The following is a 243,793-nucleotide window of genomic DNA, read 5'->3' on the forward strand; positions in this document are numbered from 1 at the left end:
TCAGGGTTTTCTGTGGGAAATGTGTTTGGCTCAGGTCGCTAAGTTACCTGTTGATTGCCATTGTGCTGACAACTTATCACAGGAACACTTGCTGTCCCTGTGGACGCCATCCCATAAGCACTCTGTGAATATGGGACACCTTTTGTGTATGTAGTCATGTCGCAGTCAGGGTCTACGTGTGTGAGAGCTTCCTGTCAGCCTGTATCAGCTTCTGCTATTTACATTGCATAATTACACTCTACATACAAGTAAGCAAATGTTGGCATTTTTGCAACTAACAGTAATTGATTTATTCGCTTCCAGCTAAATAACTCTGCATCTGTGCCTGGATTAAATCACCTACTACGTTAGGGTAGTGCAGTGCGATGGCGGTTGCATGTAAGCTTTGCTATTAAAGGGATAGTTCAGATTTTCTGAAGTGGGGTTTATGAGGTACTTACACATCATCAGTGTGTTACCTACTGCAGATGGCGGTCGATATGCCCTAGGTTTGGACAGGCAGGAGTACTGGTGTAGGAAGCTAAGCAATGTACTGCTGTGAACAGGATCAGCAGCAAAACATATTTTACCCACCTTAAAAGAGACCTGGCTAAAAAAAAAACAGTATCAGTTCAAAAGTGTACGCTACATGTGGAATATATTTACACCGCTTTACCTTGCCACCAGACAGTGCTTTCACTGTCTCCAAAGCCACCATACTCCTTTGACAAAAAGAGTAATTTTGCCTCATAGAACACGGGAGTTGTGGATCTACCACTGTACATCATATACATATACGTCAGCATCATCCCCAAACTGGTCCCATCTGGCCTGTGAGTAAATACATGTAAATGAAGGAGTTGCATTTTTTCTGGATAAAAAGTGTTATATTGCTTATATTTCTCAACTGAATTTAAACTGACTGATGTTATATTGAGGGATTTGTTACATATATGATGGCTTTCCAGACTGCATATTCTTAGTCCAGGGCTATCCTTAGACTTAGATTTAACCCTGGGATAACTTAGCCTCCTTTTACGCACATATTGTTAGCCCCAAGTTAGGCTAGGTCCAGTGCTATAATTCAGCTATAACTATAACTATAAAAAATGTAGTTCTAAAGTCATTCTCATTCAAGTTGCTAGAGGAGTCCACATCACAACTATAAAGCTGTGGTCCTTTGAGAAAAGTGAACATTTTGGTATATTTTCTCCAGAAAAAAAAAAAACGCAGCTCCCCCATTTACAGGTATTTGTTTACAGGCCAGTCTTGATAGGACCAATATAGCGGCAATGTTGATGCATGATCCAAAGGCAAATATGGCAATCTACATATATATATCTATGATGCTGAAAGCCATAGGTAGGGTAACGCTGACGATGGTTAAGTACCTCATAAAACACCAATTCAAGAAATCTAAACTATCCCTTTAAGGGTTTACTGATGGTTTTTAAGGCGCAATGAGACATGGTCCTCCATGACAACCTGAGGGTCTCGGTCAGAGCCCTGCTGGTAGTTCCAAGAGAGTTGAGGAATAATTACAGTGTCTAATAACTGTGTCTTCAGTGTCTAATCAATGTACCTAAGAGTATGTCAGTATTGTTCAAATGCAGCCTTTCTGAAAAAAAACAAAAACAAACAGCTGGTAACGATTTTTATTAAAATACAATCATTATTATCTTGATATAAGGCATTTTATCACTGGTTCTCCTTTCCTTTTCCACTCCTTTTCTATGCATTACCATGGAATTCATATGATTAATTTGTTTGGAGCACTTCAGAAAAATGATCATTCCAACTAGTTTGTCATACTATCTTTACAGAAGCCAGGCCGTTAATTACACCCTGCTGCTTTATATTATGGCAAAGCCTGTGTAACTGACTGAACATCTCTGAATGTTAGTTGTGTCAGAGAAAACGACGGGACGGGAAGAGAAGAGAATGGGGAGACCTTTGAACCTAGTCAGGCAATTTGCCATTAAAAAGCATAATTGGAGGGGTCCGGTGAAGGGCTCAACATGCTCTCAACCCACTCCCAACTAAATGGCCAACGGTTTATTTAAGGGGACAAATAGGTCAAACAGTCTCTAATTATCCCTCAATCGAAGGCAAAGATTTTCTTCCTCTGCTTTTTTTTTTTCTTCTCTTCTTTTCTTTCCTGTGTGTGTGAGAGAGCAGCATCGTTCCAACTCACCAACCAGCGGTCTCTGTTGACCTAGTTCTGCTCTGGACACAGGGTGCTTTAGAAGGGACAGGCCTCACCCACTGTCTCCTCTCCGGGGCCCGTAGACACACACAGTCAGTCCAGGACATAAACATTATTCACTCAGAGAAAAGAAAAGCTTCGCACACTCTATAATCCATAACCTCTGTGACAGTTGATCCATCAGGTTAATTGAGTGAACATCATTGATCTTGGATGCGTCCCGAGCTGACAAGGATACCATTGACAGAGTGACAGTGATTATGTTTGCATGCTGGCGCTGCATTTTCAGTCTTTAACATGAGTGAAAAGCACAGCTGTCACATGAAGTACATTGTGCAATTGTCCAGTTACTTAAGATCTGAACATCTGATTTAATTTATAAGAAAATCACAGTCACTCTGAAGCCATCAGATGCAGAGCAGGTTTACAGTAACTTAACTGATAAGCTAATGTTAATATTGACATGCTTATAAGTTTGGACTGCAATTAAAATTTTAGCACTCCTCTAAACAGATTATTTAGGAAAAAAAACATTGGTACCACTTAACAATAAGACAAATAATTATTTTATTAAATGTACATACAGTATATCCATGGTTTCTCCATCCACCAGTGGTGGAGGATGTACTCAGATCATCTGCTTAAGTGAAAGTAGTAATGTCATAAATATAGTGTAACAGTGTAAAAGTATTCCAATACAAGTAAAAGTCCTGCATTCAAAAGTTTACTTAAGTAAAAGTACAAAAGTATCATTAAAATAATTAAAGTAAAGTACTTAAAGTACCAAAAGTTAAAGATACTCATCATTATGCACAATGACCCATTTCATAATCATATCTATTATATTACTGGATTATAATTAGTGATGCATTTATGTGTTGGTCTCTTTCATGTTGCAGCTGGTAAAGGTAGAGTTCATTTCAACTACTTTATATACTGCTGGGTACACTATAGATGAATCTATAATAATACAAAGTGTTTTGTTAGTTGATATATATTTTGTAATAATTATATGGATCCCCAAAGTAACTGGTAACTACTATTATTGGCACCACTTTACAGTAAGACTTACCATTTAAATGATTTTTCAGTGGTTTACCTGGGTTCTTAATTAGGTTATGAATGCTGTGCAAATCATTAATAAACAGGTTATAACACAGTTTTCATACATAGATGTGGGCCCACTATTTGGCAAGCTCCACTAATTATTCATTAATCTTGCTTATGAATTACTACCATTTTAACTGGCAAAAAGCCTTATTCTAAAGTGTGAAACACCTCATTATTCTAAAGTGTGAAACACCTCATTATTCTAAAGTGTGAAACACCTCACCATTTATTGATGACTAAGACTGAGAGAACAGTAAACCAAGAAAAGCAAGATTGCCATCTGTGCCACACCTGAAGAGGAGACCAACTGTTTAATATGAAAATTTGATTCCAAATGAAACAAAGATATGCAGACGGTGGTTAAATGCCAGCAAATTATTAACAAATATCTAATGAAGCTCACAGGTATAAATGGAGCTGATGGAGAAGTAAACAAAGTAAGGACCGAGACTTGAGGCTTGACTAAATTGGGCTCATTATTTGCAAGAACAAAAGAGAGTCGTATTGTAAAGTGTGAAACACATCATCATTTATTGATTACTAAGATTGGATGATCAGTACACCAAGTAAAATGAGACCAACTGTGGCTCACCTGAAGAAGATACCAACCATCTAATTTGATATGTAAATTTCATGCCAAATGAAACTTCAGTGTATTTAGGTATGATGAAGGTGGTTAAATGCTGTAACTTATTAACAAATATCTGATGAAGCTGTCAGGTAAAAATTCTATTGATGAAGAGGACTAAGTTCAGTAAGCAATGACACCTGAGGCTCAACAGTGCAGATAAATATGGGCTCACTATTTCACATATACATTTTTAATGTAATTTGTTGTCACAACTTTTTAATGATTTATAAAGCCTTTACAACTTTATCAATAACCCTAATTATAGATAATTTATAATCTAATTATAAAGTTATACCAAAACATTTTAATCTATTCTGTCTCTTTCAAATTTCTGCCTAACAACTTAAAAAACTCGTTTAAAGTCTGAATCTGCTGAAATGCCAAGAAACTGCATGACATTTGTATCAGTGTGTCATGTGCACGATTACACACATACACACACACACCACACAAACAAACACAAACAGAGACCAAAGACACAGGCTACTGAATTTTTCGTTTTGACTCATATAGATTCCTCCCACACAATATGACCTTTCAGTCGCTGCTCATATTCTAAATATCTAAACCAAGTCAAACAAAAGGTGCGATGTGTTCACTGTCCTCCTGCTGTTGCGCAACTGAGCGCGCTCACTCTGTGCTCTCTTGTCCATATCTGCATGTTGTAAGTGATAGATTCAGATCGATAGTGGATTGCAAAGTAGAACATTTTGTAATGTTTGGATCCAATCGCTATACACACACACATATAAATATATATATATATATATATATATATATATATATATAGACAGACATGTAGGTGAGATATTTCTCTTAATCCATCTCTCAGCTCATATTTTGATGCACTTAATTACTTAATTTACATAAAAGTGTATTAACTCCTAATCTCCAATGCAAGTATGTGACAGACTTTGAAAAAGAGAGGTCTGCCCTGCTACATGTTCAACCCGGACTTAAACAAAAAGTTTGAAAGATGTCTTCTATGCGCATCTGTCTTGTATTTTCAAAAAGTCAGCAGTCAGCTGAGAAAGAGAGAAACCGAGACAGCGCCCGAGCCTACACAAACATGGGTGACGGACAGTTTTTAAATTATAAAATGTCTCCACAACTATTTTGGCGCTCTTGTTCTTCTTCATCGATGACCTTTAAGGGGAACCGCAGCCCATCAGATTATTGCGCCTGTTTACTGTTTCTTCTTTGCATTATGACTGTGCATCAGCCCACACATCGGGCAAATATTCAAATAGTGCTGCAGAACTGTGAGCGTGACACTCCCAAAAATCTCTCTCTCACTCTCTCACACACACACACACACACACACACACACACACACACACACACACACACACACACGCACACACACGCACACGCGCACACACGCAAAGAGAGAGCAAGCGTCCTAGCAGTTATCTGTCTTCATTTCTAATCACATCAATTTTTCGCACAGGACACAGAAACCTTAATACACAGAGTAATTAATGGCATATGAAATGAGCAGAAAATGCTATTGCGAGTGAGTTATGACTCTTGTTTTCTTGTCCAGCCCTCAAAGCTTTAGGTTTTAACTGAATTTCGTTTTTTCCGGGTGCGCAAGTTCCGTCAAACACAGCAAACAGGGTGTGTTGAAAATCTGTTTATGACAAATAAATATTTGCATTTTACCGCAAGTTAAGATCATTTAACTGGCCAATCAGGTATGGATGTGCTAAAAAATTTACACTAAACGGAGCTACAGTGTGCGGAGCTTTTTTATGTCCTCTTTACTGTTATTTGTTGGTGCAGCAAATGGTATTTGGATGTGCGCGACTACTGATCACTAATCAAGTTCAGTATAAGATTCTGTTTTCTTAGAGAAAAAGTCAGTTTTCCCATGCATATTTCTTTTATTAGCTGTCGACAAACAATTTGAATACTTCCTCCAACAATCTACTTATAATATTTTAGTGTCCCTGCGCACAATTATTGTAATTATCGCATGTCATAAAAGACTTCAAGCGAGTTGTGTAAATGTTAATTAAGTTATTTTAAAAAAACAACTGAGTTAGTTCTCGGGAAATTGTTAAATCTGGCTTACATACTTTTCTTTTTCGTTGTATGTTTTCTGTTATTTTTTGCCTTTATTTTTACTTTGCAGCACAGACAGTACAGATATGATGACCTGTGGCGCATAGAGGGGCGTGCGATGGTTGTGCACCTGTTGTTATAGAGGTCAAGTAGCTTTTTCTGAACATGCATGGGGGTTGTTTTAAACCTCAAAATACACAAACCTTATCACTGAATATGTGATGGCGCAGTGTTTGTAGGACAATAAAGACTTTGTCAGTAAATTTCTTCCTCCATAGGCCACTGATAAAAGAATAAGTTTTAGAATGTACGGTCCTGATAACGCGCAGCACTTTTTGTACTCTCTTGCTGTCGACTATACAGGTTCATACGGGGTAGATGGCTACATTTGAAAACACTTTTGGGACAAAAACACTGCAAAAGTAATATTTTTATGCCACAGATAGGATCTCCATTGCTGTGTTCTTGTATGGATATACAAAATGATTCTCATCAGACTTGTTCACTGTGATAAATCAGAACTTTCCAGGCGTGTGCAGCGCCTTTTACGCACGCAGACCATCAGTTTGGTTGGGGGGGTTTTGCGTGGTTCCGAGCCTCAGCCTGTAAGGTTATAAGTTTGTTGTGGAGTTTTGAAGAATTTCCCAAAACTATCCTCCACATGCCACATTCAGTTTTACAAAGCTCCAGGGGAGTTTGTAAAGCCAGGGTGTACAGTACGCAGGCCTAAAATCTGCAGGCCTGTCAGTGTAGGCCCATGTGCACCAGGAATATATCTGATGAGCTATTTTTTATAAATGCTCTCGGTTGGAGCACATTTCTCCCTACCCTTGTCTTATTAAAATCATCTGCAACCTTTGAAATCTAAAATCTGCTGTCTTTTATTTCTATCGCACCAAACATTTTGTTTCAGCCCCTGCTCCGCTGTGAGGTCAAAATGTCTTCAAGGGTATTAAGGAGCTGAGGGCACCTTATGGCTGTTTTTTTTTTTTTTTTTTTTTTTTTTTTTTTTTTTTTTGACACAGAAAGGATCTAAGAAGCGCCCACTGCTAAAGAATAAGTTGCTCTAGTCGTCACTCGGGCTGCTGGATGGAGAGAAGAAGGGCGTCTTGATGGTGACTTCACTGACACCCAACAACTTCCTGACGCAACGCTACTGTAACAGCGGTGAGGAAACAGGGAGCTCACCTTTTTATCCGATGAACCAACATGATCCTATTTCTGCATAGTAAGCCGCCTCAGCTCTCCCTCCCCATCGGTTCCAAGAACAAGTGACGGACTCGTTGCATCAAAGGGTACTCATGTACATGCCTCAATTTTCAACAACAAGCCCCACTCGGTACTTGTTGCGTTGCTTTACGGTGCTGTCTCTGCCGCCAGAAAGCAGGAAATCCAATTACCGGCCCTGTTAGTGATGTCCAAACAGTCTCTCGCTCTTTTTTGTTTGATTGAATCTGTTTCCACCGAGAGAGAGTAAACTTTTGGCTGCATAATATCTGTGTCTGAGAGTAAAAGTAACCTGCCATGGAGAGGAATGGATAAATGGGATATTTACGCAACTTCAGTCCGGCGTTTAAGCTGAAGGAAAGGTGACTTCATGTGATGAAAGAGAGTTTTGAGTGTTTACTCCTTATTGGTGGTAACTCGTTACTGCGCATCTCGTTACCGCCCTGCGCTGTCCGGGAACTAGCAGAGTTTGAAGTCGTGCAGGCTGAAAGAAAGCCTCTGAGCGCCATTGAAAGCAGCGAGTGGAGCGTGTGAGCGGTTCTGAATGTGTAGTTCTATAAAGAAATCCAAGTTACCGGGCCGGGCTATGCAAATGTATCCGCTCCTCTCGGCGCGCACTGGACGCACGGACCTGTAGTAGCCTGATCTTGGACAGCCTATCGGACCCGGGCACCGTGGACTACTCTGCAGCTTGCTTTTTTCACTTTGAAGGGATGCTGCTCGTCCCAGACACGTGAGCTGAGCTGATGAGACGAGTTGATCGCGGATTTGGATGAGGGGTTTTTCTGTGCGTTAATGGTGTGAACTGCGCTCAGATGTTTTTCTTTTTTCTTTCTTTCTTTCTTTCTTTCTCGGTCGCTCTCTGTATCCACCGCTCCGCCTCCCCTCCTCTTTTCGCAACATTGACGCAACCAAAAAATACTGGAACAAAAGAAACAACTTCCTTGAAGCTTTGCTGAAACTGCACTTAGTCGGAGAAAGGAAGCTTGTTGTCAACTCGGCTGCTGGATGGAAACGTCGAGGTGAGGGTGGCACCACTCACTCAGCAGTGGCCTGGCTGGCTGGATGACTGGCTGGATGGCAGCGAGAGAAGAGAAGAGAAAGATGCGGTCGATCACTCCCGAAAGACACCCAAGCTGATCGAGTAAGTGCCATTAAAACACTCAGTGGAGTCATTTCAACTTTTACTTCTCTGTGTGACCTCTCGACTAGTTGAGTTGGGTGCGGAGTGCGGTGTCAGTCACCGCAAAAATAAAGTCGCTTTGGTCGATTGTCTGCGACGCGGGGCACAAAGTAAAGTCCTTGTGAGGTAATGTTGTCGATTTGCAGAGTTAGAATAGAAGTTATAGGCCTGTGTGTTCATCGTGGGGGGTGCACGCCGCGTCCAAAATGACAAGTGTGTGCTCTTTTTCAACAATTTGACATTTAGGGGCCGCTGACAACGGGGCTGTCAATCTAACAGACTGTGTGTAGGTTTTGTCCTTTTGATATGGACAGTTTAAATGAGGTGACCGTGCTGTTGTGCATTGACAAGTCTCCAGTTTATTATTGTTATTCATGCAGCAGCCTTGAGCAGTCGCCGGTTGCATGAAGATGATCAACAAACATGCCCACAACGGAGCGGCAGTGGACGATCTTTTTTATTTAACAGATTCACGGTGGTTATTATTATTATTAGTTGGCGTGTATAACTTTGCTTTTGGCGGTGTTTGATCCGCAGTTTGTTTGGGGCGGACGGTCGCTGTGAGCTTTTGTCGCGTCGGTGTTTTCGCTGCATGAACAAAGGACTGGATGGAGTAGTCGGCTCGGCACAGAGCGTCGGTGGAGAGCAAGGCGGGCTGTTTACAATAATAACACGACCGCGATGACGTCACTTGAGCGACGCGGGCCTCGGCCAATGGCGCGGCCGCTCCGCCATCAGCAACACGCTATATTTGGAAAGTGGTTACATCATCGAGCTACAACAGCGGCCTGCGGAGGGAGGGACTTCCGCAGGGATTTTCAATTTGTAGTCCAGAAACAGGACAATGAGTAGAGTGTGGATGTTTTTTAAAAGCTTATCAACATTTCCAAGATCTCGTAATAGTCAATATCCCGCTAGGCGCGCCTCAAACGCTGTTTATGACTGTGACATTACAATGCAGGCATGGTCAGGTAACCTATAATTTAATATAACTTCTCAAGTGTCAATGGAAAATATGAGCTATCTGTCAATAGCGTGCTTCCAGTTTCAATGCTAAAAATACTCAGCTGTGGAACACTTAGAGGCTGCTGTTTAATTTTCATACATACATCAAATTTCTCAGCAACAGCAACACATAAATGTTTACTGCTCCCTCAGCCATGTCCAGGAACTAGTGATGGCAGGTTCTAACAGAGGTGGGAAGTAACAAAGTACATTATAGAGATGAAACAATAATCGGTCGCACGATAAACCGCAATAAAATTCTAGGCAATTAGTATAACCGTTTCAAATATGAGTGTCAAAATTTCAATATTAAATCAAAAGTCAGTGGAAATGAGCTTTCAGTTTCAATGACTGAATCAGAAAGGCAGAATAATTATTCTCTCAGTAGTATCCCCTCCTACTTGCGGCATCTGGTGCATGTCAAATGAAAAAAACAACACTTAAAAGACGACTGGCTGTTATATCACACCTGATACTATATAGAGTATCTTTTTAGAAGCATAGTTTGAAAATATGAATGACAGTTGTCAGGGCATAAAGCCAATGATCTGCTGATTTTAACGAATCAAGACTCAATAGTCTATCAATGGTATAACCGTCAGTGCTAAAAAAAAAAAAAAAAAGTTTAAATCGAAAAATAAAATCAAATTGTGACCAGATTGATCAAACTGCGATCAGATTGAATCATGACACACTCTAGTATCAAATTTTAATTATTGTAATAACCATGTTTGATCACCATATTTAAAGTGGTGAGTAAGTAGTAGTAAATACTGTCTAATATCATCCAAAGTTAGAAACAGTCTCCCAGATGCAGGCACAGCAGCAACACAAGTGTGTTTTACGTCAGTGAACACACTGACATTGCAAAGGACATGATGTCATTTTAAATCATTGAGAGGTTTTCTGTGTAGAACCTGGTGAAATTATTTCAGTGTGTTAATCTTACTTTTTTAAAAATATTTTCAGCACATTTTTACAACACTGACAACTGTGATTATTTTGGTTACTATAATCAGGATATGAAATGTTCATACAGTTTCATTTCTACTTACAGTTACAGTTCTATTTACTGTACTCAGGGGCATAAATATAGACAGTGCAGGCAGTGTGGTTGCTCTGGGACTCATGAGGTTGGGTGTCCATAGAGAGAAAAAGGCAAATCCACCTCTGTCACGGTTTCATTTTTCTTTTCTCTTTTGGGGGTTAAAATAGCCTGTAGCCATCTATAACAAAGTTATATGCTTATTCTACATAAACTATAAATAAACTCTGAAAACAACTCAATTAAATTATATTTTTGATATTTTTCTTGCCATATATATGTATATAGGTCATGTCTAATGTCAAGTCTCGATGTGATCATGTGATGAGACAAGATGATATATGGGAGCTGGTTTAGGTACAAAATATGTCAGGAGACAAGCTGACTAACTCATTTGACTCTAAAATCAAACATAATGTTGATAAAAATATGCTGTATATATGTTTAATGCTGTGTGTGTGTGTGTGTGTGTGTGTGTGTGTGTGTGTGTGTGTGTGTGTGTGTGCGCGCGCTTCATAACTAGTAACGAGCTTTCACTAGGGTCCCTCATAAAAGACTGCACTGGGTTCATCTTAGTAACTACCTTACACCACTGACTGCACTCAAGTAGAGTATTCAAGTTTCTGCACTTTACCTGAGTATTTCTTTTTCTGACTTCTGAATTTTTACTTTTACTGCCTACATTTTAACACTAATATCTGTACTTCCCACACCTTATATTTTCAGAACAGCCTTGTTATTTTAGTTTTAATGCATTTTAGGGGAATTAATGATTATCATTACTTTACATCATTGCACGGCGCCCTTCCAACATCAAGCCTGATTTTATCCTAAATAGATGGGACAATAATACATAAAAAAGATGAGTCCTCAGTGTATCCATCAGTGCATATCATGCTCAACAGATGCAACAAGACAAAATAGACAGGAGGGAGACTAGACTGCAAAAAAAAAGGTGAGCTTCAGTTAGCTTTGCACACAATCGGAATATTTCCCTCAGAGGCCTACTTTTAACTTTTGTACTTTGAGCACATTTCAGAGCCTTTCAGCTTGAGTAAAGAAGTTGAATCAGTACTTGTACCTTTACCAGTCTTTTTTATACAAGTATCTGTACTTCAACTTGAGTACAGAATGTGCTGTGTTTGTCACATATTGATACTGAGACACCTGCATCTATTTTGACAAGTGTTGACTTTAGTGGGAGTCTTGATAATATGGTAGTTTTAATTTTAATCCTACTGATAAACCTCAGAGGTATAATTTTTGTCAAATCTCACAGGTGCTAATTTATTCTATCATTACAATTTTTCATGACTTTTTCAGTTTGTGATTTCATATCCCTGTTTTCTGTTTCTGTTTTAATAGTGCTTTTTAAATACCGGTCATTCCAGTCCCAGTCAAAAGCACACAATTCCACCTATATGCAGTTTTAATAGATGGAACTATTTTGTGAGTGAATTACTGTTTGCCACAGGCCCTAATTTAAAGTGTCACACACCATCAGGGGCATAGTCACTCTGAAGGAGACAGACAGATTTCCTGTGCGCTGTCTTTTTTCATTTTACACAAAGTGCAAATTAATCACAACTTTCTTACCATAATAATAATCAGTTTTTTCTTCAAATGACATTAATTACATAACTAAACATGTTATAAGAAATAAATGCGTTAACATTTTGCTAAGATGGTTGTTTTTATGTTTTGTTTGGTTATTTTTGCAACCATACAGGAGCATTGTAGCCCCAGACCTCCTGCGCCTCAGCTTCTATGATGACAAAACAGCAAATTCAGTCAGTTTACAGGTAGACACCAGGCTTCAGCACTACAAATGGGCTCAAACGCAACAGAGTTCATCATTACAAAGAGCCTACAAAGCTGCAATGAAAGTGTCCAAAATTATTTTCACAGAATTTCACAGAGAATCTTTGTTAAAAACAATTGCAATCAAATTAGAGTTGTTCCAATATCATTTTTTTTCCTTCCTGATTTTGATTCAGAAACCTGAACTATTAATAGCTGTATGGATGTGATGTGATTTATATCACTGTTGTACAGCCTGGCTCAGGTTAACCCACTGTAAAACATCAACAGCTTCACACACAATGAATGTTATACAACATGACTTCACCATCATGGAGGAAAAAAGGGCATATGGGACACTGCTGGGAAGTAGCAGGGTCCCATTTCAGGGTTGATAAAGTACATGGTGTTGTGTCAGTGTATAGACTCACATAACCATCAGTACTAATACCAGCATTTTCAGCAATACACTTCTGTTTCATTTGCACATTAAAAAAGAAGACAGAGAAACAATAAGTCAAAGTTACACGTGCAGGTGAGGTAGAAATTCACTTGTCTTAAAAAAGCCTCACCTACAAGAGAGAAAACGAGGCATTTTTCAATGCAGGTATCAGTATCGGGCAGCCCTAAATCAAATGCCGGCTGCCTTGTGACAAGCTGCATTACAGCTTCATTATTAGTATCAGCAATATAGAATAATATGGTAATACATGTGAGACTGTAGACACCAGTTTGAGTGTGTGCAGTGAGTGAATGACACTGGCCAACAAAGTCTAGGTATTTCTAACACTTAAGTTTGGATGAAAATCCTCTCTGCGACATAAAAACTGCATTCAAAGCTTTCATCAATGCAAAGTATCAGTATTAGTATCAGTGATGTCCGCTCTTAAATTGAAGGTATTGGCCATCTCTGCTACGCTATAGGAACGGAGTCACTCTTCACTCTGAACACGATTTCTCATGAGAGCATAAGATCATTAAATACAGGCAGTCTAGCTGTGGTTGTCTATACCCTTGATGTAAATACTGGCCTAAAGTTTAATGAATATTGGGCTTTAATTAGCTTGATGCACCTGAGAAAAGTACAAAGTCATCTCACTGGAAAACAATAGAAAACATTACAGTACTTATAGTCAGTATTTTCAGTTGTAGCTGAAGTAATGAAATGTTTTGAATGAGGCCCATTCAGCTTTCTGCTGTAGTGATGTCAGTCTATTTCTGTGCATTGTAACAACTTAAAATTATATCCCTCCTGTCATTATTTTGCTAAAAGTGCATCAGTTAGGTTTCTTGTATGTCCGATGTCATGAGATCCACGTTTTATCAAGATTTTTCCCCCTGCAGAGGAAGAAGAGAGAAGATCGAGACTCATACATAATTACATTTATAGATAGATAGAAAATATGATATGATATGATGTAAAGTGTGATATTACGGCTGACAAGCTATGCTGTGTTTGTCTTTAAGTGTTGTGTTTTCCTTCAGACACGCGTCGGACGCCGCGAGTAGGCGGCGACGGAGAGAACTAATACTGGCAGAGACACCATGATTCTGCCTTCTTAATTCAAATATTGAAATTGAAATATCATTTTGATCAATTCTGAAACTGTGACACCCCTAGAAATAACACACTAAGGTTACTATAAAAAAAAACTTTTCCTGAAACCATACTATTGGATGCTTAAGGAACAGTCTTTTACTACTTTTGGGTAAAGCAATTAATAGAGCTGGAAATGTGGAAACTTGACTTGTTGACTTTCCTTAAATTAAAGTTGCATTTATGCAAACAATTAGTACATCTGACTTAAATCAATTGTTCACACAGAATCTTTGTTTTCATCTAACTTGTTAATTTTATTTGAAAAAGTCATTTTTATTTTAACAAGTGAGGTAAAAAAAAATTTTGTTTGTTCTGGCAATTCTCTTTTTACAGTGTTCAAACCAATGTGAAGTTCCTAAAAGTAGTGATGGCTGTGTATGGCTGTTGTGTTTGATTGTGATAAGAGACCAATAAAAATCTAACACATGTTATCACAACAACAAAAACTGACAATAGAGTGTCAGATCAGCTGCTGCAATGAGTTCCCACGTCCTGAGCGTATACACTTATGAATAGAAAATATATACAATTTCATACTGCGTGTGCTTTTCTAATCCTTCTCAAATCTTTGCATCCACATTCAAATATGAATTAAGAATACAGTCCAGAGATTTAAATCTATGAGTGCAAAACATATACACTTACGGTGGAAACTGCCATGTAATATTTGCTTCTAAACTGTTTCTGGACACAAAACTGAATACAAATAGTGATATTTATACAGTACGAGCACAGGCATGCTGTGCAATTGCCATAAATGCCATTAAAGAAATATGCTGAAGGCTTAAATGTTTTTTAAACTTTCTCTGGACTAGAAAATGTTATTGCATGCTGTGGCCTAAATGCAGCGTAGATTGCGCTAAATGTAAGCAATGGAATAAGAACTTGAAGAAAATGTCTTGTTTCTTGTAGGACAGTCTAGTCTAGTGGAAGGCTTTTGTTATTTGAGTGTCCTTTAGCCTTTTGAATGTCAGAGGAGCTATAATTTTAGCTTGATACTGTGGTAAATAGTGCAGCTATTGAACAGCCTTCTAAAACTTTTTGAATGGTTATTGTTCAGAGACACACCTGACTCTGATTATATCCTGATATTTTTGATTGATTAAATACCACACTAATGATTTATTTAAATTATTTCCATCCAGGCCTCTCAGTGGAGAGACTTAATCCTGTGGTGAAGCTGGCATTCATACCGTACTAAGCTTTGGCACAATCATCATCAAATTAGAGGTAAAGATTGTAGGCATAAAATATCTTCAATCATCAGCTTCTGGTGAAAAAAAAAACAGCGCTGCTCTAGTAACATCAGCCCTCCTAAACTTCGTCTTCAAGGCCTTCCTGTAACCCTGCAAGCCTAGGATTAGATCTTGCTTGTGTTTAGCCCTCTCTGTAATCCCTCTCAGCAGTCCGCCTCAATGAATTAAGAAAAAAAAAAACAAAAAAAAACTGAAGGGTGTGGACAATTGTCAAGTAAAAATAAAATGACTACTATAGGAAGCGACATGAACAATGTTTTGTCGGGTGATTTAAACCTTTTTCCAGAAATAACATTTCTTTTGAATGGAACATCAGGTTCTCTCATCAGGTTTAAACACCCCAGCCGGACACTGGATGTTGACTCCCAGTGCAGTAATGCATGGCTCTGAAGTGACTGGACAAATTGTATTTTTTTTTTCCTGTGCAAGATTAGTTGTCCGACCAATTTTTTCAATAACCGGTGCAAATATTTAGATAGCAGGGCAGCCAGTGGCCAATAAATAGCACTAATATCAAAAGAAAGATAAGTCATATATAATTACATTGTTCCATGCACATTACAATCTAATATATATGGTTATCTTAGTCAGTAGTTTTTATTTATAAATTTTAATAATGAATGAAATAGAAAAATACATTTGGGTTATGCTGAGGATTGTGACTATTATTTAAAGGAGAATGGGATACAGTATGCCATTCTACTGCATTATTCTATACATTATGGGAGAACGTGTTAACATTTAGAAAAGATGATGGTAACTGAGGACATTTAGGCAAACATTTATAGTAGGATGACAGAGAGTTATTGTACTACTAAGGTAATATTCAAAACTAACTCTTTCACCACCTAAAACTCACAAGAGGGAGGGCTAATGTCATTCCACTGCAGCCACACTGGTGAGCCTGTCTGCAGACGTGTCTGCAATCATTTTTGTTTATCGGCCTCATGAGTGCAGGCATCAGCCGATGCTGATTATCTCAAAATACCAGATTAACTGATCCAATTAATTGTCATAATCACCACACGAGATCCTACGTGTTTTTTTTTTTTTGTTTGTTTTTTTGTTTGTTTTTTTGGCACAATGACACATTTAGTTAGTATTAATACAGATGAAAATAGAAAGCCTCATAGATGGTGTACACTCTTAGAAATGAAAATGTTAACTAGAACCATAATGGGCTCCTCAGCTTGTCCCCTTATTGGTTACAGGTAGAACCTTTTCAAAGGTTTCATCCTTTCATAAAGTTCTACCCAGGCCCCACCATGAAGGGCTATACCTTGAACCATCTGTGAAAGGTCCTGCCCAGAACCCCTGATGAGAGGTTCTAAACAGAACCCATCTATGAATTAATGGTTCCTCACAGAACGTCTGGAGGTTCTCTCCAGAATCTTTCTGCCTTCTAAGGGTGCCAAGAAAGTCCACCCAAGAGGTTCTACCAAGAACCTTTTTATTCCAAGGGTTTTATCTACAAAAACAACAAAAAAAGTGTTTTTCAAGGATTTCAACAATCCTTGACGAACTCTTTCTTCTAAAAAAGGTTCTTCGGATGTAAAGGATTCAATGAAGAACCCTTTTCTTATAAACAAGGGTTCTTCAGGAGCAAAAGGTTTTGGGTAGAACCTCAGGCAAAAGGTTTTGGGTAGAACCTCAGGGCCTCCGAAAGAACCCTTTTGGAACCCAATTTCTAAGAGTGTATAACGGAGTTGAAAAACATGCTTCAAGCTGCTCTTGAGAATCTTGTTGGTGACAGTTCTGTGTTGGCAGACACAGCTTTTACAGTTTTTACAGTGAGGTTTTTGCCGATTCTTTCGCTGTAAATTTCATAGGAAATCTCAAACCAAAGAATTTCTTAGTGTAACTTCCTCAGCTTGGGTTCCTTCTCTACTACTAAACACTGCTTCACTCTGTCTTTGTTTCCAGTGGAGCTAGCCGAGTTTTTCCCCTTAATTGTCCCCTGTTTTTAATGTAATTTTAGACGACTCTATGAATTAGACTCACTTAATTTAATTGCTATGTGTGAGAATGTCTGTAAGATTATACAGAGACTAAATAAAAAGGGCTTCTTGTGCTGTAATATCTGAACTTATTGGCCAAGCATGTGATAGCATTTAGCAGACGACTAGCTATAACACACTGTTATATGCTTTTATTTTAAGCTAAATGTTTTATTTGTCATAGGATTAGATTGGCGTAAAGCGGAATAAGAAGCACAGTTTATTATGATTTCTGATGGCAAATTTTGATATAAAAAACATTAAGTGCATGTGCGAGTGGGTGCACTTTTTATAACGTGGCCCAGAGGCTAATGTGACCACCTCGCAGCTTTTGAAAAAAAAAGAGGTCAGAGGTCTCTGTTGTGTTTTCAGGGTGACCTGCTAGTGACTATTAGCCATTGATAAATGTGATGTCCCACAAGTGTGCGGGCCAGACCCCTCCAAAGGGGGAGGTGTCATAACACGCCCCACAGTAACCTCCCAGCCAACCCCACCTCAACTAATGCATACACACACGCAAACACACACACTCTGCCCTGCTGACAGGAGCACAAGGGGGCAGCTGCTACAGATGTCTCATAGAGAGAGGGGGAGGGGTACCGAGGAGACATCAATGGAGAGTCTCTCTCTAGTATGGAGTTCTCAGTGGGGCTCATTGTGTTTTCTAAAGACCAAGACGAGGGAATAGGCCACGTTAATATAGTAAGCCTATAGTCTCTCAGACTTTGTTTCACGGTGTTGCTCATTTTGACTGCTGGGCTGTTTTATGCATGAATTCCTTTCTTCTGGTATACACTTCCAAATATTCCCAAATATTAGCTCCATGTTACACATTCATATTTGCTGCAAAGAATTGGAGAATGAGATATTTTAGGAAAAACAGGGTTGGGGGAAAAATAGTATGGTTTGGGTTAAAAGAAATACTTAAAGATCTAGTTTGGATTATTTGAAATGGGGTTGTATGAGGTACTTATCCAGAGTCAGTGTATAACCTACAGTAGATGGCCGTCGACACAAATTTTCACCACTTTACCTTGTCATCAGACAGCCTTTTCTGACAGAAAAGTGCTTTCATATAATCAGATGTTGTTCTCATCAAAGCAACCAAACTCCTTTGACAAAATCAGTCATTTTAGATCACGTAACACAGGATTTGCTGGTCTACCTCTTGTCTTCATCTGTTAGTTTATTTGTGTTATTGTTTTTGGTGTTTAAAAGGGTTAGTGATAAATTCGCACCCCAATTACGCAAACAAACTAACCAATCGGGGTAGTGACAAACCAACTCCTTTCCTGCAAGGTAAAAGTACCGATTTCAGTGGTGGAGTCTGGTTGGTTTGGAGAGAGTGATATGTGACTTATAAAACAGAGGCTTTCCATCAGAAAAGGTGCCTGATGGCAAGTTAAAGAAGTGAAAATATTCTAATTACAGCATACACTTAAACTAATATTAATTTTTTTAGGTGCTTAAAATATGTTTTGCTTCTGGCTCGGTCCATAACAGTATATTGCTTAGCTTCCTACACCGGTACTCTTGCTGCTCCTCCAAATTTGGGGTTGTGCCGACTGCTATCTATTGTAGGTAAAACACTGACTATTCATAATTACCTGATACAACCACACTTAAAAAAAAATCATAACTATCCCTTTAATGATTAAACTATATTTAAAGCTTTTACAAGGAACTTTAATGTTTTGTTGATATGGAGGCCCCTGTAGATAAAAGCAGTAACGTCACAAATAAAATTATGTAAACAAATATCTCTTCCTGTTTCTTTTTGGGCTGAAGTATGACTCATTGTACTTCTGCCTGGGAAAAAAATATACACATTGACATGTTTCGTCTGATTTCACTGAAAATCCGACCGGGTGGCAGGCATTAAGAATAACTGATGAGACTGTTTCATAACCAGTTAGAAGCTCCTTGTAGTACCTTTAAAATCATGACGATCTTAAAGTCACCTCTACAATGAGAAAAGCAGGGATGATTTAGTTATGATTTTCACACTTTGCGCATTTGAAATGCCTAATTTAATTCAGGGATTGGTGGCAATGCACCACGGAGAGCTGGCTCTTTTCAGCCAATACTGTGCCCATTACAAACTGTGATCTCAATGTATAGACCACTTTCAACAAGACATGATGGAGAGAAATCACCTGCTGGTGCCTTAAGCTCACATTAAAGCTGCAAACTGTCTGTTCATGGTACACGGGTGCTTATCCCTGCTTTAATTTCACCTCTGACCTTAATCAACCTTTTGGACTGTTTTCAACGTGTCTTTCAGTCTATTTTCTTCATTTTGGTAAAACAGGATTCGCTTTTGAACTCTTGAAGCATGTTGTGAGCACAGACTTTTTGGTACTGTCTTATTTCCCTATCATTTGATGTGATGCAGTCCCATGTCTGGCGGTGGTGTGAAAGGCCATCTTTAGAGTCACATGAGGCAAGAAGAGAGAGAGAGAGAAAACAAATCTGTAAAACTCCTCCTTGAATGAGAAGCAGCTGAGTCTAACAGCCAACCATGCACGCAAGTCATCTAACATGAAATCAAATTACATCGAACTAAAACTGCCCCGGCATGGCAACTTTGCAGCCGGGTTGTAGCCAGCTCCGCCGTGGCTGAACACCACGACAACATGACACTGTGGCTCTTGTTCAGCTCGTCTAACCAGAAGACAAGGGAGAGCTCCACTCTGTCTCAACCTCTCCTAATGAAGAGATGCATTATGATGTGATTTCATTTGGGGTCCTGCAGAAAAGCTGCTGTGGATAACAGAGCCGTCTGAGTAGCATGGTTCATTTGTGTAGTGACATGTGACTTGTGTTTTCGTGAGTCATAAGGATCTCCTGCCTAATGGAAGGCAGTGTGTGCTCATGTGACGGTGACACAATGCAGGATGAACTGTATAGTATTCACCAGGACTCAGCTTGGCTACTGTTTGGCACTGCTAATAGGGACCCACAAGCGTCTTTTTATCTTGTTAATTTTTTGTCATAGTGAATCAAAACAAACCACACTTTCTGTTCATGTCATTGAGGCATTTTTGGCTGTAGCGGCTACTGTGTAATCTTTTTTAAAACTATCTTTAAAACCCAACAGTGTATTAATCTGTAAGTGTTGCATCTGTGCATTTGTAGATATGAGTGCATGCGTGCGTGTTTGTGTGCGCAATGTCTTTGAGCACTGCATCATGATCTTCCCTATGGTCACGGTGGTGTTTTTGCTGGCTCATCCCTGCCTCTCCACATGCCTGTTTAACAACACAGAGCTCCTCCTTACTGGCTTCCTGTCCAAACCAGTTTATCTGTAAACAAGTGTGTTTTTTTCCTCTCCGCCCCATTGTCCACACTACATCAGAATGCATACACAATGGGCGCCCTCTCTCTCCCAGTTTGCTTTTGTACTCCAAAGTAAAAAACATTATGTTTTTACTATGCCACACACAGCAATGCAAAGAAATGGTATGCTTCTTGGTGAGAAATAAAGAAATCTAACATTTTAAAACGCCATAATGAAAAAATAAATAAATGACATGTTTAATAGTGTAAACCAGGCCTGTGACTATGATTGAACATGCTGAAGTCATATCCACCGTATTTTTTTAAATAGGCCTTTATGTATTTTTAAAACTTTAAATTAAAGTGCCAGTTCACCGTAAAATCCAAAATACATATTTTTCCCCTGACCTATAGTGCTGTTTATCTGTCAAGAATTTTTTGGTGGAAGTTGCAGAGTTTGAGATATATCGACAGTAGAGATATCGGCCTTCTCTCAAATATAACTATTTGCCTTCTGTAGTAGAACCTACCAGAACTACTTTAGAATCTGCCAAAACTTTTTTTTTCTACTAGAAAGAAAGTAGTTCCAATGTGAAACTGCTTTGAGTAACCATGTCATGGTTTTTGAAAAGACACACTAGTTGTTTTTTTGTTTTTTTTTCCTTCAGCGCCACAAGCTGAGTGCCATTTTGTCCCATTACATTGGAGAGAAAGCAGACATCTCTATGGCCGATATCTCCTCACACCAAAAAAATCTAGATGATACTATCACTGCAGGCCAGCAACGAAATATTTATTTTTTATTTTGGGGGTGAACTGTCCAGTTTAAATGAGGAATTGCTGAAAACTACTTGGTTGTACCGTGGTGTGTTGTGAACAAAGGTTGGCATCGTCCCCCCAGCAGAGCTGAACAGGAACAGATAGATGGTCGTGTGTCCAGTGATTATGACCAAAATGTTTCAGTGATTCTTCATTTGTGTGTAATTCACTGATCAATAATGAAAGATGCCTATTATTTTCATTTTATCATAAATAACAATTACATTTCCAGTGTTTTATTTGTTATCTGAAATGTATATATTTAAAGTATAAAAAAATATATTGAATTTAAAGGGACAGTTCACCACAATATCAAAAACTCATATTTTCCCTCTGGTCTGTAGTGGCCTTTCTATCCAGCTATCTTTTTTTGGTGAGAGTTGCAGAGTTTTTGAGTCATCAGCTGTAAAGATATCAGGCTTCTCTGGAATATAATGGGACTATATGGTACTTGTCTTGTAGTGCTCAGGGCACATGCCAAAAAAAAACACAATTGAAAAACTCAAGACCAGTGTCTCTCTCCAGAAATCATGACCTGGCTACTCAAGGTAATCCACAGATCTTGTTGTGTGGAGTTTCATTTAGGAACTAATTTCTTTTTTAGTACAAATAAGGTGGTTCTAGTACATTTCTACCATAGAAAGAAACTTATGAACCTGCTCACAACAAGGCCTGTGGATTATCTTGAGTAATTTGGTCATGATTTCTGTAAAAGACATTATTGTTGAGTTTTTCAAATGCATTTTTTTGGCCCTTTGAGCACCGCAAGCGGAGTGTCATTTACCCCCATGATATCAGAGAGAGGAATAACATCTCTACAGCCAATACCTCCAAAACTTGGCCACCAAAAAAAAATATAGATGAATAAATAGCGTTATGCGCTGGAGGAAAAATATGTATGTATGATTTGGGGTGAACTGTACCTTAAAGGCAGATTAAGCCTTTTCAATAATTTTATACAACATAAGTTTATACGCAAGTTGGAGTAAGTTTTAACTTCCTTCACCCACAGTCGGTTGCTGCTGTTGGCATTATACTTTTCTAATGTGGTTTATTGCTCAGATGAACTTCAGTAATGAGTGTCAGAACACTTGTCAGATAATTTAAGGAAAGACCTGAAAGATGTGGGAGTTGTGCTACCCTGATCATTTTTTTTTTCTTTTTTAACAGTGAAAGTGATTTCACCAAGAAACTGGGCACAAAAGAGTGATTTTAGTCATAGTGTTGGCAATGACATGATTTCCTAAGTGATTATTGGTGTTAGAATCCCCTGAACCCACTAGCAGGGTTAAGACTCATCACCGTGGCTTCTGCCCTGATATAAACACTTATAAAAAAAAAGACAAGTAAGACATATAGACATATATATAACTCAGTTTAAGTTGTTGTCACTTAAGCATACCCTTAAACTAATTGCAGGTTGTGCAGCTAATTCTTTTTCCAGTGCATGGTGGAGCCAGCTACTGACAAAGCAGGTGAATGTTATGTATTGTTATTATGTGTGCATTGGGATGAAATGGCTGTCTCTGTTTATCTTGCCCGAGGTACACTATGTTACAGTAGATACGATAACAGCGGGGTTATTGTGGCAGAGCCCAACCCGTTCCTGCTTTAGCCATTGCATGTTCACTACAGACTGTGCTCGTGTGGTTTTGCCAAGCTGATCTTACATTGACGAGAAGTGGTTATGGCATATGATTTATTTATGTAATTTGTTTCTTTTAAGCTAGATATCCCAGTCCCTTTGAAAGGTGTGGAAAACAAATCAGTCAAGAGGTTCAAAAATGGGGAAACTGGGAAGGAAACTTCATTAAAATTAGAGAGGGCAATGTGATGTCACAGCAATTTAAGATAAGAAAGCAATGTCCTCACTCGAACTGTGGAAAAAGAAAAACAAAAAAAAAAGACAGTATCTTTAACACAACCCCACATTATGATCGAGAGCATAACTGCTGACTGAGTCTGCGTAGCTTCGCAGCCTCTTTACTCACTGACTCAAAGTTAAGGGTTTTTATTGCTTTTTGTTCCCTGACAACCTTCATGATTTAGTTTGCATCTCCTCGGCCATCGATTCCTTCACTTCTTGACCTAATAATAAGCATATACCACATGTTACACATCTGCCATCTATGGCAGCAAAAGTAATGTGTTTTATTTGGCTGTCTTTTGATTGTTTTTGATAGGCCTGTCACTCCAAGACAGGCACTATTGTGCTAACTGCAGATAAGTGCCCATTGTATGAATAAGGAACACATTTTGAATAGACATTCATGGCGCTCATATGAAAGATGGTAAGAAAAGTAGTGCAATGTATTCAGCATTCTTATACACACATAAGACAATGCCTTTATGGAACCTAATGTGAAAAACTCTCTTTAAATGCAGTCTATGAAAAGGCTATAAATGTTTCTAGGTTAAATGTAAACCTGAAATTGTGTGTTTTCTGACAGTTTATGGTGTTTTGATGCTCTCAGACAAAAAGCATGTAAAAGGTTCTCAGTCACATTTTTACATCAGATGCAGTCATGGAAGAAATAGTCAGATTCTTTGAGTGAAGGTACCAATACAACAACAGAAAAATCACCCTTACAAGATACAAGTCCTATTCAAAATCCTTTTCAACTAAAAATACTTAAACTATCAAAAGTTAAAGTGCTGACTCTGCAGAAAACTGGCCCCTGTGAATGTTATAATATTATCTTAGATTGTTAATACTGATGCATCAGTGTGTAAGCAGAAATTTTACTGTTGTCGCTGGTCAAGCAAAATTGCATCTACTTCATGTACTGTTCTGTAGTTTTGTCCAGAGGTTCCCAACCTGGGGGCCAGGGGCCTCCAAGATAAATCTGAATTGCACTGATGTTAGGGATATATAAATGGTTAGATGTTTCTGGAGGAAATGTGTCTTTAGTGGGACTGCTAGTGATTCATAGAGACCTAAAACATGACAAGGAGCCCCAAATACACACTGCTTTTTTACAAGAGGTCACACTGGTTTAATTTTTAACAATGTATCCTATGATATTTTATAAGGTTATGATATGCCCTTTTGATGGAAAGTCTTTATCTGAAAGGTAATGTTAGCTGTCACGTAAATATTGTGCAGTTAAAAGAATAAAGTTTGAAGTGTAGTGGAGTATACAGTAGCAAAAAATGTTGTACCTCATACAACACCTGAGTAGATGTATTTAGTTACATTACACCATTAATATGATGTCCCATTAGGAATAATAAGTGAGTTAAAATACAATTGCAGACAGCTAATATTGAATGAATTTATTCACTTCAGTTTGGACACTGATTATGCTTACAGGTACAGGCCATGGATCTTTCAGTAAAAGTTTTAGTTTTTTTTACACTTTTACAGAGTCATGTGAAAGAACAACACAAGAAAAATGTACAGAAAGATATTAGACATGCATTAAAATATTTGCACCATGTCAACACAAAATATCAATAACATGCATACACAAGGCAGTGTGTTTGACTCTTAGCGCTTACATAAAATCAAATTCAGGTTATGATTATTTTAAAGCTACAACTGATTCTGAACCTGTCCCAATTTATAATTGACCTATATAAGTTAACAGGGTTGGATTCCCTTTAAAATCATATGAAATGAACCTGTGTTAAATTTTTCCCAGCCAAAATTACAGTGACTAGTATGTTAGCAAGGCTAAAAAAAGAAGCAGGAGATTTTTATTGAGATGCATTTATTTTTGACTTTATATTTTGTGGTTTTGGCAGTGGGATCACTACCGCTTTTGTCTACTGGAGCTTCCAAAATCCAAAAAATAGAAAATCTCCTTGTAGTAGCTTTAATGTAGCCTCTTTTTTTCACTTCTTTTACAACACTTCTGCTTACTTATGTGAAAGACCAACACAAGAGAAATGTATTAGAAAGATATAAGACGTGTATTGAACATTTTTGCACCACGTAAAAACCAATAACATATATAACACATGCACCAAGAGATTGTGTTTCACTCTCAGTGCGTCTGATTATCTTAAATAATAAACAATAAAAACATGATAAATAGAACATGTAAAAGAGGTCTAATAAAAAGCATAAAAAAAGAAAGACAGCCCAGACTGTGACTTGAATATGATTGTTCTATAAATTGTGGAAAGGAAGTAGTTTATCAATGTAAGTAAGTAATGGTTGCTACTTTTTTAATATCATGATATTTTAAATTAATAAATCAAAAAACTTTTCACTGACCTCCTGGCAGAGTGCCATGGACCCCTTAGGGGTCCCCAGACCACTGTTTGAGAACCGCTGGTCTACATACCTAATAATACCATTGACTGTATTGCACTATTCCCTATTGCGGTGGATTTCTCTCGGTCTCCTGTCGTGTCATCAGAGTAGCGGCTCATTTAGTGACTTGTAAAAGCTGCACGGTGTTATTGTCAGTGCACAGTCGTTACTATGGGTCGTGGCATTCATGTCAGATCAAAAATTCTGCTCTCTAAAGTTTGAACGCAAAGGTTCAGCTGCTGTAAAAAGTCGTTGAGGGACGTAAAGGGTTAACCTGTCCCTCTCTGTTGAACGCTGCGTGGGCTGCGAGATCATTTGAGAGTGCATTTTCAGCAGCCAATCAGCGGCGCGGAGTCCACTCCGCATCCAGCCAATAGGGAGAATGGGAGGCTCTATCGAATTTGAATGAAGAGTGTATCTTTCGGCGCCATTTTCGAGTGAGCAGCGATTGCCTCAGCAGCTGCGGAGAGAGGATGCTGCGAATGTAGAAAGCTGTCGCTGAGACGGGGGAGAAACCGAGCGCTCAAAATTAAACTGCGCTTTTAGAGAGGGGCACCACGTAATTCCAACGGAGCACAGGTAATTGAAGCCGCAAAGTATTTGAATCGATTTTAATCGGACGTTATAAACGGACTTGAGGAGAGGAATACGTGGAAGAGAGGAGAGACCGACCGTGGCGGGGAGACGTTAGCCATTTGGCCAGCTTTGCCAGCTTCTACTACTCCTAGCAGCTAGCCTGCTAGCTTAGCTTGCTCGCACATACAGAGGGATTTCTGACTTTGCTGCGCTGTAACGGTGAAAAAAATATGCGCTCACACAGCGGTCCGTTTTATCCAGGAGATGAGAGGGATATCTTTTTTTTCCCCCTTTTTTTTTCTTTTTTTTTTTTTTTTTTTTGAAAAGGGGGAATAGATGGAAAATTATTTTGTATGAAGGAGACACTTAACTTAGCGGTCAAAAATCAAAGTTGAAGTATAATGGACTATTTTTTTGGCATTGGAGCCCAGTTTTGAGCGGGAGGTGCAAAAGCAGCCAGGCAAGCTCGAGCAGAGGAGAAGCACAGTCGGTAGTGTCAACAAATGCACACGGCACCTACACTGGCTTCGGAGGGAAAAATCAATACGACAGACCGGGACAGACACAGTGCATTTTGTGGTAACTTCATTTTTACCAAGCTTGATTGAACTAAGGCAGACTTTTTTTTCCTGAGCTTTATGTGTTGTTGCAAGCGTTTTTTGGATTGTTAGACAGAAAACACCTGGTAAGTTTGTCATTATATCGCAGTTTGACCTTATACTCAGTGATGCCCTTAATAATAATGACGGAGTTTGTTTTATTTTCCTATCTGTGTCGTGAAGTGGCTGTGAACGTGTGTTTGAGCAGCTCTTGTATTGCCATAACTCCCATGATCAGCACCACGTAATTAACTCATATTTGTTTCTTTTTTAATAGATTTGAAAATTTTAGATTAACATTAGATAATCGGTTTATTTCTCAGCCAAGTGACAATAATCATAGGAGTTGTAACTTCTGATGGTTCAACTTTAATAGCTCTGTAAAGCATTAGACGAATGGCTGTCATAACCACTAATGCTGCAATAAAGTTAGTTATTAAAAATAAGCATTGCATTGTTAGTGGCGGTGCTGCTTGTGGCTCGCTGTAATGTTTTTTTTCGGTTATCGTAGTTTGATGAAGGGTTTTCATTTCAGTCATTGCTTTCTGTCTCCTTTTGCCTTTTTTTGCCTCGCTCCACTTTCTGTGTTCCCTGGACCCTGATTAAATACAAGTACATTGAAGGGAAAAAAACTGCGTGCTCTAATCGGTTTAGTAAAGAGTGACAAAACGGACCTGGTCGTTAATTACTGGAGAGGTTGTATGTGTGATATATTATGCAGCCTTATGCTTCTCATAATGAACATGACTGCTCGACTAATAAAGCACAAGAGAGGAAAAGAGAGGGTGCATATAATTGTGCGTCTAAACCCGCCCCTTCTACTTCCTTCTAAGTAGAGATCGGTTTAATGTGTTACATAATGCGAGGCCTTCCTATCTTTTACAGTGTTGCATCTGTTTAAACAAATAGGTGTCCACATTGTCAAGTATCATGTTTAACTATCTTTTTAAAAATATAATTACAGTTAACAGCATTGAGAAACTGAGACAGACCTGTACCCATTTTCCCCGCAATGCAATCCCCCCTCCCCGTCCACCACAAATGTCAGTGTGCATTTTTCCAGGTTTTTTTATTTTGTCACACATATTCTGCAGCAGTAAGGTTAAGAGTTATGTGCTACCACTTCAGTCAGACATCCATGACCTGAGTGGAAATGTAACTACAGTAAATACCATTGTCTTTGACATAGTTTTTGTCACTGAAATTGCAGATTGTGCCCTTTAGTGTAATAATTGTGGGAGAAGTGGGACAGCATTTTCATGATGAAACCACCCACTTCATAGTAAGATTTTGTTTATTTATTTTGAGGGCATTTAGTTGGTGGGAAATTAGCTAACATGATATGAGGGAAAGACCTTTCACAGCCACATAGCAGAGCAAAGAGGAGGAGGGGGAGGTAGAAAATTACTGTACTATAAGATCTGACGTGTCTGACTGACAAGAAAACTTTAATTTGTGGGTGTATGAAACACAATGAACAGTATGATAACTTAAAATATGACAGGCATGTAATTATCTGCTTTAGGAAGAAATACATTTGTTGATATTTATTGTACACCACATGGTGTATTTTAAATAGATGGGAAACTCACATTAACCTAAGTTTCTCTCTTTGTCTAGCTGTGTTATTTGTCATGCCCCAGTAAGACTAGGGTTGACTGATACTGATTTTTGGGTCTGGGGTTGATGCTCATATTAGAGATATACATACCTGTCTATATGTGTGTGTACACACACACATACACACCATCATGACACTGAAATTGCAGATTTAACAAATATAAGTGACTATAAATGGGGAAAAAAAACATAAAAAGAGTGAGAGAGAAAAAGTAGAGTCAAATATACATAAAATGCTGCCTGTAAGACTAACATAAAAACAATCTGCATAATGTTCTGTTAAAAGAAAAAGTTTCATATCAGACAACATATATGCTGATACAAATCTAGACCAATATAGCTGTGATAGGCTAGTATCGGTCTAAGTCAAGTGATAGATGGGTTCTAAATGACACACGCACACAAAGTAAAAAAAAAAACTTAATTGATAATTTAACTTTAAAAAAAACACCTCTTGAGAAATTGATCCACAGCATGAGAGAAAAAAAATTAGGTCTCTGTGCCCAGTTGGGATGTGTTTTGAAATATTTTTATGCCATGAGAGAGAATGGGTTTATGCAAAATTGTAATTAATCATTGTTAAAATCTAATGGTCTTTATAGAATACATTAAGACATTTTAGATATAACTACTCTGACATATGCTTTTATGTATACTGGAAAATGTTGACGAACTAAACCTGCTTGCTTATTTTGTGGTAAAAGTTGAGGTCGTCTGTTGTCTCTCTACCACAATGTCCTCGTGATAAAGATAGGAAGTCAAATTGCTCTAATACCGTAAATGGATAAAATATTACTGAATGTTTGGCTTTTGAAGTGTTGATGTAAAAAAAAAAAAAATCACACTAAAAATGTTGGGATTCACAGTGTTGTTTTATTTGTTAAAAAGGAAACCGGCTGAAATACACGTCAAAGACAGTACATAATATTTCAGTTGAGGCAGCATTAGTGATTATTAAAATCCAATTTCATCCAATTTAGTTGATGGAAGCAATCTTTTGTAATCAGTTAAACAATGTCAGCTGCAACATGTGTGCTTATTGCTGATATTTTTGTTTCATAAAACTACAGATTTGAATGTGTTAGATCTAATCTCTAGAATGGAGGAGGTAGCACTTTGTCAAAGAGAAATTTTATGATCAAGAATGTTAGTAATATATAAACTTTTGCAGTGCTTACCTAGTTTTATATTGTGTATCTAATGTGCTCACCATGGTGAAATATTTTGCTCATATTCTCCTGATGAGAGATTACAGTACTGTTGAAACTGTCCATGTATGCAATTGTCAGAGCAGTACTGGTGGATTTTAACAGTTTTTATTCCTGTTGTGCTTCCAGTTAATCTCCTTAAAATGCTACAGGTCTATGTCTCCCCTCCGTTCTCTGGTATTTGCCTTTTCACTCTCTTTGTAGAGCACCGTTGTGCTGTTTCAGACTGTTAGCATGACATTCTGTGACTCATCATTCTGTCTTCTCAGACCCCTCCGGCAAAATGGGCTCCCACCCCCATTTCCTGGTGAAACTGTGCTTCTCTTCTTGTACTTGCTCACATGTGTTGTAGCCAGGCTGCAGAGAACCCCCACCCTTCTCTTCCTTGTTTCTGCACCACTCAGCACAAACTTTATAGTATTCAAATTTGCAGTGATGAGAACAGGTTTTCATGGGTCTTGTTGGTTATTTTCCAGATGCTGGCCTTTGTTTGAGTTCTGTGACTTAGCAGCATTAAATAGAAGCTGTCAAATTATTTTATGTGCATCAGTCATTTCTCCTGTAAACATATTTTAGGTTCTTGAATCATTCATATAGTGGTCAGTCTAGGTGTATATACGTTTGGTTGTGATCTTTAGTGAAAATGGGTGTCTATATATTTTGCATGATGTATTAAATCCATCAAGTTAAGGCTGATAAAATTGGCAGCATATAAGGGTGCCAGGGCCTTGCATGTTTCTTACAAGCATATGTTTTGCATTGGCTTTGATAATTTTTGCATACAGTAGGTGCTGCATCACTGTAGTGCAAAGGGCTTTGCACCTGTTTCATTTAAATTGTGAGAATCTTTTAAAAACAGTTTATAGATATGGCATTATATTTCTAAATAATTGCCAATTGCTGCTGTTATGGTTTGTCACCACACTTTTAGTGACACTGGTAAGTTGAAGAAGTTGGTGGATTTTTGTGGCATGCTAAAGTGAAATCATCTGCTGTGAACATTGATGTATTTATGAGGACAATTAGCAACTTTAAAAATATTGGTAAAATTTCAAAAGGTTGATCTTCTCATAAAAATCAATCTTTTGATCTTCTGCTTGCAGCTGCTCTCAAAAAAGTTGCAGATTCGCTTTTGTTGCTGTTTGGTGTAGTGAGTGACAGAAGCACTTATGGGATGGGATAGCATGTTTAGAAAGAATACGTCAGCTGTTACAGTGCTGGTGAATTCTCTGCTTGATAATTAAATTTTATGTAGTAATATGATAACCTGCAACAGCACCGGCCGTAAGATCTGACATAGCAAGAGTACGCCTCCTCTGAATACACACACATGGTGTTTTCATTTCTGCTGCACCAGCCTTTTTTTTCACCTGAGGGTGCTAGATTAGCCCACAGTATTAACTTGTAAGCAGTTAGATTGGAAAGATTTATATGATCCTGAAATATTGGTGGCTGGTTTATTTATTTCTGTTGTTAGTTGCCCTAACTTGGTAAGCAGGTAACAGGTCACCCTCAGTCCCCAGTCAGGCAGTGTACTTGAGTGCAGAGAGACCAGATATTTTTGCACACGGTGTTACCAGCAATGTCTTGTTTGGTCAGTTTTAAAAGTTTGCCTTCAAACAACAAATTTGGTGTATTTTCAGCAGTAATATCAGCAGGCATAATTTTTTATATATTGCTATAAGTAATGTTGATCTGCTGGTGTGTACTTGTAACTGCTGCCTTAACAGCTGTAAGTGATAGGTATGTCAGACCTGGCAAAGAATGTGTGAAATCATCAGTGAGATTATTAATATTTTTATTTATTTACATGTAATTAATTTAGGTTTACGCCCTCACATACACAAACACTATTATACCTTTGAATTTATTTATTTATTTGTAATTTTGTGGCAGCATTTAAAACTCTGTAAACAGTCTAACAACAAAGTCATTGGAAAGCCTCACTACTTTTAGCAAGAAAAAATTTGGTTGTGTTCAACACACAGTTTTTACACTGTGTATAAGATTAATGTAAATATCTGAATTCAACTTAGACATTTGAGTTAGATTTTATACAAAAAAACCCAAAAAAACAAGTATAGTCTGTGTGCTTGTGTAACTGGTGCATGAGTGAATGGGTGTGCCATTCAACTCACACTTTGCTTCCTCTTTTGGCCATCTTGCTTATGAGTGTATGTACATACAATTTACACACACTTAATGGGATCCTAATTTCAGTCTTACTGTTGGTTCTGTACATTAGTGATTAATTGTATTTTTATTTTTATTATTTTTTTATTTTTTTTGGTAGTCATGTTAAGGATTGTAAAACAAAACTTAATTTGTTTAGGTAGTTGTTGCCTTGCCTTTCTTAAAATAGTTTCATGCTATTGGTCAAGTTAAAATCAAGTCCTCAGGTCGTACTTTTGAAATTGCATCACAGTGTACTGCTTTGTCTGCATCCTGTTTATTGCTGCTCTGGCTGTCGTGGCAGGAGGAGGAAGCTAGAGATAGTTCAAATGGAGTAGTAAATAACTGGAGAGAACACAAAGTTGTTGAGGAATGTGTAATAGTGAGTTGAAATGAATGATTTCTAATGTAGTGGCATGTACAACAAAATTGTGTGTTCAGATAAAATATTTCACCAGACACATTGCGGGCACACTGGTGTGTTTTGATGACAGACACTGCTGTTGACTATGAGGGAATTGTATATACCTGAGTTGAAAGTAATTAAAATGTCTAACTATTATTTTATACCTTTTAAGACATGCACTGTCCTGCTCTTATTAATTCAAAACAGTACAATGAATTGTGTTACACGTTACTTTACAATAATTTTATACATTGGTTACGACAACATACTTTTCATTTATTTATTCAGATCAAAACTTAATTTTCAGTCCATTGATTTAAATTATTTTATTCATTAATATAGATGGTGTACCTGAAGGGTAAAGGGTCTGTCTGTTATACTCACACCTGACAGTAAATGGAGGGGGGTGGTGTTTACCTGTGGGGTGCAACAATGACTCAGAGGTCACTCTCACATATCTTCTAGTGTTGTTGTCCTGTGAAGTAGGGTTTAATCTCTTGTCAATCCTAGGTATGCGTTTCCACATGTTTTGTGACGTTTTCTATAATTCTTTTGACAAGACATGGCTGTAGCTTCCAGGGAATCCCAGTCACTCTGCCCCGTGCTATGCTGGACATGTTTTGCTGGGTGAGCAAATCTAACAGGTTTTTCTAGGATTAACACATACCATTACAGTACTGGTGTTTGCATAGAACAGTGCAGGTCTTTATAGGTAGCATCCCTCGTCCGCAAGGAACAATAAAACGATTCACCACCAACTCCTGGGTTGTTTTTAGACATGTACACTTTCTCAAAGTATTTTTTTGGTAAAGGGTGATATTTATTTTTTTATTTTTTTTCTGTTATTGATATGTCATCACAATTGGTTACTTTGTTATCATGGATGAATTTGTTTTGTATTTGTTTCTAGTACTATGGAGAGGTGTACATGCTATCCCTGTAGCTGATGAAACAATTTACTACACCTTATGAAGTTGTGGCACAGTGAACATAATGTATTTGTACTGTCTGTGTTGTCTTACCCAACACAAAACAATGATGGTTTGGCTAGCCTATTATCTGCTGTTTATTTGGCTTTAAAAATTTAAGTGATGGATTTGTAATTGTATAGAGACATACAGTATGCTGCTTGTGTGCCAAAAAAAGAAACCGTGTGCCTACTCCTACAACCATTGTATTCTGGGTTGGTGGCTAAATATATTCTGAAACGTGTATTAGTCAGTACTGTTTTTAAAGTGTTGGTGCTTCAAACTAGGCAGTTGATTCTGCAGATATTTAACTTGGAGGAGTTTCCTTCCTTGTCCCAATGGCCAGAGATAGAGCTTTATAAACACAATGAGAAACTCAAATTTGCATAGATCTTTTCATGTGGATAAATGTGATTCCCACTCTGTTTTTTTTTTTGTTTTTGTTTTTTTGTTTTTTTTGTTTGTTTGTTTTTTTTAAATCCACAGCGTACAATGTCATTGCAGATCTCCCTTTAGTTTGTGCTTATACAGGCAGAAGATGGTGTAACACAGACCCAGAAGAGGCCAGTCCAGACCACTTTTGAGGAGTTGATGAGTTGTCATGTCCACGTCCCTGTACCCGATGGGGTGTAGGAGGTTACTTGACCTTCAACCTTGGGGTCAGGTGTCTCTTTGAGGCCATTGTATTGGGAGCAGATGTCATAGGAACGGGTTAAAAAGGCTGAGCAGTGAAGGTGACATGTCTGGGCATGCTTCCTTAAAGGAAAGGGAGAGAAATGGGAGAGGTTAGAGTCATTGATGTGAACAATTCCACCTGGACATGTAAAGAAATTATCAGCTTAAAAGGAAAATACACAGCTTACCCGATTAGTTCCTTTGTGCGTTTTTGTTACATAATTTATAAGGATAGATGGGGTAAAACTTACTTATGCCTCAGTTTAATTCATACAATACTGTCTCTGCCTCTACATAAACGAGTAAGAAAAAATGTCACGTACATATGACAGAAGATAAGGAAATGATTGGGCAAATTTTCCATATGTGAATCCAAGTTAGTGTACATTGTGTGTTTCCCATGTTTCCCCACTTTGCATCATGTAGATGAACAGTATGCTGTGTATGTAAAGTGTCGGAAGGTAGGGGGTATCAGCTGTTTTCAACAAAAAAATGCCTTAGCTGTTGTCAGTAATTTTAGCTTACACTAAGGGCTGCAACAAATAATTATTTTTATTATTGATTAATCAATAGAAGTTTTTTTTTTTAAATTATTAATTCTTCAAATGTTTGAGATAATGACAAACACCCCTTTCCACCTGCAACTTTCTAGAGCACATTCATTTCTTCAGATTTCTTATTTTGTGTGACAACTAAAGTCGGCGATTCCATTTACAAATGTATGTAAAGCTACAAATCCTGGATAAACAGAACCAGCAAATGTGTCACTTATGTAAGAAACTATTAATTGATTTTTAAAAGTTATTTTTTGTTGCTCATATAATTTTATTAGGTACTGCTTCCAGTAGTTGATATTACATCATCCTTTTTGGCAGGGGATGTGGACCCGATGGGCCAAGAATTTGGGGTGTCACGATATACTGGTGTTGAAGGTAACAGTGGTATTTTAAAAAGATTTATTGATATCATGTTTATTATCACGTGTATTATTATGCGTAAATAGCCCAATAGTTTTTAAATGTACTGTATGCTCATAAATCATTTCCGTTTCCTTCTGTTCTTGCTTTGTCTCCCTCCACGTGTCCCACACACACACACCTTTTCAATATCCATTAAGCTTGATTGCACTTTTTCTACAGTTTTGGTACAGACTCTCCACCACCCTACACTGGTTATACTTTGCCAAAAAGAGAGAAACGCACAATAAACAAAGTTAAAGGTGGCTGATAATATTATTATTTAAATTTTTTTACAGATCTCTTGATAATATTACAGTGAATTATTTTGGCCACCATAATTGTGAAGTGAAAAACTGATAACATGGCAGCCCTTCTTAGGACGAATACAAAGAGATTTTGTCATGCCTCACAAATCTGACATTTATATACCCTTGATGTAAAGTTGTAAATTAACTACAGTTTATACTGATATACTTGGGTGGTGGTGCCTGTATCAAATGTTGTTACCTTGTGCAATGTTTTAAACTTAAAACTAAATGTTGTCCCAGGAAGTATCTTTCACCAATTTAACAGTATTAGTTATCAAGGAACATTCTTCCTTCCTTTCTTTTCTTTTATTATCATTATTATTATTATTATTCAGAAAGTAAAACATTTTGCAAAAGCATCCATGTTTTTTTGTGAAAGACATACTATTGAGATACTAGAAATAACTGTAAAAAAAAAAATTTACAAAATGTACTATGAATTTTCATGTAGAATTGCTTTATTGTCATATCAAGTTAGCTTGTAGCATTGTCCCTGCTTGAAGAGATTTTTATTTATTTATTTTTTGTTGCACTAAAGGTCTAGGTTCCTACTCACCAGTTCAAAAAATAGAGCACTTCACTCGCTGGTCCTCACTGTCTTAGTTAAAATGGCAAGTGCACATGACAGAAAATTTTCTTGTGTGAATCCTAGTTTATCGCCTTAGTACATGGTGCCTGCCCTCCACTAAAATGCAGGAATCAACCAAATTCAGCCATCCTTTCCAAGTGTTTTTCTTCTGGGTTTAATTGTCTAACAGTATAACTGATGAAAGCAACTTGTTTGTCTGTGCTGGTGACCCTCAAATCTTAAGAGATTTTTTTTTTTCCCCCAGTTATCCCTGGTTGCATCTCCTTTACCACATTTTTTTTTTAAATTTGGATTGAGGAATAAAACCCTCAAGTTGATAATTATTACCTTTCTTAAGCAATTGAAGTAAATAGATTTTTTTTTTTTACTCAGTCATTTTCTCTGAGCTGCACTGGAGTTTGTGTGTGGTTTGTGTATGTGTGTGAGAGAGGGACTGCACGTCGTGTCAGTGTCTTTTTGGAAGGGAAGTGTACTATGTTAGAGATGTTATTAGGTTCAGGCTATCGGGTCCACTTCAGACCAAGGTCATAATTACAGGTCCATTGAGACCTCTAGTGGCAGCACATCCATTGGATCCAAACTCTTACTACAGGATTATTATCAGGAAAAAGTTTGTTGTAAGACCTTTTCTGACAAACTAGGTTTGGTTGAAGATTTTGTTTTAAGATTCAAAATGTCAATCAGGATAGCTCTCTAGAAAAGCTGACACTGCTATAACTGGTAGAGCTGCTTTTATGGTAATTAATTGATTCTTCCAGTTGGCTAATTCTCTTCCTGTTTTCTGAATTGCTTTCCTCCACTTGTGAGGCCAGATATTGAACAGCACCTCTGAAGCTGGTTGGGTTTCAGCGATTTGTCAAATGACACTTGAATAGACAAAATAATTCTTGTCACTTGTCCAAACTTGGCATTTGAGGTCTCTCCAATCACTTGGTTATCTTGCTTCATTATAAGGGTTAAAGTGCATTTTTTAAACCAAATGCTTATTTCACAATGGTGAAACTTTTCTAGTCATTTAAAAAAAGAAAAAAGATTTTGCATCATATTTTTCCATGTACAATGGTTTTTGTCGGGTGCACACTTAGCTGAGCACAATGGAGCAGTAATTATCTTTGAAACCCAAGAGTGCTCAACCACTGAATGAGATACTACACTCCCTCTGACAAGCAAACATCTTTGTAGTTCAGACAAAACTGGTCACTTTACACTCAGGTGTTTATGGAGCACCTGAGCACTAATATACTGGATGTTACTGGACATGAAAATGCTACAGTATTTTGAGTGATACTGTCACTCCTTAAAAAAAGATATTTATTCTGAGTTATGCTAAATACAGACTATTTCTTTCTGTGTCAGCACTGCCCCCTGTTTCACAGTGATATGTGAATGAGTTTTTGCATATTGATGCTGTAAAATGGTTTGGAATAGGAAAGCACAATATTATTGGCATATCATCAGTATCAGATAATAAGGGCTTAAAAATAAAATATTGTATATATTGTGTGTATTATGCTAATATAACAGGTTGATAAGATGACTTTTAAGTTTAATTATTTTAATTATGTGCATGCCACATGAGTGTGTCTACAGTGTGGAGGGGTCCAAAATGGATAGGAAACTTGCTATTTGCTGTCACCTGATCATTAGGATAAATTTGTGAAGAGAACAAAGAAACGGGCACCAGTTAGGGGGAAAAAATAATGTCAGCAGATGTCTTTTTATTTTGCCCAGTGAAAGTGTACATTTTGTCAAGCATTGTATTGTAATTCTGCATTTGCTAGTGGGCCATCACAATAAGAGTAGACATATGTTAATCCCACAAATATGCATATATTGGCAATGGGCTAAAATGAGTTGGAAAATATTGTATATTGGCAAAACTCCAATATCCAGCATCCCTAGTTTGGAACATTAGCTGTGCTACCAAACCATTTGAGTCAACCATGTAAAACTGGCAAGTGCACTTTTTTCTTCCTAATGGCTTTAAAGTTGTGCAGCTTTTGTTACAGGCAAAACAGACTTACTTTGAGCATGTGCAACAGTTGGGCTATTTCTGCTGAAATGCAAGCAGTTGTTACATTTGACTCAATTGGAAAAACAGCCAGTACAAATCCTTGATGTGAAACTACTTGAGTACACTATGGCCAGTATGTGGACAACACTGTCCCCGTGCTGCTCGGTCCCAATTAAGGGGAATCCTAATGTTACATCATACAGTAATATTTTAGACAACAGTGTGCTTCCAGTGTTGTGGCAACAGTTTGGGAAAGGCCCTTTCATGTTTCAACATGGCAGTGCATTAAGCAAGATCCATAATGAAATGTTTTTTGTCTGAGTTTGGTGTGGAAGAACTTTTCTGGCCTGAAGACAGCCTCGACCTCAACCAATTACAGCAGCTTTGGGATGAATTGGAAGCTGACATTGAGCCAGGCGATGTTGGGAGATAACCAACACCAATATCCAACCTCACATAGTGGCCAAATTGATGCAAATTTCTGCAGCCAGGTTTCAGAATCTTGTGGAAAGTTTCCCCAGGAGAGTGAATGCTATTAGAGCAATATAGTAATTCCCCTCGGTATTAAAATGAGATACTCAACAAATGTAAATAAGTGTATTATTGTGTCCACATATTTTTGGCCATATATTTCACATTGTTGCTTTACATCAGTTTTGACAGGCTAACATCAGAGATACATTAATCTGAAAGAGTTTTTTGTCTGTGTGTTTCAGGTGGTGAACCTCCTTGCATGCTTTAGGAGTGGACAGAAGACTTGTATCCACAAAAGAAACCGGTGACCACCTGAACGTCTTTAGGTGGATACATGATAGGTAATTAGTCTGTGGACATGTGGTTTGGATGAGAAGCCTGGAGGATGAAGAGTGTGCAGATAACACAGAAGATGACAAAGAATCTGAAGTGGAAGGACCATGACTGCAGTTTGGGCGATGCTGTAGCAGCACGGAATGGTTTGTGGGTTACACTGAGATGCAGGCCATACTGTGCTGCCGCAGTAAAGCCTGAATATACAGCCTGGCTGTCACCCATCACCTCCTCCACCTGTTGTTTCAGTGACGATGGAAGTTGACTTGTTTACTTTAACTCTTGATATCTACTGTCTGAAGTTTTGCCACACAGGCACTTGTTTTTCTGATGATAAAAAGGTTGGTTGACTTAGTCTTTTCTCATCTGCTGGTCGCCTTACTGTAGCAGCACGTAAATATTGGAGTTAAGACTCTAGCTGAAGCCTCCAGTATTGATCGTGCTGCTGAAGCAAAGCTGACCACTCACAATCAGCACAAACCAACCACTGAGTGTCCTCACGCCACCCTGGTGATGCCAAACAGTGAGTGCTTACGTTGTTTACATCCACGCCTTGATTTAATGCTTAAAATGTATATACACCATTTGTTTACATGTCTGTTATGTTTGCACACTTTGAGAAATAAATTTTTAAACTGGCTTTTGTCTGCATTGTCTTGACCATAACGTACTAAACCCGCTCTTTAATACAGTGTTGTCCTTCACAGTTCTCTAGTCTGTCATACAAGTTGTACTAGAAGTATTTTGCGGACACTAAATCCTTCACATGGTTTTAATAGCACCGCCCTCCACACAGAAGACATCCTGCACACGGTGGCCTGCGTGGCCTCGCTGCAGCGCTGCTGGGACGTCCGGCCCGTTCAGCACGAGCTGTGACACAGATTTACGGCGGATTAGAATTATGATCATTATACTGTAGACTCTATACACCAGATTTTTTCGCTTTTGAAATATCAAAGTGCATTCAGTTTATAAAACTCTAGATATTTTTTCTTTCTAATATTTTAGATTTCTGCTCGGCTTAATTAATAAGCCCTTACGGTCTGCATTAAGGATTTACTCCTTTATTACGACATAGTCTATACATTGTGTCGTAGTAAAATACGCATTCAAACTTATGCTGAGTTGTTGAGATGCTCACTGAAATAAATCTGTAGTATTGATAACGAGTATTATAATGTCCCGCAATGTGGCTTAATACCCTCCATTTTAAATTGGGCCGGATTCAAACGTAATGTAGACATCTCTCTTGTACCGGGACATCCGATGATAATAATCCCAAATGAGACCTGCCCGATAAAATTAAAATAATAATAAAAAAAATACACATACATACACACACCAAAATTAATGCTGTCTTACGGGCCATTTGGGATAATGTGGCGCCAGTTGGTAAATCTTTGGATTTCACATTTTTTTTAGACCACAGGCTTTATGAGAAATTACACGGTAAAATAAAAACAAAAGCAATCAAAAACAGATAATTGACGAGAATAAACTGTCTGAGTGGTTTCACTTTATTACAAAGTCGCACCGATCAGACGTTGCTTTTGGTGAAAAATATAGATAAATAAACTTGTGACATTATTCGCTTCTTCGGTGGTTACATTTTCCACGGTGGTGACGGTTCTCTTCTGATAACACGAACTAAGGCCCACTTTTATTTTCCCGTCCTTCTGAACAAACGCATCTTCTTACATCTGGCCTTTTCGGCCTCTCAGTGATAATTCTCAATTCTCATTTGTTTTCCCAACTATAATTATAACTGGCCTGGAATTCGGGCATTTAACGAAGGTGAAATTTATGCAAAATGATATTAGAGAGAAAACAGTCAAATTTATGCGACTTTTGACTTTTTTCCTAAACACTAAGGCAGCATTTTTTTTTTTTCAAACTGAAAAATATTAATATCTAAAATATAGTTTAATATTTATCCCTTAAATTTAAAAGATGGTCAGCTTGAATATAATATGCATTATTTTAAACAGTAATGTCAAGTTTGCAAGACGCATTCAGAAAATACCTTTTTGAGAGTGTGTGTGTGTGTGTGTGTGTGTGTGTGTGTGAGAGAGAGAGAGAGTGTGTGTGTGTGTGTAAATATTAACCACGTCGACAATAAATTCATTATTATTTATTTTAGACATTATTTAATTCTCATACCCTTTTTTAAGTGTAGCTATTTAAATTTAAAGTCTTTCAGAATATTTTGCGTGCTTAGAAAACCAGCCGGTGTGACATACTGATGCGCGGCCCGAAATTCCATATTTTGTCTTACACTTGTTTAAGATTCACTTTTTTCTGTTGTGACTTTATACAAAATAACTTGCTTTTACAACGGCTGTGCTTATTTTAATTGCCTTTATAGTTGTAGTATAACACAGCCGCTTTGTTTGCGCTACGCCAACACATTTTCCAAAAAAGGAGAAAATTGCCATCTGTGTAAAATTAATATTATGACAAAAGGAAATTATTAATCAAAGGAATAGTATAAATATAAAAGATAGTCACCATCTCCTATTTACCATCACACACTCAGGTCCACAGTGTGTCAGGGGGTGTAAGGTGCGGAACTTATCCAGTCCTAAAACACTGGATACAACACAATAGACTTTTCACTTAATATCTGGATATTTAGTCATCTTGGTTGATTGAATAGATCCTGACTTTAAGTTTATTTCAATTCATCGTCACCCAAGGCGCGCTTTTCATACAAAGTGTCTGACCGTGCGACCTGACTTTATGCAGATTCTTCAGAAAACTCTGTTGTACACACCCTTGCGCAATAGTTTTTCTTAATTTGGAGTGAGTTGACTTTTTTTTTCATGTTTAAAATTTGCGTGCTGTGACAATTAAAATATTAATGTAGAGTGATAACATTTATTTTCATCTTATATTTGCCTGGCAACAGAAGGCTATATATATGTACATGACGTACATCCTGAATTATGGTCAGTGCTGACATCACGGATTCACTTTGTGGTGTGATCTTAGGATTTTTTTTTTTTTTTTCCTTTTTTTCAAAATGCACCTCTGCTCAGAGAACAAATGAGTAAATTAAAAGGAAAACCAATCAATGCACAATTCACAGTCTGACCTATTTTAATAAAGACCACTGTTGGCGATAATCCAAAGATCTCACCGAGCTTCCCTGAATTTAAAATCATTTCAATAACTTGTATTCACACACACAAGTGCCTTTTGATTTTAGGCTTACAAGTCAGTTTCCTGAAAATTCAGCTGCATAAAATAGACCTGCACTGTACTTTCAACTGAACAGCCTGCAAATGTTTGACTTTACAGACCGGACCAGTCATGCAACGAATGAGTCACATGAACCTCCGAAAATAAATCTTGTGTACAAATGAAGTGGCTGCCCAGAACGCGTGACACTACGTTTTTATTCTCACTGCTGTCAGTTTGTTGTAGGTTTTATAAAAAATATCACAATCACAGGACCGTGTTGTGAGTCTGCAGCCTGGTGAATATTTCACACGGGCCCTGTTATGCAACGGTTGTAACCTTGAAGAGGTTGCAGCATCACTGTGGTGCGGACGCGCTCTGCTCTGCGGGGAGGAGGCCAGGGATTACACTATATATTTGTGTCTTTTATTACTCACTTGCTTCGTTCATAGGCAAACTTGTGTCCCCAAATAGATGGCTGATTTGGCCTGTCGCACTAAAGAAAAACAAACATGAAAATGACTTCAATTTCTCTGTTTTATTTATCAAGATCATCTTAGACATGTATAAATTTGTCATAGTGTTTTTAAAAAACGAGAAAATAAGATTGCACATTCATGAAAAGAAATACAGATTGGCGTCTATCAGATATACAAGCTCTGTGGATTAAAGATTGATTCTGTTTGATTTTATGGCTTCATTGAGGTTGGAACTTGAACAAAAAAAAATGCAAAAAGACAAGACAGTGTAAAAAAAATATATCAAGTAAACAAGATTAGTATTTCCACATGTTCAGATGCATATCTGTCACTAGTGTAACGCACCTCACTTGGATAACAATTTGTAGCTGGGAATGAGTGTCAGAGATGCCACAGGCTAATAATTAAAACAACTTACAACTGCCAATAAAATTGACAGTAGAGTCAATGAAGTTGATGACGTATTCCTGACCTGCTCCCATTAAACTTGTGTACATGTCAGTCACTCCCCGCAGGTACACACTGCTGTGGGAAAGGTGTGATGAAGCTGCAGTGAGGAATGGTTCAATCTGTGAAGACATGTAGGCAGCGAGGCTGTGCGGCTGCAGCAGGAGCAGTGTCGGTAGTAACAAACTCAGGACTAAGGTGATCCATGTGGGCGCTGCCAGCCGTGAGCGCCCCGACCGGTGCGAGCCACTGTCATTGGGGACTGCAATTTTGTCCACCTCTCTGAGCTTCAGTGAGTCCCACTTTTTAACATCGAAATTGCGCATGAGGGGACCGACATCCGTGTCTTTCTGAGAGGGCAGCGGTGTCTCCTTCAGGACCCCCAACTTCTCCCGAAACTCCTGCATCTGCTGCAGAAAACACAGGGGGTCGGAGACGCTCCTGAACGATTCGGCGATGCTGAGCGCCCGTCTGTGCTCCTCCATCGCTGCGGTCAGCTTGGTGATTTCTGGATCGTACGCTTGCAACACCACCAGCTTCAGGGTCTCAAAATCGGACAGAATCTCGTTCTTTTTGCATTCGAGGGCACTGATGAGTTTGTCGAAATACTCTTTTACCTTTTCTGCGTCCTTGGTCACCGACTGTAGCGCCTTTTTCTTACTGGCTTGTAGTGTCTCCAGGCAGGACAGGATGTCTGCGCTCTGCCAGCTCTCCACCCCGTGCAGCAGCTCATCACACGCCTCCTTCTCTTGCACATATGCCTCTTCCAAGGAACAGAATTTATGCCCTTTATGGTCATCTGTTGTAGCGCAAAACCCACAAATGAGTTTTAAGTCCGTGGCGCAAAATATGTTGAGAGGCTGTCCGCAGTGTTGTTTACAAACAGACATCTTAGGCATCACTCTGATTTTGCTGTACTTCTCCACTATTCCGCGCAAAGAGTAGTTGATCTGCAGGCTGTTTGCGCCGTTGTGAGGGGTCTCTTTGCGGCAAGTGGGGCATTTGAGTGGTGTTCTGAAAGCCGGACCTCGGTTCCCCTCCAGAAGTCCTTCCAAGCATTTCTTGCAGAAGCTGTGCGAGCACAGCAGAACCCGTGGATCCTCGAAGAGACCGCAGCAGATCGGGCACGTAAGTTCGTCTTCTAACTGCTCCATGGTGTCCTGTAAACACATTATCCAGGCGTCAAATCGGTGCTTCATTTAAGTACAGAAAACCCAATAAATCAGCACGTCACTGTTAACAGGCTACACAATACGCACCCACACTCAGAGAGAGGCAGTACAGGTAACAAATTACACACGAAAATGCTGTAGCATCGCAAAGGATACAGGTTCTGCAGTCATGTTGCAGCTGTGTCTGGAGTATTCCCATCCTCAAAGTGAAACTGACTCGCATCGCTGTGCCCGCGTAAAAGCTTGGCACGGGCTGTGCCAGACCCTCCGTGTGCCCGTATAACGTCAAACACCATTCTGCTGTTTGAACTCTCTCTGTAACCAGCTGGCGTTGGAAGAAACTTGAAACCACGTTGCAAGACCAGGCTGATATATGTAAAAAACGTCAGTATGTTTATCTGACAGCAAACGATTTTCTTCCAGCTTTGTATTACAGAGAAGTAGCACAGAGGTTAGCTGTGTCGAGCCCTAAATTAGCGCCGTCTAACCAATCCAATGCGACAAATTATCGACAAGGCTTCGCGTTAACGTTGCTCCTGTTGGCAAGGTACTGAAGTAGGGCTGTGACAGATTTTGCAAGCGCATAGTAACATGCAACTACTGGACCAAAAGAATCACTCACCAGCTGCTGAGACGCACAGTGCAACGCAATCATGGCGCTTGTTGCTGTGCAGACTTCGCCCTTTCCGGGTAAAGAGTTAACCGTTTCGGTGGCGCACAGAAAATTGAAATACAGTGATTTCTTTTGCATTTGCGCTCAGATAAATTAAGATATACAGCAAAACGCTACCACCACGAAATGTGCTGGTATTTCGCGTTTTTTGATCGCTTAATCACGAGCACTGGGATGTTTACGTTTTTGTCCCTGTTGGGTAATTTGCAGAGGATCCCTGACAGTTGGATGGGGGAGGGGCTGTTGCTATGCAAAACATTACAGCGTGAAAAACTGTCAACTAGGTTTTAGTCCCAGCTTTGCATCACATGTTTTTACACTGGCCCACTTCAGTCGCCGTGTGAGTACTTGTCAATATAATGCCTCTGTAAACAGTTAACACGATAAAAGGCGCAGCTGGATGCGTCAGCTGCAAAATTAAAGTTCATTATGTCGCACTGAGCAGACAACAGGCACTTTATCTTGAAGCAGGACTAACTACATCGCGCATCAGCAACATTACTGCGTTAGCTGTATGTTTCATTCATCTGAAATCAACCCCTGAGGCTGCTCTTCAGTTATGAATGATCAATTCAGCACTGGTCCACTAAATATTTGACATATTTTCCAAAACTCACTTTCTTTTCACTCGTGGTTATGTAACATCGATATCCAATAGTTACTTAGTCACGTGTAGAAATTTTGACCTTGATTTTCTTCCCTTGTTTCCATGCCATCAGGAGCAACTGCCTATCTTAGCCACTGTGATTGGATACAGTTGGGTAGCAGGAGCTTATGCAGCTCCGCGCTCTGCCGCTGGGTGTCGCTGTTGTGTTCGGGCGGCCTGACGTCTTAACTCCAGGCACTCTTTGGTTTATGGTCTGGGTTTGTTTCCGGATGTTTAGCTAGTTTCGGGGCAAGAATGGCTGCGATGTTTACGTGTTGTCTAGGCTGCTGCGGAGATGGCGGATCGGGGCATATTCCCCTCAAAGAAATGCCCACTGTTCAGCTAGATACTCACCACATGGGTAAGTTAGTACGTGTTTAACTCTCACAGCTGGTGTCCAGACAGCTGATGTCTAACTCTGTGACAGGATGGGTTGCTAGCTAGCTAACCGATAGCTGCTAGCTGAATTAGCGTTATCGGCCAAGTATATATAGAAGGACTTTGAGTTTAGTGTTGTAACATACACGGTGTAACTTTTTCACAGCAGCCATTTTCACATGAAATAGTAGGATAAACACAGGAGTTACCACTGACACTAATTAAGGGTCTGATCCATTCAGATCTATCAGAGTCAGGGTGCTGCTGTTGTACATGTTGGCTCACTGGAAAGGCTCTGCTACACTAAATGGAATGGGGCCTTAATTATTATCTTAACACCCGTGTTTACCTTTCTATTTCATGTCAGTATTACTGCACTCGATAAAAAAGCCTTTCAAATGTGTATATGGGACGGTATAATGAATGGTTGCAGGTGTGTGCATTAACATTTCCTCTTTAATATACTTCCTAAAAATAGTAGGGGAAGATGTTCCCTTTTCCTTTACTTAAGTATAAATACTCCACTATGTAGTCAAAACCCAACATAAGGAAAGCTATTTAAGAATCATCATTAAAATCTGCTTAAAGTAACCAAAGTAAAAGTACTCATTTTACAGCAAAAAATTCTCTGTCAGTGTATTACTATAATAAGTTTTTTTTAATTAGTGTTATTGTCGTATTAATATGTATTCTGCATTTTGCTGATGTACATGTTTAAGGTTGTGTTAATTTAAACTTCTTTATATTACAGCTAAAACGATTAATCACATTAATTGCCAACTATTTTGACCAATGAATTAATTGGTTTGAGTAATCTTTAAAGAAAAGTTGAAAGTTTCTGGTTCCAGCTTGTTAAATGTGAATATTTTTTACATTTCTTTACTCTTTTAGGACAGTAAACTGAATATCTATGGGTTTTGGATACAACAGGACATTTGAGGATGTCATCTTGGGCTTTGGGAAACACTGATCAACATTTTTCACCATTTTCTAACATTTTATTGACCAAACAACTATTAATCAATTAACTGAGAAAATAATCATTATTTGCAGGCCACAATTCAATATCAAGCGGGCTGAACCAGTAAAACCATCGCATAATAACCTATAATAACCTGTAAAAAACACTACCAACAAAAAAAGGCATAACAATTCCACAGTTTGGTTAGTTGTTTGTTTTTAATAGAGCTTTCAGTTCTTCCAGGGAAACAAAGTTGTTAAGCAGTAGTGTGTTGTGAAGGTTGGTCTATAGCCAGAGTGCAGAAAGCTGCTCTACCGAGGTCTGAGCAAAGGGCACCTTGTAGAGCACTTCTAAAATATCAACTTATCATGAGCTCAGAAAAACAGCCCTGTTTTTGGCATCGTGGCCGTTCATTTTCCAGCTAATCCAAGAGTGTTTTAAGTTGTTTATTTAGCTTAAGACATAGAAGAATTTTCTCAACCCACAAAGCTAATCCTTCAGTTGACACAAACTTTCACATTCAAAATCACTGAATTTGGAGATACTTGGTTTTCACTGGACAGAAAGGGTGTGAAATCAAAGCTGTCTGACAAACTCAGTGAACTAAAAAGTGCCATTTTCCCTCTGAGATGTAGAGGAGTGGAATTATAAAGTTACCTAAATGGAAATACTTAAGTAAAAGTGAGCGCTTCGCTTCTCCAGCTAAACTCAAGACACTGCTGTCAGCCATTAGGATGAACACTTCCTATTCCTTTCATTTAATAAAACATATAGAGGGGTCTTCTAAAGTTTAAGGCATGTACACGTACTCTGCCTTAATGATAATTTGTGTCTGATATGTGTTGTTTTTTGTGTGTGGGTTTTTTTTTTTTTTCAGTTCAATTACCTTAAACACATTACTCCACCTTCAATGAAGAACAAAGAATGCATCTGTATGCAAAGATTTTTCATTTGAAATTGTAACACAAATTTGGACACAAGATGTGTCCCGTTTCACCGAAAAGTCTACTCTCAGTAAATATGTACTTAAACAGTGCAACCTGGTCCATACTTGGCTCCAAGTTGTGATGTCAGAAAATCCTGCTGATGCAAACACGTCAAACTGAGATTTAAGATGAGCACAGAAGAACTTTACAAGTACAGCAGATAGGGGTGTCACGATTCTCCAAATCTCCAAATTGATTGAACTTTCGATTTTAAGGTCAAAATGTAATTAGATTTTTCAATTAAACTTTTTTTCAGCACTGATGGTGTTGGTAAACTCTCAAGTCTTTATTTGTAAAGATCAATAGATCACTGATTTTATATATTTTCAAATTTAACTAACTAAAGTAACTTCAAACTAACCCTAACTCTGCTCACACATCATTCAGCAATGAAGGTCAAATATCCATTTTTGAGTTGAGGGGACTTTAAGGTATGGCTTACCTTAGCTTTACTCAATTAATCTTAACTGAAGCTTTAATTTGTTATGATAAAAATGTTAATTGTCAGCATTCAAAAACAACAACTGGTTTACAGGCATATGAACATACACATACTTTTGAACGACATATAGAAGAGAACTTGAACTAACCAACAGTGGTTGGCTCTGTGATTAGTTGTTTAATCAATCCACAAAAAATTATCTGCAACCATTTTGATAATTTATTAATTGTCTGTCATTTATCATGCAGAGATCTCAAACATTTTCTTTTTCCAGCTCTTCAGATGTGAGGATTTGCTGCTTCATCTGACTTGTATGATTGCAAATTGAATATCTTTGGTTTGTTGGTTAGACAAAACAAGTCCATTGAAGTTGTCATCTAGGGCACTAAGAAATAGTAGAACTTTTCACTATTTACTGACATTTTATGGATCAGACAAGTGATTGATCAATAAAAATATATGGCAAATTAATTGACAAGGGAAACAGTAGTGTCATGAATTACGCGTTTTTACTACAAGATGTTTCTTGTCTCTGTTTTACAGGCACAGATGTCGTCATTGTAAAGAGTGGCAGGAGGATATGCGGCACTGGAGGCTGTCTGGCCAACGCTCCTCTGCACCAGAACAAAAGTTATTTTGAGTTTAAGATCCAGTCCACTGGTAAGCACTTGGCTTGTAGCTCTTGCCTTCTTTTTTTTTTTTTTTTTTTTACTAGATTGACATTTTATGGTGCATTCCTAGTGGGAGTTATTGATACAGACACGCTGCAGTTTTTAGTAGCCACACCATCTTGTGACTGCATGCTCACTGATGGAATTCTGTTCACTTAAAGAGTGAGAGATGGTAAAACCTGAAAGCACAAGAAATAAGTTTTCTCACAAATATAACCTTCAGCAAAGCTGCTCTCATGCACCTCCATACTAGCTATGGATTTTTTTTTTAATTCAGTTACAGATTTGCTGTGCATTTGAATCTTTTTTTATAAAATGTTTGTTGCCACTGGCCTTTTCCATAAATATACATACAACCCCTATTCCAAAATATTGAGATACTGTCTAAAACAGAAAAACAGAATGCTGTGATTTGCAAATCTTTTTTTTTAAAACCAATATTCAATTAAATACAGTACAAAGACAAAACATTTAATGTCCAAACTGATCAAATGTATTGTTTTTTTAAATAATCATACACTTATTCTAAATTTCATGTCTGCAACATGTTCCAAAAAAGTTGGGACAGGGACATGTCTACCATTGTGAAACATTTTCTTTTAACACTGAGTAAGTTTTTTGGGAATTGCGAACACTAACTGTTGAAGTTTTGAAAGTAAAATTCTTTCCCATTCTTGCTTAATGTACAACTTCATTGCTCAACAATGCGGTGTCCCCATTATTGTATTTTGCGCTTCATAGTGCACCATACATATGTTGCTCAAAATCCTGTACAGATGCTGGCTTTTGAACTTTGCACCGGTAAAAATCTGGACGGTCCTTTTCCTCTTTAGCCCCAAGGACACAATGTCTATGATTTTCAAAAACAATTAGAGTGTGGACTCATCAGACCATAGCACACTTTTCCACTTTGCATCAGTCCATCTCAGCTGAGCAGAAGCCCCAGAGAGGTCAGCTGTATTTCTGGGTGTTGTTTTTATATGGCTGTCTCTTTGCATGGTAGTCTTGCATTTGTAAATACAAACAAAGACCTGTGTTTGCTGACAGCGGTTTTCCAAAGTGTTCCCAAGCCCATGTAAATATATCTTTTATAGATTAATTTACATTGTTAATGCAGTGCCTGAGGGGTCAGATGTTGGAATTTTGAAACATGTTGCAGGCATCAAATTTGGAATGAGTATATATTTACAAAAAACAATAAAGTTTATCTGCTTGAGCATTAAATATTTTGTCTTTGTACCATACAAAATTAAACGTAGGTCAAAAACGATGGGCAAATCATTCCATTCTGTTTTTATACCTGTTTTTACACAGTGTCCCAGCTGTTTTGGAACTGGCGTTTGTGTTGTACATTTTAGTCCTTTTTGTTAACAGTGTTTTACAATCGCAGATACTCACTGCCGTGCATTTTTTTTTTTAAGGTGTGTGGGGAATAGGTGTGGCTACACAGAAAGTGAATCTTAATCAAGTGCCTTTGGGCAGAGACACAAACAGCCTTGTCCTGAGGCATGATGGGTCTGTTTACCACAATAATGAAGAGAAAAATCGGCTACCCGCAAACAGCCTTCCTCAGGAGGGTGACATTGTGGTAAGTGCAACATTTTTATTTTATCTGATCCTGAATTTAAGTTTGATAACCTAATCTTTGAATCACATGGGCAGATAAGTTTTACAGGGGCTGAAATGATTTCTTATAGAGTAAATGTGCTTTAGTAATGGTTGCTGCTGTCTCATGTCAGTCAGGATCATGTGTATTTACAGAACTTAAATCAGCCTCTTCAGACGAATCATCTGCTAGAGGCCTGCTGGTCCTGTGAGACCCATGTAGAATTTGGTATTGTGGGGTTTTCACAAGGCATCACATGGTATAATTTGATCTGGATAGTCTAATGTTGTGCACCAAATTGCTATTTGCGTCAGCTTATCATAGATTTTTCATCTACAGATACAACATTGATTGATTTTTTATTTCAACAAACTTTCCTCTGTCAAGAATTATTTGGTAAAATGTGATGTTAAAGCGATAATTCAGATTATTTGAGGAGGTTGTAGAGGTACTTATTGATAGTCATTGTATTACCTACAGTAGATGATGGTTAATCATCCAGTCAAAAAAGTTGACTGGACTTTATTTTAAACTGATTTGCATAAAGGTACAAGATTACATGAAACGCTGCCAGAGCTGAGTGATGCATGCCTGCAAAAGTACAATTTACGATTAACGTTTGTCAGATTGCATGAGAGCCGTGATTGGTCATGAGCCGACTCAATGAGTGAGTGACCACAGTTTATGACAAATAGCCTGCTAGGATAACACAGATTGTTACCCAGTCACTTTTTCACCCTGACTGAACTCTGATTTCATTCAGCATTGATATATTTTCAGTACATAGGCCTTCATTGTTTTGTTTTTTTGACTTACTTACTCAAACTACACACTCACACATTTCAGTGCACTCAGTGCATTATTAAAGTTATTAGTGATTAATTTAATAGTTGACAACTAATCAATTATGTGATTAATAATTGCTGCTCTAGTCCTATACAGTTAGTTCCCAGGTTGACACCTCTCCCTCATAATATGGTCAATAAAAGATTATTTCAGAGCAGTTTTAACACTTTGGCAAAAAGAGTTATCCATGAAAGCCAGTCTTACACAGAATTTCTGTCCAGTTTTAAGTGCACATACAATACTTGCTTAGTACTTGCTTAATCAGGACAGCAGCTACTATAAGGTTGTATTGATACTATTTCAATACCATGCGTTTACAAACACAATATAGTATTAACATTTTTATTGAAGGTACCAAGCTATAAAAAAAGTTATCCAAGTGCTCATTCAAGACCTCAGTTCATTCTTAATGCCTGAAAGGTGGTGGGCAGGTTGTTCCTAAAAAGAAAAAAAGAAAAAACACGAAGAAGATAATGATCCCATTTTGTGTGCCAAGGACTTTCTTTTCTCTTTTTGCTGTGGTGTCCAAAGAAGTATTGAGTGTCTTTTTTTTTATACTAGTATTGTGTCTTAGTTTAAAATTCTGGTATTTTGACAATTGTATATGCAGATGAGTAATATAATTTATTTACAAACTCCTTAATATCTAAAAATTGACAAGTTGCAACATTTTCCCTCCACATAAAATGTTGAGTCATGTTTTTGTCTCATTCTGTGTCAGTTTGATGCATGTTTTTTTTCTTTGATGGAAGCGCCATTGACCATAATTATGAAGTGATAATAAAAGCTCGAGCCATCATGGTTAAATAGGAGAAAGTGTTAACTACAGGAACTGCAGGAAAGCAAGAAATACTGTTGGATGAAAACACAGACGTACCTTGTTTTGTTTCTAAACTGTTTGGCTTTCCAAAGCTTTCCCTACTCCACCTCACATGGGCTGAGCATGTGAAAGATCCTCATTGATTGTCTTTAAATAAGTTACAGCATCAAACTTTGAATAACTGTGCTATGTGAAGGTTTGCTTTTGATAGTTAGACCAGGGTTAAATATGTAATCATATTCACATGCAAAAATTTAGAAATTAATTCCACTTTTGTTTCTTTCTCAGGGCATCACATATGACCATGTGGAGCTGAATTTATACCTGAATGGAAAGAACATGCATTGTCCTGCCTCAGGGATCCGAGGCACTGTATACCCTGTTGTTTATGGTAAGTTTGTTAGTTGGCTGGTTAGTTTAAGTTGAACTGCTTTCTCAGGAATGCTATTGTGACAGTTACAATATTATTCCACTAGAGGGCTGTATTTGTACATTTTTATGTAATGCTGCTTATGTCAGGCCGTCAGCTGTACTTAAAAGGGTTTTTTTATTTGCTATTTGACCACAAATAGATTCCACACATCTAACATTGAGTAATGTGGACTAATCAAAACCAAACCTTTAACAGGAAGAGACAGTTGTGCTGCAGATTCTGTTCAAAGGCTGCAGCAGATTATGTCATTACCAGGCCTTTCCTCTGTGGGTGATATTAAAGCGGTAGTTCAGATTATTTGAAGCGGGGTTGTATGAGGTATGTATTCGTAGTCAGTACTTTCAGTGGATAGAGGTCAGCACATCCTCAGTTTGGAGAAGTAGAGAGGAGCAACATCATGGAAGCTAAGCAGTGGACAGAGCAAAAGGCATTTTAGCAACTTAAAAAAGGTGACCCCAAGTAAAATCAGCACCGCTTTAAGTGTAACTGTTTGTAAAGGTTAGTTAAGATTTATGAAAGTGACAAAAACATGAACAAACTAACCGATTGAGACAGTAGTAGTCCAGCATCTCCTGTGCCGTGTAAGGTAAAATTACTGTTTTTCTTTATAGAGTCTGGTTGCTTTCTGAAGAGCAATAGTTGGCTTATATAACAGTGGTTTCCTGTCAGAAAAGGCTGTCTGATGGCAAGATAAAGCACTGAAAATATTTTAAATATAGTCTACACTTATATATACTGATATCGAATTTTTTGGCTAGACCTTTTTTAAGTGGCTGAAATCCATTTTGCTGCCTACCCTGTCCTCAGCAGTACATTTCTTACCTTCCATGCTAGTACTCTTTTCTGCTTCTCCAGAGCAGGGGTGTACTGACCTCCATCTACTATGGGTATTACACTTTACTTTCAATAAGTACCTCATACAACTCCACTTCAAATAAGTGGAATGAATTCAACTGGCAATTTTTTTAATGGAAAAAAGGCTTCAGGTGCTTTATGTCCTACAGCAAGACTAATGCAACTAACTGTAACTAGTGACTTATTTGTTTGCACTTTCTTGCACAAACACCCTCTTCCTTTTTAAGACATTGTTAATATTTCTGAGATAGAAAATAGATTCATGTGATCAGACAATCACCCTGTATGCCTTCATAAATACCATCTTAAACATTCCAATTAATTTTCTGTTGTGTCGTTGTGTGTTTAAAAGACAAGACACTTGTTTGCTGTTAAGATTGTTATTCACTATTTTCTAGTAAGCATTTATATAAACTGAACTCCCATATAGGAATATTTACATGTTCCACTCACTTTTCCATAATAATGCTATGTTAAAAAATGTCTCTTAAGTGAATACAGCATGTTTCTGTCTGAAAATTATTCACTGGAATTATCCATGCCAATATATATCTTCTGTTTTGCAAAAAAATACCTTATACCTTTTGATTACATTTCTTCAAACACTGGACAGGCATGGATATAAAGAGCAACTTGACTGGTTGGTGGAGGCATACAACCACAAGGCAGTAATTCTATTTTTTAATTAAACAGCGACTACCTTTGCATTATTAAATACCAATGATGCCATAAAATAAGGATATTTCCATTTTCTATCCTTGCACTTTGGCTTGTATAATTAGACTGAATAAAAATTACATTATTTAATTAGGCAGCTAATGGAAAACCCTGAAATTGTAAGTTACCTTCCCACAAAATGTTAAGTGTTCACCAAATTAGTCCTCTGACCTGCAGTGGCACAAGTTCCCATGTGAGTTGAGGTGATGCTGCTTCTCCAGCTGAGAGCCGATGTATAAGATTAGTCAGTCAGCTGTGACCTCTGAGCTAAAGTTGAGTTAATAACATTCCAGCACCCAAAGATTTCAGTATTAACAAGCTTATACAAAATGTAACATTGTATACTGAGAGATTATCTTCAAATAGTTGCTGTTAGAAGCAATTTGACCTCATTTCTACAGAACTTTGCAGAATAAACAAGAAAAATGTTGGAATGTTGGCTATTTACCATAATATTGTTATTCTTGAGAAAGACATAGTTTAATTCTCCACTCAGTATCAAAGAGGCTTTCCGGGGAGTCCTTGGTACATTGATGGGTTTGACTTAGAAATATAATGTACTCAACAAACAAGAATTTTAAAAAAGAAGGAATTTAGCACTGTCCGGGTCTGGATGAGTATGGAAAAAAAGAAAGGCACTCCAGACTAATTACCCTATTCTGTTGTTTTTTTGTTTTTTTTTTAAATAAAATTCTGAATTTCTAAAGATGCAAAATTGGTCATACAGTGTTTTTCATGAACAGGCAGCCAGTGCCACCAAAATATTTACCATTAGGTGAGAGAGAACAGGCCAGAGTGAGCTTGATGTTGACAAAAGCAAGGCACAAAGTATTGCATGTGACTGAACGCACTCTGCTCTGCCCGAAGTGCCCTTTAACTGTTCCATGTCCAGGCAACCAAATTAGTTTAAAAGAAATTGCAGCAATATGTTTAAATTGCATGTTTACATAGCATCATATATAACAGAATATGTAGCTTGTCTGGACATTTGTGAGTTATGCAGTGATGTAGTTATCACAGAAGTATACGGAAACCATACCTTTGCGACTGTATGCATCACTGTTTCCATGAACGCACCATTTAAAAAAAACAACACTGCACAGATTCCGTGAAAATTAAATTATTTCACTTTTTCAACTTAAAAATAGGGCTGCACGATATTGGAAAAAACTGACATTGCGATTTGTTTTAACCCTGCGATATATATTGTGATATGAAAATATAAAGCAATTTTCACCAGATGACTTGAATAGCACTTTATGTTATGCTGCACTGCTGCCATCTTGTGGACAATTAACCTGCACTGATCTTGCGACTCACTCCATATGCAGGGGCGTGGTCTGCTTTGGCAAACTGATTAAGAACGATTGTGATTGGTGGATTGCTGCGTGCGGTGTGTGTCAGGTACCCTTGAAATTAAATGAGAACACGTTTAGTTCATTTGCCTCCTACATCGCAGGACCTGCAGTGTGACTATTGTGCACACGTACATTGCGATGACGATGCTCAAACGATATATTGTGCAGCTCTAACTTATATTTGGTTCACATTTATAAAAGAGACCAAAAAATATGGGAGTGACAGAAAATAATGAATGTAGCTAGTACTGCCGGTTAGTTTACTTCATCTTCATCTAGCTATTTGTATTCAGATGTAAAATATGGTGACAAATCTGGAAATTTGAGTCTGGAAGTTTGGATTGTTTTCTCATATATTTATTTATTTATTTTAATTCTGAAATGTAAAAGGTGTATAAACCCTGTTATTGGTCCAAGCTTCACACATTTGTAATGGTGCAACAATCATAACGTACATCTTGCATTACCCTAAAAGAAGTACTTAAACAGGGATATGCACAAGACGTGGTGTCATTTTTATTTATTTATTTATTTATTTTTAATATTTTGTTCCCATATAAGAGAACTATGTAACGCTGTTGCATTCAAAATTTAGCTCTGCAGTTTAAACAGTGAATTAGACCCTTAAACGGTATATTAATTTAATATACAGTGTATGATTGAAGTAGTTGTTTTCCTCAGCCCCCTTGTCCCCAGACTTGAAGCACAGGCAGGTTGTCTGCAGGCTGCAGAGACACTGAATGGGAACGCAAGGCGAGCGCAATATTATATTTTGACAATGACAACTGAGGTTGAGTCTTACACTGTACATTGATCAACTATTAATAACTGTCAATTTTCTGTCCTTTATCCGGAAACTACTGTTCTGCTCTCAGAATACACACTCTGAAGTTTGAGTTCAGTGACTAATGAATGAACATTCAGCATTAATTTGAACTCTAATTAACATGAAACGGGCAAACAAAAACAAATTTCCAAGGAGAATATTCTGATGGACAAGCCAGTATTTCAGTTTAGCATGTTTCCTTAATCTCTGAACATATCATTTAATGATTTTGTACAGTGAATATATTTCATATTTCTTCTCCTAAATAAAAACTGAAACAGGGATATGCACAATGTAATGTGATGTTTTGTTTTGTTTTAACTTAAATGCTGCTAATAGGAAAAAAAAAAATCTGTTTTAGAGATTTAACATGTTTACACTGTCTTTACTTTCTTTTGTTCCAGTGGACGACAGTGCCATCTTAGACTGCCAGTTTAGTGACTTCTATCACACACCACCGCAAGGATTTGAGAAGATCCTGTTTGAACAACAAATCTTCTAAAGGAGCACTTCAGCCTCAGCCCCTCTTTACATTGTCATCCTCCCTTATATCTCATAGCAACCTCTGTGACACTACAGTTTGACCTTGATTGGTTAATATCATTATGTGTGGCTTCGATGCCCCGTGTTTGTTTCCTGTGATTACTCTGTCTCTCTGCTGCTGCTCTGGATTGATGGTGGAGTATCCATTTGGGGATTTCTGATCATTGGTCAGCTATGATGGGCTATTACAGTCTGTGCTGATGGAAAACTATCAGACTGTCATATCATTACCTTGTGTCAGTGGTTATCACCCTGCGTTACCTGAAACACTTTCAGCTGCTGCTTACATTCTCAATCTGTGTATAGACGCCAGACAGTGGATGTAGTAGTAAACTGTTTCCATTGTTCAGGATCAGAAGCCATGTTTTGTTGACATTGCTTTATACTTTATACGCCATACTGACATCCCAGCATACGCCCTATATTTATGTGTATTTATTTGAAACACAGATCAAAGTGATATTTAATCTCTCTGGTTTGACAAAGCATGTCATTTTTTGGCCAGCAAGAGTGTGTGGACTAATGAAGGTTCAGCTACCAATACTACTGACATGTCAGTCAGTAATATCCCATGCACTTTTATGTTGCCTTCTTTAATTAAAAAATACAATTAAAGGCAGGGATATTGCAACACTTTTTTTTATTCATGTCACTGTTTCAATTTGAGTTGACACAGAGATGGTTTAAAATACGCCACCAAAATAAAATGCACATTCCAGGGGGCGGCCAGGGTCTGCCACCAATATGTATTGAGACTGATTTTGTTTTCCTGACACTTTTCCCATCCTGAAATCTTTTACAGTATAATTTATTCTAAATATCAGAATATTACTAGAGCTGGCGCTGGTTGTCTCTGATCAGAGATGTTATGATTAAAAATGTCAATCTGTTGTGTTGTATTGGCATTGCATATCCGCTGCTGAAGTGTGACAGTCAGATATTTCAAATGCTTGTCTTTGTTTGCACTAATGATGTTATTGTACAAGCAAATCCAAATATTGTTGATTCATTAAACTTTTGTGTCTGGAGGCATACTTTTTCAGAGTCCTGTTGTGTTCTTAGATTGTCAAGCTGGGGGGGTTCTTCAGCTTGTCCTCATACGTGCACGCTTTTTGGTTCCTGGTAGAACTTTTAATGAAGTTTCCACCTGAATCCATCTCAGATGATTCTACCTTGAACCAAGCACCCAACATAAAGGGTTATACCTATAACCTTTTGTGAAAGGTTCCATTCAGAATATCCTGCGAGAGGTTCCACAGAGAACCCCTCTGTGGTGCAGTGGTTCCACCTGGAACCCTCTTTCAGGCCTTTTCCACCAACTGGGCCTGTACTGGTTCAAGCACCTAATTGTGAACCGTGCTGAGCATTTCAACCAAAACTAAACTAGTTTGGAGCCTGAAAAGTTGGTTCCCAGCTGGATCCAAAAATGGCAGGTTTTCCTTGGGAACCAAAAGTGGACGTGTCATATTCCACAGGTTGTTGTCCATTCTGCGACACCCTCTCTTGATGACATCCTTGATTACAATGGTTCCACTCAAAACTACTGGAACAGTGACCTGGTTTACTATTTAGCTCAAACAAGAACCTATAGTGGATTCTACCCTTATGTAGAACACACCCAGGAAGATCTAAAAAATCCATTTGATAAGGGTTTCGCCTATAAATCTTTTATTTTCTGGGGGGTTCTACGATAAAACATAGTGTATTCTACAGATAAGGCAAGAAAAAAATCATCATGCAGCATTTTAACAATCTATGTTGCAATGACCAGAAAAAAAATTAACATTCATTTTTTCAACAAACCTTGAAGAACCCTTTGTTCCAGAGAGGGCTCTTTGAATGATAAAGGTCCTTAGTGGAACCCTCAGTCTAACAAAGAACCCTTAATGAACCCTTTCTTCAACAAAGGGTTCTTCAGAAGCAAAAGGTTCCGGGTAGACCCTCAGCACTTCACACATTTCTCTCTATCTTTTGTCTTTGTGTCTTCTGTGCTCTTTCTCTCAGCCTCCTTTTCTGTCTCTGTTTTCTTTGACATCCTCTTGTCTCTCTGCCTTCAGCATCACTGTCTGTTTGTTCATTTCTCTCTCCATCCCCTCCTCTTTGTTCTCTCACCCTCTATTTTCACTGCCTGTCCCTTTCTCTATGACTCCTCATTTGTCTCTCCTGCCAAATTGTAGTAAAAGTATATTCACTTTATTTATTTCATCTTTGTGTTTGAGTTTACATCATTCTGGATTTGAATTATAGAAAAGTACATAAACATAAGAAATGTGTATTATACAATAATATATTTATATAATCTAATTACCAAGAACATATACAGTATATCTCTTGGTAATTATATTGTATGGATATTGTATGGATTATATGATCAGGTCAGTTTTTGTTTGTGTTGAACAGCACAGGGACATAATGTTAATCTTATCCTGGGCACAATGAGCAGTAAACTCTACCTCTCATCTCCATCACTTTCTTGTTCTTGTCTCCATGTCTCTTCCCTTCTCAAAGCTGTAAGGAGGCAGGATACTTTAAAGTTTAACAATAAACCTTATTGTCCAAAATGACAATAGGGTAATGAAACAGTAAACTTTCGCAGGTATTTTTAATAATCACAAATAACTATAAATATAAAGGAAACATAAATAGAAAGAAAAATTGTATATCCAACTTAGATTAAGAAAAGGGGCCATTTATACATAAAACGCTGCCTAAACTAAAAAATAAAACAATATGCAGTCTGACCTGTAAAAAAAAAGTTCTCATATTAGCACATTTTGGACAATATGTACTCCAAAACGATATAGAGGCTTACCAAATATAGCTATCACCAGCAAAATATTGGCCAGGTGATATATATCGGTCAGGCTCTGCTTAATTTTAACAGGACTTTCAACCCTTTACACAAACTGAATTGAAAGAAAACATTTAAACTTCTGTTAAAAGTTTATCAGTTTCCCATTTGATATATGGAGTTAATATTGGCTGGCTAGCAGAGGAAAAAGTATTCAGGTTCTTTACTTAAGTAAAACTACTAATACCACACTGAAAATACTCAACTACAAGTAAAAGTCCCACATTCAAATTTTTACTTAAAATGTAAGTTTTATGCAAAATGTACTCAAAGCATGAAAAGTAAAAGACACATTGTGCAGTAAAATATGTCCTGTGAGAAACACATATCTCTGAAAATTCAACTTTTCATGAGCTTGGAAGATTTGATGCATTTACCAGCTAAACCAGAATAAAAACAAAGCAAACAATGACTGTCCAGTTTACTAGTAGTGGAACTCCAAAGTATTAGATGGCAGTCTAGAAAAATCTGAGACACAAAAATCACACAAAATCCTGTATTAACTCATGGATTAACCAACATGTTTCAATTCATAGAGTCTTTATCGGGGTCCAACAGCCATTGTTTGCTTTATTTTTATTGAACCACAGGCCCTATCCTTGAAGAGCACTTCATGTTTAATTTTTGTAAAACCAGCAGTAATACGACTAGTTTATTTAGCTTTAGAGCCATAAATCAACATGTAATGCATCAGGTTATCAGGTTGCCACACTAAAGTAAAATTATTTTACAGACACCATATTTTGCTTTTTGGGGTTTTGTATTTACTTTAGTGTGTTATATAGCTTTTAAGTGCATGTAAAACGTTTGTGAAGGTATTAAGCTCAAAGTCCATGTCAAAGGGAGTTATTCTCTGCAACAGAAAATACTGCTTCTGAATCACCTGAGACTCCGTGTTTGTAAATCCAGGCTTTGTTCGCATGGATTTAGCCTATTAAAGCTCCCATGACATTCCCAGAGTTTGTCTTTTTCTGGCAAAAGATTTTAAACAGCTGACGATCTCTTACACTCAGGGATGATAGCAAATTCGTGTCCAATGAAAGTCTTTCTTGCTTATGGCCAAGGGAGCATGGAGGACAAATACATTCATTCACCGGAGTGGACTGGAGTGGTTCCTGGGGCCTCGGGGCTCAAATGCACAACTTTACAGCTTTATTCCAAGTGAAAATGGATCATATTTTATGGAGAAAATATGTTCAGGTTCTCCTCTGTTGTCCTCTGGCTACTCAGATTCAACCCTCTCTTATTTAATTACAGAGTTTCCTGATGGATGGATGGTTTTAGCTTACTTGTTGCTAATTTAGCTAACCATAACTGCTGTTAGCCGCCATTAGTGGCCAACAGAACTGGGCAGCAGCCTCCCAGTGAACATGGCCAGTCACTGGCAGATCACAGTCAATATGCCAGTAGGGCACATGGCCTCCGAGACCAACAGGGAATACAGCACCGAGGTCTTACCAAGGTGGTATTCTTGCTGGGTTTGGCTCCCAGTACCTATCCAGTGCACCTTCAAGAGGGATAAAATGATTTAACCATTTGGCTCTTGAAGGCTTTAAAATTGCTATTGGGGCAAATAGATCAAATTCTGGTAGCAAAACAAGTAATTTTGAAAAACATGCATCAGGAGTTTTACAGCCATGTCTTTCAAAATGTAAGTTTATGGGACAAAGTCTTTTTTAGGTGCATTGCATCACATGATGTTGTCCTTACACAGTTTGGTCACTGTGTCAAATTGGCTTCAAAGCCTGGTGAGCTTCCTGGAGGCTTGTTTGTTCTGTTACTTGGTGACATCACTATGTAACAAATTTGGTGTATGAATAATGTATGAATGGAATTTTGAATGTGCTTGGGGCCTTAAAAGAGACAGGGGTTAAATCAGAAGACAGGATACTCAGGACAAAACGTATGACAATTCAATTATATTTTTTATCTTATTTATTTATTTATTAATTTGTTTGTTTTCAGCATTTTGCTGACCCCTGTCCCCCCCTGTAGGCCACCAGGCCCCCGCTTTAAAAATCATTGTCTCAGACCAGTCATTCCCAGAGACTGGGTCATGACCCAGAGGTCGGGCACAAGAGATTTTATTTGGGTTGTCAAAGACTATGGAAGAATATCTGCAAATTTAAGATTTATATTTGTAGTATTCCTTTTATAAAGCCTTTAAAATGTGTATATTGTTTTACTGGGGAGAGGAAAAAAACGAAGCCCTGTTAATTCTGCCTAAATGCATTTGTCTCATTTCTGAAGTAGGCTAAAATGTCCTATATTGTTTTCCTGGTGAGAGGAAACCTCTCCTGACCTGATCTGTTAACTCAGCTTAAATGTTATTTTTATTTATTCATCATTTATAAAGTATTTAATATGTATGTTTTCAATAACATGCTTGAAGATAATTTAAGGTGATGCAGACATGTAAGAAAATGGGTAGGAACATTCATTTAGTGCACAAATTAACTGTTCCCAATATTTATTGCTTACTGTGAACTGGGTCGCCATGGCTCATCATTTTTAAAAAGTGGGTCCCCATAAAATGTCTGGGAAACACTTATTATACAATGATCTCCATGGAATTAAAAGAAAATAAAATAGTGAGTTATTGACCATGAACACATGTAAACCTTGTCTAGTGGAAACTCAAAACAAAAGAAAGATTGAAAATGAGCATAATATGACCACTTTAGGGCAAATATAATACACAAACGTGAGTGACTTCAGTGGAGGGTATACGGCCATGTGTTTGCGGATGTCTGTTGTGACCATGAAGGCTAAGGTGAATTTATTATGACTGCGTCGAGGGAGCCGTGGAAACCAGGACAGCCCATGCAAGAGGGGGTATGCATTAACTCCTCCCCTCACTCTGCGTCCTGTTACGTCCTCCTCCTCCTCCCCCTCTCTGGAGCCAGCAGCAGCACAGGAGCTGCCGTGCCTCGTCTTTACACGGAGGAGATCCCGACAGCCGGAGTGATAGCTAAACCCCATACAGCCATGGCAGAAAACGCCGGCTTAGAAAACCATCGCATCAAGAGCTTTAAAAACAAGGGACGTGATGTCGAGGTGAGCTGACACACAAATGCGAGTGTAAATAACACGAATCGAGTTGTTTTAAGGTAGAAAACGAAGTCTTTGGGCCTCGTTGGGGGAGCCTGGCCCCGGCTGCAGCTGCTAGCCAGCCAGCTAGCTTGTGTAAGCTAACGTGAAGAGTTCGCCATCAGAAGTGCTTACTGGCCTGTCTTGATAACGGTACATTTTCCCATGTAATTAAGCGATTGTGGTTATCTTTATCTAGTTAACACCAATGACCTAGTAATATTCAGTAGTTAATACCTGAAAAGACTGAGCAACATCACAATTGGACTGTTATAATTGGGGGAATTAAGGGCTGGCGATGTAGCTGTCACTGCCAGCTAACGATAACTAGCTAACCTAACGTTACTTGGATGGATACCGGTCGCAAGCGAGGCTGGGCCTGGCCCGGCATCATAATCTTGACATTTGCTATGTTTTACAGTCAGCTGACCTTAAGTAATACCAGTGCTAACTTGTGAACGTCATATACATGTGTCATAATTAGTAAAACGTGGGTTTAGTTTGAATTACATGGTTGGTTCACGTCCACCCTAACCAAACATTGCCCCTCCTTGTTAGCCTGCTAACGCTGTCAAGCACATAGCTAGCATGTAATGCCAGGTGAGCCAGCTGAGCTGAGCTGTTAGCTATAAGCCACTAAACACTTAGCTGTATGGTGCTGATGCGATGACCTTAGTTTTACGACCTACTTTTGTGTGAAAACGGCCAATGTGTTGTTAATTTATAGTTTGATTGGGATCCATCTGTGAGAAATAGGTAGCTACGTTTGACTTGGATAACATTGAGCAAGCAGTAACATTACTGTTAATTATAACTTGGTCCAACGCTGTAACGTTATCTTTCATTTCTTAATGGTTATACTTAGACGTTTTTCAAGTAGACGTAGCTATGTTAAAGGGATAGTTCACCCAAAAATTAAAAGTCAATCATTATTTACTCGTCCTGATGCCAATTGAAGGTCGGGTTTAGCTTTTTAGTCCACAAAACACTCCTGGATTTAAACAAGAAAACAATGTTACAGAATCCCAAACAATGTAAGTGAGTGATGACCAGTTTCCAAAGGCAAAAAGCAACCACCACCACCCCCAAAAACAAACAAACAAACAAACAAACAAAAACGAACATAAAATGCCTCCATACTGCTGGTCTGGTCTAATTCAAGTCTCCTAAAGCCCTCATATGCTAAGTAGGCTTGAAAGAATTCGTTTCCACCATGTTTTTAGCCTAAATGTTCACTGTAGATCCTTAGCTTGGAGACACGTTCACATGCACGTGCACACCACCTGAACTGGGTGTGTGTGGTGTGACAGTATGTGCACAAATGAATGGCATGTTGAGGCTTTAGGAGACTTGATTTATGCCTGGTGAGCAATATGAAGGCACTTCATGTTTGTTTGTTGTTCCAATTGTTTCTTTACATTTGAAAACTGATCACCATTCACTTACATTGTTTGGGATATTCTGCGATGCTGCTTTCCTGTCAAACAGCATGAGGTTCAGTAGGTAGTGACTGAATTTTAATTTTTGGGTGAACCATCCCTTTAATCTAAAAGTGAAGGATAATTGTGCTGACTTTACTGGCAAGTCATATGTTCCAGAAAACACTACTGGCATACTATGGGTCCTACTGTCGTCTAAAGCGTTGGATTTTGCAGCATCATTCAACTAACAAGTCTAATTATAAATCTCTCTGACAGCATTTGCCTGTTATGCTCATTGACATGATGACCAAACCATTTGGCAAAGGCTGTGTTCAGATGAGCCAAGAGAGGAGAAGCTAACACTGTTGGATCAAAAAGAAGATGTCAAAGTAATAGGTATAGGTCTGCAGGTAGGGCTGGGCAATATATTGATATTGGTATTGTGATATGAGATTAGGTATCATGTTAGATTTTAGATGCCCTTATAATCTGATATAGCATATCAGATATATGTGTTGTCTTATCCTGGTTTTAAAGACTGTATGACAGTGAAGTGATGTAATTTTCTGAACTTACCAGACTGCGCTAGCTGTTCTATTATTTGCCTTGAACTACTTATTCATAATATCCACATTACTAGTGATTATTATTTGAGCCTTTCTGAGCCATTTTCCCCCAAAAATAAACTGATTCAGAACTTGAAAAGTTTTTGGTTCCTTGCTGGAACCAAAAATGACAGTTTTTCCCTAGGACTTGAAGTGGGTGTGTCATTCTACAGGTAGCTGTGCATTGTACATTGCCCCCTGTTGATGACATCCTTGATTACAATGGTTCCACTCAAACTGGTAGAGAAGTGGGCAGGCTCACCAGAAAGCACTACGGTCTCAAGGATCTTGAGCAGAACCAGTTCAAAAATCAGAGCTAATTTGGTGGAAAAGGGCCTTCTGGCTGGAGTGTTTGTGACTGTCATGATGCTCAGGCTTTCACAAATGGATTGAGCATTTCTGTGTTTATTTTCTTAAGCAAAACGTAAAGGTATAGTATGCAACCTTTTCCAAAACAAATAAACCAATGTATAGACTCATGTTAAATAATCACTTTCAGACATCACTTATGAGCCACTAAAAGTGTGTCTGTGTGTGCAGAGGCCCAGCCCACTGCCTGTTTTTCCATATTTTTGTCATTGTTTTACTGTGCTCGGCATGTTTCACCAACCCAGAACGCTAGTATTGGACATTCTGATGCATTTACAGCTTGGACACATCCTACTCTACCTACTAACTAGCCACCATATGATGGGCTTAACCAGCTACTGATATACAGCCATAATTAAAGTAATTCTTCACTAACTTTCATCTCAACCAGCAATCACTGATTTATGTTTAATGCCAACATTAACTTGTGTTGGATCCATTCTGTAGGCTGGATGCATTTTTGCTGAACTGTTAAGGCAGTGACATCTTGCTTTTGTGTAAAGCTAGTTTGGTTTCATAATAGACACTGGCTGTATAGAGTTTTTGTTTTGTTTCAGCTTGAAATTATCCCAAACTTTGAACAATCATTCATCATTGTCTTTGGCCTGTCTCTTCTTTTTGCCTTGTGCTATTTTCTCTCTCTTCCTCCACTTTGCAATGTGCACCATCAAATCAGGTCTTCTTTACGTCACGTCCACAGCGTCAGCATGTTATGTGACAGTAATAACCATCTGTGTGAAACACGGTACGCTGTATATAGTCATATGGATTAAACAAAGCTTTGATGCAAAACACTTGCATTGTTGATTTGTAGTAATCAGGTTACTCAAGGAATTGTTTCAGTCCCATGTTGGACCAAAAGAAAGATGTCAGAGTAACTAGTACCTAGTCTTGCATAAACATAATATGTCTGTAATTTAACAAAATGCAACTCTCTCAGTCTGAGGGTTTACCAACACAAACACCAACACTGTATGTCTGAAAATGTCCCTTCAAAATCCATCAGGAATTGGAATTTCATTGTCAACTGCCTCAAAGCACAGATTGATGCCCCATAGGTGGTTGTTTTGAAACTCAGAGTCAGTGTGACAAGCACATGGCTACTATGACAGACAGACTTTGCCAAGTGCATTCCTGATGCTATTTCAGGCATCTTGGATGTCTGACCTGGGTCCTCTTAAGAGCCTCTGCATGAATTTGAGTTTTCCTAAATGGATGACTCAGACTACAGCAGGAAGAAATGCCAGTTTGGGTTTTATTTATTTAGGTCAGGCATAACAGATTGCTCCTCATTTCTGACATCATTAGGAACAGCTTTGAATTGCAAAGCTTAAAGTCCAACATGCTGCAGGTCATACGATCCTAGGGCTGGGCAGTATAGCTGAAAAATGTATCATGATAAAAAAAAAAATCAGTTGATATTGACAATTATTACATAATTAAATACCTATTTTTAATAAAGACCAGGAGAAGGCTGATTTGTTTTTAATTTAACGGCCTTACTTTGAATTTAACCACTTTATTTATCAGTGCACACAGTCAATACACTGACTAGATTGTCAGTGATGCAACTGAACAGCACACCTGTTAAATGATTGGCTCTTTGTGTGTCACTTGTAGTACAGTCCATTATCAACGGATATGATGGGCTGTTTATGAGCCAGGGCATATTCCTTATTTGCTTTCATGGCAGTTGGCACTTAATGCAGTTAAATGAAAATATTGAACACTTGCTATTGATTAAGTGTCTATTGCTGATACATATTGTTTTATTGCCCAGGCCTATAACATCATGTGTTTTTCCCCTTGATATCATACAGACAATTTTAACTTTTTCCCTTTTGAAATACCATATTTCTTGCCATGCAGAATCGCAGGTTTCATAATATTTATTTATTTATTTATTTATTTGAGTATTTTCTGTGGTGCCTCTATGGACTCCAGCAATTTTGTCTTTGTAGGCATTTATTCGTTGTGAACAGCACCCAACATATTTTGGTACAACAATCACTGGAATTGGGAAAATAAGCCTGTCTAAATGTACTGGGCTGCATTCGTTGTTCATGAACTATTGTATTTTGACGTTCTGCTGTCTTTAAAAGGGACATTTTTGTTTGGGTCAATGTTATGACATTATTGTTTGTTATGCAGTGGTTGGGAGACACCTCTTTGCTCCGCAGCCTCCTGAGTTATGACTGTCCCAGATTACGCAAGAGGCTATTTAGGAAGGCAACATGAACCTCTTCAAACAGTCACAAGATCTAGTCCATCTCAAACTGTTCGGGATGAACTGGAAACCCAACAGACACAGAAACACAGCAATTACTTACTGCTGTTCCTCACTTGTACTGCTTTTGAGTTGTTTTATAGATCTCTTACTTTCAAATGTTATACTTGTGGTTCTGTTTTTAGGATGTAATCGCGGATTCATGCCTTAATTGATTAAAAAGCCATTGACTGGCCCAATGTTGTTACAGTTTTGTCTTTTGAAATGGTTATGGGATCAATTACATACTTTATTAATAAGGTGTAACATAATCAAATGAAAAACATACAATTTGATTTCTTTTGTTCGTGTATGTTTTTGTGATTTATTGGGTCATTCTGTTAGCCATGTATATGACTTCAGTATATATTTTCTCTGCAGTAAATGGTTGAATATCTCAAATGTCAAAAAAAGAAAAAAGGTTTCTCATGTACTCTTTCTGTTTCTTTGTTACAGACTATGAGAAGACATCGAAATGAGGTGACGGTTGAGTTGAGAAAGGTGAGAAAAGAGGCACCATCTGTCCACACACATCCACCAGGCATCAGTCAAAGTATCCGTCAGCAGTACCAGTACTTTAATTCATCATTAATATCAAAGACAGGGCTCGAGCCCATAGTGAGCTGGCTTGTAATGGAACAAAGCCCTATTCATCAGCCATTACATGGCCTCTTGCAACTGACTAAGCATTTATCATAAAAGCTGTTGCAAGCCATGTATTTTTAATTTCCTTCTACACATCTGCTATTCTGTCAATTCCGTTTTGAGACACACCTGTGTAATTTATTCTCCCCCTAAAGTTAATAGTTGTAACCCACAAATTTGTTTTGTCATTTTATTAACATCCAATACCTTCTGAAACATTTATCTATGGAGCGTTGTCTGTATTTCTGTTGTTGTGTTTTTTTAAATTTTTGTACACTTGGGCAAATTAAATGGTGGAATTCAAACTTTCTTGGCTGGCCCTCTGGATTGGATCATAATAGGACATTTGGATTAGTGTTCTGTATGTGGCAGTGGTCAATGTATACACTTAACAGCTAGCTGTGTTGGACTACAGATGGAAATTAGTGCCTGGCTAAATATAGTGCGGTCATGTTTTCATTTCTTGTAAATGACCTCTGTCCTTTAATTAACTAAACTAAACCAAGCAACCTGTCTATAAATGATGTGATGTTTATTGAGGCCACAACAAGGAACTTTGATATTTTGTTGATTTTGGAGGCCCCTGTGAACAAAAGCAGTATATTTTGTGGTTATCTGGCAGAAACTCTTAACACAAAAATGTAAATAATCGACATAAAAATATCCTCCAGCTTCTTTTTAAGAGGCTAACAGCCATTAAGAACAACTATATAGAAACAGTCTCCCTGTGAATGGTCTTATTTACTAATGTAGGTCATAGAAAGACATCAATAATAAATTGACACTGTTTCATGAGCAGTTAAAAATTCCTTGTAGTGATTTTACCAAGGGGTAGGAGAAAAAAATAAATTCTGATAAGTATTGTGATTCTCTCTCTTTATTTTACAAGTCCTGAATCTTTTTTTTTTTTAATCCTGACTCTCTTATTTTATATAAATGCATAACTAGCACTTTGTCTGTTAGCTCAATGCTAAGACATAATGGGAAATCCCATTGACACTCTAAAGAAATTAGCATCACACTTGCTATAATAATATCTTAACAAACAAATACATTGTACTTCACACGCTTAACATAAAATGATATGTGTACACATACTTTAAGGCATTCCTTTCCTCTGATCAGTGGAAACAAAGTAATAGCTGCTGACATTGACATAGACATTGCTAACTTAATCTGTTACTGTTGCTTCAACATTGACCAGCTACAGCAACCTCAGAGGGTCAGAATACAGCTACTGCTTGGAAGAGACATAGCCTGCCAGGAGAGGGCGGCACATATATTTATATTATTTGTGTCAATACTACCGCCAGATGTAACACTTAAGATCAAAAACTATATACTATACTATTCCGTCTATTCTGCATTTTATTTAACACATTTATATGCAGTCAAGTCCAGGTTTTTGAAAGGACAGTTTACAAGTTCAATTTCATATGTAAATAATGTTAATTTAAAGACTCACGTTGTGCTGTGTGCAGTTTCAGGGGCTCTATTCATTTTGACCTGACATTATTATTTTATATTATATTATATTATATTTTCGTATAGCACCAGCTTGATTAGCAGGAACAGCTTAAGTTTACTTGAGAAAGTATTTTCAGTGAAGTGCATGTGTATGCACTATAGAAATGATGCTGCGGAAATAAAACTCAAAGACTGACATGTGATGTACATTGTTTTCAGAAATATGGATGGAATTGAGATTAATAACATACAACTAGTCGGGTTTGCTTGGAAATCTCCCCTTTTAAGCTTAAATTGCATTGTGCTGTAAATGGAATCAGTCAGTAAACTTGTATTTGCTAGAGAACAAGCTACATCTGATGCTGTTACCGCACCATACTCTGTACCCTGTAGGTCTGTTCAAGGCAGATCCGTTTGCAGATCCAAAAATGGCTGAATTTGCTGAAGCCAACTGTAATTCCGTCTGCAAATAGTCTGTGTTTTGGAATAAAATTGATTATTTATTGAAATGTCTTGTCACAAGGAGAAAAATGATTGTTTACAGAGCTTACAGGCAAACTGTGGAATTAGCCTAAACTGGTTTCAAGGTACTCTACTCAGCATGTACTCAATTTGGTCAACGCAGTATATTGTTTTTTGTTTGTTTGCTGCGCTCCCACTATTTCAAAATGGTGATGGAATTAAAAAAGAAAGAGGAGCTACCCCTTTCTGACGTGGTGCTATTGTGCGTTTGAGTTTTTGGCCTAAAATATGAACAAATGGAGCATACACTTTCAGTAGATATTGTACAATGTGCAGTTTGTACATATAATGTATTTTTGGTTGTTTTGGTCCTTTACTCTGCACTGCAGGCTCAAAATGAATCAAGGGCTATAATTGGATTAAAATAGCAACTTTTAGCTTTAATTTGAGGGTGTTTACAGAAACTGAACAGTGTATGAATTGTCATCATGTTGAGCTTTTAGAGGAAATTCTTTGCAATCATCACAAAATGCAGATGTCTTCACTTATTCGCCTTTACTTTGATCTTCAGTAAGTGAAACCTATGCATTATATTGATATTGGTTCAGGGGTTTGCTTTGATATGCGTTTTGAATTCTGCTGCTGCTGCTTTATGGTGGCATTGTCCAAAGAGATTTGATGCATTCGGTTTGATCTGAACAGACACGATGTATGCATTCATCCTGCTGCCGTCAGCAATGACCTCATCAGTGAACACAAGTGAGCCACAGGCTGCTATATACCCTTTTTCTATTCAAATGTACTGGCTGGCTTGAAGTAGTTTGACCTGGCACAGCAAGGATTTTCATCTCCATTACAACAGGACTCCTGCTTGAAGGTGTGTCTTTTAACTGAAGATGAGCTTAGCTTGAGTTGAGCAGCTGTAAAACGGTGCATAAACACTTAATTTCCTATAAAAACTTAAAAATTAAACGTCCCCAGTTATTTTGCTATTTGAACGTTTTTATTATGAAGCAGCAAAATCAGGAAATGTTGAGTTTTAATCAGCAGTAACTTAACACGACTCCTGCCGCTGAGAGCGAACATGAAATAGTAAAATAAAACAGAAACCTGAAAGTACAAACAGTGAAGCAGAAAGAAACTTCAAACTACAAAGATTTAGTTAGAAGCTACAAAAGTACTGAGAGGTGAACACAGAAAGACTTTTAAAAGCCCCTTAACTCTCTGCTCTCCAGTAGGGATGCACAATTAATTGTATTAGATTGATATTGTATAAGATTGTATAATAATTTCCACTAATCGTATCACATATTGCAGTTGCAATTTTAGTCAAAATAACTGCAATATATCTTTTTTACTATATCGTGCAGCCCTACTTTGCATAGACATTTTTGAGGTGAGTTATGCTCACTCGGTCTCAGGAGATTGTCCATATTTGGCATGACTTGGGATAGATCAGCATGATAAAACTGATCGTGGAAATGCAAAGCAGCATGGCAAGGTTTGACAATGAAGAAGCCGTAAGACCACCATGGTGACTTGCAAATGATGCGGTACATCTTGAATCACATCTTTCTCCACACATAATTCTAATATAGAACAATGGTGGACTTTTGTTGCGTCTTAAGATAACGCTTTGTTGAATACTTAAGAGCCCATTACAGGTCCACAGCTAACTGTAACATGGCTTTTGTATACTAAAGACCTACAAGGGGTTTTGCATCTTGTGATGAGTCCTCTGAGGTTATGTTGGTATAATCTTCACTTGATTGCACTCTGATACAATCTTGTACCCATCTTGCAGAAGACCCTCAGTCCTGTTGGTAGTTGTTTTTTCACCTATCCAAGTATTCTCCCATCTAGTCATTTGCACTTGCTTACCTAAGAATTCAAATGAAATGCTTTTACATATTAACCGATAACCGATATTCCTTTGCTATAATTTCATTATCAGAATTACAAATAATATATATTTCCTATTATTGTCCGATAATTTATCAGACTATTTAAGACTGTGCAGTTCTCTACCTGATGTAACTGAAGCAAAACCTCACCCTGCAAGTACAAGTCATGTTTGATATTAATGTAATTTTGGTGAGTGTAATCATGATTTCTGTATGCAAACGAGTCTCCAGGGTCACAGGGAAGTGAGCCTAGACAGTTCCTGATGGGATATTTCTTTTCTTTCTTTATAGTTAGAACTAGGGCTGCACAATATTGGGAAAAACTGACATTGCGATTTTTTTTAACCCTGCGATATATATTGCGATATGAAAAAATACAGGAATTTTCACCAGATGACTTGAATAGCACTTTATGTTATGCTGCACTGCTGCCATCTTGTGGACAATTAACCTGCACTGATCTTGCGACTCACTCCACATGCAGGGGCGTGGTCTGCTTTGGCAAACTGATTAAGGACAATTGTGATTGGTGGATCGCTGCACGCAGTGTGTGTCAGGTACCCTTGAAATTAGATGAGAACACATTTAGTTCATTTGCCTCCTACATCGCAGGACCTGCAATGTGACTATTGCGCACACGTACATTGCGATGACGATGCTCAAACGATATATTGTGCAGCTCTAGTTAGAACTATGAATAAAACTCACTTGGAAACAGAAGCTTAAAATATTCAGTATTCACACTATCTTCAAACAAAAACAGTTTTTATTTTAAATTAAGTATTTTAAAGATTTGAATAACAGCTGTTAAGTTTTAATAGTTTCTAAATGTTGAATTGTCATTGTCTTTGAGTGTCTTTTTTGTACTGCATCATTTGTTCTACTGTGCACCTTTTTAATCTTTGATGGGTCTAAGGTTTTCATTTTTCAATCACAGGTGGAAACTATTTTTTTTTTTTAATAGATGAACAGATCAGAATAGAAGTTAATAAATACAGTACCAACAGAAGCAGTATGGCTTTCCATCAGGGTTATTACCACTACACAGTCCAAGTTGATTGGTAATGTTCCTCTAAATGGCATGAATAACTACAGCACATTACTTGATCATTTTATTAGACATTATAAATTGCCAAGTAATCAGTTTTGCTCACTTGAATCTTATTGCCATTTATTGAATAATAAATCACTTGTAGTTATTCCACTTAGTTTACTGAAACATGAATGGTAAATGTAGGTAGTGGAAGAGGAAGGTGCCCTTTGGTTCTAGGAACCAGATGCCAGACAAAATTACATAAATCAAAATCGACCTTTGCCAAGTCCTTGCTCTGTTAAGAAGTGTTCTTAACAGCCTGACATGGTACAAAATTGCCACAGCCATGAAAGGCATCTGAACTGGTTATTCAAATAAACAAAACTTTAGGAACACTTTAGCATTGTGCTTCCAGAGACAGGCTGAGAATCCTGGTAAACAGACATGTTGAGCAGCAGCCCAGCCATCAGCAGACGTTTGGAGAACACAGGGGTGTTGAAACATAGGACGTCACTGCTATGAAGTGCTGAGGTGTTCTCAAGTCTAGCACATTCCATTTAGCTGGATCAGAGCAGCAAGAAGCACTGCACTAGCTGATTAGTCATCTGTGACGCACATCAGCGTGATGCACAGGAATGTAGGGCAAGGGAATCTCCTCCTACCACTGACTCACATGCCCTGTAAATTGATGGGATGTGTGGGTCTCTCTGCCTCTCTGTACATGTGTGTCTCTGTATTTCCATGCTGAATGAATGTGTGCATGCTAGGGGGTTGCAGTGTGTGTTGAGGGTTAAGGTTCAGTGTCCTTCAAAGATGACTGTGCTTGCTTTGTGGACCAGCCTGCAGGCAGATTTCTCTCATTTAACCCACTTAGAGCGGGATTTCTAACATGTAGGCCACACTCTTGAAAGCAAAAGTTTGGGAATGAGAGGAATAGTTTTGGGGGTACAGTTACTTTAAGAATTCATGAATGCATTAATGAATACTTTCATCTCCACCCCTCATTGCTTTTCTTTTTTTTCCTCTTGTCAGAACAAACGAGACGAACATCTACTGAAGAAGAGAAATGTCCCGCAGGAGGAGAGTCTGGAGGACTCTGATGTCGACTCAGACTTCAAAGGAGTAAGTGTGGGTGTGTGGGTATGTACTCGACTTAGAGAGACACAGTGAGACTGGACTGTCTGGGTAACTGGTCTGAAGGGTTAAAATCAAGTGGGCAAAATCTTTTCAAGCAGTAGATGAACGGCTTCAGTTAGAATAAAATGTCTCTTTGGGAAAACTTCTGTTTTCACTGGGATTTCCTCCCAAATAAAAGCTTGTACAGAGCAAATTTAAAATGCTGTCATGTTATCATTTTTTTTGTCTGTTAGTGATTATTCTTCTGAACTTCAAAGGGCCAAGTCACACAAATTACAAAAATAATTTCTCCTTAGTTGAGATTAAAAGTTCATTCTTGATCTTGGAAAGAGCAGCTGACAAAAAAATCTCGCCACCAGAAAAGGAAGTAGTAGTAGCTGTTCTGGAGCTTTCAGTCCTATCGCTCGCTGTTCCCCAGCAGATGGATTTTTCCCAGTTCTTATCAAGGAAACTGAAAAAGAAGCATGGATCATTATGGCACTGTGTAGCATAGCGTGCTAACGTTTCATGTTTTAAAGCTTTATTTGAATGTTAATTCAGTAATTAATTTGCATGCATTTTGCATTATTGTTTTACTAGAACTTAACTGACTGTATCTTCTTAAGCATTATGTGATTAAAATTAGTAGCATACTAATGTTTGTAAGTTAGATAAACTTTGATAACACTGTAAGTAAATGAACTCTGAGCCTGTTAACTAATGTTGAATTTCGTTTTTAATATTGTGACCAGCTGTTAAGTGGATTAACTGCAGCAGGGCACCAGCCATTAAGTTTATTGATACATTTTTCAAGAAGTGTCTGATAGCCAATATACAATATGCATGTTGTTTCTATTGCTAATAAATAGTTTATAGCCTACTTTTACACAATTAAATTAATTATTAATTACTGTAATAAATCATAAAAAGACCACAATATGTCATCAGAGATCAAATAAACAAGTTGAAATACTCACTTTTCTGAAAGCAGTGCTACAGTTCCTGCGTCCCCCTTTGAAATTTCTGTTATGGGCTGGAATAACTGTTTTTGTTTGCCCGTTTCACTTTTAATTACAGTTCAGATTAATGCCAAAATGCTGATTGAGCAAGTGTCTTTTTATGAGTCATAAGAAATCATTAATAATCTTTAGAAGCCATAGATGTTTATAACAATTAAACTGAGCAATGTTAATGTAGTCTGGCTGGCTGTGACCCAGGCAGTCATTTAAATCGAAGTCCAGAGTGGGTATTTTCAGAGCAGTGGGCTTTTGTTTTCAGAATTGACAGACAATTGACAGTTATTAACAGGTGATTACAGTGAAGGATCTGTTGTTACTTGTCAGTTTGCGATGTTGCGTTTGTCTTGCACTACTGCAGTGCTCCTGCAGCCAGCCTGAGCTTCCCCAAATCTGGGGAGGAGGGGATGGGGGGGAAGCAACTTGCTTCAAACATGGAAATGTCAGACAGTATGCTGTTCCCTGAAATGTGTTCTTTCATTTGTTAGTGGCATTTCTTCATAAAGGTCATACAGTATAGATATGTTGGGTTTTAGTTTGCTTCTCTGTGCATCTCCCACTGGCTTCAATAGACCTCACACCAAGTACAGCATTAGAATACTGGTATTTTTTGTTTCCTTGGTTGTCATTGAATTTTAGATTAAAAAAAAATTAATAGTGTTTCAAAAGTGCTTAAAGGAATGAAATCTCACCCCTCTTCTGACTGAAGAATAAACAGCCCATTGTTGACTGGCTGTGACCCTGCAAACATTTTCTTATCCAGACTTATTTAAACATCTGCTTGTGTTTTTTCTCACTACGAAGTATAACTACAGTAAGTTGTTGCACCATGTCAGTCAACTGTCATTTTGCTATATCTGCTTTCACATGAGAGCACATAAAATAAAGTTCCTAATGAAATCATGAAATCATTCTCCTCCTAGCACTATAATCTTAGTAATATTCAGTAAGTGTGTGATTTGCCATTATTTTCAAATCTTGTGCATAGGGAAAGGAGAGAGGGAAAATAGAGGAGACATGAGTAGAGAGGGTAAATGTGAGAGAAGACAGAAGGAAACAAGAGGGGAGAAGAAAGGCTGGAAAAAGAAAAAGTGGAGAGGGAGAGAGAAGTGAGGAAAGAAAGTGCTGGCAGTAACCTGGAGAAAAATGTAAGAATTATTTGATAGTCTGTGTTTTACTATGAATATACAAATTAATTTCACATTCAAGAAAAGTGACAAAAATGGTTGTGTATGCTGTAATATATATACTACTTAGAAAGAAAAGTGGAATTGGCATATCAGTTTAAAAAATAATCAGAAATTGGCCAAGAAAATCAATTAATCTCTAACTAATAGATGTCTTTGGGGTCTGCAGCTGCCCTTTGGGACTGTTATAGAGCCCAAAGTCTCATGGGAGTCGTGATTGAAAGTTAATGCTTTCGTTGTTCATTAAAATGTTAAAGTTTATTTTAGAAATTGACAGAAATCTAAAATATCACTTTAATCTGAAAAAAGCTAGCAAGAAATTGGGACTTGCAGGTTATATTTTTTCAGCCTCGTTGGATGTTCAGTGTCACAAGCAATACCACTTGCTGTAAAAGAGAAGATGCAGCTCAATGTAATTTCTTTCATCTGTTTCAGTTGAAGACCACTTAAGTATTTTTTATATTCCCATAGTTATAAAGCTGGCATAAGTCATCCTCACATCTGCTCATGTTTTCTATGAATCCATCCCACTACATATTACGCTGAGTAGTCTGACATACAAAATGTTTACTTGTTTCATTAGTGAACCCTGATGACAAAAGGAAATATACAGGTATACAATACAGGTTAACATTTGGGTGTCTATAATTGGCTGTTGCTGTGGTCTCTTTCAATGATAGAATATGCTTATGAAATTATGACTGAGCTAATCTTCTTCTACATTTCTCTTTGTGCAGCAAAATGTTACACTTGATGCCATCTTACAGGTAAGAGTCCACACCATTCAAGCCTTTCATTATATATTAAGATGCACCTGCAGTAGCTCATAAGCTAGTTATGCTATGTTGACATTTTATTATGTCCTTCTCTCCTTGTTGCTACAGAACGCTACCAGTGATAATGCAGTTATCCAGCTCAGTGCTGTACAGGCAGCCAGGTGAGGGACTCACAGAAAACACACACATGTACAGACAGACGCTGTCTTTTGAACATGAAGTTCCTGAGATGTATTGTCTGCTTTTTGTCAGAAAACTGCTCTCGAGTGACAGAAACCCCCCCATTGACGACTTGATAAAGTCCGGGATCCTGCCAATTTTAGTCAAATGCCTGGAGAGGGACGACAAGTAAGTCTGCTTCCACAAACAGTTTGCTTTCCTTGAGTGTTATTTTTCTCTGACACGATAAAGAGTGTTCTAGTTGTTAAGACTGTGGACCGCTGTGATGGATTACTGACGCTGCTACATCGAGTCTCTACCGGCTTTGTGTGCATGAGAGTGTGTGTGCATCCTACTGTGTCCACGCGTGAGAGTGTGTGGAGGCGCGCAGGGCAGTTGGCTGGTCTTCTCAGTCCAGGCCAAGCCAAATATAACAGCATTCCTGTCCCTCGGAGTTCCCCAATTCCCAGGACCTTGTGGTCGTTGGGGGAGTGGGATGGGGGTGAATAGTTAGGGTGGAAGAACATGTGGGGAAGAAGTTGTAAGAATTTCACCAACGTGGAAAACCAGCTTATATGGGACATTTGTGTTATTTTTGAGTTTGTGCAGAATGCAGCAGTGCATGTGCATCTGTCAAGAGAAAATAATTGTCTACTTTGCTGCCATAGCATGATGGCAGAAAGCCAAGTCAGCTCAGCATAATGACATAATGAGGTACAGGATGACGTGCTGGCTCGAAGCAACTTTGTTCCCAAAGTGTACGAGTGCTCCTAAATAAAGACATTTAGGAGCACAGTGAAAAGTAACCAATATAAATGAGAGTATTAGCATAATAATATAGCATTAAATACAAAGTGTAATGTTGTAGGCTATATATGTATTAAATTATGTTAATATATTCATTATAACTTCATTACATCCAATTGTAAACTATACAGCCTACCACTAATATAATATTAATTCCAGTTGGACAATACAGCAGTTCAAGAAATACAAAACCACTATTTATAATTTTTTGTAGGTCCTGTTACTTAATTAAATCCTTGTGCGGGAAAAATGTTTTACAATGTTGGTTTGTCTCTAATTTAAGGCTGACAAGTCAGTACTAATAAGTCTTCATGCCAAATCATCAGTTCAACATTTCAAAAGTTTACTGTAGTATGTCAACCTTCAATTAATGTCCTGCCCCATCCAGGAAATCGGTGATTGATCAGTTCATGCAGCAGTGACATGGAGGAGGGCATGGGCTTCATGAAAGAACAACAAAAGGCACCTGTTATAGCTAAATACAGGACACCTGTGGGATTTTAAAAGTATTGAATTTAAAAATCTCCAAAGAAAGCCTCAGAGGTATTAAATTTTATCCACAAAATATTGAATTTTGTTAACAAAGTTCTTCACTTTTCTTGTCCTTGTGTAGGTTTATATAATGTCATAACTAACTGTCCAATGTATAACATTTTGGTGTAATTTATTATCATGTTGCAGCCTCTCCCCTGCAACCAACTCTTACATGCATGCACGTGTGTGCGCGCGCGTGTACACACACACGCACACACACGCACACACGCACACACACACACGCACACACACACACGAAAGTCAGTGAACAGCAGAGCAGAGAGGCCACAGTGGAAATATAGTGCAGTGAGCTAAGTGCAAAGAACTCAAAGCTTAGCCATCTTGAGTTGATGACAGCTGTGCTCATAACATAGTAAAAAGTAAAAGTATACTTGTTCACCAAGCACAAACATGCAGAAAGCAATATTTATATCTGCTCTGTCTGCTGCTTCTCACCTATCCACTTTATTTTACATAAACACAGCGCGTTTGCTCAGCCAGCCAAACCTGAACCTTGCTTATCTTATCCCTGCTGTCTTCTTTCATACTGCTTCAACTACACAACCTTGACAGTTGAACTGGTCTGTAGGATGTGGGATGGTACAAAATCGAAGCTCTCTTGCTCATTAATGTGCTGTTCAAGTGTCCCATAGAGCATCCGGCAGACTATGGCCTATTGTACTAGTTTGTTTTTCTTTTTAACTATTAGCAGCGTGAAAGTGACCACCATCTTGCACATGAAAAGAGAAAAAAGTTATCGGAGGACTTCGAATGTCTCTGTGAGAGCATGGTACAGCAAAAATTAAACTCTTTTATCCACAGGCAACCACGTGGGCTGGTTACGTCACAAAGAGCACCACACCCTGTTTCCTGTTTTACATCCCAGCTAAAGCTTAAGAAACCAGTAGGAACTGCTGATCATGGTTGGTTGCCTAATGAAATATTTAGTGGGGTAGACAGACTTAGCACCTTTTCCATGATTTACTAGCATTTGGCTGGTGGGTGGTGTGAGGAGCACTGTGTGAGTTCTAATATTTTCTGTTGCAAAAAAAACAACATTTCATGTCTGCCCTCCCTTTTGAGTTCACCAAACAGCGTGATATCTAGACATGTCATCCGGTGTAGATGCATTATCCACTACACACACTATTTTCACCAGGCTTTCACACAGTTGCTGTTATTATTTTTTATATATTTTATTAAGAAATCAAAAATTGAAAACTCCTCTATGCCCTGATGATAAACAAATCAAAACAGATTAAAGGTACATAGCTCTAAAAAGTGTCTTTAATAGTGAAAAGCCAAAAACAGACAAGTTTATGAGGTGTTTTTTGAGGGGAGCAGGGATAAAAATCAGACTTAAAAAATATGCAATAGCAGCTGGGAATTCAGCAAGTGTTCACATCAATATTTATCAATTTTTTTTTTTTCCCTAACTGGTTATGTTTTCTTTGTCTCACAGCCCCTCTCTTCAGTTTGAGGCAGCTTGGGCTCTGACCAACATTGCCTCTGGGACATCAGCACAGACTCAAGCTGTGGTTAAATCCAGTAAGTTGACCCGCCCCCACCCCCCCAACAGTCTGTGTTTGTGTACTGTCTGCAATCTGCCAAGCTAGCATATTTATTTGTTTTTTCTTGCAATGAGGCAGTCAGATATTTTTTTGGATTATGTTTTTATTAGATAACAGTGCACTCTTATTTTGAAATGAAGCCAACATGACTGGAGAATGGAAACCATGATTAGCTGGCTGTTAGTGTAAAGCTGAGGGACGACACTTATCGAAAACATTCCCTAAATTTGAAATAAAGCAACTGATTATGAACACAATTAAATTGTAGAAATTGTAGAACATTATTTAGATTAAGCTGAGAAATCTTAATTGCTTAAATCAATACATATGTAATTATAAACTTAATGTATGTACAACATTTTATGTGTCTTGGTATCTAAATTACAAATCTTTATAAAACTTTTCCTAAATAAAATACCTATTCTGCATCTGTTGGTCTAACTTCTACAAACTTCTACATTAAATGAAGCTTCACTACACTGAAGCTACCCACCAGAGAAATGTAGCAAGCTAAGCTACAATAAAATGACAGAAGTAGCTGAACTACATCATCATCATTTTTTGAAGTAAAAATAAAGTATCTATATATCTGTCTGTCTGTGTTTAGTAGTATATTTATTAGCCCCCTTCTGTACTAGGAGCCATCTACACAAATATCAAATTATTTATTTAAATTGACCACAACAGTTTGGTTTTGTAGTTTTGTTTTGAAGTTTGAAAAAAAAAAAAAAACTACACAGATTATATTTCTGAGTAACATAACCCAAATCTATAATTTTCAGCTTCTCCTGTCTTCTCATTTTTCCTACCGCATCCTGCCTAAATTCCCTTCACGCACACACGCGCTTCTGGTGTAAATTACAGCATTGACTAGAATGGGAGCTATTTCTCTGCGTGCCGCGGCGCAGCCGTGATGCGGTGCAGCCACGCCTGGTGTAAATTCGGGGTTACTGAGAAATGGAGTTAAAATAGTAACGCCGCTACTTGTAACACCGCTACTGCCCAACACTGGATCTTACTTATTTAATTTTAGCAATAGGTGTTTTCAAATTGTGTATCATTAAAACTTTAATATTAATGATTTACCAGCAGCTTACTTTTTTTCCTGACAATCTTTAATTGAATGAGCTCATGGCATATAAATGGCATATAAAAAAAACATTAAAAGATAACCTACAAAAGCACAGAGGTGAATAAACACAGACAAGCAGATTGGTGGCATGTAAGCACATTAAAAATACATACAAGGGTACATAACCACATACAGAAAGCACATAAGCACAAATAGTAAAACAATGACATAACAGTATAACCAAAAACATAAATGAATCATACTACACAAGAGCACACAGGCACAGAAAATAAGTATTACAATAACTGATTTCACCTGACTCCTATCTAAATCATCTCTGAGGAGTGTTCATCTTGAATATCCACACAGGAGTTTATAGTTTATAGTCTGGGTGATCAGATCTCAGTTTGGGTGGAAGTTGGGTGGAGATTCTGGGAATTGAGTGAGATCACTCAAACTTAGATTAGCTAAGAAAAAAAGGTAGAGTTGTCACGCCCAGAGGAGTGCAACAAAACAAACAGGAGACGCCACTCAAGCACTGTGCATCAAGTCTGTGCATGTTCCACAGCCCTGAGAAGAGACTTTTTTTAACATTTATTTTTCAATTCAGTTAGATATACCTAGTTACTATGTAACGAGACAAGCTTTAGTTCACACACACACACACACACACACACACACACACACACACACACACACACACACACACACACAGCCCTTCACACAACTGATTGCATGATCTCTGCCAGATGTAATATACATCTTTTTAAAAAACCATGATCATTTAAATGAATGAATTGAATGAACAGCCCTTCTGTGTGGAGTTTTCTCCCCGTGCCTGTGTTAGTTCCTCCACCATCAAAAACAGGTATGCGAGGTCAATGTAGTGCCCCTGAACTGGAGCTGGTCTCTGGGCGCTGCCCAGTGCTCCTGATAAAATTCAGAGAATGCATTTGACTGTATAATTGCACTGTGCATGATTGCATGATCATAACTTAACTATGCAGATGTGGCTTGGTTTAGATTATATCTCTTTTGGTGATAAAATAACTTTGTAACTTTGCTCAGCTTCATTTGCTTTAACAAAGCAGTACCGTTTAGCTTGCTTTGTAACTTATTGCTTGGATGGGACCTTCTCAGGTGATGGAACAGATTTTTGTTTATGGTCTCGGTTGGCACCGATAGCATCTTTTTAAGACCACTTTTGAGACATCCATACCACATGTGATGTGGGTAGGTGCTCATGTCAAGCCCTGGCTGAAACCCTTACGTAGATTTACATTTGCTGGTATGCACAGGAGTTGTGACACAATCTTGGATTAGTGTTAATTTTATTTGGCTTTGGGTGTAACCAAGCAACAGAGCTTGTTGCTTGGGTTACTCAGTCAGTCAGACTGGGTCAGTTTTTGATGCATTGATGTTTGTGTGTCCAGATGCAGTGCCCCTGTTCTTGCGACTGCTACACTCTCCTCACCAGAACGTATGTGAACAGGCTGTATGGGCTTTAGGAAACATTATAGGTGAGTAGTCGTCCTCTCATTGAAGTGTGTATACGCTTTGGAGCACCTGTTCAGACTTGTGTTGACCTCCACCCTTCACCTGCCCAGGTGATGGTCCTCAGTGCAGGGACTATGTCATCTCCCTGGGCGTGGTCAAGCCCCTGCTTTCTTTCATCAATCCATCAATCCCCATCACCTTCCTCCGCAATGTCACCTGGGTCATCGTTAACCTCTGCCGCAACAAGGATCCACCACCGCCCATGGAGACTGTGCAAGAGGTGGGTATGGTGTGTGTGTGTGTGTGTGTGTGTGTGTGTGTGTAGGCTTTCATGTGCCAGACAGATGGATCTGTTGCAGTTGTCTGTTTCACTGCAGACTGAGTCACACAGAGTTTTTGCAGCAATCTTTTCAGTAGCCAAATCAGCCTTATCACCCTGGGGAATTTCTAACTATAAAGCTCTTTTGGTGACATTTGAAGTCAGGGTTTGACAGCCAGTCTTTTTTGTGATGTCTTTTTTTGCCTTTTCACTCTGCCCCGTTTTACTCTTCATCTAATCCATCTATTCCTCTGCCTACAACCAACCCACTCACAACCTACTTTTCTTTCCCCACAGATTTTGCCCGCCCTCTGTGTGCTAATATATCACACTGACATAAATGTGAGTATCAGAGGGGTATCGAAGAGTGACTGCCATCATTTTGCATTTACTGAAAAATCACTTGATTGTGCATGCCATTTTTCTAACAGCATAATTACTGTACTTGATTTCACAAGTTTCATTTATGTGTGTTTAGATCCTAGTAGACACAGTGTGGGCTCTGTCCTATCTGACGGACGGGGGCAATGAGCAGATCCAAATGGTTATTGATTCTGGAGTCGTTCCATTTCTTGTGCCTCTCCTCAGCCATCAGGAGGTCAAAGTTCAGGTGAGACTAACTGAATTAGCCTTTGCCTTTTGTCCATAGTAAGGGGCTGTGCCCACTTGAAGCTAGCTTATTGTTTACTCTATCTTGTTAGAATTTTTTCTGGTGATAAAAATGAAAAAGTTATATTGTGATAATGGCAGAATTACAGTGGAGGAGTTATTTCCAAAGAGAGGAGAGACTTCAATAGTGTGAAATTGGTTTGGTTAAAAAAGATCAGATATACAATAAACCTAGGTAACATATAAGGCATGCAAGAAGACTGTAACTGCAAAAGGATGTAGTACAACAATTAATTTTGCAATCTTCAGCAGAAATTTCAGCACGAGAAGAGCCAAAAATCCTGCAAGAAGAGTGCAACAGCTGTTATGAGCACTAAACCAAAAAAAATGTTAGTGTTTTGTCATGTAGTCAAGAATTTCATCGCAGAATACCCCAAAATATTGTGATATTTTTAGACCAATCCTAGTTTGCAAGCAGAGTTCCGCATATTTACACTGTGCAACAAACACTGAGTATTTATTCTGTGATGAGCACTGTACATTTGGCATTTGTTTCTGGTTGACAAGAGTTGAAAAATACTCATTGTAAAAAACACTGTGCTGGTTACTGTCACCCAGCCACCTAATTGCAGTGGAGGTGGGGCAGGACAAATACCACACACTGTCCTACTCATACATTGATTCAAACTCGTCCAAATGACTGTACCCACTGAGGTGTTTTCTTGCCCACAAAATCTCATGAACCCACACAGAGCGGGACCGTTGTTCTCCCTATGTTCTCCAGCCATGCTTTCATCCAGAGCTTAGACCAGAGCAAGTGTGCTACTCCACCTTATGCTGACATTTTTACATTCAGTATTTGATAACACAATCTGCAAAATAAGGAACTCGCAAACTATAAATTAACCATTGCTGGTGTTGATGTTAAGTATCATAGCAACCAGAGCGTCTCAGCTGAAAAAAATGCTTCGCCTCAGTGCTCTCAAGCGCTCCCAGCTGGGTGTTTCAGAAGAGCGTCTGGTGGTTTTCAGTTGGGAAAAACACTTTTTTTGTACACAGCCCCAAAAATTACAGTTTCAAAATTTCATCAATAAATAAATGAAGCAAAGTAATGTCAAGTTTTTGATTTCCTTCCTTTGTCTTCGAACTGCAGACAGCAGCTCTGAGGGCAGTGGGTAACATTGTGACAGGGACAGACGAGCAGACGCAGGTTGTGCTCAACTGTGACGTCCTCTCACACTTCCCCAACCTGCTCACACACCCTAAAGAAAAGATCAACAAGGTACCACATTTTTTAAATCTTTTTTGTATGTTTTGTTTTGTGAGTCTGGTGGTTTCTTATGCCTTAGCATAGAAATAGGAGCAAGGAGTGTGAATTGCAGTGAAGGTCATGAATAGATGTGTTATTGTATGTATTTCCTTACTTTGTTAGGGTTTTTTTTAATATTGTTTTGATCATTTGTTGTTGTTTTTTTATAGAAAAAATGCTCTTTACTGCTATACATATGATAGGTGAATGTCTGTTAACATGATTGTACTGGAGCACAGTATTTTTCATTTGGTGAAATCAAATCATTTTGAGAGACAAACTCACCATGAGGGTGAACAGACACCCATCTCACATCTGTATTTGTGGTAACAAAATTTTTCAAGGGATAATCCAGCTTACTTGAAGTGGGGTTAAACGAGGTACTTATCAATAGTCAGTGTACACTTGAGGACAAAATTATTAGCCCCCCTATGAAATTTTTCCCAGGTGCTTTTTTAACAGCGCAAGGAATTTTCAACATAGCTAGCATAACTATTCTTTAGAAAGCATAAATTATTTCTATTGGCACACAATAACAGAATTATTTCAGAAAAAAAAAAATTACCAGGGTCAATATTATTAGCCTCCTTAAGAACTGACCTTTTTATTGAGCCAAAGCACAAACCACTGTTGTGCAATGATGTACTTTAACTTGGTGATGTTCACAGCTTGTAAAATCAAATTAAAACTGAGGGTTATCTTCCAATTTACACACAATATAAAAAATTCAGTAAGGGTTTGAGCTGTCGTAGAGATGTGTCTAAAGACCCCAGAACAACTGCCAAGACACTAGTGAATGATTTAGCCAAGTTGGGAATTGTAGTCTCAAAGAAGACAATCACTAGAGGCCTGCACAGGAATGGACTGGGAGGTTGCAGACCAAGAAATACTCCACTTCTGCAGAAGAAACACCTTCAAGCCAGACTGAAGTATGCTAAGGACAACCTGGAGAGAGATAATGCATACTGGAAGCGTGTCCTTTGGTCAGATGAGATGAAACCAGAGCTCTTTGGTCATAGAGATGTTGTTTATGTTTAGAGAAAGAAGGGAGAGGCATATAACCCAAAAAAACACCATCCTCACAGTGAAACACTGTGGTGGGAGTATTATGCTGTGAGAATGCTTCAGTGTGTCTGGAACTGGGAATCTCGTTAAGGTGGAAGTAATCATGAAGAAAGAAGGATTTGTGAAGATTTTGAAAGAAAACCTCAAGCAGTTAGCAGCAAAACTGGGTCTGGGTCGTTGCTTTGTCTTCCAACACAACAACGACCCAAAACATACATCACTCCTGGTGAAGAACTACCTCCAGAAGACCAAAGTGAACATTTTTGACTGGCCTGCACAAAGCCCTGACTTGAATCTCATTGAAAATCTATGGGGTGAACTGAAGACCAAAGTCCATGCCAGAAGACCATCAAATCTGGAGGAGCTTCAGAGATTCACCAAAGAAGAATGAGCTGGGATTCCTCAGGAGACGTGTCTGAGACTTGATGAAAACTACAACAAACAAATGCAGGCTGTTATCCAGCAAAAAAGATACACAATTGACTATTAGCAACAGGGGGAGCTAATACTTTTGACCCTGGTAGTTTTTGTTTCTTGTGAAATAATTGTGTTTGTAAAATAAGTAAAGTAAAATAATGTAAGCATCCAAAATAAAATAATGTTTGGAAAAGCTGTGTTAAAAATTCTTTGCTCTGGGAAATACTTATAAAAAATAAAATTTTCAAAAGGGGGCTACTAATTTTGTCCTGATCTGTATTACCTGCAGTAATAGGAAGGTAAGAGTACCAACAAGGAAGCTAAGCATTGTGCTGAGTTTCAGTTTAAGTGTACACAGTATTTGGAATATTTTCATAACTTTTCTTTGCCATCAGACAGCTTTTTCTGACAGGAAACCACTGTTGTGTAAGTCAAATATCACTCTTTCACTCAACCATACTGCTTTTGCAAAAACAGTAATTTTACCTCATAGAATGCAGGACATGCTGGTCTACCACTGCCTCCATAAGTTACTTTGTGTGCATCATTGGTGAATCCATACTACCTTTTTAAAACACAATAATACAGATTAAGTAACTGACTGGGGCTACGGTAGACCAGGAACTACTGAGAGCGAGTAATATTTGGCTCATATAATGACAGTTTCCCCATCAGAAAAAAGCTATCTGATGGCAAGGTTAAGCAGGGAAAATATTCTAAATATAGCATACACTTAAATGTCCATCTAAAAAATCAATATCAGTTTCAGTGGCTGAAATACATTTTACTGCTGAACTTTTCAGCATCATTACATTGCTCAGCTTCCTACTTGAGACTCCTGCTGCTTCTCCAAACTGAGGGCGTGTCGACTGCAATCTACTGTAGGTAATACACTGACTATCAATAAGCGCCTCGTACAACCCCACTTGAAAAAATCAGAACTATACCTTTAAGAAGAGTCTTGCACTAATTTCCAAAGTAATTTGGAAGGCTAATCATCTAATTTGTTCCCAGTTTTCTAGCAAAATAGTAAAAAGTAATGTAGGAATAGAGAAATATCCTTCTTGTTTTGGAAGAATATCAGTGTGTGTGCTGGTTTTTGACCATTTGCAATTGTTCTTTTTGCAGGAAGCAGTCTGGTTCCTGTCCAACATTACAGCTGGGAACCAGCAGCAGGTCCAAGCTGTGATCGATGCTGGACTGATTCCTATGATCATTCACCAACTGGCTAAGGTTTGTGCATGGTGGAGGAGAAGAAAAACACATTCGTTAAGCTTTACATTCTCTGTTCTTTATATTAAGCAGAGTATAGAGTATCAGACTCTAAATTTGGAAAAAGCATAACATTAGACACTAATCATTAGTATTCAGTTGCAACAAACCTTTCTATGTTTTTACCAGAGAAGCAACTCAGCTCTTCATAAATTAATGCAATGTGGCCTGGATGTGTCTGTGTGCCTTGGCATTGTGCTGTTGTAGAAAAGACCTGCTATGTGCACCTCTCAGTGACAGCCTGTCTCACTACAGGGTGACTTTGGCACTCAGAAGGAGGCAGCATGGGCCATCAGCAACCTCACCATCAGTGGGAGGAAAGACCAGGTGAGCTTTGGGACCAGTGTTGCGGGAATCTGGAGCTTGTTTCAATTCATGCACAGCTATGAGGGTTGTATGCTTTATTCAGCAGAAATGGCAGAAACCCTACCTAGCATATGACTTCTTGCATTCTATAATTTCAGTTGTAAATGTTTACCACACCATCTCACTTTTTTTCATAAAACATAACTTTCCCTGTTATTGAAGGATGAAACTAGGCAATGTTGACTTGATTACTTATGAAAGAGTGAAACTGCCACACTTGTAACCATGTGCCTATGTTGTAATCAAGTATGGATGTGGTGTGTATGTGTGGGTTTGTGTAGGTGGAGTTCCTTGTGGAGCAGAATGTCATTCCTCCGTTCTGTAACCTGCTGTCAGTGAAGGACTCCCAGGTGGTGCAGGTTGTTCTGGACGGCCTGAAGAACATCCTCATCATGGCGGGAGACGAAGCCAGCACTATTGCTGAGATCATAGAGGAGTGTGGAGGTTTGTAACTGGATGATTTTTCCTCGTATTGTGCCTCAGTTTGCTCTCTTCATTTGTGTTACTCTTCCAGCATGTCCTCATACCCAAACGACAGGAAAGGTTGATTGCCTTTTATTCCCAAACCATCGGAAAAGACCACAGGAGAGGACCAGCAGCAGGCAGCCTGGATATAAAGTACATTAAGCCAGTGATTTTTTACACTGTGCGATTTTGGCCTGTCCTAGATCAAAAATGATGAACATGAAAGAAACTGTGTTCCTACTTCACACTGTGAAGGTGTGAGGTTCAAAGAGTGTCATGGTCACAGTCCTGTGATCAGAGATAGCCTGGGACAGAATTCTGACTGTGTCAGAAAATTAGGATATCCATCTCACAATGTGAATTCTACTACAACCTACATATCAGGGGTGTCACAATGTCGATGTTAAATCGAAAATTGATCAAAATTTCTATTTTAAAAATCAAATCAAAAGGCAGAATTACCGATTTTCTCAATATTTGTTTTTCTCTCCACCTGTTTGTGGCATCTAGCTCGTGATTGTCAAAGAAGAATTTAAAAATGTTAATGAAAGTTATCAGGACATAAAAAAAACATAATCTGTTGATCTTTACAAATCAAAATTAGATAGTTTAAGACTGGCATAATTGTCAGTGCAAAATGAAAAAAATGTTTAAAATACAATTGAAAGTCATATCAAATCGCAGATTTGAAGAATTGTGTCACTCCAAACAGTAGGAATGTAGTGTGTGTTGGACAAAGATTAAATCAGTAGACACAACGCATGAACATACGTTTATTTATGCTATTTTAGCAGACTTTACAACTTAACATTACCTCAAGCTGTCTTTGCAAAACTGGCATCCCAAGTTAGCCTCTTTTCCATGCATTTAAATACCACTATTGTAAGGGCTTGATTTTTGCTTAGTTTCATTGTTTATGCTGAAACAATTGCAGTTTGGTTAGGTTTAGGCAACAAAACTACTTAGTTAGGTTTAGGGAGTATTAATAGTTTGGGTTCAGATAAGCATGTTATGTGTCAGAAGTCGCATACATAATTTTAATTTTAAGCTTTAAGAAATTTAACCAGGTAACCTAACCAACTACAGGCCCTAAAATGTTTTAAATTTACAATTACTAATAAAAGGCCATAGAATTATTAAATAGTCTTCAATTGTATTTGGGAATGTTTCTTTGTTGAAAGCTGTAAGCATAGCCTAAAATTCACTCAGGACAAAAATGCCTGTACATTAAATTGTACAATTAGAATGTCTCTATTATTGTGGTGGTCTTTGGAGCTAGCTAGTTATCTAACCTGCAAACACACCAGGCTGTGTGGGTTTACTTTCTCCCCAGTTTGAACCATTTTACCAGTGCTTCTGTTCAGGCTTCAGTCTCCAGTATTTCAGGGCAAGTCTCAAGTGTGTCATTGGATGTATTTGCTCAGAAGAGTAGGCCTATAATATCACATTTGATGTTTAGTTTTTATTGCAAAATGGCCTAAAATTTAATTAAATTGTGGAATTAAAAGGTCTTTCATTACACTAACTGTTACATGGAGAAACCCTGTAAACTAACCTCCTGGTTAAAAATTCTGTGCTTGATCCCTTCAGCCATCCACTCACCCTGTCCTCTCTTGTTAGATTTTCTTGTTTTTCGTATTGCTTCGTCATAATTACCACAGCCACCAGGTCACAAATATAAATATGGGTTGTAATAAGCACCTTGCACAGATGATAAATACAGCTGTTTTTCTGGTGAGACTGGTTTTAATCCAGTCATAAATTTAAGATGTGTTTTTATTGGGAAAATTGAAGCAATGCTGTGTCTTTTTAGAGAATAAATTCCAAGTTCTTATCTAGCAAACAAGTTCATGTTTGCACATGTGAGCTGTGTACATTACTGTGGGTTATACCAGTGTTCATATTGTCAGAGGAAGGGTTATATCTGTCATTTTTTTTGTGTGTTTCAGGTTTGGAGAAGATAGAAAATCTGCAGCAACATGAAAATGAGGATATCTACAAACTAGCCTTTGAGATTATTGATCAGTACTTTTCAGGAGATGATGTAAGTCTTCCACCAGTGACTTTAACATCTCTACAATTTTTGTTTTTCCCTGCTCAATTAACAACCTTAACACTGCTGTGATCTCGCAACATCTGTCCCTTTCAGATCGATGAGGATCCCAACTTGATCCCTGACACCACCCAAGGGACCTTCAACTTTGATCCAGCTTCTAACATGCAAACGAAGGAGTTTAATTTCTAAAAGCCAGGATGTTTGATTCAGCCAGCTGCACGGGTACTCTGTAATCACCCCAGACATTCATCCATCTCTTCTCCAACCTGGCAACCTGGTACCGAAGGATTTACTTAGCCTCACTTCAACATGGAAACTCACCACTGAAGGATTTACCCACCCCCGCCTCTGCACTGCGGGGTGTTTTTTTTTTTTTTTTTTTTTCTTTTCAAACGGTCATCCTTCATCGAACACGGCAACCCTACATAGGAGTCCTGGTCATTCAACGGGCACCACCACCATCTGGCAACCTTGCATCAGGAGGATTGCCAGTCTTCTCTGCCAGTGCTTCTAAATATCACACAAAAATAAAACCAGAAGGAAGAAAGGGCCTTCGTGGCAAGATTTAAATTGCCAAATGTCAAGTCTTCATAAAGACAAAAACACAAGCACATTTACAGTCACAAACGTATACACACTTTTTGACACTTAGGATTTGTGTGCATATTTCTGTTAGAAGCCATCATATCACTTATGGGGAAGAAAATACTGCTGTTTGTTTGTGGTTTATTTTTGTGCTTTCCCTCCCCTGGATTGTCCTCTGGTGTTACTTCACCCACATGCACGCACACTAACATACACACATCAACACACTCAAGTCACATGGATTCCCGATGGCCGGGCACCCCAATAAACCCTCTCTCACCCAGTTTAAAGAGTTAATCCCAGAGCTAAGCCATGATTAACCACGGACCCCGCTGCCTTCCCAGGAGAGTCCCTGGGGCAGGTGGAGGGGCGAAAGGGCTCTTGAGGCGAAAAGAGGACTCCGTGGCAAACTGACTGACGGGACTTCTGACTCAATGACGTCACTTTTTTAAACGTGACTTCTGTCGAATTATCAAACTTAAACGTTTGTTTTAAAAAAAATCATCAAATGTGAAGAAAATGCCATAATTCTCTTTTTTGTTCAATACATACAACTGTAAGACCTGCTAACTGCCTGCTTCTGATTCAGCAGAGCGACAACAGTTTTGTGTTTTTACGGATGTGAATACCTGTCAGGTGAGGAAGCACCTTTTAAGGTGAAGGTGCAGAGACTTTTAAGAGAAGAGGAACATGTCAGCTGTAGCGTTTATTGCCCCTCCCCCCACATACACACACACACAGGACGTCTATTTTTGCAGCAGGAGCTCAGTCACGTCCTGTGATCCAGTGAACTGTTTGCTTGGGGACTCCCCTTTAATGTGAAACTTGGAAAATAAGGGGGAGGTTAAACAAAAAAACAAAAGTCGAGCTCAAAAATCAACCTGAATTGCTTATCTGACCTTAAGCTTATTTTAATTCTTTTAAAATTCTCTTCTTCAAACAAATACTTTAGGTTTCAACTTCTTCTGGTTGAGTCTGTGGAGCTTCCATATGTCTTTGTTTTTATTTTTTTTCCTTTTCTTCAGTCTTATGCACACGTCTGAGGGGCATATCGATGTCTGCCTGCAGAAAGGGACCTATACTCATCTGAGACTAGACTTATATAACGAGTACAGGTCCTGACTTTCACAGTACTTAAACTACTTTCAATGAAGAGGTCACATGTCATCACTCAATTTGAATAATTGTACAAAAAAATGTGATGTTTATCTCTCCTTTGCCGTCTAATGAATATATGAATATATTTACATAAAGCCTGTACAAAGCTGCTGCAGCTGACAGTCATTGGATGGACGATAACCTTACTGTCAAAGATGGCTGGGGAGGGTTTTTTTCCTTTTTGTTGAAGCAACATTTCTGTTTTTATTTTTGACTTGCATATGTATTGTGATGACATGCTGATAAATTGGAACAGGCTGTTGGGGTTTTTTTTTTTTCTCTCTCTTCGTAGTGGTGACGGGCTGTTTAAAAATGTACCGTCCCATGTCCCAGTTGGTATGTGGGTGCGGGTTCAAGGTGTCAGAAACTGAACCCGACCCTAAACCCTGGTCTCGAAGATGTTATGATCCTCTGGTTGGCTGCTAACTACTGAGAGGGGGTCAGAGTTGGGGGTGAGGGTGGGTAGGGTAGGGTAAGGGGAGGGTTACACTGGGGTTTTAAATATTGGGTGGGGTTGTTATGAGCAGCCCTGGCTTGTTTTTGGGACTAGCTGTTTATTACTGAACAAAAACTATAGAGAGGGTGTACAGTCATGAACTAGCAGACTAGACCGAGCCACTTTAAAGATTTACAATTTCGTTGCCTTGTATCTGAATTGGATACAAGCTTATGTTTGTTGCAAGATTTTTACTTGCTAATGAAAAGTTGTTTTAAATAAAAATAATAGGAGAAAAGCAACAGACAGCGTTTTGGCCTCTGATTGTTTATATCTTTTTATAAATTTTAGATTGAATTCCTCTCTTTAAGGTGGCTCATTGATGCTTTCAACTCTTGTGCATATTAAAGACAAGAATGAGTTGAAAATCATTGTGCCTTTTGTTTTTTCATTTCAACTATAACTAGGTTTTATTGAATAGAAAAGATTCTTTGAAATGGGAGATGTGGCTACAGTAATACATATGTGGTCTCCCTGCTGTTGGAGTTTGCCACGGGAATGGTCAATGCTGCTCTCTGCTGTTGAGAGTAACTGCCCCCCCCCCCCCTCCTCCTCCAGTCTCACTGAACATTGTAACACATCGTCATTTCTCCCACTCATTACTCCCCCTCCTCCTCCCCTCCCGAACACCGCAAAACCATCTTGCCATATTTCAGTCAGGGGATTTTGATCTCATCTCCTCTCATCTCACCCTCAGGACATGATCTGTGTTTCTGATCCTAACCAAAATAAACTTGCTGTTTAGCCGTTGGATCCTCCGTGCTTGCAAGTGTTGTGATTCACACATACAGTAGCTGTTAATTTTAAGTTGTATGAGAGTGATTGTGCCAGAAGCTTTTTAACAGGGATGGGTTAAAATGTTTTTTGTTTTGTGCGAGAGAGAAACGCTTTTTTCTTCCCCTGAGGTCATGATTTTTATGCTCCTGATGACTTACATCACTTCCTCTCTGTGGGTAAGAGCAAATTGACCATCATATCTAGTCAAACAGAAATTAAAAAGTTTCTCACTCCAGCCGTTTTTCTTCTGTGGTACATCCTTTACGTTACAGGTGAGATTGACAGGACAGCAACTAAACAATAGGATGGCGGTCAATTGCTGCTCATGGATCTCGGTCTCTATCTACCTTCACGTGATGTTTGTGAGGTTTTGTGACTGCACACAGGCTTATCATACTCTTGCTGCAGAGGCGACGCCAGGCCAAAGCAGATATAGAGGTTGTTGGTGCCAAAAACTTAGGTTGCAATGGACACTTAAAAAATAGGTCATCGTGTGACAAACATGTATGTTTTGTAAGTGGCACAGTTACAAAACAAGTCACTGAGTGAGGAAAGGTATGTGTGTTGGTGACTCGAGGGCAATGATTAACTTGGCCTAAATTTGAGTTTCCTGTGGAGTCTGAACCAGATTTCCTAGAGTTAACATTTTGAGGGGGGGGGGGGTAAGCAATACGATTTAAACTGACTACTCCTACACTTGTACCTAATCTTCACGCCCTGTTTCTGAAGTCTGAGTAAAAATTAGGGATGTCATTGTCATTGAAAAATCCAAGTTTATTTATATGCAAATATTCTTGTGTTTTCATTTGTGTATAAACACCTGAAAGTACAAATTGGTGTGCTTGCTTTACCTTACAAAACATTGCAATTTTTGCTAGCTAAAAAGAGAAAAAAATGTTATATTGTTGTCAGCTTGTGAAAGATTTCAGAGCTAAAAGTTACCAAAAACTTATCAACCTCAATCAGGGTCTCCAACAAGGTCGAGGCCACAGTCTCTTCCATTTCTCGCCGGTTTATTTCCATATATTGTGTCCATATGGTTAAACTACCTGTTTAAAATGGTAGCTTTGGTTTCTGTGTAGCAAATCCCATGTTACACTTGTGACCAATCAGTTGTTTTCACATCACATTTTAATATTGGCTACATTTCCATGAAACCTCAACAGAGGTGATGCCAAAAAAGCAAGTAGATTGACACTGATTTGAGCCGTACCATGCAGTGGACATGTGACATAAGTTACATATTGAATCATGATTTGCTTCCAGGCTACTTGTGATGTCATAAAATCCTGCTTTACACGTACACATTTTAAACTGAGATTTAGGGTGAGCAAGTAATAAATTATGTCTGATATGGTTTTTTGCCAAATTAGTTCATTAACCTTGTTAAAATGGCTTACATATACATCTACACCTTGCCTTCGTTTAGTGTTCAGTGAATCTTGAATATGAATATGCAAATAATCCCTGCCCTCTCCACACATACCCCGACTCCCACCCTGACTCCTCAGTAACTGCACCTGGCTTCTCCTCGGTTTTGCTAACTAATCACAATGACTAGCTACATCTGGCTTCTCCTGTGGGCATTGCTGCTAATTATATGTATAGCACCACCCCTCAATTAACAGGATTGGTTCCTTCCATTAATGATGTCATATACCCAGCCTGACTGAATCTTTTTTTTTTAGATTGCCCTTGCTCACTGCAAGAAATGCTCAGACATAGTGTTTACTGCTTAATTTGCTCCTGATATGTCTTGTAACTAGGGCTGTCAAAGTTAACACATTAATGCAAATTCATTTTAACGCCATTAACTTTTTTGACTCATGATTAACGCAGGTTCTGTTATATTGGCCCAACCCGTACTTTGAATCAGCAGCTGGAAATAAATCAGCACACAGTAGATGTGAGCTTCTCTCAAATGACAATGTAAACAGGCTTGTCTGTTTAGGCAACTGGCTCAATGCAAAGAAACAGAAGTATATGAGGAAGGAGATGAGAGAGTGCTGATTGAGCTGCAGGTAAAAGTGAAAATCAGGCTGACCCACAGCAGAGAGAGAGAGAGAGAGAGTGGATATGGACAGATGTGCCCACTTGATATAAAAACTTTTTATGATCATGAATCATAATGTTACTGTACAATTCTGTGATGCATGATTTTTTACTCCAAGTCTGATTTGTGTACTTTTAAATACTTAATTACTTCACAACAGCGAGGTGAAGTCCAGACTGACAGACGCTTGTCTCCTCCACAAAACGTTTGTCACTGCATTTCATTACTGTAAGTCATGATGAAGAGTCCAAACTCTGTCTCTCCTCTTCATCTCCTCGGTGTGTGTCGGTGTTCAGTTTGCTGTCTGCTGTTGTCTTAAACATCCTCACTGATATAAACTGTCAGAGTGACACTGATGTAAATGATCCTGCTGCATTAATACAAAAACATAAATGTCACAAATTGTTCGTCAATATATAGACTGAGCTGCATAAAGGTGAGGATTTTTCTCCTCAGAGGACAATATTTTATTAAACTATTATTAACAATAATAATACTACATGAATAAATGCATATAAATGGTAACCTTCTCCAAAAATACAGCTGGTTCTGTGGTGTTGAAATTTTATATCTGAAGCCTGCAGTGCACTATAGAAGCTTCTATTGACTTTTCTATTGAAACTGTTGGGGAAGATTGTGAGATGCAGAGGAGACAGGGGTCAATTGTGACAGGGGACAGTTGTAATAAAGCCAATGCTTTACTCTGCACAAGCATTTCACTTAGGCAGAAGTTTCTTAATTTTTGTATGAAAGTTACATTTTGAGTGTGCAGTATTTTTTCCTGCTGTCTGAGGTTTATTGTGAATTTAAACTAACATCAATTTTTATCTCTACATTACTGGTTATAAATTAACATGAACAACTATGTTGATATATGTGTTGATAGCTACCATAATTGTAACTCTTTACAATTGCCTAATATAAGCACCTTGTTTGTCTGTGCCAACATACTTTTATATTAGAACATGCATCTTTCACTAAATATAAATATAAAATTTCTTTTAAGTCAATTCAAATAATTAAAATGTAGTTACCACTAGAATAGTCCTCTACAAAAAATAAAAGACTTTTTGAATGCACACAATGCCTGACATATAAAAGAATTCAAACCAGATGAAAAAAAATCTTATACCACACTAGTAATATAATTCTTTGTACTTTTATTCGAGATACAATGGGTTCGTATGACTTATTCTTTCAGTGTTATGAATGTCCAAACTAAGGTTTTTTTTTCATTAATTAATTAATTTATGTATATAATTATTTGTCAAACCACTGTTTTCACTGACTGTCGTCCTTTTTCAGTTTCATAAACTGGGTTCAGAGTAATCGCTTCAGTCTGAACTCCACGCTCTGCGATCGATTAGTTTGGTCTTTTAATCACGTGATCTTTATTTTCCCTTCACTTCCGGAAATAAGCCTCGGTGGGAGCAGCTGAGTGTGGCAGAGCAGTGACAACAGACATCCCGCCACCACCGGGCCGTGTGTCATGTTCAACCCGTCAGTCAGAACCGTCACCGACACCAGAACCAGACCAGTTTAACAGGTGAGTCCGACGGAAACGTTAACGTTATTCTTCTGTCGGGTTTGAAGTTGTTTGAACGCTTTTTACCTCCAGGCTAAACGTGTTAGAACGTGTTAGCTTAGATTAGAAGGACTTTCCAAACGGATCAGTCTAGTACCGACTCTGTTCACGTTGCTGTGTTGTGTCAGCTGGACAGTGTGCTGAATAATGCGTTTGTAACAATGGAAACCATAAGCCAGCTGGTTAACTAACGCCGACTGTTTGTATTTAGGCTAACAGTCAAGTGCTTCATGCTTGCTGGGTGTTTAATGCACCACGTTAATACACAGGCTGTGATCGCTGTTTGTTTAGCAACGTTATTACAACACATAAAACCTATATGACCAAGACTTTCAACACTAAAGTTCATTTATGAAGAAACTTTTAGGTCCTCTGGGTTCATAAGCTGTTTTCACTAATAACAGGTTCAGTGGAGCAGAAACAGTCTGTCTATGGTTTCAACAGAAAGTGGAAAATCCACCCTAAAGCAGATTGTTTATGTATGACAGTAAAGTTAACAGTAATGTCTACAAAGATTAAGTGTCTCACTGGAAGTCAGAACCAGAATTATTATAGTTTTGTATTTTTCATCAGTTTTTATGTGTGTTTCATTTTTCAATTCTCAGTTCAGTTTAGTCTCAGTTAATCTGAGGGTGGATTATCTGTTTAAGTTTAAATTGTTTAAAAACTGGTACAGCTGCAATGATTAATCAATTATTAAACTAACTGCCAATTATTTTGATAATAGATTAATCCATTTTGACTTTTTTTTTAAGAATAAAAGTAAAAATTCTCTGATTTCAGCTTCTCAAATGTGAATATTTGGGCTTCGAGAATGTCATCTTGAGCTTTGTGGAGCACTGATTGCATTTTTCACCCTTTTCTGTTATTTTAAAACAAACAACTATTAGTCAAGAAATTAATCAACCAATTAAACAACTACAAAAGTACTCGTTAGTAGAGTCAGACAGTTAGAGCCAGACAGATAAATTGATCAGCTGATATTATCAGTCAGCATTGGCAAATCACAACCATCCATCTATATCTTTTTTTTTTTTGGCAGAACATAATGGAGCTTGGTTTTATTTATAGTTTCATATGTGTGTGTGTGTGTGTGTGTGTGTGTGTGTGTGTGTGTGTGTGTGTTTAAAATTATCAAAAACACTAGTGAACATGACTGTTTAAATGTGCTGATATCATTTTGGGCAATGAAGTTTTCTGTTACACTGTAAAATATCCTGACTCCATTACACATTTTTGTCACAAGTGTTTGATAAGCACATTTGAGGGATCAGTGCAAGATCAGCAGATAAATCTGTATCAGATTTATTTTTGCTCCTTAATATAGTTATTGGCAGCGACCACCAAAAATCCAGCATTGGTTGGGCCTTATTACAGATGTTTAGTTTTAGTTTAGCTTTTAGCAATTTCAGTGTTTGCTTTAGATTGTTTGTGGGGTTTTTTTTTGCAAGATTTAAAAAGTTCAGAATAGAACAGAATATAATACAAATACAGCACTTTGTGAAAGCAGCTGACTCACAGTCATGACAACCCAGTCATACAAATTTGACTGAATTGTCAAAGACTAAAAACTGAAGAGATTCCTTGAATATTTGTTGGCCTGTTTTATTTCAGTTAATTTTGTAAGACCACAATATTGTTTCAGTTAGTTTTAATTTAAAAGTCCTGCTTGTCTCACTGCTTAGACATGTACTTATGAGTAGTGCTAAACATTGTACCATGAGTTTAAAAAAATAGTTCTCAGATTTTTTTTCTTTATGTGTTGTATTTTATGGCATTTAGCCAAGAGCTTGCAGATGCAGTCATTATCTACTCACCCTCATGCCGACTGAGCGTTGGGTTTATTTTGTTAGTCTGCAAACACTGCTGGAGTTTCACTGGAAAACTGCAGAATCTCCCAAACAATCTAAGTGAAGGGTGACCAGTTTTCAAATGTAAAAAAACAACTGCAAAAAAACATAAAATGCCTTTATACTGCTTGTCAGGCCTTATCCAAGCCTCCTAAAGTCCTGACATGCCACTTGCACGTCGATAGATATTGACAGAATTTTCACTTTTGAGTCAACTATCCCTTTAAGTGTATGTCCTCTGCATCTGTAACTGTAACCTAGCCAATGCTGGTGACCCTTTAACTGGGACAGGAAACTTATAAAGCTCTCTTGAATAATTTGGAAGCTGAGAACAAGTCTCACCTCTGAAGAATGTCTATCCACCCACCAAACAAATTAGGCTATATCACTCTTAGAATTTTTGACACACTTAAAACTAAAATTATACTCTAAGGAGCTTTATACATAGTGGCCCTGATTTGTTTGAGCAATTGTTACACCACATCACAGTTACTCTAATCTCCTCAGTGAGATCAGGCGTGGGAAGTTTTTCTTATTAAGCTGAACATCACTGTATGAGTGCAAAGCCATTTTGACTCAAAGTATTTAAGCATTTACAAGTTTTAAAAAGACAGTACTCTTTGACTTTGATGTAAAATGCTTTTTCCCCAAGGTCAAAATAGATATCACTGTGTAAATATTAAGCTCCTAACTCTGATTACTGTATTAATGTGTTTTGACTTAAAGAGCTAGGTTGACAAATGTCTTTGATACTCCCTGACTGTGTATATTTTCATTACTGGTAGCTTTGCCCACCCACACTGTCCCCCTGCCCCTGTCCCCTGCAATGTCTTTGGATTGAGGTCCATCCATCGTACAGACCTGCAGCGAGTGCATCATGGTGGACGTAACCAAATGGCCCCTGTTCAGCCTGATGGGGCCCCAGGAGCTCTCAGCAATACGGAAAGCGTGCGTGTTTGGGATGTCTGCTAATGAAGCCATCTACATCACCAGCGATGACGAGGTGAGAGGTCATAGGGAAAACAGGGGTGTGGAGGTAATCATGAAAGGGACGTCACTGCTGACCTTTATAGGTGATGTAAGCGTCCAGGGTTGCTTTGAGAAGTTCACTGCTGTGTGCAGCTAATGCTTCGACAACCCAATGGTTTTAAATTTTTTACCCATTAAACTACAAATCTTGTCTACTTTACTGTAATTCTGTTCAGCATATTGTGGGTTTTTAGATTAAGTTCCTGCATTGAAAGCATCTACTAGTTTTGATTCATGCCAGTTTAAAATTCAAGTTCACTCAACCAGAGAAGTAAAGCATGCCAAGCCGGGGGACCCACCAGTATTTTCTACTTAAAGATAGTTTGGAGAAACAGAGAGGAATACCAGCACGGAAGCTAATTAGTGAAGTTTTTCAATGATTAACCTTGTTTCCAGACAGCCTTTTCAGCTGGAAACTGCTGTTAGATAACTGAAATATCACTCTCGCTCAGCCAGACTCCTTTTGCAGAAACATTTTGCATAGAAGAACATGGGAACAACTCTCTTATCCTGTGAGGTAAAGTGACTGATTTCACCAATGAAGTCTGGTTGGTTTGGAGAGACACATATTTTGCATATACAGCAGCGGTTTCCCCACAGAAAAGCAGGCAAAGTAAAGTGGTGAAAATATTCTAGATATAGTTGCACTTAAATAGATTTTTTTGGACGTTTCTTAAGTGGCTAAAATATGGTTTTGGTGCTGACCCTGTCCACAACAGTACTCCTGCTTCTTCCTTAAACTGAGGGTGTGTCAACTGCCATCTGGTGTAAGTAATGTGCTGACAATCAATAAGTGCCTTATAAAACCCCACTTCAAACTACTCTTAAATCGTGAGTAAAGTTTTCCTTGAGTAATGATTACCACCGGCAGCTGTGTTGAAACGTGTAAGAACTTTTGGTACATTTAAAGTAAATATCAAAATAAACCGTAGGCCAATGCTCCTGTCCTGTCGGTACTGAGCTCCGTGTGAAGCAAAGGAAGGTTGGTGGCACCAGACCTACAGCTGCAGCTCTTATCAGTCATCACTTGTGTTGATGCTTGTGTTGATGCTTGTGTTGATGCTTGTGTGTCTGGAATGTGACCTGTTACCTACTCGGCTGATTGGGCCCCGTCTCTGCTTAGCCCTGCTTATCACTGATCCACATTACACATTCTCCTGTGTCCCTCATGTCTCTGTCCACACTACACAGGTGTATGTGTTTGGGTTGAACTGCAGTAACTGCCTGGGAACAGGGGACAGCCAGAGCACCATTGTACCGAAGAAGGTGGACTTCCTGAGTGGGAGGAAGGTGGTCAGCCTGAGCTACGGCAGCGGACCCCACGTTCTGCTGGCCACAGAGGGTAGCTAGCTGCACAAAAACATTTAATCCTCCTCTTCTGGATTAAAAAGTGCTGCATAGTGACTAATCTTTCTGTGTTTCAGATGGAGAGCTCTTTGCCTGGGGCCATAACGGTTACAGCCAGCTGGGCAATGGGACAACCAATCAAGGAGTAGCTCCGGTGCTCGTGTCTGCCAACCTGCTCAATAAGAAGGTCACAGAGGTGGCCTGCGGCTCTCACCACTCAATGGCTCTGACTGACTCAGGAGAGGTGAGTGTCTGGTGAAACTAAAGGAAGGAATTATAAAGACAGCAAAATGGAAATCTGTTTGAAACCTTTTCTAATGACGCAGGTGATTCAGCTTTGGTCAAAGGTAGTGTTTAGTCATACACACCATGTCAGGGCCCTAAGTTTATTCACAGCAGGGATTGATCCCCCCTGTGCTGAACACTTAAGCCCCTTTTACACAACTTGTTCAAGGAGGGAATGTTTGCCATTATTCTGCCTCGCTGATCTGTATAAAATGCATGAACTTGTTTGTGATTGTGTGTTTTTTAAATCACCTGTTCAGTCAGTCAGTCAGCTGCATCCAAGCAGAGAGCGAGACAGAGATGAGCAGACACACACATAAACAGGCAGATCATCAAAGAGAGCACTTTAAAGGGATAGTTTGACAATATTTAATGTGGGTATGAGGTATTTATCGATAGTCAGTGTATTGCCTATAGTAGACGATTTTCTGATATGTATGTGTGGAAAATATTCTTACAGAACATTTAATGCAGAAAAAGATTTAATTTCTTAACAAGGAACATTTATGAGGACAAGAGGAGCTCTCTGGCAGGCGTCAATGCTGAGAAGATATGTTTTTTTAATTTAATTACCTGCCCCTTGATTGACTGGCAGAATTAAAATATTAAGCAACTGACTGATACTGAACAGTACTGATGTTTATTAAGGTATTTATTTTATTTTTATTTATTCTTTATTCTGTCAATGTACATTTCTAGAATTAGTTGTCAATTATTTAACATGTAAAGAATATTTAACTTATTTATACTTAAATATATTTAACTTATAAAACTACCCTCAGAGTACCTTCAGGTATGGGTGCACAATTCAAATAGAAAAGGTCTATTTTTATTCAACTGTATTGACAACAGTATCTGTAATTAGTTAATTTCAGTCAGTTTGTTGCAGAACCTGTCGACAGTAGCACATTGCTGTTGTCACACAGTGACTATTGGTACCTCACACTACCCCACACCAATTAATCCAAACTGTCCCTTTAACTCCCTTTAAATCCCATTTATCCAGGAATACATACAAATCTTTCATTTAATTCATGCTGACTGGAGTCTGCTGTACACATCATGCCTCTTTTGCTTCTGTAATGCCAGCATGCTGTCTGAAACCACACACTGGAGTCTTATTATGCCAGTGCTGTTTGGTTAAGTGTAAAAAAAAAGTCTGCATAATGTTGAGCCTTCTTTGCAGCAGTATTACGAGCAGTATCTCTGTTTAAAAAGGGCTTTAGAAAACTAAGCTCAGCCTTAAGGAAACTATTGTGCTTCAAACATACTCTGCTCCAACATGTAGCACTGTGTTTCCTGCTGGTTCCCTAAGAACATTTTGTATTCACAAAAAGAGTTTAATTAAGATGTGTGGAAGTAATAGAGTTAGATGGTAATATTAAAACAACATTCATGTCTGTACAGTAAATACGAAGCCACCACCAGTTGCCAGCTAACTTAGCTAACCGGACTGTTTTTTTGGCCTGGACCTCGAAATTTTCTGCTGGTTGCCTGGCAACTGGTGCTGGCCAAGAAAAAGATTTTTTTTTTTTTTTGAGGGGGGGGGGGGGGGGGGGGGGCTTAACTGTAGAAAAATCTGGAGCCAAAGAGTTCCCTCTCTCCATCATCTGAATGTTTGTGCTTCACTGCTGTCTGTCAGGTGTACGCATGGGGCTACAACAACTGTGGTCAGGTGGGTTCAGGGTCCACAGCGAACCAGCCCACACCCCGCAGAGTGTCCAGCTGCCTGCAGAACAAAGTGGCTGTCAGTATCGTCTGTGGTCAGACCTCATCTCTGGCAGTAGTGGACAATGGAGAGGTGACTGTTACATTCATGCTGGAGCTATAAACAGCTTGTTATCCATCTCCAGACACCACAACATCCATGCTGTCTTCTTGTCTCTGCAGGTATATGGTTGGGGCTACAATGGGAATGGACAACTTGGACTTGGAAATAATGGGAACCAGCTGACTCCCTGTCGCCTTGTCGCTCTGCAAGGGTTATGTGTGCAACAGGTGTGAGAGTACACACTCTACTTACAGAAAAACATACTTCAATGAACCTTTCAGTACACTAAGGCAGCATTCATACTTGGTCCATTTGGTTTGGTTAAAACCGACACTGGTGTGGACCAAACAAACAGACCGAGACAGTCTGAAAATGTGGGACTTGGTCCAGTTCCAAGTAGACTCTGGTATGGTTCCTTTGTGGTGTGAAAGCAAACAAACCAACCACAAGATTTTCAATTTCAAAAGCTAAACTACAAATAAATCTGTGTGCTCATCATGAAATATGTTCAGGAATCAGTCTTATAAGCCATGTACAAACGCTGTTAGAACTGCTGTTCATACTCTGTGTACTTTGTCCATAAAAGTGTGTGACAGTGGTCCCACAGTAATAAGCCCTTCATGTCATTAGGCTGGTTTTACATGCTGAAACCTCCATACAACTAGTTGTATTGCATGAAACAATTTTTATGCAACTTGACAGTTAAAAATTTGAGAAACAATCTCATGCAACATGATTTGACAGTTAATTTTACCATAATTAGCTGGCTAGACTGTTTTTTTTCATCCATTTTATTGTTTTCTCACTAGATTAGATCACATGGAAAGAGTCATTGTAACTACATTTACATCTATGATCTTATTTCACATCACTCGCATTGGATGTGTTGTATCCCATTTTCTTCTGGCACTGGCTGCTACTTGGTTTCATAACGGTTGTTCCAAAGAAAAAAAAGAGAACTATCACTGAATTAATGCTTATTCATATACTCATACATAAAATGCTCTTTGTTGCCACATTCTGGCATTATGAAATTGTAACTTGACATTTGTTGGTATTTAAGACAACAGCTCTGATTATCATCAAAACTTAATAAAGCATAGCTATAACTATGCTAGCAGTAACGTTGGTGACCTGCTAACAAACTTGCCTCTAAGCAAACTTTGCCTCGTTCACATTTGTTTGACGACAACGTTACCAACCTTGCATGAATTCTATGAGAATAATCTCCTTTTGAAAACATCCAAAAGAACATTTTCTGTTTTATTATTTTGTTCAACTTATGCGGTGTTGTTGAGTTTAAATTAATCAGATAAAATAAGTTGTCATCAAAGTTTGGTGTCATCATCTGACACATTATCAGTGTTTTGATTGGCTGTTGCATGAAACTGGTTTCACACATGATTTAAGTGCATTACAGAGGACTTTACACCATGCAGCTTAGTTTTCAGCTGAGTTTCTACCAAATAAAATTGCATGAAATATTCTCCACCTGTTAGTCATTACTCATAACATGCAAATGTTTTGCAGTCTATTAATATTGATAATGCCTAAAACAATTACTCTGTGAGCTCTTTAAGACACCAAAGAACATAATAATGCACATCAGAAGCATTTAAATGCTGCATAAACTTCTGTCACTCACCAGAATTTGATTTTCCCAATGTCAGTCCTGATCATGTCCTGATGATGCAGGCTGACAATGTCCAAAACTGTCCAGTCGACGAGTATTGTTTACCTGTCGGTCTGTGAAACTTGGTTTGTTCATAAAAAAAGTCACTGTGAGCAGAAACCAGAGCAGAGCTTAAGTTCAGTGATGTATCATTTTTCCTTTTGGTCTAAACCCTAACCCTAACTAAAAAAGAAGAGAGGGTCATTTCATCACTGTGGAACATTGGTGCTTCAGACTTTGGTGTCAGTTCTCTTGAAACTTATTAGAGATGCAATGTCAGTCATACTATTTGGAGACATTTTTGGAAATGGGTGAAGATGTGATTTAATTGTTGGGATGATTCTCAAAAGTTTTTTTACTCTTCAGATTGTGTCAGGCTACGCCCACTCCCTGGCGCTGACAGACGAGGGGTTGCTTTACGCTTGGGGTGCCAACACATACGGACAACTGGGCACCGGCAACAAAAGCAATCAGCTGAGCCCAGTTCAGATCATGACTGAGAAAGAGAGGTGAGCGACACCGTCCCCACAGATCTGATGAACCCTCCGCTCACTGTTTTCTACACTGCTCACTCCTCTGCTCCGGCTTCTTTGACAGGATTGTGGAAATCGCTGCCTGTCACTCCACACACACATCAGCTGCTAAGACCCAGAGTGGTCAGGTGTACATGTGGGGCCAGTGCAGGGGCCAGTCTATAGTCCTCCCTCACCTCACACACTTTACCTGCACCGACGATGTCTTCGCCTGCTTCGCCACCCCCTCAGTCATGTGGAGGCTTCTTTCCATGGGTAAGTAATGACTGCAACAGGGATGTTTGAGTCCATTAACCTAAAATAAGTTACTGATGACAATATTCCAAAGCCAGTCTAAACTTTTTAACTATACTAGAGTAGAAAGAATTAAAAGATTATTAGCCACATAAAATCTGTTTTTTTCCTTTTTTAAAAAATATAAGCACAGAGTGCTGCTACAGAAAAAGTCACTTAAACACTTTCTGGTTTTTCTATGATGCAAGCCAAATTTCAGGAAGGACAATAAAGACTCCATTAATTGATGAATTGTTGCAGCTCTAGAACTGACATCTTGAATGAGCACTTAAATAATTTCTTTTTTTTTTATAGCTTCAATACTTTCGATGACATTGAATGTTAGTTGTGTTGTTAAACATTTGGTATTGAAAAAGTATTTAAGTACTAATACTTTTGACAACCTTACGTCACATTTACTTTATACTGATATCAATATCATGTAGTAATGCAGCTGTAAATGTTGATGATAGGCTGCTTCACCTAAAGGATCTGTTTTCTGACAAAGGCCAACTAAGGCCATGTTGTCTGCTTACATGAACAGTCTAAAACCTGTGTCGTCGATCATGAATTCTTTAGTTAAGAGAGAGAACAGCCATGTGGACCGTATCTGGGACAGGGGTCCATTCTCACTAGAATGTGTCAGAGATCCCTGTCCAACACAGAGGTGTGTAGAGAACCACAGTCCTCAATGGCCACCTGGGAGCCTCTAGGAGAACCCAGTGATCAGCTTAAAGGAGACCCCTTGGCTACGAGCTGACGACTGCTGTTGAGTCTCAGCCCCTGACGGTTTGGGAGATGAATACTGCCCTTGTTGACATTTCATTATCCCCATCCTCATCAGAATCCCAGGCAACTACCCAAGGGGTGGGTTGTGGAGATGGAGCCAGCACCTCTATTTCTATTTCTGCTCTATTTCAGCTTGTAAATTCTCCATCTCCTGGGGGGTGGGAGCTTGCTCCTTTGCCTTTTTGTGTTCATGGCTACTGCGTTCTTCATGCGGAGGCCTTCCACCTGACACAGCCTCTCCTCTCTCACAGAGTGGCAGAATGAAATAGGAAGGAATTGAACAGCATAACAAATAGCACAAAGACAAGGATGCCTTTAGAAGGCAGATTCACTCTGTGGCCTGTGTCTTTATGATCAGACATCAAACAATACAGAATGTGTTTACCTCCCTTAGACCTACAAGCAAGGCACAGAGCCGAGACACAGATCTGTGGAGTGATTAACCTCCGGAGAAGCCAGCAGCGAGAAGATAAAAAAAAGCTAATGTAGCCAACATGTCACGCATGTGAGTTTGTTTATTCAAAATCTCCGCCTGCGTGGAGTGTGAGGAGACACAGGAACTTTGTTTATTGCTACTAGTAGCCAGAAAAGAAAGGAACAAAACAAAAGAGCCAATGCAAAGAATTTGAATTAATATTTAAATCAAAGATAAGCAAAACTCGTGATGATGTCTATAACTTATGTTGAAAAGTATATAGCAGTGGTAAATAATTTAGAGTTAATAGTATAAAACATACAAAACATTGGTTGGGCTGCAGATGTTTGCCACTGCAGGTCTTGTCCCCCCCACCCACCTGTGTGGTGGCCCAGTCACTAATAGTCTTCTTGTCTGTGTAAAAAAATCACTGTATATATGAGTCCATTGTTTGTTAATAAGAGTCTCTAATAATTAACTGACATTTTCTTGAAGGTTTCATGAACTACTTCATTTCAACCTCACTTAATATTTCTTATTTGTTATGTACAGGCCTTTTTGGGACATTTTTTCCTTGTCATCATAGGAAAAGCACAAGTGTTACTAATAACATTAATGATGCTTCTTTTCTATTAAGTGCACCAGGAAGCCATCATTCATTGTTTTATTTACACCTGTGATTTTTTTCAAAATGTGTTTGGTTGAAAACATTTAGATTTGGAAAGTACATTCTTTCAATACTGTATGTTGAATTACATGCTTACCTGCACATGTTTGATGTCTGATGTGCACTGACTGAAGACTAGCCTAGCGTTTCATTGAAATAATTAAACAACTGAAATCAAATATTGGAGTCTTGGAATGACAGTATAGAATTTAAGCACTGTGTCAATTTGACCTATAATTGGCACCAAATAAAAGAGAGCCTCATCAAAATGACTTTAAAAAATGTGGTCCCTCTTGTTTCAGTTGTAGTTTTTTTTACCCTCTGGAGCTTGATGCATGTGTGTGGGTGTGTTTTCTCCCTCCAGAGCACGACGACTTCTTGACTGTGGCTCAGTCTCTGAAGAAAGAGTTTGACAATCCAGAGACAGCTGACCTCAAGTTCTGCGTTGATGGCAAATATATCTACGTACACAAAGCGGTCCTCAAAATCAGGTCAGGGATTTCATCTCGCAGCTGTCATTTAAGTCCTGATACTACAGCGTGCTGCAGGGATGACGTAGTTTTGTAGGCCAACTCGGACGTTAGCGTCGCTCTGGTTCCTTCCACAAAAAGGATGAGATTTTGGATTTGTGCAGAAAATAAGCTCTGTGGAAAACAAAAGTTTGATACTTAGTACTTAGTGAGGTGATCTTCACAAACACCACTTTTCTGATATTTTTAAGTGTGAATTGTCAGTGTACAATTGCCAGAAGTATAAAGCTAACATTAGTTTATAAACTAACCACGTCGTGGTCACAGGACTTCACATCACCACCACTTTATCTAATAAAGGCACATAATGAACATAACACTCACGACAACAATATGAAGACATTCAGTATAACCTCGCGAAAAAGAAAAAAGACAATCAGACAAAATACAAGAAACATAAATAAACAGAAAACATTTTTTTGATTTAGAAACTGAAATATACGTATGACAGGTCCCACTCCTCACTAAAACAAATCATTCCCAAAAGAAACAGGCTTTGCACTGTATTTTATAAACAACTTAAAGCTACCACAAGGAGTTTTTAACTTGGTATGAAACAGTCTCAGTTTATTACTGAGGCAAAAAGTACCATTTTTGTCTTTAAAGTGTATTTAAAGTTCTTTTTTTTTGTGGCAGTAATTTTGTAAATTATGTTCAACTGAAAGATTCTAGAGTAGGAATCAGTTGTTTTGTAGATTGTTCTGAAAAATTGTTTTCACAGTATTAAAGTTATCTTCTCAAAAGGAAAAAGTGCTGAGTGTTTGGCGTGATGACATTTAATCCCCTTCCATCAACCTCTGTAGTCTTAGTTAGCCGCCTTTATAAAAACACTGTATCTCTTGTTGTGAACAGGTGTGAACACTTCAGATCCATGTTCCAGTCGCACTGGAATGAAGACATGAAGGAGGTGATTGAGATAGACCAGTTCTCCTACCCCGTGTACCGCTCCTTCCTCGAGTTCCTTTACACAGACAACGTGGAGCTTCCTCCTGAAGACGCTATTGGTCAGCACAACACACACATCACAGCCCCATCTGTGCTGACATTGTCTGTGTGTGTTAGTCGATGATACTTAGAGGGTTACTGTCTCTGCTCTGTCAGGGCTGCTGGACCTGGCCACGTCATACTGTGAGAACCGCCTGAAGCGTCTGTGTCAGCATATTATAAAGAGGGGGATCACCGTTGACAACGCCTTCTCCCTGCTGTCTGCTGCTGTGCGCTATGATGCAGAGGTCAGTCCTCACCACCTGTCTACCAGCCATCATCTGTTTGTATTTATTTCAATCAGGAGAGATCAGCTGGAGGTGGATAACAATATTAATTTTTAAAGCCAGTCTTTAAAAAAAATGGGTGGTCAATGCACTGAACAGACAAAATTCCCCGTCCATGTTCAAAGTTTATCTGATGCTAATGTAACAAGCAGCCTGCGTCAGCTAAAACAAGTGGATGCCTTCCAAAGTTACAGTCGTTTAAGTACTAAATTACCTTGTTCTCTTACCATCCATCCTCCACAAGTCAACAACAAAATGTTCTCTGGAGAAACGGAAAGCAGGATTTCATTTTTATTTTAGTAAGTGTGGTTTTTGTTTCCCATCACTTAAACTGAGGGAGCTTCATGAAGGGATTTCCTAACAGCCAGTATGAACATCAGTGCAGACTGATTATTCTGTTTATTCATATGAAAATTTAATTTTTAATGCTGATTTAAACACATCTATTAGTTGGCAAGTGTTTAATTGTTTGTTAATTTTTTTTAAGCATTATTGTGCCAATGTTGCACATTTTCTCCAAAAATTCTGTTGTTCTTGTTGAAAAAAAATCATCAGATTTGTGTTACACTGCAGACAGTTGTTCCGAGACAGAGCCCCAAGACTCAAATTTCCACTAGTACCAGAATTATAAAAAAAATATATGCAATACTGATTTTGATCCCACAGAAAAAAAAGTCCTAGGCAAGAGTTTTCTTCTCTTAAATTAATAAACTACACACAGTGCTGGTACAGAAAACTCACTGAAGACTGCTGGTTTTGCTGCCAGATGAACTGAACTGAGGACTTGATTGAGCACATAGATCATTCATTGTTTTGTTTTGTTTTTTTGTAAATATACACTCATTCTGAATTTGATGCCTGCAACATGTTTCAGAAAAGTTGGGACAGGGGCATGTTTACCACTGTGACACGTCACCTTTTCTTTTGGGAAGCGAGGACACTAATTGTTGAAGTTTTTATCTGGGGTCTTCATTATTGTATTTTGCATTTTCTGTTCCACAACTTTCCCAGTCTTGTACTGTTTTTGTCCCAGCCTTTTTTGCAACATGTTGCAGGCATCAAATTTAGTATAAATTTATTTATATTAAAAAAGTAAGTATCAGTTTGAACGTTAAATATCTGATCTTTATACTGTATTCAATTGAACACAAGATGTTGAAGATGAAGTGTTTGCAAATCATTGCATTCTGCTTTTATTTATGTTTTACACACAATGTCCCAACTTTTTTGGAATTTAGGTTGTACAATCAATTGATACTTTATAGTTTTAAACATGTCGTTTTGGAAAAGTATCGATACTTCTGACAACCTTTACACTGCACCTGGCACCAAAATACTACACAGAGCCATATTTTGTGGAAAAAGCAGTGACTGTGCACTTTGCTGGACTAAGAGTTGTTAAAATATCTCATTCATCTCTTTAATAACATCTGATCAGCATAAAGCCGTTTACAACCGTTTACTGATTTGTGTGCATATTTTTGTTATTCAGGACCTGGAAGAGTTCTGCTTTAAGTTCTGTGTGAATCACCTGACTGAAGTGACCCAGACTGCTGCTTTCTGGCAGATTGATGGCAACCTGCTCAAGGATTTCATATGTCGGGCCAGTCGCTGTGGAGCCTTCAGAAACTGACCTCAAACCCGGACGATTACAGACACAGACGCAGCGACACTGGAAGTGACTTCTCAGTGGACTTCATCGCTCCCAGTCAGGTTGTTGTACCGTCACTGATGGGTAGTCACACACACCGGAAGTCTTGAGATCATCACCATCAATCTGTTATTCATCTCATTCCAGACTAGAACCAGTGTATTCCACTGAAATGACGAGGCGGAGCTGACAGGTAGCACTACACAGTCCAGTTACAGTAGCTGTTTGCCACAGTGCCTGACTGCCTGTTCATTTACACACGTTGTGTAAAGCAGGAGCTGAAATGCATCGAGGCACACTGGTGTTGTAGTTTTTATGAACTTTAACAATTTTTGCCAGTCACCTGATATCACTTAACTTTTTCTATGGTTCTGTTTAATTGACCAAGTTACTTCTTTAGTGTTTGCACTTATTTTTAAAACATTTTAAATAAATAATAACTGTTCCTATTTACTAGAAGACCGCATCATAGTTTGGATGTGCCATCCGGAATCGTGGTTTTCAGGTTGTGGTATGAAGCTGTTTGCACTTGCAGATGACATTGACATGACAAGAATTCAGATTCAAGCCGTTATCAAGTCTGTTTAGGGTCAAACTGTTTAGGTCAGAAATTGTTAGTCTTGGTGACTTTCACAGCTGCAAAGTTGGAAGATGTCTCAAGGAGGGGAACTCAGGTTACAAGTGAGATTCAGTCTTAAACTGTTACGAATGTGAAAATGATCATCTGTTAGAAACATTTGTGGATTCCAGGCTAGAAAGTGTTATTTAGTGTAGCTACAAATCCATAACACAAAAAGCTTCTTTAGTTTGTCTATTTTTATCGCACAAAACATTTCAGTTGGTGTTAAGTGGCAGTTAAACTTGCCTTTTTGCCAGCTGAAACAAATGTATTATTAAGCCATTAAAGGGATAATTAGGATTTTTTGGATTGGGGTTGTATAAGGGACGTATCTATAGTCTGTGTATTTCCGACAGTAGACAGTTTGGAGAAGCAGAGAGGAGCACCATCATGGAAGATAAACAGTGAACTGATGTGGACAGGGTCAGCAGCAAAACATATTTTAGCCACCTAAAATCTGTCAGTTTAAGTGTAGAATATATGTGGAATATTTTCCATGCTTTAATTTGCTGTAAGACATCCATTTCCTCATGTCTTACACATTAAAGTCTGATGCATCGGATGCACAAGTGAATCGTTACACACCTACTAAATCTTTTTTGAGATGGTCCTTGTTAAGTGGCCAAAATGTTTTCCTGCTTACCCTGTTTAAAGTACATTGCTTAGCTTCCATGCTGGTGCTCCTCTCTGCTTCCCCAAATTTGGGAACCACCATCTACTGTAGTTAATAATATCAATAAATCTCATACAACCCCACTTCAAATAATCAATTTGTCCACTTAAAAATCGGTTTACAGTGAGGCATGTGGCCTCGCAGAAGCTTAACTAATGTGGGCCTGGACACCTTTTCATTCACAACATATCTACTGTATGTTAAACTATATTTTGCAGTATTAACATTTATAAGGTTGTTGAATGATATCTGCATTACTGCTGTGAGTATTTTGAAGTATTTTGAATTTGCTAATTTCTATGCAGGACTTTTGTACTTTAAAATCAATAATTATGTCTATTGATTGATTATGATGTGCCAGTTAAATTTTGTGACATCTGCAAGAAAATGAATAAAGACTCTTTCACTCAAGTTTTCTTTGAATATTTTAACTTTTGCTGTGTATTAAGGTCATGTGTTATTTGAATGAAATATATGTGACAACTTTAGCCAAAGAAAAAGGTTCAAGAACAAGAACCAAGAAACAACAAACTTTGACTTTATGTGAACATTTACCAATTTAACTAACCAAGAAACTTAACATCTGCTTTGCCCTTAAATCTTAAATCCCATAAAATACTCAGCTGTAAACTGCAGCACTATTTCAACCCTTCTGACTCTTGTTTACTCATGGGCCATTTTCACAAAGATGAACTTTTACAATGGCTTAGATATAGCGGGTCGATGTCTAAATTAATCTGTTGCACAAAGCAGTTTAGTTCTTGACTATCTTAAATAGGACTACGGCACAATGAATTCTGGGTAAACAAAGACCTTTAACAAAAAACAGGACCAAGTGACCGCATCCAACCACTCAGCTCTGTTTACCCCAGCAGATATGTGTCTTTTGGAGGAATTCAACAGTACAAGGACATTTTTACTTGCAGAGTGTAACAATACAAAAAAAAAAATCTGTAAAAAAAAAGATCTATAAATATGGTACAAGATGGGAAGAAATCATTGCTCTCGCCATAACAATGTCAGCAAACCACTATTTATGAGCCATGTGTTCCACTTTTTTGTTGTTGGCTGCTACTGATCAGTCAGTGGCACTGATTGTTACCATGGTAACATGGGTCTTAAACCTGAGTCATCCTGGAGGTGAGGTGTCTAATTTTATTGTCTTACAGTGAGTCAGTCTTTATTTCTGTGAAGTGGTCTAACTTTCAATAGAGTAAAATTAAGACTAGTCAAACACTACAGACCGGTCAGAAATATCTTTTTGAAACTGCCCTTCATCAGACTGATTTAATTATACCAGTTTGTGGAAGGAGGAGAGACATTCAATAATAGAGGTCAGATATCTAAAAACCCTTGGTGCAGTATAAAGAACAACTGTATTGCTGTCCAAATTAAGTTTTTCTTTATATAGAAGATTTAATGCATCCAACTGCATACTGTATATAAACATGTTTTTGTTTTTCTACTACAGATCTACAATAAAATACCTTCCATTTCAAATACCTAAAGAAAGTGCTAATGCTGAACAGCATTCTGCTAAAAACAATCCTTCATTCTTTCAGTTAAAAATATTTCAAAAAATTAGATTTCTAAAAATATGGAACGTTTTCAAAACAAATATTCTTTCTAATTATTCATATTCAGTACCAGTTTTAAAATGAAACTCATTTCCTTGGTCTAATTTCATTTCAGATTTCAACACGTGTCCACATGTTTTCTAAATGGAGCTGCACCATCTACAGCTGTATTCTGAACACAGCATGATTACAGGCTGAAATCTGACATCAGTGCTTTGGGATCTACCAGTGACAAATACTGGTATGATTTATTTTTCCTCATCCGGCCCTAACATGGTCTTAAATATACAGGTATTATCAATTAAAAAATACATAGAAATATACTGTTTGTACAAAATGTGTAAAAAACAAAAACACTGAGTAATTTGAAATACAAAAGAAAAGCAAGAATCACAGATGAAAAACAGAGAACATTAACTGTAGACTTTGACTCATTTCCTGAGTGCTGAGACAACATTCTTCATAGCTGCTGATGCCTGTTCCAGCTCCATTTGTTTCCTTTGTAACTCTGTAATGTAAACAATATGTTGTCTTTTAGAAGCCATTAGTTTTATCATAATAAAAATGGCAATGTTAAATTTGCACATCTTAAAACAGGGTTCAGTATATTAGAACTGATTCTGTACTTTATGGGAGCTCTCCTTTACTCTATAGCCACTGTATTTTCATGTGTATATATATATATTATATTATATATTATATATTTCAGTGGTGTCATGGATGGAATATCTCATTTGATATGTTAACTTGTGATATACCACCTTGTTCAAAATGAATAAAAAACTGAAATATAAAATAAATAATCAAATGACTTAATAGTGGAAAATATATAAATAAACACAATTTGACAGTTTTAGAGCCTAAAGGTGGTCCACAGACCTCAGTAAATATCCCCCTAAAAATATGAAAAATTATTTTAGTTAGTTATCACTGAGTCCGCAAACTGGGAAGCTATAATTGCATTATCAACTTGAGAAAAGTAACTAGTTACATGTCTAGTTACTGCTAAATGTAGTGGAATTACAGTAAAGCATTACTTTGTAACTTTACCAAAAGCTAAGAGTTACTTTACCTTCCTGCTGCTTGGTCACAAGCTCTGCCAGTTTCCCAGAAGCCTCCATCACTTTCAGGGCAAGATCATAATCTGTGGAGAGAAGAGACAGAGCTTGATAATATTTGAGTGTTGCTGTCACAGTAACTTGGGAGTATCTTGTCTCTTCCCTCACCCTCCTGGCTGGCCTGATCTGACTGAATTCTGCTGGAGATCTCGTTCATCTCCTTAATGAAATCGGTGAAGATGGCCTGTGTGCATCCTGCCATGTTGCAGCTTTTCCAGAAGCTGGTGGAGTCGATTCTGGGCTCTTGGTCTGCTGGGAGTACTGGAGGAGAGTCAGGGGAGGACAGGAGGGAGACACAGATGGGTTCAGGCGGAGGTGGGGAGAGGGCTGAGCTGGTGCACGGAGGGGAGTCGGAAACACTAGTTTGTTTGGAGTGGTCAGGAGAGGAAGGCGGCCTGGTGGAAGTTTGCTGTGGGGCAGAGGGCCCAGCGATGTTTCGATCAGGACTGTGGACAGGACTGAGCTCAAGACTGGGCCCTGAGAAAAGAGATGGCTTCATGCGTTATCACAGCTTACAAAACATCACTTGGTTTCAGTGACATATTCATATTCTACATATTCTAAAAATTACGAAGACTAACACCCTGTCTAGACTGCAAATGTAGGCTTAGGCTCACATGATGACAGCAATCACAGACATCGAAGAGTCTATATAGGATCTATATACGATCCATCTTGTCTGAAAATTTCAAAGCATCCAGCAGCAAATAAGCAGCCAAAGTTTCTGTGTTTCACACATGTCAAAGTTTTCCTTTGACATGTGTGAATATTCCTGACCTGTTTTTCCGTCAACATGGTGCATAAACAGTGGGTGTGAATGAGTAAAAGATAGAAAAAGGTGCTGGTGGTCAGAGCAAAGGGATTAAATTTTAGTAGTCAAGTTGTCTGTCTGTCTGTCTGTCCATCTTCAACTGCTTATCTGAAAGTGGTGGTAACAGTTCCAACAGGGGACCCCAGACATCCCTTTCCCCGGCTACATTAGCCAGCTCTGTCTGGAGGATCCCGAGGTGTTCGCAGGCCAAGACAGAGATATGATCCCTCCACCTAGTCCTCGGTCTGCCCTGTGGCAAATGCCTATTTACTGGGCAAAAGCCTTGCATTTTCATGTGCAAAAAAATAGCAAAAAAAATAGACTTGAAGTCTGCACTGTATATCACAATCAAGATTTAGTATCTTAAGTCTTGATCATGGTTATATTTATTATATCCTGAACTTGCATTTACTCTACGTTTCCTGACACTTTTAAACACTTCATTTGAACATCAGACTGCATATGAAACAAATTGTTCTGGTGCAGTAATAGTACAGTTTACTTTCATCCTCACTCTTTAGGACGACCCCACGGGGATATGCAGTGGACACAGGCCGAGTTGTCGGTGCAGCAGTTGTTGTTGAAAGTGACTCAGACTCCACACTGCTCTTCACAGGAGGTAGCAGACTCTCTGACTCAGCATCCTGACATGAAGCAAACACATCTCATGTCAGATGAGTTAATACTGTTCACTAGTGGTGGTGACAGACCATATGAATAAAAAGCATACAGATTCTAGGATCAAATATGTGTCTGAGGAAAAATAATTAAAACTAGCTTCAAGCAACGATGAGTTAACACTGACTTCGGAGAGAAAGACCAAATCTACTCCGGGACGAAACGAGAAAATAAAAGAACTGCTTGAATGCTCAGTAGAGTATAAAAAAAGTAAGTGTTAAGGAAACACAAGACATATTTTGAAGGTAAAACACATTTGACAATAATGACACAAAATGTAACAACTCACTGTTTCATTATCGTCATCTTTATTTTTATCCTTGATCTGATCCTCCTGTGGATTTCCTACAGGAGACAGCAGGAGTTCACAAACCATTTGTAAATTGGCTACATTTGTTATATACACTGAAGGCGCTGTGATGACGTACCTGATGGGGACCCAGTAGGACTTTCAGTGTGAGTTCTGTGAGTGGGAAAAAAAAATCATTAATTTTTACAGAGTGACCACACGACAGAGAAACTGTACGTCTCTATGGAACACAACAGTCCTGTAATAAAAACTAACACTACATTTTTATGGCTTGTTGACACAGGAGTGATAGTTCAACTAGTTTTTATGTTTGAGGCTGCAGTCTGTGGTGGTGATATGTTGGATTACATTTTAATACAGCATGTATGACTGCAGCTATGACTATAGACTAACGTAATGCAAATAAAGTGTTCATTTACTCTGTAAACTGTTAAATTTCTTTTGAAAAATAATACAGAGTGAGATGACATCAGCAATTTTTAACATTTAAAAACAGCAGCAAAAACAAATGTATTTTTTCTTGATTAAATGACTTCAACAATTCATTATCCAAAAATTTGCACTTTTTTTTGATAAATGACTTATTGCTAAATCAACTAATTATTTCATCACTAGTGTACAGTTTCTGATATGTACCGTAACTAAGGTGAAAAAAAACAGCAATTTCTTTCTATATAATGTAATAGAACTAGTAACAGTAGGTTCAATAAACCTAAACATTTTCAGTAAGGAAAATATTTATTGCATAACTATTTATTATAAGTATTTCTTTACAATATACTTTTTCTTTTTCTATTTTTTAAAGGTCATACATGCAATAATTATTACGTTGTAAACAACCTTAAAATAAACATATTGCACACTTATGTATTAATTATTTTCAGTTAATCAGAGCATTGATCTCACCTGATCAACTGACACACAGTCGCAAGAAGAAAGAAAAAGAGAAGAAAAAGAAGATCAGATTATTGAACATCTTCAGCCTGTAATCATGATGTTCATAAGGAATAATCAAAGATTAGACTTACTTGTGATTCCTGAACAGAGTTTGCACTCCAGTCTATATCAGACTCTAAAGGGGCAAATATGGCCATGTCTGAATCAGGTCCATTGTCTGTAAAAGAATGGAAATATCAAATAAGTCTGTATGTTACCTGCTTCATACAAGAGTGCTAAACCCACATATGTTACATTCTCTCATGTACTGTAAGTAGGTTAACCTGAATCTGAAGAATCATCTATTACTCTCCCTTTACAGGGTCCAGATTTACGTTTAGAAGAGACCTCTTCCTGTCTGTGATGGATGAGAAAGAGATCAGGAGTTATAACAACTGCAGGGTACAACATGTTTTATTTATTAGCAGTTATTAAACAACATCAGAGACTAAAGTTAGTTCTCATATTTAATCTGGGGTTTTTCAAAATCAAAGTCGATATATTTAATTGCCTTGCTTTATCAGTCCTTAAACAAAGATATTTAGTTTAATATAATAAAGAGAAACATGGGAAATCTCCATATCTGTAAGGTTGAAAACAGTATTTTCTGCCATAACTGCATGAAAAAATACTTAAATGATTAACCAATAATCAAAATAGTTTAACAGTTCAATTCTTCTTTACCATTTGCCTGTTTGGACACGTGGTAAAGAACCACTGAAATCAAAGTACAAGGTACCTTGGGAAAGAAAAAGAATCATGCACACTGTTGATTAGTGTTGTAGAGCTCGAGATCAGTCTTGGTCTTGACCACCTCTTGATGGTCTCTGAGTAAAATGTGGTTGATTCTGAGATGAGACAGTCTTGTCTCAGTCTCAGGATTTTATTTAAAGACAAGTAAAGACCAGAACTTGGGGGACATCACTAAATTGCCTGTGCCTTGTGTGATTTATTTTTACTTCCTGCTTCAAATGTTACTGTTACAGTCTTTCACACTCCAAGAAAGTGAATGAACGGGAGAAAAAGCTGTGGCTGTTTGGGAAGACATGTTAGCCAAATGTTCTGTAATAAAATGTAGCTACTTAAACACAAAGAGTACTTTTGCAAAACAGCTTGTTAAATAAAACACACAGGAAGCTCTGCAGTTCAGAATTTAGATGTTGCTGAGATGGCTGGAACCATGTCAAATATCAATCAGTGATTTAGTGGGAATGCACAATTCTTCATTTATACATTTTAACTTCATCAAATTGTAGCTCCTGTAATCTGGATATTACACTTTGCCATACTGCAATTTCTAGTATTTCAATTAATTTTTCAGCCCCAATGGACAGTGTGCAGGATTTTTTTTTTTTTTTAATCAAGTCAAGACTTTCTGTCACTTTGAAATTGTGACTTAAAAAGTATAAGGGTGCCAAAAGTACAGTGTAACGCTCTTGTAATACCAATGATGATTTGAACTGTAATATTGGCTGAAAGCATGAAATGCTAACTTTACACAAACACTAAAGGAAACATCAAAAACTTGCATGCAAATAATAACACACTTACTTGTCATTGAAATCCAACCGTCTCTGTTTCAAAAACAAAATGCAGAATGATCAATATCACTCAATCACTGAATAAAATTAAACAACATTGAAAATCTTTATTTAAAGTGACTGTGAATCATATATGTACCTTAGAAGGCTTCATACCGCTGGATGAACTGGAGTCACTGCTGTACACAGTCGGCCCGGCTCCTGTACAATCACCTGTCAAAAAGAAGAATGTTTAATCTGTAATCCTAAGAAGAAAAACAACGTGAAACAGCAAACACAGGAGATGTGCTTTCTGAGCAAGACTCACCGTTCACGTTCCTCTTATGTGATCGAGGAGCATGTTTGTCACAGTACAAACTAAAAACACACAGGCGCAGTTGTTACAATGTGATTAGATATTGAAGAGGAGATTAGAAACATTGATATATTTAGTTATAGACAGAGAAACAAAGAGTTAATGTGACCATACTTACATAGTTATGCTATTAGACAAACTTTCCAAGCTGATATTTCCCTCTGTCTTCTCACAAGTAAGGCAATACACCTCATGAAAATAAAACATGGATATTGTTAATTGGGTTCGGGGCCAGATAAACCACTCCTGTGTCCATAGAGTTTTCTGCACTGCACCAATTATTTCAACTTTAAATGTTTGGGCCACAGAAAAATTGACTTGACTTGTCTTATCCAAATAAATACAGAAATTAATACCAATATTGAGTGTCTGTGTATCCAAATGCTAATATATCTTATTCCACTGTGACATGGAGCTCCACTGTTGTCCAGTGATCTATGATTAAAAACACATTAATGAGCCACATCACTGCACTGGGTGACATGTTCCTTTATTATGATGAACAGATATTTTGTGCTCCAGTGAGTCTTTACAGATTGTGTATGTGGGGCTCAAAATAAACCACACTGGCTATTAATCCACTCCGGAAAATAGTCCTCCAAAAAACACTATTGCCTCCTGCTTCAGTGATGTTTGCTAAAAACATTTTCAGTGATTTGCTCTGTGAAAGATATTTCCATCAGTCAAACCTTAGATGGTCCAGCTTGGCTGGGACGTTTGGAGGTTGTGTGTCCATTCACAACTTGGTTTTTTTCTGGAGATGAAAAACAAAGATTCAGCTCATAATATGTCACACATTGAAAAGGGTGTTTCCAGGAAGAGGAGCAAAGATTATAAGACCCAAACTTACCTAGTCTTCGTTGGTAATGTTTGAAGCAATACAGCCTGAAACAGAAATACAAAAAGATAATTTTATAATCAAACCAAAATAAGAAAACTACTTTTGTTGAATGAACTCACAATTACAATTAAACATAGATGTTTCTTCCAATAAACAAATATACTGTTGCACAGGATTTAGAATACAGGACTATTTTCTAGACAAACGGGTAAATAGGGGTATACTGATACACTGATCTGGGTCAATGTATCAATTCATTGATCAATGATCAATTGGCATCAATGCAAAGTGAAAGCATCGATCCACATTGTCATCTTTAAGATATGCCTTAATTTAGAAATTCCCATGGCACATCGGGCTCAGTTCCATTAGCACCATTCAGATACTGGCAAGCAGCCAAAAACAAACAATGAGGATATTTACTTGGGAATATATAAACAGTGTGGAAAAAAAAACACAATAACAAGAAATCCTCAGGAAACATGATGACCCTGACTGGATTTTCTGCCAGGAGATGCAGTGAATTAAAGCAGAGGTAAATAAGAAAAAAGTATAAATAATACAATTAATTTATTAAGCTTAAAGCAGAGGGAAAGTATACAAATTAGCCATTAGGCTAATTTATGGAATGTAAAATGCCATAGGCTAAAGCTAATAACGATGACAAGCAGAACAAATGTATTGTCTTAGAATTTTTTTTGACTTTTGTTGTGTGCCTTCTGCCATCTGTAGATATAAACAGCTAATTCTTAGGTAACAAAAACACAATGATTCTTATTTTCAGGTGATTGTACACTGGCTTTACACAGTGGAACGCAAATGGTTCAGTTGCACGTTGCAAATTGTATGAGATATCATTTCCACGCAACTTGACAGTTTTATGAAGGAATTCAAAGATAATCAAAGTCTCATGCATCACAATTTAACAGTTAATTTCACTAAAATTAGCTAGCTAGTTTGGTCATTTTTCAAACAATAGTGGTTTTCTCATTAGATTATATAATGTGTAAAGTAGCTACTCAAAAGAGACCAGTGCATCATTTTACCCTCTATTGAAGGAGTTTGATCCAATGAGACTCTGATGACTGCATCCTCCCTTTGATCCATGGAAAATAAATAAATAAATAGCTCTCTCTTGTCACCCTCTGACATCAGTAAAAAATGAATTGTTTCCTGACATATGATTGTATTTTAGCTAACAGCTCTGATTCTCTTCAAACTTTATATTAAAGCATAGCTCAAACTAAACAGTAGCAGTAACATTCATCACATACTAACAGCAATATAATCAAACTTTGCCTACCTGACATTTGTTGACACTTTCACCCACCTGACATGAAGATAATCTCCTTCTAAAGCACCTAGAAGGCCCTCTTTTGTTTTACTAATTTGTTCATTTTGGTGATAGGCAGTTCTCAAGTTGAAATCAGTTGAAATGTTTGAAAAGTGTGACGTAATCATCTGATACACTGAGTATTTCGATTGGCTGTTGCTGCTGAATTTCAGACAAATATCAAGCGTGTTGCAGCTCAACTGCAACTTAGTTTCACCTGCGTTTCAACCAACTAAAGTTACGTGAAAGTTTCAGAGAGTAAAGCCAGGATTAGGCACGCTTTATGTGTATTAGTGGAGCCAATTTAAAGTACATTTTACTACACTTAACTGTTTTTTTTTATGGTCAAAAGCAGAAAAGAAAGGGGTGGCAGCTTCTTGCATTAAACAGGCATATAATATTGTCTTATATCAATCACAGGGATCAAATCTAAATCATATGACGGCCAGCTAGACAACAATATGATATTGGTTGTTATCACATAAAGAATCAAGACAGTCCAACATAATGTTTTGCCTGTAGGGGTGTAAATTGCAAGTTTCATCACGATATGATACTAACTCATATTTTCCCTTGTCTGCATCTTCAACAGTCTCTGCTTGTTCTTCAACAGCACATGGGTAGTGGTAGGACTTCTTGCAGCGTTTGACCCCACACCCAGCTGTGGCACCCTTTTTCTTACAGTTGTTACACACCTAATGCAAACAAATAGAGTAGCACAACACTAAAAATAGCTTCCAGCACACAAAAATTATTACTGGATTAGGCCTACTCATATCTGAAAATGTGAATATCCTTACCAGTCTGCTTCCTCGTTTCACCTCTTCCTTCACATCCTCCACAGAGAAACCAAACAAGTCGTCAAACACCGGCGAATCTCGACAATAAATCCCAGAGGAAAATAACTGTGAAACAGAGACAGCATGAGGGAGGACGACACGTCTCGGACAATAACACTGTAATTCAAAGATACAGATTCGAGTGTAGGAGCAGGAATAAACATCAGTCATAAATATAATATAATATAATATAATGAAGTGGCACTCAGCTTGTGGTGCTCAAAGTGCCAAAAAAATACATCTGAAAAAGCAATGTCTCCTCCTAGCAACCCTGACCACATACTAGTTGTGCAGTTATGAATGCTTTCTTTTTGTGGTTGAATCAAAGTGTAAACCCCTGTTCCAAAAAAAAGTTGGGACACTGTGTAAAATCTAAATATAAACAGAATGCAATGATTTGCAAATCATCATTCAACCTATATTCAATTAAATGCAGTACAAAGACAAGATATTTAATGTTCAAACTGCTAAAATTCATTGTTATTTGTAAATGTACAGTCATTTTGAATCTGAAGCAACATGCTCTAAAGGAGGGGTATGTTTACAATTACCTTGTCTTTTAACAACACTCAGTAAGTGTTTAAGAACTGAGGACAATAATTGTTTTAAAAGTTTTTAAAGAGATTTTTTTTCCCTTTCTTGCATGATATAGGACTGAAGATGCTGTTGTTGTATTTTGCACTTCATAATGAATCACACATTTTCAATGGGAGACAGGTCTGGACTGCAGGCAGGTCAGTCTAGTACCTGAACTCTTTTACTACAAAGACACACTGATGTAACACTTGCAGAATATGTGTTGTCTTGCTGAAATAAGGAACATTTCTGAAAAAGTATTCCTCTGGATGATTGCATATGTTGCTCCAAAACCTCTATGTACCTTTCAACTTCGGTGGCGCCTTCACAGATGTGACAGTTAGCCGATCAAAATCTCTGGTCCCCTATCCTTCCTGGAAACTAAAGGAATCCCAAAAGGAGAGCAGTAAGAGAGTACGAGCCTCCAGAAAGGCACTGGTCTCTGTTCCTGCTCATTGATTCACTTGAACTAGGAAAGACTGACAGCCAGCCCACCGACCTTAATTTATTTAAATGTCATGAATGCTCAGGTTCAGGCAAGGTCACAAAATAATTATGATCTATAAGACAAGGGTTTGTTTAGCTCGACATGAATTCAAACAAACTTGTCAAAATAGTCACTCAAAAACATGTAAAACTGAATTGCTGTCTATGGGATCTTTGGTTTTCTTTGCCCCAAAAGGGGGCGTGGCCATGACATTTTGGCACAGTTCCCGTATGTGCTGACCTGATGTATACCATCACAGATGCTGGCTTTTGACTTTGGGCTATTAAAAATCTGAATGGTCTTTTTCCACTTTCTGTCATTTGATCTCAGATGAACCAGACAAGTCACTATACAGAAATACTATATATAGTAATAATACTAAACTATGAAGTAGTAATCTTTACACAGTCATGTGGGTTTTTAATGCAGTGGTGCCTGAGGGGTCAAAGGTTCCTGTGTGCATCCTTACTTACTATTCTTACTCAGTCTTTCAAGGATGACCCTTTCATACCCAATCATGATACAACGACCCATTTAATTGGAGTATTTAACAACTTGCCCAGTCTTTTGTTGCCCCTGCCCAAACTTTTTTGAAACATGGAGGCATCAAATTCAGAATTAGTGTGCATTTACAAAAACAATAAAATTTATAAGTTTAAACACTAAAATATATTGTATTTGTACTGTGTTCAATTGAATACAAGTCAAAAATGATTTGCAAATCATTTCATTCTCTTTGCATTCTAGCTCCGACATGAAACAACCCACTCAAAAATAATGAGATATGCTCAAAATAGGACTTAACTTTCTCAAAAATAGAGAAACTTTCTCAAAATAATGACTTAGCATCTCAAAATAATGTCAAATTACTTAAATCATACTTAAATTTTGATGTATTTCTCATTTGAAAATAACAAATAATTGTACTATAACTATGAATGCATGAATGTGTTCATCAGTTTAATGATGCAGCTGGTAAATGTGGAGCTGATTTTAACTACTTCATACAGTACACTGCTGGGAAGTTTCCTGATTCACCATAATTTATTTGTCATTTAGATTTTAGATTGTAGTCCAGTAAAGTATCTCATTGTTGTTTTTCAGCACAGTACTTTAGTGAAAGTGCTGATTTACGTTACACGCTGCTTAAATTGTTTACTAGATGAGATAAAACAACATCTCAAAGACTAAAACCGGCCCCGAATGGTAAGTATGAGGAGCATCTCCTCTAAAGACAATATTTCAAATCATAATCTAGCTCACTAAATGAAGCTGGCTGGAAATGAACGAGAAATCACAGAGAAAAACTGCTGATGTTTACCAAACAGTTCTGATGAGCCGTGACTTCATCTTTGGTCGATAACGGTCCGGTTATCTTCGTCTCCTCCGACCGCTGACAAAGTACGCAGGACACCATTTCCTTCAACTAACGAAAAAAAAAAGTATTAAACTACACTATAATGGTGTTACAGTCGGGCTACACACGTCCACGACACGCGAGGGCAGTTGTATTAGTCACTACCTCCTCCAACAAACGAGTTTAGCCGCCCAAATGAGCTAGAGGTTGCCAGGTTCTATCCGAAATATCCCCCGTCGACCTCCGGCATGTGCTCGAGGCTCCAAATCATCCTGCTAGACAGTCAGTATACATCAGAGCAGTGGTGGACAAAGTACTCAACCCCAGTACTCAAATATTACTCAACTACAAGTGAAAGTTGCTCAGTCAAAATTTTACTCGAGTTTGAGTACTAGAATACTTGCTTTTAAAAATACTTAAGTATTCAAAAGTACAAGTACATTTTCTAATATCAGTACATGCTGTATTGTTTTCACAGTGGATTTACAGTAACTCTCTGAAACCACCTAATGAAGACTTGCTTGTAGAACCACGATGCTACACAAAGTCTGTAAAAACTTCATAGAAATACAGTCAAGAACAAAAAGGACAGTTATTGTCATTTTCTGATTGTATTAAAATCACCACATAAAATTAGATTGAAGTCAACTGTAAGCAGTTCTGCATGTCTGTTAAATAACTGAGATTTTTTTCTGGCTTCAGGAGCAGTATATGCACTAATTATGTGGTATTTTTCACCCCGATAAAAACAATCCAACATTAAAAGCCTACCTGGAATTATTTCTCATGTTCTAACCATTAATAATTGACCACCACTGCATCAGAGCAACCCATCCGGGAATTTTGTTCCCGTGTCATGATTCCGCCCTTTATTTGGGTAAAAAGAACCACTCCAGTCAGGGGCACAATCATGCTATGTCTTTGCCGATCAATGATCAGAGTCATTACATAGAAATATAAATAAATAAAATAAAGAAATAGGGGTTGAGGAGTTGTTGGTGAACAGCAAAGGTACAGCATGATTGTGTACCTGACTGTCAAAATAATGACTCAGTATCTTCTATCTAAACTTTCTCAAAATTATGATTTAGTATATAGTTTGTAAAGCACAGTTTGAGATACTAAGTCGTTATTTTTAAGAGACTAAGTCATTATTTTGAGAGTTTCGCAGTATAATGAAACTTTTTGATTTTTGACAAATTTGGCATAATTCATAGGATTAGTTGCTAATATTCTCCATTTGTCACTATGCATTTCACTCTGTCTAGAAACGCAAAGAAAGGATTACAACAGTATTCATGAAAATGTATTTGCTCTCTAAATTTCAGATATACGTATAAATGGTGGGCTTTAACAAACCTGGCAACCCAGTTAAGCAGTTTCACTTTCGTTTCTGGTCTTTCCTCCTCAAGTCTGAGGACCCGTTGACTCTTTTGCTTTGTATTCTGCACCCACAAATGCTCCAGATGTTTCAGAAATGCATGTTTTGCATCAGTGATCAGATATTAAGGTTAAGGAGTACCTTGCAGCGCACTCAGGTATCAAACCCTCATTTATAGACACACCCACCAGACAAAAGAAGAGACAGTGACTGAATTATGACAAGTCGTTTATGTAAAAAAAATTAGACAAGTCACAAAGTAGTGACATCACCATACTTAATGTACAATATAGCATCTCAAATAACAAACATTTCATGACAGACAGATATTAATGAACAATATCTACATTCAGAACATGATCCCTCCACAGGGGAATAAGTTAGCACTATACAGTGATCTCTGATTATTCACATGAAGAAACATTTTTAATCTGCAGCTTACAAGAAAATCCACAGAGTCTGACAATGAGGCCAACAGAGACCCCAAAAGACAAAAGCTCATACACAAAGTCTGTGCCGCTGGTGGCAGAACAAGTTTCTAGTGACAGGCTGACAACAGAGAGACAAAAGACAGTGAGAAAAGATGCAAATTAAAAAGTGACTAAATGTATGTGAGCTTTTCGGTTTCTTACAAATAAATAAACACATGAAAAGGAAAAAAGCAAAGATGCGGTGATTAAACAGGAAACATTCATTCAAGCTAAACAAACTGTGCATATTTACCTCTTTCCCTCACTTTTTTATTTACAATAACAGTGGAATTATAAACTCCCAGGTGAATTAGTGCAGATGAGCACAAAAACAACTGTCATTCAAGTATGATCACTGACCTTTTTCCACTTTGAATGTGAACACAAATAGATGCATTAACTGAGATCAGTCCCGCTGGCCCATTCATACATCTATTACATTATAATCACAGGGATCCTCTGTTCTTCATAAAAATATACAGACAAGTGTGTGACTACAGGAAGATCGCTTTACTATACTGTGAAATTACTATCTGTGATGTATTTGTGCACATGTATGACATATACATTTAATGTCTGTTGCATGTGCATGGCCTTAAAAACTGAAAAAATCCAGCTTTCTATGGAAATGTAACAAAATTCTTATGAGTACCAATGATGGCAGCACAGCACACAGATAGCCACATGATGCTAGCATTCGTGCGGGCAGTGTGATGAAGAAGTGAAGTGCTGAGTAGTTCAGGGTTTGATGTCAGAGAAGCTCGTGTAGGTCTCACTGCAGCTGGATGATGTGCTGAGGTTCCCAGAGCCACTGCCTTCTGTTAGAAACACACACACACACACACACACACAAGGATTAATGTCAAATACACAAACCTCAATTTGGGGCATTGTGTAAAATATAAATAAAGACAGAATGCAATGATTGCAAATCCTTAAATCTAATTAACCTTATTGGTTTTTTTTTGCAAATAATCACTCATTCTCTTTTTGATGCCTGCAGAAATTTTAGAAAAGTTGGGACACCAGCATGTTTACCACTGTGATGCAGATGATCACCTTTTCTTTTAACAACACTCAGTAAGCGTTTTGGGAACTGAGGACACTAATTGTTGAAGTTTTGAAACTGAAATTCTTTCACATTCTTGCCTGATATATGACTTTAGGTGCTCAACAGTCCAGGGTCTCTGCTGTTGTATTTTCTGCAACACACATTTTCAGTGGGAGACAGGTCTGGACTGCAGGAAGGACAGTCTAGTACCTGAGAGGTTTACTATGAAGCCATGATGTAGAATGTGTCTGGTCATTGTCTTACTGAAATAAGCGGCGGTAGCTCTGAAAAAGACATTTGTCTGGACGGCAGCATATGTTGCTCCAAATCCTGTATGTACCTTTCAGCATTAGTGACAGCTCTCCATGATGCCACGGGCACTAAACACACCTTCATACCATCACAGCTGCTGGCTTTTGAAGGTAGCACTGGTAACAATCTGGGTATTCCTTTTTCTCTTCAGCCCTGATTTATGAAAACAATTTGAAATGTGGACTTGTCCACAGGGTTTCTGAATGTTGTTGATATATATAGTTCTCTTTGCATGGTATAATCTTAACTGGCATTTGTAGCTGCAGTGACAAACTGTACTGTACTATCCTTTGTACTGTTATGTGAGTTTTTAATGTAGTGGTGCTTCAGGGGTCAAAGGCCCCTTACATGCAGAGATTTCTCTGCATTACTTGAATTTTTTAATGATATTGTAGATTGTAAGTGGTGAAATTTTCGCAACTGTTACTGAGAAATGCTCTTAAACTGCTGAACGATTTGCCCAGTTTTTCACAAAGTGGTGAACCCTGCCCAATCCTTACTTGTGAACGACTGAGCCTTTTGAGGATGTCCCTTTAATACCCAATCATTATACTATCACCTGTTATCAAGTAACATGTTTACCTGTGGAATAGGTGTTTTTTAAGAACCCACAGCTTTTCCAGTCTTTTGTTGCTTCTGTTCCAACTTTTTTGAAACGTCTTACAGGCATCAAATTCAAAATTAGTGTATGTTTTCAAAAAACAACTTTGATCCTTAAATATCCTGTCTTTCTACTGTATTCAGTTGAATACAATTGAAAAGTATTTGTATATCATTGCATTCTTTTTAACTGCGTCTTACACAGTGTACCAACTGTTTTGGAATTAGGATTTGTAGTCCTCTTGCTCAACAACTATCTGTTCACGTGTCACACCCTGTATTTTGGAAAGCTTGGGTAAATACCTGAGCTGGTGAGAGACTGGCAAGACTTGGACTTTCCAATGAGTGCGATGAGATTAGCAGCTGCGATCCAGCCCTCCTTAGAAGTGCTCAGGTTACGGACAAACCTGCATAACCACAAACACACACACACACACACACACACACACACACACACACACACACACACACACACACACACACACAAAATTATATTATAGCAGTGCTGCTACAATATTTTTTTATTCCTCACAGGCAGCAGGATGGTTGTTTTCTCACCACTGTCCGTCATCTCCCTCCTTGACCAGCTGCACCATGTCTCCACTCTTTACAGACAGCTCTTGAGTGCTCTCATAGTCAGCCATCACTGTATATTTGCCGGCACACTGTTCAAAGTTAAGATAAGTCAAGTAATTAAATTAGAAAATACGTCAGATTGATACAAATCAGAAGAAACATCACCTACACTGCACTAATCAATACTTTTTGGGATGCACTATTAGGATTTTTTTCAGCTGATACAGATAACCAATAATTAGCTGCTTCTCAATAATGGATGATTTCACTTTTTTTTTTACGTCAAGAGGAAGTTCATATAACCTGTAGTTTATGCACACCTGAGGGGAAGAAGCCGAGATGCAATGAGCAAAGACAGATGATTGAACATCACTAAACACCAAAAACAAAGATCAGCTTTGACTCTTCAAATGTTCATTTATTTTTTCTGGTAAAGTAAATGGAAAATCTTCACCAATATATTTTATAGAGCATTTAGTCTGAGAATTAAAATTAAACACTTTGACATCATCTGTAAGATCAGATAATATTATAACAGGAATGATACATTATAATATAAGTACTAGTAATACTACCATGTGATGTTGGTTAACCTTGTGTGTCACACAGCAACTCACCAACTTCTTGCCATTGTCATCCTCTGGGTCAGAGTTAAGAGGATCTTCAGCACTGGAATAACCTTCATGCTCCTCTGACGCGTCCAACGACAGTGAGGTCTTGTTCCAGCCTGAGGGGAAGAGGGAGATGTATGTGTTTAGTTCACAGCAACATTCATCTTCATCTGCTGTCGAACATGTGCATGACCTGCAGGGAAGTGTGGTGAAAGAGTGAGAGGAAGAACCACAAAAAGCTCTTTTTAATAGAGAAAGAAAAACAGGTAATCCCAGGAATCCCAGTGTGACACAACCAGTTCTGTTACCAAAAAACTCAAACAGTGGGTTGCACCAACAAGGATTAATTTTTAAATGAGCTTTAACGTTTAAAATAGCCACCTTTTTAAAAATGGATTGAGGAAAATAATCAAGTTCCTTGAAGAAATTTAAGGGACAGACTCATCCCAGGTGAGTTTTATGATGCATTTCATATTTCTTTTACTCCAGCTGATAATTCAATCAACATGATTTTCTAAAGGAGGAGAAATTAGAGCTTCTCTGCAGAGCCATCATGAGTAGGCTTATATGGCTAACTGACTTAATTTAACAAACAAACAATGCAATGTTTTTTTAATTTTTTATCTAGCTAGTAAACAATGAAACTTTTGAAACTTTGTATCTCGCTTAAAAAACAATGTATTGTGTTATTATCTTTTTAGCCAGCTAGTAAACTGCAACATTTTGTTATATTTATAGCTAGCTAGAAAACAATGGAAGCTTTTAAGGTGTTTGGCTTAAGGTTTATTCATTTTAATTTGGTTAAGCAAGCGTCTCCATATGGATTAAACTCTAATTTTGGTTTCCCTCAATAAACCTGGAGCTTTCTAAACTCTGACTGGAACAACAAATATTAAATTAATCTTTGTTTGTGCAACTCTAAGAGTGGGGAAACAGGCATGCACCTCCATATTTTAAACAAACAAAGGAAGAGTGGCAGGCAAAAATTCCTCTATATCAGTATGTATTTCTATGATTTTCATTAGACTTGAAAGGAAGGTGGAGATGTAGGACGGCAAGGCAAAAACTGAGAAAGACTGGGGCTCTATAGCAGTGAAACAGTGGGCCCAACACAGAGTCAGCGTGAGCTGGCTGGTGCCGGTGTACCTCTCCACTTTGTCTGTAAGAGACTAGAGGTGCTGAACCACCTGGCCCTGCTCAGGTGGAGCGGGGGAGGAGGACCTGGATCTGAGGGACAGGAGGCAATAGAAACACAGCTAGTCACTCACCCTGCAGCAACTACAGCCAATCAAACTCAGCATTGTTTTAGAGACCAGGGCCGTGCCTCATGGATGAACAACTAACCAGGCAGGTCGAGTGTTCAGTTATTTTTGAGCAAGCTACCTACCTTTGAAACCGAATGGTGTGGGATCACTCTGGCGTTTTGTCTTGTGATCAGGGCTTGTGGGAGATGCTGCAATAAAGAAAGAATAACAGAGGTCAAAGGTGATTATTGAGGAAAGAAAAAAAAAAACGCAACCAAAACACTGACCAACAAAGGCAACAAATTTTGATGAGAGAAAAGAACAAAGAAGGACAAAATTTTCAGCTCTGACTAAAATGACACAGACGCACGGTAAACTAACAGCTGGATCAGAAAGGCTGAGGAAAGATAAATAAAGCAGAAAACTAAAAAACTAATTCTAATGGGGAATTCTGACATGTCACAGTACGAAAAGCAGGAGTAAATAATCAAGTTAATGATGGTTGAATTTCATTTAGATGCTAGAAACATTGTTAATGTTATTAGGAACAGCTGTGCTTTCCCACAACCACAGACTACAACTGTGTGGTACCTGGTGACGGGAGGATCGTCATGGGTAATGTAAAACTTTGATCATCAGTAGTTGAGGGCTCTGTGGAAGGAAGCATGCAGTATTTGACCTACTGATCAAATGTCTTGAAAATATATTTTTTATTTATTTTGTCTTGCAGAGATGTAAACTTTAGTATTTTTCAACCTGGGCAGTTTTTTCCTATGTTTTTTTGGTCTGTGTAATGTGGGCAGCAGTTTTTGAAACTGTTCCCGTATTGAGGCAGAGCACTGCAGGCAGCAGACTTGAAACTGAACTGCAACGTAATCCTTCCAGGCCACTGTGCATCATCAAAATATGTCCACTAAAAGTGCTTGTCTGATAACATTACAGAAAGAGTCGGAGTAGGATCATTTATGTTTAACCAGAAACAGCCACTATATCGCTCTTTTCAAAGCAACCAGACTCCATTTACAGAAACAGTCCTCTATATTTTTTGGCAGAGTGTCATCTACCATTAACATTTAAAGGTTTGCATGTGTAAAAACATGTGCAAACTTTATATCACCCACAAACAAATGTGCAAACTGATCTACTGACAGTGCACACTGACGATTGCATCTTTCAAATGTGCAAGACAGAACACACTGTCCATTTAGTATGTTTGCCTTAATGAATATGCAATGTTATTATAATTATTATTATTACTATTATCACTATTATTATTAGTAGTAGTAATTAATAAGTTAATTTATTTATTTATTGAAGATAGCGGAAGAAGTTTTATTATAAGCCAATTTGTCTTTTGTTCTTCACCTTATATCTTGAAATCTTCTCTTAATTTCATCTGTTGTTCTTCACTTTTTTTGCTGTAGTTCAACAATGTGTTTATTTGCTTCATATGCTAACACCTGTCAGTTCAAACTCCTCATGGTGGAAACCTATAAAACATGCAAAACCCTCCTTTACATACTGCTGTCTCCACAGTGTTTGCACTTTATTTTTAGTAGATAACCTGCAAAACGCACACCAACCAAACATGCAATATATCAGAATGTACACGCAATTTGACACTCTTTATAATTATTATAGCAAATCTGGCCTAAAGAATAAGATGCGTCTGACTCTGGCACATTGCTATTTAAATGACAGCAGATTTGTCAAGGTGGAGAAGTGAACAGAGATGCCGACCCACTTGCAATGATGCAGGAACTGTAGTTAATCCACTGGTCGGGCCAGCTGGGTCGTAAGAACTAACATTGTGATTAATATGGTTTGCAGGTGGGTGAAAAAGAATTGAGCATCTCCCCATTAAAAAAATGCAGTGTGTGCCTTTATGCACACAGATACAGCAGAATGACTGCTGTGATGTTACTGCGTGCATGGAAACGTAACTTAACATTTACTGAAAGCAGCCTCTCTAATCATTAAAGTAAATCAGTAAAGAAAACATTATGACATCAATACAGCACACAATAAATCTTGTGCTGCTCAAGATAATTTAAAAGATGTTTTAATGATCAGAGAGGCTGCTTTCAGTCATTTTGAATGTTTCCATGTACACAGTCATGTCACTGCAGAAAATATCATTAATATTTCAGCAGCAAAACAAAACAAAAAAAAATAAGAAACTATAAACTTGACAGGAACTGTGTGGAAAATTAATTATTATATCCTGACTGGTCTTTTCAACAATAATAAATAATAAACAAGCAATAACAGCTGCTGTGCATAAATGTGGATATAGCGCTTCTCTTATATGAGCAGACTATTTCATCTGTAACCCCGTCATAAATTGCATGACCTCTGGATTAACTACAGTACACTGAGACACAGAGTCTGGGTGCGTTGTGAACCTGTGAATGTAGATGCACATTTCTGTCTGAATAGTGCGTTCTTTAAGCAGCAGGAAAATACTGCGCCGCTGACGTCAGACCAGGTTTTTGTTGGTCAGTGACGAAACTGCTTTCTGCTGCCTCAAGGCAGTAATGCACCAACAATGGGCCTGACGCCCACGGTAACAAGTACATCTGCTACCTAAACAATGTGGGTGCTGGACAAGAAAATAACAACTGTTGGTCAGAAAATAGCAATGATAGCTGCACTGTGTGCTGCTCAGCACTAGCCTGAATACAGGGCTGTTAGATACAAACAAATGGGAAAATACGGTCCAGGTTGTAAAATGCATAAGTTACCTAAGTTTAACATTTGGGGAATATAGTTATTAGCTTAACCTACTTGCCTAGAGTTAGATGAGAAGACCGATATCACTCTTACATCTGTAGCTACAGTAAAAATGAAGCTACAGCTAGCAGCCGGTTAGCTTAGCTTAGCATAAAGACTAAAAACAGGGGGAGAGAACTAGTCCGGCTATGTCAAAAGTTAGTAAAATGTGCCTAGCAATATCGCTAAAGCTCACTAGCAAACATATTACAGCTGTTTGTTTAATTCGTACAAAAACTAAAATGCATAACTGACAAACTGGTGTTTGACTGAGAGGTGTGAGTATGACTGGTTCTTGGCAGAGAGCAACAAGTCTTGTCATCACCATACAGACATGACAGTGGTATATAACACAACTCTCAGCAACTAATTGGAAATGCACTTATTCATTTCACAAATGCAGAAGATGATGTGCCACGTTGGACACAAAATTGACAGCGGCCTGCAGTTACCTTTCTGAGCTTTGAGGTTACTGAAGCCCTGTAAAGTAAAGCGCTTTTTAGCCACAGCAGCTCTGTCTGAGGTAGGGCTTGTCACAGCCTCGTCTGACCCAGGGGAGAAGCAGGAAGACGGGACAGACAAAAAGAGGGAAGGAAGAGGGTAAGTTAAGAAAGAAAAGAAATAAAGAGGGAAGAAGTTATATAATTCAGAGGAAAAGACAAATTAAGACAGGGGTTTTGGGGTATATACATGCACTACAAATGCTACTGGACAATGCTGGTGTTAAAAAAAATAAAAGTTTTATCTGTCAGATTGGATGTATTGTCATCTCTGTACTCACCTTTTCCTGTTGGCTTTGGTGAGGAAGAGGAGTTGACATCGGGGCTGCAGGGTTCAGCTTTCTTCTCCTCTCCCTTTTTAAAGCTCTTCTGACCAGACTTGAATGGACTGTGGGTGAAAACAAACGGAACAGAAGAAAGCTTCAAAAGATTTCCTGATCATCCGCAGATTAATTTGAAAAAGCCCGTCACAAACCAAACTGTGAGAGAGAATGACTGAGGTGGGGACCACTGACTTACCTGAGACTTACTGTTCCACCAGGCACAGAAGGGAACTGGAAAACTGAGTCTGGCACCCTCTGCTGGCTGGCTTCTGAAAAACAGAGAGGGAGAATGACCACTGGAACCTTCCAATTTTCTTTCGCAATCATTACTGATAAAATATTAGTGTTTACGTTTCTGGTAAAACACATTAGTGTGAATATTAAATTCAGAAATGTGTTTTAGAGTACATCCTGTCTCTGTACCTCTGCAGGCTTCCAGCTGGGTTGTCAGAACCTTCCTGATCTCGTTTACCCAGGTGGTTTTCACTTCAGCTGTTGGTGCCTAAAAGGATTAGACAAATATGAAAAGGCTCAGTGTAAACTATGTAATGCTTATCATTGTTGTCTGGAGGTAGAAATCCATGTGTATGGCAATTGTTCAAATACAGTAATATGTGTTAAAAGAATATGCTCTGTGGTTATTTTGTATTGTCCTCCTTTGTCAACAAATTCCACAACAAAGACGACAAAACAACAACGTATTAGTTCATAAATAAATATATTACTAAATCAACAGTCACAGTTTGCATTTGTTGAGTTTACTTTTTAGCCACAGATTAATAAGCACAAGTAAGAATTTATGGCACAGAGGAAGCAGGTGTTGGCTACAAAGACAATACAAAGACTATTAGTCAGTCAGGCCGTCTCCTAATAGTAGATTTGAATCATTGATCAGACACCCCTCAGTTGACTGAGATTCTTCCAGTTGAGCCTCCTTTTTTTCCTTTTGTCAGTCAGTGTGCACAGGGAGAACATTTCAATGAGGAAATACAAACAAGGGGGTAAACAAGTTTCAGCTCTTTTTTTTTACTGCATAATTGTATGCAGAGCAATGCAACAAAACATCAGGCTTTAAACTTTACAAATCAAGTCTCAAAATCACAACAAACTGTAAAACTAACTGATAAAATCAGATAAGATGGATAGAAAAGTGTGAATGCAGGATGACGCACTGTGAGCCGATGAGCAGATGATGCTGGTTGCCCGTGCTAGTTTTTATCACTGACAGGCTCAGATTGTTATCCTAAATGTCTGACAACATTATAAAAAGTGACAGAGTTTTTCAAAGAGGAAGATAAGTCTTGTTTAACCAGAAACATCTGTTTTATTTCTCTTGCCAAACAGACTCTCTTCGTAAAACATCATCATCGTCAGCTTCAACTCGACACAAACAAAATCAGACTCAACAAAACCGTCTTGGTTTGTCTTTTCACTATTCCAACAATACCCATCTCTGGTTTGGTCAAAATAAATCCTCAGGCTGATAGAGGATTTTAGTGTGGTGCACCAAACTGTAAAATCAGCAGGCTATTATTCTGTGTTAACATACCTGAACAATATAGACCTCTTCTCTGGAGTTGCACCAGATTTCAAACTTTTTGTTGTCACCCTTTGCATTCTCAGTGATACCGACCGCGCTCATCTGTTGAAGAGGACAGTCAGTAAAACATTTTATGAATACAAATAGATCAATAGTGAGACCGTATGAAAGACAAATGCAGCAAAATTCTCAACAATGCAGCAGCAGAGGTGCTCACATTCAGAGAGTGTTTGAAGCTGTATGAGGGAGCTTTCTCGTAGCCCTCTCCGTTCTCCTCCCTCCTCTTGCAGAAGAGCAGGGCCTTCTCATGGAGGAAGAGGTGCCTCTGCATGGGCTTGAAACGGGCCAGATCCTTAACCTTGGCGTGACCTTTCTTGTGCTCTGTCCAGACGCTGAATGACCCCTGCATCAGCAGCTTCCCCAGCTCGCTCAGATTACCCTGAGAAAAGGGAGAGTTAAAGATGCAGTAAGACAGAACTGATCCACCTCATACTGCACATTTTCTAAAATACTGTAGAGAGGCCATAACAGCTCAATTCTGCACCATTCAATGTGTCTGTGTTGTGTGCCAGTGTGTGTATGCAGACCAGTGTGTCTGTATTTTCATGGAAGCAGTTGCTGCAAGTCTGTAAGTCTTCCTCCGAACAAAAAATTAAGACCGTTTATCTCATACACTTGCTTTTGCACAAAACATAATCTGTGTAATTTGTCTCACTTTCAAAGTCCTCACATCCCTTCACTGTTTTTCTTTCATGAATTTCCAAGGGAGTCACAGCCTTCTGGATCTACATATCTCAGTCTGTTTACATGTACACATCAGATAATCTGATAGTTATTTTCTCAATTAATCCATTAATTATTTTATCTATAAAATACTAGTAAATAGTGAAAAATGCCTTGCATAATTTCCCTCCAACTCCATCACCTCTGCAAACTTTACACAGATTTGAATGGAGATGCTGCTGGTAAAAGTCATTACTCATCATTCATTGTTGCTCTCTCTGCTCCACTTTGATCTGTGGTCACGTGACCTTCATTTTATGATTATTCACTCTTTGTTTTGAACTGTTGGTAATGAAATAAAATCTAAAAAAAAAAAAAATCTCAAAGTTCTACTAAAATCTACTAAATATTTTTTCATCCCCGCTTTAAGTAATTCCAGGTTGTTTTAATGTACTATTATGCATCCTGATATTTATTGTCTAATCACAAATTCTGCAGATTTTCTTTCTGAATCACAATTGAAAACTGTAAAAAAAAAATAAATAAATTGGGCCCATTTGGGCCAATACTTAATGTGTAAAAAACCTACTGACGACGTCTGCAGTGAGCCAGCAGATGTGCTCACTGCTCTGTATATATTGTGCATGATTTGATTTTCTACTTTTTCCTACTCCCTATTTTTTAAATTCAAATTCTTGTTCTTTATACACTTTTCAGTGGAAAAACAAGATGGCAGCAATGTCCATGAAAACAGTCTACGACTGAGACCTAGATAAAAACAGAAATGTGGAAAACCCCCTAACATTTTATGGTCGAAACTTATATATACTTATAAACTTCTGTAGTTTGATATGACATATAATTCTGACAAATGTTAGCAATGGTAGCAAGCTGGGATGCTTAGAGGTGTGTGACCTGTTTATACTTTGTGTTTCCTGTCTCCAGTTTTGCATCCCCTCTTCTTTCCCTTCTCTAAAAGAACCAAGACAACCGTGCAAGAAATCCAAAATGTTTTTGCACAAAGCAGTGACTGCTGCGGCTTCTGCACAACATGAAAGTCAGATGCGATAATGAGCAAGTCTCTGTCTTCCATTTCATTTCAGCGACCATTACAAAGCAACTGTTCTCCTGTTTAATGTCTCACCTCGTATCCTGTGATGGCAATGAGGTGCATGGAGTCATTAACAGCCTTGAGGATGCCCAAGATGGAGGTCAGTGCCTCCTGCAGGTCATCAGCTCCCTCACAGGTCTTACTGTATTTCAGCATTTCCTGTTAGTCAGAAACACAATAAACATAAACATTTATAGCAATGACTGAAGAACAGAAATCACACTGGTAAGACAGCTTAATGTTTAAGCTGGTTTGTGACCAGCAAATAGTTCTGTACCTTCAATAGCAGCTGATATTTGGTAATCCTCTGAACAGGCTTCAGCAGATAAGAATCTAATCCCAGTTTATGCTCCAGCTTTTTCTGACATTCCTGATGGAAATAAAAAAAGAAGAGCACTGTGTCAAAACATTATATTAATATTATAATATTATATTAATATTTACTTATAAACTTGAAGGTGCTGACTGTCTGCTCACCTGGAAGAAGGCGCAGTCTGAACACTGCCTCCAAAGGCTCTCAGAACGAGGCTTGTTGTGACAGTACTTCTCATAGATCTGCAGGTCTGTCATCTAGATGGAGGCAGTGAAAAGAATTTGTAGTCAAGAAACCTCTTCATCAGTGCAGACTGATTCATATCAATGCACTGAAAGTCTCATAATTTACTCACCCTCTCTAGAAAACACCTTCCAACCAACTCTGGGCAGTCTGTGTACTGCTCCAGCTCCCTCAGGAACGTCCTGCAAACATCAAAATCATGTTATTGATGAAAGAGTGAAAGATGACGAAGAGTGAGAGAAATGATACGGAAGATAATTTAATAAAATGTTGATCAGCTTGAATGGCTAACCAGAGGTGTACACTGGCTGCCTGATATGGAGTCACAGGAATAACATTAGAAAGAATAAGAAAATCAATGTGGAAATAAAAACAGGAATAAATAAATAAGTACATAAATGTTTTGAAATATACGTGAATAAGGATATAACACTATATCACTGTAAGAAAATGTCTCTATTCTATACCAGACTGTGACAATATCTACTGTGATATTATATGGTTAATTATTTTGTTATTTTTTATTTTATTTTAGAAAAAGAAAACTGTACATACATTATTCAAACACTTATTGCCAAAGTCAATTCATACTATCTTTTTGCACATGTTGAGGTCATATCTGCTTACTTGTATTTTATTTTATTAAAGAAGGAAAGCAAAAGCACATTATGTTTAAAGGAAAAACAAATTTTCTACAAGCACAAAAACTGCTGCACATATCACAGCTGCTAACAAAATAGATCTAAGCATTTTCATCTATTTTCACATGTAGTTGTTTATTTATGTCTGTATATATGTGTTTATTTATATATTTTTTAAAAAATATGTATTGATAGCATATAAATTACTCTGTTTTTCTGTGTATCCTTTCATTTTTCTTTATTCCCATCCATTTCTTTGGCTATTCTGTGAAGGACCAAGCTGTCAATTAAGTGGACTGGGCCAAACCTTTACTCACTTATTATTTTATTTAGTCCTCTTTATATTTCTGTTTTTATGTACTATTTTTTATGGCACTCTAATGACTCCACAGTCTGAGGGGCTGCATGCGGTGAGGGAAAGTCGTGATGAATTTATTGCACCTGTGTAATAAAAACACACAAGGAACTACCAACTATTTAACCATGTAACTAATTTTCTAGCACGAAGGACAGCCTGTATGGGATTGCATCATGACTTCTCCATTGGAGGGGCACCAGTGAGGCCAGCAACATGTAAAGTCACAGTGCACTGATATCATTGATGACAGGCAGAGGGCGCCCATTCACCTCCTGTGGAAGTGGTAGATTTCTGGCATGTTGCCAAACAGAACCTCCTTTTTGTTCTGCAGAGGAGCGGGGATGAGGTGAACCATCGCTGGATTATCCATCTCAGAGGCATATCCCTGTAAACACAGAGAAACAAAAAGAGAGAGATGACTGGTTGTTCTGTAAACTGAACCGTAGATGAACAATGTGTTTGGTTCTCTTGGAGAAACAAAGACAACAACAGGAATCCAGGCACTCTTAAAAATAAGTGGTAAAAATGTGGAAGGAAAATTTCAAAGGCCTTTACTTTAGTAGCTACATCATTTAAAATGCCAATATATTTTGACCACTACTTGTCTTCATCAGGGCTTTCAACAAACAAATATGGCTGTAACTACACCTATACAGTGGCACTATTACATGACCCAGATAAACATAACAGGTGAAACAAATGAAACACAATCATGAAATAACACAGATAAAATAGAAAATAATTTTCATATATTATAAACAGGGCATCCTGCTACCATATGGGTGTGGTTATACCTCTTTTTATTTGTCAAAAGCCCTGACTAAGACTTGAAGTGGTCAGAACATATTGACATTTTATATGATTTAGCCACTAGAATCACTGCAGGTGAGGCTTTTTATATTTTCTTTCCCCCTTGTTAACACTTATTTTTTGGAGTACCTTGATTGTCTTTCTGTTTACACAACAGCAAAACATGAAATTCTGTCAACTAGTCAAAGACAAAAGAATAAATATTTTGCAGAGTGGATTCACACCTGCAATACGCAGAGGAGCTCCTCCACATAGGCTCTCTCAGTTTCCAGCAGCTCGTTCATCACATGCCTGCAGACAGACAGAGAACGGAGAGTGAGACAGAGATCGAATGAAGGATTTGGGGCAGACGCACTCAGAAGAGATAGATGCACAGCTCCATAGATAATGAGATAACTGTTTTCACACAGTCCATCTGCCGTGTAATTTGATTACAGATGAAAGAGCGACGGCTGATCCCTCACCTCCTGAGCACTGCCAGGTTCTCCTCCTCCTCTGACAGAGAGGCATGTCTGCTGTTACTGTCTCCGTTCTGCAACTGGCCGCTTCCCTGGGAAAAAAACCCCAAAAACGTCGGATCACAATGAGCGACAGACAAACTATAGAGAAATATTGGACAAATGACGTGCACATTACTTACTTTTTCAAAGTTGTTCCCAGAGTCTGTCTCTGAGGAGTTTTTCTCCTGCTGAGCTCTGTGTGCTGTGACAGGAGAGGAGGACAAGAGTTAGAATGAATGTGAAAAAGATCATGTTGAGACATTTGAGGCATCACATTCTTCACTGTATATGAATAGGCTGCATTCAATATTTTGATTACCACATTTTAGCATTTTTGGTTAAATCTCAAGAATTGTGATTTTAAATGGATTGTAAATACCCTACAATTACAACATATGAGTGATGAAACAAGTAAGAGTGAATGGCTGTAACTTTCTCTTTGATCATAAATTACCTTGATTTAATCAGTCTAGACCTTAATGACTCTAATTTGGCACCATTTGGCATTTATCGAGTACACCTCTCTTTTCAATGGGGTTTTATTGTGCTGATACTACACAGCTTTGTTGAATACTCAATTATGAATGGTCAATTACAGCAATCTGTGGTTTGTTAATTATTAAGCATGATGGTTCCTCACAGGTTATGCAAATGGTGCCCTGAAGACAGACTAATATGCAGAGAATTTCATGATGAAATAGACAGATTTTTCATTTGTCTTTGATACAACATGTTCAAATTGATATTATCCAGTGTGAAAAATATATGAAATAAGATACAAAGTTCTACATATAGTTACAATGTCACTTCCCACTTGATATAATTTAGCAAGACAACAACACAGCAGAAAAAAAAAGACCAATCTAACTTGCTATTTTTTGTGAAATAACTTACTGAATCATGTTGAATGAGACTTGCTTTGTCATGTTGGAAATTATATTTTGTGCACTTTGCATCCTGCAACTTGTGTGAAAGTTTCACCATATAAAACCAGCGTTTGAGTATTGCAAGATTAAATTTTTGTTCTAGTTTTATTGATACAAACTTTTCACAGGAGTTTAGACTTAGATACTGGCAACGACTGTAATAACATTTTTGTTTGCTTTTTTGTGTTTTCTTTTGAAGCTATAAGACCAAAATCCATCCATGAGTGCACGGTTGGTTGGGTTACATGTAACTGGGATTGCATACAGTGATTTTTAAAAAATAAGTAAGTATAATCAGCCCTGATTGCATTTGAAAAAAAGTGTAATTAGATATCATCATAAGTACAGTAAAGGCCAAAAGTGAGCCATATTATCCATCCACACCATCAAGTGTTAATGAGCTGTGGAAAATGGAGTCTAAATATAGAGTGTGATAATGTATGTTTAAGGGCTATACGTAATGTGAATAATGTTAGAGTCGTGCAAAGAGTGAAGAGCATAAAAGCTTCTACGAGAGTCTGAAGAGGCTTTGCATTGTGTGAAATTAATGATGGATGTGTGGAAGTGTGGAGACTGACCGGGCGAGCTGAGAGGGGATTTGATGAAGGCCTCGGGTCTGGGGGCTACTGGCTGCACTGGTCTGGTCTGCTTGGCTGCAAGCTTCTTCAGGCTGACCCTCCTCTTATCAAACATCTCCTGCATGGACGTCTGCTTCTGGAACACCTTCTCCACTTGGTCCTGATACACAAGAAGTGATCAGAGGGGCGTCAACACCGGACATTTAGTGAAATACCAAATGCTTATTTAAGTAATTTTACTGTCAGAATATTATTTAAAATGAATATAAATGTCTTATGTCTAGTACTTGGGACATTACTGAGAATACTGGCAGCTTTTACATCTGCGTGCAAAATGCTACACATTGATTCTTTGGTAGTTTGTCTCACTCTGAACTGTTGGTTGAGCACTGTTTCATATTCTGTCCAGATGGTACTGAGGTCTGTCAGTTGGTTCTGGCCTGCGTTGTCCAGGTAGCGCTCCAGCTCCTGCAGGGCTAACTCCGCCCCCTCATGCGATTGACACTTGTCTACTGGCTGAGATGCCAGCAGGTATATACCATCATCAACCCATTTAGAAGCCTGAAGAGGACAGCAGAGGAGGTAGAATCAGTGAAAAAAAAAACACAACAAAGAAGGCAAAGACACTGTGTGTGTTCGTGTGTTGTCTTCTTACCCTCTCCAAACAGTGGTGCAGCTCCATGGCTTTGAGCAGGTGGTCCTTCTTGGCCCTCAGGTTGCTGCTCACATTCTCACAGATCGCTCTGAGCTCACTGCATTTGGGCTGAATGGAGTCCTCAGCATAGTGGGAGTTCTGGATCAGTTCATCACCCTCACGGGACAATGACAAGGCTCTGTCCAGCACCTCCTGTAAACCAGAGTGGAGTGACAGTAATTAACTCCACTATCATTTTGTTTGTTTGTTTGTTTGTTTGTTTTTTTTAATAAGTCTTCCTTCAAACTGTTATTCATTTTCACCAAATCCCTCATATATTCTCAAACCTCTTGGTCATTGAATATATTTATCTCATTCTTATGAACGTGACTTCTCATAAATGCCTGCAGGGAAGTTTCTCAAATTTTGCACAAAGATCCACATAGATTAAAGGATTAACTGCTTAGATGTTGGTGATCAAAGGTTAAAGGTCACTGTGACTTCATAAAACAGATTTTTGGACATAAGAATTCATACATTAATTATGACAAAATTTCACACAAATGCCTAACAGAATACTTACAGTGCTGGTGAGTAACTACTTAAAACAATTACAAAATAAAATTAGCTGTAATCCATGACAGTTACTGAGAAAAAAAAGTTATAAAATTACAGTTACCTATCAAAATGTTGGTGATTACAAAGGGATTAAATACAAACATTCTTTTCAGGTTGTCTGGTGGAGATCTGCAGTCCAGTGAGTGTGCTCTGCTAGTTAATACTATTTTCCTGTACTGGTTGTAGCTAAAAACTGCCATAAAAATCTGCCATAACTCTTGAATGCACTGTGCAACTACAACCAAAATGTAGGAAATTATGCACCTGTCAACTCTGAGAAATCCTGCAAAATGTGATGGCATTTTCCCCTTAGATGGCACTAAACGTAGAGACGATACATTTAAACAGTCTTACAGTAGTAAGTAGTTCTGTAACTTTTTGCATATTTTCTCTTTGTGCAAAGGTACATTAACTTTATTCATCACGTACACAGTCATATGAGTACAACATATATATAATGAGTTTTCTGCATTTGATCAGTCTTAAGTATTAGGAGCAGTGGGACCAACTTCCAGTTCAAAGCCGAGGAAACTCATGCAAAAACACAGGGAGATTTATGTATATAACAGTGATTTGTTATCCAGAAACAATCAGAAATAAGAATACAACAAACCCACATTATAAAGATATTATTCATCCTTTCATGCCATGCGTAGACAAAGCCTGAATTGTGAGAGGTTGGGTATTACTTACACAGACTCTCTCCTCATAGGTGGTGAGTTCAGAGAAGATGTGGTCAGCATGGGCTGGGCTGATCCCCACCTCAGAGAAGGTCGCCAGTTTCTCAGACACCTGATCCAACAGAGCCCTCACCTGCGGCAGAAACAACACAGTCGGTTTTCAAGTTTAAAAAGGAAACGAGTGGATTTCACCTGAGCTAACAGCTTACATCCCACAGCAGCTCACCTCTCTGTAGTTGTGCTCAAAGTGGCGCAGTTGGAGACACTGTTCCAGTTTGGTCTGATGCCTCACCCAGAACTCATCGAAAGCCCTCTCCGTCTCGTCCAGCTGAGACAGCAGTCTGTCAGAGACGCAGAAACAGAGATGAGGACGGCAAGAGACGAAGATGGATTGTTCAAAAACAGGCAAGACCAAAGGCAGTGGGGGGAGACATGATTATAAAATGTAGTAGGGATGCTGGCTGAGATATTTGGATATTTTTTCTGTGTGTTTGCGTGTGGGCATGTTATGCAGAGCTAATGATTGTTGACGTGGGAATCAAGTGCCCTCAGTGTTGCTTAAAATAACGTACTGACTGACCTCAAAGACTCTGCTTTGCCAACTATTATTCAAACTTCACTGATGGCAGAGCTGAGATAGCCATGAACAAACACTCTCCACAAAAATAACTTTTTGTCATTATTTCCTACCCCAGCTTTAAATAGTTTAAATATAAAAAAAATAGTGCCAAATTATGTCTCAATAATATAAAAACATATATATGAAAAAACAAAGATATAAAGATATTCAATTTTCAGTTTGGTACATATTCTTAAAAAATGGTTTAAATAATCATCAGTTAACATCATAAATTACATGAATATTTTCTTTCAATTTTCTATTAGAACAATTCACTCGTCTCTTCAGTGTAAATGATGCATGTTTTATATTCAGTGTCTTAATAGTGACACAGTGTCACTACAAGTAGTTTTGGCACCTGAAGATTTAAGTGTCAATATTCACCAAAATAATGTGTTACTTTAACCGTAATAATACTCTTTTGTGATTATTTGATCTTCAAGCACTTTAAAAAACATATTATGCAAACTGCAAATATCCTATTACCTCATTTGGAGATAAAAGTCGCAGCATGTTATTGCACTCCAGCAGTCCTATAGCAATGTGAGGCTGAAGTGCACCTGTACCCCATGTTATGAAGCATTCATGTTTTCTTCCAGGTGAGCTTTAATAGTGGTGCACTTCAACCTCTTGTAGTTGAAATGAGTGTTACAACAACAAAAATAATCCTGGCAAAAAAAAAATAACAGTCAGTTTTTTCTTTTTTCTCTCAGAATCATTCTTCTTTCTTGCTGTAATACTCAGCTATAAGAAGTTTAAGTGCACCCCCATTAAAACACACCTAGAAGAAAACATGACTGCTTTTTTTTGCATTGGCTAAAAATGAAGATTACAATAACAAAGACTATTATCCTGACCCCCAAAAAATCATCTGTCAAAATTCCTTCACCTGTTCAAGTGTTTTTTTTGCAATACTCATCTGTAATACTTCATAAAACTCACCTGAAGCATAATGGTTTAAGTCCTGTGTAGAACATGGGGTAGTCGCGCACTTCAGCCTCTTGTGGTTGAAATGACCATTACAACAACAAACTAGAAAAAAAGACGTTTTCTGTTTTGTTTCTGATCCGTTCTCATAGTTGAAAAAAAGCAACTTATTCTGGCAAAACCTTTTTTTCACCTGTTCTTTTAAGTTGTAAACAAAGGGGAGAAAACCATTTGAAACAGATTTAGAAAATGGATTATCATGGAAAAAAAGACTTGCCTGTCAGGGCATTCATAACCACGTCAATCTATAACGGCCGGAACCACTGTTGAACACTTGAATCATAATCACTTCCATCTGTTTATGTTAATTATGCATTATTCTTCAAGAATTAGAAGAATTAGAACTCTTTTTAGTTGTCATCTTGCAGTTGTGGTGGTTCTAACCTTTGCACTGTAGCCAGGTTCTCCAGTTCATCCTGGTTCATGTTGTGGTCGGGGTCTCTCACAACGGGCTCATTGATGCTCTCCAGCAGCCTGCTGCCCTGACCCAGAGCCACCAGCAGATCCTCCTACAGACATATGATGTGATATCATCCAAATACATAACTAATATATATACTATTATACTATCCACAGTGAAATATTGTATGTGTGTGTTAATGGTGTTACCTTCATTTTGTCTTTCTTGCTGGTGTGTGTGCTCAGCAGGTTGGTTGTGGCCTGGATTTCATTGGGGAGTTCGGTTTCAGCCAGCTCTGTCCCAAATGACTGCAGGGTCTGTGCTGTTTTCTTTACCATCAGTGCAAAGCCTTCAATAGCCTTCAGTGCATACAAGACACAACATGCATGCCCATGATTAGAATTCATTATTTATTGGCTGCACATTTTATTTCTGTTGTGCTCCTCTTGATTTTACTAAACACTTTTAATTCATCCTAAGGTAGTGATCATGTCTTGATGATCTCATCATCATTAATTACCTTTCATGACAGTATGTTGACATATAAGCAAGACAGAGCCCGCTAAGAATAGTTTAAGCATCTAAAAATTAAACATATAATTCTCCTCGTCTCCAATTTTATTTTATTCTTACTTTTATTTCTGTTTTACATGCATTTGTTTCACTGTAACTTATTCACAAAGAGCCTTGTAAGAGCCGTCAAAATATTGTGATTGTGATATGATGCACAATTAGTGGGAATGATCATTTTTGCATGAATATATATATATATATATATATATATATATTTACTGAAAAAACACTATTAAAACCATGATGATGATGAGAACATCTCTGCAGCAGTACAGTACTTCATTATAATGCTGTTTTGTCAAAAACACAAACAAACAAACTGCAGCTTCTGTGATTTGGATACTGCACTTGGCCACAATGCAATTTCAATAATATTTGAATTAACGGAGCAGCACTAAGTGAAGCGGTGTATACAGTGTACATACAGTGCGGTGAGAGATCCACTTCTCATGGCAGTACTCCTGTGTTCCCCCGAGTTCCTGGGTCAGCTGGCTGCGGTCGATGTAGGAATGGAGCTCAGTTATTGAGCTCAACATGATCACCTGGAACAGTTACATACACATTACTTCATAATAATTATATTAACCAGGATTTTATGAGCACTGTATTAAAATCATCTCTCCTCAATAAGATGGATTGGATTTATGAACCACAGAGGGCACTGAGCAGAGAGCAGATCTCAGGCAACAGATGATGAAGCACCTACTGCGATGACACCACAACTGCCAGATGCAACCAGCAGTTGTTTTTTGTATTCAATAGTCTGAGATTTGTTTACGATGTATAGAATAGTATAATGATATTGCAACTAAGTGTCCTGGCTTCACCTAACTATAAAAACATAATAAGAAAGCAACAAATGCTTTTAGGTCTAAACTTCAGGCTTACACCTGTGGTAAAAAAACAGGTCACTGACAGTGTTTCCAGAGGTAATCAATGACGATACGCACCGGCACCTTCATCTTGAACTCATCCTTGTTGAACTTGAAGAGGATGTCAGAGAGTGTTCGCTGTAACAGGGTGGTGGGCCTCAGAACCAGAACCAGCTGGAGGTTCCCTGGGAAGGAGCCCTGAAATGAGAGAGTAGATGGATACTGTCACTGTGCAACAGAGCAGACAGGATCCCCCTCCGCCCTGAGTCAATTATACATCACACCTCATGTTCTGCTCTTTCTGCTGACAGCCTGCACTTCTTAGATTTTATTCCCTCTCTTTGTCCATTCCTCTGCATCCCATGTTAAAACTCTCGCTCACACACATCCAGGCATGTACGTGGAGTGTGCAGAGTACAAGAGAATGGGAAACGTGGGGGATGTAGGCCGCCGTCCTGAGACAGGGACATTAATCTTCACGTCCTCTGAGATGCTTCTGCATGAATAATGAGGTAGAAGGAGTCGCCACCAACTCATACATGTGTGCAGGCACATGTATTCAGGATTTTTTTTCACCCAGCTGGCATCATTGAGACTTAAACTGACCTAGTTTCTATGTATTTGTTAACACAGAAAGGAAAGGAAAAGCCTCATTAAAAACATACTCAGCATAAAGCAGAGACGTCCTGAATAAGCAATAAAATGTTTTGATAGATGCTTTCAGGACATTCATATTAAGCCTCCTAATATTTACTGTATTATTCTATGTAGACACCAGCTCAGCCAACAGACCCAATAAAAAGCCAATTAAAAAGTCATGACTGACACCCACTGACAGACTAAGTACTGCTGCGACAGCATTTAGATGTTGGTTGAGGTCGGACACTGATCCCCAGTCCTGAAGCAATGCAGCTGTTAATGCAGCTTTAATCAGCTAATGACCTAAACGTCCGTTTCACTGGATTGGGGAATGCTGGTCTAAGCAGAAATGGCAATGAATACATCATTATAAGAAGCACATGGGATAGGCACTGTTAATGGAATTAATAAATCAATTCAGTGTTTGTCCTTGCTGACCAGGAGGAGTACTGCAGAAATGGTTGCTCACCATCTGGAGAAATGAAAGTTACTGCTGGCTTTATAACACAGTAGTAGTAGGTGCTACCATACAACAAAGAGCTATTATAATCAGTGGATTTATGGTTACCGGGTTTGAACATGTTGTGCCACACACTCAGAAAGTGGATTCCTACAGGTAATGTAATGTAAAAGACATATCCCAGTGTAAAATATGACTCTCATTCCCCATCATGTTTGCTGGACTGAATAGTTTAAGTTTTCTGTTTCATGTTACAAAATTAAGGAAAAGTCTGGCAAGAGTCAATATTTCCTTATTCTTCATAAATCCAATGAAAATGAGATCCAAAGCAAATCCAATTTGATCCTACTAACAAGTATTCCTGTGTAGCCAGGATGCCAAGCTTTCCTTATTCCTTTTTTTCTTGTTTTTTAAATATATTTATGTTTTTTTTTTCAAAATAAGACAACAGGTATACTTAAAGGTCATATTACACTTGACGATGAGCTTTAATGTCATTATTAGTACTTTAGTGATGCTTATGGACCTTGTCGCAAGTGGCATCACTGTCATACTAATAAGGACGTTAAAACGCACACTCTTGTGTAATTATTGAATAATTACACAAGAGTGTGCGTTGAATAAATGAACTAAGGCTTTGTTGATTTTGGGATTTGTTGACAACAGCAGCACTACAGAATATATTCAGCTTTAACCTTTAAATGTATATTAATGCTTCTACGCATTCAACCGTGGTGCTTGGATCCATGGTCACTGGCAGTCATGGTCATGGTCATGGTCTAGTTGTTCTTTGTCCTTTGTTAGTGGCAGGCTGAGAGATAAAGGTACGTACACACACACACACTTGCACGCACACACACAAGCGCACACATACACACACGCACAAAGCCTCAAAGAAGAGCCAGATAAAAGACGAGGAGGGGGTGTGCTTTAGGGACTGACAGCAACTCTGCAGACTTAATTAGGACCAGTCTATAAAACACACTTTCTGTCTGTCACCGGATCAAACTCAGCCTTGCACAGCAACGAGGAGCTTTCCTTGAAACACACTGACCCACATTCACACCAGCACATGTATATACAAGTGGCCTTATATATACAGACACAAAAAGAAAAAGGGAGTCGTTTCGTAAACATTCAATATCCTCACTTATTCTCTCAGATCCTCGCACATGTACACAGTGAGCGAATAACCTCGCTGAGTGAATACATCACAGTCTGCTCTGAATGCAGCGTACACTACACTACAAACATACAGCAGCAGGTTGAATAGAGCTGGCTTTCATCATCATCCATTTAGCAGCCTGGCTGAATCATCCCAAACAGGACATTATTGCGGGGATGACTGAATGCCCCTTATTACCAGCCTGTCAGCCCTGTAAAAGTCCCCCCTTTGGGATTAATAAAGCTTGATTTAATTTGAAATGAGCGATGTGGTCTCCTATGTCTCTCGAGACCACGGCTGGTGATATTCATCTCTCATTCTCCCTCTCAGACATTTCATCCTCTCGTATATCCCTGTCTGCATTGAGGCACTGGTTTGCTGCCTTCAGTTGTCATGATGATGTGAGGATCTGTCTCACCCCAAAACTGTGATATTTTACATAGAGCCTTCAGTTACAACATTTTTACATCCTACAAGTCATTCCCAGAGATTGACCCACAGGTGGGTCAAAGAAGATTTTATAATAAGAAACAATGGAAGAAATTATGCAAATTTAAGATGTATATCTCAACTTCACCTTTTATAAAGCACTTAAAATGTGTGTACTGTTTTACTGACGAGAGGAAAAAATGACAGCCTGTTAATTCTTGTGTATCTGCAAATACCGTGTTCCAATCTGATACCAGTGCATTAATATACAGTAAATACACAAGAGAGTTACAGTCCTTGTTTTCCAGTAACAGTTGAACAAGTATTGGTACTCGGCGGAACTAAATTGTAAAGATGGTTGATAGATATTGCTGGGGGACATGTAAAAGGCACATGTAGTCACATCTTAAATTAGCTAATGTTTGCAAAACATCAAAACAAAACATCCGATAGCTAATGTTATGCAAAGTGCTAACTACCTAGCTAATCTCTATCAGTGGTTAGTTAGCCTGTTACAAATGATGGCTAACATTAGGAAAATGCTATTTAACCAGTTAATCTACATCAACCGTTGGCAAGCTCAGTGCTTCCCAAAGCTTTCCTGGAAAAAATGTTCATCCCACCACCACGCCCACCCCACCCCACAATTACTATCAATCATTAACAATAATTGGCGAATCAACTGATAAAAAAGAATTCAAGTTGCATTGGTGAAATAAAGGTTAGCATGATAGCATTAAGAAACCCCTTGTTTATTTCCCTGCATAAATCACATTTATTCAGCATTATTTTACGCCCCCCTGCAGTGGCTCTACACCCCCACCCCCAACCTCGGGATGCTCACCCCCCCAGTTTGGGACCCCTGAGCTAGCTAGTTACATCTGATAACTAATGTTAGCAAAATGTTACCTGATTAGCTAGATAATTTACAACAGTTCTTAGCTAGCCTGTTTTGCTAACACTGTGAGTTCCCAAGCAACATCTTTTAACCATCACCAAAGGGTCAGTGGGACATGATATTGGATTGAGGCAGACTTGCATACTTGCTAATACCCAATCCAGCATCCAGGCTGTGTTAGAGGTTTTTCTGATACCATTATCTGTGTCAGAATAACCCTAATTTTAAAAATAATAAACATGTCTGTACTGCACAGGCAGAGAATCATGGTGCCAATCAACTGCCCATTACTTTAGCTCTAAACAGCCATATGCTGAGAGATTGTGTGATGGGGGTGATTCTTTTCCATGTGGGCACACACGCTTCATCACCCCCCTACAGAAAACATGAAACACAGATTAGCTTATACAGAGACGTTAAGCATTTCAGATCCCAGAAGAGAAGACTGGAACAGCTGAAATGAGCAAACAAACCGCAGAACCCTGATGCTCCACCACTGCATTTCCTTTATTCAGAAACAAAAAAGGTGTGATGAACTATTTAATAGCAATGAAAAAGGTGACAGGAAAACAAATGATGTGCTAAAATACAACTGTTTCCCTTCCTGCAGGAGCTTGCAGCAACAAATTATACTGTAAAAAAAATGAAATGCTATGACTCAAACCAAGTGGGCTTGCAAGTACACCTACTGAAACAGCATGGGAGTCCTTAAAAGAGGCTGAGTATTAGTTATCCATTAATTATACATACTCAGTATGTTAATTTTGGCTGTTTGTGATGCGTAAATACAAACAGCTGACATTTAAATAAATGAGTGAACAAAAGAAACATCGTCTCCTTCTGTCTTTTTCTGGCATGTGACTGTTTATTTTCCCCTGTAGCTATGGAAACACATGGCAGGCTGTGATGGTGATGGGACAGAGCTCAAGGATGGGGTTGGCTCATATTAACCTCCCCCCCGGGTGGGAATGATACCAGTGGTGGAGCTGTGAGAGAGAGATGGGGGGTGCTTCCAACACCTCTCTCTGCGCCGACAAATGTCCTTTCCCTCATGGTGAGGGTGCGAGACCAGGTCTGCTCAAAACACAGACAACGCAGACAGAAAGACAAACTTACTGCAATGCGAAGCAGGGTCCCCTTGACAGCCGCCCATCGGTCTTGCCGGCGATCAATGACCAGGATGAAGCCCACATCTGTTGACGACAAACTGAAACACACAGAGAGGCAACATGTTCAACACAAATTAAACACACAATATGTAAGTTCTACTGCCAGGGGTCTCCCTCACATTTAAACAATAAAAAAACATAGTTTGATGATGTCTGAAGTAGCATGGAATCATGGGAGTTACTCTCTTCATTGTCAAACAATAAATACTGCAGATGAAACTCTATCTGACATGACTCACATTCAATGGCTTCCTTCTTTACTCTCTCAAGACGCTTTTCTTGGAAATTATAGCAATTAGCGGCTTGCTATCAAGGTCTAGCAAGAAATGCATTATTACCTTGAATAAATTTTGGAGCAGTCTTTGTTTGAACCATTGACATATATTAGAAATGTACAACACTGGAGCCAAAGAATCTGGATCGCCCGTTGGTGGCTGGCTGCAGCACAGGCCACAAATCCTGCCTCCCCATTGTTAATAGATAAGAAATGCGCCAAACTAAAAAGTAGATCGCATGAAATAAAATGTTTCCTAAGATGGTAAAGGTTGTTCTTAATACGCTGACTGACGCTGAAGTGTTAATTTTTCTCATCAGCTGGTTTTAATTGGTTTTATGATGCCATATAAAGAGGGTTATATGCCATAATTGACATCTGAGCTTTGCTAACCATTGAGTCGGACGGCTGTATGGGTGAGAATTCAAAAGGCAGCACTCGTATCCAGAATATTTTGGCTTCAGTTTTGTACAGAGGGAGGAAGCAGAGCTGTGGCAACCATCTTAATTTAGAGTCAGTTGTTTTAACATTGTTGAAAATATATAGTATAATGTAAGAACACTAATTAACAAAATATATAACATATGTCAAAGGTCTTTAGACATTTTAATGTAGAACTGTTACATGTTATTCAGTTGCAGCTTTAACTTTTATTTATGTTTAATCATGTTTGCTAACTTCCTTCCTCACTCTCTGGCAAATCATGTTTTCCAGGAAGTTATAGCAACTCGCAGCATCGTTACCATGTATAAATTACATATTAATCTGGGTTTGAATATTGTTGTAAATATTTGGGACAATATAAGCACACAACCCAACAAAATATTACAAATATATTTAGCATTTCTTATACATTTTAATAGCTTAAAGCAGCAGTCTATTGTGTCCAGCGAGATGGTTCTAGGATGAGCCGAGCTTGATTTAACAGTGTATGGTGAGATCAACTTTTACCTGACACTGAAAGAAAACATAAAATCACACACTGCAGCATAGTGCAAGGTGTGTAGCCACAAGAGCTTAAAGATGAAAATAAACAAAAACATACATGTAGTTTTCCTTCGCTGTGTGCACAGTGGGACAGGAGACAACCTAAATGCGTGTTCACCGCAACGTTTTGTTATGCTGCTCTTTATCTTCTTAGACAGCTGGTGCAGTCCATAAAAGGAGAAGCCGAGAAGCACCTCCAGATTTCTTGGCCATCAGCCCCCCAATTCTCTCCCTGCGCCTCTTGTTCCACTGCCGTTCTCTCTGGTTCCAGGAGGGAGGAGGGCTTTATGGTTTACACCGACAATCAATGACAATCACATGTGCATCTCACCGGCAGACTCCCATACGCGTACTTAAAAACACCTACAGCATAGGTGCACATGTCAGAGCCTTTCATGTAAAAAAAAAATCCAAGTAATCCTCAAGTATTTGCTTTCATGTCCACCATTCTGCAACTAGTAAGTGCAGAAGTAAGAGCAGTCCTTTCCGACAATGGAGGCAAAATAAACACACAGAAGATGAGGAGGTAGATCCCAGCGTCCTGTGCTGTTTGAAGTGGAGGGAGCCAGCATCCAGTCTGCCCCCCCGCACTGCATCCTCACCCATCCAATGAGACACTGGGAGCAGCTGAGAGACGAGCCTATCAGAGGACGGCTGCAGATTGATGAGCAGCTCCAGCCGCCAGTCGGAAGATATTTACAGATGTCGGGGGAGGGGACAGACTGTAAGCATCAGGGTTTCATTCATTTGGAAAACGCAAAATATTTATCCATGTCTGCCTCTCTACTTTCTCTCACTGCAACATTTACATTCGTAGTAGCACGTCTTATCCCTTTTTTCTGCACTTTTCCTACCCTTTCATCTTTTCCTCCATCATCCCCACTTCTTAGCTCTGTGCTCAATCATGTACACAGACTCTCACAGCCACTCAGGCTTTAAAAGCACAAACTGCTTTACATCTCAGCCACAGAGGAGGAGAAGGAGGAGGAGGAGGAGGAGGAGGAGGAGGAGGAGGAAGAAGAGAGTGGGACAAGAGCTTTTTTTGCCTTTAAGACATTTACTGCTGCTGAGATGAGAGGGTGGTTTATGGTGAACATGCAGCACCCGAGGCTGAGAGAAGAAAACCTGAAGAAGACAATAAAATGGCCCAAAACTTTGTGTTGTACCTGTCTTATGACATGCTATTACTTGGGACAACCAACAACCAAATAGGTTTTTAACTTTGTTTTGGGCATGATTATCATGCAATAGTTTATCTGCTCATGAAATATTTTCTCACAGCATGTTATGAAACATTCTGGGCTTCAGGACTTCTTGACATCACAAACATGGACTTTTAGATCACCTTTATAAATTAACTAAAAGCAAAATTATAGCCCTTTCCAGAATTTGGCAATTAGTTACCTCCTTGTGCTAATTAGTCACATTGTTCAACATGCAATTCTTAGCAACCAAGCTTAACATCATCTGCTAAGCCAATAGATTGCTTTTTAATCATAAAATATATCATAATCATAAATATAGGAAATAGCATTGTTGGGTTTCATATGGGCCATACAGGGGTTTCCAGTATACTATTTATTCATTGTTTCTTCTTTATTGATGTTGTTTGTTCTATTATCCTGTGTATTATCTTGTGTTAATTCCACTTATATGTCATTACATGTTGTTATATGTTACATGTAAAAACGTGAATAAACAAAAGAATACTGTAAATTTGCTGTATAATTATTTTGTATTGTAAACAGACACAGTCTCGTAAAACCTGTTTAATTTAAATATTCATGGACCTTGCTGGTGGTGATGTTGCTGCTGCACATGCACAAGGGTTCTAATAATAATTGGATTTCTAGGGACAAAATGTTAAGCTGTGAGTTGAGCATGGATGCATATGCAGACATAGCAACACACACACTCACTGCTACACCTTCCCCCTCCTTCACTGTAGCACCGAACAGAGCAGACAAAATGACTGCTTGAATATAAGGGCACTGGTATATTAAATTAAAAACAGATTATGAGCAGAATGTGTTTCAGTTCTGTGGTCTTGGTGTCAACTGTATCTGTTTAACATAAAACCAATCAGCAAAACTAAGCCAAGGAGAGATAAAAGGGAGAAGGGACACAGATGTCTGACAGGAAATAACTATTTATTCATTTACTGAGTGTGTTTATAGATGCAAAGCCTAAAGTAAACGAATTAGAATCCAAGAAAATCATGTGACAAAGCTGAAATTAATTCAGTACTTTCAGGATAATTATTTGAAGTGGGGTTATATGAGGTTCTTATCTATCCAGTGTATTACCTACAGTAGATGTTTGGAGAAGAACTGCTGTTATATAAGTCAAATATTGCTAACTCCAAACCAACTAAACTCCACAAGCGAAAGCAGTAACTTAACCTTGTAGAACACAGGAGATGCTGGTCTATTGCCACCTCAATCGGTTAGTTTGCTTGTGTTATTGTGTGACTTTGGTGTTTTAAAAGGTTAGTTTGGATTCACTGAGGTCTCACAACAACACTAACTAACTCAAGGCAGTGGTAGACGAGCAACTCCCATGTTCAAGTTAAACTACTGTTTCTGCCAAAGGAGTCTGGTTGTTCAAAATCATTTTTAATTAGAAATTGAAACATTGTAATGTATTGATCCAAAGGTTTGTTTTAAACTAGCAGCAACTGTTCAAGGTCATAATACAGCTGTCGGACATTTCCCCCTGGCTGTGGACTGTGTGCGTCCTGTCGGTCCCTCAGGTAGCTCGGGCCATCTGTCTCTGTATTCACAGCAGCCTGAGGCTCAATGCTGTGTCACCTCTGCGGATGACTCTCCTTCAGATGACTGAGGACCTCAACAGTAAGACCATGAGGAAGGTAAATTTAGACACTCATAATGGATGCAAATGATATCAGCCTGTTAGCTGTATTTTTTAGCTTGGATTTAGAAAAAACATCATCATTATTGTCCAGAAGTTGAACAGTAAACATAGGGGTGCAACGATCCATTGATCTGGGTTGATGTATCGATTCAAATATCAACATTATAATAGCACTGATGCAAAGTGAAAACATTGATCCATACTGTCATGTTAAAGATACACCCCTTTTTTTAAATTCCCAAAGCACGCATGTGTCAACATTTCTGTCCAAGTGCACCTCCTTGAAATACCAGGCAGACAACTGCAAGCAGCCAAGAAGAAGATGAAGATATTCCCCTCTTAGAAATAAATCAGCAGTGTGGAAATATATGCAAACAATGCTGTTATGAGAGGAAATACTATGGACACATGAAACACACACACAAAACTGGACGGGCATCCAGTCGGCTAACTCGATACAGTACAGTATTAATGGCTCTGTTTCAATAATTTTAGGCTGGAAAAAAAAGTGCACATAGGCTGAAAGTAGATGACACTAGCTGCTAGGCTAATTTATGCAATGTAAATGCCATACGCTTAAATTAATAGGTGACTACCAAATAAACAATTGTCTGTGAGCCTTGACAGTTAGTATTGAGCCAGAGTTTATACTTTTTTAAATGTTCTTGTTGTTGAGCCATGTGTATGTGTTTGTGGAGTCAATTTAAAGCATACTTTACTGCACTTAACCAATTAACAATTATTTACTTTTATTTGTGTCTGTTTTTTTTTTCTTTTATGACCAAAAACAGAAAATAAACAGGTGGAAGCTGTGTTAAATGGACATACGATATTGTCCTGAACTACTGAACTGAATGTTGAAATCGTATCGTGGCAGACTTTATGATATCAGCAAACACTGTATCGTTATCCAAAGAAGTGATAAATCGTATTGTGATTAAACTTGTGATTTACGTCCCTAGTAATACAGTTTACATAAGAATACTCTGAAAAGTTCAATCCTGACTGAAGAAAAAGTATGTCTTGGTCAGGCTGAACTTTCAGATTAAAAATGAATAAAGCTTTAGTATATTGGTTCAAAGTAAGAAAAAGCCTATGCCGACAAAGTAAAACCACGCACATGTATCCCTCATATTCATCACACACTTACTTCAGAAACCCGGCTCTGCTCAGCTGTCTGTATGCATTATTCAGATTCAAAGAGTCACTGCAGTTTCTATTTTTACGCCGGTCTACAGGCATGACGAAGAAAGGGTGGAACAGCCTGGAGGAGAGCTAAATCAAGAAACTGCTAGACTAAACTGTGAGGAAAATATCAAAGAAAAAATGAAAATGAACAGGAAAATGGGACAGAGGATGGTTTTCAAGAAGAATGGTTGGAACAAATCATGGTCTAATTCATTTCCCCTCCCCCCTCTGTCCCATGTGGTGTATCCATGTGTACAAAGACTGTCTGCAGCAGACTGATAAAGACCCTGCTTTATTAATTGGCTATCTTATTAATAAAGAAATCACTCTTCCCTCACAGATATCTGTGCAAGACACAGATACTAACAAATCCTCTGTAGCCTTCTTCTGTATGTAGTGTAACTGTGTTTAGGTCTCCACTGCCCTCTACTGGCAAACTTCATACACAGGAGTGCCTCTCTTACTTCATTACATCCTCAACCACATCCATCTTTCTTCAGTTAGCTTGCATGTCTTTGGACTGTGGAAGAAAACCCAAGAACATGCAAACTCCACACAGAAAAGTTTTGAGAGTGGATTGTATTGAAGAGTGAGTGTTGATGAATAAAGACCGAGGACAGGAAATCAGTGACAAGACAAGAGGTGAGAAGGCGGGTGTGAATATCGTTAAAAATCATGACAATCTCCGATTTGCGTGTTTGATTGCGTGACAGTTAGGCCAGTGAGGGACTTTACCTGGGGACACTAGTCAGGTAGGTCAGCACGTTGTGAAACTCTCTATCGGTGATCTCTCCAAACGCAGGGAATTCTGGGAACACAATGACGGGGCTGCCGTTATCTCCTCTACCTCCTAAAAAACAGAAAAGAAAGAATGTTGATACTTGCCACATGAAAGGAAGTAAGTAAGAACGCTTTGTGTATATCTGCTTGGAGATCTGAAATACAGCACATTGTAATACAGGAGGTAAAGACAAAACTGATAAAATGATCACAGCCTTCATGCTGTCAGTCTGTCGATCAATCTGACAAGGAAAATGGTTTTTAATGTAGTGTAGTTAGAATAACGGAAGAGAGCACTAAGGAAGAAGAAAATGTGGCCACATGGGGGCACTGATGTTAAAGCTGAGTGAAGGATGACTGGGAGGCTGTACAGAGAAAAACTGCAATATCCATCATAACAGATGACATCGTCTCATAACCTCCATTTTAAAACAAACAGACAATAAAAGTGTAAGTGGTTTGACAAAAATATATTTCCAATTAGAAATAAAGGTGCTAACTAGAACCAGAGTGGGTTCTTTGGCTTTTTCCTAGCGGAAAACCCTCTTTAGTTCCTGGTAGAACCTTTTCTAAACATTCCACTTGGAACCCTTTCAGAGGGTTATACCTTGAACCCAATGTAAAGAGTTATACCTAGAACGATCTGTGAAAGGTTTCACCCAGAACCCCATATGAGACCTACAACAGAGATCCCCTCTATGGTGTAATGGTTCCACCCAGAACCCTTACCCCCAAATTAGCTCTGGTTCTTAAACCAGTTGAAAGAACTGTTAAAGTCTACAGAAGTTCCAAAAAGGGTTCCTTGGATGAAAAGTGTTCCAAATGGAAGCCTTAGTCTTATAAAGAACCCTTGATAAACCCTCTCTTCAAAAAAATGTTCTTCATAAACAAACGGTTGGTATTTTGGTAAACTGGTAGAACCTCAGCCTGACAGAAATAACCAGTATAGTGTCATCCGTGGGCCTATAAGTCTATATCTCTGGATGATGTTTCAACATAATAGCTCTTCCCAAGTGGAACCTTAGTTACAGTTACCAACCTTCAATGACACCAACTGTTCCAAAACACCACAACCACTCTAATTTGACTGGCAGTGACTACAAATCCCAAGGTGTTTGCCAGTTTAAACATGTAAAGTAACAAAACCATACCACTTTTGAGCTATTATGAGCCCAGATCCTCTGGCCAGTCAGATGACAATTTATGCCATATCAACAATCAGCGTTGTTACACAGAGAAAAATAAAGAAGTAGTGGTTGATGAGATTCCTTTCAGTCTGCATCCTTCAAAGTGGAATAATGACCCTACCAAGTGACTGGAGGCAGTATATCCAAACATGTATATCAATCCCTTTTTATGACAGTATTTTGTTGTGTTAGTAGTCTGTCCACGGTATGGTAAACTAATTACAATGACAACATTAACATGCATGTGAATGACACTAGTTTTTTCAATTTGCTGGCAGCGCTTTAAGAGCACCTGTTTTCAGCCAAAAGGCCGTGTGGTTGAGGGAAAAGATATATGACTGCTCTCATCCATCATGAGAATATGATTTAAATATTGTCAAATCCTGATTGGTACACGTAAGTTTGTGACATCACCTTTTCCAGACAGAGCTCCACCCCCCTCATGCGAGTGAGAAGAGCACGGAGATAAACACGTATACAGAAAATGTGGGGAAAAAACAACAACAACAGCATTGTTCTAATGTTGTAAAACAGTTTTGCATTCATGTAGGAACACACTGCTCATAATAAAACGCTGACTGACAAAATATGCTTTGAATGCCTTTGACAAAAATTTTAGATTCAATAGTGGATTACACAGCCATTCAAGATGGAATAAAAAAAGTGAAATGATGAGAGAAAAAGAGGTGAAACACATCGCTCCTGCTATGTTTGTACACAATAATTGGTGTTGACACATTCAGTCTCACCTCTTACACACACACACACACACACACACACACACACACACACACACACACACACTCCCTGTGTGGAACAGCTGCTCCGTCAGCGCATGTGACTGGAATATCAATCTGTCTGCCTTTTCTTCTCTCATCGCTATAGCAACAGCAAGTGCATGGTCATGGTTTCAACGTCTGCTTAGATCTTTGTCTGCAAAATGGTTCCCGACGCCGCTGCAGCCACAAGGTCACCATTGACACACAGAGCGGACAGCTTGTACTGTACTGTACTGTCACAAATGTCTGCAGACCTTGTGAAAGACGGCTCAAAAATCATTTTAAAAAAAACACTCACAGATGAAAACAAGATGATTATCATAACCTGGACTCGCAGGCAGTACATGAAATACAAATTAGGTCGCAGCAGCAGAACCTGGCAAACAGTGAAGAGGAAGCAGAGCGGTGACATTTGCATAGTAAATCCTAACTGCCAGGAGAAAACAGTTCACACTAACTGTGCAAATGTCAAGTAGAGCAGTTAAAACATAAATTATTTCTCGGGTTGGAATAGATGAGAACAATGATTAGTGGTGTGCTGCCAGTGAAGAGATAAACTGACAGACGACAGATGGATTGAGGCAAAAATGCCACTCAAGAGAAAATAGAAACACATACTCCCAAACAGAAAAACAGACAGACACTGGCCTCTTCAGCTCTTCATTATGTTTCCATTTTCCATATGAAAGCACTTCTAGGACTAGAGACCTCTAGTTCTGCATATAAAATAAAAATTCTGTCATATTAAAAATTCAAGAGACTCCCTAGCATCCACAAAAGTGAATGATGACACTGTACTTCAGTTAAAATAGGCTGGAGGCATGAAAATACAGGGGAAAAATGACAAGGAGGGACTTCTGGGAAGCATAAAAGCTGGGAGTTTACAGGAAGGGAGTGTCTCACAGTGACAGACACTGTCCTGTAAACATGGCCTGGTAAGTCAAAGTAACATCAAAGAGCAATAATGACTTTTCATCTAAGTCTGACGTTGTTTTCTCTCTTTTCTTCATGCAAATCAGACAAAATCTGCACAGTTCAGTGTCTTTGGGAGTAAAGTTACCATGGTGATAGTGGCACATGCAGATTTGGCCGTCCGTTCATTGGTCATTGTACCGTGTTGGATTAAAATGAGTATTTTACTTATTTTTTATAATAAAGTAATGCTACTTGGATTGCAGAGGTGGGTGCTATTGAAAAAATAATATGACGGACAGCAGATGAATTCAGTCAAAAACTACACAGATCGCCATATACAATAACAAACTGAAAGAGAAAGACATAAGTGTCACCTGAAAGGAAGGCGAACTGCTTCTTGAGGTCAGGCGTGATGTCAGCAGCACGGAGGGGGCTGCTGTCAAGCTGCATGATCTCATCTGGAGAAACGAGAGAGATACAAATATTAGTGACATCAAAGCTGAAGAAGTACAGTGCAGTATGGAGCAAGACTGAAGACGACGTCTCAGGTCTGATCAATTATCAACTTGCCATGTTCATAACACTGGTTACATCTGGCACTTGTCATGCATAACAGGCTAATACAGGGCTCCTGTGGTCTGAAATCTGGGACATTATATACATAAAACATCGAATTTGTCTTACACTATGTTCATCATATGTGCACCTTTAATTTTATAAAATTTTCTCAAACATTCATGCCATTAGCAGTTATTTCTGACTCGATTTACCCAGTGAGTGGAAGGTTGGCTAAGGATGAATTAGCCTCAGAATTAATCACATGAATCAGTCTCAGGGGCCAACACCAAGGAATAAGAAGAAGACATCATATATGATCAGTGCCGGACTATTGAACAGTTTAAGGGTATTTGAATGAGTATGTACTGATAGATTGATGTATATTAAAGGGGCGGCTTTTCCAACTTATGGAACGATGAATGAATGTCTTTTCTTAAGGCATAAGATTTTGGGCAAAGTTACATGATTTGGCCATTGCCTATTGTCATAGTGAAATGACTGTGTTACTGCATTTGATAAATTGTGTAAAAAGTCATGTTTAGTGGAATAAACGAGTGTGACTGTGTTTCAAGAGCCAGTGTACAGAGTTTAGTGGCATCTAGGAGTGACCTTGCACATCTCGATCTAACCATGGTAACCATGGTAACCATGAGAGTTTACGATGCGTCCTGTCTGTGTTAATTCTTGTAATATAAAGAGCTGCCTTGCCATACATACTATATAGAGGCAGGATTATAGATTTTCCAAAAAATATAACTATGGCTGAAACATTTCCAGTACATTAAGGTTAGTGGTGATCACTGGACTCTTGCTGTTAGACCTCCATGGATTTGTTGTAGATAACATACAGTATTGTTAAAAACAGGCTTTGCCAGTCCCCTCACTCCACCTTCAACAGTTCTCCATCCCCCCTTCATAAGGATTAAAATAATCAGATTTAAAGTTCATTACCCCCGGAGAAGATAGAGACTCTGATTGTACGAGTGATCAAATTGGTGGTTGGCCAGCAGACACTCACAGGGCATGGAGGGGGTAACTAGTCTGCCCAGTGACTTTTTGGCTGTTTAACTTTGTATGTCATTACATGTTGGATAATGTTACAATAATGAGAAAACAGGAAACATTATACTGAATGATGATACAATGGACAAAAAGAGATATTAACCCTCACAAAATGAATGTGAAAAAGAAGTTTGTTACACTGAGAAACAGCTGTTTCTGCCAGCTGCTCGACCTCATGAATATACATTAAATATAATCAGTCTCCCTACAACATACAGGGTATGCATTGATTTGTATTCGAGATTTTTTTTCAGCATTGCTTGTTGCATGAAAACTGGCCACAGTTCAACTTGAAAACGAGAGCTGTGCAGCAAAGAGCAAAACAGATCAATGCAGGAAAACTGGCAAAGTGCAGCTCGTCTGCTGCAGGATTATAATGTTACTGCTTTACTCTCACACACTAAATGTTTACACAAGCTAAAAACGGTACACCATCCAATTATTTTACATTTTACAAGGGGAAAACAATTTTTGATTCACTTTATGGTCTGCTGTTGTGAAAATGTGTCTGGTTACATTTGTAGCATCTGGCTATTCATCCTTAAAGGGACAATTCACCCCAAAATCAAAAGTACACACTTTTCCTCTGACCTGTAGTAATATCTGTCTAGATTGTTTGGGTGTGAGCTGCAGAGTTTGAGAGATATTGGCTGTAGAGAGTCTGCCTCTCCCTCAAATATAATGGAACTAGATGGCACCAAAAAACACACTTAAAAAACTCAGCAGCAATGTGTCTTTCTAGAAATTCTCATTTAGTTACTCAAGATAATGCACAGCCCTTGCTGTGAGCAGTTTCATGTAGAAACTCTTTTCTTTCTACCAAACTACACCAGCCAACCATATCACCGTACAGAAGGAAGCGTGCACTGTGGGGTGTACAGGCATCCACTTCTTTAGACAAATTTAAATATTTGAATTTTAGAAACCCCAAAATGTTGTATTTAAAACATTATAGTGTAAACCATTTAATTTTAAGGCAACAAAACAGTAACAAATCAGGTTCACAGTTAACTGTGACCAAAATTTAAAAAAAACTTTTTTTTTTTGAGTTTCCCCAATTTTAACTTTTACTATAAATTTATCTAAGGAAGAATAGTAAAGTATCTCAACTAAGGGACAGCAGAAAGTTTGTAAAAGTTTGAGTTGGGCACAAAACTCAAAAATTTATTGCAGTATGTTGGAACACCAAATTTCAAAAAAGTGTTAATATTTCAGCAACTAAAATATGAAAGACTGGCTCAGTGTCTTTTCCTCTAAATTGTGATGGTGACTCGTCTTCTTGAGTCTCAATAAGCTATGGCTGCCAAAAACAGGTCTTCAGGGAAAAGAGAGCATTTAATAGTTGCGTCTCCAGACAGAATCTTTTCCCCTCGTTTTTGGCCAAAAATGGCTCCATTGATTGTAAAGGTTGCAGACCCCTGCACTAGAGTATTTAATCATGTGACAAGGTTCAGGTGGGGGAACGCACAGCAGCTGAAATTACTGTACAGAGATGCTGGCTTTTGAAAAGCTCCACTACAATCTACAGCTTCACCACCTTCCAGCTCTAAGACTTTTGTGTGAGAACCAGCTCTTTTAATTCAGCATCCATCCAACTCCAACCTAAACTGAACTGAAGAACCAAGGCAGAGCTTGCAGTTCACGAAAGCAGGGACAAGCTTTGGTGAGGCCTGGTCCAACAGACCTGCTTAACCACAAACCTGCTACTTAGAAAGTTAGCCCACCTCCAGGCTGTTTCTCTGTTCTTGAAAACCAGTCCAGTTTCCTCTGAACACTCCTGTAGGTAAAACACCTAGACTTTCACCAGTCCATAAGAGCAGGATAAGAAAATTAATGGTGACCTCCTCTGCTGCTCTGCTGAGTAACCTTTTTGTCTGTAAGAAGATGCACATTAGGGTTGGGCAATCGGCTGAATCCATCACTAGATTTTTGGGACGATATTTGTGATTTTATTTTGCTAAGGTAATGGTCAGCAGAGTGACAGCTGCTGCTCTGCGATGCACTCTAATCCAGCAGCACAGTACACAACCACTCAGCCGGACCATGAGTGTGCTGAGCTGGATGGTGGAGTGACAGGAAAACAGCCTGTAGAGCTCGACTCTTTGCACTGTTTTCACATAGTGAATTAAGGATTTAATTCCCGACCAAAGCAGAGTTAGTGATTGTTGGAAGAGTGGAAAGATTAACAAAGATGGTTTAGGTGAGTTTTACATGTTTTTCTGTCAAGTTTGAATTAAGTGTGTTTTACAAGGAGTTTTACGAGCCAATTAGAAATGTATGAGACTCAAGAAGACAGGAGGAGGTGGGAGAGGGGATAAAGATATCGCAAAATGCCGATGCATGGGCTTATGATGGTCATTTGGAAAATTTTAACATATTGCCCCACTCTAATGTATGCTTCCTTCTGATAAGATTGGCCAGTGTAGTTTGACAGAATGAAATTAGTTCATACATGAAACTGCTCACATCAAGGTCTGTGCATTATCTTGATTAATTTGATTTCTGGAAAGAGACATTTCCATTTTTCAATCCTTTTTTTTCTCATGCTCTGAATACCACAAGTACTCCATCTTTACTATGATTCTAGCTCCATTATATCCAAAATAAAGCAGATGTCTACATGGCCAATATCTCCAAAACTCAGCAACTCACACCAAAAAATCTAGATGGATAAAGAGCACTACAGGTAAGAGGAAAAGTATGTTTTTTGAATTTTGGGATGAACTATCCATTTAAAACAAACTTTCAAATCACTCAAATGTAGTTTCTTGTTTTAAAGCAGCCGCCCCAAGCGTAAATAAACACATCACGCACATCACTCTCTTCTTCTTACACCCCAGAAGAAAACAAGATCTACATATTTTATATCTAGTTCCAGCCAAATGGTGCTCTGTAGGTGTCCGTGTCATTAAAGCTAAGAGACCACATCTCATGACAGACCTGATGCAGGAAAAACATGAAGCACTATGGCCTCTTCAGCACTTTTCTGTTTTTATCTAAAAGTACTTCTGCCCCACCAAGATGCCCTGGGCTAGAGAGCTGTAGTTCCTCTGCTTGCAAAATTGCTTGCAAATTCTGACATCTTAAAAATCCACAAAAAAAAAGCTTAATGATGATACTGAACTTAAAATAGGCTGGAAGCATGAAAATACAAGTGGAAATGACACACAGGGACATCTAGGGACCAGAAAAGGAAATTATAGGAAGGGAGTGTCTCACAGTGACACGCTCTCGTATCCTGAAAACATGCTGTCAAACATAGACTGGTAAGTCAAGGTAACGGTAAAGAAAAATATTGACTGTTCAACTTAGTCTTACTTTGTTTGCTCTATTTTCCTGAGGCAGACAGAACCACAGAATCATTCCCATGCGGTGAACTGTATAGGGTAGTTCAATATATAGGTCAATATCTTTCAGTTTAATTTACTTTATTCGTAAAGATCATAACCTTTCTTAATTATACATTAATATTAAGCTTATAGAAGAGCAAGCACACACAAATTTTACCCTTAGCCCGCTTACATACAAAGACATTTCTCACCTCCTCATGCTGAGGAATGTAATAAGAAATATGTGAATTCAGTGGTCTTTCCTCCTGTCTTCAGGACTTTAAGGCTGGGTTGCACCAACAAGGATTAATTTTTAAACACAATTAAATTATGGTTTAATTTTAAATACTGTTGCACCAAACTTTAAAACTCTGTCCAGCCACCATGGGCATTGGCTAGGCTCTTTAATTTGCAAATAAATATAATAAATAATATGGAGAAAATATAATATATAAACAATACAACTTAAAAAACAAACTTTTTAGCTAGCTAATAAAAAATGTAAAATTTTGTTAACTTGTTAGCTAGCTGGCAAACAATATAACTAATAAAAATAACTTCATAGTTAGCAAACCAATCTAAGAGATATTACACAGTATAAAGTTATCAAGAAGAGTCTCTAACTTCTTTTGTTTTGTCCAGAAATTGAGTTTGTACTATCTTGGTACACAACATAGTCCTGAAGAAACAAGGATATTAATAACTATACTATATGACCAAGACATAGATGACAACAATTTCCCCTGCATGGTATCATACCTGCCCAGCGACACCTGCCTGAGCTGTAACATCAGGCCGAAACACATCCACCACCTAGTCTGGCTTCATACTCAGTCCATCTGGGAGTATCACAAAAATAATCCATCATCATTACGAATGTTGTTCCCCTCTTTATCCTGTATGTTATCCTGACTGTGTGTCTCTTCACAGGCTCAGCCCCTTCACTTTGAACCCTCCTCTGACTCCAGTTTAAACAAACCAAAGAGGCAATGAGACCTATCAGGTGACTTGGCCTGAGGGTCTGAGTACACTGACATTCATTACTTGCTTTCTATCTCTCTCTCTATCTCTACCTCTCTCTCTCTCAGACACACACACAAGCACATGCACACACACACACACACACACACACTCTGTTTGGGGACAGGACTCATTCAAGTGTGTCGTTTTGGTCTGACATTTTCAGTCTCCTGCCTCCTTTAAACCCTTTTTCCTCACAGACCAGCTGGTGCCATACCTGTTGCGTCAAAGCATCATCAATCAAAGCTTTTAGCTATAATAAAGGAACTAAAAGGAACATACCAGTGTTTTTGCACATTTAAGACCATCAGCTTCTGTGCACTACAATTCTCTTACACTTTATTTTTTGTCCAAGCATTTCATATGATTTTTAGATTACTTTCCCCCTCTACTAGTTAACACTTCAAGCACCTTAATGTACCACCTTCAGGAGTATGATAACGACACTAAATTGCATCTATAGGGACAAGAGGTAAATGTCAACCAAAGTAGGAAGTGCATCCCTCCCAGTTAAACAACTGTGTGTGTCAAGCAGTAAACTAACAGAAAAGATACTACGCTGTATAATAAACAATGATTAGTTAATGATTTATTTGGAGAGCAGTGCAATATGACAATATATATCATATGATGATAGAAAAATGTCTGTTGTTTTAAATTATGCTCTATTGTTAATTTTGTTGTGTTGTAAATGATACTGTGTACAGCACTATCTTTTGTCTTTTGAACGTAGCTTCACGTTCATCTGGACGGCACAGATAGAGGCAGGAAATTTGCATGAAAGCAACACAAACAAATATGGTGGAAAGAGAACCAAACAGGAGGATTTCAACATTAATATTTCATATTTTGTTATGTGGTTTAATGAAAATTTGCCCAAAGGTACTGAATATAGGCTTTGACGTGTGGTTATTTTATAATGAACTTACAGAGAGTGTGCTATGTCATGATATGTGTCAATATCTGGGTATGAAATTATCTATATTAGAATATGATATTTTGGTCATATTGCACAGCCGTACTGACCACTTCTTCTGGTCTGTGTGGTTTAATAGTTAACTAATTTGAAAACTGTTATCAGACTTTCATTTAAATGTTGCTAAATCCCAGAGGCAGGAAAAGTACATGCATTCTTTACTTAAGCAAAAGTACTGATACTTGTGCAAAAAAGACTGGCCAAAATAGAAGTACTGTTTTTACTTCTTTACTAAAGTACCTACCAGCTGTTTCTGTGCAAAGCTGGACCTCACCTTTTCTCTGTAGTTGCGTGTCCCTCTCTTTTCTATTTCATCTTGTTATGACTTTTATGTCGTTTTTGTCTTGTTACATCTATTGTGTGTGACATACTCATGGATACACCAAGGAATTGAATTTTCTATGTGTTGTTCTCCCATCCAGGTTGATGGTGCACAGTGACGCAAAATAAAAATAATCAACTATTCCCCTAAAATGCATTAAAACTACAGTAACAATCCTGTTTTGAAAATGTCAGGATTAGAGAGAACAGATATCTGTGTTAAATTGTATGGAGGAGAAGTAAAAAGTTTTCAGAAAAATAAATACTCAAGTACAGATACCTGAAAATTCTGCTTAAGTACAATAAAAAAGTATTTATACTACCCTTGATAAATCCTGACTGATGTACAGAAGTATGTGCCATTACCTTTTCCCAGCTGAGCCCTGTCCACCTCAAACCAGTGAGAAGACCACAGACAAAAACAGCAACAACAGAAATAACCCAAACTGTTCACGCAGGAGTTTGTAAGAAGCTGATCAAGAAGCTGCTCGGGAACTCTAAGTTTATGATGTCACTATGAGAAGAACAGACAAATGGAATGGAGCTCAGTGACATCACAACACCTGAACAAGTTTACATCATCACAAATGCTTCTGTTCACATTCTCCAACAAGGAACACACGAATGTTGGCAGTTAAACTAACTGTCCACTGATCAAACAAATCCAAACAAACAGTCCACCAAACCAGATGACTCCAGAGATCATCTAAAAATGGAGAATGAAGAGGATATCGATTGTAATTTAAAGGTAAAGGCCAACTTTGTTGTGGCATTATAGAATCATACAGAGTGCAATTGTATATGTTAATTGTGTATATTTAACGCATCCTAGTACTAGGAGCAGTGGCCAGGTTTCTCATTTGTTCATTCCTGTATTTAGATGTGCTGTGTGCCAGGCTCATTTGTGCTTGAGGAAAAGAAAATCACATTTTCAAGATGGTTAAAAGATGTTGCTGGAGGACCTGTAAAAGTTACACATCACATCTTAAGTTGGCTAATGTTACCAAACGCTGGCTAGCTAATGATTTGTACAGATTAGCTAGTTAGTAAGCATTATGCTATAGAGCAAAAAACTAGCTAACTAGTCAGCGAACCACTGATGTAGATTATCTAGCTAGCTGGTTAAAATACGTTACTGGCGGAGCTGTTAAAGTCACATAAATAGCCACATCCTAAGTAAGCTCCTGTAAGAAAAATACTAGCTAACTACCTAGCTAGCGTTTACTTGAAATGCGACTATATACTGTATTTGTTGCTTTTACATGCTGCCCAGCAACATCTTTTAACAATTTTAAACAAGTGGTTTTCTTTTCAACAAAGACAAGCCTAGCATATAGCATATTGTCAGTGTCAGGCACAAACCTCATATGTCCACAACTTTTCTGGAAATTAAAAAAAACCCCTGTGTTTTAAAAGTAATTTAATGCTGCTTAGTCACAGTTAATAGCTCTTCTCAATACTTTTAAACATATTTTTAAAATATTTGCAAAACCCTAAGACAGACATAAATGGTGACATATAGCACTGATTTATAAAAATAAATGAAAATGTCAAAATATTAAGACACAAGGTTTGCGCCCAACAGCAACAATATCCAAGTTGACCAAGGCTCCAAAAGTGGCGGGACCTAGGAAGGGTCAGTTAGGGTAGCTTAATCAAGTCACAGCCCATTTGCAAAACACACTGGCATATAAGCAATACAAATTAGCACAACTCATGATTGAGCTTCATATGAAAGTTGAAAGTCAGTTTGAAAGCATGGAAAACTGACTTAACTTCATTAAACACAGACTGAACATGATGAATCTGACCAAACATCTGCGTTTACTGGAGCATGTTTGATTGGTCGGCAGTGGGTTTTAAATCTTGCAGGACAGCAGGAGACCTCTGAGGTGGACGCAAAGACTGAGGTGTTATTCGATTACACTCATCGGTTACAGCAGTCTGCTTCCTCTTCTTCTCCACTGGAAATACTTTTTGTTTGTGATATGGCAAAGTTTGCACTACTTCATCAATTATTAATTAAGCACTTGCCTGTTGCTGGACAAACATTATTGATCCCGAAACAGAACCTCATTGACTGTGCCAGGTTTTGTTATAATTTTTTGCCTTCAGAAATTTACTGACCTTAGAAGCAAATCAGTTTTGTCTCTTTTATTCTTAGCAGAATTATGATGAATATATCAGATTTCTCCTCTATTGATTGGTTGGTCTATTGATCAAAGGTGTGTGCTCCAAAATGGCTCATTACCAGGGGTCAGGCAAGTGGAAGTGAGACTAGATAAATGAACACGTGAGAGATGTTTGTAACTTAGTAAAGCAGTGTTGCCGTGTTGAAGTGACCACTTGCTGCCCGAGGACACAGAGTTGCAACTGTCTCGCCATCTGCAGAGTGCTCACAGGCGCTCACACGCTCCTCGTGGAATCAAGTTCACACAGAAACCTCCATCAGTTTCCTCTCTCTGACCCAGCAGCCACACCTTGCCCCCAGCAACTCCCACACATATCAAATCAAAACCAACCCACCCACCCCCCCCAGCCAGCAGGCCAGCAATAGCTGCACTTTGTCTCCAGAACGAGGCTATTCTGTTACTGAAAAAATCCCCTCCTGGAGTTTCAGTCATTTTTTGGTTCCATTTTCCTTTACTGTTGCTCCTCCTCTTTTCCAGCTACTTTCATTACTTCCTTCCCAAACTTCCCCTGATGGCTCACACAGTGTTATATAAACATTAACTGCCCTCTAGCCATTTGAATGGAAGAGGATGAGCCAGTTCCAGATACTACTGTAGCCTAATTCTCACAAAAGAGAACAGACAGAGAGTGAAACCACTCTTTTTCTTTCTTTCTCTCTTTGTATGTTCAATCTTCTGCAAGTATCGGTGATGTCACAAGGATCTTTGAAAAGACAGAGAAATATATTAGAAAAGATGATCCACAGAACTTACTAGTACTTACTACTACTAGAAAGAAAGTAGTTCAGGGGAATACATATTTTTGATTTTGGGGTGAACTTTCCCTTTAATGTATTATTGTCTTAGAGGTGGTCTAAATGAAACTCAGTCTATGTATATCAACACACACAGGCCACATCCTCCCAACATGAACACAAGAATTTTGACGCTCACTGAAAATTAAGCCTACTTTTGTTGTTTATTTTACTAATACTTCGCTGTATTGTATTGCATGTTAGATAATTAGAAGATAGCAAAGTATTTGCTGTTCTGACCTTGCCATAAAAATGACAAATAAAATTCTTTCTCTCTCCAGCACCAAACAGAAATCAGCAAACTGGATAGTTATTTTGGTAACAGCTGAGAAAAAACTCCTCAAACCTTAGCACGCACTATAAATGGTGAATTAACTGTGTTATGACTCAGCGCTTAATTTGGCATCTATCTGATCCACCAACCAGCACCTATTTCTGTGAGAAATCTTATTTTTTTGAAACAGTCCACCTCTCACCCCCACTGTCATCTCTGACTAAATTTGCACAGCTAACTAGAAGCTGGTAACAAAAGGACGTGAGAAAATCCAAACTGTAAAGTTTGAGAAGACTGTCAACATATGATGCCTTTTATCTTTTCTTTCTACAGTTTGTGGGTTTTTTTTTGAACACGTGAGGAATTGTTAATGTGTCATATTTCTCAAAGGGAGTTTGGTGTAGTATTTTCCCTGGAGCTTTAGTTATAGCTATTACAAGGAATTTTTAACTGGTTATGCAATTATCTCAATTTATTGCTGATACCTCTATATGACCTACATAAGCAAACAAGGAGATGCCCTGTTTTGTCTAGTTTTTCATAATGCCTGTCACTGGGACAGATTCTCCTCGAAATCAGATGAAACAAGCCCGTGTTAACATTTTTCCAGTGAGTTCTGCATTAGCTGGTTAAAAAGAAGCAGGAGAAGATTTTTACTTAGATAATTTTGACGTTATATTTTGTGGTTGTTACAGTGGAAACACTACCACTTTTGACCACAGGGGCCCCCAAAACAACCAAAATATGAACGTTCCTTGTAATACCTTTAACTCAAACTGGTAATATGTATATTTTTTTTTACATTTTGTCACCACTACAGAAAAAAAAATCCTACCATACCACCCCTTGCCTAATCTTGTTCCCCCACTTTTAACTTTAGCTACACTGCAGGAGCCCATGTCCACTATATGAACTACTATAACTGAATTAGAGCACTTTTTCTGCTCTGTACTAACAAAGTAACTCTGTTAATAAGAAAATACACAGCTCAAACCAACATGACATTACTCCAGCATTCCCTACTTACACACATGTAAACACACACATACGTACCACCTGCTGGTTGAGGCGCTAATGTTCTTTAAAAGGCTTAACGATGGGGATTAGTGTCCACTCACGCTCACGTTTGTGGGTGACGAGTCAAACGTTAGTGGGTCAGAGTCACACACCTGGACTGCCTGCTACTACTGACACAGATTACTATACAGTAAACAGGACCAGAGCTGAAGCCTGAAACCCTGCTTCATCAGTCAAAAAAAAAAAATGTATGGAACAAGCTGGTTATTTATTGGCTGGTTAATGGTCTAGAAATAACTTGACCCAAGGTTTCTTTCCTGTCCTAAGCTGCTCTCTCACAAATACCTGGAATTATACTAAAAACATTTTGTACACTCTGAGTATCGGACAGGTCAGGGTTGGGGTTGAAAGAGCAGGGAAAGGGATGGACACCCATAACCAGAGAGATGGGGGAGGGCAACAAGTGGGGATAAGGGGCTTACAGTCAAGGTCATGGAGGAGGAGCGACAGAGACAAAGCAAAGCACTAAACAGAGCTGAGCTGTGACAGAGGGTTCTGTAATATTATGAAGGAAGCCAAGAGGTGACAGGGTTCAGATGAGGGTCAACAAGGGTAAGGTTATGGTTAACAATTATTCACGCAATATAGAAATAAGGACATGCTTTGTGTCAGGGAAAAAACTGCAGAAAAGTCAGAAAACAATATTCATCATCAGGAAGTTAACCTCTTCCACCCCCACTTCCTACCATACAGCAATTTTTGTCACTTTTAGGGGGGAACAGGGGGATGGAGATAGCAGGACAAAAGTATATACCACATTGAAGAGGTCATCTTCTGAAAGCTGAGAAGATGTAGCTCATCAATCTGTGTCACGTTTTTCTAGTCATAAATAAACATGGTGTTTCGTTTATGGGCTTGATGACTGAAGTATATGATGGTCACTCAGTTATGTCTATAAGTTGTTGCAGCAGTTTCTGGGTGAATACCATATATTACACAGATTGGGTGCAGAATTTAACAGTTTTTCACCACTCGCAAATTGAAAAAATGGTCAGTGATCCCTCCAAAATTCAACATTAAGACACCAAGAGTGGAAGAAAGCCACGTATCTTCTGAAGTGTTTCATGAGGCCGTGATTATCACAGAGGTCAGAACGGGTCATTTTATATAGTGAGGTCAAGTTTCAAAAAATTTTCTCACTACAAAGACATCACTACCATGGACACTAACATTATCACACATGCAAACAGCTGAGAGCAAAGGTAGAGGGGCAGGTGGACTCAAACAGAAAGGACAAGTAGAAGATATGGTGTTCAGATCCAAGAACCAAATAGTAGTTGAATGCATTACAAGGAGTTTTTAACAGTCTCAGTTTAAAACTGAAGCCTCTACATGATCTGCATGAGCAAAAAACCATCAGCAAGAAGATAATCTATTAGTTGTCAACTATTAAATTAATTACCAACTATTCTGATGATCGATAAATTGTTTTGAGACGAAGAAATGTCCAAATTATCTGATTATCTTTGGCTTCTGGACAAAACAAGAAATTTGAGTAAGTCATCTTGGGATTTGGGGAAACAATCAATATTTTTTTAACCATTTTCTGACATTTCATGGACCAAACAACTAATTGATTAACTGAAAAAATTGTGGACAGAATTTTCGATATCGAAAATAATCATTATTTGCAGCCCTACTATATAGTTATTCTTGACGCCTGCCAGCAGAAATCAGATAAGATGCAAATTAGTAGAGCTTTGTTTACATTTTCCCAGACAAGGTTTCAATGAATAGTAAATTAGCCCGTTCAAAATAAGCAAGAGGATTTTTGACGTTATATTCTGTGGTTAAACAGAGGCCTCCAAAATCAACTCCACTAAAACAAATACTGTAAATGCAGCATGGTGAAAGAAAGACATGTGATACAAGCACAAAAAAGATGAGAGAACATGATAACTCATCTGACACCTACCACACAGCCAGCGGCAGCATAGAGAAAATCTGTAGTATCTTTCCACCTCCTCCAGAGAGATCCGCACATGATGACCCCCACTCTCTTCCACTGGCCACAAAAACACATCCAACGCTCCCTCTGTTTCTTCCTCTTTGACCTCTTCAGTTTTATCATCAATCTCTTCCTCTTCTTCAGTCTCTTCAATCTCCACTAACTCTGACTCAGCCTCTACCTCACCTTTCTCTTGAGTTTGACTGCTTTCATCTCCTCCCGGACTCACTCTTCCCTCTCTTTGCTCATCACTAGTAAACAGAGAGCCTCCGTGTCCTGCAATCACAAGCCCGTCGAACTCCTCTGTACCCGAGCCTACACTCACCTGTCCCTCTAAGCTCAGCTCAGAGTCCACTTCCATGCAAAACCCAGAGTCTAACTCTGCCTCGACATCCTCCTCCTTCAAGAAGCCCAAGTCTGCCATCTCCTCTCCTCCCATCCTGCTGCTTTCCCTGTCTAACCCTCCTTGTCCACCGCTCCTCTGTTCCATGCAGCTTTGCAAAAGGTATCACCGTAACAGTTTCCCTCTCATTCTGACTCCACCTTTCACCAGCCTCTTGCTCTCTGTCAGGCTGCAGGTGCTCCACAGCCTGCAGGACGTCACTCTGTAACTGTGAGGACTTCCTATTTGAACCTCGGGTTACCTTCCCTGTAGACAAAAGCTACAGTGTAGCACTCTACTCCACCCTCCCTCACTGAGCCACCCCTACCCCTCCCCTAAAAGGACAATTACCTGACCCTACCAGGCTGAATAGCAATGCCTCCAATCTGCAAATGTATGACAACGTCTGACCTCTTTAAGGGTCCAGCCTTTGTGAGAGTAGAAACAGGAAAAAGTTATGCATGCTAAGTTATGTCATGCCATGTTGTATCACAGCGGTTAAGTAGGAACTGCAGCTCCCAGTGCTCATTTACCTAGGCCAACCTCTTCTGCCTTATCTCAGGAGATGTGGACCAAACGTACAAAGCCTCCATTCTGACCAGCCCATTCAAACACTGCCTGCATCTCCATTTAACCATTCACTGACTATATCCATTCAAAGCCCCTATTCTTGTTTACACCACTCAAAAGACCCCATTCTTACTAACTTACTGAAAGACTCAATTCTAATGAGACCTCTCACAGAAAGACACTGTTTCTTGACAGAATGTGGCAATTTAGATTCCATTTCAATGAGTTGTATAAAAGACAGAGCTCAGCCAAAACAAGCTAATAGACACTATTCTGTCTCCTAATTCAGCCATTATATCTACTAACGCAAGTTCAGTGTGCTTGCAAGGTTTCTGCAAGAGACGCTCAGTGTGTGTACATGTATGTTCGTATGTGTGTGTGCTTGGGTATGAAAGCTTGCATCTGTGTGTGTGTTCTGTGTGGGTGGGGCATTGTGTTGAACACGTGTTTGCTCTATGACCAAGGGCATGCATGAGGTTATCAGTGTCATAAACCTTGACAGATAAACATGAGAGCCATTAAGCTGCAGAAGTACACAGCTAAAAGCCAACAAGACGGTCAAACAAAGCAGTCTGAGTGTAATTTAGAGACACTGATTCATTGGGTTTACTCACAAAGGCACTAAGTGAGTGGTAAGACTTAAAGCAACTAATGCATCAACTTTATTTTTACCCAGTGTTGTCTTGTGCATTTTTGTTCTGTGTTGTGGAAATTTAATAAGTAATACATTTAATCAAAACAAATATTTTTTCCTTTGACTCAGATATGTATCCATTAGAAAAAGAGTCTTAGTCAGTACAAAGTGCCACAAAAAGTAGGATGACCATATTTTCAAACCCATAACCAGGGACCTTTAAGTGCGCTGTATGTACATGCACACACGCACATGTATATGCTAATGCGTGCAACACGGCCATTTTCATCAGGATAGGGGATGATAATATCAGCACCTAGCGTAACTATCAAGTGCACCTGTCAACACATTGGGCACCATGAACACAGCATTTGCATTGCCAGCTACTTTACAACTGAGGGAGTAGCCTCGTGGAGGTCTTTAAAAAAGACAGACTATAACAGCTGTTAGCAAACTCACAGATTCTGTCAGAGAAAGCCACAAGCCTCCTGTGACTCATAATATAGCCTTGACAGCAACACTAACAGATTGACACGCAAACAAATCAGTGTTGAATTCTGACGCATGGTGCATGTTTTTATATTGGGTTAGGTCTTAATGAGAGGGACAGAACAAGGTCTCTGAAACAGATAGAAAAGGTCTCTAAGCGCTGAAAACAAGTATTAAATGTATTCTTTTAATTGTGGTGAAAACGGGGACAACATGGTAGTGAACCAGGACATTTTAGTGTTTTACAGATAATTGTCAGGACACAGGACACCAAGCTTCGTCGAAGACTTACAAGAGAAATAACCAACTAACATATGACCCTTTCATTTTTTTTCTGCCCAGTTAAAGGGGAAATCAACCAATTACAGTAATTATAGTCTATTCACAGGTCTTATGTAGCACTGCAATTCATGTGAAAAAAGCTGCATGAAGTCTTTTGTGGCTCCAGAGGGAGCCGTGTGAAACCCACTAAACTGCCTCAAGTGATGTCACCCGAGTCAGTGTCAGTTGGGTCTGAAGACTACGAGTTTGAAAATGAAAATGATCTGGAGGTGTAGGGTTAGAAAGAAGTGCGCTTACCAGACCTGCTTCAGGGTTGCGGTTCAAGGCTACATTAGCCGCTACCAGTATAACAAACAGGAATCTCCACTGTTATCAGCAATAAACTTGTACTGTGGCCAATGTAGGCACCAGCTTTTGATAAAGACGAAGAATGTGTGGGGAAAAAAATATGATCCTTTTTTAAAAACTGTCCATTATGAGTCCAACAATGTCACAATGCTAAATTGATATTACTGTAAGTAAGTATTAAGTGTTACATCAACTTGTCCAATTCCCTCTGCATGATGGTCTTTTCATTGCCAACGACATCAACATCAACAGGACGCGATTCCTCGCTTCCCACCTTCAGACAGTGTCAACTGTATTTTACTCAGTTATTACTGAGTCCTCAAGTCAGTTTGTTTATTCTGCCCCAAATCACAAGGTTTTCATTTTGCAATCTGTAGAACATAAAACACCCAAAACCCAACAAGAAAACCCATTAAACCTTCCAATATACCTATAAATGTCATATAGAGTTCACAGAAGTAGCACTTGACTGCAATATACAGTACAGCATTCAACATTAACCATGGCCTGTGGCCATTCTATGGCTACCTAGTTTTATCTCCATCCTCCATCCCCAGCCTTCACTGACAGTGTTACAGTTCCACAAACATCCTGATGCTTTTGTGCCTTTTAATTTGACATTCTGCTAAAACAACAAACAGTACTTGTTGTTGGCTAGCTGTTGGGGCTACTGAAGTATGGGTTTACTAAGCCTACCTAAACTGCTAACACATTCTTATAGCAAGAACCATAAACACAAAAGGCAGGGGATGAAAAAAGGACACAGCAACAAAAATTTAAGAATGGATGGAAGCGGGAGTTTAAGTGACTAATATATGACACATCTAGGACATAATGTACTGCAGTGTGTTCTCCCAGTTTCCTCAATTAGCTGTGAAGTCTAGCTTGTTTTTCATTCTTTAGCAAAATCACAGTTACAGGGAAAATTCAGCACTTTTTGTGTGAATGTCCAATCACTGTTGATGGTAAATGTCAATTGAAGTGATAAATTCCTCAGTGTGTGTTATACTGACCAAGAAAACTGAGGTGTACTGCTCACGGACCATGCAGCAGTGCCTACATGTAAGATGATGCATTGTGGGCAAGCTTGTGACACCCTCATCCATGTTGCTGTGTATCACCACCCTAGCCTACAGCTATTACTTTGTAGGCAAAAACATCACGTTCCTTGACAGAAATACAATTTTCCCTTGAAGAAAAGCTGCATTGTGTTCTGTGAAATTGCCTTTCCTGGATTTTTTTTAACCTATGTTTACATTTGGGACACCAAAATTGTACTTTGGCCTCCAAATTTAGGGGCTTGGTGGCCTGAACTTGGTGCAATGGCATCCAGAAACCACTGGAAGTTACACTTGGGTGGCTTTGGAAGTAACCAAGTTTAATTTGCACTTCTTCAGTTTTTCCGTTGTTCTGAAGCAGAACGATAATAGATGGAATAACATACAGATCAATGTTTTTGTGTGAGTAGGCTACGAATGCAGGCAAGCACACAAAACTATTCTTAAAAAAGATCCCTTCTTCTTTATCAGTACTCGATGGCCTCAGCCTGTAAAACCAAACAACTGTTAAATCAACAACATAGTACCTCTCCTGTATGAATTTACCTCATGGCTGATGACTTAAACAGAGCCGAGAAGGGAAGAGAAATTTCTCTGAAACCACACAGCTTGAAGTACAGACAAATAAAACACACAAGAACAACATGCTCGTATGTCCAGTCCATGCATGTCAACACATATGCACATACTGCACATGCACATACAATCCAAACCCGCACAGCAGCAGGCACAGCAGTAGCTTTAAACATGCAGTGACTTTCATCCAGGGACAGAGCAAACATAAATATATGAGGACAACCTTGGGGACAGATGAGGCTGCCTCACAAGAGAAGGTTAGTTTTTCACATGCATTGTGTCAGCAAGCTATAGGTAAATATCTTACGCATACACTTATAGATCCCAAGCCAGCTTTTTTTTAGAGGCAGAGAAATAAAAAAGAACCCTACCCACACAGAGAAACAAAAATACCATCCATACATCTCCAGACTCACGTGGTTTAAGTGGAACCATCGGCATCCCACTATCCCACTGAGAAGCACTCCTCCTGGCTTTTCTCACCATGCTTTTTCTCCTTTAGTGAGACCTGGGAAAGTCCTTTTCTATGCAGTGGCACAAATCAAGGTCTCAAAGTAGCAACACACTGGCTTAAAGGACACCAAGTTGAAAACTCAGCAGCTTTAATCCGCAGTTCTAACTGCTTTGCACCAGCCAGCTTGTCTGCTGGTAAGATGCTGTGTGCTGCAATTTCTGCATTTGCTGAAGATTCTGTCGCTGCCACGGAAAAATAATCAGTGCAGCTGCTGAGATCTGTACGTTGGAAACTGAAGCGGCTGTTTAAGCTGCGCAGTCACGCACTCACACAGACACAAACTCTTATACACACAAAGACAGAGAGACAGCCCAGCGGGGAGCAAAGGGAAGCCCACAGGAAACACTGTGTGCGAGGCTCCGGGCATGATGCCCTGCAAAACTCTGCCAGAGCTTAACAGAAATGCATACAAACATGCACATATATTTTGAGAGGAATGTAGTCTTACAAACTCTGAAAAGTTACACACACACAAACACACACACACACAGTCTCCCTTCCTCTTTTGCTCTTACCATCCCAGTCTCTCCAGGAGTTCTTGCGGCTGCCAGGGCTGAACGGGAAGGGAGCTCCAGAGATGTCCAGGTTCTGGATCAGATGACTGAGCCGGTTCATGAGCCGGTACGACGCCTCGCCACCCTCCCGCAGAAACTCATGCAGAGACATGAGAGCCGGCTGCTGGTCTCACACACTCAAACAAACTCTGTCATGCAGAGAGACCCCTCACTGCACCTGCAAAGCTCCACTGCACACTCTAATAAACTCCAAATCACAGCACCCAAATGCCGGCATGGGAAGTAGCCTCTTTTGTTGAAATGCGGCGGGTCAGTTGGAATCAAGACGACATGCTCTCACACGCATCTTGTGAGAAGATCCTGTGTCTGCATTGGCCACATAGGAGGCTAGTTCGTTGTCCTCTGCAGAGCCACATTGGGGACTCAAGGAAACAACACGGTGCAAAGCTGGCAGAACCAAAAAAAAAAAGCTGAGTCACTGTCTGCACAACCTCTGAAAAAACACAGTGGAGGTGAGAATGGCCCCAGCTCCGCGCTGCACAAACACTCACACTTGCACACCTCGTCGTAATTATTGACAGCCCAGAGTGGTACAAGAAGGGCAGGAGGGTGGAGGGGAGCAGGAGCAGAGGGCAGCCGGTAGAGCACAAATCCCCTTCTGCTGCTCAGGCTAATTATATTCCTCCACTCCTCAACTAATCTGCCTTTTCATTCCCTCTTTCTATCTCCCCTGATTCTTTCATGTATTCATTCCTAGTGAACCAGGAGAGAATGCAAAAAAAGCATGAAAACTACAACAAACTTCAACACTAAAACTTTGCAGTGAACACAGAAGGCTCAGGATGTGTGTTGTTGCTTCATATGTGATCAGTAACTGAGGTGGAGGAGCAAACACAGAGGGTCCTCTTTGATGGGAGTGAGGTGGAGGTTTGTGACAGGCTTTTAAATGCATGTGAGTGTGTGTTTGGTTGTGTTTGTGTGGTTAAAGCTGGCAAGCAAAAGGCAGCTTGCAGTTTATAGGCTTAGAATAGAGATGAGAGAGTAGCTACACTCTCACACATACTGATGAGGCGACTGCAGGAGGATGAGACGCACAACATCAACCGTCTACCCATAACCCTCCATCTCTCTGCCTCCCCCCTTGCCTCCCCTGTTAATCAGGTCTGATCCCTCCTTTGAGACATCACCCAGGTCCTGCGTGTTATTTCACTGCTCCCACACAAACTTCACTGTACCTAACCCTACCTGCATGTGTGGAAATATAAAACATGCACAAAAGCCTTTGTATCTGTCCTCTCTTCAGCACAAAATGAAAATGTTGACAAAGACAAAGTTTCATACACATTTTAATTTCATGGTTTGTTGTGTCTCTATCAGTAGTTTATAAATGTAGCTGTTACGGCAAAATTCTTACAAGTCTGGGTCTTAAGGACGCTTCATGTTTTTGGGACCTTCTCGTCTACAGCTAGTGACACTGTGAGACTGTACTTTCCCTTAGCTGTGCACTCTGAGCTAAATGCTAACATTAGCGCACTAACACCCTCACAATGATGTCAGCGTGCTGATGTTTAGCATGTATAATGTTCACCACTATCTAGCTATGTAATTAGCATGCTAACATTTGCTAATGAGCAGTAAATGCAAAGTACAACTGAGGCTTATGGGAATGTGAATTTTGCAGGTTTTTACGCTGATGAAAAGTCAGGGGGGCAACACAGTGATGCTGAAGCAGATGTTGAAACAGATGTTGAAGTTGGGTACACGAAACAAGAACACAACTGAAGAAGAAGTCCGTCTGGCTTTCACCTGTTTTCAAAGGTATTTCAAGTTGACTGTAAAGTTGTCCGATTGCCAGTTTGTGATTGACCACTGCAGTGTGACATCTGACTGTTTTTTTTTTTTTTGCTCCTTTTTTTGCATCCCATGCAGCATCCACTGCCACAGCCTAAACAGACTACCCCCAAATATACACATACAGTAGATAAGAATCTGAAGTAGAACATTACTCGTAGCATTTAAAATAAGGCTTTCAAATTTATCTATCGACAGTGTGAATTATATTTTGTTTGATGGGAAAATCAAAAACATTGTATATGACCTCAACAAAATGCACTGAAACATATTGAAAATCCTGTATTTTTCAACACACTCCCTGGCTCTGGCTACTTGCGTCTTTCTGACCACATCTTATTAGCTGGAGACTAATAGCGACCTGCTGGATCCATCTGGCGATACACCTGCTCTGCCATCAGGGACAGCACAGCTCACTTAAGCAGTTTGACCTCCAGCTAAAAAGGAAGCTGACACTTCGATTATATCTTTATGACTGAAATCCAATGATTCTATCTGGTTTACAGGCAACGCCTCTGATAGTTATGCTTTCCATCAAAACAATGCAAAGGAGGAGCAATGGATCAATAACGAATGACTGAGATCAAATAGCAACCATGAACTCATGAGACAGCTGGGCTGCCTGGAGCTCAGACACTTTCAGAAACCTCAGCTTCTGTCTGTCTCAGCAGCAAATACACTACTAGCCAGTCTCTCACACATACTCACAAACAGAGAAGTGTGTATACGTACCAGCCATACTCTAGCACATAAAATCCTCCGACCACAACATATCATCTGTCACTGTTACTGCACAATAAATAAAACAGCCCCTCCTAGCATCACCGGCTGCAGATGAACACATTTTTTCTTGCAAAGCTGAAACCAGGGACTCACTGAACTGGATGTGTCCCTTTAAATCAACTGGAAGTAGGTCAACTGCCCAGTTAGAGTTGAGGAGAGGCTGGTTGCAAGTAACAATATTTTCATGACTGAGTGACACAGTGCTGTTTTTTCACAGGTTACTAGATCTTAAATTACATCATATTTTTTTGGCAATGCAAAAGGTGACTCTAAGGGTGGCATTGTTATTCAGTCAGAACACCACTTTGGTCCAGACTGAAAAATTTAATCATGCTCCATCATGAGTTAGCAATAGTAACAGTTATGAACAATAAAGTGGCTAGCTAGTTCACCATCTTATTCCTTCACCATCTGATGTACAGTATAATCTGGAATTTCCCTCATTTCCCCAAAAGTTATAGCAACTAGAGGGAGTAAAGGTATTATGGCACCAGTGACAGGCGACCAAATGAAGCACAACTCAACAAAATAAATAACATAGGTCTTGCAAAAATGTAATTCCCAGCCTTGAATGCCCTTCATGTACATTGCTAATAGAGTGCAGCAGAGATGACATATTTTTGTAGGCCAAATTGTTATTTAGCATCAATTTGGTTCCCTCTGCAAGAAGCCAATGGGATTTTTCCATTAGTAGATAAGTGCAGAAAATAAGTTCTGTAGCAAAAGAGTTTATGATACTTTTTTATTTTTATTATTTTATTCAGCAAGACTTTGCAAATGAACACCACTTTCGTGATTTTTGAAGCATAAATGCAATCACCAGAAGCAAAAAGCTCATGTTAGGCTGTAAATGAACTACAACCAGTCGCGTAACTCAACGTCACCATCGCTGGGTGACTAGAGTTCAGCGTGATGACATTTAATGTCCATGACAACCACTGTCTGAGCAACAAAATTCATGAGGTATTTATTGACATATTTTATGTTGTAGATCAAAACTTGAAAGTCTCTTAAACTTGTCCTAACCACAGATCTTATTTCAGGCCAAAAAACAAAAAACCCACCGAATTTGAGACAAGGGAACCAGAAGAGGAATGCTAAGGACACATTCCTGCAGCACTCTGTTAGCAAATGTTAACATGCTAACCCCCAAACTAAGATGATGAACATCGTAAATATTATACTTGCTGTTCTTTCTGACTAGTAATCAAAAATAAAAAAAAATATTTATTCATATAAAATGAAGAAATACACATCTCAACTGAGCACATATAAGATGTGATTAACAGTTCTGCCCGCTTACCGCTGACTGAATGGCTACACTGATAGATGGGTGGACTGGATCAAAAATATAGCCACACAGCAACGCTAACCACAATGTGGAATGCAAATAGACCTTCCTGATTTTACATCAGTTTGAGGATACTGCATCTGCAGTCAGTTTCATAGGAAGAACCAAGTGTGCACACATCCAGGACAAAAACATTAGGTCTTCAACGATGATGAAGAAACTGAAATATAAACATTGTGGTCTCTCTGTGTCTAGTCAATGTTAGTTTGTGAGATTCGGTTTTGTGACACCTGTGCTAATTACAGATGCAAAAAAAAAAAGAAAGATGGTGTCCTCCCCTTCATTGTGCCTCACATTCGTTCGGTCCACTGCCTACCTACAGCCATGGGTCTCTTTACTGCCAAAATATTTAATATATGAATGAAGTGACTACTGATAAATCTACTGAGTTATTCAGACCATCAGGAGGCAAGACGGAAACATAAACAAATCTATTATTTTGCAATTGATTCTTACATGTGCTGTAATCTCAGTCAGTGCTTCAACATTACAGTTACTAATTACTTCTCTCAAAAGTAATTTAATTACTTTACCAATTACTGCACATAAAATTAATTAGTTTCTGGTTAAAGTAACTTTTGCATCACTTTTAAATGTCTGCTTCAATTCTCTTATGAATGCACACAAAGCTACATTATTGTAGTGTAGCTATATTATTTAATTTTATCATAGCTTTATTATTTTAGTGTAGCTATATTAATTTATTGTTGCTATATGAGCTATATTATTTTAGTGTAGCTACAATGTAGTGAACCAACTCATGAAACCCCCCCTCGTAGCTCCAACAGGGACACGTTTATTGTGCCCACCAGCCATTGCATGAAATATCAAGCTTGGTGGAAGACTAAAAATATCACTGCAGGGCAAAAACGAAGGGTCTGCACTCTGTAAGGCTCCAAATAAACAGTTTAATTTTCTTTTAAGGCAACATTTGATCTATAAGATCTTCCTCAGGCAAAACTTGTCTGATGACGAGCATCTTGTTGGACACTGCACAGACCTTTCTCCTTCATACCCTGCAGTCATATTCACAGCACAGACAGTCACAAACCAGGAGCTAATACAGAGTCAAGGAGTGGTTGACTCTTCTGAGGGGGGGGAAGGAAAACGACAAGTTTGTTTTCTGCATTTTACAACATGACACCACCTTTTCGGCTCAGGAGAAGGGAGCAGTTTGCTAGATTAGACAATGCTAAGTCCTTTTCATCCTCAGTTGACTTTGTTTCCTTGAATCTCTCTTTTGCTCACTCTCCCTTCTTCTCTGCTGTCCTCTGTGATCAGCGTTAAGAGTCTCTCCTCTGAGCCGATTACTGCTCTCATCCCCCTGCCACAGCACATTCCTGTCACATTTCTTTATAAACTGAGTGCTCGCAATGAATGGACGTCTGCAAATGTTTAGTATAAAGTCACACACTTAATGCGTATACATGTAGAAAAATCTGACAAATTTTCATTCATTTATGTCTTTATCATGTATGGAGACGAGTGATGCAACTCAATTCTCCTTAAGAGCTGTAGTTTGTTCAGTTTTACTCCTCTGGGTTCAGCCATTGCCCCTCCTCACTCAAGTCCACCCACTCACTACTTTCACCATCTCTGGTGCTAAGGAAGAGAAGAGGCAACTACAGCCCATTGTGTTGAATTCATGTTTGAAGCAAGAGCCTCACCATCATAAAACAACATTAAATGTAAAACGGACAGACTGTGTTCTGTGTGTAAGCATAGTCTACACATTATTACTCTCCCCTCCATATACATACTGCAGTTGTAAGAGAGCAGGTGCTACAAATACAGCTAAAAAGAAATATGATCCGACAATTCAATACGACAAAACGAGCAGCTGTGGTTTCCTAAATGAGATCAGCTTCGCTGATCTCCAATGGAACAACATCACACAACATAAAATGAAAGGTGTACTGTGCAAGAGTGCAGTCTCTCTGTGTGTGTGTGTGTGTGTGTGTGTGTGTGTGTGTGTGTGTGTGTGTGTGTGTGTGTGTGTGTGTGCATTCATGCATGTGAGTGGCTGTGTGCTAGCAGTGGGTGGATTTCTATAAATGGATCATAGAGAGGAGAAGGAAGCATCAGAAATATAACTCAGTCATATTAGAGGCATTATTTTGATAAAGAATAAAAATCTGTCCTTCAGTCAGTGGCGATAAACCTCAAGGTTGCAGGAGCAACATCAGGACATCACATCCTCGGTCTGGAAAAGGGTTTTCATGCCAGCTAAAAAGGCTCTGAAATAGCTTTACTTTTCCATGATCGCATGATGAATTTGTACTGGAACCAGAAATGAAGGGCCTAAAACATTTCAGCAGCTTTTTCGGAGCAAATATGAAAGACCATGAACACACACAGTGGAGCTCTGCACAAAACACTACAGCACAGACCTGACAGCAAAATCTAAGAGGTGATGTGGAAACCTGAAGTCATGTTTAAGTAATCAGTAAAGAGTTACAGTGGGAATCAGACCATATAAACATATAGGTCACCATCTCCGATTCTTGCCTTCAACCTCTCTTCTGATCAAACACATGCCAAATACTGTAAGTGATTAGGGTGGGGTACAGAGGAAATAGGTCACAAAGGTACAGTAATGAATCACAACACAAATCAACCCACCTGCAGCCTGTGTTTATGCATATTTCACAGACATCAGCATATAGATTACATATCAGATTTAATGCAATTCACAGAATTATAATCTGACTGCATTACAAATAATTTCAATTTGTGTCACAGCACCATTAAATTCTTTTCTCTGACTAGATCAAATAATATGAGTTATTATCACATTTTCTACAGCAAGCATCAACTGTGTAACTGTGTAACAAAAACAGCCCACTGGCCAAACACCTGCCTAGCTGGAGGCAGAAACAGCATGAACAGCCACAAATTACACCTGGTGTGGTTTTCTGTAGACACAAAGCTTTGTGGCTCACTGACATAGTCATCCTGTATTATTCTTCTTAAACCACTTTCACCTTTTTGTTTGGTCTAAATTCAACCAAACAAGACATACAATATGGACTCTTATTGTGGCTGCATAGAGATTTAAATTTCACCTAGATCCACGTTTCTGACAAACATGCAATAAACCATGTTATGATCGGGGACGACAGTTGGTTTGAATGTGTCATTGTCACCCACCTATGCTTTGGGTGACTGTCCTCAGTCTCTCCAGCAGCTCCCCTAGGGCCATCTCTTCTGTCTTCATCCACAGGATCATCCTCCAAAGGGACAGCGGAAGACCAGCTGCCCAGCCAACAGACACTTTCACGGGAAGAAGAGACAGCTTGCCTGATTTTTGCTGAACGACACTTCGGAGAGCGGGTGACGATGAAGAGGAAGGGAAAGGGGGACTGTGGTGGTGGCAAGCCCAGCTGAGCAGAAGGGAAGAGGGGAATGCAGCGGGGTGAATTAGCCCGGGATGTGACTGTCTGGCTGCTGTCTTGCAGGTTCTGGAGGTGAGAGATGTGGAAGAGAGGGGGTGTGTGCAGTTCGGAGGTGCTGGGATGCTTGTGAGAGATGGATGCCTTCGAGGCTGGAAGGGATGCTGCAGAGACGGATGATGGAATGATGCTGATGAAGATGCTACGGCTGTGACAGCCCCAGCTGCACTGACGAGTACTCTGCAGAGGAATACAGAGCACAGGATGCCGCCGATGAAGATGGGGAGGAGGTGGAGCAGGAGGCAGCCTCATTCGCACATGCATGCTTCAGCATCAGCACACATGATGGTGCAAACCTGTGCAGACCTGACAGACGGGGAGGGGGAGGGGAAGTGAAGGTCAGTGTTGCAGTTTCACACGACAACAGATGATCCAATAGTGACACCCAGTGTGAAGGCAAGGAACAACAGCTGTGTCATGGAACATTCTCATCCACAGAAATATAAATAGTACTACTGATCATGCAACATTGATTATGCTGCATTTCCACCATGTGACAACACTTAATTATGACAAACAGGGTTTGGTTATTGTACTAAAGAGTATATTCCAGTTGCATTTTTACTGGGCTCAATTCCAGCCCTTGGCACTTTGCTGCATGTCAGCCCTGCTGTCTCTCTCCCACCTTTCCTGTCTGTCTTCACCTGTCCTATCTCAATAAAAGCAAAAGGCCAAAAAATATATATAAAACAGTAAACATATTAAAACTTAACTTGTACTTTGCTGATCATATATTGAGGCATCCTTCAAAGACTAATATTTCTAAAACACAACTTGACACACACAAGCCTATTCTTGCAAGTTACACAGAACCAAACCCATTAAAGGACACCCCTTCACAAAGAAGAGAGGACTCTCACCAGAGCTTTCACCAGCTTCATTTGTGTTACCACTGTGGAATGCCTCCCGGCTTCTTTCTCTGCCAGTCCAGATGCGGGAATGTGAACTTGGCTCCCTTTTGATTGTCTGGGGGCTCAATAGGCCATCGCCTCACCTTTATAAAGCATGGTAATGGCAACAGCAGGAAAAAGACAAAATTAAATCTCAAGAGGTTATTATAATTAGAAAAAGAGAAATAATTCCAGGTAGGCTTTAAATGCTGGATTGTTTTTACTGGGGTAAAAATACCACATATTTCACGTATATACTGCTCCTGAAGCCAGAAAGAAATCTCAGTTATCTAACAGACTTGGAGAACTCCTTACAGTTGACTGCAATCTAATTTTATGTGGTGTATTTAATACAATTACGTCAGAAAATGACAATAACTGTCCTTTTTGTTTTTGATTGCATTTCTTTGTTGAAGTTTTTATACGTGTTTCTATAGGCTTTGTGTAGCAGAGTGGTTCTACAAGCAAGTCAGTGGATTCATTAGGTGGTTTCAGAGAGTTACAAGGTTCTGTAAATGTACTGTGAAAACAACACAGCAATGTATTGATATTAGAAAATGTACTTTGTAAATTGCACTTTTGAATATGTAAGTATTTTTAGAAGCAAGTACTCTAGTACTTAAACTGAAGTAACATTTTGACTGAGCAACTTTCACTTGTAGTTCACTTGTAGTAATTTTTGACCAGGAGTATCTATACTTTAACTCAAGTACTCGGGTTGAGTACTCTGTCTACCACTGGGCATAAGTTCAAGTGCCCTAACGGTTTTGAAAGTTGGTATATGAGGCTGGGATTTAACTAATACAGTGTTTTGGAAGGAAGACCTCCAGGTCTGTTATATTATCAATTTAATAAGCCAAGTTCCACCTGTAGCTTAATTTGACTCAACATGGGATATCACATCTGGCTGTTGGCATTCTTAGTTGGTGAAGCAATTTGTCTTCAGGCCATTAGCAGCTGCGCATTTGCACACCACCTGCAAGTCCAAGTCCAATACGGGCAAAGACAAGTCCCTTTCACCTGCTAGAGTCACCAATGAGGGTTGAGGTTTTGCAACCCAGCCTGATAATGCCAATGAAGACTCGCTTAACATCTTTGTCAGTCCTGAGGACTGCCAACCCTCCATGTGAATCATCATCCACCTCCCCCTCCAGACACTCCAGCCAGGATCGACTCATTCCGAGGGTAGTGGGTTGATGACGTCAAACCAATCCGCCCAACACGGCAAAAATTCGGCTTTGGGAGCTGTCATCTCAGCAAAATCCATCAGTCTGTGAGCCGCTGTGGTGAAGGTCATTCTTGGGTTGCTGTCAGACAAATTTGCCTGCCAAGCAAATTGGGGGACAAAGCACTTTGAGGGAGAACTGCCTTCAGTGGGTGATCTCCCCTGTGGACTCAAAGGTGACTTGGACACGTTTGAGACACATCACACACATCTGTATGAGCCCGCAGGTCCTCAGTGGGCTACAGTCTACAAATCGCATAAGCCAGAATTAAAGCTCCCACCACCCAGTGAGACAGACACTGGCAAGTCAGAGCCTCCCCTCTGTGAGAAGGGGCCCTAGAAACAAAAAGCCAGTTACGATTCCTAAATATGGGATATGGGATATGGGCCTGTACACCTATGATAAAAAGTCTCTGTGTAATGGCAACTGTAATAGCTGACTGTGAAGGAACCGCACCTGGTCTGCCATCCAGGGTCCACAGGGCCAATATAGGGCTATCATAGAATCAAAGATTGTAACAGCCTTCCCAAAATAAGCCCTTGGCCCCTGATGGGTCATAAGGCTAATTGTGACCTGCTTGTTCTGGTCTTGCAGGCTGGAGAGACTTACACTAGCCCAAGACACAGCCACAGGTCTGAACTGCATCTCTAGACAAACGGAGGATCAGGTACATAATGACATCCCTCATGTGAAAAAGGGATCTCCTAAATGCAAAGATTCAAAAAGCACCACAGCGAGTTAGGCCCACTCAGACACCTTTGCCAGGTTCTACAGGCTTGATGTCTCCTCCATTAGCCTGTTTGGTGCTTGGCGTGTGTGAGTCTCAGTATGGTCCCCTCACAACATCTGCCCAGCAATGCAGAAGTCAGTATTTCCCAATGTGAAACATAACACAAGTGCTGTGAAAGAGAACTTTGAGTTACTGGTGTAGCTCCTGTTCTCTGTGTAGCATGAGTGAGCTTCTCACCTCAGAAACTAGCAGAGTAATGTTTATAAATTGAATGCTGATACAACTTCTTGAATTATACTAAAAGTTATTTTTAATTAGCAGTTGTAAGAGCAGGAACTTACTTTCTTCTTGTTTCCTCTCCTCCGTTTATATAGCAACATTCTCCTCTCTTCCTTCAGAATAATGCCACTAAAATGTCCCAGTTGTTCTTCCAAAAGGACAGCCAAGACACGACCAGTCCGGCTTCTTCCCACCTCTGAAGTTGTCTAACTGTGTGTCCATCAACTGTGTCCCGTTTAAAAGGTTCCAGTAAGGTTCTAGAATGTTGACACATCAAAGGCATGAAAAGGTTCTACAGAATTCTACTGACACGCGCGCGCACATCTTGCAACGAAAACAAAATAGACTCAAACCAACTCTTCACGAAACAATACAGATTATAATGGAATGTCATTATATGTATATTTAGTCATCTTTTGTTTATTCTGAAGCGGTCAATTTTAGCTTAGCTTTTTTTAAACCATAAAATGACAATTCAACAAATATTATACTCATGGAATTATTTCAGCATAATGGAATAATAATAAATATATCATATTAGCAACAATAAATGATCATAAAGTTTTAAAATCTCATAGCAATTTTTTTTATTACATTAAGTTAACTTACCTTCACCAATGTCAAACGTACCATTTGATAAAGCGTCTTTTTAGAAAATAATTTGACCATTTTTTCTGTTGTATCAACTTAAGAACTGTATATTCTGTTCAGTGAGACCTCTGAAATGATATTATTTTGTTGTTGTGTTGTTTTTATCATCTTCTGCTGTATGATATTTTCCTCATTTTTTCATTGCTTCATTGTTCGTCTCATGTGGACGTCTTCTAACATTGTTTGTGTTGGCAGTTTGACATAAAAAGAGAAAAACAAAACTAACAAACAAAACCAGTTCAAAAATATGCTTACCTTTGAAAATGACACCAAACAGTCCACATGTCTGAAGTGACTTGTCTTGTTTGCAGCGTCCTGTTGGGAGGAAAATGCATTATAGTGCAATTTAAAGACAGCGACTTCTAGTGGATGATTTTAGCATGACATACCTAAACAGAAGGCACACTGGGGTACCATAAAGGGCAGTTTTGCCCCTTTTTCCCCAAACATGGGGGCATCAGAGTGCTGATGATGTGGCTGATTAGGGGAAGTTGAAGGCAGGTTGAAGGACTGCTGCTGGACAGGCAGTGGATGACAGGGCATGAAATAACAGAAGAGGTTAGAACTAATAGGTATGGATAATAGCAGATAAAAATGCTGACAATAATACACAACACTGGCACAGAGGACAATTGTTTTCACTCTTTCTTTATTACAAGCAGAATGACAATACAGTGCTTTGCCCTCATTTGCTACAGACAGGCTGGCAAAAAGTCAACGGGTGAACTTTTAAAATCTTTTATCCAAAAAAAAAAGTAAATTCTCAAAACCTGTTTAGTAATACAAACAGTGCTGTACTGAAGGTATGATATGAAGTGTGCTGCTCAGAGCACAGAAGTCGACATTTCAGACCTTTGCCAAGCTCAGGAATGACAGGAGGAGCACCTGCTGCTGTTCTGCTGATGGACTTAGAAAAAGCAGTTTGACATTCTGATCAGCAGTAGAAGGCTGGTGCAATAAACCCATTTGAGACAGAGGCTGACACCTACAGACAGTCCATTCCTAGTCAAGTTATTTGGTCACTTTTTTTTTTACTCACCCACTACAATCTTCTTAGAAAAATAACTTGTGAGGAAGAGTGAATACTTATAAACCCCAGTCGACAGACAATAGACCTTGTTTTAGGGGAAAACTGATCAGTTGTAGAACAAAGTGCAGTGTGTAGACCTATTGGTAAATCTCTAATGAATCATATAATGTATATGTTGCTCTCATTTTGGTTACAAACTTGAACATACATTCTAACAGAGTTAAAATATAGTATTCTCTCTGAGATACAAAAGTAGCAAAAGAAATTTTCAGAATGGACAAAACAAAATTGACAAGTAGTAGTGAAAAACTGAACCGTGGAGGACTCGGCTAACAAATTACAAAGAATTCCCCGTTAAATTATCAAAGTAAAATAGACCTTACGTACAGAATTATTGTAGTAGGATTGGTATGTGACATAGAATATGTCTGGATACAGTATGGCAACAGCACAGTGAGGTGGGACACTGCATAACAAGCACCAAGGCTCTTTTTATTTATCTACTGAGGTCAGGATGTTGAGCCGCCACCCCCAAGTCCAAACACTTGTGGAGGCTTGAGTGAAAACTGAAAGAGACAAATCCAGACCTCCAAACAAACTAATAAATCATCTGTGCCCCGTAAAATAGAAAAAAAAAATACTGAATACCTGTTACTAAATTTATACATGTTGGCAGATGGTGATGTGTATGAAAATAAACTGTATAAACATACAAAAATGCTTCAGAATCTGACATTCAAGACTTCCAGAGTCAGTCACTTGCTGTGCAACACGACAGATATGCTTTGGACAAAGAGGACTTCAGATGTTAGAAATGCAGAAAAGAGGTTCATCCATAATGAGCTACAATCATCAGCTGGAGGACATGATGGACAAATCAGTTCAACATTCTCTAGATTTGATTGTGACATCGCCGATTCAAGTCTCCCTCCTACTTACAACAGACTATATATATTATATATATATTATATAACACCCTTCCTCACTACAATATATATCAAAAGTTACATCCATACATCAACAGTGACCGCCATCAATAAGTTCAGAACAATACAGAAAAACTCATGGATTAATTAATGCAAAAGAAAAAACCCTTATAATGTGACAACATGACATTAGCATTCTCACATACAACTTTTTGCATAACACAGCACATGGCAGCAAATGCACAAACACAATGCAACAGTGAGGAATAGCAAGTTATTTTTAGGACATCCATAAATAAAGACTCCATCGGTCACTGGGCTTCTGCTACTGCTATTACCCAACACGACCACATGGAGGCAGGAGAGGGCACAGTATGCTCATTGTCAAGAGAAAGAAAAAGGTGCCATGATATGGTTCATGATGAATGATGAGTCTGGGACGAAGGAGGATAAAAAGGAAGACCCGAGAGAAGGACAGACCAGCATGCAGCAGAGCAGAGATCCGACATGCTACACTGGCAGATAAGAGAAACAAAGGTTGACGCAATCGTAAACGAAGAGGAAGAAAGAGGAAGAACAGACACACTGTACCAGACATGTATGTCCTCTGAACCTCCCTGTCCACACACAAACATGTTAAACTGACCTATAGAAATATAATCCACTAATAAAAATGGTTATCTATGAATTAAGGCAGGGTGGCTAGAATACTGCACATCCCTCTTCAGATTTTCCCCGTTTCTTTCCTTCCGCTGATGGGTGTGTGTGAGTGTAAGGCTTTGTAATACACCACTTCTTCTGCTTTTTTTTTTTCTGCTTTTATACCTTTCTCCTTTGGCTCCTAGCCTGCTGCTGTGTGGTTACCTGTAAGGCAAAGGTGTGTCACATACAAACATACAGTAACAGGCAAATATCATGCATACACTCGCGCACATGCACACACACGCACACCTAAAGGGCTGAGCTCCACAGCTGCCCCTTACTTGGCCAGACCACGTACTGTACATAAATGTGTTGGGTAAACATTTTCAAAGAAGCAAAAAGGACACGGAAGTGAAGGAACAGGCAAGACTGAAAATGAGGAAAAGGAATACAAAAAGGCCTGGCTGTTGACACGTCAACACAGGGCACCTCAATTAGGGCATGAAACACCTTCACACATGGTTCCCCTTTTGTTCTTAGACTTTTTCAAGTAAGAGTTTGGGTAGGAACTTTGATGAGACGAAGGGGCCTTTCACACCTACCTTCTTTAGTTCGGATTTCAGCACTTTTAAGTGTGATCCAAACCAAAATTGCAGGTGTGCAACCTCCCTCAGACCACAGTCTGCACCAAACAGCTGTAACTTGGTCCAACAAAAAGAACTGGGCTTGGTCTGAATCAAATTAAACCAAATGTTCTCCTCCTTCTCTCTTCATGCGCTATCACATCTCATTTCATTTTGTTGTCTTGTTTCTCCTTTTTCCAGTTCTGATAATGGCTGGCCAGAACTTCTTGTAATTGGTTTGAAAGTCTGAACCATCCATATGAATGTTTTCACACAAGAAAAGCACTGAATCATGGTTTAGTTTGATCAGGACAAAGACCACCTCTTTCAAGCCAGACCAAGGTTTGGCTGTTCGGTCCTGACCACGGTGAAGAGGAGGGTTCACACCTGTAATTTTGGCTTGGACTAAACTGGAAAGCCCAAAAGTGCGGCCCAAGCAAGGTAGGTGTGAAAGCACCCTAAGACAGGGACTACGCTGAAACAAAAAGACTTTACCTAAGTATGAAGATGGGCATCAGAGCTTTAGTATCTAAAGGGTTGTCCACTCAGTTGTAGCACAGAGAATGCACATGGTGAACTCAGCATGGAGGTTGACATGTGTGACCATGTTTGTATTTTTCTCTAGAAATCCTTGATCCTTGAGATGCAGATCTTGGTCGCACATCCTGCGATGCACTTTATGCTTCAGCCCACAAGATTCACATAGTTTCAGTGTCTGCTTTGTGTTCACACGGAGGTCTCCGGCCCTGGAGCGTAGTAGGCAAATCCCGCCCCTGAGAGTCGGAGCCTGTAGGGGCTGAGTGAGCACAAGTCTGCCCCTCCCCCTTCCGTCAAATGAGCCAGTAGTTTCTGGGGAAGGGGATCAGACCTGCGGAGCGACAGCATCTCCCCGGCGCCAAGGTGGAGGTGAGAGGAGTCCGCGCTCGTGCCTTTGCAGGGCCGACGAGAGGACAGTGGAGTCAGCTCAGCCACGCCACCCCGCGACAGCTTCTCATGATCCTACAGAGATGGAGGACGCATCGTCACAAGAAAATCCAAAACACAGAAGTAGAATAAGGAAATCAGAATGATTGCACCATGCAGATGAAGTCATAGAACTTGTGAATGAGAATAGATGTGAGATGGAGATGCATAAGATCAAACAGCAGGGTTATATTCAGAAGGTTTAACACAGGCCTATTCAATTAGTGGGTCTTAGGTAGAATCTGGCCCTTGAACAAACTCAATCAGGCCCTTCAATCATTTTTATAAACGCGGAAAAAAAATGTCACATGTTATTTTGGTGAAATATGGGTGTTTAGTAGGCCTGTCCCTGACTAAAAGTTGAATTCAGTTTCAGTTGATGATTCATTCTTTATTTCAGTTTCTTGCACTAAACCTAGACACCTATATCAGCCTACATGAGTATGTTTTACCTGTAATACTCACTTTTTTCAAATGTCTCTTCATCATCTGTGATGTGAAAACATGAGCTATTCACAGATTCAGAGAAAGTAAAATGTGTGCCCTCTTAGTTCAGGCACAAATTCAGAGCACCAAAGACCTTCTCTCCCCAGCTGCAATTGTTCCCACCACGAATTAAGGGTTTATTTGAACCAAAGCAGAGTTGATGATTCTTGTAACAGTGGAAAGATGAACAAAGTTTTATTTTGTTTCTGTCTCGTTTGAATGAAGCTAACAATGATGATGTTAAAATTACAGCTTTGCAAAGGGAGTCTGGTTAGTATGGTGATAAATAAGCTGTTTCTGGTTAAACAAAATGTATCTTACTCTTCAGAAAAGGTCTCTCACTGTAGCAATCCTTTCCATAATGTTGTCAGATACTTAGAATAACAATCTGAGCCTGTCAATGGCAAAAACAAACACAAGCAAACAAGCAAGCATCACCTGCCCTGTGCGCTCCACAGATAAAAACAAAAATAAAAAGGTGCAATGTTTTACACATTTAATTTCCTAACGTTACAGGTCAGACATAGAATATGTAAAAGTCTGGTCCCTTTACTTTTTTTATACTTGGCCCCTTTAAAAAAGTAAGTCAATAGGCCTGGTTTAATAGGTTTGTTTTAGCTATTCCAATATTTAGTGTGGACAGAATTTACTGATCAGTGATGAGAAACCCTCTGAAAATTTCGATTATGATTAGCAGAGATGTTAGATGAAGCATGCTTATGAAATGACCACAAAATTCACACGTGCTATTCCACCTTCCAACAGCAGATGTCACCAGTCTTCCTGGTACAGGAGGACACTTAACATCAGACACATGCCTTCACAGTACATGGTTTGCCACCTGCCTAAGCAACCTGGATTTTCTGGATCAGGTTTGTCTGTGACATCAATAATGGTTACCTATTACAGACTTCGTCTAATAAAATATGGCCTTCGTTACAAACTAAATGTTAGTCAAACCTGTATGAACCTGTAAAATTGCTGAGTCATTTCATATTTAATAACTAAATCTTCTCTGAGCCAAAACCCTCAATTTGAACCCCTAAAACTTCCTAATTTACACAACCTCTTTTAACTGTCTGATAACCATGGTAATTAGAGTTATGAGTTGATTTAGGAAAAAAGCAGTTACAGATTAACTGCTCTTAAGTCAATATCCCTATCCTATAGGAAATGTGTATTGCACAAGCATTCCAACTTCCCAGAATCTTCTACCCATCGTTGTTTTTGCTCCCTTTTTTTGTATGTTTCAATGAGAAAAACCAACGGTTACAACGTGAAGAGATGAGAGAAGTAACGGACATGAAAATTTATAAGCGTTGTTGGATTAACTATTTAGGATATCCTAACCTAAGATAAGACAGGATGAAGTAAGATAAGATAAGATTTCAAAAGCTAATTATGATTTTCTTCAGTGATTGGGGAAAATCCTATCTTAGACTCTTCCAATCTTGACTTAAAGGGAGAGTTCAGTCCAAAATTAAAAATACATATTTTCCACCTGGCCTGTGATGATGTTTTTCCACCTAGATTTTGGGGATTTAAATTGCAGAGTTTTGGAGTTACGAGCTGTAGAGATATCTGCCTTCTCTACAATATAGGTGAACTAAATGGCAGTAGTCCTGTGGTGCTCAAAGCACAAAAAAAATTGCCTTATTACATTTCCTAAATGCCTAATTCATGACCCAGTTACTCAAAATAATACACAGACCTCGTTGTGAACAGCTTCATGTACAATAGAAACTACTTTCTTTCTGCAATAGAATCTACCTGCAATACTGTTTTCTACTTCTTTCTAATAGAAAGGCACTTTCAGTACCACAGGAATAGTACCGTAACCGTAATTCCATTCCAGCTTCAGAGGTGCAGACACCTCTGCAGCTGACATCGTCAAAACTCTGCAATGCACACTGAAACAGTGCAGATGGAGAAATAGCACTACAATCCAGAGGAAATATGTGTATTTTTGATTTTGGGGTGAACTGTCCCCTTAAGACTTAAAATAGGAAGTTTCTGTAATACAAACTCCCAAAAGGAGTCACAACAAGACTACAACTTGTTGGAGCCAACATGACAAGTGGCAGTAGATTAATAAGCAGCCTGGCTCTAATAAAGACAGGATAAAAATTCTCATTTGGCTTGTTCCCAGATCGAGATCATTCCACATGCAGTGAGAGGCACAGCACGCTCTGGAGCCAGCACCGCAGAGTTAATTGGAGATTGTGATTCCCGAAAGTAGGTTTGACGGAGGGAAATGTCTCATGTAGACACATTTATAAAGGCCCATCCCCCCGAAGCCTGAGCCATAGAACGACAGCATGCCCCATGCAGAGTAGAGCAGCAGGACGCATCATGGCAGCAGCATTAAGAACCCGACTCCCCGCAGTCAACGCCCTCTGTGTGCTGTTACCATGGTGACCCTAGCCCAACTAGGGGGAGCTGAACTCTAGGGTTTGCCGAGCAGGGTGCTGTGGCTGTGTGACATCATGGAGTCATAGGTCCTAGCAGGTTTTTGTCCTCTGTCTCCCTCACAGGTCCTATCAGGGTGGAGCAGGTCCCTCTCATCATTTCTCCCCCCTTCACCTGTAGTGCCAGGAGCCATACAGCCCTCCAGGGCCCCTGCTGTCCTTACCTTCTGTGGATGACGCTAAAGGAAAGGGGGTGAGGATAAATTATGTTCAGACCCTGTATCTTGTACCGGATATGCTCAGCTACCAGTTTATTAGGCACACCTAGCTAAATTCTACCTTAACAATGGGTTTGATGTAGATGTTCCCAATAAACTGGCAATTGAATTTAATCTAGCCTGTGTTTACACTGAAGCTGCTGTGTTTCACACCTGGCACCTGAATGCTGCTCAAAATGGATCCTTCGTAAGTTTTTGTGGTCTTATAACAGCTGAGCAAGCTTGGCACTCAGCAGAACCTCAGTCAGCTTTCTCCTTTCATGTTTGTGTGCAACTGTGTGAACTACGCGTGTCTAAAAAAAAAAAATTTGAAGATGGTTAAAAGATCCTGTAAAAACAACATGGTAACATCTTAAGCTAGCTAATGTTAGCAAAATGTCACAAAACCATAAAAACAAAACATCTGATAGCTAATAATGTAGTTAATCTACATAGAACATTAGCTAGCTAGTTATATCTGCTAGCCAATGTTAGTAAAACACTAACTAACTAACTAACTAACTAAATAGCTAGCTAGCTAGCTAATCTACATCAATCATTAGCTAGTTAGGTAGCCACAGTTTCGCTAACACAGGCTGAATTAAAGGACCAGTGTGGAGGATTTAGAGGCATCTAGAAGTGACCTTGTTGATTACAAACACCTCGTGACACTAAAACACACAAAGAAACGTGACAGGACGTATGCTGGTGTTAAGTTTGTCTGTTCTGGGCTACTATAGAAACATTAGGTGGTGCAACATAGCAGATGTCAGAGAAAAGGACCCACCCCCTCTATAGCTATAAATGGCTAACTTTTAAGGTATTGAAAACATAACAATTATATATTATATAACCATAATACACTGATGAATAAAAGTAACAAATACTATATTCCATTTCTGCCATATTTGGCCAAAAACCTAAATCTTACACACCAGGCCATTAAGATGTGATTATATGTTGCTTTTACAGGTTCTCAAGCAACTTATTTTAACCATCAGGTGGTTACCTTGCTCACTCGACAGTGGAACACAGAGCGAAAAGGTTGGACTCAGGAGCGTTCAGTTGGTCAGCTGTTTTTGTTTCTTAATCAGATTTGACTCCCCAACATACATTTTGTGATTTTGTGTGACAACTACGACCACTACTGAACTGAAAAACTACACACAGTTTAAGTGTGTTCTTGATATTTAACCAAGAGTATATACTTCAAAACATTGTTCTGGTTGCCACAGATCTTTGGCAAAATGAGGTTGCCAACCACACTTCTGGGGTTGCAAATCTTTTCTATAAATCACATTTAGGTTATCTGATAGCATGATATTATTATATTATGGTTATTTTTATACTATTACTTAGATCCAACAATAAGTTAGGCTTAAATGTGTCACCTGTGTGGATTGAGACTGGAAAAAGGAATCCATCTCATTTTGGTCACTGGTCTTGGAATGACTTACAGGCCAACCTCCCTCATCTCTCTAACCAGTAATAAACAAAAACTAACTTAAGTTTTTATTACAAAAGGCTCTTGGTACGACATATAATTTAATTTATCATGCATGGACATTATTGTATTATTCTGTACTGCTATTTAATGGACGTGCATTTGGTTCATAATTTTGCTGCCTTCTTGGCAAGGTCACCACTGAAAGATATTTTATCTTATTATCATCATCATCATTATTATTATTATTATTATTATTATTATTATTATTATTATTATTTATTTATTTACTTTAACCTGTTAATTGAATAAATAAAAATTATCTCAATTGATCGTTTAGTATATAAAATGTCAGAAAATAGGGAAAATTGACTCCTAAATTTCAAGAAGCTCAAAATGTCTTGTTTAGTTCATCCAAAGGCCAAACTTCAAAAAATCAACTTACAGTGACATAAAAAAGCAAAAGTTAATCTGCCCATCAGACAAACTGGAGCTTTTTGAATTGTTCTTTAAAAACTGCCCATACAATGAATCATTTATGGAAACACTTGATAATTTTTTGATTTTGATTTATCAGTTAATTCACTATTCTTTTCAACTGTACACTAAGTAATACACATCACACTGGTGCTTTTCATGGAATAAATTCTGCAGTCTAATCTGTTTCTTAGAAAACTGTGGTCTCACACATACCAAAATCATTTTAAAAAATTCATGCCAAGGTGACAACATGAAAGGCATGGTATAGTGCATGCAATTCTTAAAGAGGAAATATAAAACATGAAATATATAATGGAAAGTTGACTTCACAAATGGGAGGAAAAATGTGTAGAAGAAGATGTAAAGTTCTAACCTGTCCTACAAGCTGAACACTGTGTCACTAGTAGCGCCCTAGCAGTTAGTTTCACATTAAGCGCGGTGTTGAGACAGTGATAAGTGGTTTACACTGGGACATGCCACCATGCATACAGAGATAAGAGCTTCACCTCCTCTTCCCGCTCCTCTCTCGTCTCTCGTGGCCAATCAGAAACTCATTCTGCTGGAGGACTGAGAAAGCATGAAGATGGTGGACGGCTCCACAGTAAGGCACGGGCGAGTGGACTGCAGTTACCCCAAAAGAGCAAGCGAGTGCAGAGGGCAGAGTCACAGGCACACAGGGGCAGCGAGGGAGAAACGAGGAGAGATGAGAGAGTAATGAAGAGGGAGGAAAAAAGGAAATGAAATGAAAGGAAAAGAGAGGGAGGAACAATGATAGATGGTGAGAATTTTGATTATGGTGGTCCATTATAGTGCAGCAAGAAGGGAGAAAAGAGAAGAAAGCACAGCAGGAAGAAATCTGTCATTCATTTTTCCATTCATGGTGAAGCTTGCTTCACGGGAAGGTGAGGCTAAGCCACAGGGAACGAGAAGTCATTCTAAAACACGCCGTTGCTCAAAGCTATTAGACATCGTAATGGTCTTCCTGGATGATTAATAGAGTGGAATAGATTTGCAGCCTACTCATATGGGTTATTACAGTCAAAATATTACAGGGAGAGTTCAGATTTTTGGAAGTAGGGTTGTGCCATCCATATCCATAGTGTTTTGCCTACAGTGGATGGTGGTCGATACGACCCCAGTTTGGAGAGGCAGGATGGGGGACAGGCATGGAAGCTAAGCAATGTATCGTTGACACATCAGCAGCAAAATATATTTTAGCCACATAGAAATGGTCCACCTCAAAAAAAAATCTATATCAGTTTAAGTGTACTGTATATTTTGAATGTCTTCACTGCTTTACCTTGCCATCAGACAGCCTTTGCAGACAGGAAATGGCAATCATACAAGACAATCTGCAAAGCAACCAACCTCCTTTGGCAAAAGCACAATAAAAAAAGCTCTAGCTGCCCTGCAACCCCCACTGCTGCAGACTACACTCACTACACCCATTCAAGATTAATGAGATGACCCATGTCTACACTGGAAGTCAGAAGTGTTGATATTATACAAAACCTACCACTTAGTCATTTCTGTATACAGACTGACGTGAAAAAAAAGGCAAAGATTTTATTAAAGAAATAGACTTCTAATGATAATAATACCAAACAAACAAACAGATACACACATACACATAGTGACCTTTCACCAAAATACTGCTGTTTCTGTACATTTCAAATCTGATGCCTGTAGTGCATCATAGGATCAATTAATGTGCACCAAATGAGGCACATCCATAGCACTTTCAGTGCATTTGGATCTTTCAACTGCTGTTGGTATTTATGTGGTTATAATTAGTTTTGCTGCTGATGTTGCTTTGCTTCCCACACGGGTACTCCTGCTGCTTCTCCAAACTGGAGGCATGCTGACCACCATCTTACTGTAGGTAATACACTGACTATGGATAAGAACCTTCATACAGCACCACTTCACAACATCAGAACTATCCCTCTAAATATCAGCTAGGATTTGTGACAATTCTACTTGACAGATTAGATAATTTCAGGGTGTGAACTGAAATGTTGTGCTATAAAGGCACATTTTTAATTTTCTTAAAAACGGGAAGGCTTTCATTAGTCACGGGTTAATGGTTTTAGCAAAGCATTTAGCCACTACCAACAGAAAGGACTAAAGGAACAAATATCTAAAAACTAACTCAGGAACAAGACAATTTAAAGCTTTAACCTGGGAGGTGTTGCCAAGATCTTACCTGTGCACGTTCAGTGGCTGTGGGACACATGGCCCTGCACAGGACCTTCTTGATCACATCTGGCAGCAAACTGACTGTAATGAGCAGGATGATGCTGAGCCAGGCCGGACCACTGGACAGCATCTGCATGAACACATAATACATCCTCTGGTAGTTGAGGAAGGGCCTGAGCAGCAACAGGAAAGACAGAAAAATGGTCAGAGATGTCCTAATCAACATAAAGGCTATAGATACTGGGAAAAAGCAAAGTACATTATACCAAATGATGCCTCCCCAGAGAAGAGAGAAAATAACGTAGAAAAGTAGTGACCCCCAGATGACAAAGTGATTAATCCAGGTCCAGTGGTGTGTGTCCAAGGCAAGCTGAAACAAACAGAATATATACATAGTAAACACTCAACCAGTCAATGAAGTCAGTGACTTTGCCTTCAGGGTTTACTGTTGTGCAAACCCAGCGGCCAGTGGAGTCGATCATTTATGTAACATGCTAGTTAATATGGGTGCAGCAAGCCTGTCCATGCATACGATTAGTAATGAACTCATTTAAAACAGAGGGATTATGCAACACAAGAGACACAGAGTCTTTTTTTTTTTTTTCTGGAGACACACCTTCAGCGTAACGGTGAACACTAGCACAGTAAAGACAAGAGTCCCGAAGGTCCAGTTCCCAAACATCTGCAAGGGAAGAGAGGAAGAAGAGGGTGAGTGGCCACAACAGTCGCCCAGCATCCATGGATTGGTGAACATCCTACGGTTCTGTAGTGCTTATATGACACCAAACAGGGAAGGTGAGGGGGTGATCTGTTTGGGAAAAAAAGCTCCTTTTAACCTTTGGGGCCAATTAACTGAGGAAATTTTCACTTCACGTCTTAGCATCCACATTTTTCTACCTGCTGAAATCCTAGAAAGGTTGAGGCAGACATCCGGAGTGAACAGATGGAATGAGAGTCGGGAGGGAGAGAATGAAAAAGGGAGGAGAGCGGAGGGAGAGAGAGATCAAGACGAAGAAAACGGGAGTTTATGTAATAACCACATCTGGTTGTTGGTACCAGTGCACCTGTCTTTGCTAGAATTCCTTCATTCATTAATCCTTTAATGGATGAGAAAAACAGGGAGAATTTCCATTTTAAAGGGATAGCTCAAATTATTTAATGTGGGGTTGTGTGAGGTGCAGAGAGGGGTACCAGCACAGAAGCTTAGCAATGAACAGCTGTAGACACTTAAAAAAGCTCCACACATAAAAAAAAATCTATATCAGTTCGGTACGGTATATTTAGAATTAGGGATGTTAATGATTAATTAGTGATTAGTCAGCACATATTTTACATATTAAAAATGTATTAACCAGTAATGAATGTCCTATGTACCATGTATTTTCTCTGGAGCTCGCAGGTTTTCTCACAGTTTGGTACATTGTTTTGTTCGGTGATGCTATTTGTCGAATAATGACAGGTGGACAAGAGCAGCTGTTTTGAGCGAGCTTAACGTTTAATTACTCTGTTTATTTAAATTGTTTATGCTTCATGTGCCACTGGATTTTTTTTAGATAAAACTTAGATCTTATCAATTATTATTGAACAATAATGAATTATCGATTTTTAACATTTTCAACATACAGTTGAAAATGTTAAAAAGTGATCGATGATCAGTTGAGAAAAAATTATAAAATATGCAACCCTATTTAGAATGTTTTAACTGCATTACTCAGCCTCAGACGGCCTTTTCTACCCGTTAATCATCGTTACATGAGCCCTCTCCAAACCAACCAAACTCCACAGGCCAGATCAGTCATTTTACCTCGCAGAACACTGGAGTTGCTGGTCTACAGCTGCCAGAATCTGTTAGTTTGTTTGTGTCATTGCGTAACTTCTGTGGATCTGAACTATCCTTTTAAAACACTGAAGTCACACAATACCACAAACAAACTGAGAGACTGAGGCAGCAGTAGACTCATGTGTTCTGCAAAGTAAAATTACTGATTTAGCCAATGGAGTTTGGCTCGTTTGGAGGTTCCCCATCAGAAAAAAGCTGTCTGATGGCAGGGTAAAGTAGTGAAAATATTCTGATTTTTTTAGGTAGCTAACAATACCTTTTGTTGCTGACCTCATCCATAGCAGTACATTGCTTAGCTTCCCGGCTGGTAGTCCTCTCTGCTTGCTGACAGGCATCTGCTCTTGCTAATACACTGACTATCAATAAGTACCTGATACAACCCTACTTTAAATAATCCAAACTATCCTTATAACATTTTTTTTATGTTGTTTGTCACCATTACACAAAGAGTACAGGTTGAAAACCAGTCCAGCCACCCCTGGATGCTGGAACAGTGAATTAAAAAACCAATCAACCCCGAGAACTGCTGCTACAAATACACACAAACATACACAAATGCACAAACACGTTAGACAGAACAACAAACAGATGTTGGATCTTAATCTATAGTACATTCTAGCAATACTATTTACTACCATGACGAAACACAAGGATAATGTGGGGGAGCATCTAAGGTTTCTACCATGTCAGTGGAGTTGTTAGGATCAGGTACTGTGCAGGATTCAGGGCTTTACAGAGATTAGGGGGAATAATGGAGCACTGGAAAACTACACATTTAAATGAAAGTGCATGGATGATGTGAAGTGAGAAAGGATGAAACTGGATGAAACGGTCAAAACTGAAAGCTTAAACGGTACGACAGGAACTAAAAAAGCGTGAAAGACAGAGAGAGCTGACAGGGAGGGAGACAGGCTTACCATCTGTGTGTTGGTGGTCATAAGCTGAGGAGGAAGAAGAAGAGGAAGAAGAAGAAGAAGAAAAAGAGGAGGAGCAAAATAAAGAGAGAGGAAGCAGAGAGGGGGGGGGGGGGGGGGGAGAAAAAGAGAAAGGAATCAGGACAAAGGGTAAAATGAATTTCAGGATGTTTCAACTTAAAAAACAGGACCAAAGGCAATCAAAAACAGTTGACATGATACAAATTAACAATACAGAGAAAGATGCTATTGCGTTGTCGATATGAATGGAGATCCAATGTTGCTGACCTACAGGGGGGCCTGGGACAGACACCTTACTGTTAAAGATCCATAATAACAAAACATGACCAAAATAGTCATTGTGTAACACTTAAACTCCTCTTTCATGAGAATCTAATGGAGATGGATGGGTGTTCTAAAGAAAGCACTAACTTTGTGTCCATTATCCTCTTTTAATTTCCCTCGAACAGCCCACAAGGTAACATAACTGCTGTGTTTCTACTCGTTTCACAAAATGACAGGTCTCACTGCCTCCTCTGACACAGAGACAGAGGCTCACCTGGCCATTGCTGGTGAAGGTGGTGTTGTCAAACAGGAAGTAGGCACCAAAGAAGAAGATAACAGCGTCAAACACACCCAGGCATGTCCAATAGAGGAAGACAGGCCAGCGGAGGAGGGAGTTCTTTGCTATGTCCCTATAGAAGACAGGCAGAAAAACAAGAACAGCTGAGAATCTTCTTTATATACCTTATATACTCGTTATACCTACTCCTAAACATAATCTACTGTGTGGACGTGTAGGGAAATACTAATAAAAAAAAAGGGAAAAAAAAAAGAAATGTGAATAAAATCACTTGTAGAGAACCAACAAACCCACTCTATATCAAATTAACTAAAAATTAAAGACGAGTCAAATCATGCATGAAGCAAAAAATCAGTTATCACCCAGCAGTATCCAAAAGCTGTTTCAAATGAGAGAAAGTCAACACAATTTGGAGAGGAATTTATATGTACAAGACACAGTTACTTTATGGAGAACTGTGATGACGAAATAAAAACATGTACAACATCATATAAATTTAAACGATTGCTGTGTTTTGGATGTTTACTTTTGTCTGATTTGACTGAGTTCTATTTGGTGAAAACTGGAGCAAAAGCTAGAATATTCATGTTTAATACAAAGTTTAGTGCTGAAATATAAAAAAGGGGTAAAACTTTATAAGTATTCACTTCTTCCTACTATTTTTCAGACATGAATTGTTTATTGAGAGTTTGCTCAACAGTAGCTGTTAAGTTCATCGTTTTTTTCTAACTGTATTTTTAACAAGTTCTATATATATATATATATACACACAAACACACACACACACACACACACACACACACACACACACACACACACACACACATCTATATATGTTTAGTAAAAATGACACAGATGGTATAATTAAAGTCCCATTAAAGATAAAATTAGTATCTTAATTTATAATAACATCTCAGAACTGTGCAAACATTTTTTTGAGCTCACCTGTACAAGGATGGCTCCCTTTTGAGTGTCTCCATGGTGACGTGCTGCTCAACCAGGCTGTAGAGGAGGATGGGGAGCGAGGTGAAGCTGATGTTGTACAACGTCAAATAGGCGGTGTCGTACAGAGGCTGCAGAGGGACAAAGACAATACAGACAGCATCAGACATCTGGAAGTGAAAGGCCATGTTAAAATTTCAAGGTGCATATTTTTTGGCCGTTTGAGGCTCGCAGAACAAGCTGAAAACATTGACAAATCATCTTATAAAGTACTTATTATGAACATGACAACATGACAAATATAGCAAACACAGCAGCATAAGTTTTCATTTAGAGTGGAGGTTTAGGATTTATGAAAATTTTAAGCACAATATTCAGTCTTTTTTTAGCTGTTTTGGTCTCCACCGACTCCTGAGGAAAATCTGGTCCTTCAGCTGTGATTGTACATGTTCTTCACTGTGACCAGCTAGTTACTAACTTTGTCAGCCATTTGGTGCTGGGCAGCTACCATGAAATGGGATTATTAGTGCCGTCTGCTCTGACAGGAAGCAGGATGAATCAAAACAATGAGCCAATGCATTGAAATTATTTTACTTATAATGCACTATGATCCTTGCAAAAAATGTTGGTGAGTGACCAGCAGTAATTGTACTAAATAGTAGTAATAAGTGATGATACTTGACCTTGTAAGTGGTTAGAATGTGTTATGACTGTAGTTATAAATCATTATGAATATTTATGAGTTCTTATAACTATAATTATACATTACAAATCACAAAGTATAACACACTGTAAGTATGTTTATAGAGCATTACAATGCATTATGAACATGGGTGCCATGAAAGTGTTACCAGAACATTAATAATTTCATACTGCACTGTGTGCTTGCAGACTGCAGGCCTGACAGAGTGAGCAGTACTTACCTGCTGGGAGAACCCACAGAAGAACTGATAGAGGAACTGAGGGAAGATGAAGCATACATTCTGGAAAGATTTAAGAGGAAAAAAACAACAAATGGAGAAAGTGATAAGCTTGTGACAAGTACACGTGGAGAGATTTGAAGAATCTAAAAATGCTACTATCTACACATTTCTGTTTATGCAGAGATTGTGAGCTATAAGCTCACTGAGTGGGCCGCACAGAGCTGGCCTGCCAAAATGAAAAAATGAATCAGTTGGCAGGGCACTGCCTGCTGTGGAAGCCGCCCACACTGATCATCGTAGCCATGAATCCAGGAGAGAACGCTGCACCGGGGATTCATGAATCCCGTAATCTGTCAGAGTAGCTGCAAAATCTGGTTCTTTGTAACTCAGTGTCTCACTGGGAATTACGATAAAGTGATTAAAATGTGTGAGTACACAAGGCATTCATCTTGTACCTTGTAGAAGAAGTACTGAACAAGTTCAGCAATTCGGATGTAATAGTAGTGGCCGTGAACAAGTAGCATCTTCTTCAGGTGTTTGAACTTCGGGATGGCATAGTCACTGTTCCTTGCTGCCTGTCGGCCTTCTTTACCCATGATGCCTTGAGGAGAAACAGAGGTTGGTTACAAACAATCTGATCAGAAATGTAACACAGTCAGGAGTGCAACACAAGAAGGTTGTTTTTACCAAATTAAATATAAAGACTGAAGCCCAAAGCCCAAGCAGATAATGGTTTATCACAAATATACTGTATATATATTGTATATGTTTGCAGATATTTGTTGGGACCACTGTACTTTTATCAGTATGGGCCTCAGGCTGGACTATCCCTCCTTTGTTCTACAGACAATAGAGAACCACTGAACTCAGCTGCCCAGGATACTTTCCCACAAAAAGGATTAAAATGTATGGAATAATTCAGAGTAACATCAGACTGTGACTCTGATAATTTGTTATTGATATTATGAAGTTAAAGATTCTGAGGATTATATGAAACACAGTGTCCTGGCTGTCTTTACACGACAAATAAAGCATTACGCACAGGTGACATGTGTGTTAAAGTCATTTTAAATGTCTTTTCAGCAGCCAAGATTGTCTTTCATTAAGCCGTAGGAGCTTACAAGCACATCCTTTAGACATTTTTAATGACAAATTCCTCCCACACCAGTGGCTGCACTCTCCGTCATCTGGTTTAAAACAGGTCGAGTGACATCAACAATCTTTTATTTAGGGTAGCCTAATCGGTGCAATGAACAAGAGAAAACACATCAATAATACTCTGACATATTTTACAAAACGAACAGGCATGTTTTTAAATAACTAAAAGCAGGAATTATAGCCTACATAAGTGATTTAATAATTTAACAAAAGGGTTCCCTCATTTGAAGAGGCTTCTTTAAGCTTTTCTGTTGACAGCAGCAGCTTGTTGCGCATGTTTCCAGTTTGTTATTAATTATTTATGACTATTAAGCAGTACTCCAAAATAAACAACATGTTCAGTGCAGCATTTTTCAGTATTACTGTGTCACCAAGACAGATCGCCTCAATATTTTGGCCTTCGAGTCTCAAGTCAAATCAAGTCTCACAGCATACTTGATTTAGCTTGTATATATCATTCTTTACTACAGGTTAATGGTTAATTTGTGGGACAAACAGGACAGGATTCAGGATTCAGGACATTTGCTCATAATTCAGGTCTGTCCAGAATTATTCAGGACGTCTTGTCACCCTAATTGTAATTATGTAATTTCCAGTGAGGTTTTGTGATCAAAATGCAATGTCAGTTCTGCTGCTAAGGGTCTCTCTCACATACAATACAATAACAAAAGAGGTTTTTGAAATGGTGTGGGATCATGGGAGTTGATGAAAATCTATCCAGCATGACTTAGGCAGACATATCCTACATATCCCATGTTTTCCCAGAAGTTATAGAAACTAGCAGCTAGTCAGAAACACAGTGTTACTCTGAATAAATCATGGACTTCACTGCGTATGACCATTGTTGGAAACATTTTGGATAATATAGGTCTCGCATTTTCAGACATTTTAACATGGAAATGTTATATATTATAGCTTTAATGGATGAAATTAGCTCACCAATGCCCACATGTGCTTCCAAGATCATGCTGACATCGTTGGCTCCATCGCCAATGGCGAGGGTTATGGGGTGCTCCTTGGAAGCTTTAATTAGCTTCACGATCTGCAGAAACAAAAAAACTAATGTCAGCCACTGCCACTGTTTGTCATTTAGGAAAGTGTCTGGAGCGGATTTGTCGGGTGAAGTGCAGTCCTCTCACCTGTGCTTTCTGCAGTGGAGCCATGCGACAGCAGAGCACAGCACTACAGTTACGACAGATCTCTAGAAAGATCTCTCTGTTGTTGCCCTCCTGGCTGGGCTTCAGTACTGCAGACAGAGTGGCCCCGTCGATGATCAGACCAAAATCCAGGCAGTCTACTGACAACCTGCAACACAATATCAACAGGGAGCTTTTCATACAACCAGTTATTGATTCATTACATTCTAGAATAGAATAGAATTTGAATTAAAAATTGAGTAGCAAGCCTGTCAGTGCGCACACATGTACATATACACAAATAAAAAATATATATATATATTTTTGAAATAATATGTATTTGGTGTAATATACACTAGTAGTGCAGTTAGGAATAACTTCTACTGAGGAATAAATAAATTCTACTCAGCAACTATTTTGGCAACTGATTTTTCATTCAAGGAATAATGCCAAAATGTGATGGCTGGATGGTTTCAGCTTCTTAAATGTGATGTCAAAAAATTCAGAAAAATGTTCATCACACCTTCTTCTTTTTGCACATATAAAAGTATGTCAAAAGTTGGATAATGAGAAAAAAAATAATAAGCGAAAAAGAGTCCAGAGAGGTTGGCAAACCGCAGGCTTATACAAGGGACCTCCCCTCCTTTAGAAAAAAAAATAAATTTGTGAGAAATAGAAAAAAAACTCTTGATAATATGTACTTTTGCATTCCTTATCAGTAAAAAATGATATTTGAGGGAGTAATATATACTATAGACATCCATGATCTCATACCCAGATATAGAGCGCTGTCTGAGGACGGTCCTGTTGAGTTCAAACAGAACATCGTGCAGACTCTGCTCCTCTGTGCGTTTCTTGGTCAGCTCTAGGATCTGGGTGCTGCGACGGAACAGCTTGCTGGCGTAGCAGGTGGCCGCTGCCGTCTCCATCTTGTCCCCCGTCAGGACCCAAACCTTCATCCCTGCCTTGTGCAGTGACTCGATGGTGTCTGCAGCTTTCTCCTGGAGCCTGCACATCAATAAGTCAATAAGTGTTTCAGCCTCCAGTGGGGTAGGTAAAAGCATCCATCACAACTTCAACCAATCAATTACCAACTGGTGATAACTTATCAATGCACGACCACCCCTGTCCCTGCCCATCACCACTTTATCTAGTGGGGAGTCAAACTGTCAGGCAGCCGATCGATCAGTTAAGAAAAACTACCTCTGCAGGTCAATACTGAAGTCTACCTTATGGGAGCTCAAACAAATTTTAGCAGAAAATAAAATAGAAACAAACGGTGCAGCAGAATTTGGAGTAAGTCACCTATCAGAGCTCAGACCGAGTCTTTTTTGTCCTCATGAGTCATTACAGCACTTTGAAGACGACTTCATGCCTCATTAATCTTCCCCTTCAGTCCCCCTCCTGCTGCTGCACTGTTTTTAAATCTCTCCCTTCCTCTCTCTCTCTGTCTCTCTCTCCACAGGGACCAACCTGTCCTCCACTGCCGTAGCGCCCAACAGCACAAAGTCCCTCTCGATGATGTCATAGGCCTGCGCCAGCCTCTGCTCCCTGTCCTGCAGGGCCAGCTTGGCTTCGGTCAGGTGATGACACGCCTCCTCATATTCAGACTGCGACAGCCTTTTGTAAGCGACACACAGAGTCCGCAGCCCCTCCTGTGTCACAGCGAGAAAGAGGCGTCATATCAAACTACATGTTATCTGATGACATGTGATCCAATAAGAGAGCTTTACTTAAAAGGGATAGTTTGGATTATTTGAAGAAGGGTTGTATGATACACTCATTGTATTAACCACAGCATAAGTATTAAAAAAGAGTTAATTAATAATTTAGCGCCTACAAATGGCAGTAATTACACCTCATGTGACATTGCTTGGTTGAACAAGGACACTAAAAATTAAACTTAAAAAGAGAAAAAAATAAAGATGAAAGTGAGAAAAAAAATTGTTTTATATCTCATAAGTTGCAACCCTACATCAAACCAATTATATGTGTGATGGTCGAACTGTACACTTACGACAGCATTCTGCTCCACCCGGGCTTTCACCTGCTCCACCTTCCCAGACACCACCCTGGGAAAAATGGATGAGTCTGCCCCTTTACAAAACAGCAGGTATTCGCCTGTGATCGCACAAACACACATACAAAAACAGAGACAAAATTATAACATATCTTACATATAATAACCTGTATTAACGGAGCATTGATATATGTTTCACTTCTTTGTATGAGTGTGTATCTCACCTGAGCTGGACTTGACAATTACGCTCATTCTCCTCCTGACAGAGTCAAAGTTCAGAACATGGAGCAGCTCAAACCTGTAGCAGAGACAGTCTCTTTGTTAGCTTTCTACTTCAGTTTCAGATATTCAGTTATCTTCTTTTGTAAAGTTTTGCAAACGAAATGAAATCAGTTCTCTTCAGACTGACTCAGGTCTCCTTACACACTCTTCCTATCTTTAAGTGGACCAAGGCCTTTTTTAACAGCTCCCACACCTTTTTTAAAAGTTCCTGCTTTTGTTCACGCTTCTGCCTGTCTCTTCTCTATGGACCCCAATGTGTTGATGTGGAAAGAAAGGTAATATCAAAAACAGAAAGCAAATGAGGTATCCCAGGGTTTGATCAGGCTTTTCCAGGGTGCCTGTTTGGCAAATAGCAACTTTTTTGAAGCGACTATTTTGTAATGCAGATAAATAATGAGGGTGTCACCTGAATAAAGAGATACCTTCATTATTCATCTGCCTCAAAATGACATTTTTTATTTTTAGTAATTTTATATTATTATTTCTCAAGCGAGTCACTTTGCATCCAGTGCCTGGTGCAGTTGTCATTACATCAACTTCGAACTGAATGATTCTGTTTCTGGTTTTGAGAATTTTAGATGATCCTCCTGAAGAATAGTTCAGATTATTTATAATGGGGTTTTATGAGGTTTTTATTCATAGTCAGTGTAGTAGCTACAGTAGATGGCTGTCAACACGCCTCCAGTTTGCAGAAGCAGCAGGAGCACCAGTGTAGGAAGCTAAGCAGCAAAGTGTAATTTTGGCCACTTAAAAAAATGACAATATCAGTTTAAGTGTAAACTATATTAAGAATATTACCTTGCCATCTGATAGCTTTTCTGACAGGAGACCGCCATTATATAACCCAAATATTGCTCTCTCTCAACCAACCAAACTCTACTGGCCAAATCAGTATTTTTACCACACAGAACATGGGAGTTGCTGGCCTACAGCTGCCTGGATCAGTTAGTTTGTTTGAGTCATTGTGTGACTTTCATGTTTTAAAAGGTTAGTTTAGATTCACCAAAGTCACACAATTACACAAACAAACTAAAAGATTAAGGTGGTGGAAGACCAGCAACTACCGTGTTCTGCCAGGTTGAACTACTGTTTTTGCAAAAGGAGTATGGTTGAGTGAGAGACAGTGATATTTAACTTATATAATTCCTGTTTCCTGTTGGAAAAGGCTGTCTGATGGCAATATAGTGCTGTGAATAAATTCTATATATATCGGACACTTAAACAGATATTTATTTTTTTAGATGGGCATTTTTCTAAGTGGCTAAAATAAGTTTTGCTGCTGACCGTGTCCACAGCAGTACATCGCTTGGTTTACATGCTGGTCTTTATCTGCGCTTCTCCAAACTGGAGGCACGTCAACCAGCATCTACTGAAGGTCACACACTGACTGTCAATTAGTACCTCTTCAACTTCAAATAACCTGAACTTTGTTAAGCACATTTTAGACCAGTAAAACTGCAAGTGTGAGAATACACTAGACGCTTTTTGCTTTCCAATTCCCTCCGATCTGCTGGATGCACGTCCCCCTCCCTCCCCTCTCTCTTCCCCCCTCAGCTCCCTCGAAATAGCTCACTATTGACAGGCCACTGCAGAGAGTGATGGAGAGAGGCTGGTTACATGAACGCTTCCTACAGATCAAAACATTCGAAAATCCCCCCCCCCCCCCCAACCACTAATGGAATCTTTCATTATTACAGATCAGGTGGATCTGCTTGAGCAGTTTCTAAAACCAACTCTCTCTTCTGCTCTTTTGTGGTTGTAGTTTTTTTTGTCAGTTAAATAGGAAACACAATCCGTTTCACTCCAGGCAGCTGATCTTCAACCAGAACCCCATCAAGTGAATTACTCCTGTGTTACTGCTGTGGTGTAACCACAACAGACCATAAACAGACCAACCTTTCAATCTCATCGTCTTTGTTGAGGATCTCCATGTAGTTGTCTTTCAGTCTCAGGTAGGTGTAACCCAGCCTGGCAACAAACAGAGAGTGAGGGGAAAGATTCATTGAAGTTTGACAGAAGATATCCATAAACACCGTGCAGTATTACTCAGTTGGAAAAGGCTAAACGGCATTCTGACGCATTTACAGTAACCTGAGCACAGTTACTACAGCACTTGACATCTGTGAAAGCAATATGTGAGAGCAACCATGTGTCTTACATGTGTCTAAGGCCACGTACAAACCAAAAATAGCACCGTGTTTTAAAAATAAAAAACATATCGGTCCATGTTGTTGTGTGCATGTTGTTCCAGGTACCACTGAGAAGATGAAACACAATCCACAAGTCCACTTTCAAAACTACAGTCATGTGTTTTAAAACTTCTGTGATGCTAAAGCACTGCGTAACAGTTCATAATGTGTTGCGACTGCCATTTAGAACTTGGGAAAGCCATATCCTCCTCTGATTACGGCATTAAAGGGATAGTTTGGATTATCTGAAGTGAGGTTAAATGAAGCACTTGTCTACACTCAGTGTATCAGCTACAGTAGAAGGTGGTCATCGCCCCAGTATGGAGAAGCAGCAGAGTCATGGTGCAGGAAGCAACGCAAAGAACTGGTGTGGACAAGGTTAGCAGCAAGACATATTTTAACCACTTAAAAAAAACTTGAGTTTAAGTGTACGGTATATTATCAGTTGAAGTTTGTGGTATATTTAGGATATTTTCATCATTTACCTTGCAGTTATACAGCCTTTTCTGAGGGGAAACCACCATTATAAACATATATACAGTATAACCAACTAAACTTCACTGGCAAAACTGCTGCTGCCTCAATCTGTTCATTTGTGTGCGTTATTGTGTCACTTCTGTGTTTCAAAAGGTTAGATTGGATTTAACAAAGTCACACAACAGCGCAAACAAAGTTACAGATTGAGGCGGCGGTAGATCGGTAAGTCCTGTGTTCTGTGAGCTAAAATGACCGATCTTGCAAAAGGCTTATAAAATGTCTGTTTCTCGTCTGAAAAGGCTGTGTGACGACAAAGTAAAGCCAAGAAAATATTCTAATTATAGCAGATTTTTTTTAGGTGGTTAAAACATATGTTGCTGCTGACCCTGTCCACAGCAGTAGATTGCTTAGCTTCTGTGGTGGTGCTCATCTCTGCTCCTCCAAACTAGGGGCCTTACCTCCTGTAGGTAATACACTGACTGTCAGTAAGTACCTCATACAACCCCACTTCACATAATCTGGTCTACCCCTAAGGTTTGAAAGTACGGCTGCCAACATTATGGTTGGCACAGCGGCAGAACATCACCAAGGAAGTTTTTGCTAATGAGTGTGTGTATCAGACTGCAGACAGTGTTTGGACTGCAAAGTATTTCCAACCAAATATTAGATATGATGATTCATTAAAGTTTAATTCCTCCTGGTCCCCTAAAATTTAGAGACTATGAAGTGCTACAGTTCTTGCACTGTTCCCTTGATGTGAATGTAAACACACTCAAATTGAAGCTGAAAGTCAGAGCTTTTTCTATTTCAAATCCAGTGTGCGTGATTGCACTGCTCTATGACTTAAAGGGCTAATTTGGACTGTTTGAAGTGAGGGTGTATGAGGTCCATATTCATAGTCAGTGTATTACCTAAGGCTGATTGCGGTTGACATGCCCCCAGTTAGGAGAAGCAGAAGGGAGCACCAGCACAACTATGCAATGCACAGCTGTGGACAGGGCCAGCAGCAAAAATAATTTTAGCCACTTACAAAAGGGCCATCTAAAAAAATCAATATCAGTTTAAGGGTATTTTCACCGTTTTACTTTGCCTTTTCAACAGGAAACTGCCATTAAATAAGCCAAATATTGCTCTCTCCCTCACTCAACCAGGCTCCCCTTGTAAAAAACACTACATAAAAGCAAATAATGGGAATCGCTAGTCTACCACTGCTTCAATCTGTTAGTTATTTGTGTTACTGTGTGACTTCTGTGAATCTGAAGCATCCTTTTAAAACACAAAAGACACAGAATAACGCAAACAAATTAACTGATCAAAGCAGTGTTAGACCAGCAACTCCTGTGTGCTGTGAGGTAAAATTATTTGATTTCACCAATGAAGTCTGGTTAAGCAAGGCAGAATGATATTTGGCTTACATATTGGCAGTTTCCCATCAGAAAAGTCTCACAACAAGGTAAAGCAGTGACAATATTCTAAATGGAGTGTACACTTAAACTGATATAGATTTTTTTAGGCGGGCCTTTTTTTAGGTAGCTAAAATACATTTTGCTGCTGATCCCATCCACAGCAATACCAGTATCCCTGCTGCTTTTCCAAACTGGGGGCGTGCTGACAGCCATCTAATGGTAGGTAATACAATGACTATGGATAAGTTCCTCAAACAACCTCACTTCAAATAATCTGAGCTATTTCTTTTAGTGATAGGGCTAGTAAGAGGACTGCAAAGTAATTGTTTAAATTGTGTGTCTTGTTATCTTTACCTTTTCATTCCCTCCACCAAAGCCACCTCATCCGGCGAGGAGGAGATGTAGAAGGAGGTGGGGCGGCCCTGATGGATGCCCCTCTTGATGCCATCCACTGTCTCCTCCTCCTTCACCTGCACCGTGTGACACAGACACAGCGCCCGGAAAAACAGATCCTCGTGTTCCTACAGATACAAAGACATATATTATACTCCTTTGTAACTTTTTTTTTTAAATGAATACAACAGTTGAGTTCAATTCAAACTTATTCAATACAGTTTTTAAAGTGGTGATCCTGAAGCTCCTTGTCATTATATATGGAGATATTTGGGGTTATTTAGTCATTGCTGTTGTATTTTTGAACCATATTTTCCATCATTCCATCATGAATAAAGCAGCACATCCCTAAAATCTTTTTTCTAAAGTTTAGTGCACAAATTTAAGTTTTGGCAGGGAATGCTCTTCTTTCTCTCTCTGGTCATCTGTGGTGGCAACTGCTGCTCATGCTGACTACACAGTTTTTCTTCTATTAAATCTAAACAAATCACTTTTGCCACTGCCAGAAATGCAAGGCTCATCACTTTCCAGTGTACCAGAGGACTTTTTTTTCCCCAATGTAAGACACAGCAAACACTTAGGAGTTATAAATAAATTGTCGAAGTTTTCATGAACTGGATGCAGGATGTATCCGTACTGTGTTGATCAGCAATGGAAATGAGCAAAACAAACATCCATTTATAACAAAATGTCAGGGATAATTACATTAATAGTCCTCCTGCCTGACATGTTAATCTGCGACACTAAAATTTGCAAAAGTTTCCTTCACTCTCGTCTCTGTCTCTCTTCTGTACCACAGCCAACAGTCTATTCAGGCTGGATTTAGAAGCCTGTTTGCTTTGTCAAACACACACACTTACTCTCCTGTATCCTCCAGGTGAGGAATCAATCATGTCTATACTGGAGGCAGCGCTGAGGATTTGGCCGTTGCAAATGGCATGCGGGATGTAGACGTTGCCATCGACGCAGCATTCAATAAACTCCATGTTGTTCTCAGTCAGAGTGCCAGTCTTATCAGTAAACACATACTCCACCTGGGAGGGAAGGCAGAGAAAGGTTAGGGTGAGGGCATATCAGCAAATAGTTTCAATGCAGATACTGTATGCAAGTGTGAGTGGGAGCGAGTGTGTGTGTTTAAGTGCACCGTTGACAACAAATCACTCACACAACTTTTAAGTTAATTGTATAGAGTTTGCAAAAAACTTTTGATGTGTAAAGTAAATAGTTTGATCTGGTTTAGCTTACAAATGTAAGTGAAACCCCAAAAATCAAAAACACATTTTTTCTCTGACATGTCTGCCTTCTCTCTGCAGTGGAATCTACTGGAACTATTTTAGAATCAACCAAAACGTTCCTACGTGAAATTGCTTGCATCCTGAATGAATTGTGGTTTACACTGTGTGTGTGTGTGTGCGTGTGTTTATGTACCTGTCCCAGCTCTTCATTCAGGTCGGAGGTGTTGACCTGAGCTCCCTCTCCCAGTTCTTCATCGAACATTTCCTCATCCCAGGTGATGAAATAGGAGCCCAGGAATTTCTGCATCTCCACCGTCACGTACATGGACACGGGGATGATGTAATTAAATAAGACCATGAAGGCCAGGAAGTCTGTGAATGCTCGAATCACCTGACGTAGGCGAGAAGGAGGACAACAGCTCTTTAGTTTTAGGGTAATGAGGTTTGGGACTAGGTGTTAAGATTGAATTTTAAAGTAAGATGTTGGAGAACAGACCACATGGCGCTGGCGCTCGTTCTCAGTCCTGTGGTTGTACCACGGCTCGTCTCGGTCAGGAGACCACTGCCAAGCGTATTTCAGAACAGTGTTGATCACCGCTTTACTGATCAGGATGCACAGATACACTATCAGAAAGGCATTCATCGACCTGCAGGGACACAGGAAACAATCAAAAAACAATTCTTGATAGGCTATAAATCTAAATCACGCAGTGAAAGCAGCAGGGATGTTATAATCATACTTTTCTACAGCGGAGCGCTTCTGAGATTTAGACTGGTAATTGAGCGCCATCTTGGTCTCCATGCCAGTGTAGACTGCAACAGCTGAGGGGAGACGAAACACAGAGTTTACAAGACAATAAGCCTTTCCTTGAAGTTTTATCAAACACAAACAATTAAGAGGCATTAAAGGGATAGTTCAGATTATCTGAAGTGGGGTTGGATGAGGCGCTTATCAATAGTCGGTGTAATAGCTACAGTAGATGCTGGTTGACAAATGTATTTTAGCAAAATGTATTTCAGTCACTTAAAAAAGGTTCACCTACAAAAATTAACCAGTTGAAGTGCATGAGAATATTAGAACATTTTCTCTGTTTTACCTTTTCGGAAGACAGCATTTTTTGATGGGAAAACCGCCCTGATATATGTCAAATATCACTCTCTCCAAATCAACCAAACTCCACTGGCGAAATCAGCACTTTTACTTTGCAGAACATAGGCACTGCTGGTCTACTGCTGCCTTGATCTGTTAGTTTATGTTATTATGTGATTTCAGTGAAACCGAACTGTCCTTTTAAAACTCATAAGTCACACAATAGCACAAATAATCAAGGTAGTGGTAGATCATCACCTCCCATGTTCTGCAAAGTAAAACTACTGATTTTGCCTGTGGAGTTTGGTTTGGAAAAACAGATATTTGGCTCATATACCAGTGGCTTCCCACTGGAAAAGGCTGTCTGATGGCAAGGGTAAAGCTATGAAAACATTCTAAATACAGAGTATGCTTAAACTGATACTGATTTTTTGGGTGGACCTTTTTTAAGTTGTTAAATACATTTTGCAACTGACCCTGTCCACAGCAATTAATTGCTCAGCTTTGTATAGCAGGATTTCTCTCTGCTTCTCAACTGGAGACATGCCAACAGCCATCTACTGTAGGCAAATGGCTGTCAATACGTATCTCATACAACCCCACTTAAAATAATGTGAACTATCCATTTAAACAGAGTGAATCCACATGTTACTACCATAAATATGTTGTGTGTTCTTCAGTGTGGCTCCTCTAAGCAGCAAGTTCTCAGCCCCGAGTGGTCTGCAAGAATGAAACAGAATCTTTGGCTGACTTTATTTCAGGAACATCATTAACAACATTTGATTAATTGAGAAAACGAGTTGTCCTTGTCAATAAAAGCTTAAAGTGTTTCTAAAAGGACCTGCATACAAAAATAAAGCACGCTCACCTCGCCACGGGCTCTTCTTTGTCCTTGTAAATATTGATGCGTCCCACAAATCTGCAAAAAAAAGTCACAGCAAAATAAACCCAAGAGAAGCAACAAGGAAAGCTCCGCCTCTAAGAGGTTGTAGCAGATAATATATGTGCATCAGCGAAGCGTGTGTCACACTCACTTGTAGAGGTCAGGCTGCGGTTGTTCACATTCAATAGTGGCATGTAGCGAATCCACCTCCTGCTCTGTTGTAAAGGCCATGGTATCTGGTACAGCATAATAGGTCTGAGACAGAAAGGTGGAGGAAGAAGAGGGAGAAGACAACAGACGAAAATGTCACCCACAGCCACTAATGAGAGCAGAGTTCATCTGACTCCTCCGCCCGGCCCCCCGCAGATTTTCTAAATGACTGGGAGAGCCGGGGAGGTGGGTCAGCAGAGGACAGCATGCTGGGATGGTGAGCACATCAGGGGGTCACCCCTGGGGCATGTATGAGGAAGGTGGGTGGAGTACTCTACACTACGCTGTGGGATATACAGCACGTATGTGTGTGTGTGTGTGTGTGTGTGTGCGCGCTCAGCCAAGCGTATGCTTGTGTGAGTGACATCAATGAACATCAGAGAAGGAGTGAAAATGTGAAATGCAGCACGTGACCATGTGTCAACTACACTACTATTTGTGTGTCTGTGTTCTGTCGATTGATAAATGTGTGGCTGAAACTAACAACTATCTTCATTATCGATTAATCTGCTGATTATATTCTGGATTAACTGATGTCATAAGGTGTCAGAAAATACTGAAAAATGCATTACAGTTTATTTGACCCTTGTCTGCATAACTAATAAGTCTCAAACAAGTCAAGCTACAAATATATCAAATCACAGTCATGCACTAGTCCTGGGCCCAGCACCTTGTGACTCGACTCTCCGTCCAGGCTGGTGGTGGTGACATAGCAGGTCCCATCATGGCGGCTGGAGGAGAGCAGGATTAGGTCACAGGGGAAAGTCTCGTCCTCCCTCACAACGACAATGTCCCCCACCTGACAGCAGGACAGACACATCACACAGCCCGTTAATGACTTACACATTAATAGTAAATGAGAAACGTTCTGATGGGACGTGCACGTGAACACAGAGTGAAAAGACAAAGAGGCAGACCTGCGGGTAATCGTCTGCTCATCCTTTACCATTCCTTTTTTTTTTTTTTTCAAAGGATTGAGAAGTTGCATAACGGATTATGCGAGCGGAGCAGCTTAAGCTCTGATAAATCCCATCTCCACGGTGACCATACACATGACACACGCTCTCTGATTTTGCATGATTAATATATTCATCATTATTCCTGCTCCCAATTCACACTCTAATCCTCTCTGTTTGATCTAAGGTGGTGAGAGACCTTGGTACAGAAAACGCTCGAAGACACAGACAGAGACGGTGAGAGAGGCAGAAAGAAAGGACTAGGGGAGAGACGGGGACAGTGACAAATGGAGAGAGACAAAGACTGAACAACTGCTTCTGTGCATGTAGATGCTAAATGTCTTTCTCAACCAATAAATTCAATGAAAACTACTCCTATGAACGCACCAGGGTTACTTGAAAAATGCTTTCTGATGCAATAAAAATGTAGTCAGTAATCTAAGTATCACAATTTATAGTCATTTAATTGTTTATCCAGCTATTCCTTCCTTTGTTCTGCATGAATGCATGTTTAATTAATTAATATCAGTAATTATGTAAATTTAAATGTACTTCGTTGAGTGTGCTATTCACACTTTGCACTCAAACTTCACATAGACCATCATAAGTTTGTGATTTTACCCACACGCCATCCAGTAACAGCAGTAGTAGTTGTACTGACAGGTTAGCTAGCTGTGTGGATTTATGTGTAGCATACGTGAGTGGTTGATCTGTGTAGCTGACTTTAGCAGTTGGTCTGTGTAGCTAATGTTTGTGGTTGATCTGTGTAGCTAACGTTAGCACTGGTCTTTGCTGTAGATGATTCTTAAGATTAGATGTTGAGTTCGACATTTTCACGGCTGAAAGCCGAACTGCCACTGTACTGTGATGTTTATGATTTAAAGACAAAATAATTAGCTCAATCATTAGCTGGTTCCACTGGGACCAGAGTGGTGTTGTGAGACTGGTGAAATATTTTAATGTGTATGCACTGCTTATGGTAATATATTGTTCTTTATTTTAAACTGCATTTTAAAATTGGAACTCTGCATTTTTACTAAATGTATCTGTAATCTGATTACATATTTCCCAAGCCTGAGAAACACAAATTGTGAGATTGTGTAACCTTTAAGACTAGGCAGCTGTATTGAAGCCTTACTCTGAGCTGACCCTCAACATCTCACACAGTCTCTGCACACTTGACAGGACCAGCAGACGCAGCAGAAATCAGACGTACCTGCACCCATTATATATCCTCCGACACAATAAACAGTGAAACCAGCCTGAAATATACCCCGTCTATACATCTACATAGGAGGTGCTGAGCTAGACACTCACATTACGCAGTGTGACACCTCAGTTTTCATTCACACTGGGAGGATGTAAAGTAGATTTCTGCAGAGTAGCAGCTCGCTGAAGCTGGTTCATATTTTTCACTCCTACGTCTGCAACCAAATACGGGACTACTGAATAAAACAAAACAATATTAATGGGTGTCTTATTTACTCTACTCTATCATCTTGCTAGCTCTAAGAAGAGTGATACTCTGTCTCTCACTAATTTTGGATAGTGGTGTATGTTTTGCAGTCTTTCAACTTAAGCTGCAAATGTTAACATGTCTGGCTAACTAGCTTCCTACAGTGACATTACCTCCAGCCAAACTTGTGTCAAACACTCATGGCTTGTTTCCAGGGGTTAAACTGGGATTTGTTATGTGGGGGGTTTCAGGTTAGCTTAGCTGTTGTCTCAGCTCTCTTCCTTAGGTGATTGTCGTCATGCTAGTTTGCCTTTGTGACTGTCACGTTGTCTAATCCTTGTGCATCCTTTTCTGACATTAATGCGAGCATTTCTGTCATCCATCGTATGTGTCATCTATATGCCTGACCAATGTTTACTGTGATGTAAGCTAGCTTTTGCCTCAGTCTTTTAGCATTAACGTAATGCTAAAACAGCCTTTTACAACTTTTACAGGGTTCTCATTTCAACATGTGTTGGATGGAAAAGTCAGCTGAGACAGACTCCTCATCTGACGTATGGAATGTAAACATTAGCATTAGCTTAAATTAGCTAGCTACACTTACAAAATCTGCTAGCGAGAATCATAATTTTAGCCAACAAAAACCATGTTGTCAGCAAGAAATGAGAAGCTGCTTTTTTAAATTTCTCTGTGGAATTACTGGAAATTACTGTCAATTTTGATGTTTGATGTTAAATCTGCCATGGTTACTGGTGTAAACTGCATTTGATTTGATTTATTTATTTATTTCAAACATTAAAAAATAAAGTATAAATGTACAAAAAACAAAAGCAATAATAAATAATATGCAGACTTTCAATGAGCAACATAAAGTAACATTTTATTTCCAAAAAGAAGGAGAAGCAACAGGATTGTCTAGTCCTACCCCTATTCTATACTAATCCATCAATAACTGATCAATTACATTAACCCACTCTCTCCCACTGTGTGTGTGCAGCGCAAGAATGGAAAGCTTGACAGAGGTAACAACAGTATCTACAGAGGGCGGGGCTTAGCGACGGGTCGACTGTGGGCCTCGGCGAGCTACTTTGTAGAAGAGAAAAATAAATTAAATTAAATAATAAAATTAAAATAAATTAAACAAAGAAGACTAAACAGGGCAATCAATGCTGCCCTCTAGATGACATTATTGAACTTGTGATCAACCGTCTGTGTTACATCATAACCTCCATCAGTACCTAAAAAAGCTGCTATAAAGAAAAACAATTATAGAGTTTAACTAACACTGAATGTTTTTTAAGGCATCCATAAATAGCAACAACAATAAGTGTAAAGGATTATCATTTTCAAGAACTAGACTGAGCTGCACTACCAGGCTGTGATCTTCTGTTGCATCAGAACATCAAGGGATGATGGCAGGAATATCCTAACTTATGAAATACATCAGTCCTGTTCATTTTCCAAGGGACTCTCTCACATGGTGCACCAGGGGGACGCTGTAATTGTTCCTCTACTACAGTTTCAGGGGCAATTAATTGGTGAGGAAGAGAAGAGAGAGGAAGGAAACAAAGTTAGAGGAGGACTGCAGAGAGAAAGAGAAGAGGGGGGGGGTGTGAGGGACAGTTATAGAAAAGGCGCTGCAGTACTGTAGTGTTGCTTTGTGGCCTCAGGTGCTATACTGCTCTAATAAGGCCATTCTTACCCGTAGCTTGTGACTCTGCGTCCTCACCACCTTCCCCTGCTGCACCACGTCCACCGGACACTCATTTATAGAGCAGTCAGCCTTGTGTCTGAGCCAGTCCTCATAGCCCTGAGAGGAGGACAGAACAAGACTGTAAGGGGAAAAGGAAGAGAAAGTCGATGTGTTTGTTGGCAGGGTGGTGGTGGGGGGCAGAGAATATAGATTATTGCGCAGAGAGAATCGGGGGCCAGAACATAGTAGAGACGGAGGGGGAGAGGTGAAAGTCATACGCTGTAATTAATTAGCATTGTGCTCCCTGAGCTTAGTGACCTGTTTCCTGGATTTCTAGCCAACATGTCATGTTTTAGATTTATGTCCCAGTAAAGCTCAGGCTTCCTTAGCCAGAACAGCTCCATCTATCACTGATAGTACCCTATCCCTCAGTACCGGGACGCGGTAGAGAGGATGCATCTCCCAGGGGCATGGGATCCTCAGCTAGAGTGATTAACAGAGGAGACCATTCATTATCATATTTCTCACATCACCAGACATATTCAATGGCATGTCCTTTCACTGAGAGAGGAATGTGTATATACAGATAATAGAGCAGCTGATTCGTAGAGAGTGTGTGTGTGTGTTTGAGGCCGGGAGTTGGTGTGTGTGTGGGGGCAATATTTCCCGGAAATGTGAGCATGTTTGTGTGTGTCCTACCTGTTTTATGGCGGTGACAGTGATAACAAAGAAGAGGGGCAGGCCGCTGGTGACTGGGCTGGTGGGGGTGTCGATGATAAGCTGCAAGGGAAGAGGAACAGTTGGAGGAGGGTGCAGGGGGAGGAGGATGAAAGGGGGACAACAGAAAAGGAGAGGGGAGAGGATGCCAAGTAATGCAACACTGAGTAAGGAAGTGCAGAGCAGGGCAAAAGCTTCTGTAATAAGGAATCAAGCAGCAATCTAGCAACGTTAAAGTATCCAGGTAATCAAATCTTGTTTGATTTCCTCCATCTGCTCTTAAAGGAAAATACATTCTGGGGTAGTTAAGTTTTTTAAAGGGATAGTTCAGATTACTTGAAGTGGGGTTGTATGAGGTACTTATCAATAACATGTGTATTAGCTACAGTAGACGGCGGTCTGCACTGCTATACCCATTTAAAAAAGGCCTAACAAAAAAAGAATCAAAATCAGTTTCAGTGTACATTATATTTAGAATTTTTTCAATGCTTTACATTAACACAAACAAGCTAACAGATCAACAAGCAACTGTTCTGCGAGGTAAAAATTAGGGCTGCATGATTTCATAAAAAAGTTACATTGCGATTATTTTGAACAAACTTGCAACATGCGATATGATTAGTGTGCATGATCAGTTTTGATATTACAATTTTCTTGTTCACTGAAAAAAAAAGACAATTTAAATTGATATTTGTTGAGGTTTGAACCAAATAAACAATTTTTTTAGGCCAGGTTTTCTATGCAGCATTACAGCATTACATTGCAATGCTTTTTTCAAGTGCATTTTTCCTTTTTCAAAAAATTGCAATATGGTTCTGGTTCTGCAATTTGGATATTGCACTTGGCCATAATGTGATTATTGCAATTGCAATAAACTGAGCAGCTCAAGTAAAAATACTGATTTTGCCTGTGGAGTTTGGTTGGTTTGGAGTGTGATTTTTGGCTTACAGTGGTTTCCCATTGGAAAAGGCTGTCTGACAACCAAGTAAAGTGGTAAAAATATTCTAAATAAAGCATTCACATAAACTGATTGGGTATTTTTTAAGTGGCTAAAATATGTTCTGTTGCTAACCCTGTCCACAGCAGTATACTGCTTAGCTTCCAAGCTTTTCCGAAGGAAAACGACTATCACTTAATACACATGACTATCAATAAGTACCTCATTCAATAATCTAAAAATAATCTGCACTATCCCTTTAATGTTTCAGTTTTTTTAGAGACAGTACATGTGCAGATGTAGAGAGTAATAACAGCAAAGAAGCACCTTTTTAGTTGACAAAAAGAAGGAGGAGTACAAACATTGTTGCTGCATGCCATGACCAGTTTGTCCCATTAAGAGAGGGGGTGCAGTATTTCACATGCTCCTGATAAACCATACAGCACAGAAAATGCCCAAGCTGTGTCTGTGTTGCATTATGGTCTACTGAGGCAGCTGCTGGTAAAGATATTGTTGCACAGTTTCCTCCTCCTCTTCTGACGATGAGTTTGTCCTTGAATGATTACTTAACATTTGGTGCAATATATAGTGGCTCACGGAAAAAGCTGTTTCTCCTTGATTCTGATTTAGACAAACAGACACTGAGCAGCACAACAATCGCTGTTTCAGGATAATATGATTTTAGCAAATTCAAATGATAGTAATCCTCATCCAGGTAAGGTCAGCCAGAGGTGCAGGATTTCACTGTTAATCTTAGATAATTGCTCTTATTTTTTTAAATCAGGGAATAATGAGGTCTAAACTGTCATCTGGGTCTAAACTGGCTACAGCACATGACTAAATGAAAAGACAACACCTTTTTTTGTTTTATACCAATCATAAAAATATTGGGATCAAAAAGTGTCAGAAATGCAAGAACGTACATCTTAACTATGAAACAGGTTAAATGTGGTTCCATGTGCAGCTCATATAGAATTAGTGAATATGACAAGAGCCTACGAGAAACTACATTAAAATATAGGTAGGTAAACTCAATGACTTCTGAAATGTTCATCAGCTACTGGATGACCCGTCATGACATTAGTCACTGACATTGATGTTTAAAGTCAAGTCAAATAAATGTCACCAAATTATCTGCTGTGTTAAAGACTTTAAAACAGGTTTTAACATGTTACTTTGATAACGGAGCCACGTAAAATTTTAAACTTGCTTCAAAATAGTGAAATATCTACATTTTTAGAGGATCATCAGCCCAATAATCTACACTTTAGTTAACTATTTATGAAAAATGCAGGTCCCCAAGCAACATCTTTTAACCAAATTGTATTTGTTTCCAACATAAACAAGCCTAGCACAAAGTCGTTCAATGCATTACCAAGACAGTGTTAGGTGGTGCTAATTTGTTTAAACTAAGGCTAATTTGGCTAAGCCAAGCTAGCCATGATAAGAAGCTAACCTTATAATTGCCATGTAATGTTATCATTAGCTACAGTTTTTGGCGTAAGTGTGGAGGATGTTTGATAGACGTGACAACTTGTGCTGCTATTGTGAAACAGTGTATGATCATGGGAATTGTTGTCTTCATTGTTAAACCACCACAGCTGATGAAAATCTATCAGACCAGACTCAGGTAGAAATCTTGTTCATGTGGGTGGCCTGGTGGCTCTGTTGTGAGAGCGTGCACCCCATGTACCGAGGCTGGGTCCTCAGCAGCAGCCGTGGGTTTGATTCCAGCCTTCAGCTGCTGCTTGTCTTCCCCGACTCTCTCCCACGTTTCCTGTCTATCTTATGATTAGTCACTTTCACTGACTTCTTCCCTCACTCTAACCCAGAAGTTCTATCAACTAGAGGCGGGTAGGAACCTGAGTGTTACCTTGAATAAATTACAGATTTCTCTGGGTTTGAACATTGGAAACATCTGGAATAACAAAACACAGGTCTAGTGTTTTTAGACATGTTAAAGTGGAAGTGTTATATAATGTACCTTTAATAATGAACTGAGCTTCTAAGCATTTAAGCAAGTAAAGGGAAGATCTAAAGCTGTAACATTAAAGGTTAAAGTAAGTGTTCTAATTTTACAGATAATAAGCGTCAACCACAAATAACTTTTCTTGTTAAATGTCCAGTGAAACACTGGTGTTGCCAGAGCTGATTAACTGGTGGGAAATTTTTTTTCAGCACGGTATCCCTAGTGTTCAGCTGTCAAACATCACCAGCTGCCCTGAAAATATCTTGATGCAAAGCCATGCACTTAATTTTAAATTAGGCCAGTTTAGGAATTTGTTTAAATAAATGGACAGCTGGTCCACTATTTGCTTAGAGCAAGTATTACATCAGTATTGTATTTCCAGAGTTAACATTACCACTGCTTATGATTTTTAATGAAAATCTCACCTGGACCAGAAATATGACCAAGAAGTAGAAGTTAGCGATTCTTCTGAACTGCTCAAACAAATTCTTGGGAATGAAGTTCCAGAAGGTGTACTGCGGGACAGAGTGACAGCAGCAGGATTATTAACACACACACACACACACACACACACACACACAGAGAGAAAGAGAAACAATGGCACATCATAATCCAGCCCTCTTGGCAAGAGAAACAGTGAAACAGAGCTTGAGGAACACAAGAAAAGTGAAATGTGTGTCATCCTTTAAAACATGGCCACAAAAGAGATTAAATGGTTGTCTAAATATGAAATGAAAAGAATAGTGTGTTGATAAACAATGTTATGGCACTGACTCATGGGCTGTAGCTCGCTCACCTTGGAGGAGACGATGCGGTTGTCAGGGTAACGCTGAGGGATGTAGGCCTCAGCTCCCGGAGGGGGTTCTTTATGCCCGATGTACACCGTCCGACTGTCCACCCAGATCTCCTCCCCCACACACTGACAGAGAGAGAGAGAGATACATACAGATATAAATAGCAGTACAGGTAATGAGAAAAAAAACTGGGTTAAATCACACTGTTCAGCTTCAGTAATGTGTTTCCTTACAATTCATAACCTACTTACTATTATTAGGTTCATATTATCATAACCACATAGGCTCAGTTAAGTTTCACACTTTGTCATCCACCCTCACTAACACCTCACAATCATGCCAAGATCTGTTTACAACCAGGCTTTTATTTTCAGGGGTGCAACTAATGATTACTTTCATTGTTGATTATTTAGTCAATTCACTGATTTAGTTTGTTTGGTCTATAAAATGTCATAAAATGGTGAAAAAGGTCGATCACTGTTTCCCAAAACCCAAGATGACGTCCTCAAATGTCTCGTTTAGTTCACAAGACAAAGATATTAAGTTTACCATCATAGATGACTAAAGAAATTTAGAGAACTTTGACTTATATTCCTAAACATTAGTTGAACTGATTGATTATCAAAACAGTTGGTGATTAATCTAATAGTTGACAAGTGATTGACTAGCCTTAACACTGCAGTTCTAGTCAAATTAATTCAAATAAAACAAAAATTCTCCGCACTAACAACACTAGTGTTGAAATAAACAGTCAATTAATTGATCAGTTGATCAGTGGAAAATTAACCATCAAGTGGTTTGCTAAACAATTAATTGTTTAAGTCATCAATGAAGTAAAAATGCTAATAGTTTTCAAGTTTTAGCTCCTGAAACATAATGATTCACTGCTTTTCTCTATTTCATACCATTGCAATTCGAAGATTTCACAATCGATAACTGAAACGGACATTTGTTTTTCTTTTTTTTGTGCTGATAAAATAAATAGATTACAAATTATTTTAAAAAGTATTTTATTTTTATGAGCGGATAACGGAGCAACATGGTTGTTTTTCCATTGGGATTACCACCAAGTCTCATGTTAACCCTAGAATACAGTTATATAGTAAAGTCAGTGGTGATTTTAAAAAAAGATAAAACAATGCAAATTGTCACTAGATTTTGGAAATGTGGAAAAAGTAGTTTTGGGTGACAGAGGTTCTAGAAAATTAAAAATTAAATGAAATGATAAAAAAAAAAATCTAACCCCAGAACACTACATGTAAAGGCCGATGCCCTGAACATCTTTCAGCACGGGTTTGGAGGAGATCGGAGGAATGTGGTTTGGAAGAATGGTGGGACACACAAAACGCTCTCTTATTATAGCCAAAAAATAACACCAAATCAAGTATGAATTAATAACAAATACATTTCTTTTTTCAAGAGAAGCTTGCCTCACTGTCTTGGGTTAAACATAATATTACACAACCCTGTTACACGACTTCAGTCACTTCCTTTAACCAACAACCTCTCAGACAGGACGGGACGAGTGTGTTTGTTGATGTGTGTAGGTGGGATCAGCTCTGAGTCACACAAGTGTGGATTTGTCATTTATCTTCTCTTCTTCCTGCAGGACCTCTCTGCAGTCTGCTCCATCCTTCAATTACTCTTCTTCTTCTACACAGACACATAACAACACTTATTCTGATGGTTTTATTATAAACACTCCAGTGCCTTGATATAAAAATAATGAAAGCACACTGGATGGCATCTATGCAAACCTCCATCTCAGTTCATCTCTCATCTATATTACGACTAAGTAGCTCCCTGGGGACTAACAGAGTGCATTCTGGGAGTTTAGTGCAGCACATATTTTTCCAAGGTGTCCTTCATTAGACACTATTGTGGGAAGAGAGCTCTCCAAGAAAAAAAAAACAAGAGTCAAGAGACCCGAGCATTCAGCTGTTTGTTTCCATCTGGCTTCCTACGTGGCTCCTAAAGCTTTGGCCTGAGTGGGCAGTGTGAGCATAGCCTTTGGCAGAGCAGACGGCCTGACACAGCTCAAAGCAGAAGTGTTGACCATTAGCAGAAAGGTTCTGGGACAAGCACTTCAGTGGAAGCAGCGCTTCACTGCTTAAAATGTCCTCAACATTTTGGCAGAAACGGGGCTCTTCATTGCCAGTGAACAAATCTCTTAATGTTCTGTGTCCACGTCTCCTCTGTAACCTTGTGGATTAAAATCCATAAGTTTTAAGAAGTTTAAACTGTAATACTACAAGTTTTTTTTCTTAAGTTGAGACATGGTGTAAAATAATAATGGGATAAAAACAGAATGCAATGATCTACAAGTCCTATATTTAATTGAGTATAGAATAAAGACAAGCAAGTTCAGTTGCCTACGATAACCCTTCTACGAATTCCATGACCTGGATGACTGACAATCTTCACAGACAGTATAAAGACAAGATATTTAATGTTTAGTGACAATGCCAAGACACATTCTGCATGTGTTACAACAGTGGTGCTTCGTAGTAAAAGAGTTGAGGTACTTGACAGTCCAGACGTGTCTCCCACTGAAAATGTTTGCTGCATTATGAAGCACAAAATATGACAACAGAGACTCCGCACTGTTGAGCTCCTGAAGTCATATGTCAAGCAAGAATGGAAAAGAATTTCAGTTTCAACACATCAACAATTATTGTAATACCTTGTATTTGTACTGTATACAATGGAATATAGGGCAAAAAGGATTTGCAAATCATTGATTCTCTTTTTTTAGAATTGGGGTTGTACTATAAGATCAAATGAAGGCTCATGTAACTTTGCCTCGTGCCATCTCCAATGAAAACACTGTGTCAAAATAGCCATTCGCAAGAGCATAAAGCACTGAGTTACAGATCTAAACTTATCCACAGTGATCAACAGGCGCTGGCCAGTGGGATGAAAATAGACATGGAGCAAACAGTGTCAGCCTACTTGAGACCCCTCCAAAACATTAGGGTGGCAACATGACCCAGAGAGATACAGTGAAATCATGGAAACAGAGAGAGACGGAAAGTGAGGCGGAAAAAGAGGAGCAGGCTGAAGGGGAGGGAGCAGCAGGAGCAGGAGATGAGATGGTCAAATGAACGAAAAGACACCATAAAGAAAGAATGAAACAGTAAGAGAGAGAGAGAAAAGACAAACAAACAGGGAGAGAGTTTGGGGCTGACGCCAAGCTCAAAGAATAGAAGCTGTAGTTGCTGATATGTTGACCAGATGATGTAGTACTTAGGAGTTTTTTTTTAGTAAAGGGAATGTAACTGACCAAAGCAAACACAATCTGTCATAGGGATATATAGTGTCATGGTCACTGCTCTCAAATCAAAACTCTGTGTCAAATAATGCTGGCTAACATCATGTTAGCTAAAATGATCCTCATCCAGTAACTTAAGTCTTTAATTACACCAGATCTTTATGATTTGTCAGTCATTTACATGTTATAGAATCAGAATCATTTTTCCTATTCCAGTTTTGAAATGACCTCATGACTTAACCTTGAAACACTTTGGTCATGATCCAGCTGACTGAAAAAAACTGCACTTTTGAAGGTTTGATCTCAAAGATTGCTGCCCTGACAACAACTTACAACAAGCCAGCTTTGAAGAAGTGGCACTGTTAATCAATCAGTATATCGCTGTTTGTATTCTATGATTGTTAGGTCAACCTTGGGCCACTATTGTTTTCACAACCTTCAGGGACTACATCCCACCTCCCCTTTTGATGTACCCTATGAGGACTTTTTGTATTTATTATATTGTCTTTACCTGTCTTCCTGCAAAACCAGTTGCCCTTCAGGAACATATAAAGTTGACGCTGAGTTGAAATTAATAGTTCAGAGCGACGTGCAACAGAGAAACTAAATTATTCGTTTAAGTATTTTCTTTCACATATGTGACAGGTTTGGTCACAAGTATTGTATTAGAGGGGAACATTGTTCTCTATTATCAGTGGAGCTGAGGTGGAGCCGGTGAACAGTTTTAGGTTTCTGGGAATCACAGAGAACCCGTCATGAACGTCACACATCTCCATCTTGTTTAAAAAAAAAAAGCTGAGAAAAAGCTGCATTTCTTAAGGAAACTACTAACTTCTACAGAGGGGCAATGCAATGAAAGCATCCCGACTGGAAACAACACAAACTGGCATGGGGTCAAGAACAGGAAAACTCTGTAGTGGGTCATTAAAACTGCCCAGAACATCACTGGTACCCATCTACAGAGAATCAGTGATACCGGTGATGTGACACAGAATAGATACAGAAGTATCCACTGCTGCGTTGTTTTTGTGAGCAGCAAAAAAGGAACTACAACTTACTTCGTTATACAACCTGATATTTTCTCTGTGCAATGCTGTAAATTCAACTGTTGACTCTGCGTATTGTTTAATATTATATATATATATGTATATTGTAACTATTTTATATAATTCATCCCATCTCTATTGTTCTTTAATGTTTCTTCTTGTTTACATTGTACCTATTTTTTTAATATATCCTCTTATTTACTTATTTATTGTTTTTTTTTTATTCTATTCTATTTGCTATCCACTTCACTGCTTTAACGCTGCAATTTCCCTGTTGCGTGAATAATAAAGATTATCTTATTTTATCTGTGCTGTAAAATGAATACATCTATTCTGCACCTTGTAAATTTGCTTACAATTCAATTCAGTTAACAGATTATTCATATTTTTCTAATATATATGCATTTTTAAAAGTCTTGTTTTGTCCAAAAACAAAACCAATATTCAATTTGCACAAAACAAAACAAAGAAAAGCAATAGATCCCTACATATGAATCTTTAATGATCATCGGTTGATATGTCAGCCCACCAACTAATAAACAGAGTAATAGTTCAGCACTGGTCCTTAATGATATCATGATAATGATTTCAAGCATATCACCCAGCTCTGTCTGTACATCATATCCACCACGTTCCACCTCTACTTCTATTCAACCATTTTCCTCCTTAATCCACTATTCCCTGATTCCATCATCCGTCCCCTCATATTTCTATCTGCAGTGTTTTCTCTCTTTGTTCCCTCCATCTCCTGGCAGAGAGTGTCACACTCTTGACAGTGTGACTGTGGGAGAGGGACGGAGAAAGACACAGAGAGATTGCATTGTGGTTTGTAGTTATCTGATCATTAATCCTCACTGATCCGTATCAACCCCCGGCCTACTGTTCCCTCTTCACTCTACTGCTCCATCAGACAAAGTGGCTGGCTGGTTGGTTGCAGGACATGGAGGCTTTGTCTATATTAACAACTCTGAAACAGCCTCGTAGCGGAGAGGCTGGTCTTACATCACCATCAATCTACAACAAAGACGAGATGGATTTGATAACAGGAAAACATCCCACCACTGAAACTCCTCTTTTCATGTTTCAAACTTTACAGCGCTGCATTCTTTTGGGTAGATGGTTTTAAACTCTGGATTCAAAATCAGAGAACAGAAGCTGCTATTTTTAAGGGTTAAAATGCAGCCTCTCTACTTCTGGCCTTTTCTAATGGCTTTCTACCTTAACAAACGGTATGTATGGATGTGCATGTCTTCATTGTAGAAAAGTAACCTCTGACCCTGGCAGTGCCGTGATCTATTCATGCTGTCCCCATGATGTAGCTCCTTTATACCACAGAGGTGTAATAAAAAGGTATACACCATTAACTGGCCTGATTAAATGGTCGTGTATCACTGCTCCTCCGCTGTCCTGCCAAGCTGCACTGCAGAGCCACACGGCACCGTTGAGCAGGTATCCCTCATTAACTCACAGATCAAATTCATCTGACTGAGCTCTTCTTTAATGAACTACTCATGTTAACTGGACAGAGGATGTAGAAACAGATAGAACACAATGACACAACAGTCATCTGCAGGATATGGTACATTTTAGCGCAAATACTGATTTAATAGTCAGTCTTATGGGAAAATATAAAAGGATATTGTTGTGAAAAATTTTCCAAATATTTTCAAAAGTTATGTTTCTGAAAACATTAGAGACCTGGATCTGGTTCTTTTTGAAAGCCTGACACTTGATAAAATGCTGTTTCATGATGTAACCTGAAAAGAGTATAAATTACATTTTAGAAAAATAATACAAATGTGTCTCAAATAATATGTAATGACTTGTAATCACTTTTTTTTCTTTTTGCGGATGTCATTTTTTAAAATTTTGGTATCATGACAACTCTGCAACCCGATGATATTTCTAGTGTTTCTTTTACACCACATTCAAATGAGAGCACAGCGGACAAGAAACTCTTTCCTGAGTAAATATCTTAGGATAAAAATAATACATTATTTCAACATTCTTATTAATAGAGGCTGTGTAATTTGTTGTGGTATAGAGCAAAGATAAAAGGAGCCTTGAGACCTTGATCAGCTTAAAAGGAGGGAGGCTACCTGTTCAACATGCACTTCACCGCTACTCATTTGCCATTAATCACCATAGCAACACAGTATGCAGCAACAGACAGCTAGCTGCAATGTCTGCAAGTTTATAATGTAAAGAAACAGGACGGCACAGAGGCTTCATTATCTATTGACTGAGGAGCAAACGTGTAGGACTTACTCACTAATTTAATGCCGGGGGAAACTGCATTTGACAAGAGATTATAGAGCTTTAAGAAAAAATGTGAAACATTATTCTCCCAGATAATATCCTTAAGATCATCTTCATGCTATTCTCTGTGGGCAATCCCTTTTTTTTGGAACAAAGCAGAATCAAAGAGTAAACATCAAAAGCAGCTGTGAGGAAGAGACTAATGAAATAAGGAGAGGGGACGTGGCGCGGAGGGAGAGAAAGTGCCATCCGCTGTCATAATCATCTATTAGATGATAATATTTTGGTGAAACTGCTACAGGGGTGCAGAAAGAAAACAGAGCATTCTGGTTTAAAAAATATGAAGAAAAAAAACAAAACAAAAAACAATGACCTTCAGCCTGCACACACAGTCTCAACTGACACTGATGATAAAAGCCACCAGAACCCTGATGACGCAAATAACTATATACCTGCAAAAAAGGGACAGATAGATAAATAAACAAAGGACAAATGTGAGACGATTACTTTAAAATGACAAAATGTGTAGTCTGTTGTTGCCCCAGCTTCCTTTCCCACTTGACTTGCTGTGATCCAACTGTTACATAACATCTTTAATCCAGCTGTGCTACTTCTCCTCTCCCCTCCCTCTCTTCTCTCCTTTTCTCCCACCGCCGTAATCTGAATCCTAAAAAAATAAAAAGAAACCATCTTTTTCTCATTTTGTCTGCATTTAACACCGACAACATCCTAACGCTGTCTTATAATGAAACCTCTGTCTCCGGGGCACACTGTGGGAGACAAAATAGTTCTTATGAGCCAGCACACCGACTCATGGCTGTTTTCTCTGATACACACACAGGCCAGCGGGCAAAGCTTTGCCCAAACACAAATCCTGTGTGTTTTTGTCACCTACCGCCTCTGTCTCTCTGCCAGGGCCCCACCTCCGAGAGAGGGGGGGGCAGGCAGTGGACAGGAATAGACTGCCCTTAACCATTTGTAGTGGTGAGAGCTAATGTGGCAAACAGTAATCTAGCAGGATGGGCTCTGCTTTTCAACACCAGCCAGGGAACTCAAAGAGCTGTAAAGTTGCTAGAAAACCTTTCTAAAGCCCCTCAGCCATTCTGGACCTGCTGGCACCCTTTTGATCAAAGAGAGAGGCCTTTGTCCTTTATCTGCCGAGGTTATGAGAGGTCTCGACAAGAATGACAGTCGTACATTCACAGATAAGATGTAAAGGAGGGTGATGATGGAGGCAGACAGAGGCGAAACAAAATGTTATTGCACGAGGCTGTTACGCGGAAGTGAAGAACTACATTCCTTCTACTAGAAAGAAACTAGTTCCTGCTCATGAAACTGCTCACAACAGTATAGTGTTTTCACAATACTGGAATTTCTAAATTCTATACAGTACCTTGAAAAATACTGATACCATTTTCGATACCACAGGGAAAAACTGACTCAATACTGAGGGCATAAAATTCAGATTTGTGTTTAAAAGTAAATAAAACAAGGCTATAACATGACAATGGATACTGACGGATAGTGAAAAGAAGAAGACGGCACTGTGAGTAAGTGACAGGAGGCAGGACTATGTGGCCGCTGCAGCAGTGTGTGTGTGTGTCAGGTGAGAAAGGTCAGAGAGGAACCATGCTGCAAAAAATGAGTGTTGAAAGCATTTAAAATATTCAATATCAATTGATCATCATTATTATTATTATTATTACCAGACGACAAGAAGGCACCAAAGAGAAGGGAGTAAACACACATAACAAACACACACACACACTGACCCAGCACACACACAGGATCTGTTCAGGCCACAAGAGGTCATTTCGCAGATAAATCTCATTATGAATAAAATCTCTTCCTGTCATGTCCTGGCTGCTGAGATACCAGAAAAAGAGTGCGCACACACACACACACACACACACACACACACACACACACACACCTCACACACACTATTATATCTTATTGCATGTAGGCTTAGCCATTCTTTTATGCCAAGAGAGTGAGAAAAGTTAAACAGATTTAGGTTATTACGCAACAAAATGTCCCATTTAAACTTCACGCATTGCAAAACACCATGACACACCATATTTTTCTTTACAGAAACAATTTACTGTGCTGCACTATACAGGCTCAATTCACAAGCAATTTCTCTTGAGTCAGAAAACAGGCTTATAAGCAGGACAGAATGCACCGCCTGCCTCCAGAAAATTAAATGTTGCTCTCATTATAAAGTACTGCACTGGAGAGATCTGAATCTCTGTCTGTAGTTACTAATAAAGTGCATCACTTCTGATGCACCAGTTGGCAAAATAAAGGTTTGAATTATCTCTAATAACTGGGGATGGGAATTGTTAGGATTTCACTGATTGTGCCTACCTACACCAATACCTACTAATACTACTACTCACTGTGAAACTATACCAAAAACTCAAGGCACAATACCACACTAAATCTGATGTAATCTAATAATACTGAATACTAATTATTAAATAATAAATCAGATGCGTAGAGCATTTTTTGTTCATATAAAATGTTTTAATCATTTTAACTTAAAAGCTTCTGCTTTCCTTCTTTAATAAAATCAAATAAATGTAGCCAGCCATGACCTAAGAATGTGCACAGAATTGGCATAAATTGTCTTTGGCAATAAATGTTTGAATTACACCGCCTACATCTGTAAAACAAAAACAATGCAGCAATTAGTAGCAGTTCTTTTATATATTTTTTTAAATGAAATAATTAACCATGAAATATAATAGTAGATATTGTCACAGTCTGTTACAGTGTTGAGACATTTTTAATTACAATACAATTATGGATTTTGTTACATCCCTACTACTCACCATAACTTGGCGAGAGATGACATGAAAAGATGAGACAAGATTTAACAGTTAATTTATTGTTACATTTTTTGCAGAAATCAGCAGTATCATTTGTCCAAGGGCTTATTGATATTTCGATATGAACCAGTCAGGAACCGGTAACAGTAGGGATGGCACTGATACCAATGCCATTATCGATTCTGCTTATCTGTCCGAATCTTTATCGATTACCTATTGATTTCTGATCAATATCCTGTGTGGAAAAGGGGTAGGCCTGCACAGGTCTTCAGCGTCAATTATCTATGAGTCTGAACACGGTGTAGAAACAGAGTAGGAAAAAGCCTTTCTGCCATGACCCCTTCTTGTTGGAGGTTTAGAGCACCGTCGATATGAGTTTGATGATGAAAAGGAGAAAGGTATCAAGTTTGCTCAACTGCTATTGAAGCACAGACCAATAAGGGGCGGGACTAATTGAAGGCTCAATTAAGAACCTGTTCTCAATTTGTACCAGTTCTCGATTCCCATCCCTAGGTGCCAGTTAAGTATGTGTTCTTGATACCCATATATACAAATCATAAACAAAAATCTTGTTTGAACTGACTTTCTAATAAAGCATCAGTCAGACAACTGGTATTTCATGGATGTCCACAATGCTTCCTTGAAAAATGTATTGAATGTATTCTGTTGTATTGTTCACGTGATTCAATACAGAATGTTTTTAGTTCCTACTTTACATTGCCTCTCTCTGTCTTCAGTGCAGTTGTTGGACTGTGTGTACACCACAGACAACAATCATTGCAGTTGCAACAGTTCAAGCAAATTTAACCAATTCCCATGACTTCTGCATGGCCTTGCAATTTTTCTTCCAATCACTGCAACTCTTCTGCAAGTTTCACCAATCATCATAGCTTCTCACGAGTTTCACCAATCAGAGCAGTCCCTCGCACAAACTCACACATTTATCACTGCAGTCTTCACACTTTATTTGATCATTTTTTTTGGAATAAGCCCCGAGCATATTTCTTCATTTACAAATACAGCATATTTGTAAGCATTTTTGTAATCCTGAGCCTTTTTAGTAAGGTTACTTAGAAAACTCAGCACAGGGTGTGCTTTTATTCTCTCAGGACCAAGTTATCATTGATTTTCAATGAATTATAAATACATTTGAATAAGCAAAATTTTTTTTTTTCAATTTTCACTTGCTTCACTTTGCCTAACAACATTGCAACATGTGGCAATGTAACAATCAAAAAAATCCTGCAAAATCCTGGAGGGACTGAAGAATGGAAGTACGTCCACTACTTTATCAGTTTATACCTAACAAAGTCTACTATGTGACTATTTAAAAAATATATTACATTGTTGTCAAACCAAAAACAAGCTAAGCAGAGGACAATTCACACATTCATGACAGGATGATAATAAGGGAACAAGATATGAAGGGAAAGGCTCATAAACTTGCCCAGTGCAGTAAAGTGGACTAAATCTTAAGCACATCCTTTCATGGCTGGATAAGCTTTACTAATTCAGCTGTTTGTTTGTTTGTTTGTTTGTTTTTTTGTTTGTTTGTTTTTTGAATAGCAAAATTCATGGGAGTCAGTGACCTTGATGGGAGTTTACTGCTCTCTCTGTCCAGAGGAAAGACTTAGACGCCTTGCTTATTACATGTTAATCACTTTGCATGATGTAATGTTTGTTTTTCTATGGAGCCTCATTACGGGAGCAGCTGTTCAGAATATGGCAAGGTTAATAGAGGGTGATACATGCGTAATAGAGGACCACATATACATCAACCATCCTTCCAATTCTAAATCAATATGTGGATAATTGAATTAATGATTAATTCCTTGTCTAGTTCATAATGTTGCCAAGTGAGGATGCAAAGGGGTAGAGGGTGAGAGATGAGGGGAGTGTTCAATGACCCCATCGCTCCCTACTCCTCCTCTCCGCCTCGCTCGTGGATCTGATTTCCCATGATATTAGCCCTGCTGGAGCATCTGTCAAGCTCCCTACTCACTGTCACCAGCCTGCAAATACACACACACCCATTGGTGCAAGCCCAATGAACCACAAACGTCCATAAAAATTCACACAAAAGTTATGACGGACACACACGTGCTCGTACTGATAGTTATCTTTCCAGCAGCTGAGCCGGTTCTAAGGTCAGGTGAAAGGGTGGATGAAGTGACAATACTCCAGAGGTGCCCAGTCTGATGAACATCAACAGACCTGTCGGAGCTGGTTCTTTTTCTCTAATTCAGCCACCCACCAACCAGCTGCTTCCTGCTCTGGCCGATAAGCAGAGACAGCTGATGGCACCGCCGGCCTCTTCTGACCAGACCAACCAGTAATATGGTTACAGCTAACCATCATCTGCTTTGTTTTAATGTTGACATTTCCTGCTAACAGACACATCAGTGATTACAGAAAATAACAAGACCTCTCACTCTTCAAGTGTTGTTCTACTGAGAGAAACGCCTTTTAGTTTCACCCAAAAAATCTAAAGTAAATTGTTTTCCTTTTACCTCTAGTGCTTTTATCCATGTAGATTGTTTTAGTGTGAGTTGCCAAGTTCTGCAGATAGAAAGAAGCAATCTGAAGACATCTGGGCTCTGAGAAATTGTGACCATTGTAGTTTACAATACAGAACTTCTTCTTGGAGTATTTTCACAGTGGGATTAGTATTACTGTCATAAGTTTGCTAAAGATAAAAGAACTATCTACTTAGCAGCTACGAGTCAGGCTAAAGACAATTAAAACAGACTAAAATCTGAGGTCTTCCAAAATAATGTTCAGAGCTGCGGATTTTTTCACTGTGGCAAAAAAGATCACAATGACTAGCTAGCTAATCGAGCCTTGAATTGAAAATTAAAATACATGTTAATTGCAGCCTTGGAAATATTTTCTTTCTTCTGAACTACCCCTGCCAGCCACATCACCATGCAGAGGAAAGCATGCATCTACTCATTGATGAGAGGCTGCAGCACAGCAGAGGATACCATTAATGTTTACGTCCTACACTGTCAGGAGCACAAGCCTCTCATCCATGAGTAGATGCATGTTTCCTTCTGTGCAGTGATACAACTGGCAGACAGTAGAAAGAAAATGACATGAAATTGCTCACAACAAGGTCTGTGGATTATCTTGAGTAATCATTTTATTTTTGAAACTTTGAGCACCAAAAGCCCCATCTGGTTACATTATATTCAAGAGAAGTCAATATCTGCAAAACTTGGCAACTTCCACCAAAACAATCTAGATCGATAAATAGCACTACAGGTACAAGGAGAATGATGTATTTCTGATTTGAGGGTGAACTGTCCCTTTAACCTTCACAGCAAACCTCCCAATCAGGCTGGAAGTGAGTACAAACTCGGTGTGAAATTCACAAACTATAGTGTTGCAGAATGAGTCTCTACAGGGCCTCTCCAGTGTGTGTGTGAGTCCTGATTGGGATTTATTGTCCCTGCAGACCAGGGTGAGGGGAAAACCAGGACATAGTTTAGTATGCATGCATGTTGTAACTCACTAAAGCAACGTAAGTGGGCCAGCCAAGTTCATTTCTATTCTACACATTCACCAGCCATCACTGCATCTGTAGCCACTGGCACATTCCCCATTCAGCTCCACAACAAACATTGTAAAGCCCACAGTCAGTGAGTGGCCTGCCAAAGCAAAGTGTTTATCATCTCTGAAACCGGGCTGCAGCGGTGTGCAGCTTCATTTCCAACACATACTGCAGGATAAATACACCAAAACATAGCTACAGATTAAATATGAAACATGCATTACTATATTTTTGCACTTGCAGACACAGAGCTACAGTTGTGACAGTGTTGACAGACAGATGGGGGCCCTTACGTATCTGCTGATGATATTCCGGAGCAGGCTGAAATCCATCCTTTAGACAGCACCGGCGGCGACTTAACCGTGCAACACAGACGTTCAGCTCTCCTTTGGATCTTCGTAAACGCTACCTAATGTGGATCTTTTTTCCACCAGTATCCATCGCTGCTGCTCACCACCACCACCACCACCACCACCACTACCTCCACCTCCACCACCGCCGCCGTGTCTGTGATAGCGAGGAGGAGCAGGGGTCTCTCAGTGGGCTGCTCTGATTTTCATGGCATCCCCGGGAAGAGCCATGCAGCGACCGAGCGATTACAACAACCCACACTCCCGCTGCTGCTGCTGCTGCTGCTGCCGGCTACATTTCAGGACAAAATTCACCGCGTGCAAACGTCCAAACCCCCCCGGACAGTCTTTACGGTTAACTCCTAGTCTGTGAAGAGGGTTTTATTCCTGCAGGAGCTGGTCCCTCGTGGAAACTGCCCGTGTGTCTGTCTGTCTGTGTCCCGCTCTGTGGTACAGCAGTAGTGGCCCTCCTCGATGTAGCGGCAACACGAAACGGCCACAGCGGCTCCGCACGTCAGATGGCTACGCTGCGCATGCGCACTCAGCTTCTCTCGCCTGGAAAATATGTGAAAACACTGTGGGAAATGATCACCTCCACACACAGAAGGCCCTCAAAAAGAAAGCCTGACATCAATCAGAATTCACAACCATGTCCGTAAATCAGAGCAAAATGATTTGCACTTGTATTTGTTTATTTAGATTTACCTTTTTTATATATATTTGTATTTTATATTATTCACAGTTTACATTATTATTGCACTGCTACATTTGCACTAGTGTACCTGCACAGTTTAAATCACCTCACTTTACACTACCTCCATCAACATATTCTCTGTCATAGTGACAGCTATCTGTGTAAACATCTGTGTAGTCTTCTTCTTCTTCTTCTTCTTCTTCTTCTTCTTCTTCTTCTAATAATAATAATAATAATAATAATAATAATAATAAATTCTTGTGTTTTTAATTTTATGAGCAATTCAACAAACTTGGAGTTTTTTTAAATATAGCCCAGGAAGAAGTAGAATTACTCATGTCATTTACTTCAATCTTTGTACAAG

The 243,793-nt window shown here is 38.9% G+C and overlaps 7 protein-coding genes and 1 long non-coding RNA gene across 26 annotated transcripts; 4 read left to right on the forward strand and 4 right to left on the reverse strand.

The window, feature by feature from the left end:
• The first annotated feature begins 25,070 nt into the window (after positions 1–25,070).
• On the forward strand, positions 25,071–39,006 carry LOC146322660 (uncharacterized). 2 transcript variants are annotated; one of them, XR_014771305.1, is made up of 2 exons: positions 25,071–26,726; positions 38,276–39,006. It is a non-coding gene; the product is annotated as an uncharacterized LOC146322660 (long non-coding RNA). The 2 variants fall into 2 exon arrangements; XR_014771304.1 differs by lacking the exon at positions 38,276–39,006 and adding an exon at positions 33,546–34,715.
• A 3,063-nt stretch (positions 39,007–42,069) lies between these two features.
• On the reverse strand, positions 42,070–44,314 carry trim13 (tripartite motif containing 13). 2 transcript variants are annotated; one of them, XM_084724704.1, is made up of 2 exons: positions 44,267–44,314; positions 42,070–43,632 (listed from the first exon to the last, which is right to left on the reverse strand). In XM_084724704.1, exons 1-2 carry the CDS (start codon positions 44,297–44,299, stop codon positions 42,430–42,432), a joined length of 1,236 nt encoding a protein of 411 aa, XP_084580830.1. In that variant the 5' UTR covers positions 44,300–44,314; the 3' UTR covers positions 42,070–42,429. The 2 variants fall into 2 exon arrangements, with proteins under 2 accessions (XP_084580830.1, XP_084580829.1); XM_084724703.1 differs by lacking the exon at positions 44,267–44,314 and adding an exon at positions 43,732–44,260.
• Positions 44,315–45,142: 828 nt separating this feature from the next.
• On the forward strand, positions 45,143–57,135 carry spryd7b (SPRY domain containing 7b). The gene is made up of 5 exons (XM_084724705.1): positions 45,143–45,324; positions 48,274–48,390; positions 49,823–49,989; positions 51,962–52,064; positions 56,267–57,135. Exons 1-5 carry the CDS (start codon positions 45,219–45,221, stop codon positions 56,362–56,364), a joined length of 591 nt encoding a protein of 196 aa, XP_084580831.1. The 5' UTR covers positions 45,143–45,218; the 3' UTR covers positions 56,365–57,135.
• Positions 57,136–62,150: 5,015 nt separating this feature from the next.
• On the forward strand, positions 62,151–93,128 carry kpna3 (karyopherin alpha 3 (importin alpha 4)). Its single transcript, XM_084724706.1, has 17 exons — positions 62,151–62,313; positions 67,464–67,508; positions 73,551–73,640; positions 76,575–76,604; positions 76,722–76,774; positions 76,866–76,961; positions 79,576–79,661; positions 82,190–82,276; positions 82,364–82,533; positions 82,870–82,914; positions 83,051–83,182; positions 84,335–84,463; positions 87,101–87,205; positions 87,500–87,571; positions 87,892–88,054; positions 90,025–90,119; positions 90,225–93,128. Exons 1-17 carry the CDS (start codon positions 62,245–62,247, stop codon positions 90,318–90,320), a joined length of 1,563 nt encoding a protein of 520 aa, XP_084580832.1. The 5' UTR covers positions 62,151–62,244; the 3' UTR covers positions 90,321–93,128.
• Positions 93,129–96,593: 3,465 nt separating this feature from the next.
• Positions 96,594–111,932, forward strand: LOC146322664 (RCC1 and BTB domain-containing protein 1-like). The gene is made up of 12 exons (XM_084724707.1): positions 96,594–96,746; positions 99,421–99,638; positions 100,856–101,006; positions 101,089–101,255; positions 102,939–103,097; positions 103,187–103,294; positions 105,106–105,248; positions 105,337–105,527; positions 107,781–107,907; positions 108,799–108,950; positions 109,048–109,178; positions 110,710–111,932. The coding sequence occupies exons 2-12, from the start codon at positions 99,513–99,515 to the stop codon at positions 110,848–110,850; spliced, it is 1,596 nt and encodes a 531-aa protein (XP_084580833.1). The 5' UTR covers positions 96,594–96,746; positions 99,421–99,512; the 3' UTR covers positions 110,851–111,932.
• A 2,019-nt stretch (positions 111,933–113,951) lies between these two features.
• Positions 113,952–125,129, reverse strand: phf11 (PHD finger protein 11). Its single transcript, XM_084725481.1, has 16 exons — positions 124,884–125,129; positions 122,461–122,565; positions 122,222–122,355; positions 120,337–120,371; positions 120,176–120,240; positions 119,605–119,870; positions 119,439–119,488; positions 119,271–119,344; positions 119,142–119,164; positions 117,875–117,948; positions 117,683–117,768; positions 116,634–116,792; positions 116,169–116,310; positions 114,964–115,332; positions 114,810–114,881; positions 113,952–114,245 (listed from the first exon to the last, which is right to left on the reverse strand). Exons 1-16 carry the CDS (start codon positions 124,977–124,979, stop codon positions 114,169–114,171), a joined length of 1,827 nt encoding a protein of 608 aa, XP_084581607.1. The 5' UTR covers positions 124,980–125,129; the 3' UTR covers positions 113,952–114,168.
• Positions 125,130–127,317: 2,188 nt separating this feature from the next.
• mcf2lb (mcf.2 cell line derived transforming sequence-like b) lies at positions 127,318–188,253 on the reverse strand. 14 transcript variants are annotated; one of them, XM_084724720.1, is made up of 34 exons: positions 187,684–188,253; positions 162,004–162,087; positions 158,704–158,818; positions 152,593–152,683; positions 147,964–148,083; positions 147,439–147,555; positions 146,650–146,799; positions 146,425–146,549; positions 144,661–144,775; positions 144,448–144,567; positions 143,158–143,349; positions 142,872–143,063; positions 142,503–142,662; positions 141,139–141,200; positions 140,963–141,048; positions 140,723–140,789; positions 139,958–140,073; positions 138,802–138,871; positions 138,611–138,703; positions 138,411–138,503; positions 138,167–138,292; positions 136,517–136,738; positions 136,309–136,401; positions 135,183–135,261; positions 134,956–135,028; positions 134,718–134,824; positions 134,389–134,481; positions 131,756–131,815; positions 131,308–131,373; positions 131,067–131,147; positions 129,927–130,036; positions 129,292–129,398; positions 129,037–129,140; positions 127,318–127,588 (listed from the first exon to the last, which is right to left on the reverse strand). In XM_084724720.1, the coding sequence occupies exons 1-34, from the start codon at positions 187,760–187,762 to the stop codon at positions 127,509–127,511; spliced, it is 3,648 nt and encodes a 1,215-aa protein (XP_084580846.1). In that variant the 5' UTR covers positions 187,763–188,253; the 3' UTR covers positions 127,318–127,508. The 14 variants fall into 14 exon arrangements, with proteins under 14 accessions (XP_084580846.1, XP_084580845.1, XP_084580844.1 ...); XM_084724719.1 differs by lacking the exon at positions 187,684–188,253 and adding an exon at positions 180,549–181,118 and having other exon boundaries at positions 134,956–135,025; XM_084724718.1 differs by lacking the exon at positions 187,684–188,253 and adding an exon at positions 180,549–181,118.
• A 4,139-nt stretch (positions 188,254–192,392) lies between these two features.
• On the reverse strand, positions 192,393–243,210 carry LOC146322667 (phospholipid-transporting ATPase IH-like). Of its 4 annotated transcripts, none has more exons than XM_084724724.1 (31): positions 242,679–243,210; positions 229,425–229,547; positions 229,054–229,143; positions 225,705–225,785; positions 225,015–225,122; positions 221,571–221,699; positions 220,842–220,945; positions 220,676–220,726; positions 220,463–220,527; positions 219,458–219,539; positions 219,214–219,364; positions 218,911–219,108; positions 218,343–218,516; positions 217,444–217,610; positions 214,914–214,985; positions 212,960–213,033; positions 212,733–212,836; positions 212,189–212,370; positions 211,490–211,723; positions 210,719–210,884; positions 210,519–210,621; positions 208,877–209,022; positions 208,422–208,481; positions 207,502–207,629; positions 206,533–206,668; positions 205,977–206,000; positions 203,836–203,901; positions 203,486–203,589; positions 203,227–203,392; positions 198,842–199,078; positions 195,843–195,981 (listed from the first exon to the last, which is right to left on the reverse strand). In XM_084724724.1, the coding sequence occupies exons 1-30, from the start codon at positions 242,715–242,717 to the stop codon at positions 198,878–198,880; spliced, it is 3,528 nt and encodes a 1,175-aa protein (XP_084580850.1). In that variant the 5' UTR covers positions 242,718–243,210; the 3' UTR covers positions 195,843–195,981; positions 198,842–198,877. The 4 variants fall into 4 exon arrangements, with proteins under 4 accessions (XP_084580849.1, XP_084580850.1, XP_084580852.1 ...); XM_084724726.1 differs by lacking the exon at positions 198,842–199,078 and adding an exon at positions 201,527–201,641 and having other exon boundaries at positions 195,844–195,981; XM_084724725.1 differs by lacking the exon at positions 195,843–195,981 and adding an exon at positions 201,527–201,641 and having other exon boundaries at positions 198,941–199,078.
• Between the last annotated feature and the right edge of the window lie 583 nt (positions 243,211–243,793).

This window comes from Lutjanus erythropterus, chromosome 8 (genome assembly GCF_056507025.1).
Source record: "Lutjanus erythropterus isolate fLutEry1 chromosome 8, fLutEry1.hap2, whole genome shotgun sequence".
Taxonomy (NCBI): Eukaryota; Metazoa; Chordata; class Actinopteri; order Lutjaniformes; family Lutjanidae; genus Lutjanus; species Lutjanus erythropterus.

Excerpts from the sequence above, each read along its gene's own strand:
- kpna3 (XM_084724706.1), top strand. The coding sequence starts at position 62,245 with ATGGCAGAAAACGCCGGCTTAGAAAACCATCGCATCAAGAGCTTTAAA. Across the intron at positions 73,641-76,574 it reads TCGACTCAGACTTCAAAGGA|CAAAATGTTACACTTGATGC; the intron begins GTAAGTGTGGGT and ends CTCTTTGTGCAG. Across the intron at positions 76,962-79,575 it reads TGCCTGGAGAGGGACGACAA|CCCCTCTCTTCAGTTTGAGG; the intron begins GTAAGTCTGCTT and ends TTTGTCTCACAG.
- LOC146322664 (XM_084724707.1), top strand. The coding sequence starts at position 99,513 with ATGGTGGACGTAACCAAATGGCCCCTGTTCAGCCTGATGGGGCCCCAG. Across the intron at positions 103,098-103,186 it reads CAGTAGTGGACAATGGAGAG|GTATATGGTTGGGGCTACAA; the intron begins GTGACTGTTACA and ends TTGTCTCTGCAG. Across the intron at positions 108,951-109,047 it reads TCCTCCTGAAGACGCTATTG|GGCTGCTGGACCTGGCCACG; the intron begins GTCAGCACAACA and ends CTGCTCTGTCAG.
- mcf2lb (XM_084724708.1), bottom strand. The coding sequence starts at position 175,670 with ATGGAACAGAGGAGCGGTGGACAAGGAGGGTTAGACAGGGAAAGCAGC. Across the intron at positions 143,350-144,447 it reads CCTATGAGGAGAGAGTCTGT|GAGGTGCTGGACAGAGCCTT; the intron begins GTAAGTAATACC and ends TCTGGTTTACAG. Across the intron at positions 143,064-143,157 it reads TGCACCACTGTTTGGAGAGG|GCTTCTAAATGGGTTGATGA; the intron begins GTAAGAAGACAA and ends TGTCCTCTTCAG.
- LOC146322667 (XM_084724723.1), bottom strand. The coding sequence starts at position 242,717 with ATGGATTTCAGCCTGCTCCGGAATATCATCAGCAGATAC. Across the intron at positions 220,727-220,841 it reads CCGCAGCCTGACCTCTACAA|ATTTGTGGGACGCATCAATA; the intron begins GTGAGTGTGACA and ends TTTTTTTTGCAG. Across the intron at positions 214,986-217,443 it reads TTGGTGGAGGGAATGAAAAG|GCTGGGTTACACCTACCTGA; the intron begins GTAAAGATAACA and ends GTTTGTTGCCAG.
- phf11 (XM_084725481.1), bottom strand. The coding sequence starts at position 124,979 with ATGGTGTCCTGCGTACTTTGTCAGCGGTCGGAGGAGACGAAGATAACC. Across the intron at positions 119,871-120,175 it reads GCCAAGCTGGACCATCTAAG|CATTTGGATACACAGACACT; the intron begins GTTTGACTGATG and ends AAGATATATTAG. Across the intron at positions 116,311-116,633 it reads AAGATGACGATAATGAAACA|GATGCTGAGTCAGAGAGTCT; the intron begins GTGAGTTGTTAC and ends GCTTCATGTCAG.
- spryd7b (XM_084724705.1), top strand. The coding sequence starts at position 45,219 with ATGGCTGCGATGTTTACGTGTTGTCTAGGCTGCTGCGGAGATGGCGGA. Across the intron at positions 48,391-49,822 it reads GTTTAAGATCCAGTCCACTG|GTGTGTGGGGAATAGGTGTG; the intron begins GTAAGCACTTGG and ends TTTTTTTTTAAG. Across the intron at positions 52,065-56,266 it reads TGTATACCCTGTTGTTTATG|TGGACGACAGTGCCATCTTA; the intron begins GTAAGTTTGTTA and ends CTTTTGTTCCAG.
- trim13 (XM_084724704.1), bottom strand. The coding sequence starts at position 44,299 with ATGATTGCGTTGCACTGTGCGTCTCAGCAGCTG. Across the intron at positions 43,633-44,266 it reads ACTGTGCGTCTCAGCAGCTG|GACACCATGGAGCAGTTAGA; the intron begins GTGAGTGATTCT and ends ATGTGTTTACAG.